Source organism: Sabethes cyaneus, chromosome 3 (assembly GCF_943734655.1).
Source record: "Sabethes cyaneus chromosome 3, idSabCyanKW18_F2, whole genome shotgun sequence".
NCBI lineage: Eukaryota > Metazoa > Arthropoda > Insecta > Diptera > Culicidae > Sabethes > Sabethes cyaneus.
The window spans coordinates 183,408,983-183,697,340 of NC_071355.1; the positions used below are offsets into that span (position 1 = coordinate 183,408,983).

The 288,358-nt window shown below is 39.9% G+C and overlaps 6 protein-coding genes across 7 annotated transcripts; 2 read left to right on the forward strand and 4 right to left on the reverse strand.

Moving 5' to 3' along the window:
- Positions 1-7,595: 7,595 nt before the first annotated feature.
- On the forward strand, positions 7,596-24,143 carry LOC128741494 (serine/threonine-protein kinase ATM). The gene is made up of 17 exons (XM_053837360.1): positions 7,596-8,091; positions 8,146-8,366; positions 8,424-8,777; positions 8,838-9,068; positions 9,125-9,279; positions 9,342-10,959; positions 11,027-11,171; positions 11,229-11,349; positions 15,765-15,915; positions 15,982-17,529; positions 17,591-17,680; positions 17,738-17,856; positions 17,917-19,249; positions 19,313-19,857; positions 22,658-22,932; positions 22,993-23,722; positions 23,789-24,143. The coding sequence occupies exons 1-17, from the start codon at positions 7,596-7,598 to the stop codon at positions 24,141-24,143; spliced, it is 8,487 nt and encodes a 2,828-aa protein (XP_053693335.1).
- A 136-nt stretch (positions 24,144-24,279) lies between these two features.
- Positions 24,280-25,503, reverse strand: LOC128743287 (estradiol 17-beta-dehydrogenase 8). Its single transcript, XM_053839836.1, has 3 exons — positions 25,335-25,503; positions 24,521-25,138; positions 24,280-24,461 (listed from the first exon to the last, which is right to left on the reverse strand). Exons 1-3 carry the CDS (start codon positions 25,372-25,374, stop codon positions 24,379-24,381), a joined length of 741 nt encoding a protein of 246 aa, XP_053695811.1. The 5' UTR covers positions 25,375-25,503; the 3' UTR covers positions 24,280-24,378.
- A 4,478-nt stretch (positions 25,504-29,981) lies between these two features.
- Positions 29,982-212,481, reverse strand: LOC128742064 (rho GTPase-activating protein conundrum). 2 transcript variants are annotated; one of them, XM_053838260.1, is made up of 13 exons: positions 211,478-212,481; positions 178,939-178,978; positions 135,743-135,769; positions 110,007-110,028; positions 83,407-84,037; positions 52,034-52,101; positions 40,521-40,977; positions 40,368-40,455; positions 32,516-33,086; positions 32,267-32,444; positions 32,012-32,195; positions 31,794-31,953; positions 29,982-31,737 (listed from the first exon to the last, which is right to left on the reverse strand). In XM_053838260.1, the coding sequence occupies exons 5-13, from the start codon at positions 83,561-83,563 to the stop codon at positions 31,642-31,644; spliced, it is 1,959 nt and encodes a 652-aa protein (XP_053694235.1). In that variant the 5' UTR covers positions 83,564-84,037; positions 110,007-110,028; positions 135,743-135,769; positions 178,939-178,978; positions 211,478-212,481; the 3' UTR covers positions 29,982-31,641. The 2 variants fall into 2 exon arrangements, with proteins under 2 accessions (XP_053694235.1, XP_053694236.1); XM_053838261.1 differs by lacking the exons at positions 135,743-135,769; positions 178,939-178,978; positions 211,478-212,481 and adding an exon at positions 135,595-135,709.
- Positions 212,482-254,563: 42,082 nt separating this feature from the next.
- Positions 254,564-257,257, reverse strand: LOC128742957 (stress-activated map kinase-interacting protein 1). Its single transcript, XM_053839456.1, has 3 exons — positions 257,227-257,257; positions 256,905-257,146; positions 254,564-256,676 (listed from the first exon to the last, which is right to left on the reverse strand). The coding sequence occupies exon 3, from the start codon at positions 256,668-256,670 to the stop codon at positions 255,117-255,119; it is 1,554 nt and encodes a 517-aa protein (XP_053695431.1). The 5' UTR covers positions 256,671-256,676; positions 256,905-257,146; positions 257,227-257,257; the 3' UTR covers positions 254,564-255,116.
- A 19,887-nt stretch (positions 257,258-277,144) lies between these two features.
- On the forward strand, positions 277,145-281,411 carry LOC128741518 (cyclic AMP-dependent transcription factor ATF-6 alpha). Its single transcript, XM_053837391.1, has 5 exons — positions 277,145-277,420; positions 277,471-278,468; positions 278,528-278,697; positions 278,751-279,427; positions 280,790-281,411. The coding sequence occupies exons 1-5, from the start codon at positions 277,402-277,404 to the stop codon at positions 281,119-281,121; spliced, it is 2,196 nt and encodes a 731-aa protein (XP_053693366.1). The 5' UTR covers positions 277,145-277,401; the 3' UTR covers positions 281,122-281,411.
- LOC128741519 (uncharacterized) lies at positions 280,747-282,374 on the reverse strand. The gene is made up of 3 exons (XM_053837393.1): positions 282,170-282,374; positions 282,073-282,109; positions 280,747-281,759 (listed from the first exon to the last, which is right to left on the reverse strand). The coding sequence occupies exons 1-3, from the start codon at positions 282,243-282,245 to the stop codon at positions 281,429-281,431; spliced, it is 444 nt and encodes a 147-aa protein (XP_053693368.1). The 5' UTR covers positions 282,246-282,374; the 3' UTR covers positions 280,747-281,428.
- Positions 282,375-288,358: the final 5,984 nt, after the last annotated feature.

Genomic DNA, 288,358 nt, shown 5'->3' on the forward strand with positions numbered 1-288,358 from the left:
CGTACCCCGAATAAAACTAGAGAAGGTGTGTTGGCAATCGAGCGACAATAAGTGTTATTTATAAAATGCTCTGTATCTAATAGTATAGGACCAAATCCCCTGGAAGGATTACCATCAATTATTTTAGCTAATATGGGTCTAAGCACTCTATTGAATCTTTCAACTTGTCCATTTGCTTGTGGACAAGCAGATGCTGTTAATATATGTTTTACTGAAAATTCATTTATAAAATCCTTGAAACTTCTAGACGTAAAGCAGCTTCCTCTATCTGACACTATCTGTGAAGGTGCCGAGTAATTATTGAAATAAATTCGTAAGCATTTCAAAACTTCACTTGTATTGGTCGTTTTACAAGCAAACAGTTTAATAAATTTTGAAAAGGCATCCACTACTACAAAAATATATTTATATTTACAATTCGCTAATGTTAACGGTCCAAAATGATCTATGTGAATAGTATGAAACGGAACGTCTCCTTTTTCAACAATATTTAAAAACCCATCTTTGTTAAAATTTTTTTTATTAAAAACTATACATTTCAAACAATTTTTGATATAATTGGAAATTTGTTCCTTCATACTAGGAAACCAATAAGAATTATTTATTAGTTCGTATACTTTCTCTGTTCCAAAGTGTCCAAAATCATCATGGTATATTTTTAAAATTTGATTAATCATGTTTCTGGGAACAACAAATAGAAGGTGCTTATTTTTTGCTTTTCTGTAGACAATTCCATTTCTTAACTCAAAATGTTTATCTTCTTGTAGACCTAGTTTAGTTTTAATACAACTTATTTCTTGATCCTGTAACTGACATGCCATCAGTGCTCTTTCAAAATCATCATTTTCTACTTCTATTGAATAAATAGTCGACATTCGTGATAAAGCATCAACATGTTTCATATCAGTAGAACTTCTGTGAACTATTTCATAGTTATATTCTGATAAAAATATTTCCCAGCGTGCAATTTTGGCATTTATATCTTTCTTTTTCAATGTTTCCTTCAAAGCTACACAGTCTGTAACAATTGTAAATTCAATTCCTTGTAGATATATATGAAAGCGTTTTATAGCATTGACAACAGCTAGAGTTTCTAATTCAAAAGAATGTAATTTAGCTTCACTAGCGTTCGTTCTTTTACTGAAGTACATGATTGGATGTAATGTTCCATCAGGCTGTTGCTGCATTAAAACACCACCAAATCCTACTGAACTTGCATCTGTATGAAGTTCAGTTTTCGCAAACGGAGAATATATTTTCAAAACTGGTTCCGAAACTAATTTATTACGCAATGTTTCAAAAGCATTTATTTCCTTTTCTGTTAAACAAAAATCTTTCTTATCATTTTTAATTATATCATACAACGGTTTAGCAATCAATGAAAAATTTCGAATAAACTTTCTAAAGTAACTTGTAAGTCCTAAAAATTTGTTTACTTCGTTAATATTTTTTGGTACTGGAAAATGATTCATACATTCTACATGTTTCTCACTAGGGTTGATTCCATTTGAAGATATCATGTAACCAAGGTATTCGATTTTAGTTTTGAGAAATGAACATTTTTGCAGTTGTAATTGTAATTGATTGTTCCTTAGTACAATGAAAACTTGTTCAAGAACTGTGAAATGTTCTTCAATTGTTCGTGTAGCAATCAATATATCATCCATATAAATTTTAATATTACCTTCTTTTATTAATTCTCGAAAAATGGAATTAATAAAGCGCATAAACGCAGAAGGTGCATTGCATAAACCAAACGGAACACGAGTATATTCGAATTGTCCGAGATGCGTGACAAAAGCCGTGTATTTTTGAGAATTTTTATCAATATGTAAATGGTGGTATCCACTTTTCAAATCTAATGTAGTAAAATAATTTCTGTCTCTCAAGGAATCCAAAAGATCTTCAATTAAAGGTATCGGATAACGATCTTTAATTGTAACTTTGTTAAGCTCTCGATAATCAACACACATTCTCCATGTATTGTTGTTTTTCTTTACCAAAACAATTCGGCTGGCATACGGAGAACTACTTTCTTTTATAATTCCTTCTTTTAAAAGATTTTCAATCTGCAATTCTACCTCTTTTTTCTGACTGTAAGATAAGCGACGGGGTGTAAAATTGAATGGTTGTTGATGCGATACTTCTATTTTCATTATATAAATATTATGCGGTTTTCCTTGGATAGGGCCATTACAATAAACATTTTCAAAGAGAGATTTAATTTTAGAAATGTCTTTGATATCAATATCATTTTCACCTATATTAAGTTTATCTGACTCAGTTTCCAAAAAGGTATCTGTGCTCACCTCTATATTATAAATTTCAGGACAAAAGTCAACTTCGACTGCATTGAAATTCAAAGGTTTTCTGGTAAATTGATTTCGTTTTACTCCAAATTGAGCCGATGATCCATCGTATTCCACCACTAAATCATTTCCCTTAATAAAATCAGATCCCAATATGCACATAGGACGCATTGTAGAGTCAGGAACTATCTTAAACTGTAAAACATAAATAAAATTGTCAATTACAATTTCAGTTTCAAAACATCCTAGAATGGTAATTTTTGACTTATTGAGACCTACATAATCGAAATTATTAAAAACAGTAACGTGAAAATTAGATGGAACAAAGGAACTCTTAATTAAACAAATTGGACTACCGGTATCGAAAAGAGTATTGCAACTTTTAAAAACGTTTGAAAATCTAACTAAAATATTAAAGTAAACTGTTTCTAAGCTAACCCTACCTTGATAGTCTACTCTACCTCTCGAATAATCTTCATTTCCGTATGCTCCAGTTTGTCCTCCGGGATGACGTGTGGATTCCTCTGGCTCGACAGCTGACATCATGTTTCTGCTCGAGTTTGAAGTATATCTTACACTCTGTTGATTTTCACGGTATGGCCGGTTAATAGTTTGTTGATTGCCATTATATCCTGCTGGGCATCTTCTAGCCACATGTCCACTTTCACCACAATTGAAACAGACGATTCTGCTGACTTGTTCACGAGCTTGCGGGTTTTTCGACGATTTCCAAATCTCATTTTGTCTCATTTTCAATTGACTTTCATAGCGACACAGGGCTGACAGTAGTTCACCAACAGTTTTATGTCCTGCAGTACTCACGGCAAGTTGTAATTGACGATCAGCAATGCCATTTATTATGTACTTCATAATTGCAGTTTCACTTAAGTCCACCAATCTTGCTTTCGTGATGACATCGTAGGCAAAATTTTCGTAAGATTCGCTTGAAAGTTTGTACCTATTTACCAGGAGACAATGAACATCGGCTTCATCCAATCTGGCTGGAAACGCTTGTCCAATCTTTAATTTGAAGTCGGTCCAATCTTCAATTGCTTCTTCTACTCCTTCAAACCACAATTTTGGCACTGATCCCAGTCGCATTGTGGCGTAGTGTAGAACTTCTTTGGATTCCCAATTATAAATTTCTTGCATTCGCTCGATTTTCTGGATCCATTTCGTCGTTGTTATCTTTGCCGGATCGAACTCAGGAATCAGGCTTCGGACGTCCTCGGGGTGAAGAAAAACACGTGAAATTCTCCTTCTTGGCTCAAACATTTCAATTGGTCTCTCTTCAGTTACTGCACCACCAATTCTTCCTGATATACTGGAAGCTCCAGAATTCGTTATTTTATTCGACTTTTCGTATCTTACTGCTCCCACAGTTGCGTCAATTTCATAATTTGCTGCTTCTACAACGCCAGTTCCACCTCTGACTGCTCCAACAGTCATACCAGCAGCTGCACCAACGGCCCTGGTTTCCTCACAAAAACTGCTTGTAGTTCTAATTCCATGTTGACGACCTTGTTCCGATTCCAAAGCTTCATCAATGGTTGAATGGTTCGACGAATTTTCTGTTGCCAATAATCCTTCGCTTGTTGAAAAATTTTGCTGCATTATCGACCGTTTCGGGCGCTCACGAAGAATCATCCCACTTCTGAAAATTGAAGGCGAATATCCAAATTCTGGGAAATTACAAAATCAGTGTTTATTCGTGCGCTTCTGGAAGGCTAATCATCCGTTTTACAATCAATGTCACCTTTTTTATATTCTTGTATTCTATGCTATGCCTACTATTTCTCCTACAATACATTTCTTCCCTACCGATCTGGGCGTTCATATCCCCGATGACGATCTTGATGTCCCGTGACGAGCAGCTGTCGTACGTTGCCTCCAGCCTCGCGTAGAACGCTTCTTTCTCATCGTCCGGTCTACCTTCGTGCGGGCAGTGCACGTTAATGATGCTATAATTGAAGAAACGGCCCTTTATCCTCAATACACACATTCTCTCTTTGATCGCTTTCCAACCTATCACGCGATCCTGCATTCCGCCTAACACTACAAAGCCCGTTCCCAGTTCGTTAGTAGCGCCACCGGTCTGGTAAAACTGGGCCTTTCCGCCACGGATCTTCCATACCTTCTCTCCTTTGCGACAGATTTCCTGCAGAACTACGATGCCGAGTTTGCGGGGTTCAAGCTGTTCAATCAGCACCCGCTCGCAACCTGCGAAATTTAGCGATCTGCAGTTCCAAGTATATCGAGTCTCCATTCGTTGTCCTAGTTCCGTCGCCTAGGTCGATGCCGAATATTCCGCTCCGAATTTGCTTGAATTTTGTTAGTGATTTAATTTAGGTGTGTAGCAGTACTGGGGCGTTTTGTAGTACATAACAAATCTATTTAGAGGCAAATTAATGCAAAATTACATAAACTTTTCAGTTGAATACATTTGTTTCAATAATAATTCGTAAACAGAGAATTTCTTGAAAAACTTCCAAATCCGGGACAGCCCCACAAAATTCAGGATGGGTCAGCCCACCCCCGACCGGTTGGGTAATTCCCCGACCGAGCCAACTCAGTTTTCCTTACATTGGGGCTTCAAGAAGTCCAAGATTATTCCAACTTACTTGTGGGTTAAAGGGAATAGCGATTGAAGTCCTGAAACTCAGCCAATCCGCTTAGTATCACAAAAGAAGCGAATCCAAACTATTTTCAATGATTCTTCGAACTTTTACTAGTAAAAAATGAATTTCAGGAACTACGTGTTTTCTCGTTCGACGACTGAAAGCGAATAATGTACCAAGCGTTGCCAAATCTCAAAAAAGGCTTATGCCACATTCAAAACTGGCCCTCAATGAAAACATGACTTGGCTCGTTGTTCGTTGGTCAGGCGATCTCCAGGTGGCCTTGAGATATCGTTATGGGGAAATATTGTGTTCTTGCCATATCACCAGTCCATACATCGCTCCGTTCCGATCAATGCTGGCGCCGATACCGATGCTCGAGGAGGAGCTGCAAGTGCTTGGAGTTTTCGAAGGACGAGTGCTAAGAACGATCTTCGTTGGCGTACAGGCGAACGGAGGATGAACCATGAACTCGTATAGCTCTATGAAGCATCCCAGTATTCAAAAGGTAGCTAAAGCTGGATGGATACGACGGGCAGCGCATGTTGCAAGAATGCCGGACAGCGAGCTTGCAAAGATGATGTTTACTTCAAATTAGGTTGAAACAAGACGACCAGGGGCATAGCGACCAAGAAGGTGTAGCGAGACTTGGCGGAGGGTACACGGTGTCCAAGGAATTAGAGAGCAACAGCCCGCAAATTTTGGAAATTTGGTTCATCAGCCTATGTGGTAGGATGGCGAGCCAATAAGGACGAAAAAAAGACCGATCTAGGTGTACATATTTCCAATGACGATGACGATGTCCCGTAGTGAGCAGCTGTCCTACTTTAGGTTGAGCAGCGCGTAGAATGCTTCCTTCTTGTCGTCAGGGCCACCATCATTATTGAAGACAAATAACATTACTTGAGAAACCGCACAGAATTGATGGCTGTTTGTGGCATCAGAATTATTCTATTTGAAGATGCTTGCTGCCGACAATCGCATAACAGTCCCGTTTATATAGGAAACTCCATCTAGATCAGATCTAGTTCAGCTAAGATTGCACAAAAGACCATCAGAATGATGCTTGGGAGTAGCAGATCATTCTCAGTGTGCACTTTCTGGTGATCTAATTCTTTGTGATGATCAATAGCAAAGCTGGCCACGCCCATGCAGGTCTATTTGGGAGGGAAAGGAATGTTAGTCCGACACTTGCTGCTAGTAGAGACCGAGGAATCCTCTGCGTCATCCACAAGTATCACAGGAAGGAGTTGTTAGTAGAAAGGAATTGATTTGGATCCACCGAGGCAGGTGGTGCGATCACTGCCATTCGAGCTCGCGTACGATGTGAGGATGTTTTTGGTTACGTGGCCATTGCGAAATAGGTAGTGGAGATCCGACATACCGATATATGGAAAAACGATGAGAAATCATCAGTTTACCGCACCAAAAGTTATGTGCTATCAACATATTCGATTCGTTCGAAATCGCGCGCGGTCAGTTATTAAATACCGATAGACATTTGTTGCTATGCACGAAAGCTGTCCGAGACAAACGGGTTTATTTTGGCAATTAAATCGAAAACATTGACTGCGCGAGATACATTTTGGCATCCTTCGATATAGAACTTGCTTAATAACTCTGACTACTTTATTAGGGAGCTGTATAAAACCTATCAAGCTTTTGATATTTAATAATCATATGATAGAAATAACGCGCGATGTTCCTAGATAACCGATTTTACGATTAAAATACACGTTTACAAGATTTCAATAAAAGTTCCGGTTGGTAAAGTGTGCTCCAATGAATTCAAAATGGCGTTCTAAAACAACCACTGTCGGAAAAATGCAACGAGCGAGACACTAAAGCAAACGATGCTAAATTACCATACGAAAAGATTCGCAGTATGTAAGCACCGGTTGTATGAGACTAACCTGGATATTTGGAAATTTTCGTGTAAAGCAAGTAATTAAGAAAATTAAGATAAAAAATACAACTTTTTTATAAATGAAATATAATGGTAATGGTACAACATAATGAACCATAGTTTGAAAATTTATATTGAGAAATATTATACACATGCGAGATTTACGATGGCTTGAAAACCACGTGACAAATTTAAATTTATTATAGCTGAAATTAAAAATCAGGCACAATGAAGTGTGCCAATATAGTCCCTAAGTTGATAAGCATTTCCTCCTATCAACACTAATATGCAGAGATATAGCGCCCTGCACCCGTCTAAAAACTATTCGGAAATTGGAAAAGTTAATGAATTAATGAAGTAAACTTTAAATATATCCTGCCAAATCTTGCTGATTGGGGGAATGACATATGCAGTGCAGAGCAACGTATTCTTATTTTTATTTTTCAAAATCCTTCAAGATCATGGACCATCTCAATGATAATTGAGATATTTCGACCAATTAAAAATCGGATCAAAATATTATGAAAAATAAAATTGCAAATTTAAATTTTACCCCATATTGAAGTCAAATTTCGCTATAACCAGTATAACTGAATTGATAGAAGAAAGTTGCATTTATTAATAGGCGTTTGTTTGTTTATGAACAGTCTATGATAATATGATTATAGATACCTACTCAGCTATACAGTACATAACTCTAATAGCGGAAGTGGTGTTTGATTTCAGTTACATTTTTTCGTTCGCAGTAACCACCACGCCATAATGTCGTCGCTTGCCGTACTGGATCGGGATTTGTGCGGCGTTTTAGCCGAAATGAGATCGGAAAAAATTTCCTTACGGACCAAGGCCTTCGAGAAACTCGAGTTGATGCTGAACAACCGTGAGGAGGATATGCTGCGCTACATGGCAGAGCAAAAGTTTGACACCGGTTGGCACGATCTGCTGGATGCCGCTCACCACGGTATTCAGAAGCAGAATCGCAAACTTCTCGAAACCAGCACCTCGGCCAGTGGTGGGGCGACCAACGTTCAAAGTAAATGTTATGCCTACATTAAGGTCATTCAGAAGGTGGTAGAATTGGCCATGAATCGGGAACAGCCGCAAATTAAATTTTCCGAAATTATTCGGCGCACCGGTGATGTTCTTAGCGATCCGAGCATGTTGCAGAACTTTGGAGTATGCTATGTACAGATTTTACAAAAACATGTACTTAATTCCAAATGGGACTTAACCGTGATAACATACGACGAGTGGATTGGTAAGTTATTTAATACTATTTGTTCAACTTCATAACAAAAAAAAACTGTTTCAGTGATATTAACGCAATGCTTTGAGCTTTACCGAGATGGACAGATAAAGGAACAAGTTGTGGTTACTTGCATGGTTTTAGCTGTCCGAAGGAGTCTGGAGAATTGCTCTGTACAGGCCCATTTCGTGAAATTTCTTGACCCATTAAAAAAGATGATCGTTGAGAGTGACAAAGGACGGTTGCAAAACGAACTAATCAAAGTTGCATACAGTTGCAGCTTAAGTGTAATTAGTGGGATGGGAAATTTCCTAAATGTGCAATAAACTACTCTATTTTTTCAGCTTGCGGTTGATTTTCGCTATGAAATATGTAGTTTTACGGAAAATATTATACCACAGCTTGTTAAGGGTTATGAATCGAAAATGGAAGAGGAAATGAAAACTATTTATTTTCGTCTAATGCATCTGGCGTTGATAGTGCATAATCCAGAGAAAAGTTTTTCGGAATGGCGATCTAATCAAGATCTCTATTACGCACAGGACGAATCAGAGTGGTATAAATGCATTCGTAATATGCACTTTATAGTTGGTTGTGAGATTAGGGCTCATGTTTCCGCATCCTATAATGCTGTAGGGGGACGAGAAATGCCCTTCGTCGACGGATTTATTCCGTTTGCGGCTAGGCTGTGTTATTTGGTAAGTACATTCCTTTTTGTGATTTCTTGTGGCTAATCTATGGCAAATATTTTTTGTAAGATTTTCTGGCACGATGAGGTCTGGAGCCAAACAGGGTCTGATAATGGCAGCAGCTCAAAAAAGGTTAAACGAGCAAACAAGCTGCAAAGTTTGATGGATCTTATAGGATCTGATTCCAATCAGTTTGAATGGCGCTGGTTGGTAGTGCTGGCAGAAATCGTTGAACGATGTCCAGCTGTTCTGGAGGAAGAAGACTACCATCCGTTGCTGCATCTACTGAGCACGATACAGGTGAAACAAGTGCCTTCCATAGTGGATGTTTTAACTAATGGCTTTTTTGTTTATAGCCAAAGCTCAATCTTTCTATTCAACTGAATGCATTTCGCCTATGTTGCATAGCGTTGGTCAAATTTGAACGGCAAGATGCATTCATTAAATCCAGTCTAATTAACGGAGCACACTGCCTGGAACTTTGGCAAAAAATCGCGGAGTGCTGTTTCCGGTAAAAGCTCGAAAAATGAAAATAATTAAATCAAATTTGACGTAACTTTTGCTTCATTGCAGGTGCAGTACATCCAACAACAAATCGTCGCCCGATAATCATCAATTATTACAGCTGCTTATTGCCTCTCGGAAATATCCGTCGGTGGGATTTTTGAATGGTATTCTTCAAGCCTTTTACGCATATTCAATCGATTGCACCAATAATAATGTCGCTACTATTCGCACTCTATTGGAGACGGTGCCATTGGAATTGTTTGGACCGGTTCAGGAAACCGTTGAAAGCGTGTTCAACTATTTGTTTCCAAAATCAAGGGAAACGCAGGCAAAGGGAATTCTGTACAAGAAAGAACGACTGGATGCTCACTTAGTCGCCGTAATCACTGTTAACTGTGTAGTTACCAAACATAATCAAAGTGCCAGTAACGGCGTTGTTCTAAACGCAAACAACCCAGAAAGTGGACAGTATTATGAACCTGATGAACAACTTCGAAATATAGAAGAAAACATTCTTTTAAAGCGCGTGGAAAAACTAATAACTATACAAACCACATCGTCAGTGGAAACCATTTCGAACAATTCGACTGTGATCTATAATATACACGAGAAAAACTTTGAATTACTCTGCACAGTTATTAACTTTGAGAAGCATACTCTACCAGCGGAAAGTGATGCACTTTATAATGGCTTAATCAATATCGTTGGCGATGTAGAACTGTACTTGTATATCCTGAATGAATTACTCATCCACAGCGCTTTGGGCGACGAATCTTTCGAGAAGTGCTTGATAACGAAAAAGATCACCTTCAAAATACAGGAATTGGAGCTGGGCTTTGAAAGGCTCAAATCTGGGACGCTATTGGAATTGACTGAGCTTTCCCATCGACTGCTGGCAATTTTTAGCGGCTCATATCATCCACTCATCAACCAGATGATTAAAACGAGTGATTTTACAAATCTCTTTGAATGGATTTTCAAGAAATCCAAGAGTTCCCCTGAACGAGACTCCAGGTATATTGATCGGATTCGACAGGAAAGCCTTAACAAAGAACAACTGATTCAGCATAATTTTCTCGCGATTGTTGCAAATTATATGAAATATGATGGAGTGCACACCAACAAAGCAAAGGATTTCCTCGATCGTGTTCAACTCAACATCGATAGCAACGTAGATCTGTTCTACATCTTTCAATTATCACATATATTTGTCAAACAAAGATCTACGTTCTTCCTTGCCGAATGGATTCTAACATATATTAAGGATGTATGCAGGAATCACCACTCTAACTGCGCCGTAACCGAAGCTATCATTGACTTGTTCGCGGAACTGGTGATCTTTGTCAGTCCACATGAAGCACTTTTCGATGACATTAATACTGTACTGCTTTCCTTTCTTCGGAAAGCAAACAAACAAATCTATTCGGTCCGGTTACAGCGTAAGATCTACGATCAGGTTAAATTTCTACTGAAAGCTTATCCTAATTATTTCGATTCGTTTGAAACAATCTTTGTTAGAATGGTCGCACTGATTAAAGCACCAAGCTTCCTCATCCAAATGAGTGGTGTGGAAAATCTTCTGTATCTCTTCGCTGATGAATGGGCTTTTTCGCGGGATAATACGAAAATTGATTTCCTTCAGTTTCAGCAGAAGCTGTACTCGGAAGTAAATTTTCAAATAGATGTAAGTGTTTTAATTTGCTTTGGCTTCCTATGAACAAACGGTGATTGGATATGTTTAATTCTTGCAGTCAGTTCTCTCGAGGGATGAACGGGAAGGCTTGCTGGCAGCATATTTGCAACTGATCTGTGGATCATGGTGTCAAAGCTATCATATCAGGAAACAAGCCACGTGGGATCTGGTTGAACAGGCTCAGCTGAGCCAGGTTGCACAACGTACGACATAATTCAAATACCTCGATGTTATTTATTCTGATGATTTGATTGTTACAGATAAAGTTCAAATGATCCTAAAGTTGATTGGTGACATTACTTCCATTAATGCAGTGTCTGTTGTGCATGACTGCATGGAGACAATAATCGATAAGTGGGTAGTCAAGTACCAGTTAAAATCGTGAGTAATGCCTATATTATATTTTATCAACATTGCATGCTTTTTCATATTAAGTATTGACGTGGCTTATATCGCGTGCATTTAGTTTTGCAAAAACACGCGCGGAGGCCCCCTAATAGTTACTCTCAACGGTCATTCAAATCCTTGAAATTTCGACGCTCATTAACAAGGTCCTAATCAGTTAATCGGGGATGGGTGGCTTTCTCTCTATAGACTATTATTGCCGTCAGCATCATAGAGCCGGGGTGGCTCATGCTGTTTCAAGCAGTCGTTTCAATTCAACTCGATCTTGGGGCACTCGACGCCTATCACCTCTCGCCAAACGTACGATGGGAATCTGCCCAAGTAGCACAGTTTTGTTACTTTTAGTTACTGCAACCTATTTATGACTGAAATTAGTCACTAACCGGATACCAGAACTAGTTTACAACAACTGTGCTAGTAGGGCCAAGCAGTGCCTGTTGTAGTTCGTGATTCATTCACTTTCGCCACTCGCCATTTCCAGTTTTTACTCCGCCAAATATCGTCCGCAGTACCTTCGGCTCGATTATGGCAAGGGCGCATATTTTCCCCGTGAGTAGCACCACAGCTTGTAATCCATAAAGAATTACCGGTCTAATAGGGTTTTGTACATTGTCAGTGGTAGTCCTGTGCGCCGGTCAGATAATCGGCGGCGGTGGCGGCGTAGAAATCATTTTGAGTCGGCGGCGTGCATCGGCGTGCTAGTATTTTCATCGTTAGAATATCGCATTTTAGATTAGTCTAAACCAAACCTTCAAATTATCAATCTGAAGTTGAAAAGTAAAACAAATCACTTTAATGCTTCATTATTGTTTACCTACTTTAACCTTTACGTTCCCGCCGGGACTTCAAAAATTAGTGTACTTGCCGTTACACTTTTGGTTCTATCTTTACTATTTTTTGATCGATTTTTATACAACCTGTCTTCAAAGAACCACCTTAGATTGACCTTCAATGAAAAAATATATTAGCAAATTTTGGATCCATTTTCCTTTACCGTTTGGAGCAGCGAATGACTGCTTACTTTACTTACTTACTTACTTAGGTGGCTTGCCGTCCTAAGACAAAGCCTGTTGAACAAAATTTCTCCATGTAACTCGGTTGAGGGCTACCGCTCTCCAATTCCTCGGACACCGAGTACTCTCCGCCAGATCTCGCTCCACCTGGTCTAACCATCTTGCTCGCTACGCTCCTGGTCGTCTTGTTTTTACCGGATTTGAGGCGAACTCCATCTTTGCAGGGTAGTTGTCCGGCATTCTTGCAACATGCCCTGCCCTGCGCATCCGTCCAGCCTTAGCCACCTTATGGATACCGGGTTCTCCATAGAGCTGTGCGAGTTCATGGTTCATCCTCCGCCTCCATACTCTGTTCTCCTGTACGCCGCCGAAGATCGTTCTTAGCACTCGTCGTTCGAAGACTCCGAGCACTCGCAGGTCCTCCTCGATCATTGTCCATGTTTCATGCCCGTAGAGAACAATCGGTCTAATAAGCGTCTTGTACAGGGTGCACTTTGTACGGGGACTTAGTCTGCTCGACCACAATTGCTTGTGGAGCCCATAGTAAGCACGACTTCCGCTGATAATACGCCTCCGAATCTCACGGCTGGTATCATTGTCCGCCGTTACCAGTGAGCCAAGGTAGACAAATTCATCGACTACCTCAAACTCATATCCGTCGATCAATATACTACTGCCCAAGCGGTGTCGTTCGGCCTCGGTTCCGCTGGCCAGCATGTATTTTGTTTTAGACGTATTTACCTTTAATCCAATCTTTTCTGCTTCGCGCTTTAGTCTGGTGTACTGTTCAGCCACCACCACAGATGTTCTGCCAATAATATCCATGTCATCGGCAAAGCAGACGAATTGACTAGATTTGTTGAATATCGTGTCCCGCGTGAGAATATCCGCTCGGTTCATAACACCTTGTAACGCTATGTTGAACAACAGGCATGAAAGACCATCACCTTGACGAAGCCCTCTGTGTGGTTCGAATGAACTTGACAATCCACCCGAAATCCGAACACAGCACTGTGTACCATCCGTCGTAGATTTAATCAGTTTGACGAGCTTCCTGGGGAAGCTGTTCTCGTCCATGATTTTCCATAGCTCTTTCCGGTCGATGGTATCATATGCGGCTTTGAAGTCAACGAATAAATGATGCGTGGCAACTCTGTATTCACGGCCCTTTTGGAGGATTTGCCGCAGTGTAAATATTTGATCCGTTGTAGACCGACCTTCGACGAAGCCGGCTTGATAAGTTCCCACAAATCTATTCGCAATTGGTGATAGACGGCGGAAAATGATTTGGGACAGCACTTTATAAGCGGCTTTGAGAACAGTGATCGCTCGATAGTTCTCACAGTCCAACTTGTCGCCCTTTTTGTAGATCGGGCAGATAACCTCATCTTTCCACTCCTCCGGTAGCTGTTCCGTATCCCAAATTCTAACAATTAGTCGGTGCAGACAAACGGCCAGCTTTTCTGGTCCCATTTTAATAAGCTCCGCTCCGATGCCATCTTTTCCAGCTGACTTGTTGTTCTTTAGCTGCATGAAAACAATCAAATGACTGGCAGTCACCACGCTAACGAAAAGCTTAACGGAAAGTTAATTACTGGAGTTCTTCTTCATAAGGTATTTTCTGTTCACTTCTAGCTCAGTTGAATGCGTGGACACACTCAGAATATGGCTGAAATGCAGTTAAATTGAATATAAATTAAACTTATTTTATATCAAAAATTCACAAAACGGATTTACGGTGTGCAGCCAAAGTTTTGTCCGGCATCTTTGAGCTACGTCATCGGTGTGGGTAAAATTGTCTGCGGCGTGAGGAAAATGACCTCGACGGCGCGTCGGCTCTAAATCACCGGCGGCGGCGACGTATGCAAAGGTGCACAGAACTAGTCAGTAGATGCTTTATGATCGCAGTGTTTTGCGAAGGACAAAGTAGGTCCGATTACCCGCTTGTCCGCGATCACCGGCGATCCCAGATACACGTATTCATCTACCATCCATCTAGTTCTTTGCCGTCAACGGTTACCATCCTTGGGAGGCGCGCGTTTGTCTTCTTTGAACTTCTACCTTCCGTTTTGGTCCCTTTCGTAGTTGGCCGTCGACACTCGAGAGTGTCCCCGAGATACGCACAAAACACATCACACTATCCAATGTAGCTCTGATTAGTCGCATCATTTTATCCGGAAAATCGGTTTTATGCATTATCTGCTATAACTGATTTCGATCAACTGTATCGTATGCTGCTTTGGAATCATTAAGAGTGCGATGCGCGGGCACGTTGTACTCCTGACATTTCCCAAAGATCTGTCGGATGGTAAATATTTGGTACGTGGTGGCGCGAGCCCCCTTGAATTCCGCTGGATAATTCCCTACGAAGCCTTGTGACAACCAGCCTAGCAGGATTTGGGAAAGTACCTTGCAAGTGACGTTTACCAACGTTATGCCGCGATAGTTACAGTAGTCGAGTCGATCACCCTTTTTGTAGAACCACTCCTTCCATCCATTCCTTCAATAACTTCTCCTCCTCCCAATCCTTGGAAATAACCTAGTGTTGAGCCGTTGCTAGCATTTCTCAAAAGCAAAGCCTGGGTGCTAATTCCGTTATCGAAATTTGACTCTCTGTTTTTATACGACGGACTTCGCAACCAGCAGTTAGAATACAGGACAGTGCGGGGTCAGTGCTACGATCCTATTGATTCTAACAGCCTCTCCCAGCCGTGATTCGAATATACGACGACTGGCTTATTAGACCAGTGTCTTACCTCGATGTCAACTGGAAGGCCTAGCATTTCTTGGCCATGTTTATAGCTCTCTTGATAGTCTTCAGCAACCCGATTTCTCGTTTAACTGCTTGGAGATCAGGTGCTATCTCTTTCATAGGCACCTCGCCATTGAGGTGTTCATCGAAGAATTGCTTCTATATACCTGCTTCGTCAAACTTGTGCGTGTCATTAGCTCGGAATAATTGTTCTAACTCTTTACGATCTCTGTTCTCCTTCTGGCGCTTTTTGCTCCTCAGAATCGTGGTTAATTGATTCTTTGTTTGTCTGTATTTGGCCAAGTTCTCCCTAGTAGTAATGCTAAGATAATTGTTGCAAGCCGTTTTTTCCTCTCCACCGCTAGTTGGCATACCCCATTAAACCAATCACCTCTCTCCGATGATGCCCCAATCGTCTTCGAGAGTTGAAGCCCCTAACTCCTCGGAAGAAGGCAGTGCCTCAAGGTATGTGTTAAGATACGTGGATGCGCTAAACAGGGATTTTGGAGTAGCCATAACTATGCGGGATGCTCCTCTCCAGACTTTATTTTATATTTATCTTAAAATGTGTAATTCGTTTGCGATCATCTTTTTACTTAACCTTCTAACCTTATCTCGTATTTCAGCTTTCCATGGTGTATCGTTGCTTGTGAATCATTGGACAAATTTATTGAATGTTATCAATCGGTTATTGCGTTCGCTATTATTCGTTACAAACCATCAGAGCCATCGCAGCTCTGCAGGATTTTTAGAAAATCTGTGCCCGACATGATCAAGGTAAATGAATAAGCAAACTTTATGTCATTTCATGTCCTTACACGTTATCTTCGTACTATTGTGCAGCAAATATCTACGAGATGCGTTTCATATCTCATCCCCAACTGGGTCCATTGCGTGAACATGCCGCAGTCATATTTACAGCGGGCAGCACAAATGGAACAAATAATCCTCAAAAGCGGTGTGAACTTGAAACTGTGTACAACCAGCGATGAGTCATTGGTTCTCATTGTGCAACATCTCTTGGATTATCTACATGACACTGAAAGAACGTGGAAGCTGGCCGAACGTGAAACTTTAACAGCGGAAAAGGAGTATAGGCTAAATAGCGAAAGTTTTACATTATGTTTAGATTACCTTAAAAGCATGTTAAGTACCGGTGCCAAGCAGCCAGCGCTAACGTATCTTTGCTCGAAGCACCCTTCCGTTGTAGAACGAATTTTTATGTTTTTGAAGTTAAAACTTCAACACTCGGAAGTGACGGAAGATAAGCTTACAGTTCTTTTCAAATACTCCACGTTATTGGATCTACTATTGGAGGATTATTTCGGCCAGCAACGTTCGGTTGATCTGAAGCAATATCTAATAAGAGACATTTGCTACTTCCTCTGCCATAGCATGATGGACAATAAGTTTCTGCATGTGGCGATTTTAAATATGTTAACAAACTTTGTCGCAAAGATCATATCCAGTTGCGCCGAGTATTTGGAGCCATACCTTAACTTTTTGGTTTCTTCCCTGCTGGTAGTATACGATCAAGGCTCATCCACTCGTGTTGCCCAAAAGGTGTTGAATCTGTTGAATTTGATGGTGATTGAAAGTTACGCTCTATTGGGCGATGGAGTCAAAAAGTTGAACTACTTCCCGGATGCTCACGATTTCACCGAACTTCGTCAAGCGCTGGAAAAATTGAAGGAAACCCAACATCAGCTTACGTTGAGCGAGAGTATTGATCGTATCCTGGAGCTGCCAAGTTTGAAGTATGAAGAGCTTACTACCGTGCGGGAATTGCTGTGTAATAGGAAAGAGAATTTGCGAGAGTTGTGCAGTGAACTCGAGGCTTCCAATGGATTCTCGGATAGTTGTTCAAAAAATATTATTTTACGATTGATTAATGTGCTGTTGGATGAAATCCGCAATGGCTCAAACGATAGTCACACAGTGGAAGCGCTGCGCTGTCTGGGAGAGATTGGACCCATCGATTTAGCTACACTACTACTTCGACCTGATACTGATACGGAAATTTACGAGCCCTTGGAGTGTTGCGGAGATGCCATAGCATTGCTAGTGCGAGTTCTTCTGACGGAGTTGAACAAACTCATCGTATCTAGCGACTTGATGATTGTCGAAAAAGCTACACTGGTATGTTATCACCTTTTCCGGAACAAAATCTATCGGGAATTGACGGATGATACGCGCGCTTTCATTCCCTATATGACAAGCCAAACCGAGGACCGGAACTTGTTCGAACGCTCGGCAGAGCGAATCCCTTTGAATAAGATAATTGACAGCACCGGTGGGGGCATGACCTATGCTTCCTTCGTATTAAGTTTATCGTCGACGTTACTAGATTTTCTGCATGATACTGTGATAAAAGCGCTAGCTGAAGTCGAGGTAAGAGTAATTTTATTCAATTAAAATCTGTCGAGATTGCGAAATCAATATTATTTTACAGCCTGTTTTTGCAGCCACAATTATTCCACTATTACTACAAATCGTTTTAAGTTATTGCGATAAAGATTTGAATGAAGACGTTCAAATATTTGTAAGTTACTTGACTGTTTCTCGCTCTAGCAGGGAAATAATAATATCATTTTTATAGGTCAACTCATTCTTTGGAAAAATCTCAAATACTTCTGTAGAAGCTTGTATAAGTAATAATCTGGAGGCTATCAATCTAATGCTCAAAATAGTTGAGTGCGTACGATTGAATAATCAGAAGTAATAGATTAGTTCATATTTGCCAAATAATGCATTAGTTAAGTTTTTTGTTTTTTTCAGTCGACCGAAAAAGCAAATCAAATTGAATTATCTGGATATTGCTGCGGCCAGCTTACGATGTGGTGCCTATTTTAAAGCCATTCTGTACTGCGAATTGTGGTGTCTCGAACAGCAAAGCGAAGGTTCAACGGTCGCTGACGCTGGCAAACAGGATCCTCAGCTGATGTCTATCATGAAAACAGCTTATATGGCTATTGGAATTGATGATGCAGCGAAAGCTTTCCTCGATCCAATAGCTTCCCGGAATGAGTACTATCAATTGGAACGCAGATACGGTCAAAGTTTACTGTACTATGACGTTGCTAGTACTAGTAACAATGAGGCAGACAGTTACGCTTATTCGGAAGCCTTAAAACGGTCCAGTTTGTATGGATTAGCCAAAAGTGCCCTTGCTGGTAAAGAGCAGGTGGATTATGATTGCGCGTGGCGTTTAGCTGACTGGAATGTGGTTTTGGAAGACATTCCGAAAGCCTGTAATGATAGAGTTGATTGGGAAATAACGTTTAAAAAACAGCATTATAAAGCTTTAAAATGTTTGCACTTAAAGGATGCAGTCGCCACTGGCGGTGCTGTATTCGAAGCCAGAAAAGCTATTGCTGAAATGTTGAAAGTAGCCAGTATGGAATCAACGAAAAATATGTATCCATTTCTTTGTAAGCTACGACAGCTTCAGCAAGTCGAAGATTTCATGAATGTTCAATTTGTTAAGGTAAATGATGGCGAGAAAGAGTTGTTGCATAAATGGGATCGTCAAGATCAGCTCCCTTACAGTGACTTTTCTTTCATGGAAGTAATTCTGGTGCAGCGTGCTACTATTCTGCAAACTGCACGTATCCGAGCTTTGCGCAAATGGGTTCCAGATGCACTCAATCATGCAGGTTTTCAATTGATCTATGAGGCGCGTGTGAGTGGCCACCACGATGTTGCCATGACCGCAATTTGCGCAATGAATCAACAGACTTTATCGGATGATGTGAAGGCGCTGCTGATGCTAGAAGATGCTCAGCTAAATTGGGCGATTGGTGACAAGTTTCTTTCCAAGAAATTGGTGAACGAGATAGTTGCCGGTGGTAAGTGCAAAGATTTAATGGTCAATGCCGCAGCTTTTCGAATCTACGGAAGCTTCCTGGCAGAAACGCATGCCGAAGATGTGCAGAACGTGTATAAGAACTTTTTCCGGCAATCACAAGCACTGGTAGAAGAATCCGTGCGACAAACTAGTCAAAAAGCAGAATCTCCCTTGGTGGACTATCAAAACAAGTGTCTGGATAGTGATCGCAATTTCATTGTACTGCACACTGTGGCTAAGTATGCCGATCGTGAGTTTGCAAGAGTGAGTAAACTAGTTCCGTTTAATATAGTAGAATTTAATCTTAAACTTAATTTCTTTTTGCAGTTAAAAAGTCACTTTGCTTCGACGGAATTTCAATTGAAAAAAATCAATTTGGAAAAATTGAAAAAGGAACTAGCTCTAATCGAGGCCGAGCAAGCCAGCACCAAAGAGTCGGAAAAGGAAAAACTCTCCAACTTGAGACGAGCCAAAATGTCGACGAAGCAAAACGCCGCCCGTGACGAGCAGTCGATTAAAATGATGCAGTCCGATATGGAAAACTACCTCAAAATGGCACTGCTTTACTATTCGTCCTTTTCACGGAAATCGAGCGTCGAAAGCGATCTTGCCGTTTTTCGCATTGTTGCCCTTTGGTTGGGTAATTATAGTGCTGCACTCGCGGAAAGCTGTGCCGAGTCGTTGCAGGTCGTACCCACGTACAAATTTGTGCCCGTGTTGGCTCAGTTGGTTCCGCGATTGGACAATCGAAGTGATGGTGTTGGCAAAATGGTTTTCTCCATTTTGGAACGTTGCGCTAACGATCATGCTTACCACACGCTGCCGCATATCTTTGCCCAGGTTTATGCCTTTGCTGATGTCGAGCGATCGGAGTAAGTAGTTGAAATATTGTTTTTTGACGAACATTGCGCAAACGCTGAGAAAAATGTGATCTTACGTTGAATGCATTCGGCGCAATTGTGATGATACAATGATACAATGTAAAATCGCACTTTCACAAGCGACTGAGTTTTAAATGTAATTAGGAATTAGAAAATTTTGAGAAGACACTAACTGCACGGGCTAGCCCATTGTCACCAGCGTAGACTGTTACAACGCGTCCCAACTTCCAATTGAGTGGTGGTTGGGCGGTCACGGAGCAGGACGATCATGCCCACGCGAATTTTGACTATCCCTTTCAAATTCTCGACGACACGTTTCATTTTAACTGATTTCATGGTTGCTTCCCACAATCCTCGGAATTCTACTGCATCTCGCGGGATGAAGTACCATTCGATTTCACGGTTGTGAGTTGTGACAAAAGGACTTGATGGCGTTCACAACTTATTGATTCTGGAACTGCTGGTATAGGCTGTTCAATTTATAATTCGCACCGCGCAAGTTGTCCTTATCCGAATGCAATTGATAAATCATACCACAGCGAGCGATTAACCTCCTTGAAGATGCCAGAAAAGCATCGGTGCTCAAATTGGAGACGTCTTCCAGCTGAAAAGTCTTAGCTAAGTACGCTATGACCAGCGTTGGACGACGTGACCCTTGTTTAATCTAGAAGGGGCCGGTTGATCCATACTGGTTATCACGAATGGAGGCGAAGGTAGTTTTCAGTTCCGGTATCGCCTCATCTGTTATCTCTTCTGGAATATTAACTTCGAAGCACGCCCCTTAAAGGTAACTCGTACTGCTTCACCAGAAAATGTTGGTTAACAAATCGTCGGTAATGACCTTAAACTTCGGGCATAGCTTCCGTTCAACCTTTTTTTTCCTGTGGACTCATCACTATGATCAGTATAGTTGATCTATTGTGATACCGCCCGGGTGTTTGCTGTATGACCTGCACTGCATTTATTTTTGATATACCGTCATCCGGGGATACTTGCAACACCGGGGTTACTTGCAACACTTCAGCGCATCGCGCTTTTGACAGCTCTAACGCATTTGTTTGTTAACATAACCATTTGTACCCAATGCCATTTTAAAGAAGGGACGTTTACCTATTGTTTAGTTAAGTTTAATCCATTACATCATTGTTTTGCTTGATTTTATACGATTAGAAAATAATTTCACTTTCAGAGTAGGAAAAATGGATGTGCAAAGTTGCGTCAGTTCATTGACATGAAATTATTTTTTATCCTTTGGTTCCTGTACACAATTAGTGCATCATATAAGCTAACAAATAGCAACTTTGTGCTTTGTTTATATTTTGAACTTGGAAAAGAAACGATGAATTCGTGTTGCTACTTCCAATATGGCGCGACTTGCAGCACTTGTAGAAAGGAAAATTATCGTAATAGACAGTATGTACAAAGTAAGTTTGCAACTGTACGATGCTATTTTGTCTACCGCCATCTCCAGAAAAATTAAAATTATGAAAAATTCCATGTGCCTTCAAACGGCAATTTGGAGTTTGCCGACATGCTGCATTTTCACCGAATATCTTTAAAAAGTGATAGACGAAATTGGGAAACAAAAAACGCCTCCAGTATCTCTTGTTTTACTACAAATACATTCAAAATATCTAAAACTAGTCATTCGCGGTTTAAAATCAAAAATAAAATCATAAACGCAAAATCAGAAAAGTGTTGCAAGTATCTTGCAACACCTCTATTTTTGATTCATTCAACAGATTCATTTAGTTTATATTTTTTCTCATAATCATAAATCAAAAGTACTATACCACTATACCAGCTTTGGCTACTTACACTTGCACCTAAACGGTATACTTCGAAAGTTATACTAAGTCAAAGTTCAAAACTGTTGCAAGTATCCCCGGATGACGGTATTCGCTATTGAATGAGCGATATGCTTATTAAATTTTATGCCCGCTTGTGTGTATTGGGGTTTACCCTTCCTTCAAATCCTGATCTAGTTTACCCAATTATTCCTCGCTGCCAGTATTATCCTATATTATAGCTGTCTCTGGCGAGGACTCATTCGTTCCTCTGACCAGTACACTTAACTATAGGAGGGACTTTTGCACTATCAAGAGGCTTCGGTGGGTAAATATAGAATTCAGCATGAAGGAAGGGTAAACGAGGGGCCTGTGCCTGAGTATAAACTCATGCTAATGTCACTTGATATCGAATGGCCTGATCCTACTAACATTCGAACCCACGACCACTGGCTTATTAAAGCAGACTCGGTAGTCTTGCGGCTTCGGAGTTCCCTCCCCCCGTTGAACGTTGGAATCGGTATCTTCAATGGTTGCTGCTGGAAGACCAATTGTGGTTGGGACGGTTTCGGCGTCGATGCTGACTTCATTGCTTGCAACAGCAACTCTTCAACAGTGTTAGATGCGTCGAAGCAGAGATTCTCAAAAGTCGAATATTCGCTTTCTCGAACTTCTAGTGCTTAGTCAGATCATAGGAAAGCATCTTGCTGTGGTGCCTTGGAGTTCCCTGTACTCAGTATAAACACCTGCGCCTCAAGGTCGCATTGAAACGTCTCTGTCGTTGTTTTCGTGATTTTCCTTTGGCAATGTTGCTTCTGTTGTTATGTTGGTTAGGTCGCTATTACGATTTATTTGCATTCGATGAGAAACGGAACAATGTTCATAAAATTGCTAATTAGGCAAGCCCTTACGCCCAAAAAATTTTACTACATGCTTAGCGAACCATACTATTAGACGAATTAACACGAAGCAGGTCAATAGTATTGAAAAATTTCCATTTTCAGAGTACCGAAAGATGACGAACGTTTGCTGGGAGCCCAAGCGTTGTACCACAAACTGCGAAAGAATGCGAAAATCTCCCAGATTGTTGATCAGTATACCGACATGAACCTGGCGTTAATAGAGATGGCCAATAAAACTTTGGGAAGTGCTAGGGGATTCAGTGACTACACAATGACCGCCAAGGATGCGCTTAGAAAGTGTAGAAAACTAGACAAGATACACTGTCCTACGGTGGATCTTAAAGTGCAAGAAAATGCAACTTACAATGAGATTATTGGTAAGTACACGACTAAGTACAGAATAAATTATAATTCTACGGCATGATTGTCATTTGCAGGTATAGTTCAGTGGGACGATCAAATCCAAGGTGTCGGTGGTATCAATGCTCCGAAGAAGCTAGTCTGTCAATGTACGGACGGTCAAGAGCGAATACAGCTTCTGAAGGGAAAGGATGACATGCGGCAAGATGCAGTTATGCAGCAGGTGTTTAACATTTTAAACATCCTATTGCGACATGATAAGGAAGCAAACAAGCGAAAGCTGACGGTACGGACCTACAAGGTGGTGCCACTTTCCCGTCAGAGTGGAATCCTGGAATGGTGCTCGAATACTCTTCCGTTCGGTGCTTGGGTTATTCCAGCGCACGAACGATACCGACCCAAAGATTTAACTCCCTTAGAAGCGAGAAAGGCCTTTGCTGAATTGGCAAAATCATCGACACGGACCAAACAGGAAAAGTTTCTGAAAATTTGCCAGCGATTAAGTCCCGTTTTTCAACACTTTTTCCTGGAACGGTTTCTTCTGCCGGGAACGTGGTTCGAACGGCGGCTTTGTTATACCAGAAGTGTTGCGGTCTCGTCGATGGTTGGTTATATTCTGGGAATTGGCGATCGGCATGTGCAGAACATACTGGTGGATGAAAAAACTGCCGAGGTTATCCATATTGATTTTGGAATCGCCTTTGAATTAGGTAAAAACTTACCCACACCGGAAACGATTCCGTTTAGATTGACCAGAGACATTGTCGCTGGGATGGGTGTTAGTGGAATCGAAGGAATTTTCAGGAAGTACGTTCAATCAATGCCATTTTTTTTGTAATTGAGACTAATAACATTTCATCTAATTTTTTGCAGATCCTGCCAGAAAACGATGGAAATTTTGCGCAATAATCACTCGCCGATCATGACAATATTGGAGGTGCTTCTGTATGATCCGCTGTACACGTGGAATGTTCTTTCGAACAAAAAAGCTGCCCGAAAACAGATGGCCGACATGTACGGCGAAGGTAACCGGTTCGATGGTGGTGCAACCTCGGCCAATGTGAACATCAGTGCCGAGCGTGCGCTGCTGCGAGTTAGTGACAAACTCAACGGGAAGGAGGACGAAAAATATACCTCAGTGGAAGGACAAGTCGAACGATTGAATTGTGCTGCGTCCAGTAATTTGAATCTGTGTCAGCTGTTTCACGGTTGGCAACCCTATCTGTAAGATCGTTGTTTTAAAATTTGTTCCTTATTTGTTTCATTTATTGTTTTGAAGTAAGTTCTCATCTTAAATAGTACCTACAAGGTTAGAGTTAAAAAATATTTTTTATTTGACTTGGAGTGAACTTTCGAAAGCTTAAGCCAAGTTGAGTACAGGGGAAAGTATTCAATTATAAATGCCTTCTGTTTCGATGACCTGAGTTGGTGATTTTTACAATGTGCCAGATTGGAGTATTTGTTTATCCCCCAGTAACTTCGACCGATGTTCCATTAATATAGCTACTTTTATCCGAAGCCAAAAACGCAACAACCTCGGCAATTTCTAAAAACGCATGTTGAAAATAGCTATTAAAAATTTTCATAAAAGAAAGTTCTGCTTACCTTCCGGTTTACCAAATCTTCGCAGCGCACACTGCATAACAACCATATCTTTTACTTTTTGCGGAAGCGTTTCTGTCATCGGAGTCTGGATGAAACCGGGCACGACGGCATTCACACGAATGTTGTAGCGACCAAACTCGCGAGCAACCACCTTGGTCATAGCTTCAACACCAGCCTTACTTGGCGAATAGTTGGACTGTCCAATGTTGCCGTTGCGAGCCACAATCGATGAAACGTTCACCATCGATCCATTGACCTGGTGCTCTACCATAGCTTTACCGAAGTGCTGCAGCATTAGCCAGGTGCCCTTCAAATTCACATTGATAACGGCATCAAAATCAGGCTCTGGCATTTTCAACAGGAAGTTATCTCGCGTGATTCCAGCCGAGTTCACTACAATCATCGGCGGGCGTTGATATTTTTCGACGACCGCTTTCAGCACCTTTTCGATGCTTGCACTTGATGAGACATCCATCTCGAAGGCAGCGTTATCTTGTTTATTCCCCAAGCTTTGCACTGTTTCCTCCGCTGCCGCCAAATTGCGATCCACCGCCACAACGATCGCTCCATCGCGAGATAAAAGCTTGCTCGTTACGCGGCCAATCCCCGATCCAGCCCCTGTAAGATAGGTTAAGGTATTAAATCAAAACACCGTTATTGAATTACTGGCTTATTCATGAAAACACTTCGATTCTAGAACGCATCATATGTAAACTCATTTTTCAATTGAATCAATTAGAGTTACGTGATAACGACGTAGGCTGGTTTAACTTTTTTTTACATAACTGTGCTACTTGTCCGGCCTTGAACTCACCTGTAACAAAAGCGAGTCTTCCTGTCAAAGCTGCACACATGTTTTCGATTCACTCGCAAATTCCGATACGTACCGAAACCGGATTCACTTGTTACCGTAGTTTTGTTTTGACGGATAAAATAAAACTAACAGAAAGGCACTACTGTTACGATGCAGCCGCTGGCTGGAAGAATGAACCGGCAAGTTAGATAGGACGATCGGCGATAAACACCCCTACCCGCCGTAGTCGAACGAATGAATGTGCGAGGCGAGTGCTCCACTGCTCCACCAAAACGATAGCGCATGCTTGCGAAATGCGCTACCCCGAAATAGAAATTTGTTCGACATTTTAATGTTATCCTCACAGTCGAAGTTTTACGAGTTATTAGATATTCAACGAGTTGAAATACAACACACGTGCATCGTTCAAGATCAGTCTGAATCAAGTTAAATGTTAATCATCTTTACCTTCTACTTGTTTAACTTGTTAGTTACATGTGAAATTCTGTAAATTACAAAAATGCTATTTTGGGGAGGCGTACCAGAAACCAAACTTATGAATTAATGTGTGCTGATTGCTACGGTACACATGTGGATGCGTGAGTACCAAAGTAGTAAAGAAACTACTATCATCGTAGTAGTATATCAGCTGTATTTTTTGACTGCTACAGAGTCCATAAAGTTGTTTGGAGCTTACCTATGGCACAACATGTGTCGAAAGCAGAATATTCATTGGCTTATCTGTTCGATTGATATGTAGACATTTCGATAAATCTGGTTCACAGCAGTGGTTCGGTTTGGCGACATTTTACTGTTGTGTTTTAGCTGAGATTTGCACGGTGAAAACCGCAGTTAGATTAATTTTTCAAAAGAACCTCAACATTTAGGACATTTTGCTCTATCATTCTCAATCTACAGAGATTATAAATAGATCAATATCTGTGAAACTCGTAAAAGAAAATCGATCTATTCTTGCCATCAAGCTAGGCATGGACTTTTCGCTTCGATTTTGCTTTTTTGATTACTGCACCTAAACCAAGCAGAGTTTGAAAAAGTGATGTATGGGGCATTTGTAGAATTAGTTATTATCTGCAATATTGATGAAGAAAGTAATAGTTTATCTTTTGTATTTACAGCGCTATAAGGCAGCCATCCTCTTGATAGCAAAAAGAGCGCTCTTTTTGCTACCAACGGCATTGCAGCCCTATAGCGCCGTAAATACAAATGATAAACAATTACTTTCTTCTGCAATATTGTAGACAATTACTTGTTCTATAAATACTCCATATACCACTTTTTCAAATTTTGCTTGGCTGAGGTGCAGTAATCAAAAGAGTAAAATCGTATCGAAAAGTGGTTGCCAAACCTGCTTGCCATAAGAAAGATGTGTTCATATGAAATCCGATTGAAGGAGAGAAGAGTGTTTGATTGCGAAACTACAAAAAACTACTCTACAAAACTACAAGAAACAAATGGGTGCTGTCGTTTGAATCTAGTTCGACAAAATCCACCGTAACTCACCGATACGCCTCCGCCACTATCCAGTTTCAGCTTGTGCTGCGCCAAATATCGTCCCCTGCACCTTCCGAACACGGCAAGGGCACGTATGTCCTCCGTGAGCAGCGTCACGGCTTGCAGTCCATAAAGAACTACCGGTCTAATAAGGCTGGCAAAGGGTGAACATGTGCATTCCATAACCTCTGTTCATTAACTCCTATTCTTACCTCCACGAGGTGCCGGCTGGGGTACGCAACTTCGGTTGTCGTATGCTAACAGGAAACGGGGCACAGTGGCTCCCGCCCACATTAAGATGGCAGCCCCATCAGCGGGATAAGGACCTTAGGTTAACAGCCTACTGTACCAGAACATAAAAAGTTACCGAAAATGAAAGAAGAAATCTCTCTGGATTATTGGCAACAACCTTTAGCATGAAAACACGGACACGAATCGGAACATGGAATATACTGACCCTTGCCCAGCAGGGCAAGCTGGCTCAACTTGCAAGGGAAGCTAGCCGCCTGAAGCTTGAAATCCTGGGGCTGAGCGAGGTCCGCTGGCCGGGTACTGGCGAACACAGGACATCATCCGGGCAAGTCTTGCTCTACTCTGGCATACGAGGTGAAAATGCTACTCGAGAAAGAGGAGTTGGATTCCTACTGAGCCCAGGGGCACATGCGGCCCTGATGAGGTGGGAACCGATAAATGAGCGAATAATTGTTGCCAGATTCAGAACACGGGTTAGGAACCTTACGGCAATCCGGTGCTATGCGCCAACAGATGCTGCCGACCTGCAGGAGAAAGAATGTTTTTACAGCCAGCTGAACAGCGTGGTTGAGAAAATCCCGAAGGGGGACATCCAAATTCACATGGGCGACTTCAACGCGAAGATTGGCTCAAACAACGCGGACCTTGAACGCGTCATGAGACGCCATGGCCTAGGAGAGTTGAGCGAAAACGGGGAGCTGTTTACAGAATTCTATGGTAATAACGACATGGTCATTTGTGGATCACTCTTCCCCCATAGACCAGTACATAAAGTCACGTGGGTTTCCCGCGACGGCCGAACAGAAAACCAAATCGACCACATCTGCATCAGCCGGAAATGGAGAAGGAGCCTTCTTGATGTACGCAACAAACGCAGCGCTGATATTGCATCCGACCATCATCTTGTTATCGCTGAGATACGTCTGCGCGTCGCACGTGTCCAACGACGGGAGGAAAAAGTTGGATGCCGCTACGACGTCCGCCGATTGGAGAATTCTGAGGTGAAAAGGACCTTTGTCGAACAACTTGAATCTCGAGCCTCGGGGTTGCCACCTGGTGGAACTGTCGAAGAGTAATGGACCGGCATCAAGAACGCCTTCATCACGACCAGTGATGAAACCCTTGGCAAAGCGCGCAGTGGGCGGAGGGAGTGGATTTCGGATGAAACTTGGAGGAAGATCGGCGAGGGAGAGAGGCGAAAGCCGGCATTGAGCGAGCGCGGACCAGATCGGCTAAGACAGTTGCCCGTCAACGATACGCCGAACTGGAGAGGGCTGTTAAACGTGCTTGTAGGCGGGACAAGAGAACCTGAACTAACTCCCTAGCCGAACAAGGAGAAACCGCTGCCGCCAATGGTGATATCCGTTTGTTGTACGATATTTCTCGCCGCCTTAGTGGTGCCAGGATGAATACAAAGATGCCGCTGGTCAGCTATTGACTGACCGTACAGAACAGCTTAAGCGATGGACTGAACATTTTGAACAACTGTTCCGAGTTTCAAATGTCTGAGACCAACAAAACCAGCAGCGTATGACGCCTACAGTTCGTCGAATAAATCGCGTGAACTCGGAGGCGCCATCGCCGGATGAAATTGTAGCAGCCATCAAGAGTATGAAATTCAATAGAGCGCCAGGGATAGATCGTATTTCAGCCGAAATGCTCAAAGTTGACCCATCTTTGTCAGCCCAGATGATGCATAAGCTTTTCAGCAATATTTGGGAAACCGCAACTTTTCCGGTGGACTGGATGCAGGGCATATTGGTCAAAGTCCCTAAGAAAGGAGACCTAACTGAATGCGGTAACTGGCGTGGCATCACGTTGCTCTGTATTACTCTCAAAGTACTCTGTAAGGTATTCCTCAACCGGATCCAGGAGAAGATCGACGCTACTCTCCGGCGGCAGCAAGCTGGATTCCTTGCTGGCCGATCATGTGTAGACCATATCACAACGCTCCGCATTATATTGGAGCAGTTCAACGAATTCCAGGACTCTCTTCTGCTGGTGTTCGTTGACTTCGAAAAGGCGTTCGACCGACTCAATCACGAAAACATCTGGGGCGCACTTAGGCGTAGAGGAGTTCCAGATAAGCTAGCCCATCTCATCGAGGCTCAGTACGAGGCGTTCTCGTGCAAGGTTTTGCACGACGGCGTCTTGTCCGACCCCATAAGGGTCGCATAAGGCATCGCCCCGCCCAGTTGCAACATAAAGTGTCTGACCGGGAAGTTGCTTAAAATTCATTTTCACGTAGGTTTCGTCGTCCATCAAAATACATCCGTTGAATTTCGTCAAAATTGCTCATACAAACGCCTAGCTCGCTTCTTGGCTTTCAAATTTTGCTTGAAGAGCCGATTCGGCTACTGGCACTGGCGCTGTAAGACCTATAGCCTTCTCGAGCGAGGAAATTCGCGAGGTTGGATAGTTGTCATCGTACTTTCTAGCTATATCCCAGATGGACATGCCCGCATTGGACTTAACGCACCTCAATACCTTCCTCCTCAGCTCTCGGTACCTAGTTACGGCTTTCTTGAAAGTTCTTTGCCATCTTTTCACACCTAGGTTCTCCTTATAACCCTTCAGAGCATTACACACTGTTGGTTTGGCATTTTTAGCGCTTTAGCCAACTTTTTTGATCCAGACCAAGATTTTCCATGTGTTTTACGTTGTTCAAGTTCTATTCTGTACTGCTCCGCAGCATGGCGAAATACGATGGAACCTAGGGAACCTAGGGATAATATGGTGGGCTCAGACGATTTTCACCTCCCTCAACCATCACTTGGCTGCAAAATAATTTCACTTTTACTAAAAACTAAAAAATGAATTTCTTTCAAATGATCGCTGCCTGTATTAAACAGAATTTAGAAGGGAAAAAAACAAACAAATTCAAAGTATGTTACAGTTTTGCTTTATTTTATCAATATTTCGCTTGCACACTTTTATATAGGTAGTAGTACTACAGGGTAATCAATAATTGCGGGGCTCCTTCGGGTATGTACAATAGGGTGGGGCACATTTTCCTGGAAGAACACATGAACTCTATAGTAGCAAGCGAGAATAAAGTTTTTTTATTTCCTTTTAAGTTTCCAAACAACTGTGTAAAATTTAAGAGTAATTGGTTGCAATTACTACTTTCTATTGGTTTCTCTGTTATGATTATGATTTTTCCTAAACCATGCTATTTCGAATATTTAAATAATTTTTTTTGTTAGATTATAGTCACTAGATTATGTCATTCATGACTTCTTCGGGGTTGGGATTTGAACCCGGGTCCTCGGCGTGAGAGGCGTGAATGCCCCTTAAATAAATTAATTAAAAACGTTTGCTTAATTTTATAGGCGTATCGGCAAAAGAACTTACTGCAATGGCTCAAATAAGTGATTTTAAAAGGTTAAACTTAATCATCCCAATTTTTCTAACCTTTCGTATATTTAAAAATTCATAGCTTTTGAATCACTGAACCGGTTTTAATGATTTTGATATTAAATGAAAAGTATTTCAATGAATGAGCATTAAAGAGTTCTTCATAATTGCAAAACATTGAAAATATTCGTTTTTTGTGTTTTTATGGTATGCAATTTGCTTAGAATTTAATGGAAAGCTGATTTTTTTACATAAAACACCGTGCGTCTCCATTTCATTCTCCCAACTTTATTATTTTAAAGAATTGAATTTCTTCGAAAAAGTTCCTAAGCGTTGCTTAAACATAATTTAATGCATGTTTCAAGCACTGTTGTAGTCTTAAGAAATGAAAATACAATCTAACTCCCCTTTTTCCCCAGTTGTTTGAATCCCCAAACGGATTAAAAAAAACTTTACTCCGCGCAAAGCGGTTATTTTGCCCCACTCTCATCTACAATCTTTGACTATATCACCGTAATAAATATACAGTTTCATGACTATCATCATCGAATGGTACAACTTATATACGGTTTACCTTTTTTTGCTATCCTATAATGAGAAAAAGAGTAGATCACCTCTCTTTAAGTAAGACACGGTGCCACCCAAGTGGCACCGTTGCAATCTGCACTCGGTTTTCCTTCTATAAAGATAGCATCAGATCAGCAAACAGATCGTTAATTTGAACCGGAAAGTTTAGGTTATATTCTATTTTTAGTTCGGTTCCATGTGAATCTGGAGCGCCGTCGGCAAATTAAACATATAAACAGAAGAAGCCAATTTTCCAGCTTCGGTAGATTAGATAGAAAAAAAAACTTTTCCCCCCTTTTACACACGCACGCAACACACGGGCACACGTTGAATGAAACTTATACTGAATTAGAGTAGCAATGGTAATAGACTGCCATAAACTGCAGCATTTCTTAATGCAAAGTTACACACATCGGAGATTTTTTTTAGAAATATACTCGCTGCATCGTTCAGCAGTTAGTGTATTAAATTCGCGTTTCTTCTTTCTGGTTGTAAATTCGGTACCGTGTCAGTACATACATATTTAGCAGTCTATTATAATTGGATTTAAATGGTTGCATTTTGGAAGTAAAGTGGAGTACTAGAACCGTTGTCTATCGAGCTTAAAACCTATTGCTTATAGTTTATGCAGCACTCTGGCTTAGATGACTAATCTGTGGATATGGTTGGTATCGATGACAAAGTCACTGCTGTTTGTAGGAAGATTTTTGGCTTTTCGTGTTAGTTGGCGTTTCGGCTGGAATGGGAATCGAAATTAGTTTCAAAACTTGTTGAATTCTTCCAATAGATTACCTGTCCATTCTTGTTGATCATCTTGCTTTGGTCGATTAGACGATTTGGCACCAGCCATAGAGCATCGGCGAGCGTGATGAGTACGTTAGTGAGATGACAACACTGCGCTGCCATGCGGACCTGAGCTCCTATGTTGCTCTTGTCCGGTGGATGTATAAATCTGAAAAACAAAGTACATTATTGTCTTCTGGTTTCATGAAGTTTCGAACTCTGAATACCTCGGTGGAAAGAACGAGGGTGCAATTATGGTAGCAACGTTCTGTTGTGTCATCTTGTTCGAGTCCTGCAGATCCACGACTAGCCGGAAAAAGTTCAGTAATTCCCGGAGGGTGTTCCGATTCTCGTGTGGTAACAGCTGACAAAGCACAGCCAACGCTTTGTACTGATCATGTGGAGGTAGAACTAGAACGGTAGAAGAGAACAAAAGCTTGTACTTCGGTCCTTCGTTCTGAAGGGTTTGTGTTGAATTATACCATTCGTTTGATAGAATAAATGCACCAAATCGTTTGCCAGCAAAGGTTGAGGTAGTTCCCGTAGCCAGCGCTTCAAAAGTGCGCTCAGATCGTGAACGCCCGCTTTCTTAAACAGCGGTTCCACTTTTTCCGGTTTATAGTAGAAATTTTGCTCGATCTCGTTGTAAAGTGTTTCGGTCTGCTCGATAAAAATTGAAAAAAAAGTATAACTATCAACAATTCAATTATTTAGAATACAAGGATTGGCACCTTTTGCTTGTGGCCCGGCACCCGCAGAATGCCTTCCTCTCTAGCACCGCGTAACCTTAGCTGAGATAAGATCGCTTGCAATATCAAGGGCACGAGGGTGGTGTCCTCGCCGGTAATCTGTTGGTCACGTCTGACCAGTGCGTTCAGCGAAACGCCAAAAACGTTGCCTTCCTCCTTCCGTTTCCGTTTGAACGGTTTTCGCTTGTCCAGTGCGACGTGATTCTTGTCGAACAGGGACGCCAGCTCCAGCCACAGCAGCGGTTGCAGTCGTTTCAGATCGCCCTCGGATACCTGGTCGATGTCGCAGCAGGTCTCCCGGAGGTTCTGCCATAGTTTGTGGCACGCTTCTGTGGGAGTCGACGTCTGTTTGACCATGCTCTCGAAGCTGATCGGTTCGTAGGAAGTGGATCGTAGGGGAGAATTTTCGACCGAACAGAGCAAACTGCTGCGTGGTGGCGAACTCGGTGGACTTTGCTCGGACGACGAGTTGCCGGAGTCATCATTACTCTGGTTGCCATTGTACAGATTGGTGTGACTGCGAGTTCCGGAAATGTGTTGACCGGCACGTGGGCTGAAAAAAAAATTCACAGTAAAGTTTAAGTCAACATTAAAAATTTACGGTTGAGTTAGGTTAACTTTTTTGAGAGGTACAGACAAATTAAAGTTGATATTAAGTTAAGTTTTCCAAATATTTCTATAGCAAAATCAAATGGTTCCCTGCAAGATCGAGGCTACAAAACATTTCGAGTCTCAAATATCAGAGACTAAAAAACCACGCAGCCCCACAAATCGCAAGAACTCTAAAAGCCCTAGCACTGGCTGATATTGAAGCAACAAGCCAGATTGTATTTCAGCGGAGATGCTCACAGCTGATCCATCAGCCATATAATGCATCTGCTATTAAATATGTTGAAACTGCGACTTTTCCGGTAGACAGGATGTAAGGTATATTGGTCAAAGTCCCTAAAAAAGGAGACCCAATTGATTGCGGGCAATTGTGTTGCGTCTGTTCGACGTCGCACTATGGGGCAAAACCCGAAAAAGCTCGGACAAAACCTCAAAATTTTTATTTGAGATATTCTGTCAAACTTAATATTCTACGTATAGTAGACATATAATCTATAAGAAATATGCATAAATTGTTTTAAAAAGTGCTTTTTCAATAGGCATTAAAGAAGGTGAAACACAGTGTAAAAAAAATTTGGAAAATGGAAAAATAAAAATCATTCAATCTTTTAGTATCTAGCTACCATGCTGCTTAAAATTCTATACTTTTAAAGGACAATTCACATTAAAGGGATTATAAACTAATAGTTTAGGTGATATTAAGACATATTTTGTACTAGTAGGCTTTGTTCTGGCGAAGTGTTTTAGAACAAAAAGTTTGTTATTTTTGTCAATTTTCAATAGTGTGTAGAAAAAGATTTCCACAGATTTCCGCTCTGACACTACCATAAAATCAACATTCAAGGTGTTAACTACTAATAAGCAAAAAATTAGCTGCTACTAGTTGCGATGTTCGGAGTTATTAAAGTTTTCCGAATGCATGTTTTCCGGCATTTTACGCTACAAATTAGTAAATGCGCGCGCCAGTGCGAAGTTCACCCAACAAACAATTTTGCTTAAGAGTAGCTTATTCAACTATTGTATAGCTAAAACCAATTGAAGAAGCGTTTGATAAGCTGCTATACAACAAAAATGTTCCTTAACAGCTTTTTCCCAATTAGCTCTGTTTCAAGTCAAATTGGCAGTAGAATATATGCGGATAGACTTTCAGCTCGATTGAACAAGTCTCCATTTTGTTTATTTAGAGTCCAACATGTTGATACGTGTTTGCAGGATAAACAGAGTGCATATTTTTTCCTCGTTATTTTTTGTGCCTTCTGCCAGGCTTTGGCTGAGGCCGATGACGGTCTATCTCGCCACTCGTATCCATTTGCTTCGTATGGCCAAACTAATGAAATAAAAATTTCAAATATAACGGAGATCGTATTACGGAAACGTAGTATTATAAACGATCGAGAGGCATACCATAAAATACGCAAAAATGTCCGTAATTTATCCTTTAAAAATCAAAACAAATACTAACAGAGCAAAAGAAATATGAAATATTTTCATCTTTGCAATGAGAAATGACTTCTAAAATCGGTTAAAATTGTTAGTCCATCAAAAACACATGAATGCACTAAAGCACCCTCTCGGTGCAAAATAAAAGGAAAATGTTTTAAAATATATGTAAAATATAGAGATTTGCAGCATAAATTGATATATTTAGCCTTATTCGAAAGTTACTAATATTGTAAGTGCCATCGGTTGGGTGTTTCGCGTTACGAGTTCAAAATAATTTATAGAAAGATCTACAAATGGTCGATTTACCCTATACTAGAATAATAATAGCAAATTACTTTTGATATACGGATTGTGATAATTTGTAGAGGAGGTCGTCTGACTACCAATTTCGACAACACACTGAAAAAAATGTGTTTGAGTATTTAAAATATTTATAACTTGATTCTCGTAAGTCCTACAATTTTGGTATGTTCAGTAACTTTACGTAACTTTACAGGACAAACAACTTTTCTGAAGACACAACATTTCTAAAGTCATTATTTAAAAAGTTATACTTCAACGCCATCTATAGGAATAAAAACACAACTACTTAAAATTTACAAAAAGATGCGAAATTTTATTACAAACAATGTTGCTGAAGACAATAAAGCTCTACGAAGCATATGAAAGAAGTTATGAGGTTTTGTCCGAGCGCCGGGTCAATCTGCCCCACTGTGCGTCGTGCGACAAATCCTTAATCGGTAACCGGATTCAGGAGAAAATTGACGCTAGTGGGGTGGCAGGCCATGAGTAACGTTCCGCATCATTTCAGGACTGTTTTCTCTTAGTGTTCGTTGACTTTAAAAAGCGTTTGACCGACTCAACCATGAAAAGTTCTGGGGTGCTCTTATGCATACCTGCAAAAAAAAAATATGCATACCTGTTCTCCTCAAGAACCCTACTAGCACCAGGGATAGAGGGACCTAACGTGCTTGGTGGCTCGACCAGGTTGAAGCCGACTTGCGTCTGTCGACTAGAGGCTCGTCTAATTGGCGACGAGTGGCCCGGGACCAAGTACAGTGGAGAGAAATTCTTGATACAGCACAAGTCACCCCGAATTTTAGTTTGAAATCCAAGATGGTGATTGAGAACAGTGCAGGAAAACTTTTATATTGTGGATAGTCTTAGAACGGGGTTCAGTGGTAGAAGAAGCCAGAAATGGATACTTACTTACTCAGCCGAGGTGGCTCTTGCCGTATCAAGAATTCCTCTCCATTGTACTCGGTCCTGGGCTACTCGTCGCCAATTCGTTGTGCGTCTCGACACACGCAAGTCGGCTTCAACCTGGTCGAGCCATCTAGCACGTTGAGCCCCTCTATTCCTGGTGCCGGTGGGGGTCTTGAAAAGAACGGATTTCACGGCATCCTTGCGACGTGGCCGGCCCACCGTAGTCTCCCAACTTTCGCAGGGTGTACGATGGGAATCTCTCCAAGCAGTGCCTGTAGCTCGTGATTCATAAGTCTCCGCCACTCTCCGCTTTCCGTCTGTACTCCACCAAAAATAGTCCGCAACACCTTTCGTTCAAAAACGGCAAGTGCACGTATGTCTTCCGTAAGTAAAGTTACTGTATCAAGTCCGTAGAGGACTACCGGTCTGATTAGCGTTTTGTACATCGTCAGCTTTGTGCGGCGGCGTATGCTCCTTCATCGAAACGTCTTGCGAAGGGAAAAGTAGGCTTGATTTCCAGCTTGAATGCGTCGTTGGATCTCCTTACTCGTATTATTATCGGCGGTGACCAGAGATCCCAAATATACGAACTCATCAACCACTTCCAGTTCATCGCCGTCAATAGTCACTGCCCGTGGGAGGCAAATGTTACTTTCTCGGGAGCCTCTTCCTACCATATATTTGGTTTTCAACGCATTAATTTGTAACCATATCCTCCTAGCATCCGTTTTTAGTCTGGCGTAGATTACCTCCGCCGTCCCACGGTTTCTAGTAATGTTGTCGAGGTCGTCTGCAAAGGCTAGGAGTTGGCCATTCTTGCTGAAGATCTTCCCTCTCGTTTTGATGCCCACTCACCAGATGACACCTTCAATAGCGATATTGAATAACATACAGGACATTTCATCCAATTGAAGCAACCCTTTCCGCGATTCAAAAGTACTCGAGAGTGTCCCCGAAACGCGGACATAGTACATCACTTGTTCCACGGTAGCTTTGGTCAGCCGCGTCAGTTTGTCCGGAAAACCGTACTCGTACTATTATCTGCCATAGCTGTTCGCGTTCAACTGTGTCGTATGCTGTTCTGAAATCCACGAAAATATGATGCGTGTGCACGTTGTACTCTCGACATTTCCGGAGGATTTGTCGGAGAGTAAAAATTTGATCCGTAGTAGCACGGGCCCATAAAGTCCGCCTGATACTGCCCTACGAATTCTCTTGCTATTGGGGATAGACAACGCAACAAAATCTGGGAGAGCACCTTGTAGGCGGTGTTGACCAGCGTAATGCCGCGGTAGTTACAGCAGTCTAGCCGGTCGCCCTTTTTGTAGATGGGACAGACTACGCCTTCCATCCACTCCTCTGGTAGTTTCTCTTCTTCCCAAATCCTTGAAATCAACCAGTGAAGTGCCGTTACTAGCGGTTCTTGGCCATTTTTGTAGAGTTCTGCCGGGAGTCGGTCCTTTCCGGCGGCTCTATTATTCTTCAGCAGACCGATTTCTCGTCGGATCTCTTCGAGATCGGGAGCCGGTACGCTGTTGTCGTTTGTAGGTACTCCGAGGTTAACTTCCATTGCGTCTCCTGCTGCTATATCGCCGTTGAGGTGTTCATCGAAGAACTGCTTCCACCTGTCGACCACTTTGCGCTCGTTTGTGATTAGATCCCCTCCCTCGTCCCTACACATGTCAGGATTCGGTGTGTGGGCCTTGCGAGTTTGGTTCTCGTAAGACGTCTCGTAAAACTTGCGGGTATTATTAGCCCGGAATAGTTGTTCAAGCTCCTCACGATCTCTGTCCTCCTTCTGGCGCTTTTTCCTCCTCAGAATCGTGATCAACTCATTCCTCGTGGATATGCTCAAATAGTTTTCCCAAGCTCTTTTTTTCCTCTATATCGCTTCCCCGTCAAATCAATCATTTCGTGCACTCGAGGTTTCCACACCTAGCACCGCGGTTGCGGCCTCGTTGGCGTTGACAGTTCGCGGGTTGTCTAGTTACCGAATGTTTAGTCGAGGAGGGCGACTTTGTCGCGAGGTATAAACCGTCGATAGTTTTGAGCGCACATGTACTGCTACAAGGTAGTGGTCCGAGTCAATATCCACCCTCCGTAGGGAGCGTACGTTTGTGATGTTCGAGAAAAACCGGCCGTCGATGAGAATATGGTCGATTTGGTTCGAGGTTCGTTGGTCAGGTGATCTCCAGGTGGCCTAGTGTTTTCAAGGTTTTTCCCGGTGTTTAATAAAATTCTAGGATTCATGAGGATGAAAATGTGTTTCGATCATTGATATTTGAATTGTTTATCTATCTACGAGGTATTGAGAAAAATTTCCCCACCTACTCTATTTCCCTAGGCGAATTCTTCAATCACTTTCTCTTATTCTGCCGACCAGCAAAGTACACTCCTCCCGTGAGTTCCTTATCTGTTCTTTTTCCCACGCAAGTTTATTCCCAAACTCAGGCGCAAGCGGAGTTTTAGTGCCCATTGCGGCTAGCTCTCGAATCCGCCGTGGCACTTTTCCTGCCAGCCACACGGAAATGTTCATATGTTTAATTTTTGTTCTCCGAGCCATAAGCCATGCAAAAAAGCTAATTTTTAATTTTGCTTTACCACTGGTGGCTGTTCTACTTTCTGACCAACGCGGCTTCTTTCGCTTTGCATGGATTGATCGTGATTTACTCTTCCGGGTCCAAGCTAGAGCCAAAAATTCGTAACGTGGAAGGTAGGGTTGCTACACCCATATTGCGGTTACAACTTCTAACATTCAACTGTATGGCAAGTTTATGCACTGCCGTGAGTCAGTGGAATTTCTCCAACATTTTTGTCGAAAATCAAATTTCGCTGCGGTGCCACTGGCATTTACTTCGATGTTCTGCGAATTGTATCAGATGCCGCAAAATGTCCGTCCTGAAACTTCAATGTCATTCGATTCGACATTGACTAACGCCAAACGAAACGCGCAAAGTGAGTGCAAACTAAATTTGTTATATCACTTCACTTGCCTCGCAGAATAAGGCCCTTTGCAAAACACAGCTAATTATCGATAACCCAATCTATCGCTTGTGTGCCGTACTTCTTTATCTATTTCTAAGTGTTCTTGACTATTCATTGAATCGATCATTAAGGTTGTTTGAAAAATTCCCTGATTTTGTTAAAAATTCCCTGATTATTCCAGGTAATTTCAAATTTCCTGACAATTCTAGGTTTTCCAGGTTTTTCCAGGTAGTTGCCACTCTGCACGATGCCAAACTTTCGGGGTTCTTGCTGATCGAGCAGCACCCTGTCGCCACCAACGAAATTTAGCGATCTGCAGTTCCAGGTACCAAGTCTCCATTCTATGTCCTTATTTCGTCGCCTTGGTCCATGCCGAATATTCCGAGAAGATATTTCTTGACTCTTGTTAGTTTTTTTTTGGTTTAGATAGGTAGCCGTACTAGGACTTACGCTACCGAGTCTCGTGATGGGGCTGCCATCTGTGCCTCCTCCCCTGTTGGTATACGACCTTAGTTTCCACCGGGGTTGGTTACCCGATTTCCGCTAAGGTTGCTCGTATTCCAGCACGTGGAGGTAGGGGTAGGAGTTAAGATAAGAGGAGCTAGATAAGAGGCTAGGGACCATAATGGGGTCTGTTTTACGCGTTATCCAACCATTTACCAACCAAATGGGAATGGATAACTGACGTTATTTCTGAGCCCAATGTGGCGAACGCAGCCAACATATTTCAAAAATTTTGTCAAAAGTTGTAATAGACTGAAATCATTCCCCAAAAAGTTTAGGCCTCACCTTCATCTTCAATAATTAATTGTAGTTTGAATTCGTGACAGACACTTGTTCTAATCGAAAGTATCCACATCTTACGCCACTGTAGAGGGTTTTATTCCGGAAAATTAGTAAAAAATCAAAACCTTAGACTCAAACGTCTTTCTAAGGGCCCAGACACAATGCATACGGATTTTACTACGTTGCGGAAATTTGACAGAAAACCCATGGAAAAACTGTCAAATTGCCGCAACGTAGTAAAATCCGTATGCATTGTGTCTGGGCCCTAAGACTTGAACCTTTTTTTATCAACAGACGTCATAACCGGCTATTAGAGGATAGGACAATTTACGGGCTGGTGAAACATTCCTACTGACTCTATCCAGCAGCACCGCCCAGCCGAGATTCGAACATACTATGACCTGCTTTTTAGACCAGCATTGTACTACGAACCTGACTGGATGGTAAACTAGTACGTTTTACAAAGATAATTCAATCACCGTATGTAAATATGTAATCACAGTAATCACCGACCGTGAATTGTAAAAGCGACAGCATGGTTTCGTGACAACACCCCAGCAAACGAGCAAAGCAACTCATTCGAAACAAGTCGAAATACAGAATAGGGGTGAAAAATCAGAATGAAAACAAATAGAACAAAACTCTGCTGGCTATGCTATCTAGTCGTCAAATTTCTTTCAGCAAACCACTAATGCACACAAAAACAGTCCTTCGTTTAAAATGCGCATTGGTGCTAATATTTTGACAAAAAAGCTGCGCAATATAGTAGGACTACTTAAGAATATTAATTTTCAAACAAACTTACCCAATCGTACAGGATGGGTCAGAACCCGATCGAATTCGTGGTATGTGGATAGTTCCCAACCGTTGAAAGTTGAGTAGCTCTATGCCCTCTGCGAAATAAAAACATCAATTGAAAATTTTATTGAGCAACCAGACGAGAACCATAACCGCTTACCATTGTGAAAGGGAATGTCACAGCGCACATGTGTACCCCGGAATAGTTCCGCCGAGCCGCGCAGTGGCGCACTGGGTGTCCTTCTTAGGTTCTGCTTTCCGCGAACTGGGGTCGGTCGCACCACTGCCCCATTTCCGCCGTCGAACACCGACACGAAACTTGGAATGTGGTGATGGTGATGATGATGCGTACCGTTGGTACCGTTGCTGTTCCAACTCTCGTCACCGGGCAACGAATCTAGCGAATCGGGAGTAGCGCTTCGGGACCGCGTCCCGGTACTGGAGGAATCCAGATCCCGGAAGACATCCCGAATGTCGGGCTTTTTGCTACCGCGGTTGCGTGTTCTTCCGCGGACGGTCCGGTTCAGTGCTTTCACTCGTTGCTTGACTGCTTCCGCATGTGCCGCCGACAGGCTCGCAATCACCGGGACCAGCTCTGTCGTGGAAAGCTCGCGACCCTGAAAGAGGCATAAAATGTAGTAAAAAGGTCGTACGGTCAGTAGCGCGAAATATGTGTGTTCTTTAGGTCGCGGACGGAAGGCATAAGGAAACGGAACAGAACTGCAGTGGTGCCTTTACCGGTGCGCTGGATTGGTAATAAATGTGGTCCCACGATGATGATTATTATGATGATGGTGGATACATAAAAAAAGGTATGAAACTAAACGGACAAGATCATGGTCAAGAAGCGTGCGATCAAACCAAGCGAGAAAAGTGATTGCTTTTGTGGCGTGAGAAAAGGTAGTGAATCGTCCGTAATAGTTTGTCTGGAGGAATGTTTCCTTTTTTATCTCTCTGTGTGTGAATAATCTTTCAATCATTACGAACCCTCATTAGTTTCATCCTTTCTTTTAAAATACTGTGTAATAATTTACAGCTAAAGGATTAACAACCACACAAAAAATTACAGAAATTTTTATTAACAAAGAAATATACCACAGGCACTGCTAAGTGTTTCATAACACCTATTTTTTTAGCAACAGTTATGAATCTGATCCATTCATTGGAGTGGCTTGCAAAGGTGACGATACGGTGATGGGTTTATGACTCAGTTGGATGGAGCGAGACCATGACTAATAGTGAAGGGTTAGCATCTTCCCTGTGAGTGCAATAGAATCGCTTTTCACCGTCACGGTGCTTGAAAGTTAAGTTCATATCCGTGTGCTTCCAGCGGTAACAACTATCAGTTTAGTGGAGATTAGCTAGTGGAGAACCAGGCTTCACTATGGGTTGACCTTGCATTTATCTGTATTACACAACTTTATTATTATGGCCTAATGTTTATTATTCAGGGTCCATCATAAATGTTAAGCAATGATAATAGATTATCATTTGTTTTTAAAAATCTGGCTCTAAGCATATTTATAGAAAATGTGTAAATTTGTTTTCAGCTTTGTTGTGTTTCTGAATTTTTTTCCCTCTGTCAGTAATGCCATATTGGTCGTTTGAAACATTGAAGTAATTTATAGTAGAGCTTAAACTGGAATTTTCCTCCATTTTCTAATTTTTCTGATGTGCCAGCTTTATGCCGTTTAACTCAATATTTTATTATCATAGGACATAATCAATCATTCATCTTCTCTCTTCTCACTCGAGGAGAATTTTTATTTTATTTATTTTTATCGGACTGCGCACACCGAAGATTTTCTACTTGGTATAGCAGTAAAATCCGGGTGTGCTGGATAATGTTATTAAACAACTAGTATTTTATACAAATTGTTGCTGATAATAATCTCAGCCTAAAGAAGCCCCGCAACCTTTATGAGGCTGATTTCCACTGGCGTGCCCAAACATAAGCAAAAGCTGGGGCACCCGAAAGAATGTTTTGAAACGGAACAACAGAGTCATCATAGAAGGGCGATCTATTATTCCTTATCACAAAAATACCGACCATCAAAGTTAAAAGTTAAAAATCAAAGTTGAAAGATATAAGACTTGAAACTGGACTAGAAACTAGAATTGAAATTGGACTTGAAATCGGACTTGACATAAGACATTTAATTAAACTTGAATTTGGACTAATTTAGGCATGAAGTTGCTTGAATTTACTTCAAAAGCAAAGCGAAGCAAAGCCTAGGTGCTACATTCCGCTATCGAAACTTGATCTTCTGTTTTTATACGACAGACTCCGCAGCCAGTTGTTAGGGCATGAAATGAAAAAGGCACCTAGGAAAGAGCGCCTAGTATAGCTCTAGTCATCCCAAGCCCCTACCTAGCACCTCCACGTGGCCATAACTTGAAATAATTCAATTATTTGCATGATTAAGTAGCCAAGCTGGAAGGTGCGGTGTCGTGTGGTTGTCAGTTCCTAACCTTACAACCATTGAACCACACGACTTTATTTTCAAGTGCTATATTATTTAAAATAATATTTTTGGCAGATTAGTAGATTTTCAGAGAGCGAAATATGGCGCTAAATCTTTGGCCAATTGCAGCCTGGCTTCTGGTCTAAATTTCATTGGTTCATCTCCGAGGGTCCGGAATTTCTTTTATAGCGAACTAGCTGACCCGACAAACTTCGTATTGCCACAACTTAAACTGTGTTGTACATAAATCGTGAATCTCGGATGACCTTTGTCACAATCTTGAGTTTTGCAAGTTTCTGGGGAGTTCATGGGTGTTTTAATATACAATTTCGCAGGGGTGACCCAACTGAAGGAAAAATAAATAAACCTAGATAGAGGTGATCTCCGCGGGGGGCTGCCCCCCGCAGTGGTCGGCGCTTCCAACGGCAGGTCGCCGGCAACACTCGCGGCCTGTGGCCGTCTCGCGATGAATTATCTAAGGTTACTATTGATAGTTTTTGGTGGTCTTGTTATTGATTAATGTTTTATGAAAGAGTCTAAAATTTCTCGAGTTCGATTAGTTTTTGAATTACCGTCATCCGGGGCGAGATTGTGCCAAAAAAGCAAATAAGTTTTTGTTCTTTAGCTCAGTATACACACAATTTAGAACCTAATTTGATTTCAAACCTGTCAATATGTACTAAATTGTTCAATTAACAACTACCGTAGAGATGGTTTAGTTACAATGAAACCTAATTTTGCTGGAAGTGCATGAACTTTGGCACAATCTCACCCCTTCTAGGGGGTGACATTGTGCCACAAACTTAAAGTTAAGCTAAAAACCTAAACAGTGAACGTTAGCATGTTTATAAACAATACACATAAATATCAGTATAAAGTAGTTCATATGGGGCCGTTTATGAACTAAGTGGACTATCAGGGGCAGCGGGTCGGCCAAAAACAACGCATCATACAAAAAGTATGAACGAAAATAGTCCGGGGAGGTCTGAAATAACTAAAAATGAGTTCGTAGTCAATGGACAGCCTTTATATAGCCAGTAGAGTCTCTAGGGTTAACAAGGGGGAGATATATGAAGGGGTGTATCCTAAGGGGGCATACCTATTTGATCATTTAACAAAAATAACCATTACTTCGTTCGAGAACCCGCGGCCGCAGAACATTTAGCCCATCCTACCCCCTCTATACTGACTGACAGTTTATAAAAGATTTAATATATTCGTCTTATTTTAGAGTGTTTATTCAAAGCACCTGAAATTTCCAGAGAATAAGTAAAAATTAGTTTAAATTATTTAGCAGACCTATGATGCTGTTTGCTCCAAAATGGATGATGCAATCTAATCTGTCAAAATATTGTGCTCAATAGTAAAGAATGTGAGTGTACTGGTGTATACTGACGTATTTTTGTTGTGTATGTGAAATCCACAAATTGGATCGATCATTATGGCTTGGCACAATCTCACCCCCGTGAAGCTCGAAAAGTACAAAGTTTCGAAAAATATTATTTTCGTAATCAAAACTTATCCAACGCATAATAACCTTTTAATACATTGTAAATGATTAGTTTATATACCTTCAAGATAGCAAGTTGATGCGATTTCTTGTTTGGGTTGGTCTATGCGGGACATTTTTTACAAGCGTTATTTCCGAGTATTTTTGATCGCAAACTTTGAAACCCTGTTTAGGCTAAATAGTTTGCTAATATTATCTGTGTTCCATTCTAAGTTATGAATAAATATGTTATTTTCATCATCATTTTGAATTCAGGTCACCAGTTTCTATAGATATAATTAATTTTCACAAATAAACATTTTTGGTTTTTGGCCCAATCTCACCCCCGTGGCACAATCTCACCCCGGATGGCGGTACGCAAAAATTGCTGTTTCATTTGTATGAGAGTCCTTATCCCCCCTACCACAGGGGTGAGGGGTCTCAAACCATCATTAAAAAAATTCCTGCCTCCAAAACCCCCCACATGCCAAATTTGGTTCCATTTGCTTGATTACTTCTCGAGTTATGAGGAAATTTGTATTTCATTTGTATGGGAGCCCCCCCTTCTAAAAAGGGAGAGGGGTCCTAATTCATCATAGAAAAAATTCATGTCTCCACAACCCCCAACATGCCAAATTTGGTTCCATTTGCTTGATTAGTTCTCGAGTAATAAGGAAATTTGAATTTCATTTGTATGGAAGCCCCCCTCTTAAAAGGGAGAGAGGTCATTTTTCCCCTCCTAAAGAAAAATCACCATAGAAAAAAAATTGCCTACAAAAACACCCACATGCTAAATTTGTTTCCATTTGCTTGATTAGTTCTCGAGTTATGAGGAAATTTGTATTTCATTTGTATAGAAGCCCCCCTCCTAAAGTGGGGAGGGGTCTCAATTCACCATAGAAAAAATTCTTGTCTCCAAAAACACCCACATGTCAAATTTTGTTCCATTTGCTTGATTAGTTCTCGATTTATGCAAAAAATTGTGTTTCATTTGTATGGGAGCCCCCCCCCCTCTTAGTGAGAGAGGGGCTCTAGCCATCATAAGAACCTTCCCTGGCCTCAAAAACCCCTACATTTTCACGCCGATCGGTTTAGTAGTTTTCGTTTTTTTACGGAACATAGGACAGATAGAAAACCATTTTTATAGGCATAGATTTGTATGGGAGGCCCCCCCCCCTCTTAGTGGGGGAGGGGTCTTTTGCCATCGAGAGAACCTTCCCTGGCCCCAAAAACCCCTACATGCAAATTTTCACGCCGATCGGTTCAGTAGTTTTCGATTCCAAAAGGAACATATGGACAGACAGACAGAAATCCATTTTTATAGGTATACTAGCTGACCCGACAAACTTCGTATTGCCACAAATTAACCTGTGTTGTACATAAATCATGAATCTCGGATGATCTTTGTCACAATCTCGAGTTTTGCAAGCCCCCCAGTGGGCGGCGCTTCCGACGGCGGGTCACCGGCAACACTCGCGACCGTCTCGTCCTGAATGATCTAGTGTTACTATAGATAGTTTTTGTGGTCTTGTATTGACTAATGTTTTATGGAAGAGTCTCGAATTTCTCGAGTTCGATTAGTTATTGAGTTTCGCAAAAATTTCTGTTTTATTTGTATGAGAGTCCATATCCCCCTACCACAGGGGTGAGAGGTCTTTAACTATCGTAAAATAAATTCAAGACTCCAAAATCTCCCACATGCCAAATTTGGTTCCATTTGCTTGATTAGTTCTCGAATTATGAGGAAATTTGTATTTTATTTGTGTAGAAGCACCCCCTCTTAAAGTTGGGAGGGGTCCTAATTCACCATAGAAAATATTTTTGCCTCCAGAAACCTCCACATGCCAAATTTGGTTCTATTTGCTTGATTAGTTCTCGAGTTATGAGGAAATTTGAATTTCATTTGTATAGGAGCCCCCCCTCCTAAAGTGGGTAGGGATCCCAATTCATCATAGAAAAAAATTTTGTCTCCAAAAACACCCACGTGTCAAATTTGGTTCCATTTGCTTGATTAGTTCTCGAGTTAAGAGGAAATTTGTATTTCGTTTGTATAGGAGCCCCCCCTCTTAAAGTGGGGAGGGGTTCTAATTCACCATAGAAAATATTCATGCCCTAGAAAACTTTCACATGCCAAATTTGGTTCCATTTGCTTGATTAATTCTAGAGTTATGAGGAAATTTGCATTTCATTTGTATAGGAGCCCCCCTTCCTAAAGTGGGGAGGGGTCCCAATTCATCATATAAAAAAATTTTGTCTCCAAAAACACCCACGTGCCAAATTTTGTTCCATTTGCTTGATTAGTTCTCGAGTTATGAGGAAATTTGTATTTCGTTTGTATAGGAGCCCCCCTCTTAAAGTGGGGAGGGGTCCTTATTCACCATAGAAAATATTCTTGCCCTCGAAAACTTTCACATGCCAAATTTTGTTCCATTTGCTTGATTAGTTCTTCAGTTATGAGGAAATTTGTATTTCATGTGTATAGGATCCCCCCTCCTAAAACGGGGAGGGGTCCCAATTCATCATAGAAAAAATTTTTGTCTCCAAAAACACCCACATGCCAAATTTGGTTCCATTTGCTTAATTACTTCTCGAGTTATGAGGAAAATTGTGTTTCTTTGGTACAGGAGCCCCCCCTCTTAAAGTGGGGAGGGGTCCTAATTTACTATAGAAAATATTCTTGCCCTCGAAAACCTTCACATGCCAAATTTGGTTCCATTTGCTTGATTAGTTCTCGAGTTATGAGGAAATTTATATGGAAGCCCCCCCTTTTAAAGAGGAGAGGAATTATAATTCCCCTTATAAAGAGGGGAGGGGTCTCAATTTACCATAGAATAAATTCTTGTTACCGAAAACACCCACATGCCAAATTTTGTTCTATTTGCTTGATTAGCTGTCGAGTTATGCAGAAATTTGTGTTTCATTTGTAAGGGAGCCCCCCCTCTTAGTGGGGGGAGGGGTTTCTAACCATCACTAAAACCTTTCCTGGCCCCAAAAAACCTCTACATGCATACTTTCATGCCGATTGGTTCAGTAGTTTTCGATTCTATAAGGAACATACGGACAGACAGACAGACAGACAGAAATCCTTCTTTATAGGTATGGATATTGAAATAGTATTAGACTTGGAATTGGATTTGAAACTAAGGTTGCAATTTGAGTTAAAATTGATCCAAAACTTGGATTTTAAGTTGGCTAAAAATCGGACATACAATCGAACATAAAATTGAACTTGACATCGAACATTAAACTAGACTTGAATTTGGACTAATTTGAACTTGAAGCTTTACTTCAAACCGGAATTAGATACGAAGTTTTACTTGAAATTGAAACTGACATTTTTCGTCTTATTTTGTCACGCATTTTACTGTTCTTGTCTGTTCTGTTTTTTCCACTTTTTCCACAGTCCTGTTTTTCCACTTTTAGTTTGCCTTTAATTCATTTTCTGTTCCATTTTCTTGATTTCTGCTCCTACTTTCGTTTTTTCTCTTTTTCTCTCATTTCCATTTTTCCGTCCCGTGTTTTTTATTGTTTGTTTTCCTTCGTTTCCTGTCCCATTTTTTTATTATCATTATCCTATTTTCACACGTTTTTTGTTATTTTTTCAGTTTTCCGTCGTCTCATTCTCCCTTTTTCTCGTATTCTTCATTTTCTAACTCTTTTCCTTCTCATTTTCCGTCTTCGTCTGTTCTATTTTCCTCATTTTGATGCTCAGTTTTTCCCCCTTTTCTGTTCTCGTTTCCTTTGGATGTTTTTATCTGTCGCTATACTTCTTTCTTTTTTGATTACCATTTTGATAGCTTTTTTGTTCTTTATTCCGTTTCTTATCTCGTTTACCCTCTTTTTCTTTTTTTGTTTCTTCTTTCTTTGTTATTAGTATTTTCTTTTTTGTGTCCCATTTTTCGCCCTTTTTCAAAATCACGGTTTTCCCCCGTTCAATGTTTTGCCTTTTTTCTTCCGGTTTTCCTTATTTTCAGGCCCGATTTTTCTGTCCTTCTGTCTCGTTTTTTTGTCATTTTTTATACGACTTTCGTTTTTTTTCGCTCCCGGCTTTCATCGTTTTTTTGCTTTTTAACTCTTATTCATATTTAATTAGTTGACCCGGTAAACTTCGTACGTAATGTAGCACTCAAGCATCCCCCTTTCTTGATTGGAGGAGTTCTGTCAGAAGTGATTCAGAACAGGCTCCTTACCTGAGAAATACACATTTTGTGTTTTAGTTTCCTGGGTAATTCTTATGTTTGACTCAAACCGGAGGTGAACACGAAATTAGACACGAAATGACATTTTTTATCTTATTCTCTTACACGTAGGCTTTTCTATTTTCAGTCTCGTTTTTATACTTTTGTTTTTTTTTTTCATTTTCTGTGCCGTTTTTTTAGTCTTTGCTCTCACTTTCCTTCTGTTAAACCTCTTTTTCTCTCTTTTTAAATTTTTTCTCTTCCGTGTTTCCCTATTTCTTTGTTTGCTATGTTTGCTGTCACATTTCTTTTTCATTTTCTGTCCTGTTTTTCACGCGATTTATTGTTTTCTCGATTGTCGTTTTCTAGTTCCTGTTATTTTATTTCCTGTTTTTCGTCTTTTTGTTTTCTCTTTCCGTTTCACGTTTCCTTTATGGTTTTTTCTGCTCCCTTTTGATTTCTGTTTTCTGTTTCGTATTTCCTTTATCCCTTGGCTACTCTCTCTCTCTCTCTCTCTCTCTCTCTCTCTCTCTCTCTCTCTCTCTCTCTCCCTCTCTCTCTCTCTCTCTCTCCTATCTATCTATCTATCTATCTATCTATCTATCTCTTTCTCTCTTTCGCTCTTTCTCGGTGTGTTTCTGCATTCTATTTTTCCTTTTTTTCAGGCCCGTTTTCTCTTTTCTGTCGCTATTTTGTTATTTTTTATCCGATTTTCTACTTTTTACTTTTCTTGGGTCCCAATTTACGTCTTTTTTCAAATTTCTAATGAGTATTTATATTTAGCTCATATTATTATGTCCTCCTTTTCCTCATTTTTTCACGTTGTTTTTCCTTTCGGTTTTTTCCTTTTCGTCTTTTTTGTTTTTCTTATAATTTTTTTTCTTTTTTTCCCGTTTTTCCCTTTTTCTGTTTTCGTCTGTCTATTTTGCCTCTCCCGTATTTCCTTCTTTCTTTTCCTCCTTTTCTATCCCGTAATATCTTCTTTCTTGTCCTGTTTCTACCCTAGTATTTCCTTCTTTTCTCTTCCGTACTGATTTGTTCCGTCCAGTCTCCTCGTGTTTTGCTTCGGTTTCCCAGTTTTCTCTCCCGTTTTCTTCTTTTCTATATTTTTCTCTTTTTATGTTCCATTTTCTCTCCTGCCACGTTTTTTGATTCGATTTTTTTTATTCTCTCTCGCATTTTTTCCCCGTTTGTTCCCGTTTTAATCAGGTTTCCCTTCGTGCTTTTTTCCGTTTTTTATCCTATCTGATTTATCCTTTTTGATTGTTTTTTTTTGTAGAGCAGCAGGATACGGGCTACCTCTCCTAGACTACAATCGGTAATCTATCTGTCAATATGCTAAGAAAAGTTACTAACATTTTTATAAGAAACTGTTTGCTCTACGTTGTTTGGTTCATGAAATATGAATTTTTCATTTAGGTAAATGTTCAGGAAAATCGAATTTTCAGTCATTACCGTTCTGATTCAAACTTAGAACAGTCTCAAACTTCGAACACTTCAGAATAAAATGCTCGTAGTATCGCTAATATGATAAAATATTATGCTTATTGTACACCACCGTGTTCGTTAGTATGTCCTCTATCCGGTGAGGTATGACATTGAACTGTAGGACTCTTTGTAAGAAATCAGGAGGCGTTGGAAAAAAGTGAGAACTCAGATGTTAACTTCGTTCGCATACTCTTAGCGTTTCGTGCAAAAGTAGCTGTTTTTTTCGTTTGCATTATTTTACCAATTTTAGAACATTTACCTTCCCACTGCGCGATTATTAGGTAAGTGCAAGATATATATGTACTAAAGCATAGTTAAAATACAATATTTCATGCATTATTTCAAAGATATTAGATAAATAAATAGTGTTCGAAGTTTGAATCACGTTTTGAGGTGTGATTCAAACTTCGAACACCCACGAATAATATCCGGTTTTTTCGGGTTTTCCTTCGGGAAAATTAATTGTCTGCATTGATAAAGCTGTAGAAAGTAAACTTCCTTTAGATGTGGTTTATGGTGTTCGTAAATATTAGCAATTGACTTCAGAAATAAGGATTGAAACTAATTATTGTGTGAAAAATATAAATCACACTGTTAGGTGGATTTAAAAGGACAGTGTTTAGAAAAAGGATGTAATTTCACTTATTTAAGTTGAATGACACTAAAAACATTAATACTTTTCAAAGTAATACAAGTATTCGATGTCTGAGACTGAAATATTCGAGCTTTGAATGTCGACCATGAAAGTGTTCGAAGTTTGAATCAAAACCGAACAGCAGTTTTTTAGTGTTTTTCATTATAAAATAACATTTTATCCTCATTTTTGAAATTTTCCCATGAAAATAAATAAATTGCCATGCTATTGAACCATTCATGGGGGTAGAATAAAGATGTTTTCGAGCATTTTACTTTGAAGAAAGTTTCAGCATGGCTTAAGTGTTCGAAGTTTGAATCAGAACGGTACTCACAAACAAGAAAAAATAACATCATGAAAATTTTATCATTTCTTCGAAATTGACAAAATACTTCCATGTGACAGAACATATTTTTCCATTTTTTCTTTTCTGTGGAGTTTCAACTGGAATTGAAATTAAACAATCAATGTACTGATCGCAAAAATAGTGACTGAATCAATTAAAAACTACGGACTTCTCGGTTACAGAAATTATTTTGTTTTACAGTAAATTTTACAAACAAAAAGAGGGGCACGTGCCCCAGCTTGGACACGCTAGTGGTGATTTCTAGAATGTCTTCATGCTGTTAAAAAATTCAAAAAAATACATGTACATTGTAAATACAATGCTGAATAATAATGAGCACATAAAACCTGAAAACAGAGTTTAGTTTTCGCAGTATCTTTTTGTAACATTGTCATAAGCCATAAGGTCTGGTTGTGTATAATTTTATTTCCATGCAACATAATCATTATAAGAGCATCAGAGCCATTATAACGACACATTATTATCATAATCTTGTAAAGCAGACAACAAGATGCACAGCATATAATTTATAATTAATGAATATTATACTTGGATGGTTATTAATTCTAAGTGTGAATTCAGAACCTTGCTGAACCTATCGTTACCTATTATACTCTTGCAAACCTTAAGTCAATGTTTCTGCATGGCAGAATGCTAATCGTGTTACCTTCCAGTAAACGTTTCTTATTTTTATATCCACTCGCTTATCCCATTACCCACAAGGTTTTGTATAAATATAGAATGACTTCAAAATTCAAGTCTTCAAGTCACTGTTATATGTGACATATCTGACACATGTACATATCATATCTGTTACATGTAACAAATGGTTCTATGTAAAATATTTTAAGTAAAAGCTTTGCAAATAAGGTTTGCAAAAAAATGGGTAAAACAATATTGACGAATCAGAATCTGATAGAAAAGTTGAACCAACATTTAAGTATGAACAAGTAGTAGGAAGTAATTCAATTTTAATAGTTCCTTGTTTAGAACTTCGTTTTCACGGTTAGTACCCACATCATTAGTCAACATAAAACTGAATATTTTATCAACTAAGACTCCTAAGATCTTACCTCTTCGAAGGCTCTGGTAAGCTGTGGAAATCCTGCTGCGTTTAACCATTCTGCTTCTAGCTCTCCATCTGTAAAGCGAAAAAATATCTTAATTAGTAGTGCCGTTTAACGGATGTGACTTAATGTGACAATGATACGGTGAACACGCTTGTAAATACTGGGATAATTATAAGGCCATGCGTTTCGATGGACACGTTATCATTATTTGATAGGAAAAATCAACCATAGGAAGGACACATCGAGCGGTGGCGCGGCGGTTTAACAAACCGTGCGCTGTCCCGCGCTGACCAGCATCACAGACTACCAATTTACGGTGCCGACCTTGCCATTTTGGGGCTCATCCTCGCCGGCTTGCAGTCTCTATAGCGAAACATGTTTTTAAAATTGCGCAACACTCCGCACAGCAGGACGTAAGCAATCGCAGACGAACAATTTAGTGAAGAATATTTACAAAACAATAAAAGGAGTCATAAATTCGATGAAGCTATGGGTAGATTCACCGTCGCCGACAAACAACATCTTTCTTGGCTTCTTTATGCAATTACAGTGCACAGGGAGGCTTCTCGCGTGTAAGTGCACTTTATTTAATACATTCATTCGAGAAAACCCGTAAGTTCCAATACGGCAACTTTAAAGAAATGCCTCCCTGGTATAAAAAGCATACTCAAGGCGTTTCGCGAGCGAGCGAACGATTTAATTTTGTGCCCAAGGCGTGCGCGTTCGTTGTTTAACATATGTTTTAATCGACATGGCTTTCGTACACCTGAGCTGAACACGCAGACGCAGACGGCTAGCAAATGGTGACTATTGAAAACAATCACGACTCGCCACCGCAGATGATTCGCTTTGAACAAAGCGGGGCTTGAGTAATTTGAATACGAACGACTTGTAAATATGCTTTAAATCAAAACGAACAATTCATGATGCCCTTTTTGTTAACCGGCTCAGAGGTAACGGGAACAATAAATAACATAAATGACTGAGAAGGCGAACGATGGACGATTGGCGATTTGGCAGGTTTGATAATACAAACGGTAACCTGTTTGTTCGGTTGAACGAATTAAGAAGTAACGCGTGCTCGACAAACTAGTTTAATTACGTCGTTGATGAATGTAATAGTTATGCACTGTACGTGTTACCATTCATTTTTTTCTGGCGACCATTTCATAATTAAGCACAACCATTGTAGCGTTGAAATGAAAACTAAGATTTGTTATGAAAGTACATTCCTAATATTTGGATTCATAATTTTAGATAGGATTGGCTTTTTAGTTAAATGAAAAGGTGAACGTTTTTAATGAAGAAAATGAAAAGGTAAACGTTTTTGATGTGTACTTTATAAATTCGCAAACCATCCGACGAATTTGCGCGCACGTTTATAACTAAATATTTGAAAAAGTCATCGTAAATGTAAAATTTAGGATGCATGTTGTTGAGGCACCGGTTTTCGACCCCCCAAGACCCAGCTTTCGCCACCTTCAGCAGCATCGTTTGCGTCTTGTTCTAGTCTGCAAATTCATTTATAGTTATGTTTTGTCCGAAAAATAGAATCAGTTTTCAGTTGAATCATGAAACCAGAATGAATTTCTGTTCAGAAATAACCGCAACACTGGCTCTCGTGATGTGCTCAGAAACGGTCCATTGAAATTCACCAATGTCGGAAAATGGTTCACATTCAGTTCAGTTCAGATCATCTCAATCTGACGACACTAACTAAAAAAAATAATGCCAATTAGAGTTAGATAATCATTAAGGGTTTAGAATTGATTATTTTGGTTCAGTTTAAATTATTAAATATGTTATGCTAATTATTGTGTCCAAAATATCAATAAAACACTTGCGAACCGTTAAGGTGACGAAAATTGGTGCCATAGCAAAAACTAATGACGTTACCCTATGTTCCATCATAACTCCAGAATGCCAGGACTGTTCTCCATTACACTTGGCTTACATGTTGCTTGATTCCTTGACACAAGGCAAGACACGAATGCACCGAAACGCCCGGTATAAAGTGTCTCTAATAAACCAACCAACCAACTTTGACATAAGGCAATCAGCACTGGGGAGTGGACAAAAGAGGGGGTTTCTGACAAGGGGGAGAACAAAATAAATAAAATTGGTTGCGTGCTTCTTCTGCATTTGGAGCGAGAGCAGTTGTACAAAACAAGAATTGGGGGTCTAAAAAGCGAAGGGCCAATAGATAAATTAGTGGTCACGGGACAAAACTGGTGAACTGACCAACAGGAAAACTGAGTGCCCGATCTACATGTATGTTCCACCATAACTTCGAAACGCCTGAACTGCTCTCCATCAAATTTGGCATACGTTTTTCTTGGCACGATGAATGGTCATTGGAGGTTTGATAAGGTCGTGTCAAGGGGGAATGGAAGCTACTGCGAATTGAAGAAAATGCTCTGACAAGCTGCAAACGGTGACCGCCTGATAGTGGACCAAGAGAATTTTTGACGCACATTTCCAGAATGGTACAAAAAGGCAAATATAAATGTAAAAACGAGTATAATAAGATTTTATACCGATCAAATAATCATAAACAAAACTGGACCAACCTAAAGAGAATATTGAGAAGAGGAACCGTTGACTTAGTAGAAATAAAATTGTCAGTAAATGGACGGCTAACCAGTGGACAACCGATAGCGAATGTATTTAACGATTTCTTTTGCACCATTGGACTCCAGCTTCCCTCAACGGTAAACAGTCGTCGTGAAATCAACAAATACGATACGCTCACAGTACTCAATGCTTTGATTTTCTTGCGACCAACAACAGAGCAATAGGTTGTAATCAAAATAAAAAACCTGGACGCAAGCAAAAGCTATGGATCAGATGGAATATCAGTAAAATTCATCAGTTCAGAACTCAGTTTGTATCTGTTGGAGACTGGGACCAACTTTGTTCCTAATATTTATCAACTTGGTTAAGCTAGATCTGCATGGGAAATTGCTTCTCTTTGCAGATGATACATCCGTTATTTACCAAGGAACTGACTGCGCAACAATTCAACGCCATATCAAAGAGGACCTTTTGCTTCCGAACGAGTTCTTTGGAACTAACTTGCTGTCGATGAACTTAGCTAAAACAAAATATATGCTGATTTATTCTCCCCGTAGACGTCTTCCAGATCGAAAACCAATTGAAGTCAACAGCAAAGTTATTGAAGAAGACAATGACTTTCCGTTTCTTGGTCTAACACTAGATAACAAGATGAACTGGAACGCTCACGTCGAATTTCTAAAATGAAAGCTGTCGTCTCTATGTGGGATATTGAGGAAAGGTGCTTCATTCTTGCATAGCCACTAGGAAAACATTGTACTTTTCATTAATCCACTCCCGACTCTAATATCTTGTTACCAATTGGGGACTTGCCTGTAAATCGTCTTTGCGAGAATTCCAGGTGATACAAAACAGATGCCTGAAAGCCGCTTACAAGAAACCTGTTATGTATTCCAGACGGTTGCTATACGAAAATCCCCATGATTCAACTCGACCAATCCGAGCATTACAGGACTTCCAAATGTTGATACATTTGCGCAATAATCCTACTGGATTCATTTCGGTATCGAGTAGGATGCACGAAAGTCGCTCTAGTAGACAATCGGTAGCAAACTATTCAACAGTCTGCTACTATCATGCAAAAACGCCCCCTCAGTACAAATCTTTAAACTAGGGATGGGAAAACTATCATTAACTACTGATAGTTATCAGTAAGCAATAATATCACTAAGTATCAGTAAGGTTTCGCTATTATTGATAATTACTGATATAGTTACGTTGTCCCATTAGAAAAATTAGTTAGATTAAACTTATTGGTCGGTAGTCGCGTACGATAAACGTGGATGACACAATATATCGTCAGTAGCCTAAAGCCGGGGTAACTCGTGCTGATTCAAGCAGTCGCCTCCATTTAACTCGAACTTTGGCCACTCCTCGCCAATTTTCTAGTCGTCTCAAAAGTCACAAATCACTTTCGACGTGATCGTGCTATCTTGCACGTTGAGCCCCCTGCTCCTGGTGCCAGTGAGGTTGTTTAAGATAACTGTTTCCGTCGCACTATCGACCGGCATTCTTACGACGTGTCTGGCCCACCATAGCCTACTGACTTTCGCCAAATGTACGATGGGATTATCTCCAAAAATGCCTGCAGCTCGTGACTCATACGTCTCCACCACTCTTCGCTTTCAGTACTCCGCCAAATATCCGCAGTACCCTTTCGTTCGGACACGGCAAGGGCGCGTATATCCTCCGTGAGCGACCTAACGAGTCCATAAAGAACTACTGACCTAATAAAAGATTTGTACATTATCAGCTTCGTACGGTAGCGTAAGCTTCTTGATCGCGGCGTATAGCGAAGGGCAAAGTAGGCTCGATTTCCCGCTTGAATGCGCCGCTGGATTTCCTTACTAATGTTGTCCGCGGTCACCAGCAATCCAATATACACGAATGCATCTACCACTTCTAGTTCGTCGCCGTCAAGGGTTACCATCCGTGAGCGGCACGCGTTTGGTTCCTTGGAGCCTCTTCCTTTCATGTATGTGATCTTTAACGTATTTATTATTAGTCTGATCTTCCTAGACTACTGCTTTCAACCTGACGTAGGTTGCCTCCCCCATCGCAAGGTTTCTAGTTATGATATCAGTGACCTTTTAACCTTGTCTCAACCCTCGCCGCGTCTTGAAGGGTGTGTCCCCGCACGAAACGCACCACTCGATCCAATAGCTCTATCAGTAGCGTCAGTTTATCTGGGAAACCGTGTTCATCCAATAAATGCAATTACTGGTCTTGATCGACTGGGTGGTAAAAATCTGGTTCGTAGTTGCGCGAGCCTCCATAAAGCCCGCTTGGTAAATTACAAAGTAAACTTACAAACTTACAAAGTAAACTAACTTCAATGCCCTGATGAGTAAAATTACTGATATTTACTGATAGTTATCAGTAAAGTACTGAAATTATTGATAGTTATCAGTAACGGTTTTTAATGATAGTTCCCATCCCTACTTTAAACGTCGTCTGAGAGCCGTCATCAAAACAAAAATACCGCATTACCTCGCCTAAAATTGGTTATGTTGCCCTAATGCCACTCTCTGTCCTTGTTTATACTTTCTATCCACCGCCACCAACCGCTATCACCACTACTTGCATCAAACTATCATCGCCCGCACCAGTCATCACAATCACCATCATCAATCTCAACACGTTGCGCAAGGATTGAATAACGCTTCCTTAAAAGAGCAAATGCTCACTGGAAGTGTAACTAATCGAAACAAATAATAATTACGTGCATATGTCTGCTTTCTTGTGAGATTTCTACTTGTAAAATGTATGTAAATGTGAAAAGATGAGAAGGTTGTATGCCTGTTGCAGAACAAACCTGAAAGAGGTTTACTCCAATGGGTTTTTCCCTGTTCCCGGTAAAATGAAAATAAAAATTCAAATTCAAATTGAAATTCTTGCAGAAGCTAGAGTGTCATGGAGTCAGAGGGATTCCAAATGATTCGATTCGCAACTACCTTTTTGGAGAAGTCAATTTGTCAATGAAAATGGGATAAATAGCTTTCTGCGTCCCTTAACGGCTGGCATTCCACAGGGTCGCAATTTTGGACTGCTAATATTCCTTCTCAATGTAAATGATTAACTTAGACTTAACCTACCTCGATTATTTGCTGACGATACTTCGTTATCGTATCCAAGTCCGGATAACATGATTCGTCGAATGGAAGAAGATCTGGTTAACCTTCAAGGTTTCTTTAACGTCACTTAGAAAATTTGATGTCACTGAGCTTTTCTAAGACGAAATATATGATAGTGTACTCGCCTCGCCGTACCATGGCGCCACATAGTGATCTAGTACTGCAATTGACAACGATAGACAAACTTGAAAGTTTGAATATCTCGGTTTGGTAATAGATTCAAAGCTGACATGTAACAAAGGCATTGGTGGAACTAAGGGGGGCTAGGAGAAATTTAGCCCCCCTAGCAAAATTGACCTGGTCGACCAAATAAAATGGTTGAAAAAAATTTAGCCAGGGGCTAGAGCCCCCCTAGAAATGAACGCTAGTTTCGTCAATGGACAAAAGTGATCATGTGAACTCGTTGTAACGGAACATCACCTCAATGTGTGGCATACTATGGAAGCTCTCCAAGTTTTTACCATCCAAACCATTATTTTAAGTATGACGCGCTTAGTTTTGCAAGTTTCTGGGGAGTTCATGGGTGTTTTAATATACAAATTTTGCTCACAGTAAAGTAGAAAACAACTCCTCCCATTGCACAGTGGTTCAAACAGCGAAATACGTGATCGTGTGATATTGCGCCGAAACGTGAAGATTTTCACATGTAGTGTCTTTAGGAACATTTTTTGGTGTAATAAGCCCCTTCTTGTGAGAGAAATCTTTGGGTGATTAATTCCCTTAGAAGTGAGATACGAAATTTATTTTCTCGTATATTCGAGATACAGGTGTAGTACTTTCAGCAAAGTTGGTGTAAATATTAATACAAACAACTTTGTCAAAGACACCATACTTGTATCTCTTCATGGAAATTATCTATTAAGCGTTATTCGTGGACAAACCCTTTAAAACAGTTTTTAAACCCTGACGTATTCTGGTCAATTTTTACGTGTTCATAGTGTTCTAGAAAGTTGTTTATCTTGCTAAAATCAACGTTTCTGTAGAACATTATTATAAGTTATTTTCTAAAGTTTCGGAGATTTTGAGCTTTTTTGGTGAAAAATAGTACTTCTTTGAGCTTAAATATTTCCCAAGGTGGCAAATGGTGGCAGATCAAACAACTCCTACCTAAAAGTACAACAAAAAGCCTGTAAAAGCAAGTATCAATTGACTGTATCTGTTTGTATCCTCAAAAGTTATAGTTGTTTAAAAAATCCTTCTCGGTCATGTTTACAGAACAATTAAACTGTACTTCGGATGCAATAAACGCCATTTTGTTTACATTGACAATCTCTTTCTACCAAGTTAAGTTATCAGCCATTTTTCGCATATTTTCGAATCGAAAATGAATGTAGACTTAAAATTATTTGACGCAATTAATAAGAGAAAAGCTTCCAAATAACTTACTTATGCCTATTTTGTTCAATTCCTTCGATTGGTGTCTTTTCAAAAGAAAACACTCTGGCTGGTACCGAATGGCCGAAACACAAATGGTCGAATCACGAATGACCGAAATCCAAATGGCCGAATTTCAACAACAGTCACAAAAGACCGAGTCATGAAAGACCGAATTTTCTCGGAATGACTAAGTAAGCAGTACGTCATATATAGTTAATTATGTTAAATAAAGGTGTAGGTGAGATGACTCATCATCAAATGTTGTTTTGGAAAAATGCAGAAGGAGAGATCAATGCAATATTGAACAAAATAGACTTAAGTTAGTTATTTGGAAGCTTTTCTCTTATTAATTGCGTCCATTTTAAGTTTACATTAATTTTCGAATCGGAAATAGGCGAAAAAATTGTTGTTAACTTAAGTTGGTAGAAAGCGATTGTCAACGTAAACAAAATGGCGTTTTTTGCATCCGAAGTACAGTTTAATTGTTCTGTAAACATGACTGAGATGGATTTTTAAAACAACTATAACTTTTGAGGATACAAACAGATACAATCAATTGACACTTGCTTTTACAGGCTTTTTGTTGTACTTTTAGGTAGGAGTTGTTTGATCTGCCACCATTTGCCACCTTGGGAAATATTTAAGCTCAAAGAAGTACTATTTTTCACCAAAAAAGCTCAAAATCTCCGAAACTTTAGAAAATAACTTATAATAATGTTCTACAGAAACGTTGATTTTAGCAAGATAAACAACTTTCTAGAACACTATGAACACGTAAAAATTGACCAGAATAAATCAGGGTTTAAAAATTGTTTTAAAGGGTTTGTCCACGAATAACGCTTAATAGATAATTTCCATGAAGAGATACAAGTATGGTGTCTTTGGCAAAGTTGTTTGTATTAATATTTACAACAACTTTGCCGAAAGTACCACACCTGTATCTCGAATATATGAGAAAATAAATTTCGTATCTCACTTCTAAGGGAATTAATCACCCAAAGATTTCTCTCACAAGAAGGGCTTATTATACCAAGAAATGTTCCTAAAGACACTACATGCGAAAATCTTCACGTTTCGGCGCAATATCACACGATCACGTATTTCGCTGTTTGAACCACTGTGCATTGCTAAGTTTGATAAAATAAAACGGATAGCATTTAAATATTCGCCATCATTACAAACCATTTCGCAGATAACATTTTTGCGGAACACCAATTCTCGGTTGACCATAACGCGGAATATAGAGTTTCGCAGAATACCATTTCGCGAAAAACCTTACGCGGGATGTACCATTTCACGGAAAATCTTTTCATAGAATGTACCATTTCGCAGCGGTGACCCAACTGAAGGAAAGTAATAGAGGTCAGTAGATCTAGGAAAATAAATAAACCTAGATAGAGGTGATCTCTACGGGGGGCTGCCCCCCCCCCGCAGTGGCCGGCGCTAAAATTTCTCGAGTTCCATTAGTTTTTGAGTTGCGTAAAAATTTTTGTTTTATTTGTATGAGAGTCCTTATCCTTTTACCACAGGGGTCAGGGGTCCCAAACCATCATAAAAAAAATTCCTGCCTCCAAAACCCCCCACATGCCAAATTTGGTTCCATTTGCTTGATTAGTTCTCTAGTTATGAGGATATTTGTATTTCATTTGTATAGGAGCTCCCCCACTGTTGAAGGGGGAGGGGTCATTATTCCCCTCTTAAAGAGGGGAGGGTCTCAATTGCGATAGAAAAAAAATTGCCTACAAAACGCTAAATGCTACATGCTAAATTTGGTTCCATTTGCTTGATTAGTTCTGGAGTTATGAGGAAATTTGTATTTCATTTGTGTGGGAGCCCCCCTCCCCCTTCTAAAACGGTAAGGAGTCCTAATACATCATAGAAAAAAATCTTACCTCCAGAAACACCCACATGCAAAATGTAGTTCCATTTGATTGATTAGTTCTCGAGTTATGAGGAAATTTGTATTTCATTTGTATGGAAGCCCCCCCTCTTAAAGGGGACAGGAGTCATAATTCCCCTTCTAAAGAGGGGAGGGTGGTTCACCATAGAAAAAATTCTTGTCTCCAAAAACACCCACGTGCCAAATTTTGTTCCATTTGCTTGATTAATTCTCGAGTTATGCAGAAATTTGTGTTTCATTTGTATGGGAGCCCGCCCCCCTCTTAGTGTGGGGAGGGGTCTCTAACCATCATAAGAACCTTCCCTGGCTCCAAAAACCTCTATATGCAAATTTTCACGCCGATTGGTTCAGTAGTTTTCGATTCTATAAGGAACATCCCGAGAGACAGATAGACAGACAGCAATCCATTTTTATAGGTATAGATTTATCTGCAATCCCAAAAACGTTCTACAACATAGTGGACTATATCCATAGGATTTGTAAATGTTAATAAATGATGCAAAACCTCCGTCAAACGGGTATTGGTGAAAAAGTATGACGACTGGGTATGCCGACTGAGATGGCGACTTCCGGTTTTCTTAAAATGACTGGATATGATTATAAATAATAAAAAAATCTTCACAATATGGGTATCAGATGAAAGGGTTTAACCAGCAGAAGTCGAATATTGTGTTATAACATAGTTTTGGAATAAAAAATGGTCAAATATCGATTATTAACAAGTCTTATGTACATAGAACCAGGGCTTGAAAAGGGATCGCAAGTTGAATGTGACTGCCGTGAATGCGAACTCTCCGCATTCAAACTCCGCTTTTGGAACGATCATTTGACTGTTTTTTGAATCCAGTCAAATCGGTCCAGTCGGTCCGACGCAAGCAAAATATTCGTTTGTATTGGACGGAGTTCGACCGCCTTCTTCCATGCACATGTAGTGGTTGTTTTTTTGTAGTATTGAATTATACGATTGTGCGGTTGCTTTTCGTTAGCGTGGTGATTGCCCGTCATTTGACTGTTTTGCAATCATTCGTTGCTCCAAACGGCAAAGGCAACTTGATCGAAACGAAAATGTCAAAAAGCTTTAGAACGCGTTCGTTCTGCTGCGTGCAATCGGCGTTTGACTGAGCAAACGGCCAGTTGTGTTATGCATAGCGTTCGTATTCCACCTGTAAACGGACGGTGTGAACTTGAATGCGCGTTGGTGTGACTGCGGTAGAAAAAAAGGATCGGTCGAAGCCCTGCATAGAACACGATAATCCGGAACAGACGTCGTTTGACGACAAGTTTCAACATATTTCCAATAATGTTCATGTTCAGATAAATACCAAGATCGAATCTTTTGTTTTATCCAACATGCAGCAACTAGTAAAACAGATTCTGGACTGAAAATAGACTTTTTTGCTTCAGATCTTGCTAGTTCTGTAGCCCATTCATTTCTGGTTATACCAGAATGGCCACGAACTCAAACCAGTTGGACGGCATTCAGAATACTTGGTTCTTCTAATTGAGTGTGGCAGGTGATGACTGGTTTAGATTTTGAATTAGCCGCACAAAGTGGTTTTATAGCGGCCTGGCTATCAGAACAGAATTAGAGAATCTTGCCTATCAGTTTTTTCTGAAGTGCAAATTAAGCTCCGCACATAATTGCAAAGATGGAAGTGCAGAGCTTCAATTATTAAGGGCGGTAGTAGGAGTTGTAGTAAATATTCCAGACATTGCCATTAAACGCATCATTTGAAGATGGTTTAGCTTTGTCTGGACAGTCATAACTGTCCCCTCTGCCACCATTCAAGGCCTCAATAACTTAACCCGCCAGTGTTGGTGGAGTTTGAAAGACTTCCAATGCTTAATAAGAGGGTTGTGGAGTCTTCCTTCCGTCCAGTCGGCTGTGATTCAAAGGTTCGTCACTGACTGTGCTCCACAGGACCGGAAGTGAAGAGAAGTGGTTTTGAATCCGGTTAGCTCCGATTACAGCTTGCTTCGATCCACGGATCCCCCAGATTAAATAAAAAGGAGCTATACTCAACTGATAAAACGTTGCTTCAATGATCCTCCCTCACCAAATTTTTCCGGTCTTTCACCTTCACGTCCCATTCTGTATGGATCCTATCAACGTCTTTGTTTCACTACTTTCTTCTACCGTCCCCTCCGTTGGTTGTAAAAAAATACCGTTATAAAAAACTGATTATATGGCTGACCTCATTAAAATGCCAAAATAAAAACACGAGGTTGGTCTGATAGCTGTTGAAATTGATATCCAAAGTGCAATAGTTTAGCAATAAAGTAGCCGTATATTTTGCCAATGCAGTTTTTAAATAGCATTTAAGTTGACTTGAATGCTTATTGGCTTGTATTTGGATTGCATTTGTAATGTTTATCGGTTACCCAGGTTCTCTGTTCGACTTGTACAATAAATGGCAATCAAATAAGTTTCTACTGTTTTCATAATAAAATTCAGCATTTCTGTTTGGGCTATTCCGATCCTGCACTCGATCCTGCTGAAAAAACATCTTATCATCACAACATTTTCTAAAGACGAAACCAAAGTCGCAACCACGCCTGACCTCAAAACCTATATGCCGGCCCTCCACAAACCCTTGCTATTGGGCTCAGCCAAGACGTGACGGTAAACCACCACCGAGCGACGTTATGATAACGTAACCGCGAGGGCCCGTGGCAAAAGTGATGATCCATCATCATGCTGCTCACTTCTTCAACGCTCCTCCGGCTGCTGTTGCGGTCACACAACATAGTTGTTGGTCATTTCAAGGTGCCGGACCGTTGTTGATTTACCGAACGCCGCTGACTCGCGTTGGTTGGGGCAACGCAGATGAGTGGGCATGATATAACAATTGAATAAAAATTCATAAATTCTTTCCTTGTCAAAGACTTGCCACGGCCGCCGTTCGAGAAGCGCATCTTTACGAGCCATCGTCGCGTCGTTCGGATTAGGGCTGACCTCCAAATTCAGCAGCGCGCTTGATGCGCTAGCTAGTTCACCAGGTCGATGATTTGCAAGCCGGTCGGTCGGCACACTATTTGGGGTCTCCGTAGTCCGCGTGGGAAAAATAATCGGTAAATCATTGCAGCACTCAAGCCGATCCTTAGCGAAAAAGAAGTCAACAGATTTTTTTGTGTTCGTTTTGATTGACGGTTGTGATTGACAAAAATATTGAGGTTTCTGGGCCTCGGGCTGCTGTTAGAGGCTTTTTTTTTTGGGCGAAATACCATGATAAGTACTGACGGGAGACCGTGATGAGATTAACGACGGGTGTAATTTATGTTTTCGTACAGAACATTGAAATGTGTATGATTGATAGCTCGGCGATGTCTGGCGGCCTTCGTGCTTGGTGATGGTGACTGGGAGCTGTACAGAACATCAATTTTGGGATAAGTACAGCATTGATTTGTATGCAATAAACGGTCGTAAAAAACGTGTGACTGGAACGCTTGAATGGTTTACATCATTGTATGTTATGTAAGTTGTCTAGCAACATTCAATTCGTTCGTAAGTGAATTATAATGATAGAATTACTTTGTTAGCACTTATGTAAAATATTTCGAAGAACCGCCGGAGATGTCTAAAGTCAAATAGATTGTTTCAAAACGATATCAGAATTACATTGTTATCAAAATTCGAGAATTTGCCAAGGTAAATAGAAAAGTTTCCTAAAAGAAAAAAGAAACAAAGGCGTCTTCAGTATTTCTGGTCTGGTATTTCTTGCTTCAGCTCTTCGTAACACATGGCCATTTGTAGTACATTATTTGCACGTATCTATTTCGAGAAACTTTGTGCGAAGACTTTCTAAGGCGATCCAACATACCTCCGTCAGTACACAAAAAGGTCACGAGATTTCTCCCTGCGGGCTACATACGAATCATTTTGAACATTCATTTACGATTTACCTGATAAGTATGCCATTAATGCGATGGAAAATAACTTAGAGAAAATGATTCATTCACGGGCACTGTGTCACGGAGAAAACTTGAGTCCCATATTGGAACAAAGCAGCAGCAAATCCGATAAGAACTTATGAAAAGAAAAACTTATTATTGCAATAATGCTACCCTCTTTCCCACCATCGGAATTCGGTGCTGGCCATTGAGTGGTCGGAAAAAGAAACCCATCGCATGTAGGATCGAAACTAGCTAGCGCGATTGTCATACATTCCTTTATGTAGGTCTAAATGCATTCATCAGCCGATTATGACAGTTAAGCATCAGACATTAGACCTACGCCAACGTCCGCCAGCACCATAGCATACCAGTAGACATCATGACACATGCAAAAGTCCTACTTTCCCTTCTCGCCTCGACTCGCACGACTAGGCGTAGAGCGATTAAGGAAATGCAATGGGTCGTAAAATGTAGGTGCACTTTACATTTCCCCTGGAAGAGCTTTCCAATGGTATTGCAGAAATGGTATTCTGTCGTTCAATGGAATTGATTGCTGCAGCAGCACTGGATCGAGAAACAAAAGCATTCCATCTGGCGGTCTCCTCCTATCGTTGGTTCCTATTGGTATCCGACACGTATGATACGCCGGCGATGGCGATGTTTGTTGTCTGTTATATAGCTAATAATGCAGCTTTTTTCTGCGAAAAGTATTACCGCAAAACCAACATGCAGGGACAAAAAAAAAGAATTCATAAAATGACACTGTCGTCGCTCGCTTGAAGTACATTTTTATGGCCCTCTGTCGTCTGGTTCCGGGCACGAGCATAACAATGGCGAGGGCAACATCTTATGCTATTACAAGCACGCATGAAAGGAACATGTGTAATGTATACTATACACAATCGGGAGTGCATATTTTTAACTATACAGAATAAGTCATAGAAAAACGCTAGATATTGAAGATGTAGGATTTTTTAAAGTTTAGCTTCATTTTCATACATTGTTAAGATTCTGATTCCTTCCTGAAGGCACGTGGAAATATTTTTCTGGAAAGAGAAAACATTACTAAAATGCAAAATCACTTTATAAATATATAAACTTGTAATCTTTGCTAAAATTAACAGCAACCTGCTGCGTTTTCTGATAAGGTTTTTCCGGGCAATGTTTAGCTCCACCTGTGTCAAATCGAGTGTAAAAATTCTTTCACGGTGGAATAATTTCAACTGTACAACCTCGCACAAATCTATTCTCACATCGTTCTCCTGGCTGACCTATTTCGCATTAATAGCCATAAAGTGCAGCCACTTTATCACCACAGTTATCGCTTTTCTAGGTAGACCAAACAAATCCGATTACCGTAGCGATGTTGTTGTTTCATGTTTCTACGGTCGGCCCGTACCTACACACTTAAAAAAAAGCGCCGAAGTCGGCTAAATTTTGCCGAGATTTGGACAGCCGGTAAAAATTTCGATTTTGCAAATCGACGTCTACGGATCTTTACTAACGTTTGGCATCATAAAAAATTTTACCGAACGCTCGGCTGTCCAAATCTCGGCAAAATTTAGCCGACTACGGCGCTTTTTTTAAGTGTGTACGTAACTCGATACAACCAGCACTTCCACTTGGTTAACATCTAAACGTCAACGCAACGCGCCACCAATTTTCAATGAAACGCGCTAAGTAGACGCTAACCGAATGGAATAGTAGACGGACTCCCAGCTGGGCTGGCTGGAACTCCACTTTAGAGTGCGAACGGAAACAGCGCAGACTACACTGCTGCATGCGCTTGTAACGATTATTATTTTTAGAACCAGACGCGACGGTGACATACCAAGAGAATAAACCAAACCAGAACAGAGCTTCGTTCGTTGCGAACTGCCATGCGCGTTTAAATCGAGTCTAAATGGGGTTTTTACGTGACTCTTATGATGCTGAACAACACTCCAAAACGCACCCAACATCCTGTTTTTAGATTCTTGTTTGTGGAGAATTGAAGGTTACGATGACAAAAAAAGAAGTTTGTATGAGAAAAAATGCGAAAGCAAAACTTCACAGAAAAACCTTCGATATTTTGAGAAACTTGTCGCGTAAAAAAATTCAAGTTAGGGATAAATCATTAGCGGAACTTTATTACGTTCGGCGTTTTATCAATTTTTCTTAACATTATTCAATAAATATTAAAATTTTCTGAACCACGGAGGTTTTTAAATTTTTTAATTTATACCTATAAGTCTTCGGCCAAGGCAGTACAGACACATCTTATCTTAATTTTAAAATTTCATTCTTAAACCTAGTTTTACAAATGTTAAAATCAAACACGTGGCTTACTTCGTTGAACAGCCGACAACAAGAACGCATTATTTCGGCCATCCGATGAGCCGGAGTCCAGAGGAGAACTCGATTTCGGAGAATACGACGGGGTACATTTAAGTTAATTTCTTCCAATAGACTACCGTAGATCATTCTCATCAGCAGGTCAAAGATTATTAGTCTCTGAGACAGAGATGCCAACAAGTCAGAACTCAGGATGCAAAAAAGATAAAAATCAGGATTATTCAGAATTTTTTTTCAATGTTTTGTGAAAGCAATATGTATAAATTTGCATGCTTAGAATTCTCTCACATCTACCATAGCCGCAACTACACAGAATTTCCTGTGAGTCGACCTACCTTTCGTTAATCGTGCCATATCCGATTCATAGGGAAGGTAAAACAGAACAGAATCGACTTGAATATTAACGCCAATTATGGGGATAAACTTATGAAACTTTGTCCACCGATTGGAAGACTTTGGTCTGCGGATAAACCTTGCTGAAAACAGTAATTTTCTTTATTGCCAGAATCCCGAGATAACATTCCACAGGCATTGTACAAATTACAACAACGCAAAAAAAAACCGTGGGTTAAGATGCCATTGACGTTTCTGGTTTCATTTTCGCAAGGTTCAGCTTCGGGAGTCAAACGAAAGTAATTTGAAACCCGCAAAGCAAAAAGTTATAGAAAAATAGCGATAGAACTCCTGGAGAGTAGAGAAATGAAAGTTTAGTTTCTACAGGTTTTTAGTTCAGATGTATAAAAATCAGGAACAATCAGGACTTTTCCAAAATCAGGATAAAAGAGCGACTCAGTATATCAGGAAATACAAAAAAATCTGGATAATACTGAAAAATCAGGAATATTGGCATCTCTGCCCTGAGAAGTTAGTCTTCTTCAATTTTTTTTATATGTCCTGTTCAGTACGGTGCCCACACTCAGGGCCGGCGCTAGCCAATTTGTCGCTCCACGCAAATTCCCAGAATGGCGGCCCCAGAACAAACGAAAAACAACCGGCGTTGCTGTGTGCCGACATTCTACTACCTACACACTCGCAAACGCACAGTTTCGTAGCGTCTTTCTGCATAACCACTTACGTGGCAAACAACTCATAAGCAGCCGGTTACCCGTGAGGGCTACAGATGGGATACAGATTTTGCATTACTTTGTTTTCTTCTGCATCTTACGCCCTCGATTCTACACGCGGGTGAGAGTGCGAGTCCTCACGAGTGATCGGTATCAGTTGCTCAGGCTGTAATAACGTGCGAGAGCGACGACCGTGGCTGTTAGCTAAATACACACTCGCAAAAGTCGTTGCAGTGCATGAATAAACAAGAGCGGGAGTCCGAAAGGAATGCTTATGCCGATGTGTTCATTAGAACGAGTACGCGTGTATGAGAAAATTAGCCCACACAAGTGCAGGCTTCGTAACACTGGTCACAGTCAACCGCCATTTCTTTTGAATAATTGTCGGTTTCTTGAAACCCATTATTATTATCGTCCCTCCATCAATTGTAAAAACCATCGTTTCAAAAAATCTTAATATTAATGCCTGACCGCATTTCAAGGTCAAAGACTAAAACACGAGTTCAATTATTAGAATGATAAACCTTCAAAAACGAAAAAGTTCGGTTCATATTTCCTATTACTTCAGAAACTTCGTCCTCATACCTTGCTACTTCATCGAAGATGAATCTGCTGATTGCGGATTCTGAAGAGATTCGAAAATCTCTCCCGAAAAATCAATGCCACTTTCCCACCACGTTTTTCTCAGTGTTTTGATTGTTGTGTTTTGATGCGAATAGATTTTCATCAGGAGGAGATGGAGCGCAAACGAAAAGTGAGGAATGGCGTAGGCGTATGAACCATGCACTGCAGGCACTACTTGGAATGATTCTCAAAGTACACTTGTCGAAAGTTGGGAGAGTACAATGGGTCGATTACGTCGCAAGAATACCGGATGACCGTGCAGTGAATCTGTTCTCTTCTAGACCTTCATCGGTCTTAAGGGCCTCATATACGTACGCATATGTTAGGCTGGAAACAAATAAAATGGTGGTGGGTCATTCAGGTCGAGCGACGAGCCCAACATCTTCTTTTGCCTGCTTGGTTCGTGGCGCTCATACACAGGCGTGAGTGTTGACCGAACACTGAATTCACCAATATTTTCGGCCAACATGGTCGTACGCGTATGAGGGCCAATAGTATGAGGGAATAGAGTAATCGGGGCCTGCCACAAAAGACGATCATTAAGACTGTCGCAGTGGCCTTTTAACCCAATGCCCTTCTGGCATACAAAAAAAATGTGGGAATAGACAGACCCAACATACTAGATGGCTCGACCAGGTTGAAGCCGATTTGCTTGTGTCGAGATGCTCAACGAATTGGCGGCAAATAGCCCAGGACCCAATACAACGGAGAGAAACTCTAGATACACCACTTGCCATCCCGGCTTTATGCTGCTAAATGAGAAGAAAGTTTTATTTTAACCACTTATTTATTTGATGCTACACTTTTTTTTTTAATGAAGGCAAAACGGCGCCCCCTCGGAGTGGCGCTCCAAGTAGCTGCTTGTTTTACTTAAGGGAAGCACCGGCCCTGTCGGCTAGATTGCTGTAATTACCGCGGCATTACGCTGGTCAACGCCGCCTACAAGTTGCTCTTCCAGAATTTGTTACGTCGTCGTCGGAAAATAATTCGTATGGCAGTACCAGGCGGGTTTTATAGGGTCCGTGCTACTATGGATCAAATATTTTCTCTCCGACCAATCCTTTAGAAATGTCGACAGTACAACATGCCCACGCATCATTTCGTGAATTTCAGGGCAGCATACGATACGGTCGAGCGCGAATGGGTATAGCAGATAATGCACGAGTATGGGTTTCCAGACAAACTCACGCGGCTGATCAAAGCTACCCTTGAGCCAGTAATGTATTACCTGCGTGTTTCGGGAGCACTCTCGATTCCTTTCGAATCGCGCAGACGATTACGACAAGGGAATGGACTGTCCTGTATGTTATTCAACATCGCTATTGAAGGTGTGATCCGGCGAGCGCACATCGAAACGAGAGAGGTAGCCCCTTCGCAGACGACCTCGACAACAGTATTGGAAGCCTTGGTATGATGTTAAGGTTCTACACCAGATTAAAAACAGAAGCCAGGAGGATTGGATGCTGAAATAGGAGTAAGGAGATTCAACGACGCATTCAAGCTCGTACTTTTCCCTCCGCAAGACGATTCGATCAAAAAGCACAAAGCTGCCGATGATAAAATGCTAATCAGACCGGTAGTCCTCTACGAACTTGAGACTGTAACTTTGCTTACGGCAGACATACGTGCACTTGCCGTATTTGAACGAAAGGTGTGGCGGAGTACAAACGGATAGCGGAAAGTGGCGCAGGCGTATGAACCACGAATTGCGGGCACTACTTGGACTACCTGCGAAAGTTGGGAAACTACAGGCCGACCACGTCGCAAGGATGCCGGTCGACTGTGCCGTGAAATCCGTTCTCTTTAAGAGCCCCACCGGCACCAGGAGTGGCCCAACGTGCTGAATGGCTTGACCAGGTTGAAGCCGACTTGCGTATGTCGAGAAGCTTAACGAATTGGCGACGAGTATCCCAGGACCGAGTAGAGTGGAGAGGAATTCTTGATACGGCAAGTACCACCGCAGCTCTATGCTGCTAGAAGTAAGAAGTATTGTTGTAGTAGTAGCTTTCTCCGGGCAGTTCACATCGCGCGAAAGGCTTTGATTCGAAGAATTTTGAAGAAAGTGTCAGTCGTCAGTTGAACGGATCCGTTGGTACATTTTAAGATCATCTACTTAGACATACATCTAGTTTAGGCAGAAAAGAATCTAAGCTCCTAGATGGCTTCCTTGAGGTATACCTGATGTCGCTAGACAACTATCGAACCGACGAGTCTGCAACGTGAACTCACAGAGAACAGACATTCATCTCAATCTTACAACATGTGTAAAAAGTCAGCCAGCATTTTGATAGTATGTGGTAATACTCCTGCTACGTGGCGCTCACATCACTAAAGACTTTTGATAGTTCAATTGGTAAGTGGTAATTCCCCAGTTTCATCCAGTCTAACGCCAAACGTTGCTCCACTTTAATAAAAAATCGTTAACGTTGGACCGCGACAGAGTCAGAGAAAAGTAAAAGAGGCAAAAAACTTAGAGACATTAGAGTTGCCAGTATCTGAAATATGCAGATTATAACAAGAGAATATATTGAATTTGTCAGCGAGGATGTTGGGAAACTGGTGCACCTTAAGAGAGACGTCGCTAGTGTCTTATTCTAAAGTTTACACGCCATTCGCATAATATTTTATATGAACTTATATGTCTGTTTTCTGTGGTGAACCATTAACTATGTAAAGCAAAGCCATGATGATCAGCACTTACATATTGCTTGCAGTGCAAAAGTAGAGATGCCATGAATACCAGATGTGATTCATCGATGATTATTCACATCTCGTTTGCTTACTTTTTGTGGACAAGAAACATAATATTTATCGAGTAGGTGGGGCTTTGGCGTATTCTTATCCATGGGTACCAGCTACACGTTGTTGGCGGCATACCATCTATGTCTGTTGTTCCGTAATGGAAAAATGCCGAATCCGTCCAAAACAGCACGGAGCAATCATGTTGCCTCTGGAATGACAGCAATCGTTTTTCCATATGCTCACGTTCATAAATCTCCACAGCTACAGATAGCTTGCCGAATTGGATATTTCTGAGCGAATGTCGACAGTTTCATATACTTGAAAATATCTGCCACCTTTCCCCTTCCAATCTTATATATAAAAATGGAAGTGAAAAAGTTCGACCGCGCATCACTTGAGAACGGAGCGTCCGATTTGAGCCGTCTTTTCTTTATTGTGTTCGTTTCCACCACCGCTATGTTTTTACGGCGAGAAAAGTTGAAAAATTTACTCGGAAGATAGGAAAACTCGAAAAATTAGTTTTCCATATAAAACCCGCAACGCATTGTATGCGCCATGTCGTTGGCTGCTATGATCATCGTATGATTTTTTGCAGCACCGTTGTCGTATTCAAACAAACACGTGGTTACCTTCATTGGAATCGCCACATCTAACAATGCTATTAAACATTTTGGAGGTTTACAATTTCAGAAAATAACCAATCAATAGGTCCAACTTATTAATCAACCTAAACTCAAAGTGTCAACAATAAAATTCGTTAATTTCATTCATTCGTTCATTCATTTATCAAATTTATGAAACAAACACGAATCATTTTTATTCCTTTTTACATCGGATGCGTAGCCAGAAGATGGTTAACAAAAGGTTTAAGCACTAAATTCACTAAATTGCCACTTCCCAATCGTCAAATAAAGAATACGTTTTGCATATGTTAACGCATATATGAGCATATTCGGTTTAACTGAATATCAAGCTAATAAATCAACAGTAAGAGCATAAGATTTAGAATTTAAAAAAAAAATAGTGAACGAAGCAACTATTATACATCGTATTTAAGGGATCAGTCCCGGCGAAGTGGTTAGCATTCACGCCTTTCACGCCGAGGACCCGGGTTCAAATCCCACCCCGCAGAAGTCACGAATGACCCAAGCTGGTTAAAGTGACTATAATCAAAACAAAAAACAATCGTATTTAACTTTCAGTCGAATTCATTTCTTATTAGACTCTTTAGAAGTGTAAAAAGGTTTATAAAATGACGCTTTTATGTTAAATTGTTTTAGTGCGTGAATTACCAAAGGAACAATACAGCGAACAATTGATTTTGTGGAAAATAATAAAATTTAGTTTGTTTGGAGAATTGAGAATAACAGTTATCGAGATTCAGCGATGCAATTCCTTTGGGTAATTCTTATCAATAGATTTATGAATAAAAAAATAAAAATCTGATGACTATTGATATTGAATACATATCAGAATATAAAATTGGCCCTTAAATTATCGAGAAATTTCAAAGTTGCAGCAGACGATATTAGCCGTCGTACCAAATTTTACAACAAATATATTAACATCAAGTATTACTATTTTTAACCAGAAGAGTTCATAAAACAAGACTCAATGCAACTACCACAAACACGACTGTTGATATTGCGGGGATTGGCAAACCTAATTTTACACCGATATGCATTTCTTACTAATGACTTAATACAGTTGTTAAATTTAGACATTCTCTGAAATCCCAGCGTTTAATTAACCAAACGCAGAACTCCTTAGACAACGGCAAAACTTGACTTATACCTAGAAAATATCCTTTTTTCTAAAACGCAGCAGCAGTTCATCTGAAGTTTACATATCGTATATTTAGCCCAATTTGTGGCAGTACGAAGTTTGCCGGGTCTTCTAGTTGTCTCATAAAATTTCTGCCCATGAAGCTGTATGCAGTCTGTCTTAAGGTAGGTTTCATCGTCCATCATCACGTATTCGAGTTTGATCAAAAAAGTTATGTGCAGCTTCCAAGATTGTATTTCGGTTATCTTGTTTTGTTTATAATCGGAGTCTCTAGCTTCTTATAAGGCGACAAACCGGATCATTTTTTAGCTCGGACGAAGAGGTTGGAAGTGCTCTTTTGCCCACTTCACCCTTCTACCAATCGACTTCCTCCCGGTTCGGGTTTCCTAGCTGTCGATAAACGTTCTCCGAACATTTTTATTACGTTGCTGACAGTTGATCAGTTTTACGGATTTCGCTAACAAGACGTGTGATTAATTCAGACTTTCGTTATGCGCGAGGAAAATTTTACCGCGTCGCTCCTCTTGCATGGATATCATTTTGATAATTGAGGAGCAAAGACAACCAAATTTGTACGATCCAAACACGCTTATGTAAGTACATACTACAAAGCTAAAAATCTATCCCAAAATTTCACTAAGTTGTAAGCTAACCAGCTACAAGATGACAAAATAGTGCAATACCAAAAGCGACGAGCTATAATAAAAATTATTTTATTCACTGTTCATCACATTACAAAAATCAATTCAGAATTGGAAATTTATGCATTCTTTTGCCCTGCGATCAGTTTGCGGGAATTGTTGGCTTGAATGAAGTGACCAACCAAGCACACAATGAATGTGAGACAACCGGTTTTATTGTGCGTTACAGCTCGCGAAAACTTCACTGGAATGCAGCTCTGTAAATTTTTCTTGGCTTAACCGTCATTAAGACCTTTTAAGGCGGCGCACGTCCGGAGAGGTCATTAAGAATATCCACACGAAACGAACTTTTGTCCCGTGTGCACTTGCAGTTGTCGTCGTCGTCGTCGTCATTTTGTCCGTCAACTGCAACCGCGTGGATGATGGCGACCTTTCCGCAATTAGCAGCTATCCGAGGCGTCGCACAACAGACGTGCCGTGGTTTTGGTGTTGTTTGTAGTCATTAGCCGGGCTTACATGCTTTCCTCAGCTGCGAAGGTGACACGGGTGACAGAAATAATGAAAATCTTCGCGAAGACGCGAACCGTAAATTATCGAGTATCCGCTCTCGCTCTGCGTCGTAAAGTTGTTAGTGAATGAAATAATGATTACACCCATGTGACTAATTACGAATCCAATGGTCAACCGATCCATGAAACTAGCTGGTCGTTATTATCAGGTAAGCGATATCGTGCGGAATGCGCCAACGATATGTGTCGCTGTGTAAATGGACACCTTCTTATAGGTATGTACGCATTCGCCTGTAGTTGATTAATATTTTATTGTTTCCGACGACTTTACGCACAATCCTACCACAGAAAGTCGGGTGTAGATAAGATATAATCCACAAGTAAGCCTGAATGACCGTAAAATGGATTGCCATAATTAGTACGTTTTGCATTTTTATTATTTATCTATTAGACGGGTAATTATCTTTGAAGATAGGCCATTACTGAGAAAAAAGTAATAGCAAAATCACTCAGCAGAGCTTTCAGATGTGTTCTTTTGATTTGCATCCAAACAGAAGTACATACTGGTTATTAATAATATCATGCTTTGGTGACCGGTACTATAGTGGAAATGGAACCGGAAGTTTTGTGTATGATTTCGACACTGTTTCACGCCAAGCATATCCCAATTTGAATTAGAAAAAAGTGAAAGCAAACGAAATTTTCCAGCTGCACAAATCTGGTTACAGGTTACATACCATCTGCGAGCGCACGTGGCTTGCACAGGAAGGAAAAATCACTGCACCACCGTTTTCGGTTACCGCAGATTGATAATGAAAATGTCATTTTTTTATTTCCCCCCAGCTGCTGTAGCGCGATTATTTCATCTCGGTCAGTTGCTCGTATAATCACTTTTTGCTTAATCTACTCGTGTGCGCCACAAGTTCCGCACATTGCGCATTACTTTGTCTATATATGGATGAGTAATAATGAATGGTATTGCCATATTACCCGATTCCGGAGGTGGAAGTCAATTTTTCTTGCAGTGAATCACTATAGCCGGCACGACGGCACTTTAGGGTGGGATTTTACAACAAAAACAATACAACAAGTAGGGCAGAGAGCATAATTGAAGCTTTGGATGAATCTAATTGGACAATTGCCCCGCACCGGCTATATTTTTCTTTTCAGATGCTTCTGCAGAAGATGTCGATGAAGTTTACGCAATTTGAGAAAAAAAATCGTGAGCTGTAAATAGTTGCATGAATGAAGTTTAAATGGAAAGGTTAGGCTAGTTTTATTTTTAGCTCTGCTTTTATTAGCATTATGTTTGCTTTCCTGAGAGGCCCACCCATTATTATAATTTATTGGGGCAACTTGAGTGTAACCCTAATAAGAAGAGAAGTAGAGGAAGGTGTGTCAAGCTACTGTTCCGAAAATAGAAGATTACAGCGAAGATATATTTATTTCTTGATATCTTGTTATCAATTGCAGTTGAACATGTGAAACTAGCTAAAATACAATGACACAACATCAGGTGCGCACTGGTGCATGAAGGACGGGGAATTTTTTCTGTCACTAGATTCTAATTCAGTTCTTTTAGAACATGGAACTGAAGCAATTATTATCGATAATCAACCGAACCGTAAAGTAATAGCACGGAAGGGGAAACGACCTAAAACAAAAAAACAAACTTCAAATTTGCTTGACCATGACCAACCCATCCGAAAATGTACAATAAACGAATCTATTTTTCCCACATCATATAGGGTAGATGCTCCAGTAGTTGTGGTAGTACCTGTCGTGGTGGAAACTTGAAATACTCCGTTACACAAAAAGAAATGACAGCTTTTGAAGATCGACATGATTTTCCAAATTTGCGCTTCAGGGTTTTCGCTCAGGATAACAGTTCTGTTCATGGATATATTTTAATTGCATTCTAGTTGGCAATGTGGTGAATCTTTTTACGAATCAATCTGTGAAATTCAAAAGGTTGATTAGATGATTAGATATCTGCCTCAAAGACACTTGGAACTTAAATAATATATGAACCTAATATCTAATATTAGACTACCTGATAAAACGGGTGCCGGTAGTTTAGTCAGTCAAACAGTCGAGTGTCAATCGAAAGACCGTGGGAGCGAATCCCAGCAGCATTTAATTATTCATCGCATCACACATTCCACGCTTCCAAAAAAAAAAGAGTTTACGTCCATGATCGCGTATAGTTTCATGTGCAAGTATACCTATAAACAATATAAGAATAGATTTGGTTTTCACAATTAAATTTTAGATAAAAACGCTCAAAACATTTAAATATTTTTTTATTTGTTTTTATTCTATATAAGAGAGGTTCTCAGCCTGCGGCTCCTTAAATATTTATGCTTTTTTGGAAAAATCTAGTTGTTTTTTTGTGTTGCCCAACATCGGAAGGGCAAAAACTTTATTCTTCATTAATTTTTTTTAACGGCCTATATACAATTTTTTTTATCTTTTGAATTTATTTTTTAGATACCATGGAAGTAAATCATCTACCTCCAATAGCAAGAGATATCGGGCGAGCTTTATGCGAGTCCGTACTACCTTACTTACTTACTTACTTATGTGTCCATGTCCGCCGGTCCGGCAGAACAAAGGGATGAAATCAGAGATCTCTACTGCTGACGGTTACCCGCCATGGCTTTTACCTGTCGCCAGGACAGGTTCTCGTCTACAGCCCGGATGTCGTTGGCTAAGCTCCGTCGCCATGAGCCTCTGGGTCTGCCTCTTCTACGCTGTCCTTGTGGATTCCAGTCGAGTGCTGCTCTGCAAACCTCGTTCGCTCCTTTCCTCAAGGTGTGTCCGATCCACTTCCACCTACGTTCACGAATTTCTGTGGCTATCGGCCGTTGATGACACCGACGATGGAGTTCCTCATTGGATATCCAATTATCAGGCCACCAGGCACGAATAATGTATCGCAGGCACCGGTTAATGAATACCTGCAGTTTTTGCGTTGTCTCCGCTGAGACGCACCACGTTTCGCAGGCATACAGCTGTACGGATTTAACGTTTGAATTAAAGATTCGGGTTTTCGTACGTAGAGTGATCTGGTTTGAGCGCCAAATGTTTCGCAGATCTGCAAAGGCACCCCTGGCCTTCCTGATCCGTGTGGCTATATCAGTCTTGGTACCACCACCACCGTACTACCACGGACCACATTTTTATGCTCCGATAAATCCTCAACGTACCCACGCTTGATATTTTCGTGGATTTCAAGGTAGCTTACGATAGAGTCGAGCGCGAACAGGTATGGCAGATAATGCATGAAAATGGTTTTCCGAACAAACTAACGCGGTTGAGCGACCCTGCAGCGAGTTATGTGTTACATGGGTATTTTGAGGGCTTTCTCGAGTCCCTTCGAATCGTGCAGTGGGTTGTGGCAAAGGGTTGGCCTGTCCTGTATGTTATTCAACATCGATATTGAAAGTGTGATCCGGGGTGTTGGGTATCGACGCAAGAGGAATGATCTTCGGTAAAAGTAGTTAAGGATTAGGTTACAATTTAATGCGTCGAAAACCAAATATATAATAGGAAGAGACTCCCGAGAAAACCATATTTCCCTCCCACGGACAGTGACTATTGACGGCGATGATCAATGGTTGATTAGATAATTTATTTGGGATCTCTGGTGTCACCGCCGACAATAATACGAGTAACAAGATTTAACGACGCATTCAAGTTGGAAGTCGAGCCTACTTTTCCATCCGCTAGACGCTTCGATCAAAAAGCATTCACCGCCGCACAAAGCTGACTATGTACAAAACGATAATAAGGCCGGTAGCCTTCACGGACTTGAGCAGCAGCTCTGCTTACGAAAGACATATGTACACTTGTCGTATTTTAACGAAAAGTTTTGCGGACTATTTTTGGTGGAGTACAAACGGAAAGCGTAGAGTGGCACAGGTGTATGAACCATAAGCTGCAGGCACTACTTGGAGAAATTTCCATCATACAACTGGCGAAAGTTGGGAGACTACGGTGGGTCGGTCACGTCACTGGACAACTGTATTCTCTTCAAGATCCCACCGGTACCTGGAGTAGTGGGAATAGTGCTAGATGGCTCAACCTGCCGATTTAATTGGCGATGAGTAGCCCAGGATCGAGTACAGTGGGTACATTTCATGACCAATTTCATGTAAAATTTCAAGATCATTTTTAACTTCGATTTTAACCCTTAAATGCGCAATGTTGCTTTAAAACAACACATTGAAAAACATCCTCAGAGTAAATTATGTTTACCGCCTTTAGATAAGTAAGTTTTCTTTATAAATGAATTTTTTCAGCGTGCGCATTTAAGATTTAACTCTAACTTTAAGGGGTTATATACAGTTAGAAGGAAGGCATAAAAAAGTTGATTTTTCTAGAGAAAACCCTTTAACTAATTAAAGTGAAAATTTATATACATCTTAAGGCACCTTTTGGCTGTATTTGAACATATTTTGTTTTTGAAAAAAGTTATGAAAATAACTGCTATAGTCAGGGATAATTCCTCCTCAGAATCAAAAAAGAGAAGAGAAAAATTCACACTTTACTCAGTCGCGATTTATTCTGCTCCCTTTTGTTTAAACTTTTCTCTTTTTTACTGACCTCGATTGCTCAGTAACCTGTAGAGATGGTCGGGTAGCGGAAAATTTGCCCGAAACCCGCACCCGTACCCGTACCCGCCTGGTTCGGGTCGGGTTCGGGTATTGAAAAAAAATAATTTGCGGGTTCGGGTTCTTAATTTTTGTTTTTGAAACCGGGTACGGGTCGGATCGGGTATCTCCATTGACCTTTTTAACACCAAAGATGGTCGGGTACCCGGGCCCGTCCCGTACCCGTCGGGTTCGGATATCAAAAATAATAAACTTGCGGGTTCGGATCGGGTACGGGTTTTTAATTTTTTTCTTGATCGGGTACGGGTCGGGTTCGGGTATTCAAATTTTCATACCCGACCATCTCTGGTACCCTGCACATTGTTTTACTCATTGAGGACTAAACTGAGCAACAAAATGTTAATACACTTTTTGGCTGCCCATTACATGGACACAAAAACGATCGTTTTTGTTTCCGCAGCATTCAACCCTATTAAAGTAAGACGTAATTCCGCGTCAAAAAAACTGTTTAAACTTCTCGCAGCGGCAACAAAGCAAAAAATGTTCCATTTAACAATAGTGGATAATAGAAATGGCAACATTGGAATTCCCGTGCAGTTGCTTCTGACGTGGATCTTTTGTTTCAGTTTTACACGTAGATACTGCAGTACGAGCGAAAGTGTCTCTTTTCCCGCACATTGAGAAACTAAAGTTTCTCTTTATTTTTGGTCTGTTTCTCTTTGTGTGGATGTATTTCTCATTTGTGGTAGCAGGTCTGCTCATTGTGTTCAACAAAAAAAGTTGCACTTTTTGCACAATGAGTGAGGAAATGGCAAGCCTGGCTATAGTTAATCTCCTCTCTTCTAAAATAAGGCGTCTTACGGTGAGCACGATATCTATGGACTGAATCATCAGAAATCGAAAAACCAAAAAAGAATCGGTGATACAATATATTATCTATAGATTGATCGAAGGAATTAGCAAAATAATCATTTTTGACGAAATGGCGGCTTCTTAAACATAAAAAAACGATGTTTGCCTTAAATTTTGCCCTTAAATTGTCCATAAAATGAAAAATATTAATCGGTGAGGTAAAACCTTCGAATAATCTCTAGAATATATCCTTAAAATACTTGTGTCCAAATTTAAAGTGTTTCGGTGGAAATTAAATGGAAATTAAATAAAAAGAAAACTTATCCAATTCAATTCTACTATGTATATTTTATTCTTGACAGATACGTATTTCGCCTATGACTTGTAGGCTTCCCCAGTGTCTGTTTTCGAACTCAAGGATAAAATATACATAGTAGAATTAAATTGGATAAGTTTTCATTTTATTTAATTTCCAGGTTTCGTATTCTACTAAGACGCTCCAAAAACTTCAGTCGATTCGGTACAGCCATTTTCGAAAAATCTTGCTCACCGACTTTGAAAACACGGTTTTGAGAAACACTCTGACACGTCGTTACAAATATGCGTATAACTTCGTTAATAGGCATAACATTTTCTGTGTGCATACTTAAATATATGAACCCTACGATCATGAAATAAACAGAAAATCGATTTTTCGAAAATTCTAACTGTAACCCCTAAGTCCATTTTGTCCATGTCCGATTTTATGACCAACTTCAACTCTTATTTTAAGTCCAATTTAAATTCCAGTTTCATTAAAAATTAAAATTACGTTTTAAGTCAGAGTTCATATTTAATCTCAAGGAAATTTTCGTGTCTAATTTTATGTCCAATTCTAAGTAGAATATCTAGTCCAATTCAAGTCCAATTTTAAGTTCAGTTTCAAAGCTCGATTTTCAAGTTCGATTTCAAGCCAAAATTCAAGTCCGGCTTCAAATTCAATTTCCAGTTCTAATTAACGTAAAATTCCAAACTCATTTTTATCTAAACTCAAGCCTGATTTCAAGTTCACTTTCATATCAAATTTCGCATCCTATTTCAACCCCGATTTCAAGTTCAATTTGAGTTTCAAATAAAATTTAAAATTGTATTCAAACTCCGATTTCATGCCAAATAACAAGTTAATTTTTGGGTCTAATTTCATGTTCAATTTCAAGGCCAGTTAGAAGTTCAATTTCAAGTTCAATTTCATTTTAATTTCTGTTTACTATTGTTGTTGTTTTTCATACGTGTCAGATTGTGTTCGTCGCACGCGGTGATTTAGTGTACTATGCGTGATGTATGAGTTCGTACAGTTTTCAGCTGCTAATTCAACACTCAAAACCATAGGTTTAAAATGAAATTTCAACGAAACTAAAAGAGCGTTTCACGTCAAATAACGAATTGTTGAACGGTACCAGAGCTTTGAATTAGTAAGCAAAACAATCAGATTTATCACACCTTTTTAGGAGAAATTTGATAAAAACGCCTTGAGAAACATTTATTTCAAAGCTATTTGCTTCTAGAAAGATAAACTCAAATCTCGTTTTATGCCCACTATTGGGGGGGGGGGGTTTGTGACGTAAAAAAATCGTTAAAGTCAATAGGATCGTAGCACTGACCCCGCACTCTGTCCTGTATTCTAACAGCTGGTTGCGAAGTCTGTCGTATTAAAAACAGAAGGTCAAATTTCGATGACGGAATTAGCACCCAGGCTTTGCTTTTGTAAAAAAATCGGTCATAACAAAGAGGACGTTAATTCAAATGTAAAATGAAAGACCGTTAAGAGATTAAATGTGTATTAAATTTCATAAAGGAGAAGATTTGTGGACAATTTTCAGAACAAAATTTTCTCAGTTTCCGAATGAAAGTAACAGAATTGGGCTAGCTAGCATCATTTTTATACTAGAGCTAATTTATGGCAAAAATAACCGAAAACTTAAAATGTATTATAACTCTGTAACGATTCAGATTTGACCATATGCGTAGAAGGATTATTTTTGTCAAATAGGGTCCTCTATCGCCCCCTGAAATATTTTCACTAAGCTACCTAACACTCTGTATATCTTCTGGCCGGATTTTTTTTGGTAGATTCAGTTAAAAAATAGCTATATTTTCGATTTTAGTTGCCAGTTATCTTCCTGTGTTCGGTAGTAATCGTACGCTTTGTTCAGCTTTGCAGCATACGCACAGGAATCAAGCTGTAACTTCTTTGTCTGAAATTCCTACGGAGGTACGATTGGGTGCGTCCTTTTTCTTCAGCAAAATATCACTCAATTACAAGCAAGCATGTATACCATTCAGCAAATAGAGTTTGTTTGGATCGCAAATGAACCGAACAATACCGTCCGTGCACAGGCAAACAAAAACATCTACACCACAATGTTGGCAGGGTGCTGAATTTCATCGTCTACGGCAAGTCTTCATCTACCTTATAGTCTTTAGAAACTGCATTGGAACCAATTTTGATCCGAATACTCAAAATATTACTGTACCTCATATCTAGAACCACAGTTATTTTTTTCAAAAAATAAAAGGATTTTCCTATCTTTTTGAACATGATGAAGTTGATAATTCTCTCTTCGAATATGATAGACAAAGGGAAATCTTGTAAATGATGAAGTAAAGTTTCCATATGACGAACTGACGCTAGAACATGAATATCAATTTCGTGCCGAAAACTTTAATACTTGTAGGTGCAATAACGAAAGAGGTCCGCAACCCTACCTACAGCGAATACGTGAATCGTACGGAACAGCCAGCGACAGATAATAAACTGGTACCAGAGTAAATACCTGCTGCAAGGTGATTTCTGAAGTGCAAGTTGGTAGGTACCTACCGCACAACAACACGGCATACCCGACCCACACAATCGACGAGATCAGTTTCAATTAGTGCAGTGTCGTTCAATCAGGCTGAATATTTTTTTCCCTATTTGCAACGCAATACAATCGTATTATCGATCGTAAAAACAACAAATAGCTGTTAGTAACTACACGTACCTACGTAATCCCGCTGTACATTTATTCAATGTTTGTGAAATCAACCAAGCATTCTAGATAAGTTTAATTTGATTTTTAATTTCCGGCTTTTGTCACTCGTTAGTGAAGGAGTGTGTGCATAAAGAGATAAGCTGTACTTAAGTAGAACCACGTGAAGTAGATTGAATGATCTCTTCAAATGTGGTAATCAGCGATTAATCAGCCAATCGTGTGCAATGGATGGAAAACGACTTACTGAAATCGAAACCACTATTAATCAGCGGAAGGAAGAAATGCATGATAAACATAGGTTGAAGCTTGCGACACTTACCTGCATAGTGGCTGATCGGTTCGGTAGGTGCCTGCAGCTTGTATTCGGACAGGTATTCATCCAGTTCCGCTTCCAGGTCTCTGTGGTTCATTATAGAGCCAATCGAAGAGGAAGAGGACAGCTGTGAGGTAGACGCGTTATGTCGGTGGTGCAACATTGACTCTCACTCACTCTATGGGCCACGGGATGAATGACTCGATGTGCTCAGCGTAGTTTGTAATGCTGCAAACTGCGTCGATCTCGAAAGGCTTTAATAAGTCGGATAATTTACTATTAATCACTTCGAAGGTGCCGCATTACCGCGCTCATATTTCTTAATACTCTTATTGCATGTAGCACTCATTTATTCACACACTCACAAACACTTCCGCTTTCCGTGCCGCCGACGCCGTCGCCTTCTGATGGTTTATTTTCTTCTGCTTTTGCGGGATTTATTACTTCATAACTCGCGACGACGATAAAGTTGTTTCACTTTCACTATATATTGTGATTGCTTGCTGCTGCAATGCAACACTCTTCTTCTATTACTGTCTGAGCTCGAGCTGTGAGATCAAATGGAAATCCGACGTGACGTTTAGTTAGAACGGTTTCCAACGGTGGGATAGGTTCGGCAGCACTGCTTAAGCTTGATCTGAAAAGATAGAAAGCAAACAACAATCAACGATAATAATTGGAGGCTAGTCTTCAAACAGAATGGTTGTGATGTAAACACCAATGGATTTATCCGATTAGTGCTTGAAAGTGAAAACCATCAGCAGCTTTTTATTACGAGGCGCCTAGACAGCTTCGAGTTGATTTGGAACGTCATTTCCTGGATTGTTTATTTAGCGTAGCCCAAATTGGATGGTACCCAAATTACGACATGAATTGTTATTTCAGATATGGACTGTGGTGATAAACATTTAACTGTTTTCAGGTTTCATTCTAAATTATAGAGCTGCGATGCGTTCGAATTTGTTCAACTTCATTTTCAAGTGGTCTACTTCGAGTGGCCTATTTAATTAGTGGTACACGTGAAGTAAACACATGAAAATTAGCATTTGACATTGCAACAATATTTATAGTTGTTGTGTTCCGTTGAGCTCTTAATACTAAGTAAATATGTTGAAATAGACTTACCATGACAGAATAATTTGAAAGGAATTGCTATTAAATTCAAACCTAATAATTATTCTTTACAACGTGATCAATTTTATTTCTTTGAATCCGTAAACTACGAACGTTCACGACATGTTTGATAATAACAAACCCTTATAACTATTCGCTTACGGAATAATATACATACATTGCTTCCCAAGTAACAATGAAGATTTTATTACACTCATTACTGGCGTGTTTTGCACACTGGGAATTGTGCCCCACCTTCTCAATAAAATTTAATACTAAACATTATAATTTCTGTAATATAGAAATCCGCAGGTTTTAGATTGTATTCTTGCGATTGCGTAAAAATAGTTCCAGTTGCAAGTCCAATTTCAAGTCCAGCTATAAATTAGGTTTAGTTTCAAGCCAAATTTGGGTTTAATTTTAATTCTACATTGAGTCCTAATTCTATACCCAATTCCAACACTGATTTCCAGTCCAATTTAGAGTCTAGTTTCAAGTCCAATTTAAAGTCTAGTTTCAAGTCCAATTTCAAATATATGTAGTTCCAAGTGTAATTTCAATTATTACGTTCAATTTAATGTCCATTACCAAGATTAATTTCGAGAGTTTCAACTTTGATTGATTAAGTACAACTCCAAGTGCAGTTTTAAATTCGATTTCATAACCAGTTTTGAACCATTTCAAGTTTAGTTTCAAGGCTGACTTCAAGTCCGACTCCATTTCCAAATCCAATTTAAAACCAACTTACATTCAATTTCAATTTCAAATTAAGGGGACATAAACGACTAAATTTTTTGAAGATTTCATAATTTTTTTTATTTCAGATTTTAATTCTGCAGTCTTTTCCGCTTATTTTGATTCTAATTTTGTAATGATCCGACCACGGGAAGTGGCCGAAAAACGATCATACACATAAGCATTCCAGTGTGCCGTGGAACAACCTCGACGGAATAAAACGACGCTCCTGAAAAACCACGATTTTCAAACTTTATGTACCTTTTTCTTAGAAACTACACAACGTATTGGAACAAACTTTTTTTTTGTTTTGTTTGTAATAGCTTGACAAAGATTTTTATAACTTTTGAGCTTTGTAAACGAAACACAACCAGAGGAAAAAGAAAAAGAAGACAAAATTTTATTTTTTTAGCCGCCTCTTCTTTTTCATTTTTCTCAAGCTGTATTTCGTTTACAAAACTCAAAATTTATAAAAGTCTTGGCCAAGCTCCTACCAACAAAACAAAAAAAAGTTTGTTCTAATACGTTATGTAGTTTCTGAGAAAAAGGTACATAAAGTTTGAAACTCGTGGTTTTGTGGTTTTTCAGGAGCGTAGTTTTATTCTGTCGAGGTTGTTCGACGCCGCACTGGAATGTTTATGTGTAAGATCGTTTTTCGGCCACTTCCTGTGGTCGGATCATTACAAAATTAGTATCAAAATAAGCGAAAAAGACTGCAGAATCAAAATCTGAAATAAAAAAATTATGAATTTTTCAAAATTTTTAGTCGTTTATGTCCCCTTAAAACTCCAAAGAAAAGTTGGAAAAATTATGTCACATGAACATTTTTCTCTTGTTTGTCGTTCTAATCTTTCAATGATAAAATTTTTATTAATTTTTTTATTGTTCTGAAGTTACGGCCGAAAAAGTCGTTTTTCCTGAATATTAACTTGGTATGAAAATTGATAGGGTAAAGAACTGGTTTGAAGCAGTCTAAGCGGGTCACTGATTGTTTTACTTTATTACAAGCGATGGGTTGCCTAAGTGGGGGATATCAGCATACCAATCTTCTTGCTATCTTTAGTTCTTCAAGCTGTTACCATTGGAAGACACTATTGTTGAGCTAAACTTTTGATTTTTCGCTTTAAAAGTTGGAGCGGTGGAACTAATTTTGATCATACCGAACATATTTTCACCCTCAAGGTGCTTTTTTAAGCAATCCTGAAATCTGAATTTTTTTTACGTCCCCATAAAAAATCTCTTGAACTTTTCTCCCTATTCAGTAAGTTTGCGTTCCTATCTGCGACCTACTAATCGGCATCTGATGCGTAATCGGCATAGCGTATCGGCATAGATGCGTAAGATGCCATCTGTCTAAATTGTTTATCGGGGCATACACTCACCGCACTGTTCGGCAAATGGTATTCGTCGTTTCTTTTATTTTCTAGTGTTCTTATGGGAAACAGCGAGTTTGACGTCTCACTCGCTGTTCATAAGGATGGTGGGAGAACAAAAGAGGCAAACATATAGCAGTACACATGGTCCGACTCAGAACAGTGTTGTCAAAGCAAATAACATTGAAACACATCGTTGCTTCATTAAATCACTGAGCAAATCTTCAAAAATTATTGAAAAAGCTGTCTTTTCTGTTGTTTTTAATAAAGAAAATTTAATTATGAACATACATTTCTCTTGAGAGCATTGAACCACGTTTTCACCATTGGAGGTTTCAGTTAATTTCAAACCTATAATTGTTATTACCAGAACCGAAACAGTGTCTTGGCAACACGTTAGTTCATCAGTTATGCTGCAGCTGCTGCTACTGGTGAACAGGTACCGTCAATTCAGAATTTGTTTTTAGTTTTGTTATAAAATGATTAAACTTTCGGCTAGTGACAAAGCCTTAGATAATAGAAAAAAAGATAGTGAATAATACGGTATGTGACAATCGAGTGCTTGACTTTTAGAGTGGTTGTAATAAGTGCTGAAAATGTAATGGATTGATTAGTAGCGAGGTGGTGATTGCCTTCAGCAGCTGAAAAATGTACGTTTTTGGACAACAATTTCTAATTCATCATATTTCTTGTCGGAAACCCAGTAAATAGGGTGTTTGCAGAGTACATATGTATTGGAGATCTGTTGGGCAGGCAAAAGTGACAGCTCCATATAAACACACGGGCTGGGAAGCGCAAAATTTTTTAAATGATTTATTTTCTTCATTTAAAACATTTCATAAAACATTTCATTTCATTGTAATTTCTACAAATTGCTTCATACATATGGCAAGGTAATATATCTGTTTACTAAATAAAAAAAATTATTTTCAACAAATAAGCTAAGACGCGGTAGCAATGATCAAAAATGTAACTATGACCTATGTTAGCGGGATAAAACTAAACAAATATCAAAAGCAGGTAGTTGCTTTCGGCTAAAAAAGCAATTTATTATGCTAAAACCAATGTTATATTCCGTTACTTTCAATTTGGCCTATGCCGTATACTGCTTCAAAAAACAGTATATTTGGGACACCGATTTAACGCGAATTCACCGAAACCCAAGTTACCAAAAGTCAGCATATATTTCAGGGAACATTTGTCGGTTACTTTAACTATTAATTGCTTTAAAATGATTAATAATTTTAGAAAAAATGATAATTTTATCCAGCACGTTTTTGCTGCATCGAATAGGACAATATGCAATGTATGCCCAACAGATGTTTTGCATGTGTGTAGCAAAAGCCCTATTGTGTTTGTGGGAATTAAATGTATGGTTAAGTGATTTGTGAAGATGATCCTATCAAAAGATTTTGAAAATATGAATAAAAAAGTGCATTTTCGGCTCATTTATTTTCAACTGATTAAAATAGGTGACACTGCTTAATTCGTTCCTTACCCTATGTCTGAACGAAGCCGTAGAGAATGGAAAATTTGCTTAGCATATTCAGACATATGGATTACCGATGGATCTAGAGACAATCTGTCTTCTGCAGTTCCTGAAGGTGTGACATAACACGGACAAACGCGATAGAAGAAAAAAACGAGAGAGAGAGAGAGAAACGGGCATGGAAGAAAAAAATCATGACTGAATGGGAGAGATAACGGCTCGTAAAAAGAGAAAAAAGTTGAAAACGTTGAAAGTTTAAAAAGGTAATAACGGAAAAAAGGGGAAAACGAGACAAAAGCAGAAGAGACTAGACAGAAAAAGAGGGAGAACGGAAACGAAACGCAGAAAAATGAGAAAAGAAGAAAAAAAAGGTAAACAAGAAAGAAATGAGAAGAAACTGGACAGAAGAGAACAAAAATTGGAACAAAAAAGGAGAAAAAAAGGCCTAACGGAGAAAAGGATAAAATATGGGAGCAGGAAACTTTTGAAACGAGAGCCGAAAAAGACAAAAAAAAGAGAAAAAATGAAAACGCAAGAATAAAAATGAAAATCAGAACAGAAAAGGGCGAAAAAACGACAGAAAAAGAAGAGAAGAAGAGAACGAAACAGCGGGCAGAAAAAGAAAAAAACGCTACAGAAAAGGCGGGAAAACGTGAAAGAAAAAGAAGAAAAACGTGATACAAAAAGAGCGAAAACGAGACAAGAAAGGGAAAACGGAATGAGAAATGAGAAATGGAAAATGGAGCAGAAAACGAGAAAAATTAAATGAAAAAAGAAGAATAGCGAAACAGAAAAAGAATTGATAGAAAAGATAGAGGAATCGAGGAAAACGACGAAAAAAAGCCAAACGCGATGTAAAAGAAGAAGGAAAAAAACCGGGCATCTAAAAGAGGATAAACGGAATAGACGAAGACGATAAGGAAGCACGCAAAAAGATCAAAAGAGTTGGAAAAAGACGACTGAACTGAACTGAAAATGAAAACTAAACAAGGAAAAGAAGAAGAAAAGACTGAAAACTGTCTAGAAAATTACGATAAAATGAGTAAAAGCCCAGAAGAAACACAAGAGGCAAAACAGGACTGAAAATAAGAAAAATGGCGCGATAAATTAAGACAAAACAGAGCAATGGGATAAAAAACACGGATCCGGAAAAATGAAAAACGAGACAAAGAGAGGAAAAAGAAAAAAAAGAGAACAAAAACCAAGAAAACGGTACAGAAAAGATGAAAAAAGGAACAAAATTGAAAAAACGGAATTGAAAAAGAGAAAAGGTGGTACAGAAAAGAGGTGAAACGTGTGAAACAGTACGACGAAAAATGTCATTGTCACTTGGTGTCTAATTTTGTGTCCATGTCAAAATTCAAGCTTAATTTAATTTAAGTTGAAGTCTAATTTTAACATTGATTTAAGATCCAATTGCTCCCGAAAGTCCGGAGTTCTCAACCTAATCGACCAGTCGGCGTTTTTGTGATAAGTAACTACAGATTCGCTATCCTACGATTGCTCGGTTTTTCAGGACGAAACATTCTTCTGAAAGGTCTGGTGCCCCACCTTTTGATTATGTCTGTCTGGACATGCTAGTGACACTCATGTAAAGGTTTCACCATCTTTGTTGTATCGTGTAAATCTTTGTTTTTCTTATTTTTCGTGTAAAGAACATAGAAAACTTGTCCCATTTTCATTTTGTTTATTACAATAAGTTTGTTATTTGGGGCGAACTAACCACCGGTTGAAAGCCCCACTAAAAAAAGGAAATAAGTGTGTTACTTATTTATTATAATATTATTATAGGCACTAAAGTTTTCAAGCTGGTGAGCACTGGGGCAGTTGGCACGCCTTTCATTTTCAATTTCAAGCTGAAGACAATGAATTTCATGAGACATACTTTACAACATACTTTGAAGGTAACAACATAACATTTCCCTTCGAGTGATAATTATGTCACATAAAAAGTAACCATAATAATCACCAGACTAGTAATAACATTTAAACACTAACACTAACAATTAGTTCAAACTTGTTTGCGTTTATACTTTGTCTGGAAAGCTTATTCTAGCAATTGTCCTGGTGATTTGAACCATTGCAAAACACAAACAAAACATAAATACTACCTTTATTTCATAAAAAAGCAATAAGAAATTGCCGCTGGTTTATAGCAGTGTTTTGTCCTAATATGCCGTCGTAATGAGAAAAAGGTAGGTAACAAAGAATTGATCAAACATAAACAAACAGTTTACTCATTTAGTTTTGGGCGTGGGAATGACTTTACTGCAATGTGTTGGATTTAAGAAAAACATTCATAACCGGGGGCCTCTTTGGTCCACAAATCTGAAAATATTAAAAAAAAGTAACATTCTTGATATTTGCACCGTGACCGCACATAATTGCGATCAGCTCCTAATTCCGATCAGTCAATCTAAACAGGGATGCTTCAATCACTTTGACTCAATTTTGATTCATTTGACAGTACCGTCTCAGCCGAGCAAAATTTGACAATTCTGAATAAAATTATATAAAATAAAAGTGAATAAAAGTGCCGTAACTACAAAAGATATAGCAAAACTATTTCAGCAAAATTGTAGATAATAACTAGTAATAATAACTGCAAATGTCGCATATATCACTTTGTCAAATTTTGCTCGGCTGAGACGGTACTGTCAAATGAATCAAAATTGAGTCAAAGTGATCGAACCATCCCTGAACCTAAATAGTTAAGTTTTAGAAAATTGAGCCAATGTCTGTAGTAAATGAGCGTGCTCAGTTATTGTGCTATGTGTTTATATGTCAGTTGTTGAAAAATGACTGCCTTTGGGGCACTATCAAACTACTACGTCTAGAACTACGTTTTACGGCAAAGTGTCAATGCAAAAACGTTAAAGAAAGAACGAAAGAATGTAAGATTTTGAACGCTGATAGCTCTTCCAATTTTAAACGGGTTTTGATCATAAATGATGCGGCAATTGTATGGCTTTCTTGAAAAGCTAAATAGTGAAAATTAACGAAAACTTTCAAAGTAAAAATTTTCCATACATTTTCCATATGATAGCCTTGCTTCCCGGGCACGAACGACCATTACACACACCAAGCTTGTGGCTGCTGCTGCTTCAAGATTAAACTTGTGTGTTTTTTTGGTTACTACAAAGCACTGTAAAGCCTACGTGCTACATTCCGATATGGAATTTTGACCTTCTGTTTTTATACGACAGGCTTCGCAGCCAGCTGTAAGAGTACGGGACTATCGTAGGACTAGTGCTACAAATCCTTTGACTCTTACAGCCTCTTTCAGTTAAGATTCGAACATGTAACGTCTAGCTTATTAAACCAGTGCCGTACCTCGACCTCGAGGTCAGCTAAGAGGCTCAGACTTTTTGCTTTTCTAACGCTGCAAACAAGCGACAGCGGCAGAATAGTTATGGACTATCCTATTAATGCCTTTTCTCTTATTATAACAATAACATATTATTTTGAGGTCTTATGTTTTCTCCTAGAACTCAATAGCTGAATGCATAAAGCAGATTTCTATAGTGAAATACTCCGATCCACTGATAAAAATATTTGTTTTTGATATCACAAAATAGCTCTCCTACCAAAAATACGATACAATTTATTCCGCAAGATAAAATTATTATTATGCTCTTTGTTTTTTCGCACTTTACGCTATTTTACGCTTCACATATGGTGTAAAAAGTTTTTTTTAATATTCGAGGTTTCTTCGCGAAAACCAGCCTAACGTAATTCTACGCCAACTACGTGTTCATGTCTGGAACCCAATCTTTCTGATTTGATTTTTATTATCATTTATGATCAAAACTTTATGAAAACGTCGAATGTGGTCCAATTTTACAGTAATTGTAACAGTTGAACGAAAGATAAAAGAAGGCGAAAGTGTCATAATTCGCTTGTCAAGCTCTCGAGTACACAAATTTTATAAATATTAACGGGAACATAGCAGTCATTAACTTTTCATCGGAGAGCCCAATTTCGGAAGCAGTTTTTGGGCCCAAAAACGGGGTTCTGTTTATAAAAATGTAAATACTGCATTCTTCTTGCCAATCTGAACACAGCGGATATATTTTCATGACAGAATTTTGGTTTCAAACAAAAAAAAAAACTGCTTATGAAATTGGCAGAATCGATGACGACTAATTTCACCTTAATCTAATGATAATAATGATCATTAACGCCAGCAGAAGATGACTAGTAGGGGGATTGTCGTCAGACTATATAAACGCAAAACATTTCAGATCCATTTGGTACAAGTTGACAATAGTTTTATACTTTAACAGTTCATCGTGACGTGATCGGAATTAGATACACCTATGATCGGAATTAGAATCACCTCTTAAAATTGATGATCGGAATTAGGTGCACTGATACATCATACTTTAATACATTTTTTGTAACTTTCAGTAAATAATTTGGGCATTTCAATATTTTTTCAAAAAACATAATTGAAAATACTTGCTAAAGACACATACCAGGTAAATAAATGTCAAAGCTTTATTTTTCAGTGAGGACTCAAAGATGAATCATGCCTTAGCTGATCGGAATAAGGTGCTTTCATGGTATGATTTAAAAAAAGTTAGGCCTCAGTTCAATATGAAATGAAAATCTCATTATTATATCTCTAATTTAATTCCAAAATCGTAGAAACTTAGTTCTGCGGTTGAGGAGTACCAGCAAAGTAAGCACCAAACTGGGAGTTTTCACTTTTTTATCTTCCCAAACTCGGAAGGTCGATCACACGTGATGTGCAGACGTGAAATGACCCACAAACAATGGAGCTAAGTCATAAAAAATTTTTATTGCTTTCAAATGGCAGACAGTTTAACCTTCCGACAAAAAAAGGCAGACATAGGCATTTGGATGGCTACTCCAGAACATCAACTTATTCATCCAAATAAGTAAAAGGGGTAGTGTTTCTCTTGCGCTTAGACCGATTGCAGTTGTGCAAGTGACTGGCATCGGCTAAAGGAATTTTTAGAGACCAAACAGATTCATAATTAGCTACGCGACAGAAAAGAGAGCTGGCTGCGAAGGAGCCAACAGGGGGAAACGTGAGTATGAATGGATGTTCCTCTATAACTCCGGAACGCCTGGACGATTCTTAATTAAACTTAGCACACATATTTTTTGAGACAAAAGAATCAGCGCAGCGGGGATGACAAAAGGGCGAGCCTGTCCCTTACAAGTAGAGAGGAAGGTTCAAATGAGCAAAGTGGTGCATTTCTCTTGCATTTGGAACGATAGCAGGACGACCAAAACGGATTTCTGAAAGAGAGGAATAGGATGGCCATTTGACAAGGGGTAAGTTCAAAGACGTAAAATAGCTTTATCTCGCTTTATAGGGTTTACCGGTAAGAAGACAGACTTACAGGTAACTGGGGGATAACAAAACGAGGGAACTGAGGCGGTAGTGTACCGACTAGTGAATGGTAGCCACGTTCAAATGAAGAAAAAGCGTTTTCTTTTTTGCATTATGAGAATTTTTGTTACAATAACAGATGTACAAGTGGCTAAGAGATAAAGGGGACCCGAGTCAGATCGGGCATTCAGCTAGTGTTGATAATATATTCTATCTCGTCGCCTGCGACGACGAAGGCTTTATTTTGAATGAATTCTTATAGAATATCGTTGCGAACAACCGAACGTAATGGTTGCGCAGTTTTACGAACTCTTTTTACTTTCAGGACATCAAATTGGTGTACTTTGACATAAAGAAAATAACGCATGGAGTAATTCTCGCTGAAACGGGGCCACTTCTGAGTCAGTAACTGACACGAGGTCTTCAGATATTTACGCTTAATTGGTTGAAAATGGTTAAAAAATAAGACTTACACTTTTGATACCGCGAAATAGAGGACCCCTCGTTCGCCAGGGGCCTTTCAAAAAACAGTTTCAAAAAATGTTGAATTTTGAGCGAACCTTGAGATCTATATCATGTGATATTTCATAAATTTGTCATGAAAAAACTAATAAATGGCCCGGTTCTGTAAAGAATAAGAACAGGGCTTTCAAATGGAGCAAAAATTTTTTGGCGGTCATTTTGGATTTGATCGCCACATTGGATTTTATCAAAAAATCGCCGTTTTCACCATGAGCCCCCAAATGATTTTCATTTTAAGACCTTGGAAATTGGAAATCTGAGAAAAAATGCTATAAGAAACATTCATAAAATTAGGTGTGCATTAGTATTAACTGAATAAAACGACCAGTAATTTGTAGCAAGGTTCACAATTTTCATATAGTTATTGTGATAGTTCCAAAATTTGCTGTGAAACAAACTACAAACAACACTGTTTTGTAAAGAGGAGAGATAGGGTTTACAAACGAAGTGAAAAAAAAAATCGACGGCCATCTTGGATTTGGCCGCCATGTTGGATTTTATCAAAAAATCACCGTTTTCGCCTTGATCCCCCCAACCAATTTTAATTTTAAGACCACCATCGGAAAGCTGAGGAAAAATGTTGCTTGCATTATAGTTTTATAGTCGTTCAAAAAGTTTTTTGAACGCCGGAAGAGCCTTGGGTTAAAAGGCTTCTGTGACAGTCTTAATGGTCGTCGTTTGAGAAGGTAACAAGACGTATAATTCAATATACTCTTCAGAGAGGTGGCCAGAGGTGCGCTACTGATGACCATACAGTGTGGTGGCACGAAAAATGTTTCCAACCGCACAGCGACTTGCGGCATTACCGAGTAAGGCATTACTCGTTCGACCATCGGTGATTTTTCAATTATGTTTGCAGAAAAGAAAGTGAAACCACAGCATATGAATGATGTCATTTGGTTTATGTGACGGTGGCGTGAATTGCGATTTCCGGTGGTTGTTAGAGTTTAATAGTTTCCATATCAACGGACAATCTATTGGAATTTTCTCTTAGAATATTTAACCTTTGAACGATGTCTGTCTTTTGAATTTAATTTTCGACTTTGACAGACTTAAATGGTAATATACGATGACCGTTTTAGAGGTCAAAATCTTGCTTCAAAACCAAACCAATATTACTTTTGCATTCCTGAAGAAGGCAATTGACCGACCTTAATATTTCGCCAAACTTGTTCGTCAGTTGTCCAAAAACACCTTGTCTTGAAGTGTTAAACCAACTGTTTGCTTTGCAAATTGCGCAAAATGACAAAAAAGCAACTGACCCCTGAAGAAATGAACCGCCAGCCATATGCCAGCAAGCGTACCAATTAGCGGAATAGCACTGCTGTTAATGATGCCGAAAACAATCAGACACATTTTTGAGTAACTTTTACTGGGCGTACATAGGGTAGGTAATTGACAAATACCGAACGAGCATGTTGAGTTCGCGAACTGTGGAACCGACAATGTTCGTACACAACAGCATGAGACGCAATTCTTCCGACCCGCCAAGAGTCATCGCACAGAACATTAAACATGACACCTTTGAATGTCAGTCGGTTGCGACGGTGACGAGTAAACAATAGAATCGTTACCTCTTTTCTTTGCTCCTTGGATTTGCTTTTACGAGCATGACGTTCGAGAGTTGATTCATACCGCAATCCTCCGGTTCGAGGCATGGCTAATCGCAACCACCGTGTGTGCATGCACAGGTTATAGCTGTGTGGCTTTGCGTAGGAATATTTCGTTTGCCAGAAAACGCCGCCGTAGCTGTGCCACCTTACGTCGCTGTCCTGCGCGAAGCTCTTGTAGACGCATCAAATTACTGTGTAATTGGTGCACAATGTTTGGCTTAGCTGCTCTCGGGAATCCTCACCTCCTACACTGCGAGTTGAACGGTTGTTGACCGATGGTGAAAAATAAACGCTTCGAAATAATAATAGCAGTAGCTTCAAACCACATGTAAACAGCTTCAGTTCAGGCTTCAGGGGAGCAGAAGCTTTTATTTATTCGCAGAACAAAAGAATCTTTTGACTAGATTATGAAAGGTTTCTTCCTAAAACGGTGCTTGGATCTTTTCCAAAATAAACACTGGATCTAGTACAGCAAGTAACGGAATATTTGCTAATCATTTATTTTATTCAAGGCTGGTAAATGGCTGAATAATGCGTACCGTCGGTGCCTTGTGCACGTGTAGGCATAAAATAGACCCTACAGTGGTTCATAGCCTCTTATTCAGCAACTCCTATTCCTACCGCCTCGTGGTACCAGCCGGGATACGAGCAACCTTGGTGGAGATCGGGTAACCAACCCCGGTGGAAGCCAAGGTCGTATGCTGACAGGAAAGGAGGGCTCTTTCGAGCTTCGTTGGCCCTCCGGCGAAACAGGGGGTTGGTGTAGCAGGCTTTGCAAGCCGTCACCACGAAAAATATTAAAACATGGAACGAAGAACAAATATATTCTTACTGGAACAATCGGAATAGACCCACGCGACGAAAAAGGACTATGGATTGGAAACTCGGGACGTGGAACTGCCGATCTCTCAACTTCCAAGGGAGCACTCGAGTGCTCTCCGACGCAGGGATGGTTCGATCACTTTGACTCAATTTTGATTCATTTGACAGTACCGTCTTAACGGGGTCAAATATGACAAAGTTATATATGAGAAATTTGTAGAACAGGTTATTATCTATAATTTGGCTGAATAAAGTTTTGCTGTATCTTTTGTAGTTACGGCACTACAATGCTAGTATCTTATTAGTGACTAAATGAACGTTCATTTAGTCACTGATGAGTTACTAGCGTTGTAGCACCGTAATTACAAATGATACAGCAAAACTTTGTTCAGAAAAGTTGTAGATTAGAACTAGTTCTACAAATGTCCCATACATAACATTGTCATATCTGGACCTGCTGAGACGGTACTGTCAAATGACTCAAAATTGAGTCAAAGTGATCGAACCATCCCTGCTCCGACGTATTGAAGAGCCGCAAGTTCGACGTCGTAGCGCTGCAGGAGGTGTGCTGGAAGAGCTCAACGGTACGTACGTTCAGAGATGGACATACCATCTACCAGAGCTGCGGCAACACACACGAGCTGGGTACAGCTTTCATAGTGATGGGCGAGAGCCGGAAACGGGTGATTGGGTGGTGGCCAATCAATCCTCGAATGTGCAGGTTGAGAATCAAGGGCCGATTCTTCAACATAAGCATCATCAACGTGCACAGCCCTCACCTCAGAAGTACCGATGACGACAAGGATGAATTCTACGCGCAGTTGGAGAGTGAATACGACCGCTGCCCAAAACATGATATCAAGATCGTCATCGGGGATTTCAATGCTCAGGTCGGCCAGGAGGAGGAATACAAACCGGTGATTGGAAGGTTCAGTGCACACCAGCGAACCAATGAAATGGGCCTAAGACTTATCGACTTTGCCGCCTCCAAGAATATGGCCGTACGTAGTACCTTTTTCCAGCACAGAATCCACCATAAGTACACCTGGAGGTCACCAAATCAGACAGAATCACAAATCGACCACGTTTTGATCGACAGTCGGCACTTCTCAGACATTATCGACGTCAGATCCTATCGAAGCGCTAACGTTGACTCGGACCACTACCTAGTGATGGTTAAGATGCGCCCAAGACTCTCCGTTGTGAACAACATTCGGTACCGACGCCAGCCTCGGTTAGATCTCGCGCGGCTGAAGCAGCCAGACGTCGCCGAAAACTACGCGCATTCACTCGAAGCTGCACTGCCGGAAGAGGACGAGCTGGACGAAGCCCCTCTCGAGGACTGTTGGAACACTATCAAAACAGCCATCAGCAGTGTAGCGGAGAGCTCCATCGGGCATGTGGCCCGGAATCAGCGGAACGATTGGTTTGACGATGAATGTAGGAGGGTGATGGATGAGGAGAACGCTGCGCGGGCGGCCAAGATGCGCAGTGCCACACGTCAGAACGTGGAAAGACACAAACAAAAGAAGATGCAGCGAAACCAAATCTTTCGGGAGAAAAAGCGCAACCTGGAAGAGCAGGAATATGCGGAGTTGGAGCGGCTGCATCGTTCTCAGGAAACGCGGAAGTTCTACCAGAAACTGAACGGATCCCGCAAAGGCTTTGTGCCGCGAGCCGAAATGTGTCGGGATAAGACTGGCAGTATTCTGACGGACGATCGTGAGGTGACGGATAGGTGGAAGCAGCACTTCGACGAACACCTGAATGGCGCCCAGGCGGAAAACCATGGCGGCGGGGAAAGCGATTTCGACGGTGCAGCAAACGGGGAAGAGGTGCCAGCCCCAACGATAGGCGAAGTTAAGGAGGCCATCATGCAGCTAAAGAACAACAAGTCAGCTGGAAAAGATGGCATCGGAGCGGAGCTTATTAAAATGGGACCAGAAAAGCTGGCCGTTTGTCTACACCGACTAATTGTTAGAATTTGGGATACGGAACAGCTACCGGAGGAGTGGAAAGATGGGGTTATCTGCCCGATCTACAAAAAGGGCGACAAGTTGGACTGTGAGAACTATCGAGCGATCACCGTTCTCAATGCCGCTTATAAAGTGCTGTCCCAAATCATTTTCCGCCGTCTATCACCAATTGCGAATAGATTTGTGGGAACTTATCAAGCCGGCTTCGTCGAAGGTCGGTCTACAACGGATCAAATATTTACACTGCGGCAAATCCTCCAAAAGGGCCGTGAATACAGAGTTCCCACGCATCATTTATTCGTTGACTTCAAAGCCGCATATGATACCATCGACCGGAAAGAGCTATGGAAAATCATGGACGAGAACAGCTTCCCCAGGAAGCTCATCAAACTGATTAAATCTACGATGGATGGTACGCAGTGCTGTGTTCGGATTTCGGGTGGATTGTCAAGTTCATTCGAATCACACAGAGGGCTTCGTCAAGGTGATGGTCTTTCATGCCTGCTGTTCAACATAGCGCTACAAGGTGTTATGAACCGAGCGGATATCAACACGCGGGGCACGATATTCAACAAATCTAGTCAATTCGTCTGCTTTGCCGATGACATGGATATTATCGGCAGAACATCTGTGGCGGTGGCTGAACAGTACACCAGACTAAAGCGCGAAGCAGAAAAGATTGGGTTAAAGTTAAATACGTCTAAAACAAAGTACATGCTGGCCAGCGGAACCGAGGCCGAACGACACCGCTTGGGCAGTAGTATATTGATCGACGGCGATGAGTTTGAGGTAGTCGATGAATTTGTCTACCTTGGCTCACTGGTAACGGCGGACAATGATACCAGCCGTGAGATTCGGAGGCGTATTATCAGCGGAAGTCGTGCTTACTATGGGCTCCACAAGCAATTGCGGTCGAGCAGACTAAGTCCCCGTACAAAGTGCACCCTGTACAAGACGCTTATTAGACCGGTTGTTCTCTACGGGCATGAAACATGGACAATGCTCGAGGAGGACCTGCGAGTGCTCGGAGTTTTCGAACGACGAGTGCTAAGAACGATCTTCGGCGGCGTACAGGAGAACGGAGTATGGAGGCGGAGGATGAACCATGAACTCGCACAGCTCTATGGCGAACCCAGTATCCAGAAGGTGGCTAAAGCTGGACGGATGCGATGGGCAGGGCATGTTGCAAGAATGCCGGACAACTGCCCTGCAAAGATGGTGTTCGCCTCAAATCCGGTAGGAACAAGACGACCAGGAGCGCAGCGAGCAAGATGGTTAGACCAGGTGGAGCGAGATCTGGCGGAGAGTACTCGGTGTCCGAGGAATTGGAGAGCGGTAGCCCTCAACCGAGTTACATGGAGAAATTTTGTTCAACAGGCTTTGTCTTAGGACGGCAAGCCACCTAAGTAAGTAAGTAAGTTATTTTATTCAATGTAGAAGAACGTATGGCGTTTTTGTCTGCAAAAAAGACTTAGAGTACTGAAAGGATTTGCAAGACAAAAAATTATAATTCTTCCCTAGATGAAGAAAAATTTCTTTTGTTGGTTACCTCAGTGATTGCATGAATGGATATGTAAATATCAACAAAACTAGTAAGCAGTATTATTTGACGATCGGAAATCGTCTGGGGGATATATCTGACAAAAATTGTGTAATTCATATGTTCACCGATATGGCAACTGTTTCACAACGTACAGCCCACGTCCATATTATTTCGCACGGTAGTGTACCGACTTAATATAAACCGAAACGAACTGGAGAACAGAATTAAGGCAGAACACAAACGTTCTGGCATGTGACGTCTTACCAGGTTGACCATAGTCGTCGTCGCCGCCGCCGGCTGAAAGATTCAATTGAAGTTTTTACGCTTGGTGATTCGGCGATGCAAAGGAATTAGTTAGGTTAGGATTCATATAAGCGCGGATAACTTTAAACGTGGTTTAAGAGGATTGTTTTTTTTCAGCCGTTCACGATTTCGATAGACAGGACGTACAGTTCGCGATAACCCGAGGAGGGTGGCCTCATCAAATTATCTCGCATCGGTACTTCATTGTACGTCTGTAGTGTAGACTATGCTTGAAAGAATTTGGTTGATTAAAAGATTGAAGTGAAGCTTGATGGATTTGCACAATGCCGTTCGATGAAACGCTGTGAGCGAACGGGTACTTTCCTGCTGCGTCACGGTGTCCGCGGGTGATGAAGAACGCAACGATAAGAAGACGCGACGCGCCGCGCTGAGTTAAAAGTATTGATAAACCACGAATCGTGACCTGTCACTTCAGAACGCAATCTTGTACCTCTATTCAGTTACGGTTAATTCCAACACTTCACTTTATATCAATAATACTCACTTCAAGGTCAGAGTCGAGTATTTACGCGGATTTCAAATGCCCATCGGAATATCATCTAAAGTATTTATCCCGTACCTATGTCATACCTGTAGCAAAGACCCTTCTCTTCATTAAATCATTCAGCTCGCTATAATGTGTTCAATCGATTTGTTCAACAGTTAAAACAATTGGCTTGCTAAATCATTTCTTTAGGCATACAGGAAACGGGTCGATATAAAAAGACTTTTAATTGATCCTTTACGTTGTGCGGCATATTTATTGTATTTTCCGTAGATGTCATCAATTTCAGCTCTACTTAACTGGTAGTTGAAGCAATTTATTGATGTCGTTATTCACATTTGTAAGCATTTTAATAATTTGTCGTAGAAGCAAACCATGCAAGCAAACTCTACGGCTCTACTAACGCGAACGATTGTGAGAAGCATAGCATCCAAAGCTTGAGCCAAAACACAATGAATACGTATTTTTAATCCGTTGCAGAAATTTAACCAAAAGTCCGTGGAAAACTGTCGAACTTCCGCAACGTATTAAATTCCGTATGCATTATGTTTGGGCCTTTACTCCACTGAAGAAAGCGTACAACAAGTAACCGCGGATGCTGTGTATGCATACATTCTGTTACGTACACACTCGTGAACGCACAGCCTCCGAGCATCTTCGTGCACAGCCCTCTCACGAAGCAAGCTAATGCCAACAGCTCGTGAGCGCCAGCGGCACACTAGGATATGAGCCGTTCCGAATTATAGTGGTCTATTGACCATTCAGTAAATTTTACAGGAGACGCAATTGTCTAAAAATTCTATAAAAAATTCCATTCGATTATTTTCTCTAAACCAAGTGTTCTAATGTGCAGGGTATAACATGACTTCAACATGAGAATACATAAAATACCAACTTTTGTCAAAATATGCGAGTTATTCATAGTCATAGTCCACTATGATTCCATATTTACCTGCAATCCCCATCCCCAAAACGTTCCGCAACATAGTGGTCCATATCCATGGGATTTGTAAATGTGATACAAAACCCCTATAAAATGAGTTTTGATGAAAAAGTATGCCGCCTAGGTATGGAATATGGTGTTCTGACGCCATTTTTGAATTAAAGATGGCGACTTCCGGTTTCCTGAAATGTCCGAATATGACGGGAAATAACGCAAAATCCCCACAATATGGTTATCAGATGAAAGGGTTTAACGAGCAGAAGCCGAAGGTTCAAGAAAAAGCAAAGCCTTGGACCTAAACTTCTATCTGAGACTTGACCCTTCTTTATCGACAGACGTCACAGGCGGCTATTAGAGTGCAGGACAGTTACGGGGCTAGTGCAACAATCCTACTGACTCTATCTAGCAGCACCGCCTAGTTAGTTAGACCAGCGTCGTACCTCGAAACCGACTGAGCGGCTGACGAAACAAATGTGTTTATATTATCCAAACAGAGAGGGACAAGACGTGACAGTGCGAAAAATGAGGTAAGGGAGGTTCATAGAAGCAATGCTTATTAAGTATGTGTATCGATTTTGTAAAGAGGAACGGTATGAGTGGTGAATGACCCGTCGATTAAACCACTCTATAATAAACTCAACAACAACAACAACAACAACAACAACAACAACAACAGATCGATATGAAGGCCGAGTCGATATAAAGGAAACTTTTTGTTGACTCGTTAAATTGTACAGCAGTTTTTTCCAGTAAGAAGAAGTGAAATTTGTGCTTCCGAAGTTTTGTTGCATTTTGAACAACAAGTGAACATCATTCATATTTCTTCAACAAATTTTTAAAAGATATCCGAAGTTCAGTTGCACATAAATTCGAAATCTGCAAATCCACCAATAGTCATTTACTAGGTTATATTCACCCCAGACTTTTGGGATCTAATAATTCAACTGGATGATTCTTATTCAACAACGTAAATCATAACCTATTGAATATACTCTAATGATTGATGTCCCTGGTGGGAAACACCTCATATAGGAAACCCGAGTTACCGCCAATTTTGGTTTTAATATTTGTCTCACTGATTTTGATAGTTGAACTAGAAATGAATTTACATTTTTATAATTTTCTCTATCGTATAGTTTTTTTGTCGTCGTTTCAAGACCTAAGGTCTAAATCATTGGTGTTAGATGTCTTCGTCTTCGTTCCCGTTATAGAGATGAAAAAAAAACATTAGAAACCAAGTTTGATGCAAATTACATTCAAGCTATTAATGAGCTACAATATTTATGCAAGTTACGTTATCTCGTTGTGGACAAGATATGTTAGAAATTGCGTTCTCACTGCGCTGGTGAATGACTGGATTTAAGGACACCATAGTGGTCCTTAGCATCTTATCTAGCAACTCCGCCTCGTGATACTAGTTGGAATACGAGCAACTAGTGAAGATTCGGTAAGCAACCAACGAAGGTCGTATACAGACAGGGAAGGAGGCACTCAAGCGAACGCTGAGTGTAGCATCGAGGAATAGCCTTATCGTCGCTCTTGAACGTCTGTTCCCATGGGCGGCTCTTGATGGCTTGGCAATTCCTCAACCAAATGCACGGTTGTACCTCAGATTAGGAGCGGGTCACGACAGCGTTTAATCTTGAGCGGGTGGCTGAAATAAGGGATGTATTGTCTCGGCGCTACATTTAAGTTGGCAGCCCCATTACGGGACTCGGTAGCGTGGTTCTAGTAAGGCAATCTACCTAAACCTAAACCTGCGACGAAAAATCAAGAAAATTGGCCTTGGAGTATTCGGCATGGACAAATATGACGAAATAAGGACAATACGACGAGACGAGAATATGTGGAGGATCCGTAGCGGCAAGTCCCAAATCAAAGCTCTGGAGTGACCAACGAGCTGAAAACGGGTTTTGTAGAAATGGGCACAATGCAGGATCGTGTGATGAACAGGAAGGCGATCAACGAGAGGATGTGTATATTGATGATAAAAGGCCGTTTCTTCAGCTACACCATCATAAACGTACACTGTCCATAAGAAGGTAGACCCGATGACGAGAAAGAAGCATTCTACGCGAGGCTGGAGGCAACATACAACAGCTGTTCGCTACGGGACATCAAGATCGTCGTCGGAGATATGAACGCCCAGATCGGCAGGGAAGAGATCTATAGACCGGTGATCGAGCCCCATAGCCTGCACTGCGTCACGAACGAAAACGGCCAGCGATGCATCAAATTTGCAGCTTTCCGAGACCGAATGATCAGGAGCGCTTCTTCGCACTCGGTTAAAGATTCCGATACTGGAGAGGAAAAATAAGAGCTTGAAAAAACTGTCTAAGTATTGCCAAGAGAAAGAATTTGGCCAAGTAACCAGGAGCACGGAATGAGTTGCCCACGATTCTGAGGAAGAAAAAACTGCCAAAACGAGGACAGAAATAGTGAAGAGCTAGAACAACTATTTCGGACTAATTAGACGCACAAGTGCTATGAGAAAGCGAACTAACCTCGTGAAGGACACACATCGCAGCCTTATATGAGGGGCTCAGTCCTGGTGTAGTGGTTAGCATTCAAACGACGAGAAGGGAAACCTGGCTATAAACGAGCGCGAGGTGTCGACAGGTGAAAGCAGTTCTTCCATGGATATCTCAATGGCGATATAACAGAAGGAAACGGAACGAAGAAAACCTAGGAGAGGAGTGCATCAGACAATAACAACATGCCGTCTCCCAATCTCGAAGAGATCCGGCGAGAAAACGATCAGCTGAAGAATAATATAGTCGCCGTCAAGGACCGATTTCCGGCAGAACTTTACAAAAATGGCAAAAAACCACTAACAACGGCACTTTACTGGATAATTTCAAGGAGAAGGAGAAGCTACCGGAAGAATGAATGATACCTTCCATTTGTCCCATCTATAAATAGGGCGATCGGCTCGATTGCGGTAATTACCGCTGCATTACGCTGATCAACGCTGCCTGCAAGGTGCTCTCCCGGTTTTTGATACGCAGTCTATTCCCAATAGCAAAAGAATTCGTAGGGCAGTATCAGGCAGGCTATTTGGTACCCCGTGCTACTGCGGTCAAATCTTCACTCTCCGTATATTTTCATGCATTTCAGGGCAGCATACGATATAGTCGAGCGTAACTCCAACAATTAGAAGCCGCTGGTTTGGAATCTTACAAAATACATATTCTTATGTAAATAAATGCAGGAAATCGATTGGTGATGGTTTCATCCTGCGCAGACTTCGGGAAGTGGTCCATTTTGCCCTATTTTACCCAAAAATCATGTTAAAAGCTAATTAAACAGCATAAAAACTTATTTGCCGCCCGTGAAACGAACTCAAATAGCTTCCAAATTTTGTCAAAACATCAGAAGAATCAAATCCCATCCATTCCATACTGTGCGAAATGCAGGTATAGTCCATTTTGCCCAGTTCACCCTTAAATACATAGTAAAACCTAATTGGAGCGATTAAAACTAATTCAAAGACAGGGGAATGACCTCGAATAGCCAATTTACTCGAAAGACATCAGGAGAGTTGATTGTTATCGATTTAGTACAGTGATGAATTCACAATTGGTTCGTTTTTCCTGATTCTCTCCTAGATCTACAAAAACACGTTCATTTGCTATTGCGTAAAAAATCGTAATTTTTCAACGATGGTGTCTTTGCAGAAATTTATCAATAAAATACAGCGCATCTTTTCAAACTATCAAGGCGATCTTATTTTCAACTATCAGGGTGATACAAACTTTTGTTTTTTTTTGAATACGTCCAAAAAAAATTATAAAACTAAAATGAGCAACTTTGCTGAATAAAGTAACTATCTATCTTTTGCTAGTGGCGAGATAAAATGATTTATTTAAAAAGTACACATAAAAATCAATTCTGCTCAATAACTCCGCATCCAATTAATTTATTGCTTTCAACTGTTCTCCAAAGTTATTCAGTATGAAAAATTACATTTTTTTTGAAGACTGTTTTTACCTTTGAGTTAGTTTTAATCGCTTTAATTAGGTCATCTATGTATATGGGGGTGATTTGGGCAAAATGGACTATTCTTGCATTTCGCTCAGTATAGAATGGATGAAATTTGATTCTTCTGATGTTTTGACAAAATTTGGAAGCTATTTGAGTTCGTTTCACGGGCGGCAAATAAGTTTTTATACTGTTTAATTAGCTTTTAACATGATTTTTGGGTAAAATAGGACAAAATGGACCACTTTCCGAAATCTGCGCAGGATGAAACCATCACCAATCGATTTTCTGCATTTTTTTTACATAAGAATATGTATTTGTAAGATTCCAAACCAGCGGCTTCTAATTGTTGGGATTACGAGCTCGTTTTTGCCCATTGTGCGCTGTGGCAAATAATGCACGAGTACGGTTTTCCGGACAAACTAACGCGGTTGATCAAAGCTGCCCTCGAGTAATGTGTTATGTGTGTGTTTCGGGAGCACTCTCGAATCCCTTCGAATCGCGCAGATTGACAATTGCGGAAACGGGATGGACAACACTGTTGAAGGTGTGATTCGGCGCGAGGGCATCGAAACCAGAGGAACCATCTGCAGCAAAAGTAGCCAACCTCGACATCATTACTAGAAACCTTGGGACGGCGAAGACTAGGAGGATTGAGTTACAAACCAATGTGTCGAATGCCAAATATATGGTAGGAAGATGCTCCAGAGAAAATTACGTTTGCCTTCAATGGACCGTAACTATTGACGGCGATGAACTGGAAGTGGTTGATGAATTCGTATATTTGGGATCACTGGACGCTACCGACAGCAATACGTGTAAGGAGATTTAACAGCGCATTCAAGTTGGAAGTCTGGGGTACTTCGATCAAGGAGCATACGCCGCCATACAAAGCTGACGATGTACAAAATGCTAATCAGACCGGTAGTCTTATACGGACTAGAGACAGCTACGATAGACATACGTGCACTTGCCGTATTTGAACGAAAGACGTTGCGAACTAATTTGCGAACGGAAAGCGTAGAATGGCGCAGGCGTATGAATCACGAGCTGCAGGCACTAATTCCATCGTACACCTGGCGAAAGTTGGGAGGCTATGAGCCGGCCATGTCACAAGGATGCCGTACGACTGTACTGTGAAAGCTGTTCTGTTCAAAAACCTCACCGGCTCCCTGAACATAGCACCCCAACGTGCTATAGTAGATGACACAACCAAATTGAAGCCGGCTTGCGTGAGTCGTGACGGTCAACGAATTGACGACGAATAGTCCAGGGTCGAATAAAGAGGAGAGGTATTCTTAATACGGCAATATTCTCGAAATGCTGCACATTTTTTATTGTTTTCGTCATGGTCATTTTGGTATACCAAAATATACTAAGTTTCACTCACACATTTACAATTTAGCCATTTACACCATCGGTTTTGCGTCATTGCCTTATCTCTGTACACTCCCTTGTTTGGCAAGCATCCCAGCTAGCATTTTCATATGTATAAAAAAAATCAGCATTACGTACAGATATACATGCTAATAAATCGTATTTGATGAGCAAAATTGGCATATCCTTACTATTTTGGAGGCGATATACGTGATTACGAATAATTTTGTGCGTTACGACTATATAAGTATTTATATACGATAATATCCGATTAAGCGCGAGTCGCTCCGTACTACTATACGATTTTGTGCTGAAAATCGTATGTATGTCAGTTATTATCATTATATACGATAGAAAATCAACTTGGTCCCAGTTTTTCCAGCTTTAGTTACGATTTGGAATTTGTTAGGAGATATTTATAGTAATTTTCGTACATTGATATACGAGATGGTGCTAGCTGGGATATCTTCAATGTATTGATAAGTACCGTATAAATATTATTCAAATATAGATTTGCGTAAGACTCATAAAATTGTTGCAATGCACAATAGATTTCGGTAAACAATTCGGCACCAACTTTTCAAAAGGACCAATCTGCAAAATGCAAACAAACTGAGTGAGGGTTATGTTCTGCATATGGAAAGAAACCCTCACTCGGGTTGTTTACATTTTGCAGAGTGGCCTTTTTGAAAAGTTGGTGCTGAATTGCTCTCTGTCCGTGATAGGCAGTGCTATGACGAACTGCCGCTGAAATATGAATATTTGATTCATTGTAAAATGTAATTTTCATCATATTTTATTTACCCAAATGGGTGTACATGTACTTGAAAACCTGCAGATATATATTCTTTTGAATGATCTAAATAAAGTATTGATCGTATTTTGTATAATGAAAGTACGTTGGTCTAAATATTTTTGTTCCAATGCGCCCATTCCAATCATTCTAAATCAGTAGAACAGACCGATAGTTTTTAATTGAGATTGCAACAAGATCTTTGTTTTCAAATGGCGATTTATTAACTCGTGTTTAATAAACGACTTCAAAATTTGAATTGCGATTGAGCAAATGATCAAATGAATTGTATTGCGAGATGAGCATGAAGCGAAGCAAAGCTAATGAAGATTGGTCGGCTTCCAATCGATCGAAGCCTTCACGGATGGCACACACCGTGGCCCGAGAGTAGTCCATGGCGGTTCGCAATCAAGAGACTCATATGCCGCTACATACCGTAAAGAATTAAATTTTATACTTAGTTTAATTAACAATGAAAATCAGTACAGTTGCTCGGCACTTTTTGCCGAAAACGCAGCTAATTTACTAGATTGAGTTGTGAGTCGAGTTGAACCAATTAAACATTTATTTTAAATGCTGTGGTGTGAATAGTAGTAATTCATTAATTTCTTACGTCGGAAACGAGTAGCTTGTTGTGGTGTAATTATGTTGGCACCGAATATTTAAATTAAGTTGGGCTCAAAACCAACGAAAAATTATCTTTTTATGATGATTTACTACTTTACGGTTCTTCTCGACCTTATAGGCAAAAAAATGGAATTAACCCAAATTGTAACCTTGTGCCACCGCGGCCATGCCGGGCAGCATCGGTTACAGTTTCTGTGCCGCGACGAATGCCGCGACTAACGTCGTTTGCGATCGATTCAAATGGGATGATGAAATTGAAATTGATCGGCCGGGGCACGAGACCGTGAGGAAATTGAATGATCTTCTCTCACTCTTGCCTTGAGTTTGACATGCGCGATCTCGATTCGGTTTACGCGCGTACGCTGCCTGCCTGCCTGCCGGCCAAGTTCATTTTGCAAACGAATAGCCGCTCAATAACCTTGTCGATTGTAAAAAATATCCAAATAAGGTTATCCGAAAATAGTGTCAGGCAGCGCGAAAAACTTGATTCTTGTCTGTCTGCTAGATAGGTAGTTAAATTGGTTATCATTTTGCTATCTGAAAACCTGTTAACCCCATTTTTGCAACGCAATAAACCTAATATTTGCACCTTTATGGAACAGATATGAACACCCGCTCATTTGCAACTCGAATTTTATGTATTATGTTTTTTTTTATGGATACTACCAAAAAATTTTGATGGACAGCGGCTTGAGAACTGTGAGCTCTAAGTCCTGCTAAATAGAACAATTGATAGTCGCTGAGTTCAATGAATAAAATTTCTCAATCGGGTGAACCGCAATCAATTCCTACTATGTCTCCTACCTATTATGATTTAAACTTTTAATTCTTTAAAATTTTGGTTGGCATTTGGTGCTGTTTAGTTATACCTCGACTATTTATAAACGAAACTTGTTGAAAGCCCCGAATATAGTTAACGTAATGAAACAAAGAAACCGGAAATAATTCGGTGACGTATCCCAAAATCAACCATAGTAAAGTAAACAGCCTGACCAACCGAATCTGTTACGACGCATTATTACCTGTAGCATTCCCCGATGATGGTGAAGCTGGTATGGTGGTGGTGCGATTGCACAATAGAGAGCTTTGTTCGTCGCCAATTAGTGTCCGCGATTGAATCTCCTGAATGGTTAGGAATTAGGTAAACGAGCAACTTAATTTGCCACAAATTAACGTCACAATTGTGCCGGCCGATAGATAGAAATGTCGGAACTAACCGTTGTCGATGGTGAACATCACAGTCAGTAGTGTATTAAGCAAAAGCTTTCGAAAGCTTTCACGTTAAATTCGACTAGTGACAGATTTGTCATTATTACTCCGTGTATGGAGGTGATTGCTGTGCACTGTCTTGTAGTACGGTGTCCGGGTATGGAATTCCAGCATTCCTTCGTGTCAAATATTTGCCACTACTCGCATATCAGTTACATTTATATAGGAAACTGTATAGAAAATGGGACTGTTATGCGAGCAACGCAAGATATGTCAATTATCATTTCCAAAAAATAATTGTTTTGTCGAACACTTACCTGCATAAGAAATACGATAGGTCTGGAATGAAAAGTAAAAAAAAAAACAATTAAAATTACATTTGAATAGGCTTAACCGCTCAAGCGGTTTGTGAATATATTGGAGAAACAACGCGGTAAGAATTGTAGGTCGGACATCGTCCGACACAAGGGAACCCTTTGCTTGCATTTGTCCGATGGCGTCCGAGAAATTCCATCGGAATATAGCATAAAGACTTTGCTTTGCTGTCCATATAGGGGATGCCATAATGATTTTTATTAGATTAGAACTTTGATGGCTCTGCGGATCCATATACGATTGGGTTAAAATTCAATATTTTCCTCTCAAAAAATTTTCGCTAAATTATCCACTAGTTTCTTCAGAGATATTCTATAATTTAATTCGTAATTTGTCAGTACATTCTGCATAAAAACAGTTATTTCAGAGTCATTCCATCATAAGAAAGACAAACTCCGAACTCTCAGACCGTCTAGCTGATGTGATGCAAGTCGCAATCACGCAAAGCTACGTGAAGATGATTGCTGATTGTTTTGAAAAATAAAAAAGTCTACCGCTCACATCAAAGATCGGCTAAAAACCGTTCACACACTAGTTAACATTTGCGAGCGAGAATAATAAACTAACTACCTAAACCTAACTATGCAATTGCTTCTGCAAATAACTTTGGGTAACTGTTTTCCTTTTCGATGAACGCTTCGTAAGTTGCAGTAAGTTGTAAATTGTGCATCCACATTGCACTTCGCCAGCCCAAAGATACCTATTACGGTCGGTATCATTACTTTTCCGAACCACACACATTCAATCACATAGTAATCAGTCAGAAAGTCATCCGCTTCTTACTGATACACGGAAGGTCTAAATAGTACCTACCTAGCATATATTTCATTCGTTTTAGTTCGTTGAGATCGTAAAACATCTCCGTTTGTAACCTACTTTCCTGGGAGATCGTTGCACTGATTTCAATGCTTCTATGTTCGCTATTAAAGATATATAGTATTATCAGCAGGTGTTTGGTCGGACATCCGATGCTGTACTTACAGTTTATTCAATCTAAAAAGCAGGAACCCTAGATTTTCACGCCAAACAAAAAAATGTGCAAGTACAAGTGGCTAACTGTTTATTTCCCTAGTGCAGAACAAATAGACAAACAAAGTTCATAGCACACTACTGAGTGTATTAGCATCGTTTTGGGTGGGAAGTTCCTTGTTGCAAGTACCTACACCTCCGAATTGGACCTGTTGAAAGGCACGTAACAAACCTGTTTCAGGCAGGGCCGGTCGGCCGGACGGTGCTTTCAACTTTTATATGCATACAAGAACAGGCAGAGATTGTCCGCGAAGAAGTTTCAAGTGTGCAGCAGCTAGTTTGCTGTTGTTGTTGCTCTTGAAGTTCTATCACCGGAGGAGATACTCCGGTGTAGGTATGTTGATAAAGCAACTGCTGCCTACAACAGCACCTCATCATCAGTGCAGCAGCGGTCGGACGCTTTCGGCTTGATTGATACGTGATGCACGGTTCCTGTGCGTGCAGGTATGCCGCGCCGAGTTGCGCCGAGCTATCTATACAAAGATGTGGAACTTACTACACTGTCGCTACTTAGAAGCATAACTATCCAATGTGACAAAAAAAAACACGAATAAGAGTAAATCGCACTTAAAGTTGAATTTCAAAAACATGTATCGAAATACAACGTTAGACATTAAAACAAGAAAATGAAAAAACGTCACATGAGACAGTTATGCCTCCACCGGCTGTACAGGTACTAATGGTAAATTGAAGCATGAAAGAGTTGAAACTGAAGATTAGCGCTTGTAAAGACTGTTTGTTCTGTTCGTAGTCAGATCTGGAAGCGTTGGTATAAATGTGATACTAACGGGGTAAATAAAAATTATACTTAGTTCGTGTTAGATTTTTTTTGTTCAATCTTTTTAGAAATAGAACGTTGTGGCAGGCACCGAATATGCGTTAAAACCTGTATTGTATGTAAACCCTTCAACTCGCAGCTTCCGGATGCGGTGAGTTATTATGTGTGTTTTAACGGGTGACAACTGAAATTTTGGAATTTATTTCTCACATTGTGAAAAAAAGACAAAGATACATGAAGATCTGATTTAATGAAATTAAAGATACATTGTCCATGGTTGAAAAAAAGTGGAATATTTGGAAACGGTCCGTAATCGGCTGTTCGGCGATGGCGGAATAGGAGCATTGTACGGTCATCATGTCAACTTCGCGATTGCATCTCTTGATTCTACCAATCAACTATTTGTAATTCGCGGCTCTCCAGTTATTCTTGTACACCAAGAAGCTCGATATCCCGAAGAAATCTGCGATTGGGCGACAGTGAGGCAAATTTGTCGGGCTGTGGTTTTTGGGTACAAATGGGATCGAATGGGGGATTTAGGAACGATTGTGTTTTTTAGAGTAAAGCGATGATCCTTCATCCGGCCAAAACACATATTGTCTATCTGCATGATGTTTTTGTAGAAACGGGATCAAAATTTTCTTCAAACATTCGTTCTACCACACATTTTGATTGAAATACCCAACCCAGAGGGCTTGACCCATGATTTAGAAATACACTTAAGTCGCTATTTACGCGAAGGATACGTCCCGCGTAAATCAAAATCGCGTAAATTCCGAAAATCGCGTAAAAAACCGCGTAAATTCCGAAATTCGCGTAAAAAAAACCGCATATGTTCCGAAAACCGCGTAAATTCCGGAATTCGCGTAAAAAACTGCGTAAATTCCGAAATTCGCGTGAAAATAGTCGCGTAAAAACCGCGTAAAAAGCGACTTCAGTGTACCTCTCTCGGAAATGGCAATGTACAACATCACTTTCTGTTCAAACTTATGTTTAAATTGGTATTTTATATCGGGAGATGCAGAACTACTATCCTTCGAATAGTATCGATCATTTCTATCGAGACACATACACACTCTCATTTCTCTCTGAGCTTATTTGTTGTTGTGTATAAAGGGTGTCCCACATCAAATTGCACCACGGAAGAAACGCTGTAGAAAATTACCTTAAAACCCATCTTTTTCAAACTTTCAGACAACAAAATATAACCCATTAGTTAGCTTTTGTTTATATTTCTTTCATTCAACTTCAATACCATAACCGTATGCTCGCACCTTGCGCTTAACTCCACTCAAAAGATTTTGTACAACCTAGCTGTAGCTTTATCTGAACGGAAATCCACTTTTTCTTCATGTCTTACTCAGACTTGACCTCCTTGGGATGCTTTCGTAGTGCCTGCTTCATAATAGCCTAGTATTTTTCGATGGGCCTTAGTTCCGGTGCGTTGGATGCGTTCATGTCCTTGGGTTCGAAAGTGACTCCGTTGGCTTCGTACCACTCCAATACAACCTTTGAATATTGGCATGAAGGTAGATCCGGCCAGAAGATCGTAGTACCCTCGTGTTGCCTCGACACAGAAGGCAGATGCTTCTGTAAACACTCCTTGAAGTAGATCTACCCGTTTACAGTCCCGGTAGTCACGAACGGCGCACTCCGTTTGCCACATGATACATTTTTTGGCGAACTATGTAAGTTGCTGCATCCTTACTTCCTGCGGAACATCAAACTTGTGCTGGGCGGTGAAGTACAGTAGCCCCGGAAGCTGCCGGAAGTCCGCCTACACGTAAGTCTCATCATTCATGATGCGAGAGTCGAGGATTTTTCAGGTCCTTGCGCAAAATAAATTCGCGACGTAGCTTTTCGGGTGACGCCATTTTGCCCATTTTCGAAGAACTGATCGCGATAAAAAGACAGTGTAAACAATACACTCTAAGCTACTTCTACTCAAATTTTCAAGAGAAAATATCCAATGGATAATTTTCTACAGCGTTTCTTCCGTGGTGCAATTTGATGTGGGAGACCCTTTAGGGGCCTCGAAGAAAATCCAAAATTTTAGTTGTCACCCGTTATTTATGCTCGTGACGTCGACGCACAATTTTATATTACGACGTATACTGGCAATTTAGAGATATGTACCACATTCCGTTGCCGTTTTCTGATGAATAGGACTAGAAACGTCAGAATCTTTGCTTTGATTGCAGCGACAGCTTTCGAGTGTCGAGCTGTCATGGGACGACCCAGTGTAGACACTTTCACAGAGAGACCACCCTAAGTAAATAGACCAGCATCGTACGTCAAAGCTAACTGGTTACCTAAGGGGCCCGAAAGTTAAAAAAAATCAATTTTTAGCAAACCTTGAAGTCTATATCATGTGATATTTCCTAATTAGCAATGAAGCAACTAAAAACGTCATGGTTCTGTAAAGAAGAAGAACAGGGATTTCATATGGAGTAAAATAGTTTTTGGCGTTGGACGCCATATTGGATTTTATCAAAAGGCGCCGTTTTCGCCATGAACCCTTCCAACCGATTTTCAGTTTAAAGCTAAAAGCTAAGAAAAAATACTATGAAATATATTTATCAAATTGGAAGCGCATTAGATTTAACTAAATGAAACGACCAATTGCCATGGACCCCCGTAACCGTAAATTGTGAGTCCAATGACAAATATTTTACGTTTTGAGCAAGATCCTTAAGACAGTTAACATTCGTCAACAGTATAGTCAGTTATCTACAGTTGACTAATGCTACGTCGCACAAAAATTGCCAAAATGCGATATCGTCAACAATCATCCGAAGAACTCTGATTATGGCCTGATGAAAGTCTTAGTGATACAGCGTGAATATAGACTATGGGCATTTACAAAATTTAAGTTTGTCTTCTTTAATTTTTTCTAATTGTATAGGAATATTTAAGAGAAGTTGTTAAATGCAGTAAATTGAAAATTTGCATGACAAGTTTTGTCAAATTGAACCTACATTCGTAGTTCTACGTGAGCCTCTCGCCCGTGCCTCTTAGCACAGACCTTCATACTTTTTTGTTTCAAGTTTAATATCTTCGATGGTAAAGAAACATTTGTAGATGATATTGTTTTGAGAAACTGCATTAAAGACAGATAGTGGCTATCTCTTAAAGCAAAAAAAGTTAAGAAACAAACAAAAAAGAAACAAACTAGATTAGATTCTTTATTTCAGTGGCGTATTCACCTTTTCGCAAAAAAAAAATTTAAAGTCTTCGACAAACTCTCATTTTTCTTGAAATTAGCTGATTTTTACTAAGCAAAGCACGATTAGCAGTGTCTAAAATTTTTCAAAGCATTCTATGTTTATGGGAGTTAAAATAAAAGATCCTTATAGATGAATCCAATCTTAAGGGATTTCCTGCAAGTTTCGTATCTTTTTTCCCTTAAGAGATGGTAACTTTCTGTCTTCAGTGAAGTTTCTCAAAACAATATTATTTTTACCATCGCAGCTTGAAACAAAAAAGGTATTGATGTAGAACTACGTCTCACGGCCAGAAACTGAAACTGGAATAGGGGATCATTCCAAAAAAATCAAGAAATGCGAGCGTCACGAAAAAATGATAGGTTTTGAGCGCTACAAACTCAACGCATTCTACGCATCGACTCCAATAAACAACTATCAACTTTAAAGTGCATACTATTGGAAAATTGGAAATAATGAAGCATTACTTAAAATTAATTACTTAAAAGACGTCATCAAAGTTTTAACCTGGTTTTCGAACTGCCTCGTCCCAACAAGTCGAATATTCTTCAAGACGATTAAACCTAGACCAATTTGACGTCACTGCTTGGGAAGTACACCGGAAATAGTTATAAAATCTCCTTGTCCTACACACTAACAAAAAGCACGACTTCGACAAAATTTTGCCGAAATCTCAACAGCCGACCGTTCGGTGAAATTTTTTATGTTACCAAACTTTACTAGAGAACCGTAAACGTCGATATGCACCATCGACATTTTTACCGAACGTTCGGCTGTTGAAATTTTGGTAAATTTAACCGAATTAAACCGAAAGTGTGTAACAGGTTGAAGATTTTTTGCGTATGCCGATTAATCCTAGGCTAATTTGATATCTGTGTTTAGGAGGAGCGTTGCAGCTGTAGTGTTCGGTTGTAATATGTATGCGTATGTTTGTCATTGCAATTGTGTTGTGGTATCTAACGATGTGCACACTTAAAAAAAAGTGCCGAAGTCAGCAAAATTTTGCCGAGATTTGGACAGCCGAGCGTTCGGTAAAATTTTTTATGATGCCAAACATTAGTAATGATCCGTAAACGTCGATGTGCAAAACTGAAATTTTTACCGAACGCTCGGCTGTCCAAATCTCGGCAAATTTTGCTGAGTTTTTTAAGTGTGTGCTAGTGATAAAATAGGATGAAAAGGGTAAAATATCTTCAACTTCAACAAAAACTATTATTGATTTCTGTAAGGTAACAGGATAGCAGTATTTTGTTCTTGATTTTGTTAAATTGCTTCCAAATGAACATTTTCGCCAGAGCAACTATGACTATGACGTCTTTATGTATCAAGGCTCAAAAGTGCGCGATTCAAATCTAAAAATCCAATGCATGCTAGGATCTTCATGAGAAATGTTTCGAAAAACATCAACTGAAGGGTCTTTCCCTGATACTACGGGGTATCTGTGAACAGCTAGTTTGTTAGTTTGTTTGGTTTACGATAAAACGATTATTTTTTGCCGAAAGGCAGAAGGAGAAGTTAGTTCGTTTAGGTGCTCAAAATACTCTCAAATTTCATCTAGGTTATAGATCACAACATTCAGTTCCGTACATTTTTTGTGTTTACTTTTCAATTAGTAGCGTGAATCTTGCTCGTTAATTAACATGTAGTTCTGTGTTCTTTATTTAATGTTGATTGATTATGCACAGCGCTGGAAGCTACGCAGATCTAGATCGCTATTGCAAAACTAGTTACTGAAAATGCGTGGTGACTACAGTTTGATTTAAAGCTTGACGTACAGTACATCAAAACAGAGCAGAATTGCCTAAAAGCTAAAAGAGTAGACGCCATATTGCAAATAAGTATTGGTCAATTGATTTTGTGCATCTTACATCGATTAAATACATGTGTTCAACTTTGCCTCACAATAGAAGCCATGTCATGTTGAAGACTATTCTTGGCTCTTTGCTTTCAGAATACATCGTATACTCATATTCGATCGTGTTTGTTATATTGCATATTGTCTATTGCGTGCACGCACCCAGTTAACCTGGGATTGATCAGTCTATTATCCGCGATCAAAGCTCGAGACATATCGTAGTTTTTTATACAATAATTGTGCGTTTGTAAATCGTTGTTGGCATAAAAGATTGCAAGACGAAGATGCGCTTTTGTTATTAAGCGTCGATGAGTTTTTCGAAATCAAACGAGGATAAAAAGCACCGGGCAGAACCGTTCTTAAGGCAATCACCGTGCGCAATGATGAGGTTATGCACGAAAATGTGACTCCATTTTTGTTCAGCAAACTGTCAGTGCCTATTCCAAGACATCGTTCCGATTGAAAGTTCTCAGACTACGTTCACCGGCTACGGGCATTGTGGATCGAAGCAACTGAACAGTGCTAGCTATGAATGACTTAACCCTCTAACATCGCTAAAACAGTGCGATTAACGGGAAACTAGCATTCATTAACTTTTCGTTGGAGAGCCCAATTTCGGAAGCAGTTTTTGGGCTCAAAAAATAAGGTCTGTTTATAGAAATATATTCACTGATTTCTTCGTGCCAATCTGAACACAGCGAATGAATTTTCATGAACAGAATTTTTGTTGCAAACCAAAAAACTTCTTTTGAAATTTACAGAATCAATGACGACTAGTTTTACCTTAAGATAATGACGATTTTTTCATGCAAGTGCTCTAGTTTTAATTTTCAAGCAAAAATATTTATTGAATTAGTTAAATTTGTCGAACGATCATCGGACATCACTAGTCGTCTCATTTCAGCTCGGTCTTTGGCGCTTTGTCGCAAGGATACGAGGTATATTTTCATCATGCCGAGCCATCATGCACGTTGTGCTCTGACCCCGGAAGGATCGATGAAAAAAACTTTTTAACCTTTAAGCTTCCTCACTGAAGAAATTTACTTTAGATAAATAATATGGTAATTATTCCATAATGAGATCTGTGTTAGGGAATTATCATGACCATCTAGGCAAGTTAATAATGCATACGCGACTAGCTAATCACGGATTGTGAGTTTTTGGACAATGTCGGACGTTTCTCAATTGCTTCCGTTTTTTATTACTTCCGCAGTTGCCACGGCAGAGACCAGAAAAATTTAACGCTTTACTTCACATTCACTTTTCATACTTACAAAGTGGACTTTAATATAGTAAACAGAAAAGGAAGTCCTACGTTAAAAATGGAAATAAAGCTTGCCTCATCATTACGGTAGGTATCATTGCCTTGGCATCGTTACTTGAATTGAAACAAAAAAGGTTCAACATACGAGCTTTTTTATGACATCAAGTAAAAGTTGAATAGGTTGCAGCAGTGATAAAACATCATTATTGTCGGAGGTCAACAAATAAGAACGCACCGGCCGAGTACTATACGGTGACCATTCATGCAATTCATGAGAGTTCATGCAAGTAACCCGGCAGATTGTGCACATACCGATTTTAATTACTGATCCTATAAAGAACACTTATTTAACGATGCCATCGAGCTCGTGCAATTATACGACGAGGCCCAGCTATAATACCATCATCCGATGGCAATAATGGGGATGTTTGCCGAGCAAAGTGAGGCGGCTCATTAAAACAACTCTGCAATTGCGCAACATCGTCAAAACGAAACAATTTTAGGCACGTCGTACGGTTTGGAAGTAATTCATCAAAGACTTGAAAAGGTAACATGAAACCGATGATGAGCAGAGCCTTCTGTATTTTTCCTAACATTTAGGTTTAATGAGTGATGACATTCAAAACGACAAATAATGGCAAATCTTCTTACATAGAGAGGTATGCCAAAATTTAGGATTTAATCATGTCTTAATTTGCGATTTTTGATTAATTGTTATTGGAATGAATATTGTATATAACCTCCAAAAATGTTTACTTTCAGGTGACCTTATTGTCGGTAGACTCTCTAGGCAGTCGCAAAACCAAAACTATTTTTATTAGTAATTAAGTGGAATACAACCTGGTCTCGAGTGACACCAAAAACGGCCTGTACCCGCGGCATTACCATACCACCAATTGATGCAGGTTAAAATATAAGTCTGCGTCATCCTTGCAGTACACGGTACAATTGGGTCGCCTACGCTTGCAAAAACAAAGTGCGAAAGTTTCGAAATCCGAATCGTTAATATGAGTGAGTCAATCGAATCGTCGAAGCTCATAAGTATACACTGCCCACGGGGCCTTTCGAGTGCGTCGTCGTGCACAATTTGGTATGCACACCACAAATACCTACCGGCATCAGACAGTTTCGTTGCTACAGCCGGATGCAGGATCCTGAAGAATTTTTTTGCCATACCCAACGGCAGTTCTCACAACAAGTACTTGAAAGTTGTAATGGCTAATGAACACTATTAATAATCATTTGGTCAATGAAGATCTCCATCGATGCCGATGCAATGAATGCAAATCCACTGCAAAGTAAATCGCATTACAGGGCAAATTATCAACTTCGCGACTAGCAAGCGATGCTGATTGGTTTGCGCCACGCAGCCAAGCCATGCGCTGAGTGGATAATGGGCGATTCTTTGTGGGAAATCAGCTCTTTAAATGGCCTAGGAACGCTTTGGACGTTCGCGCGCAGATAGTTGGAATGGTTAATTGGACAACCTGGCCGATGATTGAACCCTAATTGATGTTCACTAATTGCTTGTGAACGTTGTACTTAGAGATAAAATGAAGCGGCGAATAATTTCAATTGCTCGAGTATAATAGTCGGGAAATAATGTCGGATTGCTAGATGAAAGGGATATTTACGTTAAAGACATTTACAAAAAATATCAACCGTTGGTGCAATTACTGTATGATATATGGGTAGGATCGAAGTGCAAAAAAATGAGAGTTCATTTTGGAAAGTGAACTCTTGTTTTTCAATGGTTCAAAGTTATTACTAAACGAAAAGTTATAAACTCAATCTCAGTGTGTGCTCAAAATGCTTATTGCACATGGTTATGCTTATGCACATGGTTACGCTCGTATTTGTGCGACAGAGTCTGACTAGTGAAATTTGGCTCGAAAGTATCGTCCCCGTTCACGAATCAATCTGGTGTTCCGCAAGGGAGTAACTTAGGATCACTTTTATTTATTTTATTCGACGACGCTACGTCTGCCCTTGAAAGAGGTTGCAGACTAGCTCTCTCATGCTGACGAATTTAAAATCTACTTGGCGATTCGTTGCGTCGAGGACTGCCATCGCCCTCAACTTCTCTTGGAAACGTCTATAAATTGGTGCAAAGTAAATAACTTGACTATCAGACTATCTCTAAACGCTCCACCGAATCAAATTGCCTACAGTTTTCGACTGCAGAATTGACGACCAGGTACTGAAAAAGTTGGAGCATGTGAAGGACCTTGGAGTAATTCTCGATCCGAAACTGACTTTCGATCATCACCGTAAACGATGATTTCCAAAGCGACTCGCCAGTTGGGATTTACTGCAAAAATTGGACAAGGTTTTAAAGACCCGCACTGCCTTAAAGCCCTGTATTGCACCTTAGTTCGTCCCCTGTTCGAAAATGCGTGCCCAATTTAGACTCCGCATCAAAACTCTGTTGGAACCTTCGAATTGAGCGAGTGCACTGGAGGTTCAAGAGATTGACCCTGCGTAGTTTGCCTTGCCGCGACCCGGAAAATCTACCTCCGTATCCCGATCGTTGTTGCTTGCTTGGTCTAGATACATTAGAACGTCGATGCCGCCAAATTGAACAAGCTTTCTTTGTGGCAAAACTGTTACACGGCGAGATTGATTCGCCGCAATAACTTTCGTTGGTAAATTTTCGCGCAATACGAAGGACCCTGCGACCATCCTCACTGCTGACCGACCGCTTTCACTGAATTTGGCCGCAATGAACCAACTGCATCATGTACTAGAACGTTTAGTCGTGTTCCATTGCATAAACCCCCAGTTTATTATAACTTAGCTCATTAGGACTGAAAAGTCATATGAATTGTAGAACTTAACTTGTTGTTCAACTTAAGTGCTCTCTACAAGCATACGATAGCGTGCGCTCTGCTGATAGGGATTGCTAATTTGTGATTGTGTTAGTGGCTTATTTTCACTCAATTTGAGAAACTCTATAATAGTACAGTGGTGAAACCTCCAACAACAACAATAAATATCGTGTGCGCAAGGAGTTTCTAGTAAGCTGTTTAAGTACTTAGTAATCGATAATCATAGTAATAGATTACTTTTGTAATCACTTACGACCTAAATACGTAACCAACGGTAATCAACACAACAATAAACAATGATAATCTTAAGTAATCATTGGTAATCATAAATTTTTAGTAATCACAACTCACAAGAGCATATTAACTAAAACTAAAATGGTAATCAGAGGCAATCAGTAGAGTAATCAAAGGTAACTTTTTTCAAAGGTGCGTTGTAATCATAGCTTTTGAAATTCCTTTCACGTACGTCTACGCAGCAAAGTATGCGCACAGACAAACAGACATAACACTCGTTTTCCATTCTTCGTACCGACAAAACCGTCATTTTAAATTTGTTGGAAATGTCTCCGTTTTGGTCAAAGTGGCGCTTATTGACGAAAAAAGGGAAATTCCCCATAAAAAATACTTGCTACTTCGAGGGACACCCATATTGCTATATGATATTTGGGAATGTCGATCATAGATGGTGCTAGTGTTCAGGCTAAATGTGAGGTACGATAATTTTTATTGATTTTTCTTCCAAGAGTTATGTCTGTTTGTCTGTGGTATGCGTATGGTAACTATCAGCAATCTTCATATATCACGCTCATAGTGTTGCATGGGCGAAGCTAATCTCACTTTTTTGACGTTTATCGGAGATCTGTTTACATGGACTTAGAAGAAGAATTAAAATCACAGACAAACAGATGAAACACTAGAGTTAATTCCGTCATCCATTTATTAAAAAAGCATGTTTCGCAACATCGCTGTCTCGCGGCACTAGAGCGTTGCTTCGAGTGATGAATATAAAACCATACATATGTGAAAATTCCACAGTATAAATCCTTACAAATATAAGTCACTTCGCATGTATGTTGTGAGGGTGTTAGTGTGCAAGTGGAGTGTAGGATGATGTTTTTAAATGAAAATTGGTTGTTGCTCATGGCGAAAATGACGATTTTCTGGTAAAATCCAGGATGACCAGCAAATTTTTTTACTTGATTCAAAAGGCATGTTATTCTATACAGAACCATGTCATTTGATGGTTGTTTCATTACGAATTTAGGAGATATTACATGATATACAGGGTGAGTAGTAAAATAAATGTCAGCGTTTTTGGACGAGTTTCTGCGGCCGCGGTGGTAGTATGACAGACACCAGAAGTCAGACAAATGCAGCAAATGCAGATTGTATTTTGAATTTAAAGTTTGTAGAGTCTTCCCGACTTAAATCTGCGGTTTTATTACATCCAATAGTTGCTAAACATATGTTCTCAATTCTTAAATAATCAAAATATGAATATACATAATTCAATTATCACAATCATTAAGTTAAGCTTAGGTGTCCAGCAGACTACTACGTCAGCATAGTCGTTAAGATTATGACACCTAAGCCGCAATGGGTTAATTAAAACTGGATTAATCACAGATGTGTTTAATCTTTCTTCGTTTAGAGTGTATTCAAATGTCAACACAGATTGCAAGTTCGTTTTGAATTTTCATTCGTTTAAGAGTCGTGACAATCATGTACGCAAAAAGAGAACTTGTACCTAATAAGTTCGTTTTACATCTTTTGTACCAGGGTATGTTGCTGCTTCGTCGTAATTACCTATTCCCGTCCTATCCAACACAAAATATTAAAAATATCAGCTATTTTCATGACACACAATGCAAAATTAGTTATTCCCAAAACTTTAGGTTGCTGACTATCATGCGCGTATATGTATGACGGCATTTCAAGGTCAAGACTAAAAACATGAGATTAGTCTACTGGACCTTGCAGCAATTTTACGAGTCCTAAGCAAATTCATTTTTCAATAATAATTATCCTGTACTTACTAAATACATTGAAAATATGCTTGACAAGCAAGGAGGGGTGCAGTGGGGAACCAATAACGAAACACTGATGGTTCAAATTGCTAAATTGCAAACATGTGTGGAAGACGCAAAAAATAACCACGCTAATAATTTTTGCGTTGGACTCTAAATTGGTGCAAACTCCGCAATATATCATACGCGATCAATCAAAGTGAGCTGAGATCTATTAAAATGATTTTTTTCATTAAAGAATTTCTAGCAGCCAAATTTCCTAGGTTTTTTCGAGCGACGAAGAAGAAAATGTCGACTAATCGTTTCAATTTCCGTCATTCATAAAATGAATATAACTCACGCAACGCATTGTCGTTATTCTGTATCCGGGAAAACTTGCATGACCCGCAGAAATCTGGCAGAATAACATTTGTCATGCCGTCCTACACAAATACATGCGCGCTAGCTTCGTAAACATTATTGTGATTTTTAGTTCGGACGAAGCAAAGTTTTGATGAACGGATTTTAAAACGGTACGACGAATTTAAGATATAAAGTCAGTTGCGTAACTTCAATAAAATGCTTTAATAATCGCTTTTTACTGAATTCAAAGGGCACGGATCGGAAGGCAAGTGTGTTTGAGTCAAATCAGTATCAGTACTTTTGGAGCATTCATTAAATCTACCTAAGAAATGATGAAAATTAGAGTGGCTTTCCTTACTACGACAGGAATTAGAAATAAACCCCATCAAACATCACAAGGAGACCGCCCAGTAAACCATTTGGTTTGTATATCTCGATTGCAACTGAGAAATACGACATTATATCTGAACGAAAAGGTTATATTTCACGCCAGATTAGAACACATAAAAACCAAAGCGGAGGTAAAAATTTTGACAATTATTTGTAATTCTAACTTGCATTTTATGCAGCGGTTTTTATAACACACAACTTAATACTCCTGAATATATGATTATGATATAACTTAATATTGCAATCATCTATACTGCTTTACATTTCACTGACATAAGTTGTATATGAGAACACGCACGACTGCAAAACAACTTAATGTTCAGTTTGTTTTGATATACTCTAATCATTATACAATTCCAATGTAAAATTGACATGTATACGATTTAATGTAAACTTTCTATTACGATGTGATGTTATCTGGGCGGGTCTTGGACAATACTCCCTAAACTTGATCGTAAACGCACTGCAAGGACATCGGAAGCCATCAGACGAATAAGAGATCGAATTCGACGGAAACCAGAGCAGTCTGGACATAAGGTAGACGTAAGGAACTGGGAATTTCGTAGTCAACCATAAAGAATATTTCGATAAGATGATCTGCGATTAATTCCATACAAAAACAGAGAGAGAGCACAGTTTGTCTGAAAAGCATAAGGTTGCAAGAGTCGAAAAATGTCGGCAACTGCGCAAGCAGCACGGTGATTGTAAAATTCTGTTTTCGGACGAAAAAATGTTCCTGCTGCACGATCACCACAACCAACAAAATGATCGGACATATGTACCACATTTTTCTGATATTCCTGGGGACAAACTGGTTGTTCAAAGATTCCAAAATGTATCCAGGGTGATGAAATAGGGATGTTTCTCTAAAAATTTGAAGGTTCCATTGCTGTTATTGAATCTGGTGTTAAAATCAACATTAAATATTACATCGATAAAGTTTTGAAGAACCATTTTCTTCCCATCGTCAAAAACACTACAAGAATGCATTATATTACCACTACTACCAACAAGATTCTGCACCGTCTCACCAGGTGAAAGCTACACAGGCCTGGTGTGAGGACAAATTTCCGGATTTTATTTCTTCGAAAGATGCGACTGGTTATTAAGGCAAAGGGAGAAAGATTTAAATTGGACTAATTTAAGACAAATGTTATGGATATACTTCACACGAAATACACTCAACATTAAAGCTTATGCAAGCGTCTTATTTTTGTGACCATTTACTTTACTGACAGCTATTACTACTCATACTCACCCTGTGGATCTACAGGTTTGCTAAAAATTCATCTTTTTTGAAACTGTCCAGCCCCTTGGCGTACGAGGGATCCACTGTTTCGAGGTATTAAAAGGGTGATTTTCATTTTTTAACCATTTTCAACCATTTCAGTTAAAAAGTTTCAATATTTAACGACCTCGTGGTACTAGTGGCCCCGTTTTAACGAAAATTACTTTTACTGATTCCTCAATTCGCTATATAATTTGCTGATACTGCATCTTGTAAGTTTTCTCGATTGTGTGCCCTGTGTAAATAGTTATAAGACGCGATGTAAAAAATATGTAAAAAATAACTAGCATCTAAACATGCGTTCAAGTAAAAGAACATCTAGAACGAAATTGACATGCTTCATTTCAATTTTATAATATATCCGAATTGGTAAGAGTAGAGTGTTAGACATGAAAAACGTAAAAAGAGAATTTAGACTGGTTCCTTACCTGGTGCTCCACCAAATAATTATTTTTTCATGCAAATAAAACTTGAGCTTCTTTTGAGTGGAAGTCCATGGAAAAATAGTCATTAGTTAGATCGCAACATTCTTACGGTGCGTTGTTGCCCGTTAGAGAGCAATACACAATACACAATAGGGTATGTTTCTACTTCGCCGTAATTGCCTATTTTCGTCCTATCCGACACAAATCATTAAAAATATCAGCATTTTTATGAAACACAATGCAAAACTAGTTATTCCCTAACATTTTAGTTTGTGGTCTATCATACGCGATCAACCAAAGTGAGCTGAGATCTATTTAAATGCTTTTTATCATTATAGAAGTCCTCCCAGCCAAATTTCCTACGTTTTTTCGTGCGACGAAGAAGAAAATGTCGACTAATCGTTTCAATTTCCGTCACTCATAAAATGAAAATAACTCACGCAACGCATTGTTGTTATTCTACAGCCGGGAAAACTTGCATAACCTACAGAAATTTTGCAGAATAACATTTGCCATGCTTTCCTACACAAATACATGCACGCTAGCTTCGTAAATATTATTTTGATTTTTAGTTCGGACGATGAAAAATTTTGATGGACGGATTTTAAAACGGTACGACGAATTTAAGAAATAAAGTAAGTTGCGTAATTTCAATAAAATGCTTTAATAATCGCTTTTCAGTGATTTCAAAGTGCACGGGTCGGAAGGTAAGTGTGTTTTAGTCAAATCAGCATAAGAACTTTTGGAGTATTCATTAAATCCAGCCAACAAATGATGAAAATTAGAATGGCTTTACTTACTTCGACGGGAATTAGAAATTAACCCTACTCAAATACATAATAATAAAAAATTCTATTACCTATGTTTTCTTACGAGGCTTCAGTTTTGATTACTTTTTAGTGATCGATTCGATCCATCGGGGATTGGTCGAGAAGAAGGGTTGTTTTTCCACTTTTTCAATTTAGTTTACTTTCAGGATATCAACTCATATCTGGGCTCACTAGACACAAATAGTCGGGACGGGAAGGCTTGGTTATTTATAACTGTAGAAATGACCTAAATCACTGTATAGAATTAAAAAAATCGATGGCAAGGCAAAGAGAAGCGTGTGCCTGCACGTGATTGGTTGAAAAATGAAAATTGGAAACCTTAACTTTTCAATCAATTTTGACCTTTTGCCAATCATATAATGGCTACAATTATCACATTACTGGGCATTTTTCCTATCGAACGACAGATTAACGGTGGAATTTCATGCAGTAATAAAAAAGTTATTCGTGTTTGAAATCTTTCATTTAAACGCTACAGTTCCAGTTTCGTTTTCACAAAGTGCTACCCAGTATAGTAAACAAAGACATAGTCCAACGTTAAAAATTCAAAAAATGTCCGCTAATTACTAGTTTGCACTGTGTAAAAGTAATTAACTTTAGATTTAGCCGTTACCTCAAAAAAAAAAAAATCACTAAAAAGCTGTGGTTATTTGTAAGGCTTTTTATTGGGTCGTTGGACTACTGATGCATTCATTGAACAGAACGATTGAGAGTACGGGGCTTTTAAAGACTATTTACTATAGTAATTGCCAATCATTAGGCAATCAGACGAGAATAAAAGGTTATGATGCCATCAAAGCAGTTCTATAAAAGCATATGAAAATAATGGTGTGAAAAGAAAAATATGATCCCGGTTTAACACTTTTTTCTCCATACACCGAAAAGATAAAAGACCATTTTATGTGCATAATTCTCAATTGCCATTAAAGTGAATTGTCGTAACGGGTTGAAGAATTGGTCATTTTATTTCGAAGTGAAAGGAATTCTAAGAATTTCTTTCAAGTTTTATAGCTTGTAAGTGTCCAATCATCGCTAAATTGAATCTCGGACCTTGCAGATAGTTACCGTTAAGTGTAATATTATTAAATTCTTGACTTGAGTATGTTCTGCAAAAAAGGGAGGGCCATGAACAATTAGAACCGACAGTATACAGTGTCAGTTCTGCATCAAGGTTTTTTTCTCGAAGGACTATAAAACTAACTGAATTGCCCGGATCAGAAAAATATATTACACTATTTACACTTGTTGCAAAAACAGTACGTATTCTCGTTATTAGTCCCCTTCGTGATGCAAAATGTACGCAATCAAAACAAATTGCAACTGAACTCTATTGCGTAAAATTGTATAAATTACAGTAATTATTCTCTGCGTCTGCTATTCGAGCTACGGTTACTTCTGTGTGTGGATGGATGATTGTGCCCAATGCTAAACATTAAATATCTGTCCCCGTCAATCAATATCCGATGAACGGTCTGACCAAACGGCTGTCCATTCATTCATGTCTGTGGTCTGATGAGTGCTTGGTTTATTATTCAATTACAATTCGTGACTCGTGCAGATATATGCTGCAGTATATTTGCTACGACGCGCCGCTACCGACCGACCAACCAACTCGCTGCGGGCCGATAGATCAATAAGCCGCGATTGACCGTAATTATATCGGATAGGTTCAGAATATAGAACTATTTTTGTTCGGAATGAACCGCGCGCATGAACAATAAAATATACACCTGCGAAGAACTTAACCTAGAAATTCATACACCGCAATTGGCATGTTATTGAAAGTTGAAAGTCCACATGAGTACATTTAATGTTAAGGTTAGCGCAGTTTTTTCTTCGCGTGGTATAGCATTTATTCAGCTTCATGCTTTGTCATAAATTAATGCTTGAGTGATTCTTTTAAATATATATTTCTTTAAATTACAAGGTTAGAAAAATCGTTCTAGTTTTCACGGAAACAGCCAACAGCTAGTTGCTAGTTGTGCGTTGAAGTATGTCTTGGTTAAAAAAATAGATAGAATAAATTTTCTTCTATCTTAATCGATGCTTAAACAATAAACAATAATAATTTGTGAAATTTTATAACTCAATATGATTATGTCATTGGAATTGAAAGGGAAAAGTTCCTTTTAAAATAAAAATTCAATCCAAAAACATTTTACAACTGTTTAGATGTGTACGTAAAGCTTAAATTGAATATCTCTTCATATTTTTATGTTTGTCTTCAAGTACTTCAATTGTATGCTATCTAGCAGGATTCGCATTAAATTTTGAATTACCCGATTTTATTACGTTTTAAAATCACGGGCATTTATGTACCAAGCAAATATCCCCTCCGGTATATGTTACTGCGCGTATCCTCCGGCCCTTTTATGATATGTTGAACTCATTGATTGGCATTTATCGAAACCTGCGGCGGATCGTGTGCATTCGTGTGGGCCGGTTGACCACTGAATAACCATCTATTATACGGAAAATTTACTCAGAGCTACCGGACCTCGGCGACGACGACGATGACGATATTCCACGGTTCGTGCGGTTTGCAGAATGCGGCAGTTCCTCGACAGTTTGCTGCCGCTGCTGCTACTGCATTGGACTCGTCAGATCAGGAAGTCACGAGAGCCCGTGCTGGTGGCCCCTTAGAGGCCATTTAGAGCGGAAGGAAACACTGGCCGGCACGTAATGCACCACACTGCCCTGCACTGCGGAGGTGCAGCTGGTGACCTCCTCGCACCTGTTAGAAAGTGCCGGTTAGGTCGATGACGGTTAGTTAGTTGGAAAATCACGGAGGTAGTAATTATAAGCACGCTACTTGAGTTACGTGTAAAGCACCGTGGGCGTCGAAGGGTGGCTGTGTGTATATGCACGAACAGTTACATAGCAAAGAACCCTTCGAGGCTCGTGCGTTAAGTGTCGGCCGTCGGGCTTATTGGATTTCAAAAGGACACTTAACTAGTTAATCGTTTGTTGAAAACTTGTAGCCTCGTGCACGATTTATGACAAGGCTTTTAAATGGGGAGTCACGTTGGGTAATGGGATAGTGAGGCGTTTTAGTATTTGATTTTCAGGATTTTTATGGAAAAATTGTATTGTAAACTGATTGCTCGGAGCCCTTTGTCTCTCAGCTACTTGTAGAGGGATACCTCGATATAAGACAACCTCGTTATAAAACAACCTCGATACAAGACCATTCGATATAATACAATTTTTACCTCGATATAAAGACAATTTCCTTTGACATAGTGCGTAACGACACCAGAGTAAATTTTCTATTCCAAAAGCGGCTCCATGAAGATGTTAATTATTTCGAAATAATCCCAAAAATTGTAATAAACTAATACATACCTCAAACAATAGTAAATAGTTCAAAAAACGGAAACACACAACACAGAGCAAAATTGGCGACTGCTAATGTAAAATTTTTGTGAAAAAATCATATTTCGCTGTCAGACAATTTCGATATAAGACAACTTTTTCAAAATTGTTAATTGTCTTATATCGAGGTCTGTTATTATAATGAAAATTCTTATAATGCAAGAAATTAAAGACCCTTTTTGTTCATTTGAATGTGTCTACTCCCTTTATCAAGTAACAATTATAATGCAGCTTGATTTTACTTGAATTTTATAAAGGTTTTATTGCGGTATTAATCATTACCTCTGGTTTTATTGTGGTACAAACACATTTATAGCCAGCTAGAAAACTGTTAATAAAGCAAATGTATTGCGGTTCCTTATATTACCACGTTAAAACTTGTTGGCTGCACCACGTCTCTTATAAACTTACCATACGTGTGGTGTATCAATACAATATGGCGCACCAATCGAAATTGGTCTTATTACGGTTACTTGTCAAACCGCAATAAATCTGTTAGTTATATAGAGATAATAATAAAATTGCCATATTTTAGTATTCTGTTTTAGCTCGCCAAGAAAAATTTATCAAAACAAAATATTTTGCAGAAAGAAAGTTATTATCACTCGCACTTTTCCTGTCACAGGAAGCAACTAAATTTGCTAGAAATTGACATTGACTGACTGAATATATTTATTTTGTTAAAACGACCAGTTTTCGAAAATTGCATAATTTCGATGGCGCGTTGGTTTTATCCATCTATCATGTCAATATGCACGATAAAATTTTTTGCACATGTGCTGTAAATCAATATATTGCGCTCTTCGCACTCAATTGGACTGCACAGTTATAAAGTGCAACTTTCAAAACTGTGATGAAAAGTGTGCTACTGATAATATCGCTAGTAATCTTATATCGATAATACCATCAAACTTTATCGTCACGGAAAAGTATCAAAAATTGGAGGGTTTAAAATGAAATCTTCTTCTTGGCTTGTTATTATTTTAACATTTTTGTTCTATTTCTTACGTATTTTTGCTTATACTGTCATATTATTGTTATTAATTATTAACGATAAGAAAACTTTATCAATAATCATTATAGATTTTGATCGGCATTTCCCATCATTACAACTCTCCCATTTGAGCTGACATTTGATTTAGCAGTGGCGCCAGTACCAGTTGCAGGAAATGCAAATAGTATTTAATTTTTCATTTATTTCATATATGCTGCATATTTGTTCAAATTATGAATTATGCGCGGAATTACGTATTTAGAAACTATTTTTATATTATTCGTAGCGTCGATAACAACTCTACGTAAGCATTAGAATTCAAATAGGAATCAACCAAGATTCATGGGTTTTTACCACTAAATTTTGGCAACTTTTCTCACCTACAAAATGTGTGACTGAACAAGTGTGCTCATAATTCAACTTTCAATGCAAAGGGCAATAAAACTGCTAAAATTTAATAATTATTCTATGAGATATTTTATTATGGTCGCTGCAAGACAAATCGCTCAGAATGATCTGACAGTAAAACTTTAACTTTTCTGCTCACGGATATATTTTTAAGTTAATAAAGTTGGCGGATGGATTTAGCTTTTCAGCATGCTGTATGCTTTATAGCTTTGTAGCGAAAAGCTTTATTAAATTATGGCGGTACCTGTCAAGCAGCGAAAAGCATAATAGGTTTTATTGCTGCTTTCAGCAGAGTGTGATAAGTCTACTTCAGCTTATGACATGATTCTTATAGAGGTTATGGAAACCTTCTGAAGAGTGGGCCACTAGGTCGGAAGACAGTTTTAAAGAGGTTATCAGAAAGTTCTTGTGGTTTATTATCGGTTTTATGGAATTGGTCATGAAAACCACGTGGAACGTAATAAAACTTGAAATTGTTACTTGGGTCCTGTTACCCTCCAGCCACTTGTAAATCTGTCTTCTTTTCGATAATCAAGCCATATACATCGAAACAAAACCTTTTTACGTTTTTGAACCTTCCCCTGGTCAATGGCATATTTCCTCCTTTCAGAAGTCCGCTCTTGTCATCCAGCTACTCGTACAACTGCTATCGATCTAAATGCAAGAAAAAAATGCATGCTCTTATCCATTTAAATTTTCCTCCCCACCTTGTAACGGACCGTGCCCCCCTTTTGTCAACCACCCTGCGCTGATTCCCTACGCTGATGTGAAATTTGTGTGCCAAGTTTGGTAGAAAACGGTTAAGGAGTTCTTGAGTTATGGCGGAGAATTTTCTCTTTCTTTCATGTTCTCTCCCATTTCTCTTCTCTCTCATTTTTCTCTTCTTTTTGTTCTCTCGTTCTATCGTTGTACCCTCCATCTCGCACTGTATTTCTCCAATCTCTCTATATCTTCTATATTTCTTTATTATCGACTTTCTTTATTCGATTTTCTTTATTCGCAGCCGGCTGTTAGAGTACATGACAATTACGGTGCCAGTGCAATGATCCTGTATAAAAACATGTTTAGTTCAGTCCAAATTTTAAGCTTAATTTTAATAATAAATTTAATCTCAATTTCAGTCCTATTAATATTACTATTATGATTTTTATTAGTTTTAATTTTAGTCCCAATTTACACATTTCGTCCCGATTTCGTTCTCTGTCACAGTTTTAATTTCAGTGCAAATTTTAGTCCGAACTTTTGCCCCAATTCAGCCCGAATTTCTGGTTTAATTTCTGACCTTATTTTATTACTAATTTCGAAATTTTAGGTCCACTTTTAGTCCTATTTTTAATTCCAATTTTAGTTTTAGTCTGAATTCCAGTCCCAAATGCAGTCTCTATTTCAGTCATATTTTTAATCCCAATTAGGTCTCAATTTTAGCCCGAATGTCAGCCCCCATTTCAGTCCAATTTCTTCTCTTGGATTCTATTCCAATGTCAGTCCTAAAATTTCGGATACAATTTTAGTCCCTGTTTTAGTCCCATTTTTAGTCTTTTGAGTTCCTATTTCTATCGCAATTTCAGTCTCAATCCCAGTACCAATTTTTGTTCTATTTTGGGCACAATTATAGTCCCATTTTCAGTCCCAGTTAAGTTTCAGTACAATTTTTGGTCCTAATTTCAGTTATTTCAATACCAATTTTAGTCCGAATTTTAGACCCATTTTGATCTCAATTTTAGTCCTACTATTTTAAGTTTTAGCTCCAATGTAAGCCCCAATTTCATTCCGAATTTTAGTCTCAATTTTAGTCTCTGAATTTCAGTCCGAATTTAAGTCCCAATTTTAGTCCTAATGTCAGTTTTATTTTTAATCCCAATTATGTCTCAATTCTAGTACGAATGTCAGCGCCAATTCATTTCCAATTTTCGTCCCAAATGCTGTTCCATTGTCAGTCCTAAAATTTCAGTTTCACTTTTAGTCCAGAATTCAATCCCATTGTAAGTCCCAATTTCAGTCTCAATCCCAGTACTAATTTTCGTCCGAATTATAGTCCTATTTTTGTTTCAATTTACAGGCCCAATTTTACCCTGAATTCTATTTACAATTTCAGTCCCAGTTTCAGTACTATTTTTGGCCCCAATTTCAGTTTCAATATCAGTCCTAGTTCCGTCTTAGTTTTAATCTAAATTTCAGTCCCAACTACATTCTACCCATTCCCAACTACAGTCCTAATTGCAGATTCAATTTTTGTCTTAATTTCAATACTAATTTTAGTCCTAATTTCAGTCTCATTTATAGACCCAATTTCGGTCCTATTTTTGGTCTCAACTTCAATCCCAGTGTAATTCCCAATTTGAGTCCGAATTTTAGTCTCAATTTTTGCCGGAATGTCAGCCCAAATTTTACATCGAATTTCAGTCATATTTTTGTCCCAATTTCTGTTCCAATGTCAGTTTTAATTTCAATCTTAATTTTAGTCTCAATTTCAGTTCCAATTTTACTCACATTTTTGTCCCAATCTTAAATTTAATCTCAATTTATCAAATAATACTGTTACTGGTGGTTCGATACTTATCAAACTTGTACCAAAATCTGCAAAAATAAAGGAATAATTCAAGTTTTCACCACTACTGGTACTACCACCACTAATGGTGCGTCTACCCTATTAGTCTGAATTTTAATCTCAAATTCGTCCCAAAATCAGCATGAATTTCTGGCATTGTAACTCAAAGCTAACTGTGCGGTTGGCTATGCCTATGTCATATCTCTTTTATTTCCCATTCTATTATTCTCGTTCTTTCATTTTTTACATTCTCCTTTTATTCTCACTCCTTCATTATCATCTTTAATTTTCTTTCCGCATCTTTCTCCCATTTTCAATTTACTTTCATTCTTGCTTTATCACTATCTCTTCAAATCTCGCTTTTTCGTTTTCTCTTCATTCTCCCTGTTCGTTTTCTGTTGTGTTTACTTTTGGTAAAATGGTGGAGTTTTTTTGGTACGAATAAACTGGTCGAAACTGAGAAAAATAATTATCCTCGGCGGGGGACCGTATGTTTGCATGTATGAAACGATAAAAAAACTGGAGAGATGGAAAATAGATATGAGATTATCTAATACAAGGTTACGGCTGTAGTTTAATTGGAAAAACACTCGGGTATCAACCGAGAGAGTGTGGACGGGAGTCTCACCTGCCATTGAATGATCTTATATCGAAATTTTCCCAGTTTATCATTCTTCGTACCAAAAAAAAATCCTCCACTCTAGAAAAAAGTTTACGTTGGACCGCGACAAAGTCAGAGACAAGTAGAACAGAAAACACTATAAAACTTTATCTAATTATGCGCGATAAAATTTTACAGGATTCGATATTTAGCATTTATGTAAACATTTATATGAACTCAACACGGCGATCAAAACGGTTAAGATGCATTTCAAGTGCTTCTTGTATTCCGCGCTTTATTTTATTGGTAGATACACTGGTTTATTCTGGTTTTACCCAGGGGACTGGCAACCCTATCTTTTTCAACGTCAACTGACAGCAACACACATATCGCGGGCCGTTTTGAATACGGCCCAAAACAAACACCTGTCATTGCTGATTTTTGCTTTATTTTGATCGTGGCGGTGCGTTCAAACTGTCATTTGGAACTGATAGAAGTATCAAGCATCAAATCAGAAGCACAGAAAGTTGCAGGAGCGAAATTTAAAAATGTTAACGATATGTTGTGTTGTTATGCTGCGATCGACATGTTAGCTCCAAAAACATGGCCGCCTGCCAGCTCCTTGGTTTTACCCAATGGTTTGTACATGATTTCATTTTTCTTTTCAAATATTTTGCTTGTTTATGAGCCTAAGCAGACTTTAATCCCCTAGTCGAGCGAATGCGTAGTAATTACTGTTGTAATAATTTACGTCTTAATTACGTAACCAACGGTAATAAATATAATAATTAATGATAATCTGAATGGTAATCATTAATTAGTAGTAGTCACAAGAGCATGATTACCGAAAATTAAAGGTCAATCAGAAATAGTCTGTATAGTAATCAAAGGTAAATTATTTCAAGGATGCGTTGTAATCATAGCTGTATGCAACCCCTTGCGTGAACATATAGATCATTTTACGATGACGTTATTTTGCCGTCAAATGACACCACTTGGTGGTTTGTTTACATGTTTTTTGTCACATCCAGCAGTCTCGATTTAAAATTTCGTGAAGGATTACTGCATCAGTTGCTTTAAAATGCATGTGAGGTGCTTTCTCTTAAATAAAAACTATAATTTTTATCATTATCTGCCGGACAAAGATAGAAAACTCAATTCGCAAACTTTAACACCATGTAAACAAACCACCAAGTGCTGTCAAAAAAGTGTGGTTAGGAGCTCCCGTGTAATGATCTATACGCGGCAAAGGGGCAAAGTATGTGTACGGTAACTGACAGCAATCTCTATATCGAAGTTATAGTGTTGCACAGGCAAAGCTAACCTCATTTCTTTGACGTTTAACGGTAGATTGTGACATGGACTTAAAGGGTGAATTAAAATCACAGACAAACAGACGCAACACTGGCGTTAGCTCCATTGTTCATGCAAAGGCCACTTAATGACGAACCGCATTGTAAGTAGAATCTTACCACTATTGAAGAGTTGAAGAGAAGAATCTGTAAGAGAGAGAAGGAAAAAACATGCTTTAGTGATATTCTATACTTTAGATTCTAACGTTGATTTGAATTATATTTTAAGAAATATAGAAATTCTTCTGAGAAATATATTCTCAGAATGTGTTCTCATGTGTCGCAGATTATGTATTTTCTATTTTTCTTTAGCTACATGGAAATAAATTTCTCTGAAAACTTCTATTCATAAATCAAGGTCTCAAGAAAATTTTCTCAAAAAAATGTGAATTATAAGTTATTATTATTTGCAAATTTGTATTCTATGAGTAGAAAATATTTTGAAAAAAATGTTTTTCCGTTTTTGATGCGAAAACTTTCTAACTGTCGATTGAATTTACGCTCTAATTTCCATTGGATGGATTTCAGCCAATTTCCATCTGTACATTTAGTTCTTCTGAATTACAAATGTTGTGATTAAAGATAATTATCTTTTATCTATTTATATAAGAGGCTTATGTCTGTACCGAAAACCAGGTCTCTGACGGGACGTCATAAGAGGCTTATCGGTAACTAAAAACAGATCTATGACAGGACGTCATGCTTTCGTAGCAAAGGGTTGTATTGTCAGTCGCCTCACTGGTCGACTGCTGGACTGCTCGATTGCTCAACTGGTTGACTAGACTGCACGACTGGACTGGTCGATTAGACTGCTCGATTTGATTGCTCGACTGAACTGCTTAACTGAACTGCTCGACTGAACTGTTCGATTCGACGCTCAACTCAACTGCTCAACCCGATTGCTCGATTCAACTGCTCGACTAGACTACTCGATTTGATTGCTCAACTCAATTGACGCTTGATTCAACAGCTCAACCAGACTGCTCGACTTAGCTACTCAACCCGACTGCTCGGCTCAACTGCTTGACTGAACTGTTTGATTCGACAGCTCGACTTAACTGCTCGACTAGACACCTCGACGGAACTGCTCGACTCAACTGTTCGACTTAACTGCTCGACTGAACCGCTTGACCGGACTGCTCGACTAGACTACTCGATTCAACTGCTCGACTGGGCTACTCGACCGGACTACTTGACTGAACAGCTTAATTTAACTGCTCGACTAGACTGCTCGATTTGACTGCTCGACTTGACTATTCGACTTGACTGCTCGACCCAACTGCTTGACTGATTCGACCACTCGACTCGCCTGCTCAACTCGATTGCTTATCGCGATATCATATGGTCGGTGTTAAATCAGACCGGACCATGTCGTATTATTTTAAAAAATAAGTTAGTAATAGCAAACGATCTAGAATTTTCTTAGCAATATTTTACTCTAATCAGACTACATAGATCTTGCAAACAGCCAGAAGTTTTTATTCAGTTAAATTTAATCCAATACGACCATAAAAACTATTTGTTTCAGTTTCCGGCTGACTCTTATGTACAACATCTAAGAGCTATATTATGCAATATACGAACTCAAAGAACTAATACAAAGATTAAGCATCTTCGCAAACACTGGCCAATGGAATGTATCCGAAGTTTTCTGAATTCTGAAGACATTTATATTTCCGGATCGTAAGATTCGGGCTCAACTAGTTTTTTATAAAGAGCTTAAGAGCGGTCAGTTAAATTGACAACAACAGGTAGCAGCAAGTATGCTTTATTTTAAGGCTTCGGCTGGAATATGGATTAATTACTTGTGGCTCGAAGGTAAAGCATTAGATGCTATGGTTCCCGAACAAATTTCAAATTGTAGTTGTTAACTTCAAGCAAGCAAAAGGGACTATGTACTTTAAACGCTAAAGCTTGTGATATTGATGGTTGTGTTTATCAAACCGCGTTGGAAGGTCAAGGACTTGTTGGATAGTGGGATCGACCGTTTTAAAGATTTCAATGTTTAGCCAGTGAAGTTACTGGATTGCCGCCAATTCTATTGGAAACCGCCTTCGACTTCGAAAAAGTACCCGATATGTGATTAAGAGACATCCCAAAAAAGTAAAACAATTTTTGCAATAAAATAAATACTAAGTCAGGGGTGACAGTGAAAAGCGCAAATATGTGCCTGCCCCCGATGCCTCGCGGAAGCCATCAATGAAGAACTGTTTTGCCGCACGCTCAGAAAACTGCGATATCGCCACATGCCATTACCTATACCCAGTGCACTTTTACGGCCGGCAAACGGCCGACAGAAGAAAGTGTAAATCACCGGTAAACATCCGGCGTGGGAAATAGAGGATGGAAAAGCAAAACAAAACCCCGCTTTTCCCCACCACCACTCTGCTGCACTGCTTGCTTGCACACAACACAGTTCACGGTGCAGCAAAGAATGGGGAAAACCGGCACACAGTTAGAAACCGCGTCCGCTATCAATGGAACGGGGAATCGAGATCGAGAGTGATGCGCGCCGGTCCGGACCGCGCGCTGACGACCGACGAGATGAGGCGGGAGAAAGAGAAATCTCAGGTACCCTGCCCGGGTCGGGCGGCCCCGGCTGTGAATTTGCCCGCGCACACACCTCCAGCGAGCGCCTCGATGATTGCTGGATAACTTGATCGAATTGCATCAATTACGCGTGATTTATTAAACTACAAATCTACTTCGCTGATCGCGGTTAGTTAAGTGACGCACAACGTGCAAACAAGTGAATTCACGAGTTGCGATTTGGTTTCCATCTGATGCGTCAATTTCTATCATCCACTTAGCACGGGGCACGTGAGTTATAAGTGTGCCTGTCACCGCAGTACAATGGTATGATAACCCGTTAAAGCCCAATGATGACCATCTTTTACAATGTCGTATGTTTAAAGTAATAAAAAAATAAACTTCATAAATAAAGGTAACAAAGGGCTATAACTTATCGTAGATAAAAGCGTAAATGTTGTTATGTTTAATCCATGAAATTTCCATCGACTGAAACCGCCCTTACAAGACGAGGAACGTTTATAGTAGGCCTCGTGAAATCCACCGAACTACTGAACCAAATACGGCCGCCGGTAAAACTGTGGCCGGTGACGGGTGTCATTCACCTGGTTCGCTGACCGGTGACCATTTTCAATGGTTTACTGAACTAGCCACTAATCATCGTTAAGCGCACCACACTTTTTCCCATTAAACAATCGAAACGGGGAGGCAAAATATAATCAGACAGACTAGCAGCGGTAGAAACCTTCCGAACGACTTTCTACGCATGTTTATACACCAAATCCTCAGAGTTAGTGCATTAGTAAGACTACTGCTGGAACAGCTCGCACGCAACACCAAACATGGATTTGGACCGGTCCGGTCCGGTCCGGTGGTTGTCGTGACCAAAACCAGCTGCCCATTCATCAGCAGCTTCCATCTAGCGGCGGGCGTTTGTTTAATACAACTTTCTGGGAAAAGAAGCTGACGCATCACACAGGTAGGTAGTTAGCTCACCGCCAGATCGTGTGACAACAGCCAGGCAGAAGCGTCAATCGGATGAATGAAAACTTTTCCAGACATAATGGCATGAAGGGACAGAAGGATGGGGGTTGCTGCGGGTATCTCTAACGTGCAGACTCGTAGTAAAAGTGCATTCATTCATCGTTTTTTTTACGGCCGGCGGCGTGCAGAATGCAGTAGGTCATTCGCATGAAAAATATCACCCAGATTAGTGTTAGTTGCTCGTGTTTAAGGGCACACATGAGAGGGTTTGAGAATTTAATGAAACGAAAAATGTATGAATTGAAAATAGGACTTATCTTGGACTACACTATTACGTTAATTAGAGGTTTCAAAATTAGGTTTCTGTGGAACTTTATAAATTTGTTTCGATTTGCATTTTTGGAGAATCTTATTATATTATGTGTACGAAAATATTGTTTTCGTGTTATATGCCCAAAAAAATCGACATATATTTTTTATTTCGATGTAAGGTACTCTCCCAGATCTTGTTACTCCGGCTGTTACCGATAGCACAAGGCTCATAGGGAGATCTTGCAGAAATGTTGGGAGTACAACGTGCACGCGCATCTCATTTCTATTGACTTCAAAGCAGCATGCGATACAGTTTCACAGTTTGCCGGATAAATTGATGCGACGGATCAGAGCTACATTGCAACGAATGATGCATTCCGTGTGCATCTCGGGAACACTATCGAGTCCCTGCTGTTTTTTGCTGTATGCTATTCAACGTTGCTCTTGATGGAGTTGGTGTGACAAGCGAGCAGCGAAACGAGAAGCTTCGCAGATGACCATAACCAGGAACTTTGCGACTAGGAGGATTTGGCTAAAAATAAATGAGCCAAAGACAACCAGTCACATGGAAAGAAGAGACTAAAAAGAGACAAACGCGCGCTTCCTACGAACGGTAACTGTTGACGGCGACGATTGGAAGTGGTAGATGAGTACGTACATTTAGGATCGTTGATGACACTAGTAAGAAGATTCAGCGGTTCATTCAAGAATGAAATCAAGCTATTGAGCCCGTCACAAAACGCTATGCGCATACGCCACCGATTGAAGTTGACAGAACTGTCATTAGATCAGTAGTTCTTGATGGACTTAAATCTGTGACGCTACTCACGGAGTACACACGCACTCTTGCCGTGTTCAAATGTAAGGTGCTGCAGACGATATTTGGTAGAGTACAAACTGAAAGCGGGGAGTTGCGTTGGCGTATGAATCACGAGCTACAGACACTGCTTGGGGGATTCCCATCATAGATGTATAGCAAAAATCGGTAGGGGTTGGCAAGCCGGCCACAACGCAAGGATGCCGGATGACATTGTGGAAATGGTTTTCTTCAATATACGTATCCAAATACGGTTCCAACGTTCAAGATGACTGCACCAGTCTTGCGACTTCTGAGATGTGTGGAAATTGGTGAGGAGTGGTCCAAGATAAGGTTGAATGCTTGTAATAGCCTAAGCTTCCCTGGCTCTATGCTACCGAACGACGACGATGACGCAATGTTTATATTTTCTCGTTTAATTTACACTCCGTAAAAGAGCAACGAATACTCGTTTATCTACACTTATTATAGTGTTCAAAATAAATAAAAATTGAACTAAGCAATATTCAGCAAAGTTATAGATTTGATTAGTAAGCAGCGTTCCTAACCCAAGTAACTATTCTAAGTTTTATTACGTTTGTATAGTGGTTATTATGACCAATTTCATAAAACCGCTAATGAAATTATGAGCTCCATCAGAACCTTCTGATGGCCGCTAAAAACTGTTTTCTGGCCAAGTGGCCCACTCCTAAGAATGTATTCATAACCTCTACAAGAATCAGGTTATAAGCTCAAGTAGTCATATCACGCTCTGCTGAAAGCAACAATAAGCAGCTTTCGCTACTTGACAGCTACCGCCATAATTTAATAAAGCCTTAAAAATAAATATATTCAGCTAGTCAATCTCAATTTCTAACAAAATCATTTTAGTTGCTTCCTGTGACAGGAAAACCGATTGATAATAACTTTCTTTCTGCAAAACACTTTGATTTGATGAATTTTTGTTTGCGAGCTAAAATAAAATACTAGAATATGGCCGCGCATAAAAAAATGATTTGCGTGTTGAATTTCAGTATTCTTCATAATAGCAGCAAAAAAACTGTTTGGTGTTACAGATTTATTGCGGTTTGACAAGCAACCGTGATCAGATTAATTTTGATTAATGCGTCATTTTGTATTGCTACGCCACAAGTTTCGGAGAGACGTTGTAATATAAGTAACCACTATAAATTTGCTTTAATAACAGTATTATTATGGTTTCATAGCTGGCTACAAGTGTGTTTAGACTCGTATCGTCTTGGTATTGCGCAATACCACAATAAAACCAGAGGTAATGATTAACACCGCAATAAAACCTTTATAAAATCCAAGTAAAACCAAGTGGCTTTAGAAATGTTACTTGGGAAACTCTCTTTCGTTTCTAAAAGAACAGATGGTACTGCTGTCCCGTTTTTTCTTCCCCTGCATATTCGAAAATGTATCGTTGAATAAATAATGTTTGATCTTGTTCCATATTAAAGAATCATCTCAGTGGGAAATATGGATCAGTTTTTCTGACCGATTTGAAAGTTGTTTTGTTATGTATATGTTTTGTTAGTGTGTTCAGAGTGATAAAACTCTGAACCACCCCACGTTGCGAATAGTTTCAGTGGCCTTTTTGACAAAGTTCCTTGTGGATCGTATCCCAAGCGATAACTTAAGTTTTATTATACTCTTCAAATTCCCTATTGGCACAGTTATTACAAACCAGTTTGAAAGACCTTATGCAAAAATTTCTGTTTTGATTGTATGAGAATCCTTATCCCCCTAGCACAGGGGTGAGTGATCTAAAACCATCATAAAAATCCTGCCTCCAAAACCCCCCACATGCCAAATTTGGTTCCATTTTTTTCGCGGCCCTTATGCTCAACAACAAACGAGCTCAGGGAGAAATGAGAGTATGTATATGTTAGCTCTCTTTCTCCTCTTTTTGGTAATATTTTTTGTTTTGTTTATGCTTGCACGGTTTCGCTAAAAATGGCGTCGAAACAAGAAGCGTTTCGGGAGCACGTTGTACACTTCTACGAACTGCAACACAAATCTCGGCAAAAAGTATACGGTACAACATTTAAAAAGCAAATATGTTGCGGCTTTGACTGTTTACCCTATCCTAAGATGCCCAACAGCTATTCGCAAGCAAGGTAGTGGTATACCATCCAAAATCATGGACGCAGAAAGACATCGTTCTTTTTCTCGTTTCTTCAACAACAAGCCATCTGATTTGGCTATCAATTAAGATGCACCAGACGAATGTTTGAAGAAAATTTTAACTCCGTTTCTACAAAAGCATGATGGAGATGGACAATACGTGTTTTGGCCGGATAGAGCATCATCGCATTACGCCAAAAAAAACACAATCGTTCTTGAATACCCATTCGATCCCATTTTTACCCAAAAACCATGACTCGAAAATGCATGCCATGCATCTATATCACTGCGCCCAATCGAAGATTTCTTCGAGATTTTGAGTTCCTTGGTGTACAAACATAACTAAAGAGCCACGAATTGCAAACAGTTGATTGGTGGAATCAAGAGATGCATTTGCAAAGTTGACATGATGGCCGTACAACGCTCCTGTTTCGACGTCAAACGAAAGCTTCGCCGAACAGCCGATTATGGACCGTTTTCAAATGTACACTAATTTTTTTTTCAACAATGGATAATGTATCTTTAATTTCGGTAAATCAGATCTTCTTCATGTATATTTGTCTTTTTTTGACAGCCTGAGAAAAAAAATTCAAAATTTTAGTTGCCACCCGTTAGTTCTCTAGTCATGAGGAAATTTGTATTTCATTTGTTTAGGAGCGTCCCCTCTTATAGAGGGGAAGGGTCATAATTCCCCGCCCAAAGAGGGAATGGGTCTCAATGCAACATAGAAAAAAATTTACCTCCCAAAGCACCCACATGCCAAATATAGTTCCATTTGCTTGATTAGTTCTGGAGTTATGAGGAAATTTGTATTTCATTTGTATGGGAACCCCATCTCCTAAAAAGGGAAGGGGTCCTAATTCATCACAGAAAAAAATTTGCCCCCAAAAACACCCACATGCCAAATTTGGTGCGATTTGATTGATTAGTTCTCGAGTTATGAGAAAATTTGTATTTCATATGTGTAGGAGCCACCCTTCTTAAAAAATAGAGGGGCCCTAATTCATCATAGAAAAAGTTCTTGCCTCCAAAAACCTTCACATGCCAAATTTGGTTCCATTTGCTTGATTAGTTCTCGAGTTATGAGGAAATTTATGTTTCATTTGTATGGGAGCCCCTCTCTTGAAGGAGGGAGGGGTCATAATTCCCCTCCTAAAGAGGGGAGGGGTCTCACTTCACCATAGAAAAGAATGGTGTCTCCTAAAACACCCACATGCCAAATTTTGTTCCATTTGCTTGATTAGTTCTCGAGTTATGTAGAAATTTGTGTTTCATTTGTATAGGGGGACTTCTAGTTGGGGAGAGGTCTCTAACCATCTTAAGAACCTTCCCCGGCCCCAACAACCCCTACACGCAAATTTTCACGCCGATCGGTTCAGTAATTTTCGATTCTATATATTCTATTTCTGACAGACAGAAATCCATTTTTATAGGTATAGATTTGTATGGGAGCTCCCCCCCCTCTTAGTGGGGGCGGGGGTCTCCATCCATCATAAGAACCTTCTCTGGCCCCAAATCACCTACATGTAAATTTTCACGCCGATCGGGTCAGTAGTTTTCGATTGTATAAGGAACATACAGACAGACAGACAGAAATTCATTTTTATAGGTATAGTTTTGCAACTGTACACAGTGATGTTGGGGTTTTAAACAAGGTACTAACATCTGTACATCGTTGTATCACGAATATTGTTATGTTGATAACACCAATTTAAGATCCCTTCTTTTTCGGGCCCACAACAAATCCTGGCCCTAGCACATGTCTTAGTTTCAGTTGTGTGCAAAGCATTTGGGGAGCGAGGTGCGATTCTTGCCACGAAAACATGTCGTCCTATGAGGGGTCTGGTTTTTCTTACAGACCGATCATCCTTAGAAACTGCATCATCCTGGTACTGCGTAATACCGTAATAAAACCAGAGATAATGGGTAATACCGCAATAAAACCAAGCGGTTTTAGAATTGTTACTTGGGATGTTCTGCCTTCCAATGCACAATGGGCAAAAACGAGCTCGTAATCCCAAGAATTAGAAGCCGCTGGTTTGGAAATTTACAAGATACCTATTCTTATGTAAAAAAAATGCAGGAAATCGATTGGTGGTGGTTTCATCCTTTGGTTCTAAAGAAGTGAATGCTGACCTCCCTCCCCGGATTCATTTAGACGGTGATGAAATCGAGGTGATAGAAGAGTTCGTGTATCTGGGCTCACTGGTTACCGCAGACAACGACACCAGCAGAGAAATACAAAGACGCATTATGGCAGGAAATCGTGCCTACTTTGGACTCCGTAGGACGCTGCGATCGAACAAAATTCGCCACCGCACGAAGTTAACAATCTACAAGAGAACGGAAGGTGTTGCGCACCATCTACGGCGGAGTGCAGATGGAAGACGGAACGTGGAGGAGGCGAATGAACCATGAATTGCATCAGCTGCTTAGGGAACCACCCATCGCTGCCACCGCAAAAATCGGTCGCCTGCGATGGGCTGGGCATGTCGTGAGGATGTCGGACGACTGCCCGGTTAAAAAAGTTCTCAATAACGATCCGACTGGAACGAGACGGCGGGGCGCGCAGCGAGCAAGATGGATCGATCAAGTGGAAGGCGACCTGCGGACCCTACGTAGACTACGTGGCTGGCGAATTGCGGCCATGGACCGAGTAGAATGGAGACGACTTCTTCGTACAGCAGAGGAAACCACGGCCTGGAGCTGATTAAAGGAAAAGGATGGTTTCATCCTTCGCAGACGTCGGGAAGTGGTCCATTTTGCCCTATTTTACCCAAAAATCATGTTAAAAGCTAATTAAAAAGTATAAAAACTTATTTGCCGCCCGTGAAACGAACTCAAATAGCTTCCAAATTTTGTCAAAACATCAGAAGAATCAAATCCCATCCATTCCATACTGTGCGAAATGCAGATATAGTCCATTTTGCCCAATTCACCCCTAAATACATAGTAAAACCTAATTAGAGCGATTAAAACTAATTCAAAGACGGGGGAATGACCTCGAATAGTACCAATTTACTCGAAAGACATCAGGAGAGTTGATTGTCATCGATTTAGTACAGTGATATATTCACAATCGGTTCGTTTTGCCTGATTCTCTCCAAGATCTACAAAAACATGTTCATTTGCTATTGCGTAAAAAAATCGTAATTTTTCAACGATGGTGTCTTTGAAGAAGTTTATCAATAAAATAACAGCGCAGTTTTTTAAACTATCAAGGTGATCTTATATTGATCTATCAGGGTGATTTGGGCAAAATGGACTATTCAAGCATTTCGCACAGTATAGAATGGATTGAATTTTAATCTTCTGATGTTTTGACAAAATTTGGAAGCTATTTGAGTTCGTTTCACGGGCGGCAAATAAGTTTTTATACTGTTTAATTAGCTTTTAACATGATTTTTGAGTAAAATAGGGCAAAATGGACCACTTCCCGAAGTCTGCGCAGGATGAAACCATCACTAATCGATTTCCTGAGATTCCAAACCAAACCAGCGGCTTCCAATTCTTGGGATTACGAGCTCGTTTTTGCCCATTGTGCAATATTGGGATGTTCCGAAAAAAGTCCCAGAAGGTCGATTTTTGGTAAAATTTGTTATTCGCGATAATAACACCAGATCTCGACGTTTTATGCATTTTTAAGCTTACTTGCTTAATTAGCTGGCGTTACGTCTTATGACAAGGCTTGCGAAACATAATTCCTCCATCTAATTCGGTATGACAGCTGGTGTCTAGTTCCGCGGGCTCCAAGTGCTGGCCACATCTCGCTCCACCCCCCTTTGCTAATTTTAAAGGTTCCAAAAACGCAAATTTTGATGTCTTTACTTATTATTTATTTTTTGCATAAACAATTATTGATTCTTATGTGTTGAATCGTTTTAATCGTAAGATGTCAGTTCGAGAGCCGTTCCCAGGCGTTAACTGTGCGGTTAGTAAAATTATTGCAAAATTGCCCTTTCGTTACGCTAGCCTCTTTCGCTCCTTCAAAGAAAATATCAACTGCGTTCCGTTTATATCATGCAGTTAGGTTCATTCTCTTTTGTATCAATCCAACCTGAAGCAACTATGTTTTGAAAGATAATTATAACAACAAAATAAAACCGGCATACTTTTACCCCCCCTCAAACGGTATAATTAGTAACCTCAAATCAGGCAAAAATCAACACGATGCATGCAACAGAGGCACCATACCTATATATGCACGCGAAAAGACATGTTTTTGCTTTCGCCAGCAACTCGGAGTGAAACGAATTTAATTGCTGAGGCTTTTTATTTTTGGTACCACTTTACTCCGCACAACTAAAATACGACGGTCGGTCGGTCGGTCGGTACAGTGCAGTTACCGATATAACAGCTGAGATGGCAAAATTTTGCGTGCCGCGTGCCACCATCGCCGTCTGCCTGCCGGTGCTGCTCCATTCCACCGAGGCTAAACTGAAAGGGTTTTAAATTTTCACGAAATCCCCAACCCAATGACGGGTGGTCACATTGTAGGCCGTTTTTAAAACTGACTTCTAGTCATTTTAAGGAGTGGCGTGAGCGCGGGTAACAATATACCTGTTGGCAATGCCACCAATTCGGATTGATATGTGTTATGCTTCGTGTATTCATTATGTTGTTTGTTCCGATTTTTCAACTGATTACCTTCATCCTGCATGCAGCAGCAGCAGAAGCAGACGTCAGTAGATAGTTATTACGTGTTGTGTGCAGGTGAATAGGAACGTTCCATCATCCATACTAACGATTAACGGTAATAATTTTTATTCATCGCGTGTGTTTCACAACGCTTTATGCTAACAATTATATTTGTTTCATGATTGGCAACTGCCATACAGTTTATGAAACCTGTAAAAGCTGATTATTTTGTTAGAAAGCAATAGGTACAGATGATTGTGCTTCGAAATAGTTCAAATAGTTCAGATGTAATAATAATTCGTGCAGCCTTGGCATAGTTGAAAAGCTTTTTTGTTTTGTTCACCTGAGTGGCGATACCGAAATCAACACAACGTCAATTCGGCCAGGCTATGCGACGACAACGACAACGACGACGACGCAACGATCACTCTCACTTTTCTTTTGGAGCTTACTTTCGCTTACGGCCTGGCCTTGCCTGTTGCCTGTAGTCTTTCGCCTCGTTTGCCGTCATCTCCGCCGGCGGGCGGTTGGCTGCGGGACCTCGCCATTGCCGTACGGCCGGCGATCCGTCGTCGATCGAAACTTGCTGACCATGCTTGGTTACTCATATACCTACGCTACGTACATACAGGTCAGCTAGGTATCGAGATAGGTACGTAATGTTCGAGTGGAACTTTGGCAGCACCGATCGTTGTTGGCCATGCAACAAACAGTCAGTGGGGACTTCCATAACGGGCTCTTTCTCAGCTGACCGGTCGGACCTCTGCTGCTGCGGCGGCGGTGCAAATATGTACGCATATTATGAGAGTTTATGTGCCGCAGATGAACCGCAACTATTTTTCAAAAACTGGTTGGACGACGGCGGCAGATCGGTCGATGGGGCGGAATTTGCCGCAAGCGAGTCAACGTGTCATTCAATTCGAAGGAAATAAACTGGCAATAAGCGCTCATACGGAAAGATTATTATGAGTGAATTTTTTTTGCGGTTTTTTTGCTTAGCTGTAGAGGTAGCGGATGTCCGTTTAAAAGATGTATGATTGGATCAAGCGCTGAAAGGGATTGTTCAATATTTGTTTGTTAAAATTGTCAACATATGACGAACCTTTAAGTAATTATAATGTGTACGAATCTCCGACTTCAGGCTTTTTGCAGAATAATTCAATAAAAACTTGTATATCGACGATGCTACCTAACAGGTTTTATGATAGACATTTGAACGCTTCCATTAGAACATCCGCAATTAGTTACGACTGACTAATCAAGCTGCGACCACCGGAATTTCATATATTCTAGTGACAATCACAATAACCTTTACAGGCCACAATGCGGATATCCGAAGTTAATTATTGTGCGTCAAAAAGTTAACGTATTTAAAACCCATCTTTCAGTAACGAAAATTGGCTCTTTTTTGCTTTAATTTAAGGGGCCTTAGAAAAGTGATCAATTTTTCAGCGTTGCATACCTTCTTTCGTTATGAAACATACGAGCTAAACTATGGGTTAATAAAATGATTGAGCTAAAAACGAAAGAGTTATAGCCTTATCAAGAAAATGTAACTTACAAAAAAATCATAAATAAGCTACCCAGAAAATCAAAATATCATTGTTCTTAACTAGAAATAAACGACAAAAACGAAGAACGATAAACCAGTTATTTTCTTCCTATAAAACAAACATACGTAGCAACTAGAATTTGTGATACAACAAAACAAACAAAACAAATAAAGACAACAAAATAAAGGAACAAACAAATGTTGCCTCACGGGTATGAGCGGGTTAACGTTCGGTGAGAATATATTTTAATACATACTCGCTCTCATTAGCGCTTGGTTTAGTGTTACCCCACGTAGCATTTTTGTTGTATAATAGCTTATTAAGCACTTGTTCCACGAGAATTAGCAGTAAGCAGGGATGGCACGATCACTTTGACTCAATTCACATTCATTTGACAGTACCGTCTCAGTCAAGCAAAATTTGACAATGTTTTATATGGGACATTTGTAGAATTAGTTATTATCTACAATTTTGCTGAATAAAGTTTTGCTGTATCTTTTGTAGTTACGGCACTACAATGCTAGTTACCCGTTAATGACTAAATGAACGTTCACTTAGTCACTAAAGAGGTACTAGCATTGTAGCACCGTAAATACAAAAGATACAGCAATACTTCATTCAGCAAAGTTGTAGATAGTAACTAGTTCTTCAATCGTCCCATAAATAACTTTTTCAAATTCTGACATGACTGGCATGACTGAAACGGTACTGTCAAATCAAAGTGAATTGAGTAAAAGTGATTGTTCCATCCCTGGCAGTAAGCAAAAAACATAAGAGAAAGACTAGCTTGTTTTGACCCAAAGCATAGCGTACAATGCTTTCCACTGGTAATTTATCAACGTTACCTTGGTAACTACCAAACACTGTGGCTGCCGACGCAGTATGACATGATTAGCAATGTTTTTTTTGCGTACAATACGTATCGCATACAACAGTATGTCTCTTTCGCAAGCAACAGGATAGTTGTTATGGAACATCCTTATTCACGATAAACAGCTACGATATCTTGTTGTCCTAACTTTCATGCAACAGTGGCAAACTTTCATCATATATTGTTCCAACATTTTGAAATAGGGGCAATAGCATTGTCTGTTGTGCATTCCTGATTTTAGATTCCCTGAAGCTACCATTCCAGCACTCATGTATTATTTTACTCAAGAAAACATTTCGACTTGATAAGACAATTCATCATATTTCGCTCATATTAATTTCATATTAATTAAATTCACTCTATTTTTGAATACGCTCTTAATAGAACTGGTTCCAAACACTGGCGTGATCAAGCCTGGGCACAATAGGATCCGTAATATAAAACAAAAAAATTAAAATTTAATGTAAAACAAAATAAGCATAAGCATAAGCACCGCCCGTGTGCTGCTACTCCGTTATTGAGCAGGACCGATGAAAATTGCAAAATGATGGCTGGAAAAAGCGTACTTGGGACAGCACGCTATTTCTCATTGTGCAACCTTATCAGGTCCCTGCATGCTGATCAATACCGACGCCGGCCACGTCCGAATGCGGGTCCTGGTGGGATGGAAAGGAATGTTAGTCCAATACTTGTTGCTACTAAAGACCAGGGAATCCTCTGCATCTTCACAAGTATTTCGGGAAAGGAATTGTTGTTAGTGAATGGGGGAGCTAGATGGAAAATGTAAGTATGTAAGTACCAGTTATATGAGACTAACCTGGATATTCGAAAATTTTCTTGTAAAGCCAGTAATTACGAAAATTAAGATATAAAAAATACCTTTTTAACAAATTTAATATAATGCCAATGATGCTCATATACAATCATAATTTAATTTATATCGAAAAATACTATGCACATGCGAGATTTACGGCTCAAAAACCACGTGACAACTTGAACTTATCCGCGATCAGGGAAATCAGGGATAATGAAACGAGCCAATATAGCCCCTTAGTTGATAAGCATTTCCTCTTACCAACGCTAATATGCAGAGATATAGCGCCCTGCACGCTTAAAATTTAATTCAAAACAAAATAATTTCTCAAACTCAGAAGTCCGCAGTTTTCAATTTAATTTACCACTATTTTCGCGATAAGTAAATTAATTGCGGAAGAATAGTTCCAGTTTCAAGTCCAATTTCAAATCCAGTTATAAATTAAATTTCAAGTTTAGTTTCAAGCCTAATTTAAGCTTAATTTCAAGTCCACATTCAATTCTTACTTTAGGTTCATTTTCAAGTCTAACTTTATAAGCGTGTAGGGCGCTATATCTCTGCATATTAGCGTTAGTAAGCCCAAGTAACAAATTTAATTTTAAGATGCATTTGAAGAGGTTTCCAGCATTTTCTTCTTAAACCCGATCATAAAACTTATAATTCTACAAAATTGCGATAAAACAGCCATAAAACCCTTATAAAACTAAGGAGGCCCACACTAAAGAAAGTTCTCAAGAATAATTCCAAAGGTCCTTTTAAAACTTGTAATTTTTATCGTAATCTATTTATAGTGACTTTCAAGAGTCGCTTGAAACTAAAAGAAAACCACCACAAGTGTTGCTGATTTTATAATAGTCTTCTCAAAGAACGCTTGCAAGACAGCATACACTTTTCGCAGCCTTAAAGTTTTTAATTGACTGAAAGCTATAAGAGAAAAAAGCATTCACATATATTACTTTTCCAAAATGGATATAAATGAAAATTGAAAATAAAAATGGTAACAAAAGCAGCTGCTGCATGCCCTGGCGGGTGTTGTGGGTTCGAATCCGGTTATAATCTCAGATTACAGCTTGGTTCGACTCATGCACCTTCCAGCATTGGACAAAAGGTAGGAGTCAAAATGACTACTTGTCAAGCATAGCTACCAATACCCCCCCCCCTTCCTTTCCGCTCTTCCCCTCCTTCACCAAAAAATTTTCATTTCTTTCCCCTACCGTCCCTTCATCAATTGTAGATCCATCGTTTCAAAAAAATATTAATATATATGTATGACCGCATTTCAAGGTCAAGACTAAACACTTGAGATTAGTCTAAGACCAATTTGCTATTGGATTGTTACTTGGGAGAGGAAATGCTGAGCAACTTAGAGAGTATATTGGCTCGTTTCATTATGCCTGATTTTTGTTTTCAGATATGATAAGTTCAAGTTGTCATAGGGTTTTCGAGCCGTAAATCTCACATGTGCATAGTATTTTTCGATATAAATTAACAAATTATGGTTGTTTACGAGTACCATTACCATTATATTGGATTTATAATAAAAATTATATATTTTATATCTTAATTTAAGGCAAAAATCTCGCATCATTTCAGTCTGGTATGTTGCGTATAACCAATTAAAGGTAAAATAAAATATCTAAATTTGAAAGATTAGAGTGAAATAATAAAATTAGTAACGGAGAAAGAAACGACTTCTAAAAAAAGAGAATGGGAATTACTTCACAAAAATGGATTGATTCGAAAACATGGGGAAATGGCTAAGGGAAATTAAAAACCAAACTAAAATTTGCATGCAGGGGTTTTAGGGGCCAGGGAAGGTTCTTATGATAGCAAGAGACCCCTCCATCCCCTAAGAGGGGGGGCTCCCATACAAATGAAACACAAATTTCTGCATAACTTGAGAACTAATCAAGCACATGGAACCAAATTTGGCATGTGGGTGTTTTTCGAGGCAAGAATTTTTTCTATGATGAATTGAGAAACCGCCGCTCTTTAGGAGAGGAATTATTTTATTTTATTTTGTTCTTTTCATCTGACCTTCATAGGTCTACATGAAGTATGACGGGGGTGGGGAAAAGCTCACTCGAGGTGGTCATAATAGAACCTTCCTCGAATGTGCATAAAAACCCCACCATCTTTTATAATGCATTACATAATATTATATCACTTCACATACAGGTTACAGTAGGATTATGTTGTCATTACTAAAAAGCTACATAAAAAGACATGCTACAATATACTGCTATCTAGTAGTCTGCGGCGATATACGGATAAGCTCTCGTTAAAATTGAATAGGTCAGCAAACTGATTGAACTGACGGACCATTGATGCGATTGGTGAGAAGGCTGCATACTGGGTTGACTGAAATTCTACCTGAAGCATGGTTCGCGGCCGTAATACTCTAGAAGGGGCGTAGAATCCGATGTGTGCTAGAAGATCTGGAGCATCGTACTCGGCAGTTATCAGTTTGACTATGAACACAGCTTGTGCAGCACGTCGACGTTGGTCTAAGGTCTTGAGGCCCAATAAGCGACAGCGATCTTCATAGGAGGGCAGATTGTGAGGATCGTTCCAATGAAGATTGCGCAAGGCGTAACGAAGAAATTTGCGCTGAATGCTTTCTAGCCTCTCAATCCAAATTTCCTGATACGGGCACCAAACAATACTGGCAAATTCTAATTTCGAACGGACTAGCGAACAATACAGAGCTTTGAAGCATAGCGGGTCGTTAAACTCGCGAGCAATTTTAAAGATAAATCCTAGTTGACGGCTTGCTTTTTCGATAGTCGTTGAGATTTGTGGCCTGAAAGTTAGTTTCTCATCTAGTATCACACCTAGATCTTTCACCTGTTGCACTCTGCTGAGTTTGGTGCCGGAAATATTGTAATCAAATTGGATAACATGTTTTGTACGATGGTAGCTGATGACGAAACATTTTTGTACACTTAATGACAGCCGATTCCTCTCACACCAGTCGCTAAATATATTTAAGGAATTCTGCAGCTCTACGCAATCTTCCATTTGCCGGATAACGACATATATCTTCAAATCGTCAGCAAAAAACTGTCGTCCGACTCGATCAAGAATCAGCGCTGCATCATTTACGAATATTGAGAATAACAGAGGACCCAGGTTACTACCCTGCGGTACTCCTGACTGATTCGTAAATGTAACAGACTGGCTATTTCCAATCCGTACGTAGAGCTTCCTATCAACAAGATATGATTCTAACCAGTTACAGATCCTCTCAGTACAACCTAGTCTCTTCAGCTTGCTCAGAAGTATTTTGTGGTTGACAGTGTCGAAGGCGGCTTTTAGGTCAGTATATATTGTGTCAACCTGCGCTTTGGAACTTATACTTTTGATGCAAAAAGAAACGAAGTTAACGAGGTTAGTTTCCACTGCACGTCCCCGAAAAAACCCGTGTTGCACTGTACTGATATAATTACGACAGGCAGCAAATAATGTCTTATTCACGATAGTTTCGAAGACCTTAGACTCCGTACACAACGAAGTTATTCCTCTGTAATTTGCGACATTATATTTATCACCTTTTTTGAACACCGGAAACATACAGGATTTTTTCCAAGCACTAGGGAACCTTTGCTGTTGGAGAGACAGGTTGAATAAAAATGTTAACGGAGCTGCCAAGATATCTGAACATTTTTTCATCAGTGCTGGTGGAATTACACCAGGCCCGGGCGAAAAGGACGGCTTCAGATTACTAACAGCAGACATTACAGTCTGTTCATATATGCAAAAACTGTCCATTTCAAGTACAGCAGAGGGAACGTCGAATAGAGCCTGCTCTATCTGCGTAGCAGTGATCGAGTCGCAGTTGAATACGCTTGAAAAGTGTTGCGCAAATATATTGCACTTCTCAGCAGCCGAGGAAGCATTAACACCGTTAAGAGACATAGTCGAAGGAAGTCCGCTTTCTTTCCTCTTGGTGTTAACAAAACTCCAAAACTTATTCGGTTTCCGACGCAAATTGTCCTGAACGTGACAGACATAACGGTTGTAAAGGAATTATGACCCATCCCCCCTTTAAGGGGGGGGGGGGAGGCTCCCATACAAATGAAATACAAATTTAATCTTATCTCGGGAACTAATCAACCAAATGGAACCCATTTTGACATGTGGAGATTTTTGGAGGCAAGAATTTTTTTTGATGAATTAGGACCCCTTCTCTGTTTAGGAGGGGGGCTTCCATACAAATGAAATACAAATTTCCTCACAGCATGAGAACTAATGAAGCAAATGAAACCAAATTTGGCATGGAGGAAATTTTAGGAGGCAGACATTTTTTCTATGGCGAATAATGACTCGTCCTCTTTTTAAGAAGGGAGGCTCCCATACAAATTAAATATAAATTTCCTCATAACTCGAGAACTAATCAAGCAAATCGAACCAAATTTGGCATGTGAGGGGTTTCGGAGGCAAGAATATTTTACTATGGTGAATTATGACCCCTCCCCCTTTAAGAGGGTGGGCTCCCATACACATGAACATAAATTTCCTCATATCTCGAGAACTAATTAAGCAAATGGAACTAAATTTGGCATGTGGGGTTTTCGGAGGCAAGAATTTTTTCTATGATGAATTATGACCCCTATCGCTTTAACAGGGGGATGGGGAGCTCCCATACAAATGAAACCCTTGACCCCTGTGGTAGTGGGTTGTTTATTTGTTTTCCTGGGCCTCTATTACTTCCCTTTAGTTGGGTCCGAACGAGCGACAGCGAGTAAGGAGAGGATCACCACTGCGAAATGGTATTCGGCGAAATGTTATACAATCACAGCGAATATTTAAGTGCTAACCGCTTTATTTTACCTGGTTAAGCAACGGGGGGATAGTCTGCTACTCTAATGAGAGGAAAATTTTCAAATTTTGTATACTAAACTACCTTCACTTTCATAGTTACGTAACTGCCGAGAAACAGGCACAGGAAATACAAACAGGAATGGAAAACAGAAAAAAGTGGGAAAGAAAACTAGGAAAATAAACGGTAAAGAAAACTAGAACAAATAGATAGGAAAACGACAGGAGCAAAGAAAATACGAAAGAGCAAGGGGGCTGAAGCGGAATGGGAAGTCGAAATTGCAAGGTGGAATAAAATAAGAATAGAACTTGCTTTTTAATGGAAAGGAAAAAAGGAAATGGAAATAAGAAGCAAATGTGGAAGAGAGATCTACTGTCGACAAATGGAAAATGGTAAGGGAAAATAAAATAGAAATTAAAAAGGAACATGGGTAAGAGACGTGAGAATGAGAAAAGATAATGACAAAGAAATAATGTGAAATGAAATGTAAAAGTGAAATGTGAACGGAGAATAGATAAGTAAAATGGAAATCTGAATATATAAAAGTGAATTTGAGTATGTGTATGTTCCACTATAATTCTGGAAAGCCTGAACGACTGTACACCAAACTTGGCATACACGTTTCTTGAGATAAGGTAAGGGGCGGAGGTCCAGATATTTAGAATGGGGTGCAATTCTTTTGTATTTGAATAGCAGTTGCAGATAGCAGTTACATATGAGGTCGGGAGACAAGAGTGGGGGAGGGGGTTCTGAAAAGGAAGGGGTCACCATTGAGGGGGATTGTCAAAATAAGAAAAAAAGATTTCATTTGTCTTTCATGTCAGGGATTCTCCGAGAGAAAATAGTTGTATAAGTGGCTGTGGGACAAAAGGGAGGAGCTGACTGGAAGGGGGATTTACCGGAATAAAACAAATGTGCAAGTTGCTGGAAGAGAAAAGAGGATGGCCTCTGAGGGCTAGCCCAAATTTATCATATATAAAAATATATGTTTAATCGGCTTTGATTCTCTTGCTTCACAGAACTGAGGAAAGGAATATGGAAGAGAGGAATGAAAAGGACAAATGGAAAACAGAAGGCGGAAAACGAGTTGAGAAAAAGAAAGAGAAACAGGACAGAGAAGTAACATACAATAGAGAGTGCCCAGCTAGCACCAAATCGTACATCAATGTACGAAAATTACCGTAAATATCTCTTAACAAATTCGGAATCGTAATTAATGCCTTATAAAGGGCGCTTAAGTTGATTTTCAGTCGGATATAATACGATTTTCAGCACAGAATTGTATAGCAGTACAGAGCGAGTGGCGCTTAATCGGATTCTATCGTATATACATAAAATTATATAGATAAAATGCGTATAATTATTCCTCATCACGTATATCGCTTCCAAAACAGTACGGATATGGCAATTTTGTAATTTACGTAATTTTCGATATGTAATGCTGATAAATGGAAATGAACAATTAAAGGAGAGATAAAGGTAAACGATACATATGATTAAGAAAAATGGGAATAGCAAGAGGCAAATTAAAAAATGTATTAGGAAAGAAACATTAAAATTGTAAACTATAACACAAAAAATAATGTAGTGACCAAATTGGGAATAGAAAATTGAAAAAATGGAAAAGAAAAAGGAATATAATGAGAAATCTGGGAAAATAACTCTAAAAAATGAGTCAACAGCCTGCTAGTGCTACAAAGTATAGAACACTTAACATCCCATAAAGTGAAACCGTTGAATCAGTAGCTTTGCTGCCAGCAACAAGAGAGTGAACCGCCCCCAACTGTGTGTATTCTCGTTCTTAAAGTTCTAGACCGGCTGGTACGCCGAAGATGAGGGCAATTTCCATTCATAAATGCTTTTATCCGCCCAGGTCGTACCATTTCCAATGCCTGATGCCCATGCAGGAACTTGCAGCCTCAGACAACAGATCAAGTGCAGCGCTGCCGCCGTTGCGTTTTGCTGTCCGCAGTTGGGCTGCTGCTGCTGCTGTTACGATGTGCCGTGCGTTGACTATGTGTGTGGGGACCGGTTTTGCCATTCCGAGACTATAACGTCATTATGCGGTGTAAATTGCCTGCGCTGCGCGTCGTCCGGTCCTGCGAACTTGGGCTTGCCGGACAAGGTAGCTACAAATCTTTCGCCTATAAGCAGATCGTAGATATTGTGTGCACATTGGTTGCTATTATTATTCACTGCCGACACTGCATGCACTATCGATCTCTGGTACGTTAAACGACTTCACTGCCAGCTGAAGCTGTGTTTGGACACCCAAAGGCCGCACCACGTTACTGTGTGGGGTACGAGTGTGGTGGTTAAACAGTTTCAGTTACTGGGTTGAAACTATAAAAAATAAAACAAGTTTTACGCCAGGCTCGTATGCATTGAAAGAGCGTCGGGATTAACTAGCCCTAAGCCGGAAAGTTATCAAGAACTTTTTTTTTTGTTTTTAATGACATTGTATTTTTCCAGACTGCTAAAGATACTTAATCCTCAGAAATCAATCTTTTTCAAAACATGATTCAACATGGTGTTTCTGAAAGCAGTTTTGCTTTGTTTTGTCTCTGACTGTTGGAAATAACAAAGAAACAGTGCATGATGTCACCGTGATTAACAGGATTGCTTAAGCCTTAAAACCTAGATTTTATTCGCTATTTTAAACTTTCTAAACTTGGAAAAATATACGTTTTATGTTATGTTCGAGTAATGTGATTTTTTAAACATATAATGATGGCAATCATAAGGTATTTTACAGTGTGTTGTAAATTATAGGACTTCATTGAATGGTTGTGTATTGCCATATAGATTTCAAATCTGAGATTTGCAACTATTATTTTTACTTAATGATATGTTATTCTATGGCGATAAATAACTTCCAAACAGCTCACTTCAAACAATTATAAATAAGTAGGTCTTGAGATCATATGAAGTTTTGCAACAATGCATTTATTACTTCGTCGTTAAAGTAATAAACGTTTATTTAAACACAAAACCATTTTTATTACATTATACTGCTAACTCAATTTTCAATGACTTTAATTATACGCTTATATTTGAAATATATCGCAGTTTTTTCGTATTGTCAATTTACCATGTTGCCATAAATGTGATTTGGTAATTGCAAAATTGCAAAAAATAATTAAACATCAGATTATTTCCAGTTGGTTAGTAATTTGATGAAGGCGCATAAACTACGTAATCTAATCGCCTACTTAGGAAGCCAATTCTTGAAGTGAATCATTTTTCTTGCAATTCCGGGTAAGTAGTAATAACTGTCAGTAAAGCAAATGTTCATTAAAATAAGACGCAAGCATAAATTTTAATTTTGAGTGTATTTCGTGTAAAGTATATGCATAACATTTGTCTTTAATTAGTCCCATTCAAATTTCTTTCCCTTTGCTTTAATTGCCAGTCGCAACCGTTGTTGAAAAGCATTACAGCTGCCACGCACGATATGCTGAGGCATTTCATCCCATATCTTTTTCAAACGGTGCTTGAAAGTATTTACAGTCAATCCGTTGGTGCTCCCTAGTTTGCCTAGCATGTAACCCCATGCATAGAAGTCGAAAGGATTCAAATCAGGCGAAGAGATAGGCCACGCTTTCGAAAAAATAAAATCCGGAAATGTGTCCTCACACCAACCATGTGAGCTTTCACCTCGTGAGACGGTGCAGAATCTTGTCGGAAGCAGTATGGTGCATTCTTGTAGTACCTTTTTACGATGGGAAGTAAATGGTTCTTCAAAGCAGCTTTTGGAGAAACATCCCCATACCATCACCCTGGAAACATTTTGAAACCTTTGAACAACCAATTTGTCCCAAGAAATGTATAATGCATATAATGCGGGTATATAATGCATATACCCGATCAATTTGCTGGTTATGGTGATCATGTAGCAGGAACGTTTTTTCGTCCGAAAACAAAATTTCACAATAACCGTGCCGCTTGAGCAGCTGCTAACATCTTTCGACTCTTGCAGCCTTTTGTTTTTCAGTCAAATCGTGCACCGGCTGTTTTTGCATGGAATCAATCGGTGATCATCTTTCAAATTATTCTTCATGGTTGACTGCGCAGTTCCCAGTTCCTTGGTCATCTTGCGTCCAGACTAATCTGATTTCCGTTCGCTCTTTTACTCATTTAATAGCTTCCGGTGTCCTTACATTGCGTTTACGGGCACATTTGGGAAATATTTTCCTTGTATCGCTTGATCGTACGAAAGATGAATCTTTCGTTTACTCAGAGTGGTTTTAACTTCTTGAAAATATCACACAGTCGAAAATTTTTCAAAAACAGACTTATCACAAGTTCACTTTTTGTGCCCAGGATTATTACGTTCAGAGTCGTCTTAGTCTTTTGTTCTTAGTCTTAGTCTTTTGTTCTGTTCTTAGGACTAAATGATATTACCCCTTGAAAAAGACACCAACAAAGTGTCGAAACGTCGGGAAAACATCAAACTTCAGTCTTGATAAATTTCTTCGAAGACTGCCCTGCCGAATATTAACAGTTACAATTGAATCCAGTCGATAAAAAACACAACTTTAAAATAGTACCAAAAAGAACAAGTGCCACAATATTGTTTATAAAGGAGCAAAAAGTGCTATCACATTCTAGCGGCGCATGAAAATAACGTTATGGTGAAATTTTTATCTTTGAAGGATTAAAAATTGACAAATAGAAATTTTTTTTTCAATTATCCATGACATAGGGTATGTTGCTGCTTCGTCGTAATTGCCTATTCCCGTCCTATCCAACTCAAATTATTAAAAATATCAGCGATTTTAATGACACACAATGCAAAATTAGTTATTCCCTAATATTTTAGTTTGTTGACTGTCATACGCGATCAATTAAAGTGAGCTGAGATTTATTTAAATGCTTTTTTCATCGAAGAATTCCTAGCAGCCAATTTTCCTACGTTTTTTCGTGCGACGAAGAAGAAAATGTCGACTAATCATTTCAATTTCCGTCATTCATAAAATAAAAAGAACTCACGCAACGCATTGTCGTTATTCTGCTGCCGGGAAAACTTGCATGACCAGCAGAAATTTTGCAGAATAACGTTTGTCATGCCGTCCTACACAAATACATGCGCGCTAGCTTCGTAAATAGTATCGTTATTTTTAGTTCGGACGATGAAAAATTTTGATGGATGGATTTTAAAACGGTACGACGAATTTCAGAAATAAAGTCAGTTGCGTAATGTCAATAAAATGCTTTACTTATCGCTTTTTAGTGAATTCAAAGTGCATGGATCGGAATGTAAGTGTGTTTGAGTCAAATCAGCACAAGAACTTTTGGACTATTCATTAAATCCACCTAAGAAATGATGAAAATTAGAGCGGCTTTCCTTACTACGACGGGAATTAGACATAAACCTTACAACATAGTTTTTCCGACTCTTCTTTGAAGTTTTCTCTTTCACTATTAAAAGGATAAAAATGAGCAATCATTAAACTTTTTTTTAAATTTCCGTGAAGCCTAGTTCCGAGTTTTCCTTGCAGTTGCCATGAACAATTTTGTGAAAACATTTTCAAGATAGTCTTTTTTCTGGATTGTTAAGAAAATTTGCTTACATATTTATAAAAAAGTACCTTGGTTCACAATCTATGAAGTTTCGAAAATTACCCTTAGGCTTTTTAAACATAATTTCGGTGTTCAAACGGCCATTTTGGTGCATAAATTTTCGTCGTATTTTTGGACGATAATTTTGAGAAATTTTCAGTGCCGGTTTTTTATGGTTCTTTCTCGTTTACAAATAGTTGTAACGTGCCGCAAGGTAGCAACATAAAGCATTTATTTGTTCCATTATTTTTTTTCAAAAACTTCTTTTTTACTGGCGTTGAGTGTCTAACTAAAGTATGTAGAGTATGTTGGATAAATTCTACTTTCTATTGTGACATATTAATCTAACGATTCATCGGTTGCAAGAGTTCTGACACATAAATTTCCAACTTCAACTTTGAATATCCTGTCTTTAACTATCAAAGCGACCAGTATAACATCACTAGAGCTGATTACGTTGGTGTTCTCGGCGTTACAAATGCTCGTTTAAATTGCATTACACGCGCCCTGTCACCAAAACTACACGTCAGTTAGGTTTTGTTTCTGGAATTATGACGCTGAAGCTGGAAGTGCAAAGTTAGTAGAACATAAGTAGCAATATTCGGTTAATTGATGCTGAATTCATGCTAATTAATGCCCCAAACGGCAAATTTAATGCTCCATTATTTCGTAAGAAAAAAAACAACAAGTTTAGCAGCACAATTTACGGAAATAGTTCTTCCAGTACAGAAGGAGCTAGCTGAGTATAAAAATAAATTAATACTCAATTGATGCTCTACAGAAAACATAGTTACGATAACTTAGATAGTCATGAAAAACCAAACCTAAAACTAGATTTAATGCATGTCAAATTTCAATTCGTGCAATTTGACCAAGACGCGTGTGTACACGCGAGCGTCAGAGACCGGTGAAATAGTTCGTTTTTTTCATGTGCTGTTTTTCCTCTTAACCGATTTCCCAGCACGTCATAGCTCGTTATTGAGATTTCACCATTCTGGTTGTAATCAATCATAACAATTTCGTGGTTATTAAAAAATGCTGTCGAGACAACATGTTGCTTACGAGCCAGTCATTGCATGTTCGAATCTCGGTTGAGAAAGAGTGCTTGCTGGTCAGTAGGCCCATAGTACTAGACACGCAATTGTCCTGTACTGAAACAATTATAGGTTGTAACGTTTTACACCATCAACGTCCTACCTTTTATGATCAAGGCGCCGCATCTCGATTCACCGCTTCCACATTGTCGTTCCAGGAATGTGACGATAGATACAGGGTTGAACCGTGACACATTTGAATGACGTGACAAACACTCATTTTACAGATAATTGTCAGGTACACAATTCTAAAAGTAAAATTTAGTGCATCTTTCCATCTGTTCCATCCTATTAGCACCGACCCCCTTTACAGTTAACGATCTTTCATCACAATTACAGAAGTTTACACTTCAATTAGGTACTAACAGCCAGAGAAATAAAAAGGAAAGCTGCTTAGAGCTCCAGTATGCAACTAATAAAATTTAAAAATTTCCTATTTTTGTTACGCAAATCTCCCTTTCTAATGATAAGGTTTATTACAACTGCAAGTAGTAATAAAAATAATTATAAGATTTATAGAAACTACACGTCTAAGTCACCATTACACCCACTGACCGGTACTGTCAGTTGTCACCCGCAATTGCACACTTAAAAGTGAATTAAAACAAATCACAACAAGCGGCACCGGGGCTGTAATTTATGGTGTAGAATTGGTTCAGGCTACTCTCACGATGCCATAAATATAGCCAATTTAAACAATCATTATTAACAAGGAACCGATTTAACTTATTTCAAATACTTTACATAATCTCCGTCGGGGTGCATTTAACATCGTGGCTGTTGACGTAATTCTTGAAGTTTTAGGATAAATTTCGACAAAATTTCATGGCTCAGCTATTTCTTCTACGAATACGAACTTCCTAAGCTCACTTATTCTGTCAGACCTCGTGTTCGAACTGACGGGAGTAATTTGTGCCAAAAGAACCGCAAAATTAATTACGGTTCCTCGCCACGGCTACAGATCACCAAATTATTATTTTATCCATTCATTCAGCCTTGACTAAACGGCATATATGTACCTATATGCATTCCAAAGCTTCCGACGAGGTGAATGTCGAACCGGTTTCGTCCGTCCGATAGGAGGATAAACCTTGCATTCTAGAGCATTTAGGAAAACCGAAACTAGGCTATCTCATGGAGGCACGCTGCTCACTAATTATCCCTTATCGCTTTACATCTAGGTTGGTACAGCATGCTTCAGTGGACAAATGTTCATTAGTTTGATAAAAATAGGTTCCATGACGAAAAAAAAAACTTAAATCGCTCACCGACCGCACTATTATCTTATCACAAGTGGTGGAATAGTTTCATAACTGGGCCAAAGCAAGGGAATGCACAGACGGACCCGTGTGAGGTAGCTCAAACGAAACATCATTACTCAAGTTTTATGCTGTCCAACTAATGAGCTGCGCCATTTGTCAAACCATCGAACTGGGACAGCTTGTTTATTAGTAGGTCCATCCTATGGCACATTAAAACGCCTGAACTGCTTTCGAGTTCCTCGATGAAAAATAAAAGCATTTTAAAAATAGGTGAAGTTTGCAATTCGAATAGGTAGTTTTTTTCTCGCACCATCATAATATACGACAAGAGGATGAGAATCGAGAATCAAGGTTACCGGCTTGTGTGGCTATTTGAATCTTTTTATTCGTTGTTCCTTTATACTAGTCAAGCCCTGTCAGCCATGCCGACCGTTCCGTTGTTTATGTTGAGGATGAACCGGCCGCGCTAAGCAAGGTGTTTGAAAGCGGATCTCGTTTTGCTTGCTGGTGGGAACTTTTCGGCAGCTGTGTTATTAAAGCAGGAGCTTTATGGAAAATATCCGTCCGTCCGCTTTTAAGATACTGCTGCTGCTGCTACTATTCAAAGGTTAAGCAATGCAGATGTGCTGGAGTTTTGCAATCACCGCGGTTGGTGCTCGTAAGCATCGGTTTTTTGCTGCATTAATACAGCAGGATTGTTCGAAATGTTAAGCAGGCATAATTGAGACGATATTAGTCTGATGGAACTGCTTTCATTCGGTATCAAAGATTCACAGGAGCGGGTGTAATGTCATGATATTCAGATCTGCAAAAAATCCTGGAAATTTAGGAATTGTCAATAAACGTTAGCATAGCCGACGTTCACAAAAAAAACTAATGAAATTATTAGCGATTATCATTCAATTAAAGTTTATCTTAATTTAGCGTAAGATTTTTTAAATCAGAATTCTACATCAAATTTTCACGCTCCGACAAATCGTCGGGAGTCCGAAATGTTGGGAGTACAACGTGCACATCCATCATATTTTCGTGAAATTCAAGGCAGCATCTCGAGCACGTTTTCCGGACAAATTGACGCGGCCGATCAAAACTATCCTGGAGTGAATGACGTGCTCCGTGCGGGGCACATTCGGGTCCTTTCGAATTGTGCAAAGCGGATGGACTGTTCTGTATGTTATTCAACATCGCTTTTGAAGGTTTGTTCCGGCGAGCGGAGCGGCGAGAGGAACGACATTCAGTCTAGGTAAAATCGTTGTATGTAAATTTTTTCGACTTGTTGGGACGAGGAGACTTTGTCGCTTTTTCTGGCGTACTTCCCCAGCACAGACATCAAATTGGTCTAGGTTTAATCGTTGTAAAGATCTTCGACCTATTGGAACGAGGAGACTCTTCCCGTTTATTTTCTAAAAGAAAAGTAATCGAAGTCATAGTAAACAGATGGAGTGTTTCGCTGCCGACCCTGCTTGTGAAGCAAGGCGATCACAAAGAAATTGTATGGGGAAATTGTACCTTGAAACTTTTCGTGAATTGCGCGATTCGAAAAGACTCGAGAGTGCCCCCAAAACACACATGTAGCAATTGCCCGTTCCAGAGGAGCTTTGAACAGCCGCGTCAGTTTGTCCGAAAAACCCCGATAGTTAGAGGCGCCAAATTGCATCATCATAGCATTAAAATCCAACAAAATATGTCGCGTCGGCACGTTGTACTTTCGACCCTCGAAACGACCCACGTTGTATCTTCTTTCTGAACTAGGGTGATTCCAAAAATCGTCACTTTTGGTAACACTGATTTTTCAAAAATTCATAAACTTGAATGGTTTTAATACCGTAGCAGCATACAGGCTTAAACTAGGACCTGATGAAATACCTGCTATTTGACGACTATTGACACCACTTCTGAAGATCTTCAAGCTATCAATGAATCGGGCAAAGTTTCCTGCAGAAGCGACAAAGTGGTTTATGTTCCCGGTTTTTAAAAAACGGCGATAAACGATCTGTCAGTAACTATAAGGGCATCTCATCACTGTGTGCAGGCTCCAAGCTAATGGAAATTATTGTGAGTGAAGTAATTCTTTTCTCCTGTAAGAATTATATTTCACCTGATCAGCGTGGTTCCATACCAGGACGACCAGTTAATACAAGTTTGCTAGAGTTCACTACATTTTGTATTAACACAATTGGCTTGGGTCACCAAGTCGATGCCATTAACACGCATCTTAAAGCAGCATTTGATGAAGAAGTTCGCTAAGTCTGAGTTTTCTCAACGCCTTTGGCGCTGCTTGGAGTCATACTTGAAAAATCGGAAAACGACAAAATCGGATCATCGCTGTCTGATATTTTCGTGAATGAGACTGGAGTTTCTCAAGGTAGCAACCTTGGACCGTTGCTATTTTCGCTGTTTTATAACGATGTGACAGCTCTACTTAACGGTAGATGTGAACTAGTATATGCCGACGTCATAAAAATATACGTCGCTGTGAAAAGCTTGGCCGACTGCTTCATTCTTGTCTTTGATGAAAATTTTTTCCAATTGGTGCTATGCCAAGGATATCGAATGACGCTCAGCATTGTAAAATATCTCGTAATTTCATTTCATCGTAAACAGAGTCGTAAAGTTGTCGAATTTGCTAAGCTTCTCACGTCAGAAGTGGAGAGTCCCACTCTATTAGAACACTTACAGGGAAGTGTATTGTCCAGGGACCTACATCAACGTAGCGGATTTCTGCACATGCCCTTCAATCGCTCAGATTTCATGAAGAATTCTCCCGATGTGTGCAACCTCCGACGAGGTCTTCCACCTGTTCGAATTCAACGAGTCGTCATCGGTGTTCAAACAAAACTCCTCAATTAGCCAGTGATATGCTAATTTTTTCTTTATTATGGATTCACCATTATGTATTATGTTGTAAATTTGTATATGCCATGCTTTATTGTTAATTATTGTTGACTATTATTGTAAGCTTTTATAAATTGGACGCTATTTAAAAAGATAATGGGTTTTGTGCCTATTCGAGAATGACTTCATAATCGTCCTTATTGCTGATCAACTCGAACGGTTTTCCCATTCATTAACATTCACACAGTTGGATGAGTGAGAGTAAAATAAATAAATAAATAAATATGTTTGTTTTTACCTGAAATGAAACGAATATTTTAGCAAAGGCGTACTTTGAATATGCGTTTATTGATAGTTTGTAAAATTGCTCGCAATTTTCACCCTGGGAATCCAATGGAGTTTTCTTGTTTTTATCCGATTTATCCGAGCTCGTTTCAATTATGACAGCTTCGTTAATACATTTTTTACATCAATTTTTCTTTATTCGATTTACTTTTGTCTGGCTTTTTAGCTGCTTACGGAAATCAGGACAGATGAACCTTTGATGTGATTCGATGAGAGAATGCGGTTGTAGTCGCAAGTGCATTGACATCGTATTTTTTCAGTGTAATTCAGTGCAGTACTATGTAAACACATTAATTGTTATCAATTAAAAACCAAATATAGTGATTTCCGACGCAAATAGTGCTGAATTCAACGTTTTAGGTAGTGCAATACAATATAGCTCATCAAGAAGAATGCGTTATTTTGATTATGAGTGAGCGTGTGTTGCTTAAAGCGCTGTTTTACACTATCTGTGTTTCATTCTTATTGGAGCGAAGAGGAACTGAAAAAAACAATTTCGCGAAGTACCTACTGATCTGGTATCAGTACTTAAATCAATTAGGAGCCTGAGAAGAGTATTTGATTTTTCATTTGAGTATTACATGATGCTGTATTAAAGTATATTGATTGCGTATTGCGCGGTGTGAACGGGAAAGGAGAGCTTTTGCTTTTGTCACCACGCATTCGATTCATTGAGAGATGCGTTATTTCGGGCGGGCGACCTCCGAATTCGTTCTCGTTATCTCGGATAGTTCTCGTTGTCGATGCATTAAACTCACGATGATATGATAGTGTCACGTGCGTAGTTTAGTGACATTGATGAGAAGTTTCGCTACCAACATTTCGGGTTTATGAAAGAAGAGTCAGGTATTCCAACATGTCTCGATGACATTTTAAGGCAACACATCGTGTGCTGGCATGAATAAGTAGTTTTCGGCCGATTACACTGTCCATTAAGACGGATCTTTATGTAGCTCCCCCTCCTACTGACAACAATTCCTTTCCCGAATCCCGGATCTTTAGTAGCAACAAGCATTGGAGTGACATTCCTTGCCATCCCACCAGGACTCGAATTCGGACGTGGCCCGCGTCGGTATTGATCAGCATGCAGGGAGCTAATAAGGTTGCACAATGAGCAATAGTGGGCTGTCCCAAGTAAGCTTTTTCCAGCCATCATTTTGCAATTTTCATCGGTCCTGGTCAATAAGGGAGTAGCAGTGTAACGAATGTAACGAAAAATGGTTATAGTTTGCACGCTTATAACTCAGTCATCCGTCAATCGATATCGAAATCAATCGATTGGAAATTTTTCAAAAAATCCATTACAACACAGTAGGTTACATGTTTCCCTAACAGGCGTTTAATAATTGAGAAAATATTAGACGACTATTCATCATCAAGGATGGTTCGATCACTTTGACTCAATTTTGATTCATTTGACAGTAGCGTCTCAGCCGAGCAAAATTCGACAAAGTGATGTATGGGACATTTATAGAAATAGTTATTATCTACAATTTTTCTAAACAAGGTTTTGCTGTATCTTTTGCATTTACGGTGCTACAATGCTAGTACCTCTTTACTAACTAAGTGAACGTTCATTTAGTCACTAATGAGTTACTAGCATTGTAGCTCCGTAACGACAAAAGATACAGCAACACTTTATTCTTCAAAATTGTAGATAATAACTTGTTCTATAAATGTCCCATATACCACTTTGCCAAATATTGCTCGGTTGAGACGGTACTGTCAAATGAATCAAAATTGAGTCAAAGTGATCGAACCATCCCTGTTCATCATTTCATTATTTACATTTGTTCGTCTTCCTACGTCAATGCTTCCCTAGCACGGATGACAGTAATATGTAGGAGAAGAGCTATGGGTTAAGCTCCTTTATGATTGTTCACCAAGCGAGACGCCAACAAACCGAAGAATCCATTGACTCATCCGCCAGCGAACGGTATGGTTTTGGCTGCTATGCCTTTTGCTGCTCATCGTCATTCGGTCGCGACACATCGGCAGGAAAGGTTGTATTTGAAACATTGTTTCTGCTTCCCTGCTATTTGCTGCTCATCATCATTCGGTCGCAACACATCGGCAGGAAAGGTTGTATTTGAAACATTGCTGCTACTTGCCTGCCTTTTGTTGCGCATCGTCATTCGGTCAGCGGCTTTGGTTGGCACACATCGGGCAGGCAGCTTTCGAGTCGCATCCGTGGCATCATTTTAAAGGTTTTATTTGAAACATTGCTTGCCTTACGGTGCGCATCGTCATTCGGTCAGCGGCTTTGGTTAGCGACACATTGGAAAGGCAGCATAAAATATACTGGTTGGTGACCAGTATCTGAAGACATTTGACATTATTTCTTGCGACCAGTCATGCGGCAGATTTCTAGTACACACGCACCGAGAAGAAATACCAGAATAACGCTAACATCGCTTGCTCGTCGTATCGCACATACTTCAGAGCGGCAGAGACACGCTTCAACATTCTAGCACCATGCATGACAAAAGGTGTAGTAGTTTTTGGTATTCTCGTTTGCTGCTTCATTCGTATGCCTACAGCTTTCCCCCAAATAATGCGGATTCAAAGAAGAACGTTCCCAAAATTGAAAACGAACTCTTCTGCATCTATTCTTACAAGATCTTTAAAGTAGTGATCAACCACAAAACCGTGTAAAAATTCAACAACTTTCATTACATAAATTTCAGGTGAAAAACGCATCAATAATTACACCTTATTCTCTGACTCTTGTCCATAATATTCTAGCTAAAATGTAAGTAAAAAGCGGCGAATGCCTGTCACTTTTATACTGTGACATTTTTTTGACTGTTCGCAGTGAAATAAGAATGTTTGCTGATTATCATGTACGTATTCCAGCTAGTTTCAACACAGCAAAAGATAGGCTCTCTCGATACAGAAACAATACGAAGCGACGGTATTGGCTGAGATTATAACAAGGCACTGTATACTGGCAAATGTACAGAAAAAATGTAACCATTTCGGTCCTTGCTTGCGACACATCTGGCAGGCAGCTTTCGAGTCACATCCGTGGCATCATTTTAAAGGTTTTATTTGAAACATTGCTTGCCTTACGGTGCGCATCGTCATTCGGTCAGCGGCTTTCGTTGGCGACACATCGGCAAACAGCTAACTTGCGACACATAACATCATCATAACATAACATCTTAAACATAAAAGTCTATCTTGATTACAGATCCTACCAGTAGCGTTTGTCCGGTAAACAGTATTCTCACCATTAATCCACACACCAATAACCTATCTGATGGACGAAAGTAGACAATGGACACCACGAGTCAGAAATTTGAGAATTCGACATTAACCAACCACTCCATTTAAATTAGCTGAAGAGTTAAAATTATGAATTTCTCACATGTAAGAACACAATACTTTAATGCGCAATCATCTTAGGCATCTATATATGAAATTCGTACAAAAATCACCGGTTTTAGCATTGGGAGACGAATTACTCTACATTCGTAGTCCTACGTCAAGCCTGCGCCCATGCCACTAGGCATGGACCCTTGTACTTTTGTAAGATTGCTGCAATTGGGTCCTGTAAATTGAATTATACCGTTTATTTAGATCGTAATTAAAATAGTGTTTGTTATTCGTCGTTTACTGCTAGAAGTAAAGATGAACGCGAAAATCCGACACTCTAAGCAAATGGTAATCAAAAATGGTAAGTAATTCAACTTACACGACCCAGTTGTAGCAATTAAAAAAAAACTTATATACAAAGTCGAAAGCTCGGAGAGAGTTAATTGTTCTTTATAATAGTGCTCAGACCGAGAAGAAGCTAGAATTAGAAAAGCAGCATATAAAACTCATAAAGTTTGCAACTACCGCACACATTAAGAATCAGTTACCAAGCCTATCTCAAAAGAAAGCCGAACTAGAAAGGCGGCTAGGTTTTGCCTTTTATTACGGTTATCGTATGCAAAAATCACTACCGTTTTATAAATATGATAATTTGAAATAGTGGTACTTTTCATGGCGGCAATGAAAAAGTCTTCCCATTTCCATAAATTTCAACGGAATTCTATAGAATAATATCTACACCTTAAAGAAAGAGCTCAGCCTTAACCCGGGGGAGCGGATAATTCCCAAGCTCGTTAGGAAAGACATTTAAACTGCTTTGATGTACGATTTTCCAGCGCATAATCGTACGTCATGCTCTGCCGACGACAGGTGATAAACTTCTGTATCTTAGAAAACACATCTTCCGTATCAGAGCTACTTAGCAAATTACAAGCAAATAAATTTGATTCATTATTCGTGATAGCAGATAGCACCATTAGGTGATTTCAGGAAGACGGTCACTAACCGACTCTTGTGTGAAATCAAGGGGTCAACGGTAATCCAAGCTCACCGCCGAAACTCTAGGAAAATTTCCCACCAGAAAAGAAAAAAACAAAAGCGGCAAATGTGTCTGTGCGTGGAAGATTGATTATCATAATGTTGAATAATTCATCAATGTTATCTTTTTTTTTGGCAAGGCGAGTGCTTTTCGTTTTCGCTTTCATAAATTAAGAAATTTCATTTTCATCACCGCGCACATTCATTGGCGGGCGCCGGATTACAGGGTTGAAGATATACAATATGAGGTGCAGCAGCAGCAGAAGGCGAACGAAAATCTCACCAACTCGCTCTGGGTAGTCGCGGTAGCTCGGAAGAAAATAGATGCGAAAATGTGAATGAACGGATAAGAGGTTTTTCTTGCTTTGCTTGGCCCCTGCACAGCAGCCAGCCACAGCTCGAGCTACTGCACCATGGCAGCGTCTCTCGGCACTCGTCCCGTGCGTCAACCCACAAGCAAGCCCAAACGAACGTGCGGAGTTGTGTAATTTTCAAATGCCTCGTGAGTAGATCGTGCGCAATCTTCTTTCGCTTGTTTGTTCGGTCACTAGTGATATAGAATAAACAATAACAACTCTGCAAACGCGAGAAAGGCGAGAGATGTGCGGTTCGGGGGTCGGTTCGATCGAAAAGCTTGTGGCGGTTAGGAGTTGGTTTCCTTTGACGAGTTTTTGATTTTGTCGGTACAAACGAACATACGAGTCGGCCAGCCTATTATTTCCAGGCTTCCAAAAGAGTTGGTTAAAAAAAGGTGGTAATGAGGAGAATGTGAACGGCCAACAGCCGATCTTTGAGGAAGTTATGCAATTTGTTATGGTTAAAATAAACAGGCCAGGCCCTTAATTCAAGCAAGCTCAGAAACAAAGATTGGATATTGCTTTAAAATCGGTACAGTTTCTATTTGTTTCTATTGCTATAGTCGATTTAAATGCACAGAGACGCAATTTCCACTGTTTGAAAGTACAAGAAAAATGGTTGTTTCAGTTTTTTGTAACAGCCTCGGGTACTTTTCTGTTTTACAGTTTAAGGGTATAAACTATGAACGGCGGACCATATAAAAAAGCAAAGCCTTGGGTAAAAACATCTTTAAGGCTTAAGCCTTAACAATTGTTAGACTAGCATCGTACCTCGAAGCTAACTGTGCGAATAACTGCGGGTTATAACCGCGATTTCGAGTTTGGCTACTGCAAAAAAAATCTATATTTATTTTACATTGCATCAAGACATCTTATTACTTATTGAAAAGTATAAAATTTACTCGGTTACAGCAATGAAAGCAGATATTTTATTTTTTTCTGACGTTTCGACTTCGTTTTTAAGTCTCTTTCAAGGATTGCTACAAGCATACAGAGCGCTTTATCTCTGCGTTTTTGAATTGATAAGAGGAAATGCTAATCAATTTAGGGACTATATTTGTTGAGAAGTGCTTCATTCATTCCAAGGCAAAGCAAAGCAAAGCCTTGGAGCAACATTCCGCTATTAAAACTTTACCTTCTGTTTGTATTCGCAGCTAGCAGCCAAATTCTCAAAAATTTGATATGAGATAAAGTGATAACCTCAAGCCGATGCTTGGGGGTAAAGACCTCACGCAAACTGTCTGCGGAGCCTGTAGGTTGGTGTCTGAGGAAGATGAAGGTTGAAGGTATGGTATGTTGCGACAAATGTAACCAAGGTTGGTATCATTCCCGATGCGGGGAGGAGTAACGGAAGGAATTGAAAGTGAAACTACCCGGAGGAAGACTGTGAGAGCCAGAAAAAACTGGATGGAGATGTTTCCAAGATTGGAGCAAAGTAGAAGGAGAAGACGATGGACGATAACGCGGATAAATCCGCTACAAGGTAGGAGTTGTCGATGGAGTGAGAGTTTAGGGCTCTAAAAAAGGAACGCAAAAGAATAGAGTTGGAATTGCTGAACGAACGCATTCTGAGAGCAAATTGAATGGAGATAAACCGAACCCTTCGGTACAGAGCTGCCATAAATACAGATATTTGTGCATGCATAAATTTGGAACCCTACCGTTTTCTCCGGAATATTTTATTTTCATGGTCTAATCCTTTGAATAACATAAATAGTCTATGGATTACTTTAAAATTCAGGAACATTAGTAGAGCCAGCAATCACCGCAACTAAAATAATTGATGGGTGCAAATTTATGCATGCACAAATATCTGTATTTGTGGCAGCTTTGCTTCGGAATTGAGTTATAATTGGTTTCCATTATAGCTTGTTCTGATCCAGGGATCCCCTAGCTTGGGTAAGGATCGTTATACAAACTTAATAAGCGTTGCTTTAATGACCATCCCTTATCTAATTTTACGCTCTTTGCCTTTCACGTCTAGTCTCGTGCAGGAGATACTATCAATGCCTTAGATTCATTACTTTCTTCTACCGTTTGTAACTCTCTAATTCCCCTTCTTCTCCTCTCACGACTGTAAGAGCGATCTCAAGGCCATTCAAGTATTAATGCTGGCAGATCATGCTGTCTCCACGAGTAGGTTTGGATATGGGATACTTTCTTGAATAGGAACAGCAAGAAATCGCGCAACAAAAGCATCGGTTAATGGTCAATTGTGGCAAGACACAACCGCACGATGCCAACGTTCTGAACCGGCTTACAAGAAGTGAGGCTTGAAAATCCCTTTTTGGGTTCGCAAACGACGTAGCAAATTACAATAAAAAGAAAAGTATAGGTGTTGACATGAGTCTAATTTTTGAATTGTGGTGAATGACCCTCTGGGTTAAAACCACTCTAATAAAAAAATAATAATTTTTGAATTGAAACCGTTTAACTAGCTCCATGGTGTATTATCGGGTAATGTTGTATAGTGTCACTTATGTTACTTTACTTACGGCCAAAGTAGCCCTATCACTTTTCTCTCATTTTCTCCGGGTTGGTAACCTATTCACAACTTGAAACACCGGGAATCTGTTCTTACTGACCTCCAACACCACTAAACTTAATACAGTAGGATTTCGAATTTGGCAACAAATGCTTGTCACCTATGTTGCCAAAATCGAAACCATGCCAAAATCGAAACCATGCCAAAATCGAGACCTTTTTTCGATATGAAAAAAAATTAATGTAAATGCCTTAGAAATTGACTAAATATCGTTAATCAACGATTGCAACTATTATATGTTTAAAAAGTCCGCCAAGAGCTATCCGTCCGGTGCAAATAAGTTATTGACACCCTGCGGTAAGGCGTAGTCCTACGGCAATAAAAATATTATTGTTCGAAACCACATAACTTGTTTTTATAAACATACTGAGGGCATTATTTTTTCGTCACTCAAAGCATGTATGCAGAAACTGATTGACATTTAAGCATATTTTTGGAAGTGAAATATGTTGTGTTGCCAAAAACGAATACTTTTGTTGCCAAAATCGAGGCATGCCAAATTCGAAATCCAACTGTATCACCGAACCTTTCCGAGTGTCGGTATCTTTGACTCTCTCTGCAGATGTAAGCTCACGATCCTAACCGGACACCCCGGGAATAGTTTTCCGCAATTGCCGATCGGTTAACCGGATCAGCACGCCTCGGTGGGCTGGGATATCGCCGGTCAGTCCCCGTTATACGATCCGCTTGCGACCTTACGGTCCTTTTTGGACCTTTTCCTTATTTTATTTTTGTTTCCTTTGTACGCTTAGTGCTTTATTCTATTGTGTGTATTTTTAATTACTTTTTAGACACTAATTAATATTTTAACCACTGACTTTGTACATTCTAACTTGTTATTTTTGTCCTTTGTGTCAATTTTTCAACACTTGTAATTCTAATTAGTCTCGCAGACCGACACTAACCACCCTTTTCTCGCTTTTAAAAATCGTATTTTAAGTTTTAATCACTGGCCGACGCGAACTTCAACTCTTCTTACTGGTCAAGGACAGAAAAAACACATCGCGCCAGATGTCGAGCCTTTTAGGCTAATCCTTGTTAGGAGAGATCGGAAAATTGGCGAATGAGCCGAATTTTAACATCGGATCCACATCTGCAATCATGCCTTCGATGACGTAGTTAGTGGATGTCACCTAACGTAAACAAATTTACGAGTGCGTTCAAACTACTTGTTTTTGGAAGGTATCCCACTGTGAGCACGGTATTTTGTTTACTTCATTTAAAAGCGTCATCTTTCTGCTTTACAGAAGCCAGGTTATCGAAGTCGTCGGTATCTGTTGAGTTATCTATTGGATATAGTTTTTGCTGGATGCTCATCCGGTACCCGTACTGCGTGGCCAGCCCATGGTAGTCTGCCGTGTTTTTGTCGCTTCACAATGTTCGCATGTTTATACACTCGGTATATTTTATGATTCATGCGCCTACGCCACATTCCATCTTCTAATTTTCCCCTTATTTAATTTATTGCAGGATATAACGCTCAAAAACATCCGGCGCTCTTTTTCAACGTCTACGCTTTATTGCCATAGAGTACCACTGGAAGAATTAACATCGTATAAAGTGCGAGTTTCGCATGGAGTTGCAAGCTATGGGACCTTAGCTGGCTGCCTATTCCGTAGAATGCCCTATTGCCAGCCGCAATCTGCTTTTTTACCTCACGGCTGACGTTGTTGTTACATTTCACTAACGAACCAAGGTAGATAAATTTGTCGATTACTTCAAAATCAAAAGCATTTTCATCTATTACCACTGTAGTTTCAGCACCCGAAGGGCTACCATCATATACTTCATCTTGGCAGAGTTTTTGATAAGCCGTATCGCAGCTTCCTCCTTACGATGTGTGTACGCCTTTTCCAGAGCTCTACGGTTAACAGCGATGATCTCGTCCGCGAAACCTAGGACATGTGGGACTTCGTGATGATGATGCCGCTATCGTGCACACTAGCCGAATACCACCTTCCAATGCAATGATAAACAGCAAATTTGATAGCCCGTCACCTTGCATCAAATTTTCTAACGTCACAAACGAGTTCGATATTTTACTAGTTATTTTGACGCTTGACCTTTAACCATCAAATATCAGCTTGATTAGTATTGTTGGAAAGTCATGTTCAAGCATAAGCCGCCACAGTTTATTTTGTTTAACTGAATCGTACGCCGCTTTAAAGTCCATAAAAAGATGTCTGTAAGTTGAGCTCCGAGTTTATCGAGGATCTGTCGCAAGGTGAGCATTTGGTCCGTTATGGAGCGTCCATCTCCAAGACCGCACCGCCAACAAAGGTTTGTTGCATCGATCTCAATCTTTGAAATAGGATGGGGAGAAAATTTTGGATGCAGAGTTGAGGAGAATAATGCCCCTTTAATAGCTGTATTCGAGTGGTTGGCCCTTTTTATAAATAGGGCATATGGGACCTAATCTTCCAACCACTTCGTAGGTAGTTTCTTCTGAGTCCATACCTTTAGTATAACCTAAGGGATTCCACAAAAAGTGCGCATTTTTGCAAAAAAATCCTTTACCATCATCCGGGGATACTTGCAACACCGGGGTTACTTGCAACACCTTTGCGCATGGTGCTTTTGACAGCTCGAACGCATTTGTTTGTTTATATAACCATTTGTGGTCAACGCCGTTTTAAAGAAGGGACGTTTACCTATTGTTTAGTTAAGTCTAATCCATTATATCATTGTTTTGCTTGTTTTTATACGATTGGAAAGTAATTTCACGCTCAGAGTAGGAAAAATGAATGTGCAAAGTTGCACCATTTCATTGACATGAAATTATTTTTTATCGTATGGTTCCTGTATACAATTAGTGCATCATATGAGCTAACAAATAGCAGCTTTGAGCTTTGTTTATATTTTGAACTTGGAGAAGAAACGATGAATTCGTGTTGTTACTTCCAATATGGCGCAGCTTGCAGCACTTGTAAAATAGATAGTTATCGTAATAGACAGTATGTACAAAGTAAGTTTGCACCTGTACGATTACAAAACATGCCTCCAGTAACCCTTGTTTTACTACAAATACACTCAAAATATCTAAAAATAGTCATTCGCGGTTTAAAATCAAGTTAAAAATCATAAGAAAAGCAAAATCAGGAAAGTGTTGCAAGTAACCCCGTTTACTGGGTAACTTGCAACACCCCTATTTTCGGTTCATTCTACAGATTCATTTAGCTGATATTTTTTCTCGTAATCATAAATCAAAAGTACTGACCACTATACATGTTTTGGCTACTTACACTTGGACCTAAGCAGTACACTTCGAAAGCTATACCAAGTCAAAGTTCAAAAGTGTTGCAAGTATCCCCGGATGACGGTATCTCAATGTCTACAAATGTCGCTGAGCTACATTCAATATTTTGATAATGTTGTATTTACTAACTTAAAACGAATAGCTGGTGTCTCCAACAATATCTTTATTGTGATTAACGAACTTTACTGTCAGATTGTACGCGTGAGAATGATGGCGGTTCTAGATTATGCGTATTGCCTATTTGCTTTAAAAGAAATAGCTTTCTTTTGGTCGAAACAGATTTAATCTATCCCAGCGGAACCCAGAGATATTCACTTCTATTTATAATCATTAATAAAAACTAGGGTAAAATGCCTCTTATTTGACCAAGACATCAAGAAACAACCAAATGTCGTAAACAAATTTCATGTGGTCGGATTTCTCTTAAAGATAGCTTATTTCTGACGAAAAAGATCAATTTTATTCCAGCGCAATCTGGAGATGTGGACTTTTACATCTTTTCATGTCGAGTGTTCATACCCTTCTTTTGGCAAAAACTGCTAGAAACAGATGCGTGCTGTAAACAAACATCACACCATCACTTTTGACTTCAAAAGATTGATCCTAGTTCAGCAGCATTTTGAACAGGCTTCATTTTCGGGTTTTTGCTCAGTAGATGCTCATTTGACTGCAGCACCTCAGCGAAACAAAGTTCGAAAAAGTAGTCTAAAGGGCAATTGGAAAGCTAATTATTATCTACATTATTGTAGAAGAAAGTATAGTTTTAATTTTTGTATATACGACGCTATGCGATTGCTACCCCGTTGGTAGCCAAATGAGCGCTCTTTTTGCTACCAACGGGGTAGCAGCCCCATAGCGCCGTAAATACAAAAGATAGAACTACACTTTCTTCAACAATAATGTAGATAATAATTAACTCTACAATTGCCTTTTACACTCCTTTACGAATACTGTTGTGTTGAGGCGCTGCAGTCAAATGAGCATTGACTGAGCAAAAAACTGAAAATGAAGCCTGATTTTGAGATATAGAGATAAAGGACTTTTTGTCGAAAATATCCCCACTGTGCAGTGGTTCACCCTCGTCTTTGAAAAGTTTAGCGGGGATGCCGTCCTTTGCAACTGCGTGCAAAGTTGGTGGATCCACGACTACTCCATCATCGTCAATCATTATCCTATATCTATTGATAACCCAATCTTGCAACAGAGTGGTGAATGACAAAATGGTTAAAACCACATTAAAATACAAATAAAAATCATGCAATAGTACAAATGTTGTTTCTAACGCCTGGTCATCTCCGATTTTCCGGTAATCAGGTCTCCCTTCTTGTCGTTGCATATTGCACGATTCGACATCTGATCGTTAATCGTTTTGAAGAAGCTCCTCATATCGTACCTCTTGAAGCAATTCTTGGCTGTAGCAAAAGTACCCAACATTTATTGCGCTGTAGTACCGATCGCAAGGTGGATGTGCTTCCACTGTTCATTCAGGTTCTCTTAACCTCGTTCATCGAGACCATCTACCAGAACTTGGTCGATACAACAGCTAGCCTCTTCATTAGGATGTTTCTAAATATGATTCCGAATGTTCAGTTATGAAAAACTGATACTACAGATTCCTCTGGCTGCAGTGAAGTTGATTATCCTCCAATCACCTTTTGTCGTTATCAAGTTTGTCATTCATCGGTGCGTACAAATTCATCAGGCTGTAGTAAAAGAACCAATTAGGTACCCTCAAGCATAGACGGGTCAATAATGGATCTTCACCTTCATTTGTTTTCCATGATAATACGAATTAGACGTCGGGCTCTGCCTAATCGCGTTCGTTCATCTTCGACAATCGCACTTTTTGAATGACAGCAACCTCGACCTTTATCTTTGGCAGCTCTCTTTTTTGCCAGGATTCCAGGTTGCAGTCTTTTGACATACACCTCCACGACGTTTGTGATGCTACCAATAGATAGCATTAACTGGTACAGCATTAACAGAATCATAAACATCACTATATTTGAAATCCATGGCTGATAACTATTTTTGTGTTCACTTTTGGCAAGATGCTTTTGCATGCTTGTACACACTGCTTAGAACTGTCATTTAGCAAATTTATAGACAGCAGCTGTCAGTGTAACAGCTACTATAATGGTTTGAAGTTGGTTACACTTCAGAGTGCTGAACCCTGCATTACAACTTTGTAATAGTTTTGTTCAATTCATTTGATTTGATCATATAGTATGTACTCACCTTAAGGTATTCTTCCGTATTAGATTTCCGCGATGAAAGTCTAAAAAATAATAATAAAAAAAGAAAAATTAGAAATTATTATTCAGCCTAAAATTTTAAATTATGATCAAACTAAATCGCTGTAGGAGGAAGTAGACGTTTTACTAGCAACAACAGCAAATGTATTTCTTTCAGCCTAATCTCAAGATTCCCACGCAACCTAAAATCTTAATAAAACACAAGTATGTAGTACCATAGATTGCGCTGCTTAAAATCCATGGCAAAATCTCAATGTGGGTGTAGGATGTAATTATAGACATTGTGTTCAGCAGTTGAGCACGTACTAATCCGCAACGCATTTTTCAAAATTAACGCACGAACACACACTGCACAATAAAAACGCAGCATCGCGGGTTGCTCTCGTCAATCACGCACCGCCGTACTACCCACATCCTACAGAAGAAAAATCATCTCGTTTCAATAATTAATGTTATGTCCACATGCAATCCTTCAACCACACCACCCCTCATGAAAGTGGAGAGCAAAAAAGAAAAGGTTAGTTGAAGCTTTTAATAAGGCGCGTCCGGTAGTGTGTGTCCGGTACACACATCGCATTATCATCTCGGACGCGCGCGCGCGCCTAGGACGCGGAAACATGCCGCAGACGGATCACGTTTCCGTCATATCCGCAATCCGCGAGCATCCTCGGCCGGCCCGGCTCGGTGTCGAAGCTTGTGACGAGCGGTAGCCCAGCCATAGCCACTGATTAAAATGGATTAAGGGGTGTGTGCGAAAGTGCCGCTGCTCGCACCCAAAGACGGCGGTGGATTCGCGAAAGCGGATCACCCAAAGTTTGCAGCTATGGAAAAAATAGAAAGTAACCGGCATATTTTAGCGATGTGTTTTTTTTTGGCTTCACCCTCACACGATGGTAATTTAATGTCTATACTAAAACTGTGAGTTTGTATATGTCACTGAGCCACGTGAGTGAGGTAATACCCCCCCGAAAAAAAAACCATCATCATACACTCGACTGAGTCTGAGGAGTTTGAGGCGGTTGGCAGATTTCCTTCTTTGATGTGATGCGCTCATCGCATCGCCATTAGATGAAAAGCCTTCATTATACGTCTAGCAACTCGAGCCCGAGGATTTGGTCGTTATTTGGAACAGATGAAGTGCTTACTCCGAGAGATGACGTAATCTCGCACCCGCTGCGGGTCAAACGTTGACCGCTGCTCGTATGTTAACAGATTTTACTGTGCCGTTTTCGGTGTATCACTATTACCGGCCGCCACCGTAGCTGATTCTGCCTTTGAGGTATCATCATTTTAGTTTGTACAAAGGTTAGATTCCTACTTAGATAATGCTAATCGTGACATTCATATACGTACTCTCGAAATGACATGTTTAACTTGAGAAGGATAAAAAATCTGCATTATGCAGGCTAGCTTGGATCAGTTGAAATGGTTGAGCCCTGCAACTGTGGCCTTTGAGCCATCGCATTAGGAGTATGTGTATTTCCAGGCGACTGGGAAATTTCTGAGCAACACAATTCTCATCCTTCCGATGAAGTGTAATGAGTTAGCGAGCTATGAGTCAAAAAAAATGCTCCAGATGAACTCCTTTTTTACCATAATCAATTTATAATTTGTTGAAAATTGAAAATATTTCAAATTGAATTGATGTATTTAATTTTAACCACACCGTAGCTAGCTTAATTGGCAAGGTTCAAATCCCAACCCCGCAGAAATTACGAATGACCCAAGCTGTTAAAGTGACTATAATCTAACAAAAAAGAACTCTGATTAGTCCATCTTTAAGTATAATTTCAAATTCACTTTTAAGTCAAGTTTCAAGTCCAATTTTTATTTTAAGTTAGGATAAGTGATGGTGGAAAACTCCAATAAAATTTTAAAAGTCATGTCATGAAAGTTTTGTTATTCCAGAGTCATGCCGAAGTTTGGATTCTGAATTTTGCCCGATATTTGATTGCACGCCAAACTCCAGTTATTTGATAATATGCCAGATTTTTGATAGATCTCCGTTTCTCCGTGTTACAAGAAAGCCATCACTTCCAATTTTAGACAAAATTTTACACCTGCGTTGAACAAAACTTACCCCGAAAAACTCCTCGCCATCATCGTCAAATTGATTGCCAGATTTTTGTCAAACACTTTTACTCGTGTTTGCCCGGTTTTCGAGAAAACCTTTTGGCAACTCTGGTTATGGCTGAAAAACTCGATTTTTTTTTAATATTTACCTAATTCAAAAATGAACCAAGCAACGTAGAAAAAATGTTTTCTTTTCAAAATGTTTTTTAAATTTTAAAATACAAATAGACTGGGCAGTACGGGAGAATAAATAAGGCAAAAAAAGAAAGAAATACGGGCGAAGGGAAATATCGTTTCTCCAGAAAAACAGAAAAGGATAAAAAACAGGACAGAAAAAAGAAGAGAAAGAAATGAAAACGAAAGACAATAGGAATGAAACAGAAAAGGTAAACAGAACGTGGCAGAAAAGGAGAAAAACTGAACATAAAAAGAGGAAGAACGAAGCAAACGAAAAACGATGTCAACAAATTCGGATCACCAGAATCGCAGCAGAACAGAAAATAAACTACGGTATGCTTTATACAGTCTTCCATGGCGTGATCCCAGAAACCTATGAGGAACATTGCCGTTTGCTTATTTTGAGACTCTGGAAAGAAGACTTGCCAACGTTCAAGCCATATTCCTGGCTAGAATGATATTGGGAGATATTGACTGCTCCTCCATCCTGAGTCAACTGACCGTGTGTGCTCCTGAACGATATCTCAGAACTAACGGGTGACAACTAAAATTTTGGAACTTTGTTCGAAGCACCTATACTCAACAACAAACGAGCTCAGAGAGAACTGAGGGTATGTATGTGTTACCCAGCTAGCACCAACTCGTATATCAATGTACGAAAACTATCGTAAATATCTCCTAACAAACTCGAAATCGTAACTAAAGCTGGATAAAGTGCGATCAAGTTGATTTTCTGTCGTATATAATGATAATGACTGACATGCATACGATTTTCAGCACAAAATCGTAGAGTAGTATGGAGCAACTCGCGCTTAATCGGATATTATCGTATATAAATACTTATATAGTCGTAACGCTCAAAATTATTCGTATATCGCCTCCAAAATAGTACGGATATGCCAATTTCGCGCATGAAATACGATTTATTTAGCATGTATATCTGTATGTAATACTGATTTTTGCCTTTTTTATACATATGAAAATGCGGCTGGGTAGCCCTCTCTCTCCCCCCTCTTTTTGTCAATATATTTTGTTTTGTTTATGCTTGCCCAGTTTTGCTTAAAAAGGCGTCGAAACAGAAAGTATTTCGGTAGCGCGTTGTACACTTCTACGAACTGCCACAGAAATCTCGGCAAAAAGTATACGGTACAATATTTAAAAAGCGAATATGTTGCGGCTTCGACTGTTATCCATATCCATATTCGACCATATCCTAAGATGCCCAACAACTATAAGCAAGCAAGATGGTGGAAAACCATCCAAAATTATGAACGCAGAAGGACATCGTTCTCTTTAACGTGTCTTCAACAACAAACCCTCTGGTTTGGCTATCAATTAGGATGTGCACCAGACGAATTTTTGAAGAAAATTTTGATCCCGTTTCTACAAAAACATTATGCAGATAGACAATACGTGTTTTGGCCGAATAGAGCACCATCGCATTACGCAAAAAAAAACACAATCATTCCTGAATATCCATTCGGTTCCATTTGTACGCAAAAACAATGACCCGACAAATCTGTCAAGTGCAGTGATTTTGAGTTCCTTGCTGTACAAAAATAACTGGAGAGCGCATTCGCAAAGTTGACATGACGGCCGTACAACGCTCATGTTCCGACATCAAATGCCGAACAGCAGATTATGGGATGAAAAAGAACAGAAAAGGAGGAAGAACGGAGTAAACGAAAAACGGGATAGAAAATTAGTTCGAAAGCGAAAAAAATCAAAACAGGCGAACCAAAAAAAGTCGCAATGGGACAGAAATGTATCTAAAGCAGGCAAGAAAAGACGTAATACGGGACTGAAAACGAAGAAAAACGGAAGATAAAAGACGTTTGTCGGAACAGAGGATAATAAACAGAAGAGGAAAAAAAAGAAAAGGTACAAAGAAAGAGGAAATAGCGGAACAGCGAAAAATGGGGGAGAGAGAGAGAGAGAGAGAAGGAAAAGAAAGAGAAGAAGGGAAGGGAAGGGAAGAGAAAACAAGTGATACCAACACGAGAAAGAAGAACAGCAAGATTGAAAGAAAAAATCCGGTTGAGGAACGAGGAAAACGAGAAAAACGGGACAAAATACAGAGAAATGAAACAGAAGAAGCAAAAACAGTAACAGGAAAAATAGTTTTTGTAGGAAAAACGAACTAAAAAATAGTAAAACGGAAAAGAAAAGGACGGAAAACTGTAAACGAAAAAGGAAAACCAGAGATGAAAACTGGAAACGAAAAAAAAGGAAAACGTGAAGAAAAAAGATGGGAGACAAAATTACACAAAACAATTGAAAAATACGAGGAAAAACGAGACTAAAATTCAAAAAAAAATGTGACAGCAAACGAAGAAAAACGGAACAATAAAGCAGGAAAAATGGAACAGAAGAAAAAGGAAGACGAGAGAAAAAGAGTAACACGGAGCAAAAGCTTACAAAATGGTACTGAAAAGGATAATAAGCGGCACAAAAAGTGGAAAAACGGGACTGAAAAACGGAACAAAAACGAGTTAAAACGTGGTATGACGAAAAATAATAGTTTTAATTTGAAGTAAAACTTCGTGTCTGTGTCTTCGACCTTACTCACATCACTTCTCTCACGGGCCCAATTCTTACAGTCACCCTTGCCTCACCTTACAGGCCCGATTTGATTTGGACAGTCACCTAGGTGACTCTCAGAATCGCAAATTGTTCTCTTACCTAAAAAACTTAGGTGAGGTGACTGTGAATAGGGCCGTTAATGTCCTATGTCAAGTTCAATTTTAAGTTCATTTTAAACCCAGTTTCAAGTATAATATAATTTCAATTTTAGGTACAATTTTAAGTCAAATTTAAACTCTGATTTCAAGCACAATTGGAATTCCAATTTTGTGTCAAATTTCAAATGTCATTCCGAAGGAGCGACCAAAGGCGCTATAACCTAGGTTTTAACCAAGGGCAAGTAGTAAATGTACTTGTCCCATCCCCGAGGGTCCGGAGTATTATTTAACCTTTACTAGCTAAATACTCCCAACAAAAATCAAAACTTAATTAGTAATCAGAAGCGGTTGGTACGAGACGTCCCTGTTTCTTCTTCCTCTGTAGATTCCGAAATGTATTTACGCATGAATAATTTATTCACACAAGATTCATTTCACTGAATCGTCTCTGCGTCAAGATTTCACACTTGGCCTGGGCGATTTAACATTTGCGAAATATTTCGGATGTTTCGCAAATGTCAATACAGACAAGAAAATAATTTGAAATATTTCTATGACTAGAAAAAAATAAAATTATTTCCAAGATTCCTTTATTGTGGCTGTGATGGTATTAATAAGAAATAATTTCAAATGTAATTCCGAAGAGGCGAACCAGCCGCAGGCTGAACATCTCTGAAATAAAGAATAAAAACCTTTGGTATATACTATAACAAAGGTAAAAATGTAATTCTAAGTCTAATCTCAAGTTCAATTAAAATCTAATTTCGAGTCCAATTTCAATTCCAATTTTACTTTCAATTTCGAGCTTAATTTCAAATCCAATTTCAAGTCAAATTTCAACTCTAATTTAAAATCCAATTCTCATTTCAAATCAAATTTTAAGTCCAATTTCAGACAAAAACTTATGTTTTAAATACAATTTTTAGTTCAATATGAAGTTAAGCTTCAAGCCCAAATTCCAAGTCTGATTTCAAACCCAAACCCAAAGTCTGATTTCAAGTCCCATATAACCTCTAGTTTCTAGGCTAATTTTAAGTCTAATTTCTAGTCTAATTTTAACCTTGATTCGCACCCGAAAGTCCGGAGTTTTCAACTTAATCGGCCGGTATTTTTGTGTTCACTTCGTTTTTCCAGACCTAAACCTCCTTCTGAAATGTCGGGTGTCCCGTTTTTTATTTATGCCTGGGCACGCTTAGTGATGATGATCGTTTTTTACCTGCTCGGATAAACTCGGTTTAGTTCGACATTCAATACTGCAAAAGGCGGAGCAGATTACATCATTTGATACTCTTCTGCTCCATTCGAGGAGTGACAGAAACGCAATTGTTTCGTCTGATCGAACCGGATCAGGGCGCCGCCGGCGCTACGTATGCACGTGCCAAACTCGATCTCGCATCCCGCATGCGGCCACATGCCAAGCAACCGCAACTTCCCCTATACGTAGGTAATTGCTCGCAGGCTGGCAACTTGACCTTGTCGGGTGATTGAGTTTTACCCGCCTCCATCGGCAGTCAGAATATGTGATCTGATCTGAGACGGTGTTCGTGTTGCGCCCAACTGTTGCGGTTGTGTTACAGTTTAGAAAACGACTCAATAATTTAATCCGATGCAGGGGCGTTGTTGGCAGCTTGAGTATCCAACAGCTGGTGGTGTTGGGATCGGGCAGTTGAAATCGAATACACACTGGAGTATCGATAAGGTTTCACCAATCCAGTATAGAATTCGGATTACTAGTTGCCTTAACTCGGTAGTGGCTAGTGGGTCGATTTGTTAGTTGAGGTGCAATGTACACACCTGAGTGAGCTCCAGTTCACCTGATGCGTATAACAAGTTGACACAGGTATGGCACGGAGGACAACGAACAGCTCGTTCTCAATTGCTTTGCGGTCGGTTATGGGTGGAGTGCACACGTCAACCGAAATGTGGCCCACGGTTTAGTTTGGAATTGGGTTCAAAAACATAAGCTCTGTTGACTTTGCGACACACCGTTGTTGGAGTGTTTGGTAAACTCTTTGCTGAGCGTAGTGAAACATCGAGTAGCGCACCGAATGCCGCGCTGTTGTATATGTCGCGAAGAGGCGTGTGTTGAATTAATCTGCCAGCTTTTCGAAAAGGCACCCATAGTGAAACTTTTTTTTGCTCGCCTGCAATCCGGCCACACGTAGGTTACAGTATGCGAGCCGCGTGCACAGCTTTTGCCGATTTGAAGCGTGCCACATTGCTGGTGCTCCTCCGGCGAGAAACTATACAACACGTATCCAATACACATGCACTGTGGGTAGTAGCATTGTGTTACTGTACAACACTTTTGGAGTGCCACGAGATTTGCGTTTGTTCGAGTTTAGAGCGCTCCCTAGCCCAAAAACTTGAACTCGTTCGGTATCGAGTGGAGAAATTTTCCCCGCCGTCAACTCGCCGGTTGAATTCATTATTAGTAGGGAGCAGAAAGAGGTTCGAGTGATTAATGAACAACACCACAGAGCAGAGCCGCGATGAAGCCCGGTGAGATTCTGAAGGTATGCGGAAGTCAACACTTGGATCCAAATTAGTAACGTGTCTGATGAACACTGCTATGCACTTTTACGACATGGCACACAACCTCGTTCGGTGGAGTTTTCATTCTTCGGCGATCCGAGTATGGCGTTGTTTGTCTGATGGTTTCGTAAAACGGTGGAGTGGAGAAGTGAAGTTATTTTTTGTGGGATGAAAATTTATTTTACAAGAGTGGTAAATTTTGAACAACAATTTGGAATTCTTTATATTCTAATGTCGCGATTCACCAAGAAAAAATTAGGGTTATTATTTGTCATTAAAAACATTATTCAGCTTGGATTGCTAATACGAAAAGGTACAAATTTAGCTCTAAATAACTCTAAATGAGCATTCAAAACTAAGCAGGTTTTTTTATTTTGAATCCAGAAGTAGATCAATGTTAATGAAACGTCCGACAATACTAAAAACATTAAGTTCAACATTAGGAACAACATACCTACCTACGCATGACTAACATTACGATTTCTAAGAGAAAAATTAAAACGCGATTTCTAAAAGTTTCACACAAGTCACAGAAGGCAAACAAGTGAAAATTGTTATTGATCGCAGTACAAGTAAGGGACGTGGGTGAAGTTCGCGCTGAGTAATTCTTGTTGAAACGGGGCTACTAGTGACACGAGGCCTTCAAATACTGCAGCTTTGGTACTTGATTGGTTGAAAATGATTAAAAAATGAGCATTACAGGGTGTGTAGTAATAAAACTGTCAGTAAAGTAAATGACCATAAAAATAAGATGCTTGCATAAATTTAAATTTTGAGTATATTTCGTGTAAAGTATATCCATAACATTTTTCTTGAATTAGTTCAATTCAAATCTTTCACCCTTTACTTTAATTATCAGTCGCAATCGTTGTTGAAAAGCGTTAAAGCTGGCACGCACGATATCCTGAGGCATTCCATCCCAAATCTTCTCTAAACGTTGCTTGAAAGTAACCAGAGTCAATCCTTTGCTGCTCCATAGTTTGCCAAGCACGTAATCCTATGCGTAGTAGTCAAGAGGATTCAAATCAGGTGAAGAGGCAGACCATTTTTTCAAAGAAATAAAATTCGGAAAACTATCCTCACACCAAGCCTGTGTAGCTTTCACCTGGTGAGACGGTGCAGAATCTTGTTGGAAGCAGTATGGTGCGTTCTCTTTAAAACATTATCGATGTAATATTTAGTGTTGATATTAACACCAGGTTCAATGACAGCAATGAAACCTTCAAATTTTATGAGAAACATTCTGGAACCTTTGAACAGCCAGTTTATTCCGAGAAATATTAGAAAGATGTGCTGCATATATCTGTTCATTTTGTTGGTCCAAAAACAGAAGTTCACAATTACCGAGCCGCTTGAGCAGCTACCGACATCTTTCGATTCTTGCTTTTCAGTCAAACAATTTACCAGTTGTTTTTTTATTGGAACAGTTCAAACATCATCTTTCAAAAGATTCTTTCATGGCTGACTGCGAAATTCCCAGTTCCTTGGCCATCTTACGTATAGACTGTACTGGTTGCCGTCGAATTTACTCTCTTATTCGTTTAATTGCTTCCGGTGTCCTTAGAGTGCGTTTACGGCCAGGTTTTGGGGAGTGTTTTCCACGAACCGGTTTTAACCGGGCGCTTGATGGTACAAAAGATGAATCTTTCGTTTATTCCGAGTGGCTTCAGCATCTTTAAAAAGTCATCGTCGTCGTCAACAGCATAGAGCCGGAGTGGCTCGTGCTGTTTCAAGCAGTCGTCTCTATTCAACTCTGTCTGGAGCTCGACCTGGTCGAGCCATCTTGTACGTTGAACCCCTTAGTTCCTGGTACTGGTGGGGTCGTTGAAGAGAACTGTTTTCGCGGCACTGTCGTCCGGCATCCTTACGACGTGTCTGGCCCACTATAGCCCACCGACTTTTGCCAGATGTCCGATGGGGATGTTTCCAAGTCGTTCCTTTAGCTCGTAATTCATACGACTTTGCCACTCTCTGCTTTCGCTTTGTACTCTGTCAATTATTGTCAGCACCTTCTACTCGAACACGGCAAGGGCGTCGAGTTCAAGTCCATAAAAACTACCGGTCTGATAAGCGGTTTGTACATCGTCAGCTTCGTACAGCGGCGTATGCTTCTCGATCGATGCGCTTTGCGAAGAACAAAGTGGGCCCGATTTCCCCCTTGAGTTGCCTACCCTTGGTGAAAATCGTGCCTTTCGTTTTGATGCCCGCTCGTCGGATCACCCCCTTAAGAGCGATAGTGAACAGCATGCAGGATAAGTCATCACCTTGTCTTAACCCTCGCTGCGTCTCGAAGGGACTCGAGAGCAGTGTTGCCACATGTACAGATTTATCTGGAAAAGTACAGATTTTTTGGAATTTTTTGGTACAGATTCTGTACGGTACAGATTACAGATTTTTGCCAAAAAGTACAGATGGGTACAGATTTTTCTGAGTGTCAAAAGCTCATACTTTTTTCTCAGTGCTGTTTCTTGAAATCAATAGAGAAGCAATTCTTAGTATGAACGAAAACAACATAAAACGTATTCATGTATAAGTTTAACAGAGATATGTGCAAACGTCGTCAAACAAATAAATAATTTGAGACTCGTGCATTTTTTCAATGCTTACAAACTAAAGTTTTCTATACAATAAATATTTTGAATGGTACAGATTTTAGGACAGATTTTTGGAAGAAAAAGTACAGATGAAAAAGATTTTTACCCCTTCCAGTACAGATGAATATGTGACAACACTGCTCGAGAGTGTCCCCGAGATGCGCATGGAACACATAACTCGATCTCATGTAGCTTTCACGTCAGTTTATCCGGAAAACCGGGTTCATAATTCACGAACCATAGCCATAGCCATAGCTGGTTTCGATCGACTGTATCGTACGCTGCTTTGGAATCAATAAAAAGGTGATACATCCCGACATTTCTGCAAGTTCTGTCGGATGACAAACATTCAGTAGACAGTTGCACGAGCCCCCCCCCCCCCCCCCGAATTTTCCTGATACTGCCCTACGAAATATTGTGCTACCCGGTGACAGCCGGCGTAACAGAATCTGGGAGAGACCCTTGTAGGTGGCGTTTGCCGTTAAGCTGCGACGGTTGTAGCAGTCGAGCCAATCACCCTTTTTGTATATGGCCGATGCTAGCGTTTTTCGGCCATTTTTATAAAGCTCTGCCGGTAGGCGGTCCTTACCCGCGGCTTTATTGGTCTTCAGCAATACGATTTATCTTTTGACTTCCTGGAAATCAAGTGCTGGAACATTGATATCTTCCGTGCGCACCCCTAGGTGCACTTCCGTTTCGCATACCCACCCTATAACAGTTTTCCAATCCAATCCTTCACAAGCAAGAATTACAGACAGACGGTTTCGACAATTCACGGTGCAATAATGTTGTTGAAAATAAAAGTTGATAAACTTAATGTGGATATATAATAATGCGCCGAACAACAATTGTTGAGAACAAAACTTTTGATTTTTCGCTTTAAAAGTTGGAGCGATGGAACTAATTTTGATCAGACCGAACATATTTTCACCCTCAAGGTGCTTTTTTAAGCAGTCCTGAAATCTGAATATTTATACGCCCCCATAAAAAATGCCTCGAACTTTTCCTCCTATTCAGTAAGTTCGCTGTCTTATCCACGACCTACTAATCGGCATCTACATTAACAGATTTGATATTTTTGGTTGGTAGACGCGTATAATGCAATCTGTCTAAATTTTTTATCGGGGCATACACTCACCGCACCGTTCGGCAAACGGTATTCGTCGTCTCTTTTATTCTCTAGTGTTCTAATGGGAAACTGCGAGATTGACGTCTCACTCATTGTTCATAAGGGTGGTGGGAGAACAAAAGAGGCAAACATAACAGTGCACACGGTCTAACTTTAGAACAGTGTTGTTAAAGCAAATAACATTGAAACCCATCGCTGTTTCATTAAATTACTGAGAAAATCTTCGAAAATTATTGAAAAAGCTGTCTTTTTTGTTGCTTTTAATAAAGAAAAATTAATTATGAACATACATTTCTCTCGAAAGTATTGAACCACGTTTTCACCATTGGAGGTTTCAGTTAATTTCAAACCTATAATTCTTATTTTCAGAACCGAAACAGTGTCTTGGCAACATGATAGTACAGCAGTTATGCTGCAGCTGCTGCTACTGGTGAACAGGTTCCGTCAATTCAGAATTTGTTTTCAGTTTTGTTAGAAAATAATAAAACTTTCGGCTAGTGACAAAGCCTTAGATAATAGAAAAAAAAGATAGTGAATAATATGGTATGTGACAATTGAGTGCTTGACTTTTAGAGTGGTTGTAATCAGTGCTGAAAAATGTGATGGATTGGATAGTAGCGAGATGGCGATTGCCTTCAACAGCTGAAAAATGTACGTTTTCGGACAACAATTTCTAATTAATCATATTTCTTATCGGAAACCCAGTAAATTGCGTTTGTGTGAATTAAATGTATGGTTAAGTGATTTGCGAAGATGTTCCTATCAAAAGATTTTGAAAATATGAATAAAAAAGTGCATTTTCGGCTCATTTATTTTCAACTGATTAAAATAGGTGACACTGCTTAACTCGTTCCTTGCCCTATGTATGGCGAAAAGGCAATCGGTCGACAAGTAACATCACATGCACGTATCAGGGATGTTTAAGAATCGCCTTTCAGTCTCACATGACTTACTCGTTAAGTAAGCTTTCCCAATACAGAATGACCCCAATAGGAGGCGAGAAGGGTCCACTTTGCAGTACATTTCATCATCCGTAACGACAATATCGTATTTCGGCAGTAAATTCGAACCTCTTTGAGCCTTTCTTTACTTTCAGATTTGGTACCACTTTTGTAAGTTGGTAAACGGACTCAAAAGGTTGTCTGCAGGCCTCGGTTTGATCTGGTTCGTCAGTTCTAAATTTTGCCGCTTTTGAGTCTCATTGTGAAACTCAGCTTTATGATGTTTTTCTTTAACCATGTCCAGCTGTAAGTGTCCGTAGGATTGGTGAAGTAAGGCGTCTGCTAATAACGTTTCGAGTTTCTGTCGCCCCCTTTACTCTGTATTCCCGCTGAGCAGCTCGAGGTTACATAAGAATCACAAGGCAACAGTGAAGAGCGGCATACTCGCCCAGCTTCCAAAAAGCAGAAACGATCATTAGGATTGTACAATCCAACAGATCATCGTAAGATTTTGGGCCGATTGAGAATTATCAGGGAATTGGCTCGCAGTAAAGGCTACCGCCTCGCACACGGCAGTTGTTGAGGTATAACTCTTCTCTACTCAGCTAACAAAATTCTTTTCCGATTCTTGTTCTACAGCCTGAGACCGTTTTGTAAAAAAACCTTTGTAAGAAATACTGGTGCGCTCGACAATGAACCAAACATTTACTTTGCGACAGATCCTGCATAAAATTCGAGAATTCGACTTGCAGGCACATCGTTTGTTCGTAGACTTCAATGCAGCATATGGTTCAGTCATGCGAAATGAGTTATGGGACAGGCTGATGTTGGTTCTACATCAAGCGTCAGAATACTGGGTGAGATATCTGTGTTACTTGATGAGATTCTACACTGTGTCCAATCACATGGGCTTGTCAATCTCTAGTCAATCTCTCAGCATAACTGTTAGTTGGTTGCTAATTTGTACTTTGTGGGCGACATTTAGGTAAGGTAGTTCTGGCAGAACAAAAGATATACGATAGTTATATATGCACATTGCTTTGACGAGCCAAATTATACTGACTTTACTACCGCTACTCGCGTGACAGTCCCATTTTCTATGGAGTTTCCTATCTAAATGGGACTGATATGCGAATAGCGGCAGTTTATGTCAATGATAATATATTTAGCTGTGCTAGATAAACTGCACTTAGAATAGAATTGAAAAGTCGCTAATCACTGATTCCATCCAAATATGTAAAACTTTTCATCCAAAGTAGGAAAACCGTTAACCTCGTTACTTCCGATTCACGATTCTGATAGAGCTTTTGTTTGCACTGACGTTTAAATTATCACGATCGAAAGTCAGGAGAATCGCATCGTCACAACTCATCAACTGAAACCGACGGCACGGGATCGAAGATCGAACGAACGGACGATCAATGAAACCCGAAAACAAACAAGACACGGAGATTCTCTATTCATGATTTCTACGGCGTCATCGAAACAATTATTATTCGTAATCTTTCGTGACGGGTCATCGTCTGGCTGCTGTTCAGCTTCTTTTGTTTTTTTTTTGCTTTTCGCGCAGATATCAGATCCTGTTGTGCTTACTTTGGATGGCAGTATTCTTCTATATAGGTATACGATGTTTGATTAGATCGGAGTTCGAGTCAGCAACCAACGCAGAAATTGATGGAGCAAGAAACTTTGAAAGTATATGAGTAAAAACGTTGACTGACAAATAAGCCGAATGTTCTGACAAAATGGCTGTTAGTTATTCTGCGGTATTGTTGAATACGTCATTAGTTTTTGTTTGATTCTAGTTTCGTATGGCTCGCCGCTAAGGTTCATGGGCGTATTTGATGCAATATTTATAGATCGGTGTTCTCCTCACACCGACTTGGGGACTATATTTTAGAACAGCTTGCCTATAACTATGAATATTCATGAATTATTCTTTGCACGTAACACGAATTTATCGCTATGGTTAAGTCCTCGTAATATTTCATTTCTGAATTTAACGATACCAAGATGTGAATTCTTGTGATACCTCTCTGTGATTGACGATAAATCTGAGATGATAAGTTAAATTGATGGTTTTATTTTATCTAACTAAGTAATCAATTAACATTATAAGCAGTAATTCAATTTATTTTGTCTGGAAAGTAAACTACTTATATTTAATTTTACCGTTATTGGAAATGATATGTTGTCTCTGACTTTCAGTGCAGAAATGTGATTTCCAGAATAAAACCATTTCTCTGAGTCCAATAGTATAATACATATGTTAGCAAATCAAGGCAGACATTTAAACCCAATCTTTAAGGTATTAATAGACCACTTTAAAAGACGCTAGCTATCAATCATTAATAGAATAGCATCTCTTTGGCGATAAAAGTCCATTTGTTTCATTCTTAGGAATGTTACATCTAATGACCACTTTCTCACGGGGCATACGATTTGCGTAAATGGAAAGAACTCCAATGTTGAAAAGCCATTATCACCCGGGGTTAATCTTTCGGCAGACGAACAAACGGCGCGGCGCAGAAAGAAATTAACCTGAGAGGTAGAAATCGAACCGGCTTTGCGAAGGAAAACAACACCATCAATTTTCCTGCGCCGCTGTTTGACCTTCCCGGCCATTCACAAGCCGGCAGTGATAGCCAGACAGGAACGTCAAAATTTATTATTCAATCCGCGTACCGTACGGATCAGTTTTAGCCACCACCACCACCACCAGCAACAGCAACAGCAGGAGTAGCAGCAGCAGAGGGTCGAAGCAAAAGCTCGCTGATTGTTTTCGTTGATGCGACCATATGAGGAACTTTGCGCTTTGCGCGTCTTTTGCTGCACAGCACTGCCAGTGAATGTTGAATGCTGAAAACCGGTATGCAAATGACATTCCAATCAGAAGAAGATTTCGCCCCAAGACGGCGGTCGCAGTGTAAATTTACATATTCTCCCTTTCGGATATCCATGCCACCACCCCCCTCCCGCCCACCTTCCACCTCTCTGTCACTGAGCTGTTCATTATAATCTGCCATATTGGATTCGTGTATCAAGCAAATTCGAAATTCTCGGACTTCATTCACGCCGAAATGTTAAAACAAACATCTGACCGTCAGATGAAGTGAATTTAATCCTGTCTTAGAGGCAAATCAGCCGCAGGCCTCAATCTTCTTATTTCAGAATCTACAGCGATGAATAAGAAAATGTGGAGGCCTATTTTGACATTTATTCATGTTCGTTTTCTACTTAGCTTGTTTTATTCGATTTCCAGTAAAGGCACGAATCAATTCGAAGTGACCTTGCTCGTTTCGGTCGAAAATTTGCATATTTATACGTTCTGACCATTTAAAACATTTCACAGTATGCGACGGGAACCAGCGTTAAGTTGAATTTTGTGAAAAGCCTCAAAGACACTTTCTGACGCTAAATTGAATTGGTTCGATTGTTGTAATTACCGCGGCATTACCCTGATCAACGCCGCTTACAAGGGGCTCCGCACGATTATGTTACGTCATCTAAATTCAATAGCATGAGATTTCGTAGGGCAGTAGTAGATGGGTTTTATGGGAGCCCGTGCTACTACGGATCAAATTTTTACCACGCATCATATTTTCGTGGTTTTCAAGGCAGCATACGATATAGTCGAGCACGAACAGCTATGACAGTTAACGCACGAGTACGGATTTCCGGAACAACTGACGCGGTTGCTCAAACCTACCTTGGAACGAACGAAGTGCTAAGTGCGTGTTTCGAGGGCATTCTCGAGTGATGTATGTTAATTAACATCACTATTGCAGGTGTGATCCGGAGAGAGGGAATCGAAGTGAGAGAAACGATCTTCGGTAAAAGTAGTCAACTTCCAGCTTTCGCAGATGAACTTGACATCATTACTAGAAACTTTGGGCAGGCGGAGGCAATGCACGGCAGATTTAAAACGGAAACAGGAGGATTGGGTTACGAATCAATGTGTCAAAAACCAAATATATGGTAGGAGGAGGCTTCTGAGAAAATAATGTTCGCCTCCAACGGGCAGTTCTATTGACGTCGATGAACTGGAAGCCGTTGATGAGTTAAGACACAGTGGATCCCCGTTCGTTTGAACGATTCCTCATGCAAACTAACAGGGTTCGTTTTTAATTTGAACAACTAGCAACCCTACATATGCTGAAACTTGTATGAACTGGCCGCCCTGCTCTTTGTTATTGTTTTGGTGGTTTGATTTAGTCTCGTTTAGTTGGGAGTTGCAAGCAGCGAATGCCGAATATGTTATTCTCCGATCGGATTTCTATCGTAATCGTTGGGAAACGAAATGTGAAACTGATTAAACTAGGATTAAACACGCTAGATCAGTACAAAAAAAAATCGTGTTTATGTGCATTGTCTGCGAAGGTAAATGATGTCGTATTTCGAATGACATTTGAACCATTTTTAATTTGCACATCGTGCAAACCAGCGGGGTTCAAATGAAAAAGTGTTCAGATTAAAAACGGTCAAACGAACGGGGGTCCACGATATTTGGGATTTCTGGTCTCCGCCGACAATAATACGAGTAAGGAGACTCAACGACGCATCCATGCTGGAAGTCGAGCCCATTTTCCCCCCACGAGACGCTTCGATCAAGAAACATACGGCGCCGCACAAAGCTGACGATGTAATAAAACGCTAATCAGACCGGTAGTCCTCTACCTACTTGAAAGTGTATCTTTGTTTGTGGAAGACATACGTGCAGTTGCCGTATTGAACGAAAGGTGTTGCGGACTATTTTTGGCGGAGTACACACTGTAACCGGAGAATTGCGGAGGCGTATTAACCACGAGCTGACGAGAGTCTGGAGACTACGGTGGTCCAGTCATAGTGCCGATAGGCAAAATGCCAGTTGACTTGACCAGGTTGAAGTCGACTTGCGTGTCTCGAAACGCCCAGGATCGAGTTAGTGGAGAGAAATTCATCTAGGTCAATCGACCAAAATATAAACGTTTAAACGTATAAAAGGTATAAGCGATTCTAGACTTGACCCTTCTTTATCAACAGACTTCACAGCCAATTATTAGTGCATAGAACAATTACGGGGCTAAAGCAACACCGTCCAGCCAAAATTCGAACAAACGATGACTGGTTTGGTAGACCAGCATCGTACCTCGAAGCTAACTCCGGATCTAGGTCCAGGCTAGGTTCCAAATTCGCGCTAATTGATTAGGGTAGTTGTACGCCTCAGAATCTCACGGATGGTACGGCATTGTCCGCCGACACCACTGATTCAAAGAAGGTAAATTCAGCCAGCTACCTCGAGTTCTTTTATCTGTTAAAATTATTTAGGCATTGCCACTAGGGAAGGAATCAGTTGACCATGATCCCGCGGAGTAAAAAGCACCAAAGGGAGGATAGGGCTCGTGAAGAATTTGAACAGCTGTTTCAAGAGCTAATCATATGCGCAAGTTTTACGAGATGGTGAACCAATCTGGTAAAGGCTATACGTCGACACCTGACATGTGTACGGACGAGGGTAGACCCAGCTAGTATTTTCATATTGTAGATGTAGTAGGCATAGCATATACTAGAAATTTATATAAAGAGTGACATTCAGTGTAAAACCGATCATTAGCATTTGTGAAGCTCTCGAATAAACATTGTTTTTAATAACCGTCTACAATATGTATAAAAACCCAATTTAATCCACCTAGTGGTGAAAGGAACCTTTGTTATACGGTCTGACTTGCTATTTGAGATAGAAATCGACACGTCTTCGGAACATAATTCATCTATTGGTTATCATTGCGTAGTGCGTTGGTTTACAAATTTTTATTGAAAATTGAATAAGTTTACAAAATTTGAATAAAATAGGAACATTTTTAAATTTTGGTAGATCCTTTTTCATGAAATTGCTGAGTAAGGATAAGTAAGTTGTTATTAATCTGAGTAAGTGCAAATAAAAGTAAGCTGTAAGAGAAAATCTTATCCTTTAGCATATACATTGTCTAGTAAAGGTCTAGTTTATAGGTTTTTGAACTATGCATAGTTTCCTGTAATGCCATTCTATTTGAATCACATCAATAGAGTTTTCTTGAATAATTTTCATCAATTTTTATTAACTCACGCTGTTGTATTTTATACAACACTTGTAGGTTTTTCAATGCCATATTGTTATAAAGTTACAAATCGTTGTTTAACTAACGTATATTCTTCAACAAACTTATTGTGAGCAAAATATCATAATTATTCAATGCATTAATAATTTAAATTGGGAAAATTTATGCAGCAAAACTATCAGCAAATGTAAAACGTTTAAGATGTATCCGTCTGCTGGTAGTCGAGTAATTCGGAGTCAAAATTAGGGTATTCTTTATAATCAAACTTCTACAGTTCCTAAACAAGCAAACATACAGGTATACTATTTTCAGCAAAGTTGTGTATTCTTACTTTTTGTACAATTTTGTAGTACATGAAAAAGTCATACAACAATTACAAAAAGAGCAAAAATAGAAAAACTGATTTTACAAATTCATATACAATAAATAAGATATTTTTATCTTCGCTGCAGAGATAGAAGGTTACTATCTTTAGCAAAATTTCTTGTAATAATATGCTCTATAACTTTGCAGAACACATCAATGTGTTATATTGACACTGAAGAAAAATATTTTTTTAATTTCACTTTTAGGAGGATTAATCAAAATTTAAATTCCACCAGACGATAGAGCTTCCAATTTCAAGAAACTCTTCCAAATTTTCGATAAATCTAAAACCAAGTTTTCCTAGTCAAAACCCTAGTGCACACGTTTTCTTTGGTTTGGGGCTATTGTGCGCGCGAGTAACTGTGTTATAAAAGTTGGAGCGAGTGTTCGAGGGTTAATATCTTTTAACCGGTAAAACCAATTCTTATAAAATTTTGCATATATATTCGTAGTGTCAAAACCTCTTGTTTGGTATTAAAATAATTGAAATTAGGTAAATTATCTTGGTTGAAATCATTATAAATTATTGTTAATTTTGGTGTGGTGTATACGGTTGCTCATAACTTTCAAATTAAACGTCCAATCAAAAAACCATTCAATAGTGATCTATTAGGATATATTATCTTTCAAATGAGACTAATAGCGCATAAATCGGTTTGGCCATCTCTAAGAAACAGGCGATAATTATTACCTTGTCAAAACAGGTTTTTTAAGCATAACTTTTAAACTACTTGTTTGTTTTCAATTTAAAATTCCTGAACAATTTAGCTTTAATAAGGGCTTTCATTTGATACTAAGATCGATGAAATCGGTCATTTAGTTCTGAAGAAACCCGTGTCACGTATTTTTCACATTTTTGCTTATAACTTTTAAACGAAACGTCGTATCACGAAACAACTCAATAGTGATCTACTAGACAATAACACCTTTCAAACAAAAGTAATAGCGAACGATTCGGTTCAGCCATCTCTGAGAAACAGGCGATAGAAAAAATCATTACATACATACACACACACACACACACACAGACATTGCTCAAATCGTCGAACCCTATCGATTGGTATTGGCCTTCCGGGCCTCGGATCAATTTCGTGTTTTTCGACCAATTTTTAAACCTTTGTTATAGTATAACAAAGGTAAAAAGGTAAAAATCAGCATTACCTACAGATATACATGCTAAATAAATCGTATTTCATGTGCAAAATTGGCATATCCGTACTATTTTGGAGGCGATATACGTGATTACGAATAATTTTGAGCGTTACGACTATATAAGTATTTATATACGATAATATCCGATTAAGCGCGAGTCGCTCCGTACTACTCTACGATTTTGTGCTGAAAATCGTATGTATGTCAGTCATTATCATTATATACGACAGAAAATCAACTTGATCCCACTTTATCCAGCTTTAGTTACGATTTCGAGTTTGTTAGGAGATATTTACGATAGTTTTCGTACATTGATATACGAGTTGGTGCCAGCTGGGGAATGTAATCACAAAGAAGCGCGGGTTGGTCGACAGGGTGAAGTAGTTCTTTGAATACCTGAATGGTGAAGTTGCAACAGGAGGCAAAACAGAAGTTAACTTAGGAGTGCCCATGGAAGATAGTATGTCCCAGCACGTGACCTCCAAGAAGTCAAACAAGAAATCGTGTTGCTGAAGACCAACAAGGCCGCTGGTAAGAACCGCCTACCGACAAAGCTTTATAAACACTGGGTAACTTCCAAGATTTGGGAGGAGGAGCTACCGGAGGAATGGATGATTGAGTGGTTTGTCCCATCTACCAGTGATGTTCTAAAACTCGAAATCTCAAGACTCATCAAAAATCCAAATCAATTGTGAATCATGTCAACTTGATCCTATGCAGAAAAAACTCACGCGTGAGTTTTTCGGTTTTCATAGCTAGAAGCACAAAATATGCATGAAAAATGCAGAAAAAACTCACGCGTGAGTTTTTCTGTTTTCATAGCAAGAAGCACAAAACTCACACATATTTCTTCCCGCTTGATTATATTCTGCATTGCTTCAACTGCTAGCTGCTACCCGGTGCTATACACCTATACATACAAATTCGTTGTTGAACAGCATAGGCATTCTCTCGTGCGATACGTAACTGTGACTGAGCGTAAGAGAATTAATCTCTAAATAAATCATAAAATTAAACTAAAACACACATTTAAACTACATGTTTATCTAATTCTTACTAGGCTTTTTACTTTCTAGTTAAGATAATGTCGATTCCCGCGAAGCTGTAAATTCTGCCAATTTGTTTGCCATCTTAATTCATGAATGTGTACTAGCTTTTTTCGCATATAATAGCGAGAGAAATTCATATGTGAGTTCGACGCTTCTGATCAAGCTTGAAATTTCACGGTGCTTGAAATCTCATTGAGTTTTTTGCTGCTATGAATTTTTCAACACTGCTATCTACAAAAAAGGTGATCGGCTCGACTGCTGCAACTATCGCGACAGAATACTTGTGAGCACCACCGACTACAAGGTACTCTCATAGATCCTTTCACGCCGGCTGTCACCGATAATACAAGATTTCGTAGGGAATCATTAAGCGGGCTTCATGACCCAATTTTCCAGTATCTAGACGATTCCAGAAATGTCGGCAGTACAACGTGCCCACGCTTCACATCTTTATTGATTTCAAAGCAGCATACGATACAGTCGATCGAGACGAGCTATAGCAGATAATGCACGAACATGGATTTCCGAATGAACTGGCGTGACTGATCAAAGCTACATTTGATCGAGTGATGTGTTTGGTGCGCATCTCGGGGACACTTTCGAGTCCCTTTGAGACGCGGTGAGCGTTGAGACAAGGTGACGGCTTATCCTGCTGTCCAACATCACTGCTGAGCGAGTAATCCGACGATTTTCACCAAGAGTACCTAACTTCTAGGCTTTGCAGATGACTTTGATATCATAGCCAGGAACTTTGCGACGGCGGAGGCTATCTACACCAGACTGAAAAAGGAGTCTAGGAGGATTGGGCTAAAAATAAATGCGTCGAAGTTCACAATGTGAACTTCACATACATGAATGGAAGAGGCGCGTCTCCAACGGACGGTAACCCTTGACGGCGACAAACTTCTTCCAGACCTTATGGATAGCAGATATTGGTGAACCTTTGAATCACAGCGGACTGGATAGAAAGAAATAGCTTTGTTAGCCTTGAGCGTCCGTTTACATGTCAGGGGTGGTTCTTGAGGGAATGACGATACCTCAACCAACTGCGCGGTTGAAGTCCAGGTTAGGAGCAGTTCACGCCAGCGTTTGATCCAAAGCAGTATGGAGGATCCGTGGTGGTAAGGTTCAATTTTAACAGAGGAGTGCAGCAATCAATGAGCTGAAAACATGCTTTGTAGAGATGCTTTGTATGTTGACGAAAAAAGGTTGTTTTTTTGTCAACTACATCATCCTAAACGTGCACTGTCTATACGGGTAGACCCGACGACGAGAAGAAAGCATTCTATGTGCAGCTGAAGGCAACAGCTGTTCGCCACGGGGGGACTTCAAACTCTTCAACGGGGATATGAACGCCAAGATCGGCAGGGAAACGATGTATAGACCAGTGATCGGGCCCCATAGCCTGCACACCGATACAAACGATATCGTCCAGCCAGGCATCAATTTTACAACCTGGTGACCAGAAGCACTTTCTTCCTCGGCTAATCATTTAGCAATTAGACAAGCCGGTGGGCGATTACAACGGGTATGATCACTTGAGATAGGACGATCCCTATATAAACTTAAAAATTGGATATTGTAAAAAAACTCTAAATAGAATATTTTAAGTCCTTCGTTAAATTCATTATTTTGTCAATATTAACATTCTGTAAGAGAAGTTTGAGGTACATGAAAGTTCGATAATAATTGCCTTCGGGCATAGCGAGCGTCAATCTGTGTTCCATGAAGTATACTATGTATGTCACATCTAATCCCTGTCCACTGTGACGGATTCCCGGCACAAAATAAGTGTGAATATGACAGATAACTCAAGCAAAAATAACTCCGTTTTGATATCGTTTCCATATGAATATATATTCTTTGATGATATTTCCATTAACAAATGCATGCATAATTTGATTTTCGTTCGCATTAGGCATACTAACTTTGGACTAACTTAGGATGCGGCTAATACGACTAATAAAGATTAGACAAAATTCCTAAACATCTCCAACCACCGAACCGAACCAAACCAACAAAAATTAGTATGCTTGCAACATACATTAACCGATTGTTCTCTAGAATCCTCGCTGAAAGAAGCGAGCGTAGTTTGCCGCCAACGACAGGGACTACAGCCAGCGCAAACGCCGACGACTTTAGCAAATCAAACTGTCTGCCACCTGACGGTAGTAGGCAGTCACCGGTGCAGAAAACAGGTTCCTCCGTGTGCGATATATGTGCTTTGAATAAATATTTGGAGAAGTGTCGTATGATTTATTTTTGTCAGATAGCCATTCCATCAGCTCGGCAAGAAAAGGCCGCACTGCCGGCCGTACCGGTTGACAGTGACCACCATCATCCGCCTTCGAAACGACACGACAGGTACATATCGGATAGGAGGATAGTTTTGGGTTGGAAATTTTCCCATTCTGGCAGACAATAGTCCACGCCGAGAGATTATTATCTGTCAACAAACCATCCACACAGTTCGACCGGCAGCAGCAGCAGCTGCGGCAGTAAAAGCGAGAAAAAGTTTGGAGGTCGTTCAACATTCGAATGTTTTTCCATATAACTACCACCGCTCACGCTGTGTGCTGAATTTGCATATCGTGAGCTGGCTGATTTTTTGTTAAAATAAATGTTCACTTCAAAGGAAAAACGTATCCACGAGTTAGCGAGCGAGGAAACCCATTTAAATCGAAATTTGTGATTGTGAATGAGAGGATCGGAATGTTAACAGGGTTCATTTTAACCGCTGCTGCCTGCGACCGGTTTTTTATGGCGATGATTAGTCCGACTCGAATGTTGATGGCACTGGCCACAGAAACAAATGGCTACTAAAAGTTCTGATTCTGAAATGATAAAAAAAAAGATAGCAGAAAACATTGACGACTGAGGACCATTCGGAGCAATGCTGCCACGAAATCAATCTTGGAAATTGAGAACGGTTTGTAAAACTATGAAGACAATGAACTGAATGCTGGGTTTCGCTTCGATAATAAATGGAAAACGTAAAATCGTATAAGAATGCGAATATGATACTTTGTTTGACTACTTCCTCCATTCCTCTACTGTATGCTTATCATGGAGGTTAATCGATAGTACATTAACCCAAAGAAAGTTTTCAACCCTCGGTTTTCGTAAACGTTGTCTTATGCAAACAGGTTCAAGAAACTCCTACTGCACTGTATGTGGTAGGTATAGATAGTACACCACATTTGAGCGGCAAGGTACAAGGTAAAACCTTAGGCGGAAAACTTTGTCGCATTACTGCCGCGCCGCCCTATCAGGTTATCGTGTCTTCCCCTAGAAAATAGCTCGCATTGCTAAGGTAATGGCGGCAGAGCAGCTTCTAAGCAGCGGAGAATGCAAGTTATTTGAACAACCGAATGCTCCTTAGTACGCGCCAGCTAAGTGCAACGACCAGCAACTAAACTGATAGCGAGGTTAATTACTTCCACCTCGAAACTTTGTTAGCGGTACGTTCATTGAGCGCATTTCCAGATGTCGTCGTTGTGAACTGTCGGACGTTACGTTCGTGGGGTAGGACAAATTGAAACGGAATATTTCAAATATCTACTGATTTTTTGAAAGGTATTTGGAAAGTTTGATAAAAGAACAAAGAAAAAATGGTTAATTTGAATTAAAAATATGATTTACAGCTCGGTGAGAAAAATGGGAGTATTATTATTGTACTTTTTCTTAGTGCCTAATTGCTATTATTAAACAATTCTGGTTATTAAATAATTCAAAATTCTCGTTTACTTGGCATATTCAACATCAAAATCATCAATCTAAGTGAAGATTATGGCTACAAATCTTTTCCTACTGAGAAATTTTTGCTCTATCTTTATAAAAAAATTAACAAAATTTTCCACAGCGTTTTCCTCCACAGAAAAGCGGAAATATTATGTTCTGGGTAATAGAAAACTTTCAAAATATTTTTTTCTTTTATCGAATGATTGGGATTCAGAAATCTTTGCTAAATTCTGATTAACTGTAACATTATGTAGTAAAACAAATTGTACCAAAATCCAAAGCCAGACAACACTGTAAACTAAAAGAATTTAGACAAAGACGATCAACACTTTGTAAGTAACTCAGATAACAACAGCTAATAAAAGTACCCGTTCTTAGAAGCCCTGATGAAGATCCAAATCCGGATCGAAACGTTGGCGTAAAAAGGCGAATACAACGTCTACTATAATTTAATGACTGAACGGCCAAAATCCCAATCATTCGATACTTATATCTCAGTCGAAAAATACTAGTTTTTTTTCTTTTATGTTAATTCATAGTGGTAGAGTGATAAAAATTTCACGACTGCACTTTTTCCATGTTCCGAGTGATTGAATAACTTGGTTTTTTGAACATTGAATTGCTTCAAAAATACATATCTCAAAAGCAAAGCATCGCACAGTCAATATTTTCTATAACAATATAAGTAAATTTTCTCAGTAATTAATCAAAAGCATTATTCGGAAAAAGTCTTGCACGAAATTTCACACAGTAGTGAAAGACTCTAAACAAAAGGTTGGCAAAACTATACTGCATCTCAAGGAATATTTTCAAAACATTTTTTTCTTGTACACCTACGCACTTTGAAAAAAACCCTGTAAATTTAGGATTTTTGACATGCACATAAATGGAACATCGCAAATCATATAAAATTACGTGTTATTCCACAATATGAAATACCGCCCCGAATGTTGCATACGTGTAGGCTTGTTTATTACATTTGGTATAAAATTTTATATAAAAGTATAAAATGTAAATAGGAAAGTATAAAATTACATTTGATGTAAAAATATATCTTTAAAAACGGTTTAGACTATTCACGTTTTATTTAATGGAAAAATATATCGGATTTCAGTTTGCGTCGAATGTGACATTCATTATTTCGTTCTGTGATAGGTAGTTTTAAATTTTTAAATCAGGATATGCATTATAAATACAGTGCACTCTCGAAAAGGTTAACTCTCAGAAAAGTTAATTCATTGGTTGTCCAAGCGTTCGTTCGCCCACGTGTGGTTTCCTTCTATGTTTATGTTTCATTTTTCGGTTCATTGCCGCCTTTCCACAGTTTCATACAGAGTCGCAACATGGCAGCGATTAAATTAAGTCATTGCAGCTGCAGTTTAATACAGGCGGATGTTTACTTCAGCGTTTTCGTCGACATGCTAAGAAACGTAAACTCAGATTGAATTTAAATAATAAAAAGGATAAACGAGAACAAATTGGAAACGAAAACCTTTTAGTGCTATTATAGCTCTATAGATTCGTAGGTTTTCTGCAATGTCTAATATCCTACATTTGTCAACACTTAACAGTGTGACGGAGATGGTTGTTCTCCGAACATAACGGGTGACAACTAAAATTTGGAAATTTTTTTCTCAAGCTGTCAAAAACAGACAAAGGTACATGAAGAAGATTTGATTTACCGAAATTAAAGATACATTATCTATTTTTGGAAAAAATAGTGTACATTGAAAAACGGTCCGTAATCGGCTGTTCGACGAAGCTTCTGTTTGATGTCGGAACAGGAGCGTTGTACGGCCGTCATGTCAACTTTGCGAATGCGTCTGATTCTGCCATTCATACCTGATTAATTCTACCAATCAACTGCTTGCAATTCGTAACTCTCCAGTTATTTTTGTACACCAAGGGACCCAACATCGCGAAGAAATCTTCGATTGGGTGCACTGAGACAGATTTGTCGGGTCGTGGTTTATGGGTATTCATCAGGAACGATTGTGTTTTTTGGCGTAATGCGATGATGCTCTATCCGGCCAAAACACGAATTGTTCATCTGCATGATGTTTTTGTAGAAACAAGATCAAAATTTTCTTCAAACATTCGTCTCGTGCACATCTTAATTGATAGCCAAACCAGAGGGCTGTTGTTGAAGACACGAGAAAGAAGACGATGTCCTTCTGCATCCATAATTTTGACTAGTCTTCCACTACCTTGCTTGCGAATAGCTGTTGGGCATCTCAGGATATGGTGAAAAGTCGAAGCCGCAATATATTCGCTTTTTAAATGTTGTACCGTATACTTTTTGCCGAGCTTTCTGTGGCAGTTCGTAGAAGTGTACAACGCGCTTCCGAAATGCTTCTTGTTTCGGCGCCTTTTTAAGGAAAACTGGGCAAGCATAAACAAAACAAAAAATATTGACAAAAAGAGGAAAGAGAGAGCTAACACAGACATACTCTCACTTCGCTCTGAGCTCATTTGTTGTTGAGTATAGGGGCCTCGAAAAAATTCCAAAATTTTAGTGGTCACCCGTTATTGCAAATTGTGTTCGGTTTTTCGGTTTTTGAACCATTTTCGCCATATCAATCTCTGAAATATACTCCTTGAACCGAATTCCCAAATTTCTACTGGTTTGACCACTCATAACCATCAAACATTGCAATCTCGGATATAATTTCCAAATCCCTTTGTTTTGTCCCATTACTAAGAGGGTGTTCCTGGGTTTTCGAAAAATTTCAAATTCAAATTTGGAGGATTTACGCACGACCATAATATTTAAGAACAAAAATTTGTTATTCTATTCTTGATCAATGGTAAATTTTATATTTTATGGATATTGTTTATACTTTTATAAAACTTTTCGAGTTCATTTCGCTTTATAGTGAAAAAAATGGCGTCCACATACCGACACCAGTTGATTCGAGAGATTTTTCCCCCTTAATTTATTTTCTCTACTTGTTACAAACAAATGGTAAAAGAGGATTTCCCATAGAAGCTCCCTTAATCTTCTTATAAAAATTGCTCCGAAAGAGGGAAATTATTTTCACTCCTCACTCCTGCAAAGTCCTCTTTTTTCCATGTGTGGACTCATTACTGCGACCAGTATAGTTGATCTATTGTGATATCGCCCGGGTGTTTGCTGTATGACCTGCACTGCATTTTTTTGCTATAATCGCTATTGAGTGAGCGATATGCTTATTTTAAATTGTATGCGTGTATTGGGGTTTACCCTTCCTTCAAAGCTTGATCTACTTTACCCACTTATTACTCGCTACCAACACTATCCCATATTATAGCCGTCCCTGGCGAGGACTCAGTCGTACCTCTGACCAGTACACTTAACTATAGAAGGGACATTTGCACTGTCAAGAGGCTTCAGAGGGTAAATATAGAATTCAGCACGAAGGAAGGGTAAATGGAGGGGCCTGAGAATAAACTCATGCTAAAGTCGCGTGACATCGAATGGCTTGATTCTACTAAGATTCGAACCCACGACCACTCGCTTGTCAAAGCAGACTCGGTAACCTTGCGGCTACGGAGCCCCCCTCAAAGTCCTCTTAATTCCATATAAGCTTCAGCTTTGCATTTACATCTTTACGCCCTATTGTGAAGGAAGACAGTCTTCGAGAAGTGATAAAGCTGGAACACTGTAGTACAATGCAGTTATATCAAAAGAAACCATCCCCAATGTTGCCAGATGTTTTTGTAATCATTGACGAAATCTTCTGGGGTCTTTAACCCTCTAACGGGTAAGACCGTCTGTAGACGGCCTTCGCTTTTGGAGCTCAAGAGTCGCATATGAAATTTGTTTTGAATTGAGAATATGCTAAATGTGTTCAGAACAGATTTCCTGACCTTTTGATAACAATATCACCACATTCTGACTATGCATTCAAAAGTTATCATCTGTCAAAAACAAAAATTCCGAAAAATTACCTGGCGCTGCTCCAGATAATTATTTTTGCATGAAAATCGGAACCTAAGGTTCTTGTGAGTGTACTTTCAAGATAAAATAGTCATTAGCTTGATTGCATCGTTTTTACGATGTTGCCTGTTAGAGGGTTAACTGCTCGACTAGGAAATTTCTCTGCCATGGCTTAAAATATTCAACTAATCATTTTGCCAACTTTTCTGTTGAGGATTCTACTGACGAAAAAATTTCTATCATTTCATTGCCTGGCTTGAAGATCTTTGGGAGACCCTTTATTCTTGGTAGGATCGGGGTTGGAATGTAGTTTTTTAAGTGTGTCTCCAAAATGAGATTTACAACTCTTATCTTTCCTGATATTGAAAAGGATTCACTGAACTTTTAACTAACACTTAGCCTGCCCAATTAGCTTCAAGGTACGATGCTGGTACAACAATTCTGGATAGTTGTTGTATGTTCGAATCTCGGCTGGACGGTGCTACTACAGTCAGTAGAATCGTTGCACTAGCCCCATATTTTTTTTTGTTAGATTATAGTCTAGATTTAACAGCTTGGGCTATTCGTGACTTCTGCGGGGTTGGGATTTGAACCCGGATCCTTGGCGTGAGAGGTGTGAATGCTAACCAGTGCACCGGGATTGACCCAGCCCCGTAATTGTCATGTACTCTAATCGCCGGCTGCGAAGTCTGTCGATAAAGTAGAGTTATGTCTAAAGACGGTTATACCATCGGCTTTTCTGAATAACATTTTATGGCTAGCAGCAGTTACATCGCTTTTTAAACAATTTTTGTGGAAAGCTATGTTTTTATGAAGTCTTACTATGCATTTCTTTAAGCTCCTTCTTTCTATTGTTAATTATTCTGACGAAAAAGGAGCATGAAGGGACAGAAAATAGGCGCGAACTTCGTCGAAACGAGGATTACGAGAGAGAGAGAGAGAGAGAGAGAGAGAGAAAATAAACCAGTGTAACTGACTAAAAGCTTTAGTTATGGATGTACCTCAAGACCATTTTAATGAAATAAAAATGTTAAGTTCTCAAACTGCAGGTAATTTATTGTTTGTTAATCTACATACACAATTTTCATACCGAAATCAAACATATGAGCAACTTCGTTAAAACGGTAATTGCACTTCAAAAAAAAAATTACGAAAAATTGTACCGATTTGATTTTGTTGAAATCTCGAACTTTTCTTCAAGTACCACTCATCATATTTTGAATGTTATGTTGGCTAACCTGAATAGCTAATTTGTATCATCATCTGTTAATCTCCGTTGCGTCGCGAGTCACCTATCCAGTCTTCATCAACTTCTGTGTGACGATTGCCGAGTATTTCTCATTTGGGCGGAATTGAGAGCAGACATCATTACGACGACCAGCATTTTGATTTATTGTGACATCGTCTATTTGTTGTATTCCACACTTCGTTCTTTTGGTAGTATCGCTATAGAGTGAGCGAACTACTTATTATCCGACCTTAAGTATCGGTGTTTCCCACCCTTTTTTCCTTTTATACTTGTTACTACTTTTCAATTAACCGACGCTCTCTAGAGCCAGGAAATGCAGGGACTAGTTATAATAGGACAAGAAACTCCATTTGCGCCTCAACCCAGTACCGCTCTTATAATTAGCACCAAACCCCAGCTAGAGCCTTCATGGTCGGTAAAGCAGAGTTCTACACAAAGTGAATGTGTGTTTTTTCCTGACTATTTTTGCACTACCAGGCGTGTTCCTAGAACCAGGTAGCGGAACAAGTTATAATATGCCCTTGGACAAAAGGTTTCAATGCGCTTCTCTAGCAGGTACCACTTCTATACTCTGGTAAATGCAGAATTTAGTTGAAAGCAAGGATGTGAAGAGACCTGAGTGCCTAGAAATCTCACATGCAATTTATGCAATATGCGTGAATTAATGCAATATACTGCTCATTCTTTACTGTTTCTAGTACAGAGGAAATGAACTCAGCAATACGAACCCGAAACCAACGACACGAGCGAATCACTTGCGCTCTTTTACGTGTTGTTCTCTACATTCATTCATTCTCAACAAAAGTGAGTGAAATCAAATGTGATCAAATGTGCGAAAAAATACAAGGAATTTTTTTTAATCATAGACGTTATTATTTTCCATGCAAATACCTTCCAAAATAGATTTAAAATCGAAAATTTTTTTTTACCTGTTTCCGGAAATTACATTATTTGTGGAAGCACTTTTGTTTCTTGCTAAAAGCGTTAACACTCCGTAAACTCTTTTTTCGAGTTCATTAGGCTGTATTACCCACAAATAATAATTTTTTACTCAAGTTTTATAAATTTTTTTTGCCCCCCGATTTTTAGAGCCAATTTTGAAGGACGTGGGGACAAAAACTTTAAAAGTTATTTGCAATGGCCTTATTACGGGTCCATTGTGAGTTTTAATGTACGGAAGAGTGTGTTTTCACTCCTGCTTATAGATTTTGGATTCCATAGTCATTTGTTATTTGTCACAAAAACTCCGTTTTTTGTCCACAGCTGAAAATACCTTGCCTGATCATAAACTTTCTTGCGAATTTATCTTTAAAATGTGCTTCAGTGTCCTGTTTGGTTGCTTACTGGCCTGAAACGATCAAATCATCCTTCTTGCAGCCGAAACCTTCTGACGGTGCTTCTTCGCTTTCTTCGCGATATCATAATCCGACAGCCCTAGGTTTGTCCTTAATCGTTCTCAACACCTTCAAGTGTAGCTTCCGATCCTTAGTTCCACTACGACACTTGCCATGTTCCGAACAATAGTACACCGTTCACGAAATTGTTTGAGAACGCTGCACACGACCGATTCAACCATTTTCAACTTTTGAATCTTAAATTTACTGGAAGAAACTAACGTTATTCTTTAAGAATATTACTATTTCCTTTCACTAAAACTTTAAATTACATTTAAATGTGTATCTTATATCCGCAACTTTATTTTTCGCTTTTGTTTTTATCATTTTTAATGACTTTTTATAAGTATTCAGAAAAGTTAATATTTCAAAACAGTTAATGGACTCAATCGCTTTTCGTTTTATTTTTTCGAGATACCGTTGTATTAAATTTCAAACTTAGCTCTCGAGTTATGCCCGAAAAGCTTACGTAGTCCGTCAATTATTACACAGTATAATACTTAATTAACACCTAGATAACAATAGATCAGCGGGAAAATACACCGATATGGTTACGAGGTAACCATCAAAGCAATACAGTGGCATAACTGGCCTGGTATAGGCACCCTTCTGATTCGAGCAAACGAATCATAAACATCGCAAATTGGAAACGATTTTGATAGCAAACAAAGCAAGATTGCATGATTTGCGATAATTGCAATGAAATGAAAGCAGGATTTCGTTAAGAAAGGAAGCATATAATGTCATTTTTTTGGCAATCAAACCTAACACTATTTTTTCTGTGACTAGCGTGAAAAGCGGTTAGAGTGGAATAACTTCCATAATTGTTAGCACGTGTATGCTAATGTGGTAGTTCCTTAGAGCAGCTTAATGAGTACTAAAATATCCACGGTGAAATATAAACTGTTTATTTGCAAAAAAAAAAAAGATTTTTAACCGGTGCATATCATCATAAAAAGAACATGATAGAAAGAATATGAATTACATCTAGATCTGATCTGATTTGATTTTACCCACCAAGTACAAGCAAACCGAGAGAATTTATGTTTCTACGTCTTTGCTAACCTGCTTGGAACAACACTTATTCGTTTTATTTATTTTCGGCAAGAAGGTTCGTTTCAAAAATCAAGTCAGATATTGCTGTAAGACGTCATTTCCAAGACTAGTAAACCGTTGAAATAAGTCTGGTTGTGTACATTTTTCAAAAAAATGTGCAGCTAGAGAAAAACGGTCGGAGTTCAAACATTCTTATATGTATCTGGTCAATATAATTAGATAACTAATTAAATGAAATAATTTGTGCTATGTATATAAAGCAACAGCTTGCTAGAACACCCCAAACAATGGATTTTTTTTATCAAAGATTTAATCACGTAGCAGACCGATTCCCCAAGATCTCGATTAAAGAAAACCTTGTTCAAAATCGAAGTAAAACAAATACTTACAAGTGTCTCCGTCTTATCAGCAACTGCTGGGTTTGTTTCGATACGGCAAGACGGCGATAAAGCGAATTCGTACTTGATACCCAAAATAGAACTGATGGACTATTTTCAGTGAACTCCAACTACTATCTGTATATTTAGTATAATCCCAAGGTTATAGAAACACAATTTTCTTCTTTAATTTGTTATGAATACATATGGTAGTAAAAAGCAAACACTCAGCACGAGTCGATTATCACTTCAGATGCCACTTTTACAAACATCCATTGTCGGCGGTCAATAATTATTCCACAGACAACAGTGCGTCTCACTGCACTTGTTTTCTCCGCTGGCCGTATGAAACCGAATCACACCGTAAACGATCTGGTGAATCAGACACTTTTAGCACCCTTAAACAAGAGCGTACACTGACTACGAGGTGTATCTGTTCACTTGCTCGTATACAAATTCATATAAACACCGGAAACGGCTTCTTCTTAGCTGCTGTAGCTACTAAATACAAACGACACTAGCGGGAATCTGTCACAAACCTTACCCAACAACATATCGTGTATCGACAAAGGCGCAGATTTTTTCTCCAGCTGGGATTCGACGAATCAACAAGCTTTTGCGTCTCGAACCGGTCGTTTCACTGATATGATTCAACTAAAAACTGGCACCAACTTTCACAAAAACATTTCCAAAATGTTCGAAGGAGAAATGCTCGTTCCAAACGTGATTACACTTCAATTAATTATCCCTTGAATTAACAAACTGGTAATACTATTTACTCTATTCGATAATGCTGGGATTACTAACACTAATTGAAATAACAGAAGTCGTGTTGCGAAAAGTTTGACAGTTGATATCGTTGATTCAGAGTTGAATTTGAAAACAAAACCGTTATCAGTTGTCACTTACGAAGCAGCGTTCGCAAATCAAATAGGTTCTGAGCCCGACAATGATAAAAAACGTACTAAAAACGATAAAAAAAATAAACGACAAAATTATTGCACTAACGTCCAACCTGCACAAAAGTCTTCACTCAACTAACTTCGTCGGTCCCGCGGCGATTCGATTGTACAACCATTCCGCCGTATTTTGGTTTCCCGTTTTTCTCTCTCTATTTACACTTGATTATTACGTCCACCTCTTCTTCGCTGTTTGCGTGCGCAATTGAGCGCCACAAACACAGAAAAGCACGTGCTAAGCCAGTCTAGATGTCGAATGGTTTCCCTCGCGCTGAACGAACTGCTCTTGCCAGTCGAAATCATCTACGCCAGTTGCCTCTCTGGTCTGCGCTTATCTGTGGCCGGGCCAGCACCAACACCCACAACAACACCGCGATGCCTGCCGAGCCTCGCCGAGACAAGTGACTGTGCGAAGGAAAACCAGAAATAAACATGCCGCGGCGTGGTCGCGCGGCGAGGAACGCAGAACGCTGAACTATTCGATTATAAAATCGGCTTTGCGCTCTCTCTTTCAATTTGAACTTCTTGTTTTCGGCGCTACGTACGGCTACGACTACGGAGGCAGCTACTCCTCCCGTTCGGGATCGGGCAGGCAGACAATTATCGTGTCGATCGATGGGTTGGATGCCTCAGGGGGAGGGTAGGGGTGGTGGTAAGGCCACTACGGACGTTGTATGAAATTAATAAAAAAAAATTCCTTCAAGCGCGGTTTGGGTAAATATCCCGCAGCAGTTTTTGTGAGATTCGAAAGGAGAACAAATCAAGCTTTTTGAAAAATCTATATGAAAAGGAGATTATTATTGAAACTGTTCTGGGAGTTCAAATTCACGGACCTAAAAATATTTGCCTCCTTTTTTCGAAAAACATGAGATATGAATATGAGGTAGGATACAAAAGATTGATTGATTTTCTCTACCTTCACTTACGAATTTAATCAGGCTATTTTAAGGACTACATGCTTGTGGGCTGTGTGGGAAGTGAAGCAAACAGACCATTTCAAGATCTGTAAGACAAATTACAGAATACTGTGCTTATCAATGACAGTACATACTGTATATTGTATATTGTATTATTATAATTATATATCTGACAATGTGTTTATCTTAATGAATAAAAAGTAACACTGGAGTACATAAAAAGGACATAAATAGAAGTTTCAATCTGCGATCGCGATCTAATCCGTGAAGCGTAAAATTGTCAATGGAATAATCGTAAAGGATTCAATGCATAGAGCGGTGGAACATCATCATGTCTCGCATCTCATGTCATCATCATATCGGCAATCCTCGGTTGAGTAAACGACAACAAAGAGGTTAAGGTCATCTGCATAAACGAGCTTCCATCCAATATCTAATTTTCAACAAAGCTAAAATATTGTTAAATAAACAATCTAAACATAACAACAATGGCCCACGTTGCTTTCCTATGGTACTCCGGAATTGATGATGCACGTGAAGGAGACACACGAACCGTGCCGCAAACGAAGTGTTTTTCTAGTCAAATACGAGCTCAACCCTTTTATTAGTTGTTCGGTCGCTCAAAGTCGCACTTGCACTTTCTTCCCTACTGCGTTCTAAAAGGTTAGTAAGATACGGCAATAGTTCTTCAGTCTATTCTTCTATTTTGGGCCTGCCCTTTGTTCTCCATATCCTGAGGGGAAAACTATCACTAATTCTTATCAATATACACTACCTACTGCTGCCCATGGATGCATAGTCGACGTAACGACCAGCACCATGATTGTTGAGAAAACACATTTTTATCGTGGAAAACGTTTAAAGCCATATAATCTTTGCTATAAACTTTTTCAAACGAATAATCTGTCTATTTAGTAGAGTTTATTAATCAAAACAGGACTGATGGGGTTTTATGATTCATTCCTCATTTATTGTGTTTAAAAATGCGAACGCCAGTTTATGTGAATAAACAGACTGTTTTTTGAACGATTATTCCCATAACTTGGCGTAAAGCTACAAAAATAAATAGGTTGCTATGCTGATTGATTATGCGAGGAATTACGTCAACCATTAGCATCACGTGAAACCAATAGCAGAGAAGCTCAATTTTCCTAAATTTCTCGAATATTTTCGAACAAACATATGTTGTTTGAGTATTGGGCATGTGAACAACATAGTTAAGAGTGCGTAGGACCGAAAAAGTACATTTTGGTCATTTTGGTTTTTACGTCAACTATGCATCCATGGGCAGTACTATTCTTGCATATTCGTTTCGTGGTGATAAATTGAATTTTCAGAGTCACTAGACCGTATGAATAAAACAGTTTGCTTTGCTTTTTCCTTGTAAATCTTATGAGAAAGTTTGCTCTAACTCTTTTATTCATACGCCCTACTGAAACATAACAGGCACAATAATTAGAGGCATGCTGAAAATACATTCCCCTGCCCTAGTTTCGGTCGTCTACCTAGAACAATTTGGACACCGCTGTAGGCTTAGTCGTGAATATAAAGATGCTGAAGAGAGGTGCTGGACGAAACGAAACGTTAGCGCCACATTAGCACAATGTTGGGATTTTACTTTGCTCGAAAGATACTTTGAAAAATACTTTTCGTCGCTAAAAGCAGCATACATAGCTGGAGATACTACCAAAATGGTCCGATACAAGAAATCAGCAGGTTACAGATACAGATTTCATCAGGGGATGTTGACTCGTTGCTATCAAGAATCATGTTGGAAGGAATGTTTGAGTTTTTCTTTTGCTGCTAGGAAAACTCCAAAAGCCTCGATGATTACGTCGACAATTCCACTAGGCTCTGAGAATGTGAGATGAATATGAGCAAGAGTGGTCTATTGATCAAAAATTGCACAGAAGACGCAATTGTCGAAAAAAAACTCTATAAAAATTCTATTCTATTATTTTTTCCTAACCATGTCTTCTAATATACAGGGTATGAAGTGATTCAACATGAGAATATATCAAAATCCTAATTTTCGTCAAAATATACGATTTTTTCATACAAAGGCACATAGACCACTCTGATTTCGTATCTAATCTAATATAATATCACACTAACGCAGCCAATTCTAGAAGGCATCCTGGAAAATGACGATTACTTGAATCAATAATTTTTCGTGTCAACGGCCAGGTCAACTGCGCAGCATGTACCGGAGAGAGAATTGCAAGGAATCACGTGGAACTAGAAAAAATACCTAACTCCATTAAACTCCTTGAAATCAAGGGGAAGGAAGAAAGCGTGGACCTCCCGTACCAAACGCTTCCCATTCCCATATACATAGATAATGATTTATTTACAGTCGTTAGGAGTATTTGCTAAAAAAGGTTAAGTGATACTCCGGACTCTCAGGGATGAACTAATAACATTTAGACCAGAATCCAGGCTGCAATTGGCCAAGGATATAGCGCCTTACTTCGCTCTCTGAAAATAGATTAGTTTGCTAAAAATATTAGTTTAAATCATATAATACAATTGAAAATAAAGTCGTGTAGTTTAATGGTTGCCTAAAATTACATTTGTAAGGTTAGGAACTGAAAACCGCTCGACCCTGCACCTCCTAGGTTGGCTACTCAATTACACCAATTGAAGTATTTGCAGGTATGGCTGCAGGCGCTAGGTAGGGGCTTGGGATGGCTAGAGCTATGTTGGGCGCTTCTTCCTAGTTGCCTTCCCCATTTCATACCCTCTGACCACTCTGATTTCGTATGTAACGTTTCTTCAATTTTCAAAACATTCCGCGGCAGAGTGGTCTTTATCCATGGGATTTGTGAATATTAATAAATGATACGCTTACTACTTACTTCTAGCAGCATAGGACCGGGGTGTCTTTTGCCGTATCAAGAATTGCTCTCCACTGTACTCAGTCCTGGACTAATCATCGCCAATTCGTTGAGCGTCTCCAAACAGGTAAGTTGGCTCCTCTATTCCTAGTATCGGTGAGTTTCTGGAAGAGAGCGGATTTCATTGCACAGTCGTCCGGCATCTTTGCGACACGGCCAGCCAACCGTAGTTTCCCAACTTTCTTTTTTTTTTATTATCTAATTATTCATTTAGAAAATTAGTCATTTTTTGCTTCGGAAATATCCAATATACGGATAGTGACTACTCTGTACCCTCAAATGTACGAATTAAATAAAATAATTGATAAATGATAAAGGACTCCTTATCTATGCCAATTGAATTTCATAATGTATTAGATTAGCTGTGGGCCGTGCCCACTTTAAATACCCCACTGCCGGAGACGGCAAAACATGTCGCATTATTTAAATATAGAAGTTGAAAATAACCAACCATCCTACGGCGATTCTACGAAACACATGGATCACGTACGTTGGAATACTCAAAGAATTCCACTTGCCTAGCAGCCCACAAAACTGGTTGAAAAAATTCAAGTCAAAACACTTGACACGCCACAGAACAGATCAATCTCCAATGGAACGCCAACATGATCAATGACTACTAACAGTCACATATATATGTACGAATTGTACGTGATTTACATAAAACAGCATTGGTGTTCCTGCTATTAACGGTTTGAGCAGTATCAAATCAAGTTTTCGAGATAATGGGCTCCTATCATTAATAATTTGGCGTCCGAAAGATCAGGTAATTGTTGCACTCTCGATAGAGCCACTCTATTTAAGTCTACAAATGATTGCTGATATGATCTTAATATTTGTTTTTATGTTTGACATTTTGATTATTCGGTTATTATAGGTGGAGGTCATATTTATATAGTTTATTGAGAGTCCGTCTAGACAGGGTAGTTAAGGGTAAATCATGACAAAGATCAGGTTTAACGGAAAAAATGCAAACATCACGGTATCTGATGTAAGTTCAATGACGTTGCATATAATCTCATGGACGGTTATGAGGGAAGTCAACACAGTGCTACAGATTGTAACTAGATTTCCAAAAATTATTTCTGAGCGTCTTAGTAGAATTAAAAGGAATTTCTTCAACAAAATTTCTCGTTTATTAGATGTTCATAACGACTCACTCACTTACAGTGCAGTAAATTACAAGCTTAGGTTGAAATATTTATTTCTCACACATCGCCCTGACATGTCATAGGTATGTTGGTTCGCAGCCTTATTGGTTACATCAAATCCCCGATGTACACTAAATTCTTTTTTACGCGAAGTTAGCTTTTCGATCGTATAAGAAAAATACTGACTCAAATTGGACGTAACACGTGAAATCGGTATAAAACGTATCCTCTGAACATCCACGTAAAAAAATAAAACCACCTTCGGTGTATACCATAATGGAATGCCCAATTGAATTGAATGGAAGGACTTTCTTTCGAGCGTGAAAAGAACCTGTCCGTCGGTTTTGTGTAATATTTTAACTCACCTAGCAGAAGGACATGAGAAGAAAACAGAAATGAATGAACCGTAAAGGCACAGGAACTTGCTCATATTCATTCAGCAAAGGAATTTATTCTTAACAACCTCACCTATATCGATGGTAACGTCAGGTTATAGTCGAATAACTTGTTCGGACGACCAACAGTTCTCAGAAGGGGCGCATATGTTTGATACAAATTCCTGCCTTTTGCTTCCCTAAAAACGTAGCCTTCCTGTTATTAACCAGCTTCGAAACAAGCAATCCGTTATAGTTTTTGTATACAGACGATGCGACGATCAACCAGGAAATAAACCAATCAACCGGGATATGGATGGTTTTTGGAAAATGACCCCCCAGACCATCTGGACCATTTGGATTTGCCAAATATAAAAACACAATGCTGACAATGCCTGACTGCCCTATAATTATAGTTTCGTATGTTTTGACCTTCCGTCTGTCGGCCGGCGGTAGAGATGGGCAATTTGCCTAAATCGAGAAGCCTTCAGTCAGTAGCTGGCAGCCAGCAGGAAGCAGTAAAATTTGCGTCAGCGTCGATCAGCCAAAACAAAGTGAAGCGATGCCCTGCGCCAACGGCCAATTCACTCTGTCGGTAGCCATTTTTTTCTTACATTCGGAGGAGAAAAAAATGTGAGATGATAATATAGGTTGCCCACCCATTTGGACTATTAAACTTGATTGGGTGCTTCCGCAACATAGTAAATTCATTGAAATTTAAGGTAATAACCACATTATTTTGGAGTGGTTTGAATGCTTTGGTATAATCAACGAACGGGATTTGGCTACTGCATAGGTTGAATTCATATTATGTCACGACCAATTTTTGGCTAAAACATGAGAATTAAACAGAAAACATTCAGAACTAGGACACTTTCGAAAAAGGATTTAAAGAGCCGAAGGTAAAACGTTTTCTCATGCATCAAATTGTGATGGCATGCACTTGAGATGTACCTCACATTGCCATCACCTTTTCGGTTTTTTTTTCGGTTCAATCGGAGGAGAAAAAAATGATGGTGCAAACTGAACTTTTATGATTCAATTCAGTCAGCACCATTATTAGCAATTATCAGTGGGCGCTATTGCATTGATGAATAATCTTAGGAAAAAAGTGAAAAGGTGCTGTCATCTCTAACCATTGGTTTGATTTTCTGTTTTCTTTCAATTTAGGTTTTTTCATTCGAAAGTTTTTTTGATAGGTGAAACTTTTTGGCTTTCGGGTAACCTTTTTATGCTGAATAGGATTTCAATTATAATTTGGGGTTTTATACTGTGCAATTACGGTTTGTAGCTGTGAAACCGATACAATGTTATTTAAAAAACTTAAATCAAAAGCTTAAATTAATTTTCCGAATAGAGGAATACTACTGTTGATATGACCTGATTGTTTGAAAAAGCCTCATTCTTCCTGATCTAATTGTGCAATAGAAACATAATGGACTAATTTATAAGTTCAATTTGACCAAAGACTTCAATTTGGGTGCATTTGAGAAAAACGATTGTCTAAAATCTACAGCGAATCGGAGTTACAAAAATCTTAATAAATGACTCTACCCCAGATACGTGCAGACAACTGAACGAAATCTTCCGTCCAATCCGAAAAGCCTTTGGAGATTTGTAAATTCGAAACGTAAGGAGGATGATTTACCCTCTAGTCTATATTTGAAAGAAAATGAAGCGACATCTCTAGACAGTAAATGTGTTTTGTTTGCTGAACATCTGACAGGAGTTTTCAACAACGTGCGTGCTACAGTTGATAGTATTCCGAAAGCTTTGAGTTATGTCCCTAGCAGCGAAATATCAATTATACAACTTTTGCGGTGCCTGAAAATGTAGTAGGCCATTTGTAAATTTAAACAGTCACACACCCCTGGCCCGGATGGTAACGGGTGGCAACTGAAATTTTGGATTTTTTTCGCGACCCTTATGCTCAACAACGAACGAGCTCAGAGAGAAATGAGAGTATGTATGTGTTAGCTCTCTCTCTCCTCTTTTTACTAATATTTTTTGTTTTGTTTATGCTTGCCCAGTTTTGCTAAAAATGGCGTCGAAACAAGAAGCATTTCGGGAGCGCGTTGTACATTTCTATGAACTGCAATAGAAATCTCGGCAAAAAGTATACAGTACAACATTTAAAAAGCGAATATGTTGCGACTTCGACTGTCTGCCATATCCTAAGATGCCCAACAACTATTCGCAAGCAAAGTAGTGGAAGACCAGCCAAAATTATGGACGCAAAAGGACATCGTTCTCTTTCTTGTTTCTTCAACAACAAGCCCTCTGGTTTGGCTATCAATTAAGATGCACCAGACGAATGTTTGGAGAAAATTTTGATCCTGTTTCTACAAAAACATCTTGCAGATGGACAATACGTGTTTTGGCCGGATAGAGCATCATCGCATTATTCCACCTGATTTCGATCCCATTTTTACCCAAAAACCACGACCCGAAAAATCTGTCTCAGTGCGCTCAATCGAAGATTTCTTCAGGATTTTGATTTTGAGATTTCCTTGGTGTACAAAAATAACTGGAGAGCCACGAATTGCAAACAGTTGATTGGTATAATCAAGAGATGCATTCACAAAGTTGACATGAAGGCCGTACAACGCTCTTGTTTCGACGTCAAACAAAAGCTTCGCCAAACAGCCAATTACGGACGGTTTTCTAATGTACACCAATTTTTTTCAACAATAGATAATGTATCTTTAATTTCGATAAATCAGATCTTCTTCATGTATCTTTGTCTTTTTTTGACAGCTTGAGAAAAAAATTCCAAAATTTTAAGTCCACCCGTTATTTTTGCTGCGCTGGCGCTGCTGAAAAAGTGTTGCGATTGTTGTTATTATTCAACCTACCTATGCAGTGCCAGAAGTTTTCCACTCGTTGGAAGTCGTCATTCATGTTTCTGGTTTTTAAGAAGGGTAACAGGTGTAATGTAGAAAACTATCGCGGAATTACTTCTTTATGCGCGTGATCGAAAATGTTGGAAACTACTGTTTATCTATTATCTATTATGTTTATCTGTTCTTTCACGTGAAAAAACTACATATCCACCTCACAGCTTGGATTCTTTCCTGGTGGATCGGTTTCCACAAATCTGTTTCATTTTACCTCACTGTGCTTGCGGACAATGGACCATTTGAAGGCAGCGTTTGACCATGTCGATCATGATATTCTGCTAGTTAAGCTTAGTAAACTAGGAGCTTCAGCTAGTTTAATAGCATGGTTTGGTTCTTATCTACTAGATCGCGAAATGGCCGTGAAATTAGGATCATCTCTAACTGACTGGTTTGGAAATTGCTCAGGTGTTCCTCAGGGAAGCACTGCTGGACCTATATTGTTTTCACTGTACATAATCCAAGCAGCAAAGTAAGTTTTATTATACTCTTATGGCGGTTTTCAAGGCAAATTTTGGTCTTACATGTCATCATAAGAGTGTAATAAAACCCAAATTGTTGCTTGGAAAATGACCTTTCCCGGTTATTACCGTCTGGCACAAGAGTATTTTATGCTGACAACACCAAAATTTACACGATCATTCGTACCGAAGCGGACTGCTTGAGACTATCAAGAGCTGATCAATATGTTTGCAGAGTAGTACGTTTGTATCAGTATGACGATTAACATCCCCAAATGCTCCGTTATTAGTTTCTCCCGCAAAAAAACAAACATGGGCCTACGACTACTGTCTATGTGGTCAGTCTCTGCAACCTAGTAATGTTGTAACCGATCTCGGCATTGTGCTGGATGATCTTTATGTAGCAGGCACTAGGGTGATTTATGTATTTTGGACAGGCGTTACGCGTACGCTATTTTGGACACTTCTACTTGATTTTGCCAAAAATGTCCAAAATAGAGTACACGTAACGTCTGTCCAAAATACATAAATCACCCTACATGAAGAAAAATCGAGATGCAATTTGATGTGGGACTCCCTTTACCTAATAAGTGTTGCTTCAATGACTTTCTCTTACCTAATTTTCTTGTTCTCCTCCTTGCGTCTTGTCTGCTCCGCGATATTAAAGACACCTTTCGAAGTGCGGGACGGATGATACGCATAACAGACGGTAGGCATAATGGATGGTAGGCATAATGAATGATAGACATAATGGTCGTTAGGCATAATTTACAAAATTTCGCATTTCCACGAAAACGCACTAGAGTCAATCATCGCTGCGTCACAATACAATGGGAACCAGGGCTGCCCATTTAACATAAATAGCCCAGTATTTCTAATGGGCCTTAGCACTGGTACATGGGGGGGGAGGGGGAAGGGCCATGTCCTTGGGAACAAAATTGACCCCGTTGGCTTCGTACGACTCTAGGACATCCTTTGAACAGTAAGCACGAGGCTAGATCCGACTAGAAAATCGTGGGGCCCTCGTGTTGCTTGAACAGAGGAAGCTGACGCTTCTGTAGAGAGCAAGGACTCCTTGAGATAGATCCGCCCGTTTATAGTCCCGGTAGTCACGAACGGCGCACTTCGTTTGTCACATGAGCAGATCGCTCGCCAAATCATGATATTTCTTGGCAAATTTCAAAAGTTTCAGCTTCCTTACTTTCTCCGGAATATTAAACTTGTACTGGGCGATGAAGAACAGTAGCCCCGGAAGCTGCCGGAAGTTCGCCTTGACGTAAGTCTCATCATACATGATGAGGCAATGAGGCTTCGTCAGCATCTGCGTGCACAGTTTCCGGGCCCGTGATTTTCCCTCCGCATTTTGCCGTACGTCACGATTTGGAGCCTTCTGCATTTTGTATGTTTGCATTCCCTCCTGGTCCTTGGCTCTCTGAACGAAAGACTTTGTTACTTTCTAAATCGTTTTGTTTGTAAATTCGTAACTTACCCAGAACTGCTCAGCGGTGGGATGGTGAGGGAGGATGGACAGTGAAGGTTCGGGTGGCAAACCCCGGTTAAACTGCAATTCACCACGGACTCGCGGTACGCTGATGGGGAACAAAGAAATGCGAATCTTTAATCGATGCAACACCAAAAGAAGAATTATTATAGGTCAATCCATGCATTGGCTCAAAACTCTATACGAAAGTAAAACTTAAACCACGACTGTCGAGTCTTGAGCCGCCATTCTTCAATCCCTTCGAAAATCAGCAGGACATCCGTCGGGTGCGAGGTCTGTCCTGAAGTCTGCTGTCTCTTTCTGGTTCTTTACTGAAAATACTTTTGGCTACTCTTTCATCGGGCATTCTGGCTATGTACCCAACCCACCACAGCCTGGCACATTGAACTACCTTCACTATATCAGCATATTTTTGTATGCTTGATACAGCTCATGGTTCATGCGTCTGCGGCACACTCCATTTTCAATTTTGCTACCAAGTATTGATCGCAGACTCTTAGGCTCAAAAACCCCAAGCATTCGGCGATCAGATTCCTATTAGCGTCTATGATTCATGTCCGTAAAGAACTATCGGGAGGATTACTGTTCTATAGAACGCCAGTTTTGTGTGAATTTACAAACTACGGAACTGCAGTTAGCTATGTAATCCGAAGAAAACCTCGGCACCGACACCATTTGGACTCCCACGTTCCATGTCAGTAACCATGCACTTCAATGTGGCGGTGTTAATAGTAAGTTCCAATCTCACTGCTTCCCATTTAAAAGGCCTAAAGGACTCTTTCACTGCTCTACGGTTGATTCTGAGGATATCGACGTCATCTACAAAACCAAAAAGCATGTGAGATTTCCAGTTGATGGTCCCGTTGCTTTCCACGTTTGCCCTTCGCAATGCACCATCCAAGATAATATTGAATAGCAGTCCATCTGTAGAAAAATTGAATCGTCGAAATATTTTGTATTTGTGTTTTTTATTTTGTATTTTGTAATCTGTTTTTTTTATTTTGTATTTTGTATTTCATATTTTGTCCTATTTTCGTTTCTGATTACCTTTGTTTTCTATTTTTTATGGTGGGATTTTTGTAGAAAGCAGCCGTAAAGTAAATATTAAGCTATTCCGGAGATATTTAATACGCCAATTTTGCAATCAGTAATCCTCACCTGTCCGTACCTATTGCTCATGACTCAATTACCTGAGCTGCAAAGATATAATTGCAATTGGGCATCCAACACATTGTTCACTGAAGCAGCTAATTGGAATGCGTTGTGTGCATTTACTGTTGTGGAGCTGTTAAAACAGTCCACGAATTGAAGGTGCGGCTTATGGATGTTCGTCGTATTACAATTCGCGTTGGGTCGGTGCAGTTTAATCACGTTAGCAGCCCAATGGATGGCGTGCCAGCTATTCCACAGTCAGAAATAATATTCCACATCAATTGCTGTCCGCTAACCACGGACTGACCACGGCTGTCGGTCACCGATCGCATCATATATTGCACACGTATATTAGAAACGTTTCTGTGCTATATTTTATTTATTTTTCGCTTCATCGAGCTAAATATGATTCAGCTGACCCACGCATCCTACTCCTTCTTAGGTAGATTTGAGCATTCGTAAATTAACGAGCGTGGTATTCGCCACTAGGATCACGGATAGACGCTTATTTACTTTGAATTTTGAAGTAGGTCTTATATCCGTTGGTTGAACGCACTTTCGCAATGCCAAGTGTCTAAATCTGCGAATTTGGATTCCTGCAACCTAATTCTCACTATCATTTTGAGTAGTTTCAGGTTGTTGAAACAAAGACTACAGATTGAAGAAAACTACAGATTCGGGAAGTAATTATTAAGATCTTGATGAACAATATGAATAAGGAATAATATTGTTATCTGCTGTTTCTTTGCACTCTTTCCTGTTTCGAACCACTTTGTTGGAAACTTGAGTAAACAAATTCTATAATTTATTTTGCGGGCTTACACCCGCAATTATTTTGATATACATATATTAATAGATGAGGCTATTTTATCATCGGAAAATTAAAATAAAAACAATAAATAATATTATTTTCAAAGAAAACCAATAAGCTTGACAAATGAATCATTTGTTTGCATAATAATCTTACTACTGGATCTCGCCGGATGATAAATGTTCAAAATCCAAAAGAAGTTCTTCGGTGTCAGACAGCCGAGGTTGCGCTCCCATGGATTACACCCGCGCAGAACAATGACGTCCCTTTATCGCTAGTTCTTTGTAGAAAATTTATAACCCCTCGAGTCAACTAAGTAGGCCTACCGTTAAATTGGTCAGCATTCTTCTCTATTTATATTGAAACTACCGGTCCCGTTATGGCAATGGCCAAAATAAGCTTATCGTTGTCTGAAAGGGCGTCTGGATGTGGATAATAAATTCAAGTGACCGGACGCTCCTCTCGACGCCGCTGCTGGTCGTTCCGACTTGGGGCTAAAAAATATTGTACACGCGTGTCGGCACATGCAAAGTGCACCCCCGGTTCGCCCACCTGGAGTCCTCCTTCGCGCGCGCACGGTACGGCTGGATGCTGACTGGCTGACCACGGATCGCCGTCAAAACATTTCGAAAGGCACCAACGAACGGACCTAGAAGCAGCACGTACAGAACATTTAATCTGTCAGACGCAAGTCACTCAAGAAAGCCCATTGATATGAATTTTCGTGCCTCGAAAACAATCTTTTTTTTTATCTGGCATGCTGCTGGTGTAGCATCATCTTGAAGCTTTAGATTCACTCGGGAACGTGCGGCACAGAATTCCCTGCTAGTCGTGTCGTGGCAGAAGTGTAACCACACGAAAAGCTGGATAATTTAAAAAATATCTTTCAGGGTCTCTGTGTATCCAAACTGAATTTGAACCTGAAAGCACCTTTCCGTTCACGTTCGCGTGATTTAAATTCAACCCAGGTGGGTAATTGTTGTTTTGGGCAGACACACTGTGTATGTCTTTGGTCGCGATTATTGGTTTGGTTAAAAAAAAACAACGCACCAAAGTTTAATCAATCGGGATGACCGAAAGGAGATAAAAACCAGTTTCTCGTCACACGTCGTTCGAGCTTATACGCTTCACACAAATAATGACTAGGAAACGGAACAACCACCACTCGACAGCCGGGATCGAATGGGGTTTGAAATATCAAGGCCCGGACCAGAACACATGAACAGAGGGCAGCTGATTGATGGGAGCTGTAGAACGTTAGCGCATTTCAGTGACCCAGCAATATAAAACAAGTTATCGGGCATTCCGGAGCAACAGCGATCAATCCAATGCAGACACAGTTGTAAATTTAATAAGCTTCGTGCAATAAAGCGTTTGTTTGCCAACCTTGACTGTCAACGGTCGAGTGAAGGTGAAGTTTTACAAACCGTTGTTCGCACTAAGTAAATATGGGTAACGGAATATCCCGAAGCCCTTCTAGTATTTCATTGTCATAGTGTTCTATTTTGTATTGGAGTTATTATTAAAATTGTTGTTATAAGATCAATTTTATAGAGTTATTACTGCACATATTTTACCGAGACGCACCAGTAGTAGGGGTAGTACCAGTAATGGTGGAATATATATATATATATAATTTTAATATGTTATAATTATTTTCTCAAAAATGTAAGCAATCTGCTTGTGTTTTATTTAAGGAATATCTAAACCATCTGTTCCTACACTAGAACATAATTAGGTTGAAGAAATGGAAGCAATCGCTTAATAGGCTGAAAATAGGTCTTCTGCCCTACAAGGGAAACACATTCTCGTTCCTTCAGTTCAGCGCTAATATCGAATAGGTTTTATTAATGCTACTGTTATCTGTGTTTAGCACAGCTCTTTTGCCATTTACAATTTACTGCGACTGTTCAGTTTACTTTTCCATTCTGACTGACTGATTTCCTTATTGCCGCTACATTAGACCTATCAATTCCAACCCACTACAGAAAACTACCTTTGAAGAGCCTTTTAGTGTTTGGTACACTCAAGTCTTTTTTTACACGGTTTGTTTTTTTAATTACTCAAGAACGGTGCAACTGAGGGACCATTTACAAACTACGTAACGAATGTTGGGCCTCTCCCAAATGTATTGAGAAATAAATGAATGGTCCCTAAGTTGCCCCGTTCTTAATAATCGAAAAAAAAAAACAAACCGTGTAAAAACAGTACTTGAGTGTATATTACATCTTTATATTCTAATAAAACGCCTTAAATTGAATTCAGCTATGTAAATTAAGATCATTTGGAATAACAAACAAGTTTTCCTCCTATTGGTACCGATGATTTTCAAATGGGTGGGTCATAAACTATATGTGTTTCTAATGGGTTCAAATCGTTTGTAGGCGAATGCTCTTTTGAAAAGGTGATTGAGGTGCTATCAAACAGCAACATTATTTGTAGTTACACTGATCGAGTTTTTAATTTCGTAGATATTAGGTCGTATGAATAAAACCGTTGGCTTTGCTTTAGCCGTGATAAATCTTAGGAGATGTAAAGCAAACACTTTTATTCATACGGCCTACTGCCCTCAGTGTTCAAGTTGTTCAGCTCGTCAATTACCTATCATCATTTTTACCTTTGTCATACTATAACAAAGGCTTAGAAAATGGTGAAAACAAAATGACACCATTTTCCCAGGAACCGCTTGACGGAATTCAATAATTTTAGTATCAAATGAAGAGTCTCTTTACTGTTACGTTTTGTGCAGTCAAAAGTTCATGAAAAAAAACAAGTAATAGAAAAGTTATGCTTAAACACATGTTTTGACTACGTCTCAATTAGTCGAACGTTTCTCAGAGATGGTCGAACCGATTTATGCGTTATTAGTCTTGTTTGAAAGGTAATATAGTGTCATAAAAGACAATAAATTGCTTTTTGATCGGACATTTAATTTGAAAGTTATGTTCACGCATTTTCAACACATTAAAATTTAAATAACTTATAAGGATTTTAACCAAGATTATGTATTTGGTTTTAATTATTGAAACCAACGGAAACGATACTAACCAAGAGGTCCTAACGCTCAGAAAGCAAAGCAAAGCAAAGCCTAGGTGCTACATTCCGTTATCGAAACTTGACCTTCTGTTTTTATACGACAGATTTCGCAGCCAGCTGTTAGAGTGCAGGACAATTACATGGCCAGTTGCTACGGATGTCTGACGCCTCTAACACTCAGAATATGTTTGTTAAATTTGATAAGAAATGGTCTTACCGATTAATAGTTATTTGATAAAAACTTGCTTAAATAAATTAAATTTGTCTGATATAGAATGCACAGTTGGACCAAACCTCAAAAGCGCGATAATTTACTATTATGTAAAAATACGTATTTTCTCAAGAAGTGTGGTTTTGGAGCAGTTCATCAAATTTTTATTTTTTTAATGCATCCAAAAAAACTAGTGTTTTAACCACAGTTGTTGACCTCACTAATATAAGCAAGTTTGCTGCACATTATAACTATCTTTCTGTTACTGGTAGCGAAATATAATGATTAGTTTAAAGAAAGTAGAAAGTACTCAATTCTGTTCAATAATTTTGCACACGATTTTTTGTTGCTTTCACTCTATATATATAAAGCTGAGTGTGAGTATGTTTGTATGTTCCACCATAACTCCAGAACGCCTTGACCGATCTCCACCAAACTTGGCACACGTTCCTTGATATAAAAGAATCAGCACTGCGAGGTTCATATGAGGGGGAGGGGTCGTAACTGGGGGAGGGGGGGAGGTCCATTACTCCGAAATGCCTGGACGGTTCTTCACCAAACTTGGCATACATGTTTCTTGACAGAAGGGAATCAGCACTGAAGAGTTGACAAGAAGAGGAGGGGGTGGGGGTTCATAACAGGGGGAGGCCACAACTGCGAAACACCAGGACGGTTCTTCATCAAACTTGGCACACATGTTCCTTGATATAACCAGCACTGGGAAGTTGACAAAAGGGGGGAATGCCTAACAAGGCGGGGAGAGATCTAAATATGTAAAAGGCGTTGCGTTTCTCTTGATTTAAATCGATTGCAGTTGTGCAACTGACTTTGAGAAAAGAGGAGGATTCCACCGAGGAGGAATATATGGTAAATAAGCCTTTGATTCGTTTCCATAATAGTGATTTTCATTGAGCATACCGATGCATAATTAGTTACGTGACAGAAGGGGGACCTGACTGGGAAGGAACCGACGTATAGCGGTGTGGAAGGTGAGTATGAATGTATGTTCCGCCATAGCTCCGGAGCTTCTGGACTGTTCTTCATCAAACGTCGTTTGTCAAACACATGTTTTCGACATAAAAAAATCAGCACCGGGGGGTTGGTAAAAGAGAGAGACGGTCTCTTTCAAGGGGAGAGAAAGGTTCAAACGGGTAAAGGGGTGCGTTTCTCTTGCATTTGAAACGATAGCAGTTGTACAAGTTGTTTTATTTCTGAAAGGGTGAATAGGGTGGCCATTAAAAAATGGGAGGTTCAAAACCGTAAAAAGGCTTTATGTCGATTTATAGGGATTATCGAAAAGAAGATAGATTTACAAGTGGTTGGGGAGGAACTGACAAAGACACATTCAAATGAAAAAACGGCTTTGTTTCTTGCATTATGAGAGTTTTCGTTATGAAAACAGACGTACAAGTGACTGAGTGACAAAGGGATCCCGAGTGAGATCGGGCAATCAGCTAGTGTTTTATAAAGTTATTCAGTATGTTTAAATACACATTTTCTCTGAACAATGTTTAACGCTAGGGTGCGTATGGAACTAACACTGCGTTAACAGTCAGGGTGTCCACGATAGAGTTGCAACACACTTAAATTGCTCTCACTTCTGAACCGTTGCAATGGGTAAAATTAATTAAAATTTAGAGTGGAGAAAGTTCAACGTGCATTGTTTACACTCTGTGAGTTTTTGCATCAGGTGTGTGTGTGTATATTATATCTCCCACTGTCCGGCAGTGATATTATGAAAAAAAGGTAACTGCAGCGATGGTTAGTCCATGCAATTATCTTAGTTTCGGGTTATAGATGGTGTTAGCTCTACTGACTATTCAAAGATCCATGAAGAATGACTGAGTACTTGCAGCGCATTCCGGAATCATTTTCTAGTCAGCAAGCCCCGCCAGAAGGTAATACTAGAATCATATGGATTTTACTATTACATTAGGACTTTCAACTCGTTTGGTATGTTATTACCAAAAGAGTCGACCCGTATGTAGTAACATGTGAAAAAATTCGACTTGAAACGATCTTACCAAATTTCTGATTGAGTCAGTATAACATTTTCTCACTAATCGCGTCATTTGAGTTTCCATCAGTGCGTCTTATAGCCAATAATTAAAATAATTTTTCCTTCTTTCCATGTGCATTATTTAAACTTATCACGGCCAAACTTTTACTGTATACATGATGAGCAGTCCACTGGTCTCGGAGCTGCAGGCAATGGCGCAGCATCAGTGGCTGAATAAGATAGTCAAGACGATTTCCCCGGCGAATCGCGACGCGTGGCAGTGGTGATGGACGACGAGGCCTATCTCACCCTGGATGGCAACGACAAACAGCGAGAAAGGGATGTCAGAGCCGGTCTTCTTTCGCTCCGGGCTGGCCGTGAACGGGGAAATTTATAGTACCTGCCGGAAGTTGCGTCGATCATCAAGAAATATCATAAGGGCGTAGACGCGGTGTTCTGGACGGATCAGGCGTCATCGGTCCACTACTCGAAGCGATCGTGGGAGGAGATGGAGCGGCTGAATATCGAAGTCGGCTAACCTGCCCAACGTCCCCAGCTACGTTCCGTCGAGAATTTCTGGGCAAACCTGAAGCGTGACATCTGCTCCAGCAATTTTGTCACGAAAACTGAGGAGGAATTGATAAATAAAACGAAGAAAGAACTCAAAAACATGCCTACATGCATGTTTTCATCCATTTTTTTGCCATTAAGCTAATACAATTACCTCCCATGGGAAATTTATAAAACTTAATTAGCTGTCTTAGTTTTTTTATCACCATCCGAAAAAAGTCCGTTTTTAATGCGTACGTAAGTACGACTTCCGACAAGAATGCGAAAGAGTATGCGAAAAATAGCATTCAACACTTACGCCGCACACTCAGGCGTAAAAGAAACAGCCGCTGGTGCTGTGCGAGATATTTTGTTACCCACACACTCGCGCACGCTCATCTCCACATCGCCTTCCCGCATGGCTTACTCCGAGGTGAAAAAAAGTCGTGAGGAATCAAATGCCCGTGAGGCTGGTGGTGCACTGGGATACAAATTTTGAAATAAAAGCGGTTTTAGAGGGATGCTCATGCCGGCGTGTTCGTTAGAATGAGTACGCGTGTGTGAGAAAATTAGACCACACGAGTGCGGGCTTCGCAACACTGCTTCTCACATGCTACTTGATTTCGCGGGGGACCTCGATATCATCGAAATCAACCGTAGAGCAGTGGAAGTGGCCTTTAGACTTTTTAGATGGGAAGCAGTGAGATTGAGATTTACACCAATTACACAGATTAACACCAGTTGCTGGTAGGGAACGTGGGAGCCTACGTGGTGTTGGTACCATGGAGGAGCTGGAGTTGGAACAATTTGTGTTTTATTACCTTTTTATGACGGCCTTTATGACCAAAATTGGTCATGAAAACCGCAATAAGAGCGCGACAAAACTCACATCTACATCACACCCTTGGTAGCTACGGCGGAGTGTAGATAGATGACGGAGATGAGTGGAGATAGATGAAATGCACTATACCTGCTGGGAGAAGAACACATCGTCCATACGTCGTCAGGATGCTAAACGACAGCTCGGTGGAAATTTTTCCGGACAACGACCCAACAGGAACGATACGAAGAGATGCCCATCGGCCAAGATAAATTGACCAAATGGAAGCCGATTAGTGAACCCTACGAAAGCTACAAGTAGTCATGACCTGAGTTCAATGGAATCAACTTCTTTATACAGTACAGGCTTTTAGGCTCCGGTACAACATAGAGACCATTTGCTTTGTATCATTCCAGCACACAGGATACCAAATCAGGCCAGAACAGCGAGGGTTTAGCATGGTTGCGTATCAATGTTTCTGCAGGTACAAAAGCAAAGCCATGAGTATAAATGTCCTTCAGAACTTGATCCTTCTTTAGCGACAGACTTCGCAGCCAGTTATTAGAGTACAGGAAAAATGCGGGGCTAGTGCAAAGATCCTATTAACTCTGTAGCGGCACCGCCCAGTCGACATTCGAACATACGACGACTGGCTTGTTAGACCAGCATCGTACCGCGGAGCTAATTGGGCGGGCAAAGTTCTGCAGGTATTCTTCGTGGTTTTGCAAATTTACCGTTTCCGTTGTTACTGGCTCGAACACAGCTACATCAGTTCGAATGTCAAATGTTCCACTTGTGTAAGGCGACATCCATTTAGTACGTCACGCAAATTTTGACCAAAATCGAGCCCCCCTCCCCCCCTTGTCACATTTCGTCACACATTCGTGACCCCTCCTGAGAAAGTACGTCACGTCACGGCAATCCCCCCCCCCCTTCACAACAAAAAAATTAAATATTCATTCCAACCTTTTTATTTAAAGCTATCAAATGAATTTCAACAAATTAAAAAAGGAAAATTTTCGAGCTTATAAGTCATCGATTCACGGATTTTGAAGATGATCTTCAATTGCTGCAATCGGATATGCTTCAGAAGTCGCTGATGTGCCGTCGATTAATGTTTCGCGTATATCCACGCCCTTTAATTCATTCACTCAAATTCGTCTGATCTAGTTGAAAGAAACAGGACTTTCTGCTGACGTATTGGAGCAACACGCCTTGGAAGAACTTTTCTGACGGATTTTGTCATTTTGTGTATTTCTTCAATCGTGTAATCATTCAACACTACCTTAGATGAGAAATTTAATCCGCAAGTGGCTTAAACTCTATCCTTCAGAGAGCTTTTGAGTGAGGGGCAGTATAAATTATACCGAAAAACCTTAAAAGCACCCGTGGAACTTCGGCATGCGTTTTTGTTCATCGATTGAGTTCAGCACGAATATCAAGGGAAAACATTGCCATGGGTCTCTGGTAGCATCCCGTAACCCTTCAGGAGTTTGTGCGACTGCTATTTGCGGTTGCAAAAATCTTTTAGGCAGGACGGTACTCAAGCAGCTCTTCAGCGGTAAACTGCATATTCTGTAAAGCCTTAATGGAGAGTTCATACTACATAGAATAAATGAGTCCTGTTCACACATATATGTTCAAAAAAGTGTTCATTCAAAAAATTTAACTATTTGTTTTAAAATCCATCAGTACGTTAATTTTATAGAAGCCTTCAATAGTTGTATCTTAAAATGAAGGCCAAATTATAATTTCCCGAATAAATTTTCCATATGATTTTTTTTCTTGTGACGTCACATAACTTCATATCCCCCTCCCCCCTACGTCACAAATCGTCACGATTAGGTCAACCCCCCCTCCCCCCTATAAACGTGACGTACTTTATGGATGCCCCCTAAGATAATCATCACACAATCAGGTGAAAAACGAAGACCAATGCCTATGGTAATAACAATAATTTATTTTGATTGCAATAAGATAGTAATCTCTAGTCAAATTCCAGATTATTTTATAACCCTAATTCAAAATCAATTCTGCACCGCAGGTGCCCGGTTTGATCACAAGGTCAACGTTTCAGCAATTTTTACGCTCTTCACCTTCAAAATCATAACAATAAATAGCTTGGTAGAGCATGATTGATGCTCTTGCTTCTGCGCCTTGCCTATAGGCATGAATGTGCGAAATCATAAAAGAGAGAGAAAAAAAACTTAATGCGTTTGAAGTGACCGCACGACCAAGAACATTGCGCACCGTCAATTTTTCTTACGTCCATCGCCTGTCGATTCGAAGCATCCACCTCGCTGAACGTAGCCTGACCTAGATTCGAGTCTATGTCGGAAAGCATTTCCAACGAGGCGTGTCAAACCACCTAATTTACGTTCTACTCGCAGACACAATCAACCAACGGTGATGCTGCCGGTGCTGCGGCTGCTGCTGTTGCTGCTGCGATGATACCTAGCTCAAGTTCCTATTTGTTGCTTTCAATTTCCTTAACTTCATTTCACGCCCTATATGTTTTCTTCTCGGTCTAAAGCGGACGCTGCCGGCTGTGCCGCAAGTCTCCAGTAGGCAACTTTGCCGATTCAATATTCCTATCCGATCCGTCTGGCATGCAGCATATTTGCTTGATAACCAAATAGCGGACCGTCCATCGCATCGCCACCGGAACACCGCAGAGGAAGCAATCAATTCGCTTTGTTGCACTAACTTAGGGTGAAGATGATGGCTCTGATGCTGGTCGACCGTTGGCTAGCGAGGCTGATGATATGCTGATTGTTGGCCAATTCGATGTTACAATATGCTGATGTTCGATGCTAAATAGAATGGTGAATTCGATGTTGCTGTAGTTTATCGAGTTTTGGCTCCTCCTATCTGCTTGATAGATGGTTATTAATTACGAGAGACGCCCAAACTAAACATAAGGATAAATTAATGTATCCTAAAACATTTAGCCTGAAAATTTTAATTAGTCTTTAGGATCAAAGAGAAAGAATCTCGATGAATGCAAATTGAAATTGGTGTCATTACCATATAAAAGCTAGTCGAATGACACAGGTTAATTACAGAGAGCCAAGGAAATCGTCATTTCGCATGATGCAATGTACTAAACGTAATGAGTTGGCCTAGTCAATTGGTTTTCATTTAGATATCTCATAAGTTACTTTATACTAACTGCGGCTTTCTTCAAATGTTCGTGAGTTCTGTCGGACTATCGCTTATTGAGTAGATCCTTAGTAGATAGATACTTGGCTATACACAATCGTATGCAGATTCGCAGCTTTGTTTTGCTTTATACCTCGTTGCGTAAACGGTATTTGATCACTTTTTAGGCACAATTTAATATAAACTTAAACTTAAAGGAATAGCTTCCTTGTTTTACAGAAAAAAAAAGATTTTTTCTTTTTTCGGCAAAGGAACTTTAAACGAAGGCGTTTTTCTATTGTTAGTAAATAAGGACAACTACCCTAGTCAATTACTTACCATCGCAATCGATCATTTTGCAAACAATTGATGCGACTGTAACCGAAGTATACAAAGACGGTGCAGACGATCCATAGAAACATTAATTACTAACCGGCTGGAAGGAACCTCATGTTGCGTCACAATTAGGCATTGATCATTTATGTATTGTCTGCACCGGCTCCGGGCAAGAGCTTTTGCAAATCGATCGTTTGACGTTGTTTGAAACTCACTGCGATGTCATTATGTCTATGTTCTTTTGAGGGTCAAATAGTTGATTGACTTTTTAGCTTCGAAGGTAGTTTTTATGCTCAAAATAATAAATTTGTTCATGAAAATGTATTTATTGTGTGCTCTGAGCGATAGAAAGTATGCAGTGCCTATATGTTCATTAGCAGAGTTATTATTTAGAGCATAAAAACAGCTTTTGAAATCCAACAAGTCAATGGCGACTGTTAGAATCTTAAATAGGAAATATTCTGACAAAATCAACGTTCCACATTGCTAGCGTTTCCAATTTTCCGAATGTAAAAGGACCTAAGTAATATTGAGAAACTCTCTTTGGTGTCCATCTCTTCCGATTCAGCTAATTAGTGACACTTGCAGCCGATTTATGCAAAGCTGATGTTTTAAAGTACATTTGCATCACCGTGGCAAGCGAAAGAGAAGAGGCACAAAGAGAATCTCTCATTGTTAGTTAGGTCCTTTTGAAAAGTTACGCGAGGTATATTTCAAATTTATTGTCTGTTTTTATTCAAGATCAATAGTGTTACTCGTATATGTTTTGCATCCAATATTGTTGATGGGCCACTCGCCAACAATTCCTTGTCATGTCAATAGACAGTAGCTCTCTGTCTGGCCGAGCCATCTAGCATGTTGAGCCCATCATTTACCACAATTGATCAAAATAATGGTCGCAGTGGTCAAACCTTCCGACAAAAAACGGCCCCTCATTTCCTGGTGAAAATGGGTCGTTTAAGAGAACAGATTCGCTGCTCTGTCATATGGCATTCTTGAGACATGATAGGTCCATCGTAACATCCCGGTTTTCACCAGGTATACAATGGGAATTCCACTAAGTTGCAGTTACAGGTCATTGATGCAATGTAGCACTCTCCATTTTTACTATTTACAAAATTACAATCTCGAGTCCGTAGAGGACTACAGAGCTGTTCTGCGTTTTGAACATTGTTAGCATTGTGCAGACCAAGACCATGTTCCTTAATCAAAATGTATTACGAAGGACAAAAAAGGTCCAATTTCTAATTTAAATCGATCGTAGAATCGCAGAACTATTTCTTCGGAAGCGGTCTGCGTCATAGCTGGAATGATTCCCTTATATATCATTTTGGCAGAAAACAGCGAATGTTATAAGCGGAAGAATACCAGAGGAATTCGAAAAGCTATGTGAGCGGAGTCAACGGCAAAATGGCAGCTAGAGTGTGTAACTACGCGACTAACGGAAGATGCACGCATACGCTAATACCGGTACTCTCAGCCTGGATGAGAAGGAAGCACGGAGAAGTGAACTTCTATCTGAATTTCTTTCGGGACACAGTTGCTTCAGACAGTATTTACAAAGATTCGGGCATGCAAGGTCACCCTTCTGTCCTGAGTGCGGCGATGTTGAAGAAACACCCGAGCATGTGGTCTTTGTATGCCCCAGATTTGAAGCGGTGCGCGAGGATATGTTCGCTCTAAACGTAGACAACATTGCTGAGAAAATGTGTCTAGATGAGGGCACTTGGAACGACGTCAATAGATCGATTTCAAGAATTCTGGTAGAGCTGCAGCGAAAATGGAGGACATATCAGCAAGCCGGCAACGCCTAGCTTCGATGGAGTGGTGATGAGCGTATAGAGAACAATGTGGCCGACTGAATGGACGTCTCTAGGCCGCATATGACACACAGATCAAAAGCAACGCGATTCTGGGCATGGTAAAACCCTAGATGGACTCATACGTGAGGAGGATGGGATCTTTCTCAAAATAGTCCATACCTAGATGAACACTCTTGGAGGGCACTTTCTTATCAGGGCACGTCTCGACAGGTGGAGAAATCCCGCGATGGAGCCCGTGCGCGTGCTGTTGGAGGGCACTGCTGATTTGGCTCACGTCTCGACGGGTAGAGTTCTCGTGAATGCGGTCGCGATGCTAGCTACACTTACGCAAAGAAATCCTGCGAGGGTGGCCGTGAAAAGTTGATCGCTATCCCAGCATCGACGCACGTCTCGACAGGTAGCGGAGTAGTGCATAGGCGCGCCGCAAATTCAAAGTCGTAACGCTGCAAGAGGCGTGCTAAAACGGTTTAGGGTTAGACACACCATCTACTAGAGCTGTGGCAACACACACAGGGGTACAGGGAGGCAGGTGCAACTTCCATAGTGATGGACGAGATGTGAAAACGGTCAGGTTGAGAATCGAAGACTGGTTTTATTCAATACAAGCATCGTCAACTTGCACGACTAGAATGAATTCTACGCGCGTTCGGAGTGTAAATACCCCTACGCCGAGTTGGAGCAGCTGTGTCGTTTTCAGGAAACACGAGAGTACTACCAGAAATTAAACGCATTTTTGCCGTGAAATGTGTCAAATGTGGCCAAAATGTGTCTGGATAAGAAGTATATCAGTATCAAGATTAACGAGTAGAAGGTGACCGACTGGAAGAGGTGCCAGCTCCAGCAGCTGAAGAACAATTAATCGGCTGGGAATGAAGACATCAGAATGGAGCTTATCAAAATGGGACCTGAATAGCTGACCACGTGTTTGCATCGGATGATCGTAAGAATTGGGGATGATAAACAGCTAGATGGAAAGACAAGGTTATCTGTTCAATCCGCAAGAAAAGCGACAATCTGAACTGTGAGAACTATGGAGCGATCACCGTTCTGAATGCCGCCTACAAAGTGTTCTCCCAAATCATTTTTCGCTGACTATCATCAATTGCAAACAAATTTGTTGGAATTTATCAAGGCATTGTTGAAGAACGATCAATGACATCAAATATTTATGCTGCGGCAGATGCTTCAACAATGCCGTAAATACAGAGGTCCCACACACCACTTGCTCGTTGACTTTAAAGCTGCATATGATACCATCGACCGCAAAAAGTTATCAAAAATCAAAGACGAGACGGCTTCCCCGGCAAGCTTTTCAGAATGAATAAATCTACGGTGGATGGTACACAATGCTGTGTTTAGATGTCGATCTCACAGAGGCTTTGGCATGGATATGGACGTTAACCACCCCATCGACACTCTACACGTTACAATAAAACACGTTTTTACAAAGAAGTTAACCGTTTTAGTGAGAACTTTGCGACGAAGTCCGGGTCTCGTGCTGCTGAAGTTTATCGGGGTACCAACTCAGTTGGGAGTTGTTACAGTTTATGAATTCCTCCACTGCTTCATATCGTTACCCATCCAGCTCCTCCTCGGTACCAACACCATTTGGACTCTCACGTTTGCTGCCAGCAACCAATTATTAAATTCAATAGCGATTATTGCAAAAAGAAATGCGGTGCGGGTCATACAGCAAACACCCGGACGATATCACAATAGATCAACGATACTGGTCGCAGTCATGAGTCCATACAGGAAAAAAGGCAATGTTGAAAAGCAGGATAAAGTGTGCATCTCTTTGCTTCCGTTTATTCAACGTCATGAAAGCCGCAAATTTGACGCTTAATTTTGATACAACCAGCGTCGCACAAACCAGTGTGTTTTATTTCGTCAGAAAACCATGTTCTAGCATTATCTGCCGCAGCTCATTTCGTTTGTCTGAATCGTACGACGCTTGAAAGTCCACAAACAAATGATGAATCTGCAGGTTATACTCCTAGGACTTGTCCAGTAATTGACGCAGGATTAAACATCTGATCCGTCGTGGAGCGACTGTCACGAAAACCAGCTTGGTACTCGCCGACGAAGGTATCCGCTAATGGTCTCAGTCTTCAGAACAGGATACCGGAGAGCACTGTAATGCCTCGATAGTTTTTATAACACTCAAATCGTTGTCCATATTTGGAAATAGGCAAATGAGGCTATTCAACCACTCCTCCGGCATTAGTTCTACCTCCCAGATTCTGACAATGATTCGGTGCATTGCTTCGTACAGCCGTCCGCTCGCCGCTTTTAGAAGTTCAACCGGGATGCCATCATTCCCAACCGCCTTACTTTTTTTCAGTTCACTTCCTGCCTTCCTAATCTCCCCTGTTGGAGGCTCCGTAACTTGGCAATCGCTTACAATTCTTATCCTGTTCGCCGTAGCGTGCGGTTGGCCAGACTGGCCCCCGCCAAGGGCGCTGGGTCTTGGGGGCGCCAAAAAAGACCTGAATTTCAGTAAGGCATTAGCAATATTAACGTATGCATTCAAAATGGACTGATTTAACCAACTTTTAATGCAATAACCCTACCACCTGGTGATGAATCCACCTAGCCTAGGTGCTACATTCCGTTATCGAAACTTGACCTTCTGTTTTTATACGACAAACTTCGCAGCCAGCTGTTAGAGTGCAGGACAATTGCAGGGCCAGTTGCTACGATCCTATTGACTCTAACAGCCTCTCTCAGTCAAGATTCGAACATACGACGACTGGCTTATTAGGCAAGCGTCATACCTCGAAGCCAACTGGGAGGCGATGAATCCACCTATGCATTGCCAATTGTAGCAAACAACCAAAAAAAATTGAGAGTGTTATCAGTTGATTTGCACGCAGCAGCCATAGCGAAAACACTCAAACTACTCTCGATGCTTTGTTCGTACTGCCAGCTCCAGCCCGTAGCGCAAAAGTGGATATGATGAGGCACTTCGTGTCCGCTGGATAGAGCGGATCCTCTCCCTGCGAAAGCGCCTAACGGAAGCCTGATTCCAACTGCCCGACGGTGCTGCGCAACCGTGAAGTGCAACAGAAGCCGAACAGGAATATCTAAAGGAAGGTGCCCGTATCTTCCGGCGCTTTGGGCCGGGAGATCGGAGCGACCGGCCAAACGGTGAAGTTGGTCAAAATGGTCATTTTTATGCGGAAGCGTCAGTCGAAGCTGGCGGTGTCTAAATAGTAAGCAATCACCTAGAAGGTGTTTGTGAAAAACCGCTTTTTAGTGAAGCGAAACGTCGTGGTCATAATGGGTGACGAGAACTTCTTAACGCTAAACGGCCATGATTGGCAGGGGATCGAATGTTTTTCGTGCCTCACCAAGAAGGTAAGCGATGACATGAAGTATATCTTCAGCATCAAGTTTCCGAAGAAGGTCCTTCTTTGGCTGACGCTCAGCGACGAGGGAATGTCAGACTAGCCGCGTTTTTTTTGCTTCGGTGTTTGCGGTGAACGAGGGTTTGGTCTTCTGGCCGGATCAGGCCTCGGTCCATCATGCGAATAGATCACTGGAGGAGATGAACCAGTTGAAGATAAACGTACCGGGGAGGCCTGTAGCCGCAAGGTTACCGAGTCTTGACAAGCGAGTGGTCGTGGCCGTGGGTTCGAATCTTAGTAGAATCAGGCCATTCGATGTTAAGTGACTTTAGCATGGGTTTATTCTCAGGCCCCTCCACTTCATTCTGCATTTACTAGCAATGAAAGCCTCTTGCCAGGGCAAGTTATAAGAGTGGTACTTGCTTGAGGTGCGAATGAAGCCTCTTGTTCAAGGGCAAATTATAGCTTATTCCGCTGCCTGGAGGAATGCGAAAAAGTGAAAAACTTGGAAAGAACACTGATTCAGGAATCGAAGAGGCGCCCAATTGGACCTTCGCCAAGGGCCCTACAATGTCATACTACGGCTTTGCCTGTTCCGGTCGATCTCCGTATTCACCTCTCCATTTAACAGCGTATGGAACAGCGTGGGCCTTCCACCTGCTGCTACAACCACACAGTGGTCCAAAATCGTAAAAAGCGGTCATAGCAGTTGGGTAAAAAATGCGCAATTTTTTAAGGGTGGACTATTTATGTCTTACTGGTTGCCAAATAAAATGATTTGTTTAAAAAAGCACTTAAAAATCAATTATGCTCAATAACTTTGCACACGATTTTTTCAGTGATTTCAAATGTCCCACAAAGTTATTCAGTATGTTAAAATACGCATTTTCTGTGAAGACTGTGTTTTGCTATGATGCAAATTTAATGTGTTATAAAATATTTTATCAAAAAGTAACACACCGTAAGGAACGTATGTCGGTGATGTTTGAGGAAAACCGAGTGTTGATTAGACATTAGAATATAATTCAATTGCGGTCAATGTTCGTTGGTCAGGTGACGTTCTCTAGGTAGCTTTGTGGCAGTAACCTGCAAATGTACAAATTTCCACTGAAGTCATTTCCATGATTTCTAAACATATCTAAGTTACATTATTTGCCGAACAAGAAACGCCCGTATACTTAGAGCATAATTTTCGACATAAGGAGATAAATGGGTGATTACCTTAGATAATTGATTTAAAGTTCAACTACAGCGATTTCAACTAAAATGACAAACATATTATTTCCTGTGATAACTGCTTTCACTTTTATACCGATAAATAATACAATCTATTTACGTAGAAAGCGAAGAAACCATAACAATGCATCATTTTCGAATGTCATTGCATTCAATTGTGAAAACCCAAACGATGTGTGTGATTATGCTCATTCTTTCCAGACGCTGCGCTGTTGGCTTCCAACCGCACTACGGACACTTATCTATGCTATCCACGGCTCACGGCATGCCGGATAGAAAAATCAGTCGGTATGTTTTCAAATAATGATGATAGTGTACGATGGGGCAAACGTAGGAAGGGGAGAATTTTATTTGAAAAGTAAACATTTAGCTAATTCATTTTGTAAATATTAAATAATATGACAATAATTAATTATTGCAACGTATGTATATTTAAACTATGAGTATTTTTGCCCCTCCTTCTTCTATACTTTCCCTGTAGTATTTTTTTTTCATGCTACATATTAATTCACTTTCTTGGGAGGGCGTGTAAAGAAGGTAGTTGATCTGGAGTTGCTCTGGATTTGAAAGTTACAGCCTATTCTTGGGTTGGAACCGATGCGGTGCGCCGATGATGATGCGACGATAACCGTCATTCATCTTCTCGTTTCGGCACCTAAAACGAATCAAATTAAAAAACCTATTGTATGATTGCGTTTCTTTCGTCTACATCATACCGTGAACGAGAAGAAAATAAGCTAGATCACCTCGTAAATTCTAGGAATATATTTTTAATCGCGACCGACACAGTCTTATACAAAACTAGTTAACCCTTTGCTTACCACCGCGCACGATGGACCACAGGAATTATTTCCAATCGCTGCACGAATAAATTCACGATCTACTGGCAAAGGAAAATCCAATGAAGAGAATAAAGCTAACATATGAAACGAAAAGAAAAAAGAAGAAAAAACAGCATTCCAGATTAGATTTTTGATCTATTTTGGATGGCTCTTTGCTTTTATGATGGCACAGAACAAGTGATCACTGTCGTTGTCGATGCCCGTTCGAACAAACTAAATCAAAGGATTAGAAGCTTTCTCGCCAGAGCGTTCCCGATAAAAATTATACAGAGATCAATTCAATGCTTGTTAATTTTACATTTCCACTTAATAAAAATATAATTACCTGAATCAAGGTTATGCGTTATTGGCTAAACTTATAAAAAAAATATCCAACATACTGCCTAACATTTTCATAATCGAATCAGAGTCTGTAAGCTGCAATGCTAATACTTCTTTTTTCTCGGGATATCATTTCAAATTGATTTGTTTAGAAAGCGGCTACACTCGAATAACTCGACAAGAAAAAGAATTTGATCTATTGTCGGCTTTTCGGGACACTGAAATTATTTTTTGTTCAACCTTGAACCCGAAAGCCGTCTAAGATGACCCACAGTAGCACTTGGACCATACATCAAACTTGAAATCCGATCATTACATTCGAAGACTTAACTATTCCTTTATAACCATATTTTGTAGCTGTGGAAGAATAAATTTAGTTAAGTTGTCTAGTTAAGCCTGCAACTGCAACCAAATAGCTTTAGATTACTGAAATCGGATTTCAAAAAACGTAAATGTTTCTCTTGTATCATAATCCTAGAAGTATTATTTTATAATAAGATGCATCTTATTTTGTCAATTTACTTGTCCTAAAGCTTACCTGGAACCGTTTAAAATATTTGATTTATATTACCTGCAATTAGTTACTCTTATTCTCAATTCCCGATTCCCGAGCCCGACATAATTGATTCGAACGACAAAACTTTATTTAAGGCCCAGCGGAAGGTAACTGATTAAGCATTGAAGATTGACTCAAAAGAGGGAATAGAAAAATTGAATTTTAATCGAGTATCGTAAACCTGAGAGACTATAGATCTTCCTCCACACTAATGAGAAGATTTTCCACAAAGCATAAGTCGGAGACATTATCAAACACTCAGACTGTCAATCAAACTAAATAGTTTCCGAATATTACATTCAGCATCAAACCCGGAGAAATCACGGAAGTTTTTCACACACTCATAATTAGCATAAGTTAACATAATACAGAACAGTGTGGACATGTAATGCAAGAGAGCACCGTGTGTCGAGCGAGTGGGGGGATGGAGCGCCATGCAAACTGTAGCATACCGCGCGGCGCGGCGGTTGTATCGAGGCGGCGCGTGAACACATGTTATGCTGCTAATATGTACTTTCGACTGACTCAACGACTCAACACCGTCTATTGTGTGCGATACGTTGATTGATGGCGCAACCGGAGACGAGTTCTCCATTCATTCAGGTGGAGCTGAATCCGACACCAACCTGCCTAGCTCCAGTATGGTGGATGGTGCAGGTTTTGATGAACCGCCGATTTTCTGGCAATGGCGACTGCCGCTTGGGTTTTCCGCTTCTGACCCTCTGCACACAGATCATTCGCCATGCAGATTCCTGCACAACAATGCTGGTTGTGCTTGGCAAGGGCTTTGTTCGGGAGTACAATGCTCTTGATCCGTTTAGTCAGTCTGTGAAGAGGTCCGTCAGAGTCGGTTAGTTGGTCACCATTTCGTGAGAAAAAGTGGTTCATACGTTGTTGTATACAGATATGTAATATATATTCTCCTCCAGTTGATTGATTGTGAGTTAATAATACATGCAACAGGTCATATCTTTTTATAGGAAATCCCGAGATCATCTCTGCATATACAATTTATTGTCTGTAACCAAGCAAACACGGAATTGAAAGCAACTTCTATGGAAAATATGTAACACAACAGCAGGATAAAACGAACCACACTTGCTTGAGAATAATTTATTAGGTTATTGGGTTGTTGGTCCCATGTTCAAAATGACACTTCTGAATTCCCGTTACTGCTGAAGACGCCATTAATGTCGTTATATTGCTGTTGTTTGGTCAACATTGAGTAGTGACAGTTTGCCAAGTAGAACCAGCAAAGGCAAAGTAACCTTATGCTGGTCTAGAAAACTGACTACATCAGTACGGCGGATGGTGATGTGCCGACCCCCACGATAGGTGAAGTGATCGCAGCCAATAAGCAGCTCAAGAACAACAAGGCAGCTGACAAGTTTATCAAGATGGGCCCGGATAGGTTGGCTACCTGTCTACACCGGCTGATAGCCAGGATCTGCGAAACAGAACAGCTACCGGAGGAGTGGAAGGAGGGAGTAATATGCCCAACATACAAGAAGGGCAACAAGTTGGAATGTGAGAACTATCGAGCGATCAGCACTTTTAACGCCGCCTATAAAGTGGTTTCTCAGATCATTTTTAGCCGTCTATTGCCGCTAGCAAGTAGATTTGTGGGATGTTATCAAGCCGGTTTTGTAGATGGGCGATCGACAACGGACCAAATCTTTGTGCTGCGACAGATCCTCCAAAACTGTTGCGAATACTTAGTCCCTACGCACCACCTATTCATAGATTTCAAGGCCGCTTACGATACTATTGACCGTGAAGATCTATGGAAAATTATGGACGAAAACGGCTTTCCCGGGAAACTGACTAGACTGATCAGGGCTGAGTGAGGATTTTGGACGCGTTATCAAGCCCGTTTAAAACATACAGGGGACTTCGACAAGGCGATGGTATTTCCTGTCTCTTATTCAACATCCCGCTAGAAGGTGTTATGAAACGTGCGGGTTCTAACATGCGGGGCACGATCTTCAACAAATCTAGCCAATTTATCTATTTCGCTGATGACGTGGACATTGTCGGAAGAACGTTCCTGGCGGTTGCTGAGTAGTATACCAAACTGAAACGTGAAGCAGTAAAGGTTGGATTAGTGGTGAATACAGCCAAAATCAAGTATCTGTTAGCAGGAGAAACCGAGCGTAATCGAGCTCGCATAGGCAATAGTGTGGTAGTCGACGGGGACGAGTTCGAGGTAGTGAACGAATTTGTGTACCTCGGGTCGTTGCTCGTTGATGACGTCGGATACCAACTGCAGCAAAGAAATACGCAGACGCATTCTTACCGGAAGTCGTGCTTACTACGGTATCCACAAGACTCTAAGGTCTGGTAAGCTTCACCCCCGTATCAAATTTACTGTATACAAAACGCTAATAAGACCGGTAGTCGTCCTACGGGCACGAAACGTGGACAATGCACGATGGGGACTTGAAAGCACTGGCAGTTTTTGAACGTCGTATGCTTAGGATGCTCGATGGTTAGACCAAGTGTAGCAGGACCTGGAAAATGTGGAACAGTAGAGAAATTGGAGACGCACAGCCATGGACCGAGTTAGTTGGCGAAACATTATATTGCAGGTCATATCCTGTGGAACAGTGAGCCAGGATAAATAAGTAAGTGGTCAAGAAAACGTACTATCCTCTACTGAAAGCAACCCTTTTGATACATTTCTTAGCCCATGGTTTTGGACGGTAAGAAAGCATTTTTCGGAAACTTACACTTTAACAAATACGGAGACATTCCCAACCAAAATGACTATTATAATGCACGAAGAATAAAACAATGAGTGTTACGGCTGTGTTAGAGCAGAGTGTTACCGCAGTGACTCGTGCCGTACCAATAATGAAACCAATAATTTGTCTCCATTCCACTTGGCCCTAGCCTAGTCGTCGCCAATTCCGAGGCTATTTCAGCACTCAAAAATCAGTCGTGCGCTATTGGGCAGCACACGTTTGGGGCGCCGCACTGGGGCACGTTTGGGGCGCAGCACGCATTGGAGCGCCTCTATTCCTAGTGCCGGTAAGGATCTATCGTAAACCTCCCGTCGTTGGCCTGGAATAAGACGGATATCACTCGAAGAAGTGCCTGCACCCTGAGGTTCGGATACCTACGTCACTTTCCGCTTTCAATTTGCACTCCGATGAACCTCCGTTGCACCGACTCTATTCGACTGACACCGTTCTGGTAATACGGCTGCGCAATATTCGAGGTTGGAGCGAACCAACACAGCTTTCTCGAGAACGTTATCACTTCAGATTTGAGAATTTTCGCGAGAACCGTTGACAAACCAATTATCGAATGTTTAACCGAAGAGGACGACTGTGACTGGGTATAACTGAATGTTCCGAATATATTAAAAAAAAACTATACCGAGACTCTCGGTAAAGTTAAAATAGGGATTTTGGAAATCTCGGTGTTTCGATATTTTACTGAGATATTTACGAAGATGACAACAGTTGATATCTCAACAATTTATTTTATCGTACTCAGTGATAAAAACCTAAATTTTAATGTATTATGCTTCGTTGTTAACATCACATTATAACATAAGAAGACCAGGCGTCCCAGATTTTGCGGGACAAGTTGAATGTTGAAACTCTCAAAATGCTACATGATAAGACTCTTGTTTCACGACTAATTTTTAAAACAAGTGCATTCTGCTGAAAAATAGATGTAGTTTTGCTCTACGTTGTCTTTAAATAAATTTGTTACGTAGCCGTTTGGTGCAGAGCCGATTTTCTATTCTGGTTTAAGCTCCAGTATTCAACTAGAAATAATCTGGTCACTGTAAATAAATTAACGTGTTTGTGGTTTCGTTGTTACGTCATATTAACGATCTCGTAGACGACATTTTAATTTAGATCTGGTATTGCACGTTAAACCTCCGCACAAATGATCTTCAAACGTGGTTTAAACGTTTTTCAGTAATGCGGTAAAGATCGTAGATGTAGTCCTCTATGATTCTTAGTAAGGTTCCTTATTGGTTTGTTTTTAATTTAAAAGTATGGTTGTAACAATAATATTAAGATTATCAAAAACCTAATACTGTTGTTATCATGGGATTATCACGAGATATGTGTGAAATATGACTATCTATAAATGCTTTTTGTTTAATTTGTCAATCATTGCAGGGGGCCATCGCGCCCATCGCTGATTACCCCAATCAACATGGCTAACTCTTCTGTAGTCTTCCGTGGGCAATTAAAATCTTCCAATTTACAGCCTTCCGTTTCAGATTTGTATTAATCAAATACCTCGAATGGGTTTATGAATTCCGTTGCACAGGCTTGTTGTTGTGCCAACCGATTTACCTAAAAGCCATTCAAGAATTCCGCCAGCGAGTGAAAGTGAAACATTTTCCTACTTAGTTGGACTCATCAAATTGTCAAGGGCACCGGGTTGAGCCGAATGGGATTACCAATATTTGCATATATTAGGCATCGCCACAATAGAGTTTACAACCGTAGGGTATGTTCGGTTCAGCCGGCTCTAGTGAGTGGTGGCTGCAATCAGCAGCAGCATCAAGTGTGGTCGTTGGCTTAGTGACCCAGTTCAATATTCAAATTTTGTTTGGCGCTAATTTCGAGAGATGGGCCTCACCGATGTTACACAGCGGGGAAAGAAAATAAAACGTACCGCGCTCTGTTGATTATTATGAAACGAGCTTTGTGCTAGAGGTATGGGCATGGAAAGTGAACAAAAATCATGATTCAAATAGGGGTTTCGATATGGTGCATGGATCGCCGTAAAAACGATTATACCACAATAACACTTTAATCGTTCGAAATTTTTGGGTGCGATCAAATATGCATATTGAATAAAAGCGAAGTAGACTTGAAATAACTTTCGGATGGTGATAGTTTTTTTTCACGGTATGTCCTCTCTGTGTTATTTATTATTATGTTTTATCAGACCCTTTTTCAAAAGACTAGGTAATTGCAGGGGATGCAACTATGGATCATTCTATGAGATGTTTCAGAACAGCTAATTGCTCATTTTATGAATGAAATTTTGACAAAATATACTGAATTAACACGCGAAAGTAATACAACATCAGCAAATACTGTGTCTCCTGTCATTTCGCAAAATGTTCTATTGACATGGGAGTAAAAAGTAGGAGGTAGAACAAGGAAGAGCTCTATAGTCACAAGGCTACCGAATCTGCTTCGGGTTTATTAACAGGCCCCTCATTGCCATTAACTCTCCTTCATGGTAAATTTTGTATTACCCCGCAAATAATAAAAAATATTTTAGAAATTTTCTTAGCTGAGTTTTCCGACTTTTCTTTGGTGTTTTCCACTGTCTCGGAAACTTTGTATAAAACTTTTTCCAAATGATATTTTTCCTGTATTGTGGTCTTTAGTCTCTTATCCAGTAACTTCTATCCCTACCTCTTCCTATACAAGCTGGATGATGAGCAACCTTAGTGAAGATCAGTCACTAAGGTCATATTCCGACAGAGAACGCATGTAAACGCTGAGAGTAGGAACGAGAAATAGCCTTGTCAGCTTTGCACGTCTGTTCCCATATCAGGGGCAGCTCTTGATGTTCTGTCGATTTCTGAAAGAAGTGCGCAGTTATATTCCAGGTTAGAAGCGGCTCACAACAACGTCTGATCCAGAGCGGACGGTTGAATTAGGAAACGGGTTGTCTCGGCACTACACCTAAGATGACAGCCCCATCACAAGATTCGAAAGCGTAGCCCTAGCAAAGTAACCTGCCGAAACCCATTTATACCACGAGCAATCGAGCAAATTCGACTCGGAACATTCAGCATGGACAAAAGTGATGAAATAAGGACATGGAATGGATGCTTGATACCTGGACTTGCAGATCGTTAAATTTAGTGGGTGACGATAAGGTGCTGTCTGAAGGCCCAATTTTACCAGATTGGTGGAGCGACCAACGAACTTGGAACGGGCTTTGTAGTGATGGATGCAGCATTGAGTGATGGACTGGAAGGCGATCAACAAGCGAATGTACACAACTGGAGTCAACTTTCGATAGCTGTTCACTACGGGACATCAAGATCGTCATCGGGAAGGCGCCCAGATCGGCAAGCAGGCGATGTATAGACCGGTGATCGGGCCACATAACCTGTACACCGACACGAACGATAACGGCCTGGGACGAGGGATGCATAAACTTTGCAGCTTTTGATCAGAAGCATTTTCTTTTCCCGCAAAAATAGCCACAAAGCCAACTGAAGATCACCTGACCAACGAACCTTGAAGCAAATCGACCATATTCTCATCGATGCCGTTTTTTTCTCGAACATCATCAACATTTCGACAGATTTTACAGACAGGTCGCAGATTTCGACTCGGATCATTACCTAGAAGCGGTACATGTGCGCTTAAAACTATCGATGGTATGTAAGGCTTGTTCGCGAGAAAATCTGGTCACCTCAATTTTGCAATAAAACAAATTTGCTAGAAGGTTAATCCATGAAACAATTTTATATCATTTATGTGTGTATCGTTAATAATTATCAAACAAATCAACATTACTTATTTGGTCTGCACGAAAAATTGGCGAACTTTGGAGTTTACCTTTACCACGAGGGTCAGTGCAGACTTGTTGGCAACCAATTTAGCTGCGTTTGTCCAAGATTTATCTATAGTTGTTTGCTTGTTGTTTGTGGTGAGACAGCTCTCTCTTCAGTTCACCAAAACCCAATACCGCTCGATGGGGCGTAACTCTGGACAGTTAGGTGGATCCGCCTCCTTCGGTATAGTATGGACTCCATTAGCAGCATACCATTCCAAAACATCTTTGGCTTAGTGACAGGATGCCAAATCAGGCCAAAACAGCAAGGGTACATCATGGCTGTGTAGGAACGGTAACAATCGTTTCTGCAGGCATTCTTCACGGTATATTTCCTTGTTAACCGTTCCCATAGTGATGTAACTTTTGCTTGCTCGACCACAGCTGCAGGGATAATTTCTCCTCAGAGTAAAAAAAGAGAAGAGAAAAATTCACACTTTACTCAGTCGCGATTTATGCTGTTCCGTTTTGTTCGAACTTTTCTCTTTTCTACTGATCGCGATTGCTCAGCAACTTGCTCATTGTTCTTCTAATTGAGGAATAAACTGAGCAACAAAGTGTTAATACACGTTTTGGCTGACCATAATATGGTACAAAGAAAAACTATTTAGACTTCTCGCAGTGGCAACAGTGCAAAAAATGTTGCATATGACGATAGTGGATGATAGATATGGCAACAATGTAATTCCCGTGCCGTAGCTTACTGCAGTACGAGCGATTTCGAAAGTTTCACATTTTTCGCACAATGAGAATCTAAAGTTTGTTTATATTTCTCTTTATTTTCGGTCTGTTTCTCATTGCGTGGATGTATTTCTCATTTGTGGCAGCAGTTCTGCTTATTGTGTTGAATGAAAAAAGTTGCACTTTTTGCACAATGAGTGAGGAAATGGCAAGCCTGCACAGCTGCATATGGCCTGCCATACTAAATATTTTTGGGGAACTGGGCTTTCTTCTCTGTCCTAAAATGCTCTGCAACGCCATTCCGTTTCATGGCAGTGTAAAAAGACATACCAGGAAGCTGTTTAAAGTCTTCTAGGACATACGTTTCATCGTCCATTATAACTCATGGAAACTTCGTTCAATATTCGCGATAAAGCTTACGAGCGCGTGTTTTGGCCGTCGTATTTTGCTTATCATTACGGTTTGGCACAGTCCTTACCTTGAAAGACTTCATGCCTTGTCGTTGCTTAGAAATGTGCACAAATATTGGCGACATTTTTATTTTACGAGTAATGGTACGTACAGAAAGATCTGGTCTCCTCCGTAATATTTGTTTTACCTTCGCATCCTTGTGGTGGTTCCTCAGATCCGTTTTTGTTCCACTTCCCTTCTTCTTAGCTGTTGTCAAGCGAGTATCGATCGATTTTAAAACACTGTGAACAGTGCTTGGAGGAAATCCAAGCTTTTTGGCAAGTTTTCTTAACGAGAGATCCGGATTTTCATTGCGACGTCACACAATTGCTTTTCGCACCTGCTCTTCTTTCGACGCCATTTTACGTTGAGCGCTTGTAATATAAACAAGTGTTATATTTTCAGAAAGAACAGTCATACGTCTACCATTCTGCAAAATATTTCACTCATTGTATATGTATTTCCGAAGCTGTGTGTGTTTAGGGGTGTCCAAATTTTGTCGCGAACAAACCTTACATACCTCACGATATAGCCGCCCTGCTCGGTTAAACACTCAGCAATTCGATGACCCACGAGTTTCTAAGAACTACGCGCGCTTACTGGATGATGTTGTACCTTCCTCTGTGGAGCTAGGTGCTTCCACCCTCGAAGGCTAATGAAGCAGGATACGCACGGCCGTTAATGAGGCTGCAACTGCGGTGCTAGGTGAAGACACCTCGAATGCACGAAATGGTTAGTTTGACGGGGAATGTCAACAAGCGATAAAGAGCAAAAAAAAGAGCTTAATAAAATTGTTTAAGCACTGCCATATGGAAGAATATAGCCAAGTATCGACGAATGAATTGATCATGATCCTGAGGAGGAAGAAGCGCTAGAACGAGGACAGAGACTGTGTAGAGCTAGAAAAACTATTCCGAGCTAATGAGACGCGCAAGTTCTATGAGAAGGTGAACCAATCTCGTAAGGGATAAACACCGAACCATGGTATGTGAAGGTACGGCAATAATAATAGATCCGCCGGAAAAGCCCGCAGAACTCTACAAAAATGGTAAACAACCACTAACAACGGTACTTCACTTGATAATTTCAAGAATTTGGGTGGAGGAGAAACTTCCGGAGGAATGGATGGAAAGTATGGTTTGGTTCGGTTGCGCACTTTGCACTGATCAACGCCGCCTACAAGGTGCTCTCACACATTTTGTTACGTCTATCTCCAATAGCACAAGAATTCGTTGGGCATCATGGGTATCAGGTATCAGGGGCTTTATGAGGGTCCGTGGTACTACGAATCAAGTTTTCACTCTCCGTCAATTTTTCCAGAAAAGTTGAGAGTACAAAGTGCTCACGTATCATATTTTTGTGCATTTCATAGCAACATACGGTACAGACGAGTGCGAACAGCTATGGCAGATAATGCACAAGAAACCTTTTTCGGACAAACTGATCAAAGCTACCCTTTAGCGAGTGATATGCTACGTGCGTGTTTCGGGGGCACTTTCGGCTCCCTTCGAAACAAGCAGAGAGTTACGGCAAGGGGATGATTTGTCGTGTGTGTTACTGGACATTGCTATTGAAAGTGTGATCCTGCGAGCGAGCGAGGGGAAGGATCTTCTGCAATAGTAGCGAACTACTAGACTTCGCAGACGACCTCGACATCAATACTGGAAACCTTGGGACGACAGATTTACGACAGACAGACGTAATTTACGACAGACTAAAAACGGAAGATGTGTCAATATGTTAAAAACCAAGTATATGGTAGGAAGAGGCTCCAACGCTTCGATTAAGGAGCATATGCCGCCGCACAAAGCTGACGATGAGCAAAACGCTAAGCAGTCCTCTACGACTTATGACTGTAAATTTACTTATAGAAGACATACGTGCGCCTGCTGTATTTGAACGAACGATGTTGCGGATTATTTTTGGCGGAGTACAAACGGAAAGTGGAGAGTGGCGCAGGCGTATGATCCACGAGCTGCAGACAGAGATTCCCATCGTACACTTGGCGAAAGTTGGGAGACTACGGTGGGTTGGCTACATCGCAAGGTTGCCGGACAACTGTGCTATGAAATCCGTTCTCTTCAAAAATCTCACCGGAGCCAAGGAATAGAAGGGCCTAATATGCTAGATAGCTCGACCAGGAAGACGACTTGCGCGTGTCGAGATGCTCAATATATTGGCGACGTGTAGCCCAGAATCGAGTACAGTGGAGAGGATTTCTTGATACAACAAGAGCCATTACGGGCATGTCGGGGACGTATGTGAAAGCAGATCGGACAGACCTTGAGGGGAGGAGTGATATGGATATGCAAAAAAACACTTTCCACAAAGTCAACGAAGACGACTCCTAGCTCTGACGCTCCCTGAGGCTCCTAGCGACGCAGCTTAGGAAACGACATTCGGGCTGTCGATGAGAACCAGTCCTGGCGACAGGGAAGAGAAAAGGTGGGTTACCGTCAGCGGTAGAGATCTCTGATTTCATCCCTCTGTCCTGCCGAAGGGGCGCACATGGCAAAGAAGTTCTATCGTGTGCTGTTTGATCGATTTGTTCGTTAATAAACCAATGACCGTTTAGGGATTTAGGCTCCGTACTTGATATGGAGTAAGAAGGAAACTTCCGTAGAAGTTGTGCCTTAATAATGCAAGAGCCCCGTATTTGCAGAGCAGGTGCGCTGAACTTTCAGGTGCAGAGTTATCAACAGCAGTAGGATGATACCTTGCCGGTATTCTCTTTAAATGATAAACAGCATGGCAGTATCCGGTAAGAGGAGTACCGTGATTGTGCGTAGTTCACTGCAATTTAAATTGACCTTACACCTTACTCGTTCTTTACATGTACGGTAATCGGGAAATATCTCCACCAGCTCCATATGTACTGGTTCGTCAGCTGTTCCGTTGGTTGTAAATAATCCCATAAACTTTGAAATTACAAATTTTTCAACAACTTTTCTGATTAGCACGAGATATTGGTTTCTTTCTATTTTTTGTTTCATCTAATCATTGGTCACGATTGGCAATTCAGCTGAATGCTAACCCTGTGCAGCGGTGGTAATTTTGGTGATAATATTTCGGAATGATATAGGTAATGAATGAATGTTGCCGTTTTTTTCTTTTCATGGAATTTTTCAGTTTGTATTGTGTAAAAAATATAGCTGTAATAAATATCATAGAACTGTCGAATTTGCGGGATTTAATGCGACAAGCAATAAAACGGTGTTCGGGTTTCACATTAAAAAATAACTGAAGCTATCAGTAAAAAATGCTTTCTCCAATCCTAACAATTTTTCTGGTTTTAAAGAAAAATACACGAAAAAGTAGCTTACGAACTAGACTATCTTTTATACATTTATACAGGTATCATCAATATGCTACAGTATTTTATTTGCCTTGTATTCTCATCCTTCAGTGACGCGTCTGCAGGTAATGAGCAGTTTGTTAAGATACTGTATAATTCGAACTCGATATAAAAAAATACCTGAACTATTGATCGATAAGCGATGAGCTCATATTATCAAAAGGTGCCTTATTAACGTGTGTTAATTCCCTCAAATCGAAGGTTTAGCAGCTGTCTAGTGAAAACCATAACGCTTCCTAACAGTAGATATTGGCTATTTCAGTTGCATTCTATTCTTGTAAGCTTCCATGGTTTCAGTACGATTTGCGAGAATGACTGTGTAAACTGTAATCTCTTCCTTGCTGGCTGTGGCCAAAATTATTTTTATATAGCTATGGGTTTGTTTGTTTGTTTGCTTCGATTCGTAGTTAAAACCTAAAACTGATGAACACTTTTCATTCACTAAGAGTTGCATAATTGCATGTTTGTGACTCAGGCACAGTATACTTGCATATCGGGCTCTTTTTTATATTATGTTGCATTGTTTCAAGAGGGTCTACCCGGCATTTGTGGCATTTCTTGCATTGAATGTTTGATGATATGTTTTGCGACACAATTATGAACAGAAGGTGTGGAGCAGAGCGAAACAAATGTCCGCTTGGCGTGATTTGAACAAAACTAATTAGTTTGGTTTATGTTATAGCAGTGAAACATCATTTTAAATGTGTGATATAAGTGAGTTATTTATCGGTTGTTGTCGGAGGATAAGTAAACTGTATCTACTTCTACTGTAATAATGCTCAGTAGTTAACCAAAGTTCGATTCTCAAGAATTTAATCGTGGAGTAACCATTTACATCGAACTCGAAGGGCCTAAGTGCCTCGAGTTACGTAACCAGTAATTTCAATACAAACGGACACTTTTCACCTTTTGTTTATAATAGTTATTCCGCAAAACCACGCTGGAAACTGCCTACTCTAATGGCAATCTTCCTGATTGCCAAACCATTCCGTCCAGCGTTCCTTCCAATGCGTCCAACGCGCCAACGCTCGGTAGACGACCTCAACTAAGGCTTTAACTTTAAAAACTATTTCTTTTAAAAATACAGAGGAACTATGTAACGAGCGTATAGAAAAGTGAACGGGGGGAATGAATGGGTTTGGAAAAATAAATAATCTGTTTCGAAGGACTGGCAGTGAATTGTTCGATGAGGATATCTACAAGGGACGTTTGCTGGCTGGCGGGTATTTGGTTGATCTATCTGATGACGAAAGAGGATCCCGACACTTCAACGGGCGCCGCTTCGACTTGCAATGTATTCTCGTCGCACCGGACTAGATCGGACCTCGAGGATATTGTTGATTTTTTCCACGATCTCCTGTGCCGTGGCAGGATCGGTTTCAATGTCGTAATGCTTGAAAAGAGCTGTTTGTCCCGATTGTTGCTGCTGTCGAATTGTCGGACTGGACATGACAAATTCAGTTCCAGATGAAGCAGATAAACCTTGCGGATAGGATGTGGCACTGTAAACTATCCTCAGTACTGCTTTTGAAGTTTTTCTTTCGACCAATGAACAATGAGCTATTGAATCCATACTGTGGTTAGCAGACTTCTGACGGGGCCAAAATTTAGCGGCAGATTTTTGCTGGACCGGATCGATTTCGAGCTTGTCGCCGGATATGCCAAGCTGCACTTCTGTTTTTAATCGTGCTTTATGGATAATAGAAACATGGAACGATCGGTACTGTGGGGCTTCCAGTTTTGAGGTATGTCCTTGCATCTTGTCAAGATCCTTTTTCTGCTGCGGGGTCAACATCCTAGTTTCAGTGGCAGAGGTTTCCTCTGTTCGATAAGCGCTTTGCCAGCTTGGTTCTCCTAATTCGGAAGTTATTGATCGAGTACGTTGCTCACTTCGAATTACCGATGAGCCGCTCAAACTAGTTTGGGTTTGTAGCTCTGACGGCTTCCTTTCAGCCAGCGCCAAATGCGTGAAGCAAAACTTTGAACACTGTTCGTTAACGTCCAAGGCGGGGAAATCTAAATCTATTTCTCCATCTTCCTCCGTCATGAAAAGACCGTAATGTCGGACAGACCGCAAACTTACATCGGGATACGCTAAACTACACTTATAACAAATTAAACCTATAAAATCCTGGATTTTGGCAGTAGCAGTGACACAAACTGTAACCGGATATGATCGTTGCTGTTCCTCCGGCATCATACCAAGAAAAATCTTGAACGTTTTTGTTGGTACCTCCGTTTGCGAAGTTCCATCGTATTTGGCATACTCGAGAAATTTATTCTGCGGTATTTTGGGGTAAGTTTCTAACTGTTTCGTTAACATCGACGTTCGTTCCTCGTCGTCTACCAGTTTAACTTCCTTCCGTACAAACAACTCATCATCTCCGTCGTCGCCGCGTTGAACCGCCGTCTCATACTTAATATTTTTTATTCTTGCTGCTTTTCTTCTGGCTATCTCAAGCCTCTCTAGCTTCTGGTCTGTATTAGAACGCTGTCGGTGAAAACCTACTTCTTGGTCCATTTGAATTTCGTACGATTGTGACAGAGAATCTGCTTCATCATCGTCCGAATCATCGAGTCCCGGATAGCAGTAAAAATCGTCATAACTTACAATCGGTTCTCTTTCCGCTAACCTTGCTTCCTCGCGAGGCGTTTCCGGCCGCTCGCTGGTAGATTGTACTGCCTGTTTGTGCAACTGGGCATACTGGGCTGGAATGTCCTCTAGCATCATCACCGTCTCACTCAAACCGGTGTCGTCTGTGGAGATGAATGAGTTTCGAATGTGGGACAGCAACCAGTGCGGATTATTGTAAGTCGCCATTCTAGTCTGAAAACAGTATAGAAAAACACGCCATAAGAGTCAACAAACTCGGCCACAAACCTTTGCACGCGTACGAGAATAACAGAAAATCTATTTCGAATTATTTAGGTCACCGTTTTTTTTTCCTGTAGACTAAAAAAGCACACACACTCAACAAGCGCAACATTTTTTCGCACGCATGCAAAACATCGATTTGTTTACAGTTTATAATTGAAAACAGCAGTAACCACTTACCTCGAAAACAGAAATGCGGAAGTGTGGTTGATTTCTGAATGAGATCCTAAATTGTGCTAAGATTCACTGCCTTCTCCGCAGTCTCCAAGCTAGGCTGGTCCCTGTGACGAAAACAATAATCTAGGTCACATATAATCCGATCCGTCCGCTCCAATCCAACCGCGAGTTGTGCTGATTTTAACTATCGAAACGGTGAACACCTTGTGCTGAGCATGATTTTTCAGGGTCGTTTTCTTTGCACACTAGAGCAACAATTGTAGGGAACAAGCTTCCGGTTTTAGTAAGATAAAAATTTCCTAGGAATTGATGATTTATAACTTACTCAATGTAAGCAGCAATTAAAAACGCGACTTTTTGTAGCAGAGGTTTTGACATTTCTATTTTCGTTTTATTCATGACAGCAAGCGTCACTTTTCGAAAGGTCATTATCCTTTCTGCATGGCGTGGTTTGAAAGTAGTACACACGCTAACAAAAGAGTAACTAAAGAATGTGTGAAAATCGCGTAAAAATAAATGTTGCCCTGGCGGGTGTTGTGATGGGTTCGAATCCGGTTATCCAGCTTTCCACAAGCGATAATGGCGGCGATTGAGGACAATTGGGCACAATCTTTTGTCATTCATTGCGGGAGCGTCGAGTTTGCCTTAACGGAGGTAGTATGGAAACATCCATACCCATCCATGGATTGTTTGTTGTTCGAGTGTAAAAATGTAAACATTATTCCATTTTTCAGATCAGCTGAAGTGGAACGTAACTGAACGGATTCAAACTTTTGTAGTGGTTTGCGGCCAGAATTTCCTGAAAGCACCGGCTCAGGATACTTTTTACAATAGTACAAATTAAACATTCGAGTGCACTCAGCAAACATTAACTTCATATTGGTCGCTTGGCTGTTGGGCCAAGTTTGCTCTCGAACAGCATCTCGCTTTGATAAGAAACTTTCTGTTGTTCACTCTTTTCCCTCCATTCCCAAAAAAATCCTTCTTCATTACTTTCCCTTACCGTCCCTTCATCAATTGTAGAACCATCGTTTCAAAAAAAAAATTAATATATGCCTGGCCGCATTTCAAGGTCATGACTAAAATCACGAGGTTTGGTAAAAAAAACCTCTATCTTATTTCATATGTCAATCATTCGGGTATCAAAAGCGTTTCCCTTCGATTTAACGTGCAATGAAATATTTCCGAGTCAATTTCGTTTTATATTGCCCGTTTCTTTGGTAACAAAACGCGCTGCTCACTTTTTTAGTAGCTTGAAATCGTCGCAGAGAGAATCTGGTTGGCTGGATGTAAGTTATAAGTATATATTATGCTTGTCTAGCACGTAAGCTTATTTGTTTATTTGTTTATTCGTATAAAAAATATCAACAGGCCTACTGGCCCTACTGATACACTTAACCTAGAATCTACGTGCTAGTGCCAGGAAACGAGTTTTCAGTACCTCGTGGCTGATGTTTAAGTCGAAGCTATGTGTGAATCGATTGAAATGGCGTTGCAGACCGATGATTGTGCTAAATGTGCTATAGTTGGTTCGCCGATGCGGTACACGCAGAAATGGACCGTTGCGTAGAACACGACTTTGGGCGTATATGTTGAAGTTCGAGTAGACATGGGCAATCCACTCTCGAGGTCAGCATGTCGGCGACTGCCATTGCTCTGATCACGTCGCGACGAGTGTTCAACGGGTCAAGATCGATGAGTCTGCAGCGTTGTTCATAGCAGGGCAGCTGAAAGGGGTCGTTCCAGGGCAATCTTCGAAGTGCAAAACGTATGAATCGGCGCTGCACTGACTCGATTCGGTCAACTCCATTTTGGTAGTACGGACTCCACACAGGAGCACAGTACTCAAGGTTGGACCGGACAAGAGCACAGTAGAGAGCTTTGAGGCAGTAGATGTCGTTGAAGTTCTTGGCGATCCGCATGATAAATCCCAGATTCCTGCAGGCCTTATCGACAATATATGCAATGTGCTGTTTGAAGTCGAGCTTAGAGTCAAGCAGTATTCCCAAGTCCTTAACACAATTTTCGCGGCGTAGATGCACGTCTGATAGAATGTAGTCGAAAACGAGAGGGTTCAATTTCCTTGAGAATGTAATTATTTCACATTTGTCGGAATTTAGCAGCATGCGGTTGTCCGTGCACCATTTTGCAAAAATCAGCAGCTGCTCTTGCAGGAACGCGGCGTCGGACGGACTATAGGCCGTTTTGACAAGCAACCACCGCTTGGAGGCGCTGCTTGAAAAAAAGTGATGAAAAGTAAACAAGCTGTCAAACTCCATACAGTTTGAAAATTATTGGCATAAAATACGGTTTTTTACGGAGCCTTTTCATTTTTCCGTACTTTTGATAGTGAAAAATTGGAAGAAACTTGTTTGTTTATGCCAAGGTAAGTGACAATATTCGCTATATTTTTGTTACGACGAAAAAATATTCGTATTATGGTTTCGTTGGTTTAGATGAAGCATAATCGAAAACGTGCAACTGGTTGTATAGTTGCCAATTGCTGGAGGAAGAATCGTCAGTTATTTGCAGTACCACACAAGGAAAGTAAAGTTTTCGGTAGGTGGAACAAGTTGTTGAATTTAAATGGACCATCTAGAAAGCAAATATGCGATAACCATTTCAAGCCAGAAGATTTCATTATCGGTAAAATAAGTTTTGTGTTGTAAATTGTGCGATGTTGCATATGCATTTATTTTCAGTCAAACGCAGAAGATTAAGAAACACGGCTGTTCCGTCGATTCTGCCAGTGAAAAACAAAATAGTAACCTTGAAGCGCGGATGTTGTATAACAGGATGCCGGAAAACCAAGTCGCTTGTTCGGATTCCTCCAATAGGCAGTCTTATCCGAGTTAAATGGAACAACGTTCTAAATCTTCCAGCTGATGTGTCGTTTAGGTGGCTTGGGATATGTCAAAAACATTTTAAACCTAGTGATTTTGAGCAAAGTAAGTCTATCTTCAATTTATTTTTTAGTTATAAAAAATTCAATTAATTACGTCTGGCATTCAATAGAAACTTCTCGCTACCTCAAACCCAATGCTATCCCAAGCCGAGGAATCACTCCGAAAAGGAAACGCATAAAACAAAAATGTTTTGCCACTCCATCCGACACTAATGTACCGGAGCATGGATACAGCGTTTCATGGAGAATGTGCCGAAGCAGAACCATGTGTTTTGTACCCCGGTGCACAGCACGAGCAGGAAACGGCATAAAGCTGCATGGGTTTCCACGTGATAAAGTAATGCTAAAAGCATGGATACATCGCATAAAAAGAAAAAGGCCTCCTTCGAAATACTCAAAAATTTGCAGCAGACATTTCACAAACTTGGACTACCAACCTGGTAATTGCAACATTGCTTTAGATTGAACTTATTTATTTTTTTTATTTTTAGGAGGTAAACGCCTTAAACCCACAGCATATCCGTCTATATGTCTTCCATCGCCCGTCTCGTTACATTTGCCAAATCCTAAAAACGTAAAGCGAACTGTTCGAAATTTGAATAGCCTTCAGTTGCACGGTAAAGCACTCGCAAATAGTATTTTGTCACCCTCCTCAAATCAATCAGATTCGGATACTGATACAGATTTAAATAGAAATGACCACACTTCTATAAATTCTGTTGAAATGAAATCTGACACAACAGCCCTGTCGCCCGTAAATTTTAACATGCCAACAGAAGTCGCAGCTACACCAGCTATATGTCATGTCAATACAATGACAGATAACATTAAGCACGAGACTAACGATCCGTTTAGCGAGGATTTAATTTCTAAAATGGATGAGACAGATGCTATATTTTTTAAACAGTTGGCGAACAAGAAAATAAAACGACGTTAACCAGCTTGATCAAAACTGATAAAGATGCAATTGTTTGGACTGGGGTAGCTTCTCTAGAACAGTTGGATTCAATTTGTATATCAGTTAAGATAATTGAAGCTCAGTTATACAAAGTACAATTTAAGTTATCAGCCATCGACAGAGTTATATTAACGTTAGCGAAATTAAAACAAAACATATCCTTTATTGCTCTTGCTACTCTTTTCGACATAGCTGGTTCCACTGTGTCACAGTACTTTAACCATACAATTCAGGTGAGTTTAACAGTCGTAATGGGCCTTGTGAATGAAACGGTTTGCTACCACGATCTTATAAATTACAGAGGCGAGAAACAAACCATTTTATACATTGAAGTTTTTTTAGAGCGCCTTAGTAGAATACGACGATTGAAATTAAAGAAAATATTTTTTTACGATTGAATTCCACTATTAACGGGACAGAAAAAAACTGGAAAAGTGGGGAAACCAGCCAGATGAGCAAAAATGAAAGAAAATTACGAAAAAATGGAACAGAATAGAGATAAAATTCAGACTGAAAAGGGTTATAAAAGGGACAGGAAAAGAATAGGAAGCAGCGGACAGAAAAAGGAAAAACTAGAGAGCGTCACAGTAAAAGAAAAAATTGTGATAGAAAGGATGGGAAAACATAAAGGGAAGAAAATAGAAAACAAGGCAGGAAAAAGAAAACGGAACAGAAAACAAGAGAAATCGAAAGGGAATCGTACGATTTCTGTTTTTCCTGACTAAAACGTTCTTCTGAAAAAATTCGTACATGTTTGAGCACTCTAGTGTCCACGTTTGTTTACCCTCACTGTCATTGTATACCCACACATAGGTTATGTAATCTGAATCTTACCAATTACCTCCTATATAAACTGTAAAGTTTAAAGTAAAGTGTGGGGTATTAAATTAGTTCTAAAACAGACACTGATGAAGCCTGCAAGTCGTAGGCGAAATATGCATTTGTCTTGAATAACATTAATAGTGGAATTCGATCGTAGTTTTCATTAATTCAATCATTTTATACATGCTGACTAAAAAATACTTTGCACGTAAACCTTGTACCATTACTACGAAAAAGTACGCTTCTTATGACAAATTCTAAGGGAATAACCTCAGTATCGCCAATTGCTCGTTATAAAACGAGTTTTTGGTCAATTATTCACTGAAATGCTAATCTAATTATAAATTATACTTTATTTAGGTTCTAGCGGAAATCTTACAAAAATTTTTATACTGGCCTAATCGTGAAGAAATAGCTAAGAATATTCCACTATGTTTCAGAGGAAAATTCGAAAAGGTGAGGTGTGTGCTGGACTGCACCGAAATCCCTGTTACAACTCTAAAGTGCATCAACTGTTGTATAGCGTGTTATTCCAATTATAAAGGAAGAAGAACTATAAAATTTCTCATTGGTGTAACCCCTGCTGGGCTTATCAGCTACGTCAGCGAAGCATACAGCGGAAAAGCATCTGACAAACAAATTTTCAATGAGCAAAATTTTATCGAGCTGCTCGATGCTTTTACTGACGAAATCATGGTTGACAAAGGGTTCAATATCCAGCAGGAATGTTTCAGTAAAGGAATTCGTCTTCATATTCCTCCATTTTTGCGAACTGATAGACATACAGAGAGAGATGCTATGCTAAATGAAAGTATTGCCAAATCTAGAATTCATGTCGAAAGAACCATTCAGCGGATAAAAATCTTTGGAATAATGCAATCTGCAGTTGAAGCTTCAGTATTGGGCGCGATTAATAGCATCATGACCGTAATATGTGCGTTGGTGAATTTGTCTGCACCTATTCTTAAGGATGACAAGTTTTGAAGTTGGAATAAACAGTTATTTTTATTAATATCAACTTATATTTATAACATCCTTTAATTCTCTTTATTTACGATTCTGTCATAACATAACTTAGCAGTGATTAATTTGATTATAAATATTTTCATCTCTCGCAACAATTTCTTGTAACATGTATTTAATGTGGAGAGCGATGTATACCCCTGCATTATTACCGTGCATTTGCACACCCCTGATAAGTTTATTATATTATACGGCAACACTGCCTAGTCTCTCGTTTCATTCGCGCTAAAAACCTCAACAAGAATACAAGTGCTTTTTATACTTTGCTACAGTTCAAATAAAGTTACCGTCTAAATGTTCACCGCGTGTTTGTGAGTTTACTGCTGGTCTTAATCTAAAGTCCCATACGCTGTTAGTTCCACTCGTTTGTTACTCTGCTTTGTACCATCCATCAGGTAATGGCCCCAGAAAGTGGACAGTTTTAAGACGGAATCGGTAGTGAAATACAATCCGGTCGCTAGCGTCGTTCGGAGTATCGCGGTAGTGCGAAAAACGTTCTTTGCCTGTGTTTGTGTGCTTGCTTATAGCAGAAACGGCGAGAAAAGTTTATCCGTTGAAAAACGATAGTAAACGTTTTGCTGTTTAGACGAAAGCTAACCATGTCCGAAGTCAAGTTTGCCATTACAAAACTGAATGGCACCAATTGGCAGACGTGGAAGGTGCGAATTGAGAATATCCTGCAAAGAGATGATTTGTGGGATGTGGTTGAAAGGGCCGTTCCGGAGGAAAATGCCCGGAATGATGAGTGGGTCAAGAATGACCGAAAAGCAAAGGCAACCATTATCTTGTCGATTGAAGATAATCAGTTACCTGTTGTGAAGAACAGTGTTTTTGCGCATAATGTGTTTGCAGCTTTGAAATCGTACCATGAAAAGACGACGCGTTCGGTACGGGTGTCTCTGTTAAAACGTTTGTGTGCGACAAATCTGTCGGAGCGTGGAAACATGGAAGATCATTTGCGTGAACTCGATAATCTTTTCGACCGACTAGATGCCGCGGGTACTGTGCTTGATAAAGATATTAAAATCTGCATGGTTATGCGAAGTTTGCCATTTTCTTACGATGGAATTGTGATCGCTTTGGACAATCGGGCTGATGAGGATATTTCGGTTGACATCGTAAAGTCGAAATTGATGGACGAATACCATCGTCGCCTAGAGCGTGACAGTGCCGGTTCGAAATCTGAAAAAGCGATGCGTTCAGTTGATAACAAAGCAAAAGAGTTCCGTGTGTGTCATTTTTGCAAAAAGCCGGGGCACTTACGTCGTGACTGCCGGAAGTATAAGGTTTCGCTGAAAGAAGATAATCGTTTCAAGCAAGAAAAAGAAAACCCTAAAGCGAAAATTGTGCAAAGTGAAGAACGAAATGTTGCGTTTACCGGTGTTGGTGAAAAAGTGAATTCGCGTGCGTGGATCATTGACAGTGGTGCAAGCGCCCACATGACAAACGATCGCGATTTCTTTACTTCATTCAAAAATTATTCCGGTGGCTGGATTACGCTTGCCGATGGAAAGAAGATACAAATCCTTGGAGAAGGTAGTGGTATGCTTCGTGGAGTAGACGATCGCGGACAATCAGTGAAAATTGATGTGAATGACACGAAGTACGTTCCTGGTCTGGCAACTAATTTGATATCGGTAGCCAAATTAGCTGAAAAGAAACTAAAAGTGGACTTTAATAGTGATGGCTGTCACATCATGAATGAAAGCGGTAATGTCGTAGCGACGGGTTTCCGTTACGGTGGCCTATACTACTTACGTACAATAGAAGAATCGTATAAAGCGTCATCTGGTGAGCACAACGTTAACTGTCAGCATCAGTGGCATCGGCGGTTGGGCCACAGAGATTGGGCCGCCGCTGAGAGAGTCGTCAAAGAGGGTCTTGCTACAGGTATCAAGGTAAGCGACTGTGGTTTACGTCTTGTGTGTGAGTGTTGTATGGAAGGAAAGTCGGCCAGACAACCCTTCCCTCCCGTTAGCGAACGAAAATCGCATCAGGTTCTTGACATCGTGCATACGGATTTATGCGGTCCGATGAAAACAACAACTCCCAGTGGTAATCGTTATGTAATGCACCTCATCGATGACTACAGCCGATTCACAGTTACGTATTTGTTGAAGCAGAAGTCCGAGGCAACGGATATAATCAAAGAATATGTTCGATGGACTGAAACCTTGTTCGGAAGAAGGGTCCGTGTAATCCGCTCCGATGGAGGAGGAGAATTCAACAACAACGAATTAAAATCTTTCTATCGATCCGAAGGAATCAAACCACAATTCACCGCACCGTATTCCCCTCAGCAGAACGGTGTGGCTGAGAGAAAGAACCGGACGATAACTGAGATGGCTACGTGTATGCTTATTGATGCTCACATGGAAAAACGTTATTGGGGAGAGGCTGTGCTTACTGCAACATACCTACAAAATCGTTTACCATCTAGATCGCTGCAACAAACTCCTTATGAGCTTTGGTGGGGACGCAAGCCGGATTTGGCACATCTTCGAGTGTTCGGTGCCGAAGCATACGTCCATGTTCCGGAAGCGAAGCGCAGTAAGTTGGACAGTAAGTCGCGGAAGCTGAGATTCGTAGGGTATTCTACAGAGCACAAAGCGTATCGTTTTGTAGATTGTGAAAGTGATTTGATTACCATTAGTCGTGATGCTCGTTTCCTTGAATTGGGGAATGGCACTTCTACGGTTGAGTTCCCAACATCGAGTTCCTCGGGTGGACAACGTTCGGCTCCGGTTGAGGAGGAGATAAAACTGCTTCCCAAGAAGGATGAACACGAAGAGAATGTTTCGGATGGAGAGGATTACGAAGACGCCGAGGACGAAGATCCATTACAGCTTGAAAATATACATCGTCCGCAACGAAACACGCGTGGTGTTGTACCACGGCACCTTGAAGATTACGTACTGGATTATGCCGTGGGTACGGCAGCGTGTGCTACTCAGGAACCAGTGAACTACCAGGATGCCATGAAGATTTCCGAATGGAATGATGCAATGAAAGACGAGATGGAATCACATCGTCGGAACAACACTTGGGAGCTTGTACCGTTACCGAAAGGACAGAAACTTGTCGGCTCCAAGTGGGTGTTCAAGTTAAAGCGGAATGAAGCAGGACAGATTGTGAAACATAAAGCCAGAGTTGTGGCACAAGGTTACGTGCAAAGATATGGTACTGACTTTGAGGACGTTTATGCCCCTGTTACACGGCATGAAACGTTTCGTACCTTGTTGACAGTTGCAGCTAAACGGAATATGATCGTGCAACATCTTGATATTAAAACCGCTTACCTTCACGGAGTCCTTGAAGAAGAAGTGTACATGCGTCAACCACCAGGTTGCGAAGAAAAAGGAAAAGAAAACCTAGTTTGCCGACTTCAAAAGAGCATCTATGGGCTGCGTCAATCCGCGCGATGTTGGAACAAACGCCTTCACGCTACATTGAGTAAGTTTGGCTTCAAACAGTCAAAGGCGGACCAGTGCTTGTATGTGAAGGATTGTGGACATACGAATGTCTTTCTACTGGTCTACGTAGACGACATGCTTGTTGCATCAACCGACAACAGTGAGTTGCAGAAAGTGTTTCGGAGTCTCAGTGGTGAATTTGAGTTGACGAATCTGGGAGATGTTTCTCACTTTCTCGGCATGGAAGTTCGACGAGTTGAAGGAGCTTACAACATTCGTCTGCAAAGCTACATCGAAGAGTTGCTGAAAACACATGGAATGAGTGAAGCAAAACCTGCAAAGTCACCCATGGACCCGGGATATTTGAAGGATCAGTCTGAAAGCAAGCCGTTGGAGGATGCGGCTAAATACAGAAGCGTCGTTGGAAGTTTGCTATACCTATCGGTAGTAGCTAGGCCGGATATAGCGAATAGCGCCGCCATTCTTGGACGAAAGTTTAGTAATCCAACTGAGTTAGATTGGACAGCGGCGAAGCGTGTCCTGCGATATCTGAAGAAGACGAAGAACTATACGTTACGTTTAGGTGGTGCGTTGGATGAACCACTTTCAGGCTACTCGGACGCAGACTGGGCCGGCGATTTACAGAGTCGAAGATCAACTTCTGGATATGCGTTTATGTTCGGTGGAGCTACAATCTCGTGGGCTAGCCGTGGACAGTCGAGTGTTACCTTATCGTCCATGGAAGCCGAATACGTGGCGCTCAGTGAGGCATGCCAAGAGGCCATCTGGCTGAGGCTGCTGCTCGCTGATTTCGGAGAGCATCAAACGGGACCAACTACAATCAGAGAAGACAATCAAGGATGTCTCGCTTTCGTTCGTACTGAAAGATCCAGTCGCAGGTCCAAGCACATCGATACACGGGAGAAGTTTGTCCAGGAATTATGTCAGAAACGGGCAATTGCTCTGGAGTATTGTTCAACCGAGGTGATGATCGCCGACATATTGACGAAACCATTGGGACCAAATAAGCACGAAAGCTTCTGTGGTCAACTCGGATTGGAATAGGCAGTTATTCGGCAGGTGCGATCCATCGAGGAGGAGTGTGGAGAGCGATGTATACCCCTGCATTATTACCGTGCATTTGCACACCCCTGATAAGTTTATTATATTATACGGCAACACTGCCTAGTCTCTCGTTTCATTCGCGCTAAAAACCTCAACAAGAATACAAGTGCTTTTTATACTTTGCTACAGTTCAAATAAAGTTACCGTCTAAATGTTCACCGCGTGTTTGTGAGTTTACTGCTGGTCTTAATCTAAAGTCCCATACGCTGTTAGTTCCACTCGTTTGTTACTCTGCTTTGTACCATCCATCATTTAAAATAAATCTGCCTTAATGAAACTACTAAATTTGAGACATAGTTTTCATCATAATCAACTTCAACAATTATAAAATCGTCCTCATATTTGGAATAAACAATAAAATCGCATTTTGTGCACCCTGTGACATACATACATATTTGTATCTGAGCAAAGTACTTATGCTTCCGGTTCAACTCCCAAGAACAATTCACTCGTTTCAGGTAAGTTTGAATTGTCTTGCAGTGGTCTGACATCCAAGTAAGGTTGTGTTCCTCTCCAAACGTGGGACATTTAATCTCAAGTAGAAGCCTGGATGTAGAATCGATTCCGTCAGGGCTTGCACCAATCCAAGGGTTACTGGAGCATATTACAAAGCCACACCTCTGCACTAACGGATTACGTTTTCTTTTGTAGCAATCTAGTGCTAGTTCTTCAGTACGTTTACCGTAATCCAGGGCCTTTGAGCGAATCACTTTGGGGTTCAAATACTGCTGAATTTTTCTGCGCCAATCTGCATTTTTGTTTTTGGTATAAGTATGGAGGTCATAGCAAGAACTAGCGGTAATTCTAACCGAACGATGTAAACGCCATGCATTATTTTGCTGGTCTCTAGTGTCATAACAAATGTCAATAATAGACTGCATGTTTTTTACCACTACGTTTTCATAAAATTGCATGACATTCCTCGGAAGTAACTCAAGATCGGATGCAGTAGTTGGGTAACGTGTTCCACTGTGGTCACTAATCATTTCGCGCAATTCATGTCGGGAGATGTATACACCATAATCTGAACATTTCAATGGTCCTGAAATGGGTATTGGAAAGTTTAGATCTCTTCCATCGATATGCTTTTTAATTGCTGAGTGCGGAGATGCTGTAAAGAGAAGCAATTGTGGTGGACGCTCATGATTGAAATGGTTCAGCGCGACGCGGATCGGTTATGCTGTATAAGCGTAAACGGACTGTACCGCGTCGAACGGTGACAATTATACGCTGACACAGCGCATAGCGTAAAACGTACGACACATAGCATAGGAAGAAATATTTCAGTACAATATAGTCGAGAACGACACGTTACGAGGACCACATCTAGTATTCTTACTCCAAACCGAACCGCCATATCCCAAGAATATTGCATGGCGATCCTCGCCAGTATGCAGTGAAAGCGAGTTTCGATACGGTTAAATTTTCTGATTCACGCGTTGGAGATGCCCAAGTAAAAAAAAAAAAAAAAAAAAGTGGTCGAGTTTTGTTCCGGAAGTTATAGTTTCAGAAATTGTGCAATGAAAAACGTCCTTGTTGGTTGCAAAGCGAAAAAGCACGCTTCGAACAGTGTTCTGGAAGAGACCACGTAATACGTGAATCGTAGAGTGAAAAAAAAAAAAATTACAATGGGATGGTTTAGTGCGGATGAAATCATCGCACCGGCCGCATCAAATAGCGTCATTGAACAGAACCATACCGCACAAACAATTGCACTGTGCGTGATAGCAGCGTTGGCTGTAGGATACATTGTAGTGCGGATAGTAGCAAAACTGCACCGCCAACAGACAGAAAGTGTCGCCCAAAGAGCTATTAGTATGGCAAATTTGCCAAACGTGTAAGAAACTACCAAATGTTGTGATTCAAAATAAAAACAATTAAAACAATAAACAATTGCTTTAAAAAACAAACGTATAAAAAAAAAAAAAAAAAAAGTGTAGTGCTGTCCCAAGTAGCTTCCACGTTGCATTCGTACATCGACATACATTCTACGGATAAAAGTGCTGATTCAGTTGTACAACTGGAAATGATTTCAATCAACCAGACGATGACTGCGAGAGAAAATTTCGTTCGATGATTCCAGCTTCGGATGGATGGAAAATTTCACACTAGCGAGATATGGGAAATTTCGGCTGCTGCGGGGAAAAAATGTCAAATGTGATGACCATAGAACATCTCAAATATAACCAGAGAAATAATTGGGAAGTATCCATTAGTAAAAAAAGAAGAATATAAATTACTTTACAAAAAAAAAAAAAAAAAATTTTGTTTTAGGCACTATCACTGGAATGGAAGAATTTTTCAAAGCAGGAGATGCGTTAGGGAAATTACATGCTAAATTAAAAAAACATGCCAATTATAAACCAGGCACTAAGGTAAGGAAAATAAAGGAAATCCAAACCATATTAGAAGAGCTAAAAAGGGCCGTAAACAAATGTAAAGCAATAGAGACTAAAGCCCAATTTAAAAGAAGATATCTACAACTGAAGTCTGTTGCTAGGCAGTGCTATAAGCTGCTTGGCTCAGTACCTGCTAACCTAGACGACACCTTAGCCCCTGAAGGCACTAAAGGGGGTGAGGGTGAAAATTCGAAAATACAAGATAACGAAGAAGACTCAGAGGAATCAAACGACGACGAGGAAGTTCTTCAAGAAGAATTTTCAGACTTCGAAGAAGAAGAACGCTACGAAATGGCGACCAAACTAGACCTTAGCTTGGCCATGAAGGTAGTCGACAGATATAATGGCGAACCATCGAAACTGTCCATATTTATTGAAACCGTCGAATTGCTGGAGGAATACTCCAACGGAGTTCCACCAGCAGACGTCCTGAAATTTTTAAAAACAAGACTAGTAGGCGCAGCCCACGGGGCAATCGATAATGCCCGAACAACCGCCGAGGCGTTTGATGCACTGAAAAGAAAATTTTCGGTGAAGATTACACCGAGAGCGGTGGAAAAGGAGATGGCATTGAAAAAACAACATTCTAAACAAATCGCAGAGTTCGGCGCGGACATAGAAAACCTGTCCGCTAAATTGGCAGCCGCACACGTTTCAATGGGAACTTTCCCAAGTGAGGCGGCAGCCCTAAATATTGTCGAACCTGTAGCGGTTCAGGCATTTGTCGAGGGATTGAAAGATCCCTCAACACAATTTTTCGTAAAAGCACGGAATCCGACATCGCTAAATAAAGCGATATCGGATGCGTTGGAGTGCCAAAGTACTCCAAAAACTGAAAATAGTTTAGAAAATATGATGGCACTATGGTGCACATCAGGAAGAACGCCCTATAGGGGCAACGATCGAAATAATTGGAGAAGCCGAGGAAGCTCTAGAGGTCGTGGTGGTTACCGAGGAAACACTAGGTACCGTGGTAGGGGTACACAACACAATAACAACTATGGTTATAACAATAACCACCAAACCAACCAAACCTACCGAGGAAATAACAGTCGCGGGAGGAACAACGGACATGTGGCACATATGGCCGAACCTCAGCAACGACAACAACAGCAACAACAAACACAACAACAGCAACAACAACAACCTGTAGAAGAGGCACATTTAATCGATCTTTTTCGTTAATTTTAGTGCGAAGAAGGCTCTCAGAGCAAAATTTAAATTATTTGGCAGAGTAATAGAACTCATAATTGACAGTGGAGCATCTTGTTGTATTCTGGACAAAAGATGTCTTCCCGAATTTATCAATATCAATAATTCACACACATTAGAAATCAGTGGTGTAAACGGAGTAACCCGTACTCTGGGATCCGTTGACACTTTTGTGGGGTACAAGTCTGTGGAATATCCCATTAAATTTAATATTATAGAGAGCTTGCCGGATGCAGTTAACGGCTTGATTGGCACAGATTTTTTGAGAGAATTTGGAGCCATTGTTGATTTTGTGGGTATGGAGATGAGATTGCAACAACCAAAAACTGAAACATGCTACATTATACCGGCTCGTACTGAGGTGGTAAGGTACATTGATACCGGTGTGACGGGTACTTGTGTGGTACTACAACAAGAAATAATGCCACATGTTTTCATAGCAAATTCAATATCAGTTCCAAAAGAAGGGAAATTACCCGTAAGAATTATTAATATAGCAAATAAGGAAATTTGCATTGAAACAAAAAATATTGAAACAAAGGATCTAAGGGATTACAATGTGGTAGGAAAAATTAAACTGCCAAAATACGATACTAATAGAGCAAGTAAACTTTTAAATGAGTTGAACTTGAAACATTTGACAAAACAAGATCAGGCAGAGATGCAGAGGCTATGCTTAAAATACGCTGATGTGTTTTGCTTGAAAGACGATAAATTAACAGTAACGGATAAGTACACATCCAGTATTAAAATAAAGGATGGCACAACTCCAATATTTTCTAAACAATATCGCCTTCCCCTGGCGCAAAAAAGGGAAATAAATGACCAGATTGATAGGATGATGTCAGATGGAGTCATTGAAAAGACTAGTTCCGAATGGAATAGCCCAATTTTACTAGTGCCAAAAAAGTCGGCGAATGACAAAAAGAAATGGAGGTTGGTTGTTGATTATCGGAAACTTAACAATGTTCTTGAGAACGATACATTTCCACTCCCAAATATAGAGGAGGTCATAGACTCATTGGCAGGAGCGAAGTACTTTTCGCATTTAGACTTGTCCCAAGGGTACTACCAATGCAATTTGAAGCAAGAGGATAGGCCACTAACAGCTTTCTCGACGTCGTCTGGACAATATCAGATGACAAGGCTTCCAATGGGACTAAAAATAAGCCCAGCATCATTTTCAAGACTAATGACCATAGCGATGGCAGGTCTTAATGGAGAGAAGTGTTTAGTATATTTGGATGATCTCATCATATTTGGTAGAAATCTAGAAGAGCATAACAAAAATCTCTCGAACGTTTTCCGAAGATTGCGAGAGGTAAATTTAAAACTAAACCCCGAAAAATGCAATTTTTTGCAAGAAAATTTAGTATACCTGGGACATTACATATCTGCTGAAGGCATCAGGCCTGATCCTGCTAAAATCGAAGCAGTGAAAAAATGGCCGATCCCTTCCACTGCGGATGAAGTCAAGCGATTCGTTGCTTTCGCAAATTACTATCGGAAGCACATAAAAGACTTTGCTAGGCTTTGCACACCGTTAAACAAGTTGACCAGAAAGGGTGTAAAGTTTGAATGGAGTAGCGAATGCCACAACTCATTCGAGAATTTAAAACAATGTTTTATAAATCCACCAGTACTGGATTACCCGGATCTAACGGAGACCAACAAATTCAACTTACATACGGATGCGTCTGGATATGCGATTGGTGCTGTGCTATCTAATAGCAACGGCAAACCGGTTGCATATGCCAGCAAGACTCTGAATAAAGCCGAATCAAATTACAGTACGATAGAAAAGGAGTTATTGGCTATGGTGTGGGCTATCAAGCATTTTCGACCATACCTGTATGGAAGAAGATTTGAAGTCTACAGTGACCATAGACCATTAGTTTACCTTTTTACTTTAGCTGACCCCTCCAGCAGATTAACAAAATTCAGGTTAGCTTTAGAAGAATATGATTTTGAAGTAACTTTCAGGAAAGGAAGCGAGAATGTGATAGCGGACGCGTTGTCACGCATTTCGATTCAAGACCTGAAAACACTTCATGAAAAAACTGTTCTGGTCGTTACCAGAGCTTCGAAACTTAAAGGCGAAAAAGCGAATGACGATAGGACTGATCAACCTTCGTCTAAACAAGACAAATACGTTAAAATGGTAATGAAAGATAACATAAAAAGCATGCAAATCTCCACAGATGTAATTGAAATTCCCCTCAAAAGGACACAAATTGACCTACGGGCAATGTTGTCGAAGGTGGCGGAATATTCAAAAATTAATAATATAAAATATATAATCATCAAAAATAATAAGGAGACATATGACGTCATTAAAAAATATGAAGAACTACAGATATATGGTCGACCATCATCAGTAAAAACATTACCAATTTTAATAAAAATCGGAGAGCAAATAGAAGAAGTAACAGACGAAAGGTCAAAGCTTTTAATACTAAACGACTACCATATATTACCGACAGCGGGACATGCGGGTATTAGACGCACACTTGCAACTATAAGCAAAAGATATTTTTGGAAAAACATGAAATGCGATGTAGAGAATTTCATTAAAAAATGCAAGCAATGCCAGATATCAAAAGTTGGAAGATGCGGAAAAACTCCAATGATCATTACGACAACAGCAAGCACAGCATTTGAAAAAATCTACGTAGATTTGGTTGGTCCTTTGATACCTACCAATGGATACGAATATATACTAACAACGCAATGCGAGTTAACAAAATTTATAACCGCAACACCGATACCTAACAAGTCAACAGAGACAGTAGCTAAAGCATTCGTGGAGCATGTTATTTTAAAATATGGTGTTCCACAACGAATTGCGTCGGATAGAGGAACAGAGTTTATGTCGAGTTTGTTTACATCCATTGCCAAATTATTGAATATTCAAAAACTAAATTCTACAGCTTACCATCATGAAACTATAGGTTCTTTGGAGAACACACACAAATGTTTAGGAAACTTTTTACGCATCTATTGTAACGAAAAATTATTTTCTTGGGTACATTGGATACCATTTTACACATTCGCATATAACAATACCGTTCACACTAACACTGGATACACACCTTTTTATTTAGTATTCGGAAAAAATAGTAACATGCCTTCAAATTTAACAAATGATAATCCAGTGCCTATTTATGACATAGACAACTATAGCAAGCAATTGACGTTAAAGTTACAAGTATGCCATCAAGAAATAAGAGAAAACCTTCTTTCTAGCAAGATGAAAAGAACAATGAAAAATAACTTAAACATTGTACCAAAATGTTATAACAAAGATGACTTAGTCCTAATTAAAAATGAAATAGGTAAAAAATTGGACAATAAATTTATAGGTCCATACAGAGTAGTAGAGGACATAGACTCAAATATAAGGGTAGAGATCAATGGTAAAGAGGATATAATACATAAAAATAGAATAAAAAGTTATAAGGAATGAAAATAATAATACATATAATTTGAAACAATAGGACGTGTGGTGGACGATTGTTTCATAATGAGTTCTTTCAAATTACATGGGAATAATACGCATTATATAAATCCTAGTTCATATTTCCTTGTTTAGTTTAAAAATTCTTAACTATAGATAACAATTTTTAAAAAAATGTAAATAGGGCGTGTGGTGGACGCTCATGATTGAAATGGTTCAGCGCGACGCGGATCGGTTATGCTGTATAAGCGTAAACGGACTGTACCGCGTCGAACGGTGACAATTATACGCTGACACAGCGCATAGCGTAAAACGTACGACACATAGCATAGGAAGAAATATTTCAGTACAATATAGTCGAGAACGACACGTTACGAGGACCACATCTAGTATTCTTACTCCAAACCGAACCGCCATATCCCAAGAATATTGCACAATCCATTAAAGTATGTGTATCGACAATATCGCGTGGTAGCTTAATAAACTTTACCTTTCAGAATTCGATCATAAGCTTGCTGAAGAAAATCTTCTTTATTAGGTGCGTCAGAAACAATTTTTGGGTGCTTCCGAATGCAACAAAGCTGCTCTACAGGTTTTGCACGCCACAGAGACGTCATGTTTGTTTTACTTTTGCCCCATGCCTGTCGAGAATCCGTACAAGTCATGTGTTCAACAAATCCAAACCTAGATTATACGTAATCATATTATATGCATATGTTAGGTTGTCTTCCAAAAAGATTATACTTACTGACAAAGGTGAAGTAAACATGCCACTATATGTTTGCATCTAGCTGTACCGGCCTTGCACGAGCACTTCAAATGCCACTGACGATAATCCACTCCGATGTGTAACTCCAGGTGATGGGGAATATCCCCCGGATGCGAACTCTGTAGAACATACGCCTGGAGAGTCAAATGGCTCGATGTTTTGTGGGTATAGCCAATACACACGATATGCCCAGAATCAAAAACATTTTGCCCTTCTCGTATGGGTCTTACGGAGTCTCCAACGTAATCCAACACGTTGCCAAATGTTATTGGAACCTTCTCGTGATTGGCACCATCAGCACCTAGAAGGAAAAATATAACCTGTCAGTTCGTAAACATAAAAACACTAGCTAAGTTCTAAAAATCTCCCGGAACATAGGCGTTATATATAACAAACGAAAGGAATTTTTTTTTCTTACCCGTACTATCCATATCCATTATTGTTGGTACTATCAATCAACGGAAATTAAGCCTTAAAAGTGTAGCTTCATATGACTACCAGTAAACATTTCGGCATTCATCACTTTTTTTGTAGTTCCAGTAATCACCACCAGGTAGCGAACGGTTGCTTTTAGTTTTGATCGAATTCGCCTATCGACTTTAGCATACAGCTTCAGATCGTCGGCAAAAGAGAGTCACGGGCATTTAAGCAGGAAGTTGACATCGTTGAAGTAGATGAGGAAAACCAAAGGTCCGAGATGGCTACCTTGTGGAATTCCAGAACTAGCAGTGAAAGGCCTGGAGGTGAACCCGTCGATACTAACTTCTAGGTGGCGATCGGAGAGGTAGGAATTAAACCATCGTAGCAACGAGCCTCCGATTCCGAGTTTGTCCAGTTTGGCGATAGCGATTCGATGGTTCAATTTGTCGAAAGCAGCGGAAAGGTATTGATTTACTTGACAAAATAAATGATATTTGCCCCCGCGACGATTCTGGCGACGGTTTCGCCCGCGACGGTTATAATTAATCGCGTACGAAAGGGTGGGAAATTGATAATACAAACGAACCATTAGAATTCGCGCATGTTTGAAATGTTTTAAAACGTTGGTTTCCGGCAAATCAAAACAACAAGTTCATAGGGTGCGCGTCTTGCGCGTGTGTGAAAATGAATAGAGTTACCAAATATTTTAAAAATTTAAAGATTAAAAATGAACTCGCCCGATCTGAACGAGCTGTTTTTCATATTAGCGGGGGTTGAGTGTAGTTTTTTCGGTGTAAGATCTTTTGGCAACACCGTGTCTATTTTAATCAATTTTTATCGGTGTAGGTCCTTTTGAAAAATGAAGATAGAATTCTAGATAGAATTAACCTACTGTGTTACCTGACTCATAACGAATGTGCGTTATATACGGGGGAGGGTCTCGTAACTCACATACTTTGTGGTTTTTCGTTTAATTGATCTTAAATTGGAATAGAGCACACAAATATTAACTATATAACATAAGAAATTACATATTTACTCCAAAAATAAAAGCATGAGAGATTTTAGAATTTCGAAAATAGTGGTTCGTTATGAGTCAGGAAACACAGTAGGTTAATTCTATCTAGAATTCTATCTTCATTTTTCAAAAGGACCTACACCGATAAAAATTGATTAAAATAGACACGGTGTTGCCAAAAGATCTTACACCGAAAAAACTACACTCAACCCCCGCTAATATGAAAAACAGCTCGTTCAGATCGGGCGAGTTCAATTTACAAAAGGGCGAATTTCGCAAGCGTAAACAAACCGACTGAAGGATTGATTTTCCTATGCTAGTCCAGCAAAAAATAATAGCCGTTTTGTTCACATTTGCGACATTCGCCCTGTTCGCCCTGTTGTTAATTCTATCTAGAATCAACAAAAGAGCGAATGTAGCAAGCGCAAACAAACCGAGTGAGGGTCGATTTTCCCATTCTGGACAGCAAAAAATAACACTCACCCGTTTTGTTTACACTAGCGTCATTCTCCCTCTTGTTAATTCCATCTATAAATGATGCGAAAACTTGGAACTTTTGGTTAAAATTTGCATTACGTGGCAGGTCAATTCTCCCTTTTCGGGGATTTCGAGCCTTTCGAGTGTTTGTTTTTGTCAAGGTTTTTGCGTAGCAGCAGGCTATCAAAAACATCTGACAACACTGTAGTGCACTGTCGGGCTGGTTTGCAATTTGCATATTTTGCATTTGCAATAAAATTGTTTAGTTATCAAAGTTTACAATATTTGCCGTTTTTTTATATATTGCGAAAAATGAATAAAATATCAATAAAATTTAACGCATTGGAATAAATGTGTGTTCATAACAACAATTGGATGAACCGGCAAAATCTATTACCGGAGATTTTCGGTAGACACATCTGAAAACACAAACAATCTTTGTTAGGTTTAAATCGTTTAAATTGACTAAGGCAGGACTTGGAACGATTAATTGATTGCTAGTATGGAAAGCCAAAACTACGGTTCGTATTGATAACTTAAAATTAAGCTCTGCTAATTCTGTTTACTTTAGAAGAAAACATGTTGGACATCGAGCCTATTCTCGAGTATTTTCCAATGGCTCCATACGAGGACATTGCACCCATTCTCGAGTACTTTCCAATGACTCCGTACGAGGAATCGCAATGCGGAACAGAAACATTCGACGTTCTTGAGAGCAATGCAGAACCGCGCCCATTGGAAGAAATTCTATCACGAAAAGATATTCAACCAGCAAGTCCCGAATACGGAGAGTTTATTGATCCTGATATGTTTCTGAACGGAATTGTCAAGAGGGAGAGTGAATCGGACTGCTCGTCGTCATCTCGACGAAATACTCCATCGCCCTCAGACAGCAATAGAAGCTTTGATACGTACCCGTCAAGCGGTTATGGATCATGTGAAAGTGCCAAAACTAACTACGTCTCACTGGACAGCCCTCCGGTTTCGCCAGAAAGCTTAACTAGCACTTCTTGCAATGTTGTACGTATTGGAACTGCACAAATTCCAATTGTTCAAAAACCTGCTTCTCTTGGCAATTTATCAGATTTGAAGAAAATAAAACTTCCTCCTAAAGGATTTTCTAGCAGCAGCGGTCAAGCACCAGCTCGCGTCCTTTCTAAAGGTATTACTAAAAAAACAATAGTATTGGCGGCCAAAGATTATCAAAATTTAGTGAAGAACATAAAAAATCGATCAAACAATGGAACAATTTTAATTAAAGCCACTCCTGCTTCAAGCATTTTGCCACCAGTTTTACGCAAACCGGTGTTGCCTAAACCAGCACAGCAACCGACAGCGACTGTAACTACGTTACAAGAGAAGAAACCCGACTTAATAAACTCTTCATCGAGCACACTGGAAGAACCGTTTATAAACGGTCCCATAAATGAAAGGATCATCAAGCGACATCAACGTATGATAAAGAATCGGGAATCAGCCTATCTCTCAAGGGTACGCAAAAAAGAGTACGTAACTTCCCTGGAGCAACGTATTGATGTGTTGACTAAGGAGAACGAGTATTTGAAAAGTGTAAGTGCTGGAATGTTTGTGCGAGGTGCTGGTCATTTCTATTTTGTCTTATTATTTAGGAAAATTTGAGGATGCATGAAAAGTTGAAGCTCAAGTGTTCTTGCGCAACTATGAACACCGGAAGCATGAGCATCATTTCAAAGCAGATCCAAACATCAAATGCACGCAAGAATACAGCGATTGTACTGGCTATGTTATTTATGGTTTCGCTCAATTTTGGACCTTTTGGGTAAGTGCCATTAGTTGCGTGGAAACTAAATAAATATTGATTGCTTTTTTTAGTAATCTAATCGGCAAGAGTAGCGACCGTGCCATAGTGGAAAAATCTGCTCAAACTTTTCGTCAGAAGCGGAGCCTTCTTTGGCTTGACGGTTCTAATCGTTTAGCTCAACAATCGCAAAACATCAACTTAAGTATGAATTTCACTAATCTCGACGATCTCTCCGACGTGGTGGAAGAGCCGTTCTCGGTTTGTCCTTTCTATGTAAACCAAACAGAAAACATTCGACTGGCTAGTGAACTGCGACGATGGATTGGTGAAAATGGGTATAAAAATTTGACCGATCGTGACGGCAACGATATGAGGATTAACTCGTTTTCGGAAATGTTTGCCTTGAAAGATACGATCGATTCGATTTACAAGCAAATGAAGGACATCAGTTCGCAGATGCAATCCTTTCACAGGAAGGGCAAAGCGAAGCGACATGTATCGAAAAGCATGAAAGCGAAGCCATCGAAGCTTCTGCAGCAGCGAAAGGCAATTCGCGATAGTGAGCTTGCCGTTTACTATCCGGGCTTCAGTAAAGCATACGCCAGCTTTTTCGAAGAGATTGGACGCCGAGACGATACCTTCTATCTGGTCTCGTTTAGCGGAGAGCATCTGCTGCTGCCGGCTTTGGCCTACAATAAAACTAACCGGCCCAAAATGTCACTTATGTTGCCAGCGTTGATGGAAAATAGTAAGTATGCTTTCTGTTGTGTTTTTTAGGAATAAGAAACGACTAATATTTCTAGGACCTAGATTATCACTAGCTTCATCAGTGGTCTTACTTTATTAGTTGGCCTTACGTCTTTTGACAAGGATGCAAGATTCTAATGGGTCCGACAATCCACCCGACATTCTCACACAGCACTCCATCATGATAAGTCTAGTAAGCTTCCCCAGAAAACCGTTTTCATCCAGGATTCTCCATAGCTCTTGTCGGTTTAAACTATCATATGCCGCTTTGAAATCAATGAATAGATGATGCGTGGGGACACGGAATTCCCGGCGTTATAGCATTATTGCGGCGATCCGCAGGGTGAATATTTGATTTGATTAAGATTTGAATCTTGACTATCAATTAACGACGCAAACAGCATGTCAACCTGTCATGGCCCATTTTGATAAGCTCCGCTCCAATACCCCCCTTTTTACTGCTTTGTTGCTCTTCAGCCGCTGGATGACTTCTTTAACTTCGCTTATCGATGAGAGTGGCACATCTCCGTTGCTTGCTGCACCAATGAAGTCACTTCTTTTACTATTACAATCTTCTGCCTGCACTCAAGTGTTCATCGTAGTGCTGCTTCCACTTTTCAATCACCGCGACCGCATAGTCGTCTGTCGAAATACCTCCAACCTATCTCTGCACATTTCGGCCCCTGGCACAGAGCCCTTGCGAGATTCATTGAGTTTTTGATAGAACCTTCGCGTATTAGGAAAACAGTACAGCTGCTCGAGCTCCTCGCATTCCTTCTCCTTCTGGTGGCGCTTTTTCTCTTGAAGAGTCGAATTTGCTGCCCTCTCTTTTTTTTTCTTTCAATATGTGTTGCTACTCATTAAACTATTCGTTACGGCTATTCGGTGCCACACAACCTAAGACGTTCTCCGCTACATTGGTGACGGTTTTAATGATACTCCAACAGTCCTCAAGAGGGTCATCGTTCAGCTCAACCTCTTACGGCAGAGCGGCTTCGACAAGAGGCTATGAATGAATCACTGTAGGATCTATTTTACGTTGAATGCGCAAGGCACCGTTGGTACGCAAAAATCAAGACTGTCTCCCTTCTCTATAACACTTTCTTAAACAAGACTTGTTGTGTATGTGTTAATTCGCCACTTGTGGGAATGTGCCAATAGAACACTATTCTCAACAGAATTGTGTGCTAATTATTGCGACACAAAATGAGAATCAATGAGTTTACTAAGGTATGGTAGGGTAATGACAATTGTCATCAGTATATAGAATAAAATAATCACGGAAGAAATTTAAAAATTTATTGTTAATATTATACTAGTGTCATTACGTTTCGATGTATTCTAACAATATTAACGTTTGCAGCCACTCATCATTCGGAAAAAGTATCCTTGATGCAGATCGATTGCGAAGTGATGAACACTTCAATAATACAGATCAGAGAGAAAGTGATTCCAGGAGATCTGTTGCGATCGCAGGCAAGAACAGATGATTCTTTCGCTAAAACTAACGCAAAACAGGCAGCTTCGAGGTCCACAACACATTTCAGCGACAATAATGGACAAAATGTCACCACTAATGGCGAGCAGCAGAATGCCAAACCGGGCAGAAGGTATCAAAATAAGCATCATGCTAGTAGACCTTTTTTTGTTCAGCGTATGAATGAAAATATGCGCAACGAACTGGATTTGAACTGACTATTCCACACACAATTGTATAATTCTGTTTTTTCTTCTAATAAGCCAGCTAAATTATACAAATAATTTTTTTCATATTTTTTTTGCAAAGTGCAATTTAATATAAAAATTTAATTATTGTTAAAATGACAAAATGACGTGCATGATGCTATCAACTAAAGCTGACGAATACATAGGATCGAAAAGGGCTGTTATACTAACAATATACTTAGAATGTAAGGCAACTAATGTTTAAAACACAAATGATTCGTGCAAATTTATGAAAATAATAATAAAACACAGTAATTGGTGACCACAATAATATCGACTAATCCACTTCCTCCGAAAGCAATTGCCTTTCGCCGACACTCAGTGCCTTATTATCGACGATGGCACGAGCGTCCTTCAGTAGGGCATCGTATCGTTGTGCCAGGAAGGATTTCCGCTGTATATAGCGTTCTACCAAAGCTCTGAATTCGTTGGACTGCTGTAAAATCTTCTCCGTTTTCGGTCCCATTTCCAAGTACTGTTTTTGTTCCTTGGAAAGTAGAGAAGAGTCCAGCTCGATTTGCGTTCGTTTAAGTTCCTTTATTTTCTTGTACGTTTCATTAATCATTCGGTTCCAATTTTCAATTTCGTCTCTAAGCTGCTTTTCATAGCTAAAAGTTAAAATGTTCGCAATTGAAAGGATAAGGTATAACATAATGATGAAATAAACAAATGCAACCGTTTGTTAGTTTTCTTACTGAAAAAATTTGATGGTGTCTTCTTTGTTTCATTATGCCTAATATACGGTCGTTAGATTTGTATTGCATGTTTAATGAAAATTATAAATTACTATTATTTACATAGTTTGTTGGTCTAAGATATTAAATGAATCAAATGTTAAAACGTTATAAATATGTTATAACGCGCAACCAAAATATCGGAAACATATAAAGCGCGATTGTAGATATTAAAAAATGTGCATACCTTATCGTGTAAGTACTCGGAGAACTTGAGGCAGAATCTACAAAATAAAATTAATAATTAGCTCCATACACAATGGTACGATGTTCCAAGAACTAACTGGTATCAGCAGAAGTAAACAAAGTGGAACGCCGCCGGACAACAATGTCATTATCTTTGCTGGTGTTGATTTCCATTACGATTTGCTACGATAACGTATGATTATCTAATCTATATTATGTTACTATGTTACAACTATCCTGCTGTTATCTAACAAGACTTATTTTAACTCTAAGTTTTGAACTATGCAATATGTCTATGCAAAAATTCCGTTTGTTTTGTCGTTTGTTTTATGTTTTATGGCTCTTTTATGGCTTCTATCAGAGATGCCAGATTTTACTGGAAACCCAAAACTAAATAGCTTGAAATCCTCGAAATGCTGGAAATCTAGATAAAAGTATTGCCGGCGGAATGCACAAATAATCATCAGAAATTTGCTCAACTGTTGAGAGATTTGACCAAAGACTTGTCACGAATATCTGCAATTTGTTAAACAGTGTTAAACCATCACAGATCGCAAATTCGCAAGAACTTTTAATAATCTGCATTTTGTTGAAAATTTTACACATCTGGTACCATTGCTTTTTGTTTCTACGACCAGAGATGCCAGATTTGTTTTTAATTATTTCAAGCAGAATTAATTATTGAATTTTAATTATTTCTATAGTTAACAAAACGAACAAAACACGGAACTCAGAAAATAGTCTGTAGGAAAAGATCTCAGGAAAAGATCTGTACATATATCGAACAAACCGTTAAGAAATGTAAATGAATGTAAATTAGTGCAAAAGTCATAGAAGATACAAAAATTGCGTTATTTTGTTTGAAATTTGTTTCAAAATTGGTAAATGTGCTATACATATAGATCTGGTACTCCTGGACACATGAATATATTATAGCGTCTGATTCTAACGTAGCAGTGGTGTCACATGTACAGCTCAATTTTATGTACACTTAGTATTCGCGTTGACGAACGTAAGCTGCTGCCACCTCCAAAAGTTTACTGTAGGGGTGAAGCCGAATAGGAATTTCTTAAAGAGCGCAAGAGATCGAAACATTTTGGCAGAATGTCACTCACACGTACATACGGGCATTTCTATGAGTGTGCAAGAGATCGTTTAATACCGTCCACGCGAATATACAGAAGAAATCTTTAGAAAGTGGTCGGTATCAGGGACCGAAACGGTTACACTTTTTCTATTACATTTACCAGCATCCACCCAGTAAACCATTTGGTTTGTATATCTCGATTGCAACTGAGATATACGAAATTATATCTGAACGAAAAAGTTATATTTCACGCCATATAGGAACATATATGTACCAAACTGGAGGCGATATACGTGCGAAAATTTTGACAATTATTTGTAATTCTATTTTGCGTAGTTTTTATAACACGCAACTAAATACTCCTGAATATATGATTAAGATATAATCAAATATTGCAATCGTCTATACTGCTTTATAATTCACAGTCATGAATTGTATATGAAGACACGCACGACTGCAAAACAACTTATTGTTCACTTCGATTTGACATACCCTAATCATTATACAATTCCAATGTGAAATTGACATGAAAACGATTTAATGTGAACTTTCTATTACGATTTTGTGTTATCTGGGGACTAATTTTACGCGCAGTTGGAGCGCTAACCCAGATAACACAAAATCGTAATAGAAAGTTCACATTAAATCGTTTTTATGTCAATTTCACATTGGAATTGTATAATGATTAGAGTAGTTCAAATCGAAGTGAACAATAAGTTGTTTTGCAGTCGTGCGTGCCTTCATATACAATTCATGACTGTGAATTATAAAGCAGTATAGACGATTGCAATATTTGATCATATCTTAATCATATATTCAGGAGTATTTAGTTGCGTGTTATAAAAACTACGCAAAATAGAATTACAAATAATTGTCAAAATTTTCGCACGTATATCGCCTCCACTTTGGTACATATATGTTCTTATATGGCGTGAAATATAACTTTTCGTTCAGATACGATTTCGTATATCTCAGTTGGAATCGAGATATATAAACCAAATGGTTTACTGGGAATACGACCGCTGCCCAAGACATGATGTCAAAATTATCATCGGGGACTGTAATGCTCAGATTGGCCAGGAGAAGGAATTTGAACCGGTAACCGGTGGACGGTTCAGCGTACACCCGCAAACGAGCGAAAACGGCCTGAGACTTGTCGACCTTGCCGCCTCCAAGAACATAACCATACGTAGTACCTTCTTCCAGCATAACCTCTACCATCCGTACACCTGGAGGAGATCACCCAACCAGACGGAATCACAAATCGACCACATTCTGAGAGATGGTCGGCACTTTTCAGACATTATCGACGTCAGAACACAGTGAACAGATTAACAGGCTCAAAGAAAGTAATCGATTTTTTTGTGTGTAAAATCTGCCGGTGGCGCCCTCCAGAAATAGTTTGCCAAACGCATAAAAAAATATGCGTGCACCTTTACCAATATTACTTTGTACTGGTGTTACATAGTAGCGATGGGAGCGACATCACCTAAAAACATTTTATTTGAACAGTAGATTATTCAATCGTTACATAGCCAGTGTTAAGGAATCAAGCGCTTGATAAGTAATTATGCGGCATAAATGTTTGTTGGGTAAGTTTTAGTTTACTACTTACAGCTCGAGGGGTGCCCCATCGTAAAATTACTCGTTGATTACATAAAAACTTTTTACACACTTCTCGTCAATTACCTGGTAGTCTGTTCTCTGTGGTCAGAACCTAACCGGGCGCTAACATTGATTCGGATCACTGCCTAGCGATGGTAAGGATACGTCATAAACTATGTGTTGTGAACAACATACGATACCGGAGCCCACCACGGTATAATCTAACGCGACTGAAGCAACCGGATGTCGCCAAAAGCTACCCGTTATCCTTCGAAACCGCGCTGCTGGAAGATGATGAGCTGGATGAAGCCCTTCTTGAGGACTGTTGGAATGCCGTGAAAACAGCCATTAACAGCGTAGTGGAGGACGTCCTAGGCCGTTTGACACCGAATCGACATAACGAATGATTTGACGAAGAGTGCCAGCTGATATTGGATTAGAAGAGCGCAGCGCGGGTACAAATGTTGCGTAGAGTCACCCGTCAGAATAAGGAGCGATACAAACAGAAGCGGAGACAGCAAACTCGACTTTTCCATGAGAAGAAACGCCATCAGGAGAAAAAGGAGTGCGAAGAACTCGAGCAGCTGTACCGGTTTCACGATACACGGAAGTTCTATCAGAGACTAAACAAATTTCGCAAAGGCTTTGAGCTGCGTGCCGAAATGTGCGGAGATAAAGATGGACGTATCTTGACTGACGACCATGCAGTGATCGAAAGGTGGAAGTAGCACTGCGATAAACACCAGGATGGCGTGCAAGCGTGCAGACCATGATAGTAGAGGAAGTGACCTCATTGGTGTAGCAAGCAACGCAAATGTGCTACCCCCATTGATAATGGAAGTTAAAGAAGCCATCCAGCGGCGGAAGAACAACAAAACAGCGGGAAAGGATAGCATTGGAGTGGAACTTATTAAAATGGGCCCGGACAAGTTGGCCGGCTATATGCATCAACTGTTTGTCAAGATTAGGGATACGGAACGACTATCGACAAAGTCGAAAGACGAGGTTATTTGCCCTATTTATAAGAAAGACGATGAGCTCGATTGTGAGAACTACCGAGCGATCATTATCTTGAATGCCGCCTACAAAGTGCTGTCTCAGGTCATCTACCATCGACCAATAGCCAATAGATAGCCAATAGCTGGTAGATTTGTGGGAAGTTATCAGGTTGCTTTCATGGAGGGTCGGTCTATAACGGACCAAATCTTCACCCTGCGGCAGATCTTCCACCTGTTCATCGATTTCAAAGCCGCATATGATAGTGTAAACCGATAAGAGCTATGGAGAATCCTGAACGAAAACGGCTTTCCGGGTAAGCTTACTAGACTTATCATGGCTACGATGGATGGGATCCAGTGCTGTGTGAGCATCTCGGGTGGATTGTCGGATCCATTCGAATCTCGCAAGGGACTTCTACAAGAATATAGGCTTTCCTGCCTGCTGTTCAACATTGTGCTTGAAGTTGTTATAAGACGAGCGGCGATCGAAATGCGGGACTCGATTTTCAATAAATTCAGTCAAATTGCAGTCTGCTTTGCTGACGACGTGTGGATACTGTCGGCAGAACATTTCAGAACAAGATCAGTACACCAAACTAAAACGCGAAGCAGAAAAGATTGGGTTGAAGATAAATACGTCTAAAACAAAGTATATGCAGACGGCCGGGATCGAGTGTGACAGGGCCCGCTTGGGCAGTACCATGGTAATCGACGGGGATGAGTTTGAGGTAGTCGACGAGTTCGTATAGCTTAGCTGACTGGCAACAGAGGACAACAATATCAGACGTGAGATTAAAAGGCGTATTATCAGCGGAAGTTGAGGCTGCGACGAACTCCATAAACACTTGCGGACGAACAATCTGTGCCCCCGTACAAAGTGCACACTGTACAAAACGCTAAATAGACCGGTTGTCCTCTACGGGCACGAAACGTGGACACTGCTAGAGGAGAACCTACGAGCACTCGGAGTTTTTGAACGGCGAGTGTTAAGAACCATCTTCGGTGGCGTGCAAAAAAAGGTATATGGAGGCGAAATATAAACCATGAGCGTACGCGTCTCTACGTATTCAGAACTAGTAAAACTGGACGGATACGTTGGGCAGGATATGTTGCTAGAATGCCGGACAACTATCCTGCAAAAATGGTTTTTGGATCGAATCCGGTAGGAACAAGACGAAGAGGGGCACAGCGAGCGCCCAGGTGGAGCTTGATTTGGCGAGCACTGGGTGCTCGCGGATCTGGAAACTAGCCGCCATGGACCGAATAAGATGGAGAAATTATGCTACGCAGGCCTTGTTATAACACGTTAGGCCATGCGTAAGTAACACGGAAGAATGACGGGACTAATTCAAATCAAAATAAAACCGTGTGCAGTACTTTCGATTACATGTTTAATTCCTAGCACTAGCTTACAAAATCGGGGAATATTGACAGCTGTCGCAATATATTTCCGGTGTTGTAAAATCAGCAAGTTTTTTTTTGCTGGATGGATTGCTGATAATACAGCTCTGCCAAATCTAGCAAAATTTTGCTGGATTCCAGCGAAAATTTTTAAGTGTGTATAACGTAATACCGGTACAAGTGCAAGCTTACTTACTTACTTATGTGCCCATGCCCGCGGGTCCGGCAGAACAAAGGGATGAAATCAGAGATCTCCACTGCTGACGGTTACCCGTCATGGCTTTTACCTGTCGCCAGAACAGGTTCTCGTCTACAGCCCGGATGTCGTTGGCTACTGTTTTACCTGACTCACTGCGAATATGCGTATTATTGAAATAAAACGTAACCATGCGCTTTATTTGTTTATAACGCATATGCAGTTAATATCGATAACAAACGATTTTTTGTAAGTTGTGCTTTTGTTATTGCATTTAATTTGTAAAAAGTTGCATAAATAACAATTCAGTTTCACAATACAATTATTGCGTACTACTGGCACATGAAATATAACGTTTAAGTACGTTATTTTTAGTGATCAAAATTAACGATATTTTCGATACAAGGGCGATATTTTTCGAAACCTTTCGAACCAACACGATACCGCGAATACAACGCATTTCGCAGTGAGTCAGGTAACACAGTAGGCTGCGTCGCCATGAGCCTCTGGGTCTGCCTCTTCTACGCTGTCCTTGTGGATTCCAGTCGAGTGCTTCTCTGCAAACCTCGTTCGCTCCTTTCCTCAAGGTTTGTCCGATCCACTTCCACCTACGTTCACGAATTTCTGTGGCTATCGGCCGTTGATGACATCGACGATGGAGTTTCTCATTGGATATCCAATTATCAGGCTACCAGGCACGAATGATGTATCGCAGGCACCGATTAATGAATACCTGCATTTTTTGTGTTGTCTCGGCTGACACGCACCACGTTTCGCAGGCATACAGCAGTACGAATTTAACGTTTGAATTAAAGATTCGGGTTTTCGTACGTAGAGTGATCTGGCTTGAGCGCCAAATGTTTCGCAGACCTGCAAAGGCACCCCTGGCCTTCCTGATCCGTGAGGCTATATCAGTCTTGGTACCACCATCGAGCGTTGTTTGACTACCAAGATGTTGAAAGGCGTCTACCTGCTCAACTTGTTGTCCCGCTACTGTGAA

What these genes read in the sequence shown, in the direction of transcription:
- LOC128741494 (XM_053837360.1), top strand. Translation starts at nt 7,596, where the DNA reads ATGTCGTCGCTTGCCGTACTGGATCGGGATTTGTGCGGCGTTTTAGCC. An exon ending in ATCTACTGAGCACGATACAG is followed by an intron (nt 9,069 to 9,124) that starts GTGAAACAAGTG and finishes TTTTGTTTATAG; the next exon opens with CCAAAGCTCAATCTTTCTAT. An exon ending in AACTTACAATGAGATTATTG is followed by an intron (nt 22,933 to 22,992) that starts GTAAGTACACGA and finishes TGTCATTTGCAG; the next exon opens with GTATAGTTCAGTGGGACGAT.
- LOC128743287 (XM_053839836.1), bottom strand. Translation starts at nt 25,374, where the DNA reads ATGTGTGCAGCTTTGACAGGAAGACTCGCTTTTGTTACAG. An exon ending in AAGACTCGCTTTTGTTACAG is followed by an intron (nt 25,139 to 25,334) that starts GTGAGTTCAAGG and finishes CCTATCTTACAG; the next exon opens with GGGCTGGATCGGGGATTGGC. An exon ending in AAGATTTGGTAAACCGGAAG is followed by an intron (nt 24,462 to 24,520) that starts GTAAGCAGAACT and finishes ATGCGTTTTTAG; the next exon opens with AAATTGCCGAGGTTGTTGCG.
- LOC128742064 (XM_053838260.1), bottom strand. Translation starts at nt 83,563, where the DNA reads ATGTTGCACCACCGACATAACGCGTCTACCTCACAGCTGTCCTCTTCC. An exon ending in ACCGATCAGCCACTATGCAG is followed by an intron (nt 52,102 to 83,406) that starts GTAAGTGTCGCA and finishes TTCGCTTTACAG; the next exon opens with ATGGAGAGCTAGAAGCAGAA. An exon ending in GACCCATCCTGTACGATTGG is followed by an intron (nt 33,087 to 40,367) that starts GTAAGTTTGTTT and finishes TTTTTTTTTCAG; the next exon opens with CCCACGTGCCGGTCAACACA.
- LOC128742957 (XM_053839456.1), bottom strand. Translation starts at nt 256,670, where the DNA reads ATGGCGACTTACAATAATCCGCACTGGTTGCTGTCCCACATTCGAAAC.
- LOC128741518 (XM_053837391.1), top strand. An exon ending in AGAACGAGTATTTGAAAAGT is followed by an intron (nt 278,469 to 278,527) that starts GTAAGTGCTGGA and finishes CTTATTATTTAG; the next exon opens with GAAAATTTGAGGATGCATGA. An exon ending in GCCAGCGTTGATGGAAAATA is followed by an intron (nt 279,428 to 280,789) that starts GTAAGTATGCTT and finishes TAACGTTTGCAG; the next exon opens with CCACTCATCATTCGGAAAAA.
- LOC128741519 (XM_053837393.1), bottom strand. Translation starts at nt 282,245, where the DNA reads ATGGAAATCAACACCAGCAAAGATAATGACATTGTTGTCCGGCGGCGT. An exon ending in GTTTACTTCTGCTGATACCA is followed by an intron (nt 282,110 to 282,169) that starts GTTAGTTCTTGG and finishes TTTATTTTGTAG; the next exon opens with ATTCTGCCTCAAGTTCTCCG. An exon ending in CCGAGTACTTACACGATAAG is followed by an intron (nt 281,760 to 282,072) that starts GTATGCACATTT and finishes TTTAACTTTTAG; the next exon opens with CTATGAAAAGCAGCTTAGAG.